This window comes from Selaginella moellendorffii, unplaced genomic scaffold (genome assembly GCF_000143415.4).
Source record: "Selaginella moellendorffii unplaced genomic scaffold, v1.0 SELMOscaffold_14, whole genome shotgun sequence".
NCBI classification, from domain to species: domain Eukaryota; kingdom Viridiplantae; phylum Streptophyta; class Lycopodiopsida; order Selaginellales; family Selaginellaceae; genus Selaginella; species Selaginella moellendorffii.
This window is the reverse complement of record NW_003314275.1, coordinates 257786-530505: the sequence shown is the minus strand read 5'-3', so window position 1 is coordinate 530505 and position 272720 is coordinate 257786. Positions and strand designations below refer to the sequence as shown.

At 46.1% G+C, this 272720-nt stretch overlaps 38 protein-coding genes, 3 long non-coding RNA genes and 2 other non-coding genes across 59 annotated transcripts; 16 read left to right on the top strand and 27 right to left on the bottom strand.

Moving 5' to 3' along the window:
• Window positions 1-16545: 16545 nt before the first annotated feature.
• Window positions 16546-17200, bottom strand: LOC112346410. Its single transcript, XM_024675354.1, has 2 exons — window positions 17193-17200; window positions 16546-17101 (listed from the first exon to the last, which is right to left on the bottom strand). The coding sequence occupies exons 1-2, from the start codon at window positions 17198-17200 to the stop codon at window positions 16546-16548; spliced, it is 564 nt and encodes a 187-aa protein (XP_024531122.1).
• A 118057-nt stretch (window positions 17201-135257) lies between these two features.
• Window positions 135258-138875, bottom strand: LOC112346402 (U-box domain-containing protein 13-like). The gene is made up of 5 exons (XM_024675318.1): window positions 138178-138875; window positions 137836-138102; window positions 137669-137779; window positions 135515-137446; window positions 135258-135436 (listed from the first exon to the last, which is right to left on the bottom strand). Exons 2-5 carry the CDS (start codon window positions 138097-138099, stop codon window positions 135353-135355), a joined length of 2391 nt encoding a protein of 796 aa, XP_024531086.1. The 5' UTR covers window positions 138100-138102; window positions 138178-138875; the 3' UTR covers window positions 135258-135352.
• A 3420-nt stretch (window positions 138876-142295) lies between these two features.
• LOC9646442 (AP-5 complex subunit mu) lies at window positions 142296-145248 on the bottom strand. Its single transcript, XM_002970146.2, has 10 exons — window positions 145175-145248; window positions 144991-145110; window positions 144618-144935; window positions 144255-144565; window positions 143335-144194; window positions 143220-143276; window positions 143118-143165; window positions 142985-143058; window positions 142833-142910; window positions 142296-142776 (listed from the first exon to the last, which is right to left on the bottom strand). Exons 1-8 carry the CDS (start codon window positions 145234-145236, stop codon window positions 142993-142995), a joined length of 1842 nt encoding a protein of 613 aa, XP_002970192.1. The 5' UTR covers window positions 145237-145248; the 3' UTR covers window positions 142296-142776; window positions 142833-142910; window positions 142985-142992.
• LOC9646441 (zeta-carotene desaturase, chloroplastic/chromoplastic) lies at window positions 145249-147938 on the bottom strand. Its single transcript, XM_002970145.2, has 14 exons — window positions 147897-147938; window positions 147564-147840; window positions 147369-147493; window positions 147177-147311; window positions 147060-147132; window positions 146935-147008; window positions 146770-146874; window positions 146467-146711; window positions 146324-146411; window positions 146215-146257; window positions 145999-146155; window positions 145817-145945; window positions 145528-145765; window positions 145249-145451 (listed from the first exon to the last, which is right to left on the bottom strand). Exons 2-14 carry the CDS (start codon window positions 147736-147738, stop codon window positions 145278-145280), a joined length of 1761 nt encoding a protein of 586 aa, XP_002970191.1. The 5' UTR covers window positions 147739-147840; window positions 147897-147938; the 3' UTR covers window positions 145249-145277.
• Window positions 147939-147982: 44 nt separating this feature from the next.
• Window positions 147983-149688, bottom strand: LOC9632001 (F-box protein SKIP2). Its single transcript, XM_002970144.2, has one exon. It carries the CDS (start codon window positions 149625-149627, stop codon window positions 148110-148112), a length of 1518 nt encoding a protein of 505 aa, XP_002970190.2. The 5' UTR covers window positions 149628-149688; the 3' UTR covers window positions 147983-148109.
• On the top strand, window positions 149686-152164 carry LOC9646440 (protein high chlorophyll fluorescent 107). Its single transcript, XM_002970385.2, has 9 exons — window positions 149686-149770; window positions 149842-150343; window positions 150401-150544; window positions 150607-150912; window positions 150973-151032; window positions 151100-151345; window positions 151417-151527; window positions 151592-151768; window positions 151829-152164. The coding sequence occupies exons 2-9, from the start codon at window positions 149870-149872 to the stop codon at window positions 152087-152089; spliced, it is 1779 nt and encodes a 592-aa protein (XP_002970431.2). The 5' UTR covers window positions 149686-149770; window positions 149842-149869; the 3' UTR covers window positions 152090-152164.
• LOC9646439 (protein indeterminate-domain 2) lies at window positions 152128-156080 on the bottom strand. Its single transcript, XM_002970143.2, has 3 exons — window positions 154565-156080; window positions 153997-154393; window positions 152128-153526 (listed from the first exon to the last, which is right to left on the bottom strand). Exons 1-3 carry the CDS (start codon window positions 154983-154985, stop codon window positions 152155-152157), a joined length of 2190 nt encoding a protein of 729 aa, XP_002970189.2. The 5' UTR covers window positions 154986-156080; the 3' UTR covers window positions 152128-152154.
• A 4512-nt stretch (window positions 156081-160592) lies between these two features.
• On the bottom strand, window positions 160593-164562 carry LOC9646438 (D-ribulose kinase). 8 transcript variants are annotated; one of them, XM_024675299.1, is made up of 15 exons: window positions 164326-164562; window positions 164132-164268; window positions 163822-164077; window positions 163638-163770; window positions 163495-163583; window positions 163163-163440; window positions 163046-163115; window positions 162676-162977; window positions 162451-162618; window positions 162279-162391; window positions 161971-162205; window positions 161573-161892; window positions 161372-161509; window positions 161142-161278; window positions 160593-161069 (listed from the first exon to the last, which is right to left on the bottom strand). In XM_024675299.1, the coding sequence occupies exons 1-8, from the start codon at window positions 164551-164553 to the stop codon at window positions 162777-162779; spliced, it is 1392 nt and encodes a 463-aa protein (XP_024531067.1). In that variant the 5' UTR covers window positions 164554-164562; the 3' UTR covers window positions 160593-161069; window positions 161142-161278; window positions 161372-161509; window positions 161573-161892; window positions 161971-162205; window positions 162279-162391; window positions 162451-162618; window positions 162676-162776. The 8 variants fall into 8 exon arrangements, with proteins under 8 accessions (XP_024531067.1, XP_024531066.1, XP_024531065.1 ...); XM_024675298.1 differs by having other exon boundaries at window positions 160593-161066; XM_024675297.1 differs by having other exon boundaries at window positions 160593-161058.
• Window positions 164563-165915: 1353 nt separating this feature from the next.
• LOC9646436 ((E)-2-epi-beta-caryophyllene synthase-like) lies at window positions 165916-167129 on the bottom strand. The gene is made up of 2 exons (XM_002970140.1): window positions 166648-167129; window positions 165916-166588 (listed from the first exon to the last, which is right to left on the bottom strand). Exons 1-2 carry the CDS (start codon window positions 167127-167129, stop codon window positions 165916-165918), a joined length of 1155 nt encoding a protein of 384 aa, XP_002970186.1.
• Window positions 167130-169868: 2739 nt separating this feature from the next.
• LOC112346396 (D-ribulose kinase-like) lies at window positions 169869-170942 on the bottom strand. Of its 2 annotated transcripts, none has more exons than XR_002992411.1 (3): window positions 170697-170942; window positions 170503-170643; window positions 169869-170449 (listed from the first exon to the last, which is right to left on the bottom strand). XR_002992411.1 is itself a non-coding variant. In XM_024675303.1 (3 exons), exons 1-3 carry the CDS (start codon window positions 170931-170933, stop codon window positions 170200-170202), a joined length of 624 nt encoding a protein of 207 aa, XP_024531071.1. In that variant the 5' UTR covers window positions 170934-170942; the 3' UTR covers window positions 169869-170199. The 2 variants fall into 2 exon arrangements, 1 of the variants encoding a protein (XP_024531071.1); XM_024675303.1 differs by having other exon boundaries at window positions 170503-170639.
• A 193-nt stretch (window positions 170943-171135) lies between these two features.
• On the bottom strand, window positions 171136-174108 carry LOC9646434 (probable leucine-rich repeat receptor-like protein kinase At2g33170). The gene has a single exon (XM_002970138.2). The coding sequence runs from the start codon at window positions 174106-174108 to the stop codon at window positions 171136-171138; it is 2973 nt and encodes a 990-aa protein (XP_002970184.2).
• Window positions 174109-174264: 156 nt separating this feature from the next.
• TRNAM-CAU lies at window positions 174265-174336 on the top strand. Its single transcript has one exon. It is a non-coding gene; the product is annotated as a tRNA-Met (tRNA).
• Window positions 174337-174370: 34 nt separating this feature from the next.
• LOC9646433 lies at window positions 174371-175000 on the bottom strand. The gene is made up of 2 exons (XM_002970137.2): window positions 174687-175000; window positions 174371-174624 (listed from the first exon to the last, which is right to left on the bottom strand). The coding sequence occupies exons 1-2, from the start codon at window positions 174861-174863 to the stop codon at window positions 174427-174429; spliced, it is 375 nt and encodes a 124-aa protein (XP_002970183.2). The 5' UTR covers window positions 174864-175000; the 3' UTR covers window positions 174371-174426.
• Window positions 175001-177139: 2139 nt separating this feature from the next.
• LOC112346392 lies at window positions 177140-177835 on the bottom strand. Its single transcript, XR_002992409.1, has 5 exons — window positions 177755-177835; window positions 177589-177694; window positions 177412-177507; window positions 177279-177361; window positions 177140-177209 (listed from the first exon to the last, which is right to left on the bottom strand). It is a non-coding gene; the product is annotated as an uncharacterized LOC112346392 (long non-coding RNA).
• A 365-nt stretch (window positions 177836-178200) lies between these two features.
• Window positions 178201-179145, bottom strand: LOC9632000. The gene is made up of 5 exons (XR_002992408.1): window positions 179082-179145; window positions 178948-179020; window positions 178424-178898; window positions 178302-178369; window positions 178201-178244 (listed from the first exon to the last, which is right to left on the bottom strand). It is a non-coding gene; the product is annotated as an uncharacterized LOC9632000 (long non-coding RNA).
• A 5277-nt stretch (window positions 179146-184422) lies between these two features.
• On the top strand, window positions 184423-186239 carry LOC9631998. The gene is made up of 3 exons (XM_002970383.2): window positions 184423-184600; window positions 184654-185748; window positions 185813-186239. Exons 1-3 carry the CDS (start codon window positions 184598-184600, stop codon window positions 186068-186070), a joined length of 1356 nt encoding a protein of 451 aa, XP_002970429.1. The 5' UTR covers window positions 184423-184597; the 3' UTR covers window positions 186071-186239.
• A 4161-nt stretch (window positions 186240-190400) lies between these two features.
• Window positions 190401-191349, top strand: LOC9631997. The gene is made up of 2 exons (XM_024675293.1): window positions 190401-190894; window positions 190951-191349. Exons 1-2 carry the CDS (start codon window positions 190838-190840, stop codon window positions 191281-191283), a joined length of 390 nt encoding a protein of 129 aa, XP_024531061.1. The 5' UTR covers window positions 190401-190837; the 3' UTR covers window positions 191284-191349.
• Window positions 191350-193217: 1868 nt separating this feature from the next.
• LOC9631996 (nucleoside diphosphate kinase B) lies at window positions 193218-194196 on the bottom strand. Its single transcript, XM_002970135.2, has 4 exons — window positions 194071-194196; window positions 193820-193868; window positions 193525-193756; window positions 193218-193449 (listed from the first exon to the last, which is right to left on the bottom strand). Exons 1-4 carry the CDS (start codon window positions 194128-194130, stop codon window positions 193335-193337), a joined length of 456 nt encoding a protein of 151 aa, XP_002970181.1. The 5' UTR covers window positions 194131-194196; the 3' UTR covers window positions 193218-193334.
• Window positions 194197-194957: 761 nt separating this feature from the next.
• Window positions 194958-197661, top strand: LOC9646431 (BTB/POZ domain-containing protein At5g48800). Of its 3 annotated transcripts, none has more exons than XM_024675288.1 (5): window positions 194958-195193; window positions 195294-195375; window positions 195514-195583; window positions 195715-196890; window positions 196956-197661. In XM_024675288.1, the coding sequence occupies exons 3-5, from the start codon at window positions 195518-195520 to the stop codon at window positions 197472-197474; spliced, it is 1761 nt and encodes a 586-aa protein (XP_024531056.1). In that variant the 5' UTR covers window positions 194958-195193; window positions 195294-195375; window positions 195514-195517; the 3' UTR covers window positions 197475-197661. The 3 variants fall into 3 exon arrangements, with proteins under 3 accessions (XP_024531056.1, XP_002970426.2, XP_024531057.1); XM_024675289.1 differs by having other exon boundaries at window positions 195116-195193; window positions 195261-195375; XM_002970380.2 differs by lacking the exon at window positions 195294-195375.
• Window positions 197662-198253: 592 nt separating this feature from the next.
• On the bottom strand, window positions 198254-198822 carry LOC9646430. Its single transcript, XM_002970134.2, has 2 exons — window positions 198753-198822; window positions 198254-198689 (listed from the first exon to the last, which is right to left on the bottom strand). Exons 1-2 carry the CDS (start codon window positions 198769-198771, stop codon window positions 198346-198348), a joined length of 363 nt encoding a protein of 120 aa, XP_002970180.1. The 5' UTR covers window positions 198772-198822; the 3' UTR covers window positions 198254-198345.
• Window positions 198613-199713, top strand: LOC112346390. The gene is made up of 2 exons (XR_002992406.1): window positions 198613-198714; window positions 198777-199713. It is a non-coding gene; the product is annotated as an uncharacterized LOC112346390 (long non-coding RNA).
• A 3761-nt stretch (window positions 199714-203474) lies between these two features.
• Window positions 203475-204483, bottom strand: LOC9646429 (protein FEZ). Of its 3 annotated transcripts, XM_024675401.1 has the most exons (3): window positions 204078-204475; window positions 203704-203999; window positions 203475-203636 (listed from the first exon to the last, which is right to left on the bottom strand). In XM_024675401.1, exons 1-3 carry the CDS (start codon window positions 204256-204258, stop codon window positions 203556-203558), a joined length of 558 nt encoding a protein of 185 aa, XP_024531169.1. In that variant the 5' UTR covers window positions 204259-204475; the 3' UTR covers window positions 203475-203555. The 3 variants fall into 3 exon arrangements, with proteins under 3 accessions (XP_024531169.1, XP_024531167.1, XP_024531170.1); XM_024675399.1 differs by having other exon boundaries at window positions 203704-204483; XM_024675402.1 differs by having other exon boundaries at window positions 203475-203583; window positions 203871-204274.
• On the bottom strand, window positions 204314-206597 carry LOC9646428 (pentatricopeptide repeat-containing protein At2g35030, mitochondrial). Its single transcript, XM_024675342.1, has 2 exons — window positions 204580-206597; window positions 204314-204416 (listed from the first exon to the last, which is right to left on the bottom strand). The coding sequence occupies exons 1-2, from the start codon at window positions 206595-206597 to the stop codon at window positions 204314-204316; spliced, it is 2121 nt and encodes a 706-aa protein (XP_024531110.1).
• Window positions 206590-208253, bottom strand: LOC9631995 (thaumatin-like protein 1b). The gene is made up of 3 exons (XM_002970131.2): window positions 208028-208253; window positions 206711-207449; window positions 206590-206674 (listed from the first exon to the last, which is right to left on the bottom strand). The coding sequence occupies exons 1-2, from the start codon at window positions 208095-208097 to the stop codon at window positions 206725-206727; spliced, it is 795 nt and encodes a 264-aa protein (XP_002970177.1). The 5' UTR covers window positions 208098-208253; the 3' UTR covers window positions 206590-206674; window positions 206711-206724.
• An 11-nt stretch (window positions 208254-208264) lies between these two features.
• TRNAM-CAU lies at window positions 208265-208336 on the bottom strand. Its single transcript has one exon. It is a non-coding gene; the product is annotated as a tRNA-Met (tRNA).
• Window positions 208337-208439: 103 nt separating this feature from the next.
• Window positions 208440-212558, top strand: LOC9646427 (FIP1[V]-like protein). Its single transcript, XM_024675155.1, has 11 exons — window positions 208440-209275; window positions 209361-209527; window positions 209581-209707; window positions 209771-209839; window positions 209894-209980; window positions 210032-210127; window positions 210174-210397; window positions 210446-211955; window positions 212009-212329; window positions 212383-212445; window positions 212497-212558. Exons 1-9 carry the CDS (start codon window positions 208670-208672, stop codon window positions 212201-212203), a joined length of 3081 nt encoding a protein of 1026 aa, XP_024530923.1. The 5' UTR covers window positions 208440-208669; the 3' UTR covers window positions 212204-212329; window positions 212383-212445; window positions 212497-212558.
• Window positions 212559-212583: 25 nt separating this feature from the next.
• Window positions 212584-215162, bottom strand: LOC9631994 (tryptophan aminotransferase-related protein 1). The gene is made up of 5 exons (XM_024675156.1): window positions 214619-215162; window positions 214260-214563; window positions 213909-214201; window positions 213470-213810; window positions 212584-212958 (listed from the first exon to the last, which is right to left on the bottom strand). Exons 1-5 carry the CDS (start codon window positions 214984-214986, stop codon window positions 212732-212734), a joined length of 1533 nt encoding a protein of 510 aa, XP_024530924.1. The 5' UTR covers window positions 214987-215162; the 3' UTR covers window positions 212584-212731.
• On the top strand, window positions 215159-217745 carry LOC9646426. The gene is made up of 6 exons (XM_024675341.1): window positions 215159-215278; window positions 215351-215878; window positions 215961-216219; window positions 216278-216448; window positions 216517-216657; window positions 216723-217745. The coding sequence occupies exons 1-6, from the start codon at window positions 215159-215161 to the stop codon at window positions 217409-217411; spliced, it is 1908 nt and encodes a 635-aa protein (XP_024531109.1). The 3' UTR covers window positions 217412-217745.
• On the bottom strand, window positions 217523-218966 carry LOC9631993 (nudix hydrolase 17, mitochondrial). Its single transcript, XM_024675146.1, has 4 exons — window positions 218365-218966; window positions 218210-218293; window positions 218001-218147; window positions 217523-217892 (listed from the first exon to the last, which is right to left on the bottom strand). The coding sequence occupies exons 1-4, from the start codon at window positions 218503-218505 to the stop codon at window positions 217716-217718; spliced, it is 549 nt and encodes a 182-aa protein (XP_024530914.1). The 5' UTR covers window positions 218506-218966; the 3' UTR covers window positions 217523-217715.
• A 1976-nt stretch (window positions 218967-220942) lies between these two features.
• LOC9631992 (fructose-bisphosphate aldolase 5, cytosolic) lies at window positions 220943-222316 on the top strand. Its single transcript, XM_002970377.2, has 2 exons — window positions 220943-221067; window positions 221143-222316. The coding sequence occupies exons 1-2, from the start codon at window positions 221040-221042 to the stop codon at window positions 222189-222191; spliced, it is 1077 nt and encodes a 358-aa protein (XP_002970423.1). The 5' UTR covers window positions 220943-221039; the 3' UTR covers window positions 222192-222316.
• A 146-nt stretch (window positions 222317-222462) lies between these two features.
• Window positions 222463-223304, top strand: LOC112346360 (pentatricopeptide repeat-containing protein At1g62350-like). The gene is made up of 2 exons (XM_024675148.1): window positions 222463-222828; window positions 222886-223304. Exons 1-2 carry the CDS (start codon window positions 222463-222465, stop codon window positions 223249-223251), a joined length of 732 nt encoding a protein of 243 aa, XP_024530916.1. The 3' UTR covers window positions 223252-223304.
• Window positions 223305-229149: 5845 nt separating this feature from the next.
• LOC9631990 (protein-tyrosine-phosphatase PTP1) lies at window positions 229150-230212 on the bottom strand. The gene is made up of 5 exons (XM_024675339.1): window positions 230116-230212; window positions 229840-230063; window positions 229618-229790; window positions 229316-229457; window positions 229150-229263 (listed from the first exon to the last, which is right to left on the bottom strand). The coding sequence occupies exons 1-5, from the start codon at window positions 230210-230212 to the stop codon at window positions 229150-229152; spliced, it is 750 nt and encodes a 249-aa protein (XP_024531107.1).
• Window positions 230213-230508: 296 nt separating this feature from the next.
• LOC9631989 (aldehyde dehydrogenase family 2 member B4, mitochondrial) lies at window positions 230509-232856 on the top strand. Of its 2 annotated transcripts, XM_024675235.1 has the most exons (11): window positions 230509-230630; window positions 230679-230798; window positions 230857-230999; window positions 231078-231234; window positions 231291-231520; window positions 231590-231679; window positions 231735-231908; window positions 231963-232100; window positions 232155-232292; window positions 232351-232412; window positions 232466-232856. In XM_024675235.1, the coding sequence occupies exons 1-11, from the start codon at window positions 230555-230557 to the stop codon at window positions 232737-232739; spliced, it is 1602 nt and encodes a 533-aa protein (XP_024531003.1). In that variant the 5' UTR covers window positions 230509-230554; the 3' UTR covers window positions 232740-232856. The 2 variants fall into 2 exon arrangements, with proteins under 2 accessions (XP_024531003.1, XP_024531002.1); XM_024675234.1 differs by having other exon boundaries at window positions 230512-230798.
• Window positions 232857-233256: 400 nt separating this feature from the next.
• LOC9631988 lies at window positions 233257-234776 on the top strand. Its single transcript, XM_024675338.1, has 8 exons — window positions 233257-233348; window positions 233405-233464; window positions 233514-233650; window positions 233705-233774; window positions 233824-234357; window positions 234413-234449; window positions 234505-234602; window positions 234669-234776. Exons 1-7 carry the CDS (start codon window positions 233257-233259, stop codon window positions 234595-234597), a joined length of 1023 nt encoding a protein of 340 aa, XP_024531106.1. The 3' UTR covers window positions 234598-234602; window positions 234669-234776.
• An 839-nt stretch (window positions 234777-235615) lies between these two features.
• LOC112346407 (aldehyde dehydrogenase family 2 member B4, mitochondrial-like) lies at window positions 235616-236030 on the top strand. Its single transcript, XM_024675336.1, has 2 exons — window positions 235616-235683; window positions 235745-236030. The coding sequence occupies exons 1-2, from the start codon at window positions 235616-235618 to the stop codon at window positions 235956-235958; spliced, it is 282 nt and encodes a 93-aa protein (XP_024531104.1). The 3' UTR covers window positions 235959-236030.
• A 2203-nt stretch (window positions 236031-238233) lies between these two features.
• Window positions 238234-240192, top strand: LOC112346397. The gene has a single exon (XM_024675305.1). It carries the CDS (start codon window positions 238557-238559, stop codon window positions 240120-240122), a length of 1566 nt encoding a protein of 521 aa, XP_024531073.1. The 5' UTR covers window positions 238234-238556; the 3' UTR covers window positions 240123-240192.
• Window positions 240102-242208, bottom strand: LOC9631987 (ubiquitin-like-specific protease ESD4). The gene is made up of 9 exons (XM_002970127.2): window positions 241441-242208; window positions 241310-241380; window positions 241159-241252; window positions 241002-241100; window positions 240858-240950; window positions 240687-240806; window positions 240536-240639; window positions 240396-240468; window positions 240102-240342 (listed from the first exon to the last, which is right to left on the bottom strand). The coding sequence occupies exons 1-9, from the start codon at window positions 242206-242208 to the stop codon at window positions 240280-240282; spliced, it is 1485 nt and encodes a 494-aa protein (XP_002970173.2). The 3' UTR covers window positions 240102-240279.
• A 174-nt stretch (window positions 242209-242382) lies between these two features.
• LOC9646423 (histone H1) lies at window positions 242383-243084 on the top strand. The gene has a single exon (XM_002970371.2). It carries the CDS (start codon window positions 242383-242385, stop codon window positions 243082-243084), a length of 702 nt encoding a protein of 233 aa, XP_002970417.2.
• Window positions 243085-243387: 303 nt separating this feature from the next.
• Window positions 243388-245521, bottom strand: LOC9631986 (heat stress transcription factor A-1). Of its 2 annotated transcripts, XR_002992386.1 has the most exons (4): window positions 245009-245521; window positions 243796-244920; window positions 243651-243736; window positions 243388-243594 (listed from the first exon to the last, which is right to left on the bottom strand). XR_002992386.1 is itself a non-coding variant. In XM_002970126.2 (3 exons), exons 1-2 carry the CDS (start codon window positions 245360-245362, stop codon window positions 243805-243807), a joined length of 1470 nt encoding a protein of 489 aa, XP_002970172.2. In that variant the 5' UTR covers window positions 245363-245521; the 3' UTR covers window positions 243388-243736; window positions 243796-243804. The 2 variants fall into 2 exon arrangements, 1 of the variants encoding a protein (XP_002970172.2); XM_002970126.2 differs by having other exon boundaries at window positions 243388-243736.
• A 159-nt stretch (window positions 245522-245680) lies between these two features.
• On the top strand, window positions 245681-247280 carry LOC9646422 (clp protease adapter protein ClpF, chloroplastic). Of its 2 annotated transcripts, XM_024675141.1 has the most exons (10): window positions 245681-245719; window positions 245775-246108; window positions 246182-246241; window positions 246302-246399; window positions 246457-246535; window positions 246589-246682; window positions 246737-246843; window positions 246906-246951; window positions 247006-247046; window positions 247096-247280. In XM_024675141.1, exons 2-10 carry the CDS (start codon window positions 245779-245781, stop codon window positions 247222-247224), a joined length of 984 nt encoding a protein of 327 aa, XP_024530909.1. In that variant the 5' UTR covers window positions 245681-245719; window positions 245775-245778; the 3' UTR covers window positions 247225-247280. The 2 variants fall into 2 exon arrangements, with proteins under 2 accessions (XP_024530909.1, XP_002970416.2); XM_002970370.2 differs by having other exon boundaries at window positions 245705-246108.
• Window positions 247048-248446, bottom strand: LOC9646421 (peptidyl-prolyl cis-trans isomerase FKBP13, chloroplastic). The gene is made up of 4 exons (XM_002970125.2): window positions 247856-248446; window positions 247712-247804; window positions 247591-247651; window positions 247048-247531 (listed from the first exon to the last, which is right to left on the bottom strand). The coding sequence occupies exons 1-4, from the start codon at window positions 248174-248176 to the stop codon at window positions 247278-247280; spliced, it is 729 nt and encodes a 242-aa protein (XP_002970171.2). The 5' UTR covers window positions 248177-248446; the 3' UTR covers window positions 247048-247277.
• Window positions 248447-248487: 41 nt separating this feature from the next.
• On the bottom strand, window positions 248488-251607 carry LOC9646420 (monosaccharide-sensing protein 2). 2 transcript variants are annotated; one of them, XM_024675139.1, is made up of 6 exons: window positions 251390-251607; window positions 251109-251275; window positions 250461-251021; window positions 249321-250399; window positions 249068-249255; window positions 248488-249006 (listed from the first exon to the last, which is right to left on the bottom strand). In XM_024675139.1, exons 2-6 carry the CDS (start codon window positions 251185-251187, stop codon window positions 248577-248579), a joined length of 2337 nt encoding a protein of 778 aa, XP_024530907.1. In that variant the 5' UTR covers window positions 251188-251275; window positions 251390-251607; the 3' UTR covers window positions 248488-248576. The 2 variants fall into 2 exon arrangements, with proteins under 2 accessions (XP_024530907.1, XP_024530908.1); XM_024675140.1 differs by lacking the exon at window positions 251390-251607 and having other exon boundaries at window positions 251109-251382.
• Window positions 251608-251893: 286 nt separating this feature from the next.
• On the bottom strand, window positions 251894-254001 carry LOC9646419 (purple acid phosphatase 22). The gene is made up of 8 exons (XM_024675451.1): window positions 253879-254001; window positions 253480-253811; window positions 253283-253409; window positions 253002-253213; window positions 252766-252945; window positions 252513-252701; window positions 252362-252450; window positions 251894-252310 (listed from the first exon to the last, which is right to left on the bottom strand). Exons 1-8 carry the CDS (start codon window positions 253973-253975, stop codon window positions 252070-252072), a joined length of 1467 nt encoding a protein of 488 aa, XP_024531219.1. The 5' UTR covers window positions 253976-254001; the 3' UTR covers window positions 251894-252069.
• Window positions 254002-272720: the final 18719 nt, after the last annotated feature.

The following is a 272720-nucleotide window of genomic DNA, read 5'->3' as shown; positions in this document are numbered from 1 at the left end:
CCCCTTGCCCTTGTGGGACAAGGGTTTTAAACAAAGAAGATAGGGAATATTCTAAGGACCAGAATATTCCCTCTCTCTCTCTCTCACTCTCTCAGTGGCTACGCCCTAACACTAGTAAAGCAAGAGCAGCATGCTCGTCAGCTCGTGTGGCATTACGCTTGTTCCCAATGTGGTATAAAGCATGGTAGTTCCAGGAATAAACCTAGAAAAAGAAAATATAATAGAGTTAATTTGTAAATAAAAAAGTCACACACCTTTTACTTCTGCCCACTAGTGTCTTTTGTGTCCACTGCCATACTCAAAAGAAGGCAGCTAGATGAAAATCGACAAATCCATCATCGTTGTCAGCCAAGTGTGCAAAAAGGCCTTCCCACATTAGAGAGCAGGGAAGGATCATGACAACCACACCCTTGTATGTTATGAAGCTGCTCGCAACCTTTAAGGCTTGGGAAATGTTTTGGGCTTGCAACACATTCCATGATGGAGTATCCCCCTGCAATGGTGGCATCCCATCAGGAAGATCGAAAAAGATGAAATCGATCTTCCCATAAGGTGTGAGTTGACCCAGACCATGGATCCACTGATCAAGCATGTAGAGTTCCCGAGTAGTAAAATCTAAAAGCTGTGTGTCATCCCCAATTAGAACAGCAACTTCCCCAACACTGGCTATTGGGCATAGAGGGCAAACCTAAAAATCAATTATTAGAACTAAAAGTTGGAGATAAAATTCATGCTTACTAGCTTGTTTATGCATAGCTGCAAAGGAGAGCTCTTCCAGGTCATCATCTGTAGCCGTAGGGAGGGATGGGAAGAATGTCTTAGTCCACTGAAAAGACTGATGGTTGCTCTCTGCAACATCTATAAAAAAAAAAGTGAAATCAAGAATGAATAAAAGAATGTTCCAAATCAAAGTCCTTACTCTCATGAAAGGCTTCACAATGGCCCCCATGACGACTCGAGGAGCAAGTACTAGAATCTCTTATGCTGGAATTTCTTGTACAGTTTCTTCTGGTTCGACGGTATTTGAATTTGGCATCTCCTGAATGGTTTCCTGACTGTGGACTCCTAGGTTTAGTTGTTGAACTTCAACAACGTCATTATCACAGTCAGAAAGAGCCTCAGGAAAATAAGAATATAACTCAAGGTTAATATATCTTAGCTAAGTGCTAAGTTTCAAGTGAACTTGGATGACATTCAAGGTAGAGATCTAGCTCGAAGCCCGATGTCAGCATTTGCTCCACGAGTTCAAGGTACCATGGGCATAGCTCCCTCTTATGTGTACAAGGATAATAGAACTTTGGCTCATACATCCCAAGCTTCTTGCTTCTAGTCAAGAGCTTCTGCAAAACACCGGCTGTGTATACTAGTGCGCCGGGGCAATATTTTAAATATCTACAAAGAAAAACAAAAATATAAATACCAATATATAAATGAGAATTGAGAAAATACCTATAAACCATACGCCTCGCAAGAAATGGTTGTCTTGGTTGGTTCTTGAACTCAGTTGAACTCGTCCCACCACGTGGAAGCCAACAATTCCCTAGCTCCGTAAGACAAAAACAAATATATTCTTCAAGAGTGATACCTATGCAGGTGCTAGAAAGAAACTTCTCGTCCCAAACTTGTAGCATCCTCACTAGCAGCAATACTCTGAGAAATGTATGCTTTCTCCTTCATCACCTTCTCCATCCTTATCTCGCAGCATTTTTCATTGTTTTGCAGCCAAGTGTTGAGAAGTTCCAAGCAAACGCTTTGTTCAACAAAGGACATTTTACTCTTGGAGATGTTGTAAATGAGTTCCTCCGGTGCTTTACCAATTCCTACACATACAAAGAGTTATGAAATGTTTCACAAATTTTATAAGAACTTACGAACGCGAGAACAAATCTTAGCAATGCTATCAAGCCATTCCTGCCTGCGTCGTATGTTTGCAATCAAAAACAACTTTTCCACCTTTGTTCTCTTTGTATTCAAACTTCACTGCTCAATCGCATGCCACTCCATCTCCTTTTGCTACTCGTCCCCTCAAGCATTTTTAAAGAATGAGGCTCTTTCTCCTTTGATTATGGGCTGCAAGAAACATTATGTAAGTTGATACATACTTCAATACCAATTTACCTTTGCCCACACAACAATTAAAAAATCAAGTGGCAGCTAGTACCAAGTCTGCAATTCTTGGCCTTTCCTAGTTTCTCACTTCACTCGAATTGTTCAAATACCTCACGATTGTATAATGTTTGGACCTCCTCTAGCGAGAGCATGCTGATATACTGAAGGTGCTCAATGTTATGTACCAATGTATAAGCTTGAAACACAAATTGGTTTAGCCTGCAAAAACACGATATTGGCTAAGTTTACAAAAAATAGATTCTTACATGTTGATCTTATGGCATGCCATGTTGAGCTGTACAGTATGTGTGACTGGAACACTAATGTGTCATTCTTTATCATCTCGAAACTTCTCTTGAATGCACTTCCAAAATGCCAGCCATTTATAGTTTCCATCGATCACCCAAAAGAGCTTTCTAATGAACCCTGTTGTCTCCATATGTTGTCTTAAGAATCCATCAAACTTACGAGACTTTTGCAGCCATATAGGATCCCATTTTTCCTCAAGTTCACTAGTCACTAACTTTGTCTGGCTGGTTCCAGGGAAAGTTGGTGAAACGATGAAGGTACCAGTTGTGCTTCTAAATCTGACCTCGGCAAAGGAGCTGTAGATAGCCATGTTGAGGTCATAAGCTGAGCGCACCCAATGGCTTTGAACCAACCGGCACAAAGGAACTAGAAATCGATGAGGGCCATTCCATACCATTTCCTGTAACACTTTACATCGTGTCCGTTCTTGAGCTTGGATAATTGTGTCCCGAACACAATCATTCAAGATGGTGTCAGAATCATGCATGTATAATCCCTCACTACCGCTAGCTCCCCCTGCACCACCAGCCTAAGGAGTAGTAGGAGCAGCTACTATGCCCCCAGTAGCCTCTGCAATAGATCCACCTATAACGCTACCAATAACCTCCTCAGCTGATTCATCTACCTCGCCATGAGTAGCCTTAGCAATTGCACACAAACCAACTTTTCCAAGCTTGACTCTCTGTCACTTATCCCAAAAGAATGAAACTCTCTTGAAGGGAAGAGAGCATAGAGATGAGAGTGTTATGATCCGGCTAAAAAAAAACAGAGATCCAGTCGCCCTAAACTATACTACGCCACCTCTTGAGGTTCCTCACCACCTAACCACCCCCGAGCTACCTCAAAAGCTCCACTACCCGCCACTCCACTAGGTAGGTTAAGTCCCTTACCCTAACATGCCTTAATATACCCTTGAGCCTCCCTTTGACCGACATTGACCACGTAGTCAAAGCTGGCGCCTAACAATTCTTCCCCCCCAACAAAGTCCTTGTCCCAAGGACAAGTTGTACCGGTGATCACCCTTTCTAGGTAACCCTGCTCAAGCTCCTGGTCCATCGTCCACAACCGTATATATCAAGGAGGCATTGGGCCCGTCACTCCAAGATAGTACACCTTTCAACTGGCTGACATAAAATACCGGATGAATTTTCACCCTAGCTGGCAGCCGCACCCTATAAGCTGCTTTACCAATGTGCTCCAACACTTCATATGGACCAGCATATCGATGGGAGAGTTTATCACTCTTCCCTGTCCGTAAAGGCACCAAGGTGTTCCGTCGCTCACTTGATAGAAAGATCACTTGCACAAAGACGAGATCACCCACCTTATATTCCCAAAATTGGCGATGCTCATTGGCAAACTTCTCCGCGCTGCTTGCAAATTCCGTTTGCACACCACTAGAATCTCATCAAGTTCTGTGGTCAGATTAGTTGCCTCGGAATCAAGCTTATCTTGAACATCCTTACTCAAATGCAATCCCAACTCCATTGTTGTTCGAGGATGCTGTCGCGAATGTGACTTCAGGTATCGAAAGTTACCTGTCGGCTAGTCCTTACGGACACTCTTACCTTACTGCCACGATGGCAGGAGGTCGGTATTGCTGGGCCCGTTATTAGTCTCCGCCTAAGTTAGTTGAGAAACTGGTCATCACATGTGCACTTAGACCGGAAGGGCACTAAGGCAGGAAATCCTACGTTGCCATTAGTCAAGCAGACTTGACACGGTGATGAGAAACTTATGATGTTGGCTTGCACTTGCTAGTGTTGGGAACCCCCGCAATATTGAGATTGGTCCCTCAATATTGCTAGATAATAGCTTACCATGTCTGCCAAACACCCTCGCTATCATGCCCTTTGTGTTAGTCTCATTTCGGTCCCAAATGCTATTTATGGAAAGTGTCCAGATTTGCTCATTTGGCATATCTACGGAATGTAGAGATCGGCCTGAACACAATGGTGTTCGTCCCATGTCCAAATTCGCAATCTAAGGACATTCCATATTTAGTAAGTTTCGAGCTTGTCCCAGAGACTAACTCCTGATACTAAGGGAGGCTTGGGGTGAAAGCCTAAAGCGTGTGTTCCTCAGGGGGGGGGGGGGGGGGGGGGGGGGGGGCGGGGGGTTCCAAATGTATAGTAGGGATAGTGGGTAGGTCGGGCATGGCCGACCAACCTGAGGCATAGTCTAGCTCTCGCTTGCGTGCCTGTCCTTGTTCTGCGTCCGGCTTGGGTCTAAACCCAAGTTCCATTCCATGCTAGTTGGTGGAGTACCCATATCCTCGCGTTAGGCCACCGGTATGCCGAAATAGCGCCAGACTCCGTTTGGCTCCGTTTTGCGTGCTGGTCCTGGCATTGGGATGCTAGTTGCTCCAGGATTGTTCCAAGTCGCTCCGGGCTCCTGTCCCTTCGCTCCTTGGGCTTTATGCTTAGGAGTTGCTCTGTGGATCGGTTCCCTCACTCCTTGGCTTCATGCTTGGGAGTTTGGCACCGTTCCTTCGTTTAGTGGCCAAGGCCCTGAACCTCAGGTTCCTATGGACACGTGGCATGGACATGTGGCATGTGACACGTGGCATCTATCACGTGGCACAAAGAGGGTTTAGGTTTCGCTTCGTGGTGTTATCCTATGGTAAATCACCATAGGATAAAGGGTCAAAACCACGTGCGCTACATTTGGTATCAGAGGATGAGTCTCAGCGAGTACTATACAATGAGATTGGGCAACTAGTCTCGTTGCATACGTAGAGATGAAAACGATGATCAACCCCAAAGTGGTTGATGGAGAAGCTAATCTACTTGCATGTAGTAGCATTGTAGTAGCTTTGACTGGATTCTCAGTGGTGGTCCATTATGCTAAGCTTAAGTTGGTTCCTTGTTCCTTGTTCCTTGAGAGTTTGCCCATAACGTGTTGGAAAGGGTTATAACATTCACTTGCTATAACTTGTTGGTTTATCTGTTAGCACTTGGAGTAGATTGTTGGATGGAAAAGGTGTGTAGTTAAAGCATTAATATCGCTAGCACTTGTGTTAGTGGAAGTGGCATTGTTACTTCGAGTTATGAGGAATTTTCCTTAGAGCTTGATTTTCCATGTCATTTTTCTTGTTAGTGTTTTAGCTTCACATTGGATCTTGAAGGTGGTTGAAGAAGAGTGTTAGTGCGATATGGATATCCGAAGATGTGGTCTTCGTGATTAAGCCTTGGATATTCCATTTGCATTTTTACGGATATCGGTGTTGAATGACGGAAGAATGGGTAAAAAGATATTTGAGGCTTAAGCATACTATGGGTCATGAGAATTTATGTTGAGGTGAGCCTATGTGAAGTTGTTAAGTAGGAGGAAGTTGGTTGAGTCTTGAAAGTTTGCATTCCTGGACTGAGAGCCATTCTTTCTCTAGGATGGAAAAAAAAAAATTTCCATAAATTTTCTTAGACTTTTCCAAATGGCTGGTCTGTTATCACTTTGTCCGTTATCACCATTCCGTTTTCATAAGCCAATACAAACTAGTGAAGGGGTTGGAGTTGACTTCGGTTAACTTAAACCTTAGTAGATAGTTCGTATGATGTGGCCCGAAAGGGATGCTAACTTTTGGGGCTAAGGCAATTGAGTTGGATAGAGTCTGGAGTTGATGTAGAAGAATGGCCGTTACACTTTTCTAAGAAAGGTGACCTTTGTGCCTTTCTTCTGTAGTGTTATGCTTGGTGGCAGGTTGCACCCTGCATTTTGTTAGACTCTATGAGAGTAGTGAGCTCTCACTGATCTTGATTTGGTCTTGGTAGCCTTGCGCCTTGGCTGAGGATGGTGATGTCCAACTTAGTTGTTTAAGTTTGAGATGTTGGTACCCGTATTATAGCTTTGTCTAAGTGGAGGCTGTGTACCAACATGAGTCCATCTCATGGTCTTCACTTAAGTTTCGATTTAGTGTTGATCATGTGTAGCTAGCCTCTTCAAGGCATACTTAGAGCTATTGACTAGATGCATTGGTGAGCTTATTACGGTTGAGTTGGATTCGAGTGGTCATCTAGTTCGTGCTTGTCCATGAACCAATATCTTGTACTTGGAGTGTTCTGTTCATGTTGGACAAGTATATAACTCGATGGCATGAGTTTAGTGTTTGGGTCTTCTGAAGGCAAGTTGAAAGAGTGATTGTTAGTTGTTCGCGACTAGTGATTGCTTGTACACTTTGTCGAGGACTGTTAACACTTGTTTCACTCGATGATGATTTGGCAGTGATGGGTTTGCTTTACTAGATGGTATTGCGGAGGATCGTGTCGTTAAACTTACATGGGTTTTCCATGTTGGCATATCGACTCTACCTTTGTTGATATCATTTGGTTGTGTTTAGTTTATGGTGTTGGATTTCATGGAGTCTTGGATGTGGTGATTCACTCCTAAAGGAAGTGTTATCTGTAGCTGAGTATTGTTGAAGGATTAGTCTCGAATACTGAGTAAAGTATTTTCGACTTTGGTTAGCTTGGTTGCAAGAGAGTTTTGAGTGGTGATTCACTCTTACTTTATTCTAGCTTTGTTATGGTGTTGATGGCATTGAAGTGATGCCTTGTCATTGATATTATTAATGTTGGGATTCGAGTGAAATGAGATGTTTCTTCTTAGGATTGACATTAAGTTTCATTAGTCTCAATGAAGATAGTGTTGATGATTTGGCTATAACTATCTGTTATTGGCATTCATGCATTTGCTAGTTAGCAACTATATTGACGTTCAAACGAGCTGAGTGGCAAGTTTGAGTTAGTTGTGTTCTAGACGAAATTGTTTAGTAAGGGTTAAGCTTTGGCTTTTCCTTGAAAAGTGATTCAGTCATGGACTATGCTAACTCTACAAGCAGAAGAGTTAGTGATTGATATTAGAATGTTTGAATCCTTATTGGATTTGAGTTGGAATATATCGATCATTGATGATTCTTCTTGTGCTTGTTATGAAGTGAATTACGTCTTGCTATAGATGGATTTATGGAGGATCGTTTGGTGATCACTTGTCGAGCATAGCTTCGTTATGCTTAGCTTTTGGATTGATGCAGATATGCTCTTCATTAGCTTTGGCATTATGAAGTCTAGCTTATGGATGTGTTGAGGAAGATATTGTGGGTTGCACCATGATTTCTTCTTTGGCATTGAAGTTAGTTCATGCAAGGCTTGTGATCATTAATAGGCAAGACTTGGTTATAGGCTTCTTCGAGCTTTTGGTTCTTTGAGTTTTATGCTCATTGTTCCATTTGTTAGGAGTTGTTGGGGAAGGCATTTTGGCTTGTTAGCTTCGATGTTGAAGTTGGCTCTTGCATCTGGCAATCATTGGTAATGACTGACTGTCATCTAGGATATTGATTATCCTTGTCAAAGGTGTTGCTTGGTTATTGTTGATATAGAATGATTCGCTATTCTTCGGGATGGTAGATTCTTTCTTCAACGATGATTCAGCATTTCTTTATTGATGGGATGATTGATGTTCTTTCATGATGGTTAGTTGTTCTCTTTGATGGCTTTTGGCTTTTCGCAATACCACATGTTCTTTGTGGTTTGCTCTGGATTGGTCTCTTGGATTTGAGACGTCGGTAGGATGTTGCTGACACTTGCTTGAGCAACTCTAGTTCCTTGGTATTATTGACCGGGATCTATAAAGATTAGCTAGTGCAATAGTTGGCATGAATGAGTGTTTGTTGGCCATGCAACATTCATTCTATTTTGTTGATTGTTGCTCGAGTTAGCTCTGATAGATTGGAATGTTATTTCCTTTGGGTGATACATTCGAGCATTGTGCTTGTCAGTCAATGATACTTTGTGTTAGTCTCATTTCGGTCCCAAATGCTATTTATGGAAAGTGTCCAGATTTGCTCATTTGGCATATCTACGGAATGTAGAGATCGGCCTGAACACAATGGTGTTCGTCCCATGTCCAAATTCGCAATCTAAGGACATTCCATATTTAGTAAGTTTCGAGCTTGTCCCAGAGACTAACTCCTGATACTAAGGGAGGCTTGGGGTGAAAGCCTAAAGCGTGTGTTCCTCAGGGGGGGGGGGGGCTGTGGGGGGTTCCAAATGTATAGTAGGGATAGTGGGTAGGTCGGGCATGGCCGACCAACCTGAGGCATAGTCTAGCTCTCGCTTGCGTGCCTGTCCTTGTTCTGCGTCCGGCTTGGGTCTAAACCCAAGTTCCATTCCATGCTAGTTGGTGGAGTACCCATATCCTCGCGTTAGGCCACCGGTATGCCGAAATAGCGCCAGACTCCGTTTGGCTCCGTTTTGCGTGCTGGTCCTAGCATTGGGATGCTAGTTGCTCCAGGATTGTTCCAAGTCGCTCCGGGCTCCTGTCCCTTCGCTCCTTGGGCTTTATGCTTAGGAGTTGCTCCGTGGATCGGTTCCCTCACTCCTTGGCTTCATGCTTGGGAGTTTGGCACCGTTCCTTCGTTTAGTGGCCAAGGCCCTAAACCTCAGGTTCCTATGGACACGTGGCATGGACACGTGGCATCTATCACGTGGCACAAAGAGGGTTTAGGTTCCGCTTCGTGGTGTTATCCTATGGTAAATCACCATAGGATAAAGGGTCAAAACCACATGCGCTACAGATGCCTTCCAAACATGGCAAAGTAAGGACTTAGCTTGGTTCCACTGTGTTGGCTATTGTTGTAAGAAAATTGCACTAATGGAAGATATAGATCCCATTGTTCTTGCCTTTGACCAATGCTACAATGTAGTATATCCTCCACCACCTAATTCACACACTCGGTTTGCCCATCTGTTTGAGGATGATCTCCACTCGAGAGTTTCAAAGTTACTTGCATAGCCTTTGCAAAGCTTTTCCAAAATCCACTGGTGAACTTTGAATCTCGATCACAAATGATGTCCTCTGGCAAACCAAAATCAGGAAAAACCTTCTCCAAGTAAACTCCAGCAAGTCTGAGGTAGTGACAGTCTTCCAAAGAGCCAACAACCGCATATACTTCATCAACCGATCCACTATGACCTATGCTTGCTCCTTTTGCCTCTGTGTTCGTGGCAAACAAGTGATGAAGTCCATAGAGATACTACACCAATGGCTCTAAGGAATAGGTAAAGGTTGCAAAAGTCCCCCCGCTTCTCATGTTGCACCTTAACCCGCTGATAGAGCTTGCATGATTTACAATACTTGAGGATATCAACCTTCATATTCCTCCAATAAAAATTGTGCATAATCAACTCATATGTCTTCTTCCCCCCAAAATGACTAGCCTCTGGACGATCATGATAATGGAATAAAACTTGAGGAATTAATGCATCCACCCATGGCAAATATACACAGCCATTGTATTAAAGAATCCCATCCATCAATGAGAAAGGGGCTTTCATTTGGTCTCGCAAAGAAGCCACCTTAGCATCCTGAGTTTGAGCATGCTCAACCAACTACCCAAACTTGCTGACCACCTTACTCAAATGATGACAAAATCGTGTTTGTGACATCGTCATATGACAAACACGAGATAAAGCATTTGCCACCACATTTGATTAACTCCCCAAACTCTATGAGTTTGACCATCCAACAAGCTTGCCTAATGTTCAACTCCTTCTGTGTGAAAAGATATATAAGTGGTTTATGATCTGTCAACACCATGAATATTGCACTATAAAGATAGTGCCGCCACGTCCGCAAAGCATGAACAATAAAGAGTAACTCTTGCTCATATGTGGAATAGCGTTGCTCCGCGGAATTCAAAGTTCGACTCTCATATGCAATAGGCTGTCCCTCTTGCATGAGAACTCCTCCCAATGCATAACCACTCGCATCGCATGTCACCTCGTAAGGTTTCGATGGATCAGCAATGCGAAGCACTAGAGTCTCGCTCAACAATCGTTTCAGCGCCACAAAACTCTCCTCTTGTGGCTTCTTCCATTCGAATGGCACATTCTTGCGTAACAACCGCGTCAAAGGAATAGCCACCTCTACAAACTTATGTTGAAAACATCGGTAGTAACTAGCTATACCAAGAAAACTGCGCAACTCGGCCACTATAGTTGGTGTAAGCCAATTTTCCACCATAGCCACCTTCCTTGGATCCGTCTTGACACCCTTAGATGTCATAATATGGCCTAGATATTCCACCTCCGACTTTGCAAATTCACATTTCCTCTTCTTCACATAAAGTTTGCTATCTCGAAGTAACAAAAGAACCTTGCGCAAATGTACCTATGCTCCTCCATATTCTTGCTAAAAACAAGAATATCGTCCAAGAAAATCTCAACAAACTCATGAAGATAACGCCTAAATACCTCCGTCATCAACCGAGTAAATGTGGCCGGTGCATTCGTCAAACCAAACGGCATAACTCAATCTGATGATATCCACTCCTCAGATCAATCTTGGTAAACACTCGTGCTTCACCAAGCTTGTCCAGGATATCATCCACACGTGGCATCGGAATCTTATCCTTCACTGTCTTCTTGTTTAAAGTGCGGTACTCAATACACATCCACATTGAACCGTCCTTCTTCTTCACAAGCAAGATTGGAGCACCAAACAGAGACTTACTTGGCTAAATAAATCCAAACTCAAGTAACTCTTTGACTTGTCGTTGAACTTCTTGCTCCTCCGCATAACTTAACCGAAATGGACGCCAGTAAATTGGCCGCGTCCCCAGCTCCAATGTAATCCCATGCTCCACACCTGGCAATCCAATGAGGAAGTTCAGATGGAAAAACATCAGAAAACTCGTCAAGTACATCCCATATTGCTGCTTCTCCCCCACACATGCCTGGATCCCCCAAGTCATAAACAAACAGCAAGTAACTTGAAAATGCTTTTCCATTACGACAAGCCCGCTTCAAAGATGTAGCAAAGAGCATAACAACTAGTGGTTGAACGCCCTTGCCAAACCACACATCTTTAATGCCACCATACTCCAGCAAGATACGTTTAATACTCCACTTTATCTTGGGATCCACCTTCACCAACCATGGCATCCCAAAAATGAGATCCACACGATGGATATCCGCGAGATAAAAAGTCTCCACAAGTGTGGTTTTGCCAACCAACACTTTCAGCCGCTCGATACAAGCATCGAAATGCTAAGTAGAGGTAGTTGCACCTTCCACTATGTATGGAAGAACTCCACGTGTGACTAGGCTATGCTCCGCAACAAACTTTGCCGAAACAAAGTTGTCATCGCTCCCACTATCTAGTAAAATCCGCATTGGATCACCACGGAACACGCCCTCTAGCATTAAAGCTGATTCACGCATATCCTTGAGCTCCATCTTGTTCCACACACAGTTGGGCTGACGAGCAACGATCGAAAGTCGCTTCCTCCGACCGGAATGGTCATTTTCCTCATCCTCACACTGCAAAGTTTGCAACTTTTTAGTATCTGACTTACCGTGAGAAGAAGATTGGCCATTCTTCTTGTCCTGTTACTTATTCTTCAACTCCGGACAATCAGCCTTATAGTGTTTAAGTTCGCCGCAATGATGACAACCCTGTCTATAATTCTTCACAAAGAACTTCTGCTTCTTGGACCCCTTTGCATCTGAAGTAGTCACCACCGACTTCAACTTGTGATGCTTGTTCCCATCCTTGTGTCCACAGTGATCATCATAACAATTCTCGATAGAAAGACTCCGTGAACGCTTGCGAGACTTGTGCTTGTCATTGTCAAGTCGACGAGCTGCATCAAAGAGCTCCTCCAAACTCTTTGTAGGCTGAGAATGACGCAAATGTTGCCGCATGCTCTCACTATGTAGGCCATCAATGAAATAGGACTTGTTTTGATTTGGATCCTTCATTAGAATACAACTAATCAAGTGAGTAAGCTTCTCAATATAGTCCCTGAGCGTCATTTTCCCTTGCTGGAAATGTCGAAGTTCTATACGAGCATTCTCCACGTCATAATGAGGGGCAAAACGTAAACAAAAAGCAACCTCAAACTCATCCATGATAGACACTGGTGGTTTCTTATCCGCAACACAGGACTCCTCAAGCCAATTCCACCATCGAAGACCCACATCACACAAAACTATCGGAATAGCCACTAAAGCCTCTGCATCTGGAGTTCTTCTAGCAGCCAAGAACTTCTTCACATTGGCTAGCTAAGCAAGACACTCGTCCACACCACCATCACCAGAAAAGTTGGAATCTTGAATCGATCTACCAAAGAAGGCTTACTTGGAGCGCTACCCCATCCAGCCTCAAGTGCCTCAACACGCCTACGCATGGTGTCCATCATGCCATGCATCTCATCTTGCATCTCTTGCTAATTTCGATTAAGGGCTCGCAGCTCATGAACCACATCTTGAATAGTCCAAATCTCCACAGCTTCGTCGGCACCACCATCGACAATAGGATTCCAGTGTTCAGCTTGGTCAGCCATTGCAACCAACTTCTCTGATACCAATGTTATGATCCGGCGCAAAAAAAATAGAGATCTTGTCACCCTAGACTATGCTATGCCACCTCTTGAGGTTCCTCACCACCCAACCACCCCCGAGCTACCTCAAAAGCTCCACTGCCTGCCGCTCCACTATGAGCCCCTAGGTAAGTTAAGTCCATTATCCTAACATGCCTTAATATACCCTTGAGCCTCCCTTTGACTGACGTTGACCACGTAGTCAAAGTTGGCACCTAACAGAGAGGGAGAACAAACAATCAATGCTACAACTTTTGTGATTGACTAGTGCTTCTCGCTCATAACCACATTCATAGTGTAGCGCATGTGATCATGGGATGAGATTTGGATATACTGTCACCGTGGATCCTTGGAACCTTGGGGGATAAATGGGGATAAAATAGCCACTAAGGGCTCTCTCATCAAGCAATTGCCCCTTTTCCAGTTGGCTTAAGGGGAGAGAGATAAGGTGCGCTACACATTTCAACAATATTATTCCTCTCACAATCAATTATACAATTAATATGGGTGGCTCTTTAAGATTCTCATATCTCTCTAGATTCTAAACAGTTGTATATTTTGTTAAAATAATTAACTTGTCCTTTGCAAGGACACAACTAATTAATGCTCATAATACAAAAGAATATCTTTGTTCTTTCTTATCAGTTTCTCCCCAATTTATTTCTAAGTGCTTGAGCAAGGAGAAGATATGAGAGAATTCTATTTGAAGTTCAATCAAGAGCCTCTAATTGTTTTCTCTAAGAGTGTTATAGGAGAGATCTTCCTCTGCAGAAGATTCAAGTTGAAACCGGGATCAATTAGTTTGGAAAATGTATGTCATGATAAGGGTAATCAGATTGAAAAATCCATTCTTCTCGACAGTGGTATGGGAGAGAATGGGATTCAATGGGATCTTGATAGATGTACTGGTCAAGAGATTTTATTTACAGGATCTTCAAAGCAAGGAGAGGAGAGCACATCAGTTTCACAGTCAATTGTGCAAGGAGTGAAAGATGAAGTTGTTATTATCTCTAGTGACGAAAATGAAGAAGATGAGGTTCCCGACATAGCTTCCCAGACAAGTAGGGTGCGTTCCTTCTGGACCAGTTTTTGAAGTGGTGGATAAGGCATTTCAGCAATCTCGATCATTATGGCTAGAATTGAAGGAGTTCGAGTACATGAGAGGTGAGGAGCTTCTTTCTTCCTATAATGGGAATATATTCTTCGAGTTTCCACTGACCAATTTGTCAAGTAGGAAAAGGGGTATGGAGATGCGTCTTGATCCACATTATTGGTGCAGAGTAAAGACAACCCACTTCTCTCATTTCAATGGATCTGTGTCCATAGTCAATTCTGGTGGACAGCTTTAGTATGTCACTAAGAAATGCATTTCTGATCATGGCAAGAATATGTGTTTCTTTGAAGGCTCAGCAATCAATCCCCCTAGGCATGATAAGTTTGCTATAGGGTTTAGATGTTGCAAATATGGGGCAACACCTGTGTGTCAAGTATGTTGCGATGCGAAAATGTATTATTTTCTTCCATGGGATGGATGTTTAGGCAGATCAACAGTGCATGTTGGATACCACCAACATGCAATAGAGGAAGGAATCCGCTGTGATTCTTTTTACAATTTGAAGGCTGCTGTTACTACAAAGGCTGGGAAGAAAAGTGCTACAACTCCAAAGTGTGTTCAATAGTCTGTACTAAAGGACTATGTGGTGGACATGTTGCTACAATCTGATAGGAAAAAAGAGTTCACGGAGAACAGCTTGAAGGACCTATTTCGAAATATAGAACCCATGACAAATTTAAACAGGTATAATTAATACTTAACTCTACTTTATCACTAATAACACTCTTTTTTTTGTAGAATAAAGAACTGGATGTGAGAAGGGTGAGATGGAAAGCTTCAATCTGGATTAGATGAGATTTTGGAGCTAAAAAGAAAATGTCCCTATGAGTTTATTCATGGGAGTTTGTTTGTTGGCCAAGTGACTTCGAACAATCAACACCCTTTCATCTTTAAGATGTTTACCCTTAGTCCTGTTTCTAGTGTGGACCTTGTATAACAATTGGATATGGATGGAGATAGGGACTTGGCTAATTCTTAGATCTATTTCGACCACATGGAACGAGTTTCAGGCTAGTCAACTATGGGAGCTCATGTTTATGATCACAAATAAGTGGTTATTCATTTTTTAAGGATTTTATACTGATTTACATTATAATCATTCCTTCTATAGGTTGTAGTGCAACTTGACTATAGGTATAACCGAATTCAAGGTTCAAAATTTTCAAACATAAACCATCTTTTGGACATGTATGTCCGAGGTTGTTGAACAGCGAACTGGGAAGAAACCCAACTTCTATGGTTTCATAGCAGATGCTGCTAGTGCTAACTAATTGGATATATAACAAGTATTTGAAGGTGATAAAAGTCAACTATTACAAGGTAGAGAGAAGAGTCATGAATTTCATTGGGCAAAGAGTGTTAATAAACATTGCCGATGCATCAAATTTGACTTCTATTACAAGTTCAAACAACTTTGTCAGGAATGGATGGATGCACTAACTAAAGAGGAATACGAGGCAAAAGCAAATGAAATATGCATATGGTAGCGTGAAGGAGACAAAGTGCTAATTGAACACCTTTCATAAATGGAATGCTAGTTTGTATTGTGGGAAATTTGAATGTTTCAATGGGGTCATTGTGGGAAAAAATACACGACAACCAAGAAAGACGGGAAAGACTCCCCTAGGGCTTGTATTTCAGCAGTAACTACAAATCACTCATATTGAGTGCGCTGGGCCTGCAGTAACTCTTCTATGATCACACGTAAGTAACGGTACCACACTTGACCACAGGTTGGACAGGTAGTTGGAATTTGCTGCTCCTCTTGAATTCTCAGCTCCTCGATCGCACGCCTTATCCGCATGTTATTGGTGACGCGATCGGCGACGGGATCTCGACGGCCTATAGGAGGTCTCACCATCTTCGAGCCAAGAGAACTCCAGAACCCGAGAGAAAACAAGAACTGTAAAATAACTGAATGGCCGTCCCTAATTTCAAACTCCCAAAAACTTAAACACTAACCAATGGCTGAAACTTTCCCAGCTAATAACTTTTCATCCACAACTCTGATCGACTTGATTTCACCACCAAAGAACTGCCCTTGATCAGATCTTCAACTTCATAGAGACAACTTCTTCAAATTCTCACTTCTGAAATCCGTCACTTTTTCTCTCTCTAGACGAAATATTCATAGGAAGCTTCTTCAGCGAGCTTCTTCAATTTTCACCTTTTTTCTAACTTAGAAATACGTCAGTACTCACAAAAGCAACCTCAAGTATGAAAATACGACCGTATATACGGTTGATACCATACCACCCTGATACTCGCGCCGCCCTCGGCACGCTGATTGCCATTAACCACTGACTTCTTGACTGGTTCAAACCCAACTCTGCTACACTTTCCTCGGACACCACTCAACTTGGCTCCATTTGACTTCTCACACGGCAACACTCTGCCTCTTTCAACTCTCTTCTCCTACACTATTGCTGAGCTCGCCTCCACTGACGTCTACAGCCTCCAAAAATAAATCCTCCTGGCGCTCCACACCTGAACTCATAAAATCTCCCCCTTCAGCTGCTCCTCTCAAGGACGTGCAGCTAACTCTACCTGCATCTTCTACGCTTATTCTTAAATGAAAACACCAACATACCTCCATTCGATTCTGGAATTCCCCATTCAGCTACAACCACAGCTCTCAGCTGGCCTCAGCTCTGGTCATCCTCGACTCTGATTCGGATGGCTCCAACACATTGGACTCTCGCTCAGCTCCGGCTGTTTCATCATTTGAACGTGGATGGTACTTCTTCAATCGGAAACCATTGATCCGCGTTGGCAGCAGGTTTCCACTCAAATCTGCCACCTGCACCGAGCCATTGTCGTTGACATTCACCACCACGTAAGGGCCCAGCCACCGTATCTTGAGTTTTCCTGGCCGCTTCCAAAACTTGCTGTCATACAGCAGCACCAAATCCCCTATTGCAAACTTTCGCTCTCGAATGTGATCATCATGCCATTTCTTTCTCCGCTTCTGCAATGCCTCTCTAGCTTGAAATGCCAGCAGCCTCGTCTCATCCAATCGTTCTAGCTCGTTCAGCCTCTGCTGTATGGCACCGTCCCAGTCCATAGCATGCTCTACAGCCGTCCTCAAGGCTGGAACTTCAAGCTCCACCGGCAATAAGGCTTCCTGCCCATAAACCAACTGAAAAGGTGAGAACCGAGTGGTCACCTTAAAGCAACTCGATACGCCCAGACTGCATCCAAAAGGCACTTATCCCAATCTGTCCGAGAAGCTGAGCAGGTCTTAGTAACAATCCGGCAAAGAGTTCCATTTGTACGCTCCACTTGACCATTGCAATGCGGGTAGTAAGGAGTAGACTTCGAGTGATAAACTCCATAAGTTTCTGTCAGTGCTGCCACCGCCTCGTTCAAGAAGTGTGTACCCCGATCACTCACCAGTTCGAGGGGAACTCCAAACCGTGTAATTATCTGCTCATAAAGTCCGCAACCTTCTTACCAGTATCCTCCCGTAGAGCCTTCACCTCAGACCATTTTGTAACGTAATCAGTGCAGACCAGTACATACTTATAACCTGTCCGTCGAGCTGGAGGAAACGGTCCGCAAAAATCAATCCCCCATTTTTCAAACAGCATCACTGGCAACAGTGGATGAAGAGGCTGGTAGTCACGCTTATCAGGCTTCCCTGCTCGCTGACAAGGGTCACAGGTTTTGACATAGTACGTAACCTCCTTCCTCAATGTTGGCCACCAATATCCAGCTCTACAAATAATCTCCACCGTCGCTTCTGTTCCAAAGTGGCCTCCATATGACGAGTCATGGCATGCCGCTATCACCTTAGTCGTCTCATGTGGTAGCAAACACCGCCTCAGTACGCTATCTCGTCCAATCCGGTATAATACACCGCCAACCATCGTATAGAGTCGGCTCTGCAACAGAAGCCGTCGCTTCTGCCGGTTATTCAACCCTGCCGGATACTCGCCATTGCCAAGGAACTTAACCATCTCGGCATACCAGTCCGGCACTGTTTCAAATTGGAAGATAGGTGCATCTGGCAAATCATCCTGTACGCCTACTTCCTCATCACTGTCCTGTGGTGGCAGCCTCGATAAGTGATCTGGCATCTGATGGCTGCTTCCAGGTTTCAACACAATCCGGAACTGAAATTCCTGGAGTAGTAACAGCCAACGTGTGATTCTTCCTGTCTTGCATGGCTTCCCTATTAAATACTTCAATGCCTGATGATCGAGGAAAAATACGAACTCCTTGCCGAGTAGATAATGCCGATATTGCTGGATCGCATAGATCATGCCAAGTCCTTCCCTCTCAATTGCTGAATAGCTCTTCTCAGCCGTTGAAAGTTGACGGCTGCTGTAACATATTGGATGATTTGCTCGTCCATCTGAGCGTTGACACAGCACCACACCAATGGCCACTGCTGATGCATCCACATGAACGTGAAACTCTAGGTTCCAATCTGGCATCTTCAAAATCGGCGCGTTTACCAGTGCCAGTTTCAAGCGTTGGAAGGCCGCCTCACATGCAGTTGTCCACTCATATTTAGCCCCCTTCTTCAGCAGGCTAGTCAAGGGTAGAGCTTTCTCGGCAAAGTTCCTCACGAAACGGCGGTGATATCCCACATGCCCAAGAAATGCCTGCAATTGCTTCACAGTCTCTGGTGACACCAGCTGCATGATCACCTGCGTCTTGGCCGGATCAACAGCTAAACCTTCTCTTGACACTATCTGACCCAGCAGCACTCCATGCGTTACCCATAACTGACACTTGAACGGGTTGAGAGAAATCCCATAGTGCTGACAGCGTTCAAAACACTTCTCGAGAAGGCCTTCATGCGCCAACTCACTCCCATAGACACTGAAGTCGTCAAGGAATACTTCCATAAACTCTCGCATGTACGGCTGGAAAGCTGCTGTGACAACCCGCTGAAAGGTAGCAGGTGCATTACACAGGCCGAAGGGCATAACTTTGTAGGCGTAGCAGCCCCACTCAGTCACAAACGTGGTTTTGAGCTGATCCTCTTCTGCTATCTGCACCTGGTTATAGCCGCTGAATCCGTCGAGGAAGGAATAAAGCTCGTGTCCCGCCACAGCATCAAGTACCGTGTCGGTAAAGGGCAGAGGGAAGCCATCCTTCTCAGTCACCTCGTTCAGCTTCCAATAATCCACACAGACTCGCAGCTGACCATTCTTTTTTGGCACCACCACAATCGGAGACAGCCACTGGCTCGTTTCCACCTCATAAATAAACCCAGCTCGCAGCAACTTCTCCAGCTCCTCTCGAACAGTCTTGGAGTAATTCGGGTTCATCCTATACGGCCGCTGCCGAATAGGCACTGCTCCTGGCTTAAGAATGATCCGGTGCTGAGCCAGCTTCACATCCACACCTCGCATGTCTCTATAAGACCATGCAAACACGTCGAGGTACCTGTAAAAGAGGCGCCTCAACCTCTCCTTAACTTGGACCGGCAAGTTAGCTCCGACCTTCACCACCTTTTCCTCCTCGGCTGATCCGAGGTTCATCTCTTCGACAGTTGGCTGAGCTGTGTATCGGCTACTACCTCGTCCTCCAGACTGGATCGCTGGCTCTTCATCAATCTCTGGAATGGAACCATCTATAACTTCAGAATAAAAATGGCAGGGAAACTGCTGCAGTCGTTCCTGCTCCACTACTGGCTCCAAGTCCTCTACTTGAACCATTCCACAGCTCACATCACCACCAAACAACCAATGCTTGAGTCAATCGCTCGCTGTTCCATCTTCAAAAGGTGACAGCAGCAGGGCGTCGTAGCCGGAGCAGGGCTCCACAGCTGCAACCTCCACTGAACTCTCATCATTCGAACGACTCTGCTCTGAACACACCTCACTCATACGCTCTCCTGCTTCTGATCCAGTCGTGGTATCACTGCTGTCATCGATCCCATCCACTATCAGCTCACACGCTACTGGAGTCCAGGCCGGCCTCTTCCTTGTCCGAACTTGGATAGTGCGCGACTTGTTTCCATCTCCAATCGTAATAGTCCCCTTCGGCCAGCTCTGATCTGCCCAGGCCTGTAACAGCCACGGTCTTCCCAAAAGAATTGGATAATCCAGCTCGTGTCCAACCATCCTCAGCACCACGTAATCAACATAAAAGATAAAACCGGCAATCTCCGTCTTCACCCCAGTAAGTACACCAACCGGTCTCGAGCGAGAATGGTTCGCCATACGGACACGAAAATAAACTGGAGACGGCTGCTCCAACCCAAGTTTCGACACCATTTGCTCAGGCATTACGTTGATGGCAGCACCTCCGTCAATCACGCACCCCTTCAAGTGCTGACCTGAAATCTCTGCATCTATAATCGGATTCTCTGCTTCGATCATTGGCCATGCTGCATTCACTACCACCTCTCGATGGGCCTTAACTGCTGTGGCCATCACTTTCCTCAGACTTGGTGCCAACCGTAGTAATTGTGCAAATGTGATACTCGGCTTCTGATTCTCTAAGTCCTTGAGCACATCGTAGGGCTGAGTTTCTAGATTCAGCACCTGCTTATACCGGCGAGATCTCCGCTGGCCCATCTTCAACGGCTCACCCCCAAAATGTTCCTTGAATACCTCTGCCAGCCGCTGCGGCGTCGAGATGCCCACCTTCCTCATAACCTCTTGCGGATCCATTCCACCACTCACCTGGTTCGCGTCCGTTTCCTTGCCGTCATTAGGGCACTGAATAGTCCCCGTGATATTCTTTGCGAGATCTCCGCCATCGGCTATCGGCGCATCCTGAATACCGCCTCCTTCCAGACCTAAGTCGATCCCCATTTTTTCCTTGTGGCGCTGCTCCTTCCTGTTTTGGCGAGCTATCATCTCTGGATCCTCCTGAGTATGCGTCCGCTCAATTCCCTGTTCAGCCCTTGTTCTCGGCTCATCTCGAATGTACAACCCGCGGTCCCTCCGCTGCAACTGTGCTCGTGTGTTGACATTCCACACAGGTGTGTCCGCTTGTAACTCTTCAGAATTCACGAAAATGGCTTTAGTATCCACCACCTCTTTTCCCTTGTCCTGATTTTGACACTGATTTGGCACTTGCAAGCGGTAGGGGCAATCCTCCTGCCGATGAAGTCCCTGTGTCTGGCATATCCCACAGATTGGCTGATACTCTTCAGACTTCTGTGCATTCGGACAGTTTGGCGCGATATGTCCAGGTTCCCCACACCGGTAGCACACTATCGGACCTCGGCCTCGGCCTCGGCCTCTGCCTCCGAACATTCCCATCCGGCCGCCACCTCGCCCTCCACCGGCAGTCTGCTGCAGCATTGGCCCCGAGTTCTGCACGGCCCCTGGAGCTCCTACGTTAAAAACCGGGTACGTCTCATACTGCTGGTGCTGAACCTGCTGCTGTGGAAATTGTTGTTGATGGTGAAATTGTGGTTGAACGTGCTGCTGTGGAAATTGTGGTTGAACATAATAGCTTGTGACTACAAGTTGCTGCTGGAACTTGGGCGTCACACGAGCTGGATGAAAAAAGCACTTCTCAGGCTTGTGGCCGAACTTCCCACAATACGGACAAGGAGCTTTTACCGGAACCAGATTCGGACACTCACTAGGATAGTGGCCATATCCTTGACACTTAATGCACCAGATCTCAGCTCTCTCATGCCCCGGCCGAGTTGGAGCTCCCAAACCTTGAACCAAACTCACTTGGAGTTCCGCCATCTTCTTGGTAAGTGTCTCCACCACATCTTCTTTCACTTTCGTGAGTTGGCTCTCAAATCCGGTCGTGTTTACTGCAGGTAACTGGAGAACTGACGGCTGGACCGGAATCAAAGGTGGAGCTGCTACGGCTCCAAGCACACCAGTCTGGTACTGTGCAATATTCGGTGAGAACAAGTTACCATATGTTACTGGTGGAGCTGCAGCTGCAATATTCCGTGATGACATCCGGGCCTGTTCCCATGTTGCTGCGTGCTCCACTGCTGCGTTCAAATCTGCCGGTCTTTGCACCTTCACGTGGAACCCGATTTCAAATGGCAACCCATTCAAGAACCAGCGGACTTGGTCGTCAACAGCAGGCTGTGGATCTTTCCTCGCGAGCAGCCTCTTGTAGCGAAGAACATAATTTTGCAATGTCTCTCCAGGTAACAATTGAATTGAATTTAGCTCATCATTGATACGCTGCTTGAATCCCATAGGACGGAAAGCATTGAGAAATGCCGTTTTGAGGTCTGCCCAGGCTGCAAAGGCTGCTGCTGCATTCGCCTGACCATACCATTCTGCTGCTGCTCCCAGCAACGTCGCCAGAAACAGACGGACTCTCACAGCATCTGCCTGCTCCTGATTTGCTGTGCTGACGTTTTCAAAAGCAGTTACGTGAGTGTCTGGATCGTCAGTCTGTGTAAACGTTGGATACTTCATCCTTGCGTTGGCAGGCTGTGCCATTTGAGGATTTACTGCTTGAGGTGTGGGCGATGCTAGTTCAAATGGCCCCCACTCCTCCCAATTCAAACTTGAGTCCGAAGTCCTCGAACTAGTTTCAGGGCTGGTTTCAGGCGAATTCTGCAACAGTCTCCTCGCTGCTCGTTCAGAACAGCCTCGATTCTGCTCTGCCCTCCTAGTAGAAAAATCTAGAAAATTATCCCAGTCCGGGGATCTACCCGCCAGACCGAGAACCAACTGCGGCAAAGGATGCTTACTGCAGATGCCCGCAGATGACCGGCCTTTTCCTCAGGCCCGGTTTACTGTGCAGTTACTGCGACTAAGCCCTCCCGGCTAACGCACCAAAAAATGTGGGAAAAAATACACGACAACCAAGAAAGATGGGAAAGACTCCCCTAGGGCTTGTATTTCAGCAGTAACTACAAATCACTCATACTGAGTGCGCTGGGCCTGCAGTAACTCTTCTATGATCACACGTAAGTAACGGTACCACACTTGACCACAGGTTGGACAGGTAGTTGGAATTTGCTGCTCCTCTTGAATTCTCAGCTCCTCGATCGCACGCCTTATCCGCATGTTATTGGTGACGCGATCGGCGACTGGATCTCGACGGCCTATAGGAGGTCTCACCATCTTCGAGCCAAGAGAACTCCAGAACCCGAGAGAAAACAAGAACTGTAAAATAACTGAATGGCCGTCCCTAATTTCAAACTCCCAAAAACTTAAACACCAACCAATGGCTGAAACTTTCCCAGCTAATAACTTTTCATCCACAACTCTGATCGACTTGATTTCACCACCAAAGAACTGCCCTTGATCAGATCTTCAACTTCATAGAAACAACTTCTTCAAATTCTCACTTCTGAAATCCGTCACTTTTTCTCTCTCTAGACGAAATATTCATAGGAAGCTTCTTCAGCGAGCTTCTTCAATTTTCACCTTTTTTCTAACTTAGAAATACGTCAGTACTCACAAAAGCAACCTCAAGTATGAAAATACGACCGTATATACGGTTGACAGTCATTATACTCTCCATGTAAGCTTTCTCTCATTTTCTTTTTTGTCACATTCAAATGTTGCATTTTTTGTAGGATCAACCACTTGATAACATAGCACTTACATCAACAATTAATCTCCCTGAGAGCAAACATTGGAGTTAGAGAGCTTCTAAAGCAGGGAAAGGAAAAATGTTCTTTATGAAGCTATGCTCTCCAACCTCATTAGATCTCTTGAGTAGTCATCAAAAGATTTGGCTGCACAAGAAGCAAGGTTTGCTGGTACAGGTCTGAACTTAAACAAGCTTCAAGAGCAGGTTGGTAAAAGGACAACACTAGTAGCAGGGTCAATGTCTAAGATGGTGGAGGAAGTTGTTGCTGGAACTCCTATGAAATCAAGTTATGAATCACTCGGGGACATGAGAACAGCCCGTATGAAGTGTTGACAGACATTTGATGGGCCAAACATCACTCCTAACTCTCACCATCCAAAGTTTGATTACCATTCTGTTTCACGACACCAAAAAAGAACTAAGGAACATGGAGTGGAGGAGGTGCCAGTTGTTACACAAGTAAGTCCAGTGCCAAAGGTTGAAAAGGTTATTTTTCGTGAGCCAGTTTCTTGTATCAATTGGGCAATTTGAAGAGTCAGTGCCAAGAGCAAAGAATAGGCTGATTCATAACTATTTGGCATAGCACTAATGGATCCTTCTTAGGCATGATTATAAGTAGATCAATCCAGACTATAGGGATTAGTCTATTGGTTCAAGTACTCATTGCCATGCTCTCTTATAAAATTTTCTTGGATTAAACTGAAGGCTGTGCAAACACAAGTTTAAAGTTTAGTCAAAGTTAAGACTGAAAATAAAGTTTTCAGGGACGAAGGATCAAACATGTAAATCATTTTCTCTTCTTGGAGAGATGATTTATAATGGAGTGTTAACTCATTGCTCATGTTCACATTTTACAATCAAAAGTCCCTATTTTGGTATTAGGTGTTGTAAATCTCTATCGGTAGGGTGTGGCTTTTATGTTGCATTTTGTCAAATTGAGGTGGCACTTGATACTCATATAAATCTTTATAGTAATGACAAGGGCATTACTTGTGGTATTGCTCAATTGATGATCAAATCATTGTAATAGTTATATCATATCTATGTGATTGTGAGTAATATGTTTATGAAGTTGCTTAGTTAAACAATAATCAACCACAAAGTGGTTGATAATAAAGCTAATCTACTTGCATGTAATAGCATTGTAGTAGCTTTGAATAAATTCTTGATAGTGATTCATTATGCTAAGTTTAAGTTGGTACCTTGTTTATTTAAGAGTTTACCCATTGAGATTTTGGAAAGGGTTATAACATTCACTTGTTATGGCTTATTAGTTTATTTGTTAAACTTGGAGTAAATTGTTGGATAAAGAAGGTGTGTAGATGAAGCATTCACATTGTTAGCACTTGTGTTAATGAAAGTGGCATTATTTATGTTGAGTAATAAGGAACTTTTCTTAGAGCTTGATTTTCCATGTTATTTTTTTTGTTAGAGTTTTAGCTTCATACTAGATTTTGAAGGTGATTGGAGAAGAGTGTTAGTACAATGTGGATATCCAAAGATATAATCTTCATAATCGAGTTTTGGATATTCATTTTACATTTTGCAGATATCGATATTGAAACCCCCTTCACTAATTTATAATGGTTTTTGAAAATGGAATAGTTTTTGGGAAAAATTTCTTATAATCCAACAATATGCTTAAGCATTGAATATCATTCTTATATTTGTTGACTTTGTTTATCTTAAACTTTAGTATGATGCGGCCCAAAAAGGATGCTAACTTTTAGGTTAAAACAATTGAGTTAAATAAAGTTTGGAGTTGGTGTAAAAAAATGGCGATTGAGCTTTTCTAAAAATATGACCTTTGTGCCTTTCTTTTGTAATATTATGTTAGGTGGCAAGTTGCACCTTGCATTTCATAATATATATGAGAGTAGTGAGTTCTTACTAATCTTGACTTGGTGTTGGTAGCCTTGCACTTTTGCTGAGGATGGTAATGTTTAATTTAGTTATTTGCAGCTAAAATGCTAATACCCCTATTATAGCTTTGTATATGAAGAAGTTGTGTATCAATATGAGTTCATCTCATGGTCTTCACTTTAATTGCGACTAAGTGTTGATCATGCATAGCTAGCCTCTTTAAGGCATTGTTAAGGTGTGGCATCTCAATCCTCCTCTCTATGGCTTTACTCACATCCTAAATTCTCTCTCTCCATGCTTTAGCTCAGGTCACAAACTGCCGAACCTTTAGTATTTCTCCCTCGTAGGGGTTTTATACAGCCATTTGGAATATCCCAAGAATTAAAATATTTCCTCTCTCTCTCAAGATGCCCACAGTTACAACCAAGTGTAGGAGGAGTAAGAGCAAGAGCAGGAGTAAAAAGAGTTGGAGTAGGAGCAGGAGCAGGAGTAGGAGTAAGAGGAGTGGGAGTAGGAGTAGGTAATAGGTGACTATAGTGGATTATCACAGGTTCTAACATGGTGAGAATCCACAACCAAGCTAAAGAACTCTAATGTCAAGAGCTGGTAACTACTGCAAGTGGTAGAAACAAGAAAAAGAAAAGGAAAGAGAAAATGCTGCAAATGTGAAAAAGGAAATGGAGTGTGAAGTTCTGGGTTAGAGGGAAAACCATGGGAAACTGTAAGCCAGAATTAGATGCTCAAATCTGGAAAAATGACAAAGAGAGAAACACAAAGAAAAAGATGAAAAATAATAGAAAAACAAGGCACAAATTTGGACCCCAACCTCACAGGTCCCCACACCTCCAAGAAGTTCCTTGAACATGCCTAGCTCACCCCTAAAGTTCCAGGGAAGAAAGTGGAGTGGAGTGAATGCATTGTGCAGTACAAGTATGTGTGAAAAGAGATGAAGATTGTGGCCCAAGAGGTGATGGGATAAGTGGAATGAAGGCCGCCTTATGGTAGATGATAGAGAAGAGGACCATGCGTGACATGATGTAACAAGACTGGAAGTAGCAATTGATATGCTGTTAGGATTTGAAATAGCATGTAGTGCAATCTAAGATGATATAGGCAAACACAGCTAGAAGTACGTGGAGTGAGGAGTTTTGTCTGCTTCATTGATGAGTGTTTGGATGCCTGTTCTGTGCAGGCCCAACCGACTAAAGAAAAGAGCTGGGATGTCCTTGGATTTGCCTCAAGTTTCACAATGTGATGGTTTAAGTTGTATCTTTTGTCTCTGACGTCTAAAAAATGTGATTTTTATTGCATTGTACTGTTGAAAGTCTTTGAAATATAGTGATGTTGGAAGAGTCAAAGTACCATATATGCATAGTGTGGAAGTGACAAAAAACTAAGAGTGGGTATTTGTGATGATGGAATGTAGAGATTATGAAAGTGGATAGGGTGATGATTCGTGAATGTAAGTGGATGGAAATGAAGAGGAGGATGTGTTCCTGAAAGTGATAGACAAGAACCTAGGAACCAAGGGGAAAGGCTAGAAGATGAATGAGCTCCTAGATGAGTGGAGTTAAGGCCACCTTGAGGCTGTAATCTAAGCTTGAGCTTGTGTTGGCAGGAGCATATGGCCTGGTAGGACATGAGAAACAAGTGAAAACAACAAAGAAAACAAAACAAAACAAAAAGAAAGGAAAGACGTCACTGGATGAAAGCCTTGAGGTGACTGGTTATGAAGATGGGGAAGATCACGACCATCCTCATCAACCAAGGTGTAAGAACCATGACCAAGACACTGTTGGATGAAGAATGGTCCCTGTCACCTTGGAGAGAACTTGAATGGTACATTCAAGTCCTGGAGAAGAACTAGCTGTCCCAGTGCAAACTCATCATCTAGCTTGGCACGGTCCTTTCGGGCTTTGAGTTTGCATTTTGCAGCATGGAGGTGATTAACAGCTGCATGTCGTTGTTCATCCAAGGCAATGATGTCCTAGGCTCGAGCCTGTAACTTCTCATCTGCTATAAGTCATGTGTCTGCATCATGTGGAAGTGAAAGTGACAATGATGGAACTATGAGCTCCACCAGAAGGACAGCCTCTGTGCTATAAACCAAAGAGAAAGGAGTGGCTAAGATGGAAAACTTAAAGGATGTCCTAAAAGCCCAAAGTGCAATTGCCAAGTGGTCATGCCATTTGCGAGATGATCAGCGATCAGCTTGCCAAGGATGGACTTTAAGATCTTGTTGGAGGACTCTGCCTGGCTGTTCACTTGAGGGAAATGGCTGCTACTCAGAGTGTGTTGCATGTCCAGCTTTTCCATGAGGTGCTCAACTACTCGGCTCAAGAATGCTCCTCCACAATCAGAGATGAAGACTGCTGGGATGCCGAATCTGCAAACGATTGATTCATAGAGGAACTTTGCCTTGGAAAGTTGATCTGCATGTTGAAGAGGAATTGCTTCCACCCACTTCGTGAAGTAATCAGTGGCCATGAGGAGATATCGATGACCTTGTGAACTAGGAGGTGAGATGGTGCCAATGAAGTCAAGTCCTCATTTGAAGAAAGGTCCTAGAGAAGTGATGAATGTGAAAGGAAGAGGAGGGACATGGTTCTGTGGATTGAACTGTTAGCATTGTAAGCAACGGTTGGGGTAGTCTATGGCATCTTGATGCATCGTTGTCCAAAAGTATCCATGTTGAAGGAGAAGCTGAGCAGTAGTCTTCCCAGAGAAGTGTCCCGCACAAGTGTGGAAAACTTGTAATAATTGGGAAACCTCTCGCTCGAGGACGCATCTGAGAAGAACAGTAGAGGAAGTCCACTGGTATAAGGAGCCATCGAGGAGGCAATAGTTCCATGCTTTGACTCCAAGAGCTGCTCGTTGTTCCTTTGTGAGGTGTACTGGGAACTTGCTTGAGGCCTCGAGAGTCTGTGGAATGGCCTGAGTGTTCATTGTTGACACCAGGAATGAACTAGGATCAAGAATGCACCTTCGCTTGATGACAAACTCCGGCTGGAACTCTTGGATGGTGGTGATCTACAAAAGAATGCGTGTGTTTTGAAAAGCTTTCTGCAGGAGATATGTTAGTACATGAGAGGAAACATGAAAAATGATATGACTCCCTAAGAGCATGCGCCAGAAACACCGAAGAGTGTACACCACTGCAACAGCTTCCTTTTCAACAGTTACAAACTTTTGCTCAGACTCTGTCAAGGAGTGGGAAGAAAAGTATGTGGCATGAAGTGGCTGGCCTGGTGCAGCACGTTGATAGATGCAAACTCCAAATGCTTCATTGCTGGTAGTGACAAATATGTCAAAATGTTGGCCAAGAACCAATGGTTATAGTATTGGAGCTTGTCGTAGTGTTGCATGTAATTTGTTGAAAGCTTGTTGGGCTAAATCATCCCAACGAAAGGGTGTGTCGTGCTTGAGAAAAGCCACCAATGGACGTGTGAGAGAGGCGTAGTCGTGGATGAACCAGCGGAAGAAACCAGTTTGGCCGAGAAATTGTTGTACTTGTTTGATGTTTGCTGGAGAGGAGTCAAGAATCTCTTTTCTCTTTGCATCATGCAGCTGGATTCCATCACGAGAGACATCAAAACTGAGGAGGTGGCGTTTGGTGACACAAAACTTACACTTCAGTGGGTTAAGTGTGAACCGATGATGTTGGCAACGAAGAAAAACTTGCTCTAAGTGGTGAAGGTGGTCATAAAATGTGGCTGAGGTTGAGCAGAGGTCATCCATGTATATTTGAAGAGCATCCCCCAGGATATCATGGAATGCATAGGTCATAAACCGCTAGAATGTGGCTCCTGCGTTGCAAAGCCCGAATGGCAACATGTTGTATGCGAATACCCCCCAAGGTGTCTTGAATGCTGTGAGCTCACGATGAAAAGCTGGTTATAGCCCGAGAACCCATCCATAAAAGAGTAGAAGTGATGGCCTACTAACTCATCAATAACAAAGTCCACAAAAGGCATGGGAAAATGATTTCATAGTGTGACTTTGTTGAGATCTCGAAAGTCCACACAAAGCCAGAGTTTACCATTGGTTTTGCAAGTTGGGACAAGGTTTGCCACCCACTCTAAATGCTCCACTAGAAAGATGAAGTTGACTGACAGAAGCTTTTGGATCTCAGTTTTGATGTCTGGTAGTAATGCTGGATTATAGTGGCACATCTTCTACTTGATAGGCTTTGCAGATTCGGAAAGGGTAATGCGGTGTGTGACTGTGTCCATAGGGACTCCTGGAAGTTGGGAATAGTCCCAAGCACCCAAATATATACACACTCGGATCATCATTTTCATTTCTATATATACAACAAGACTAGTTGCTCAATCTTATTGAATAATACTCGTAGAGTCTCATCTTTTGATACCAAATATAGTGCATGAGGTTTTTACCCTCTATGCTATAGTGATTTACCATAGGAAAACCATGAAGTAGAACCTAAACCCTTTATATGCCATGTGTCCAAGAACAATAGTGCAGAACCCAATTTTCAATGCCATAGGCCATTGAATGAAGGTACAGAGCCAAACTCCTAAGCTTGCAGCCAAGGAGCAAAATACCTAGAGCACGGAGTGACTCCTGAGTGTTCAGCCTAAGGAGCGAAAGGATAGGAGTATGAAGTGACATTAGAATAGTGCTAGAGCTTCTAGCATCCCAATGCCAAAACCAACATGTAAAACAGAGCCAAATAGAATTTGGTGCTATTTTAGCATATTGGTGGCCTAATGCAAAGATATAACTAGCATGATGTGGAACTTAAGATTAGACGCAAAACAATGACAAGCATACAAGCAAGAGTTAGACTATGCTTTAAGTTTGTTGGCCATGCTCGACCTATTCACTATCCCTATTATACATTTGGAACACCCCACAACTGTCATATTTATAACACTAAATGAGCCTAAACCCAGAAAGAGTGACTAGAGAGGGGGGATTTTGGCAAGGCTAGCAATGGGAAAAAGTTGTGGGGGGTTTTAAATGTATAATAGTAATACTGTGTTTAGGGTTTAGGATTTAAAGTCCAAATTAAATGATTTTCTATTGGGCTAATTAAATGTTGTTATTAATGAGTGTTGAAGAGAATGTTGATAAGATCAAGTGACCCCAAACCAAAAGAGAATGAGTGGAAAGGGAGATAAATGGCATACTGCAATTGTGAAGTATATCAATTATATTAGTTGTTCTTTTGTTTTTAATTACTTTATATGTATTATATTGGTAAGGACAAAAGCTAAACATTGTTGAATATATTATATTTTATTGATATTTTGGTGGTATCTAAGTCAAGTAATTTACTCTTCTTATTGTTTTACTTTTCTTCATTTGTATCCTTATTTGTATTTATGGCAAGAAAAAATCTTTACTCTACCATTTTAATTCTTATTTTTGTATTAGTTTTAATATATATAGTTTAAAAAAATGTGGAGAATCATGTAGTTCACATGGTGAATGTAAGGGTAAAATTGCATGTTTCAATGGAATTTACGAACATGATTCCAATATGAACACTAATCTCTGTCTAAATACTGGGAAAATTCAATCACCTTCTTTAGATATTTTACCTCCTCCTGAGGAAGATTTACCTACACCTAATGAGCTTTTATCTCCTGTTGGTTCTAACTAAATCAATAAATCAATAAATTATTTATAAATAAAAGAAGTAAATAAATTTCCATTTTTTATATTGTTTGGCACACCAATAACCTAGTTTGACTCCACAACTTAAACCCTAAACCCTAAACCTTCTCATGAATAGCATAGAACAAACAAATAAGGTTAAATCTAGAGAAAGTATGGAGGAGGATATATAGGTGGCACACTATAACTATTAAAGTTATAAAGTATATTGGTTGAATTATTTGTTGTATTTTTGTTTTAATTACTTTATAACTATCATATGTAAGGACAAAAGCTAAACATTGTGGAATATCTCATATTCTATTAATATTTTAGAGTATTTAAATCTAGTTTTCTCTACCTATTGTATTACTTCTTTTTTAAATTCTTATCAGTATTCATGGCAAGGAAAAATCTTTACTCTACCATTTTACTTCTTATTTTTGTATCAGTTTTAATATATATAGTAAAGAGTGGAAAAATGGTCTAGAAAAAGTTAAGAAAGAAGCACTAATCTAACATTTCTTGTGGAAGCAAGGGAAGGTAGGTACTTGGGAATGGATGTGGACACCACTGGACAAATGGTTCTGGGTGACACATCTAGGCAAACCTTTGGGATCCAGTTCACGAGCAAGCCCCCTCTCCATAAGTATTTCCATGGTAGGCCCCTCTAGGTAAAAGCTCTTTGCTGGTTTCATGCCCAATGAAACTACATCCAGTTTTTTGGTGTTTTGTTGGAAAATAAAAGGCCCTGTTTAACAAAGTTGGATTAGAGTCAATGTAGTGCACTTGAATTTGGAGCCAAACTCCAAGTCCGTTGCGCTACGAAAAGAGGGTCAGGTTCAATCCCACGAGCACCAACTCCCTGTATCTAGCACATGCATGCAAAATGGTGTCAGACGGTGTCTGGCACAATTTTGGCATACCGGTGGCCTAACACAAAGAGGAGGATATCCCATCGACTAGAGCAGCGTGGAGTTTGGGCTTAGACCCAAGACGGACGCAAAACAAGGAGTGACATAGCCCAGTGGAAGCCAAACTAATGTCTCATGTATTCGGACATGGGATGAATGTCTCATGCGAATTTGGACATAGGATGAACACCATTGTATTCAGGCCAATGTCTACATTCCGTAAATATGTCTGTAAGTAATTAATTTTTTCCATTCTACTTTAGTCACTTAACTGCACCTCCGACCACTTGGAGGAGTCTCATTCACTACCTCCATAAGTCCCACTCAAGACTTAGGGCTTGCTAGCCCCGAGAATGGCATCCATGCCACTCAACCTTTGCACTTGGTCCAAGTGCTCCACGTGTCTGGTCCCATGACCGACACCCCAAGGCACCACTAACATACCAACCTGTTACGCTAGGCCATGCCCAGTCACCTTGGTCACATTGGTGGTTCAACACCACCTGCATTACAATCCCGTCTCTCCAAGACTGGGCCATTCATCCACGAGTGGTCATCCCAGATCCACTCCTTAGCATCCTTAGGATGCTCGCAGACATAGGGAATAGCCTTCCCCAATATCTCCTTTCTGGTCCCCACCAAGTCCCTTTCTGTCCTTGACCGTGTTCGCCAACATTGCCACTGGATCAAGGCCCACAGGCCCAACCACTAAGTCCCACGGTCCTCTGGGACTTCCTCACCGTATGACTGTATCCTTGGTCACTACACCAGAGGACTACTCCTCTTCCTTTCCACAGTCTGGGCCTTTGGGACAACATTTCGGAACACTATGGCCTTACGCAAGCCTCGTGGGTACTCTCCCCACCTCCTGCCTTTGGGTGCTCTAGCCATGGGCTTAGAGCGAGGTTCTATTGAGCCACGCCTAGTATCCAAGTAGGTAGTGCCACCCACACTTGGACTGAGAGCATCGGCTAGTCGATCTCTCGCCGGCTCTTGAACACTTCACCAAGCTACCCCGCTTGTCGGTCCATGTTCACTTTAGTCTTGGACTTCTCAGTGGGCAGCTCATCACCCAACACTGGGTACAGCCTTCCTGGGCCAAACTGGCCTTCCACTGCAATCCTCCCCCTACTATACTTTTGGAGCTTACCAAACCCCCTAGAGTCTGGGAGACGAATGCTTTGGGCTTTCACCCTCTCAGACTCGAACTCGGACTCGGACTCGGGCTCGGGCTCGGGCTCGGACTCGGGCTCAGGCTCGGTCTCGGCCTCAGCCTCGGTCTCGGTCCTGATCTCGGTCTCGGTCTCGGTCCCAGTCTTGGTCTCGACCTCGGACTCCATCTCGAGTCCATCTTGGACTCCATCTCGGATTCCATCTCAGACTCCATCTTGGACTCCATCTTGGACTCCATCTCGGATCCATCTCGGACTCCATCTCGGACTCTGTCTCGGTCCATCTCGGACTCCATCTCGGACTCCGTCTTGGTCCATCTCGGACTCCATCTCGGACTCTGTCTCGAACTCTGTCTCGGACTCCGTCTCGGTCCATCTCGGACTCCATCTCGAACTCTATCTCGGACTCCATCTTGGACTCCATCTCGGACTCCGTCTCGGTCCATCTCGGACTCCATCTCGGACACTTCCACATGTCATGTGTTGGTCTTTTTGGGTCCCTTTTTAGAGCCTCGCTTATTGCTCGCTTTGTGCTCATTCCTCGAGCACTTTGTTGGGGGTTCCACCCCCGCTCTCGACCTTTCAAGGCGAAGCTTTTAGTCCAAATGTGTTACGCTTGTTTGGCTTTCGCTTCGGCCACTACCATGTGGCGCCTTTTTGGCTCCACTTTGGGGCCTAGGGATTTTGTGTTTCACAATGCCAAATGAGCGAATCTAAACACTTTCCATAATTAGCATTTGGGACCGAAATGAGACTAACACAAAAGGTATGATAGTGAGGGTGTTTGGCAGATACGGTAAGCTATCATCCAGTGATATTGAGGGATTAGTCTCAATACGTAAGGGTTCTTGTTACTAACCAGTGCAAAACACAACAAGACAAGAACTCTTTACTGGGCTAAGTATACTTAGCTAATAGCATGTAAAAATTCCATCTTTATGCTTGTTTGGTTTAAGTACACTCGAAATGCTTAGTTAACTCCACTAGCACAAGAGGGGCTACCAAAGGGATCCAACTGTACCGACCTCCTTCCGTCATGGCAATAAGGAAAGAGTGTCTGTAAGGACTGGCCGATAAGTATCTTTCAAGATGGGTAACCTTTCCACTTAATTAGATATTCCTTCGCATGAGCCCATCTCTGAAACCGAGAATCCAAGATAGCTTCAACTTCATATTCTAGTTTACTGTCCACAACATCTAGTGACGGATGAATCTCCTTGTGTCGTGCAACATCCATAGTGTAAGGAGCCAATAGATTGGCATGAAATACATTATGAACATTAGACATCTCCGTAGGCAGATCCAACAGATAGGATACATCACCAATTTGTTTCAACACCTGATAAAGTCTAACATATCTCGGTAACAGCTTCCGAGACAAAGATCCCTTAATGTTCAAATTCTGGTAAGATAGTCACATTTGATCTCCCACTTGATAGGATACATCCTGATGATGCTATTCCTTATCACGTAAATACCTATCCTGAGCTTTGCCCATTGCCTCAGTAGCTCTAGACCAACCTTGGCGTAGCTACTCCGCATAAGTCTCAACAGCTGTTAGGGCGTGGCCACCGAGAGAGTGAGAGAGAGAGAGGGAATATTCTAGTCCTTGGAATATTCCCCATCTTCCTTGGCCCACAAGGGCAAAGGGGGGCATTTTGCGAAGAGAATTGAAGAATTTCTTGTGTTTGAGCGAGTGTTGGGGGAGGTGCCCCTCCTTCCCCCAACAAATGGTGAACCCGATATGACGCGCAGCACTTTCTAAAGCGTCATTTCTCTCTTTTTCTTTTGGTTGTAGACTTTGGGAAGGAACTCTTTGTTCGTCTTATGGTGGTTTTATTTGATTTTGGGCATGTTGGATAGACCTGGAGTTCCTCTTTCTAGCAAGGTATGACACTCATCAAGCCGTGTAGTATTTGAAGAGATACAACATTTCTTGGTTCGGTTGGATGAACATTTTGGTTTTCATTTTCTTGCCTTGATCCTTGGCCCAATTTCTTAAGGTAGTGCATTTGGATTTGTAGATATGGCCTAGATCTATGAGTAGTGGTGATTCTTGGCACTAGATTTGAGTGAATTGACGGCATGCAAAAGGGTTTTTTTCTTCGGCTAGATTGGGTCATCTTTATAGCAAGAATTTGTGCTCCTCCGGGCTTTGTTTTGGATGCCGTTTGTTTCTAGAGGTGCTTCTGGTCTTAGGCTTTCCAGAAATACCAATGGCGCCTCAGTAGCGATCTACATCATGGACATGCACATGTTTTTCCACAATGTTGGCATTCTGGGCTACCTCTTCGTAAATTTTGGGGAATATTGAGGTGGCTTCTTCACTAATTCCTTTGATAGAGGGTAGACGGGGCTAAGCTCTTTCCAACAAGCCCACCAACAGTGAAAATGGAAAAGGATCAAGACTAGAGGACTCATTTTTCTCTTTCGGGCTAAACTTTGTTGGGGGTTCCTTGGGAGCGAAGCAATCTTCAAGGAACAGGTAATAGTAGGAACAGGCACAGGGATAGGAGTTGGTGTTGGAGCAGGCACAGGAGTAGGAGTGAGAGCAGGGGGGTTACCAGTTACAAGTTACAGGTCCCCAGTTACTAGTTACCGGTTACTCTAGCGGCTACTCTAGCGGCTACTTCGGCGGTTACCCCACGGATCAATGATTATGTATGCTTGGGGCTTATATCTCCATTTTCACCCTTATTTCTCTTCATCACAGGCATTTTGGGCAACTTTGAGAAAACGACACTGCACCTTCTTGGGCTGAGTCTTCTTCATCTTTGGCAGATTCCAATGACTTAGATCTACGAGCTATGGCCCAGCCACCTTTAGCTCGACCTCAGCTCCATGTTCTGTAGAAGGTGAGTGATCTGCCGACCTTCTCAGGTTTTGGAACAGTCTCTCCAACATCGCATATTAGTCGCTTTGATTACTACTGCACCACAAACATGATCATTGATGATGATCGTATGTGTCGTGACTTCTTGCAGTCTCTCAAAGAAAAAGCAACAACTTGGGCAGATTCTCTCCTCCCAAAGGACCGGACAGACTTCTAGACACTACTTGCTTCTTTCAGAGAACGTTTCGTCGAAGGAAAACCCACAAATCGGCTACTTGTTGACCTCTTTTCGTTCTGGCAAGGTGCTCACGAGTCTGTTCCTGACTACATCACCCGGTTTTGAGCATACTGGAAGTAGTGTTGGGATCACAGAGTAGTCCAAGATGAGCAATAGGGGATCACGGCATTCACAGTGGGTCTGCATAGGAACTTGCAACAGAAACGTCTTAAGAAGACATTCAAGTCTTGCTGCAAGGCATTTTCATTTGCCATAAAGCTGGAAATAGAGCTTCTTGTTGACCTGGGGATTGCTAGAGTTGATTTCGACCAAGCGATCACCTCGTCGGAGTCACCTTGTGCAACTGTTTGCCCGTCCACACCAAAGCCCGTCGCTATTGAGCATACACCTCCGGCTTTTGAGGACTTTGCCAATGAGATGCAGCAGCTAAAGAGATCATTCTTCAACAACAATCACACCATGACAAATTTCTCTAGGAGCTGGTGGAGTCCAGAAAAGAGGCCACTACAGCTCGGGAATGCAGATTTAAATCCCGTTGGTGCACTCACTACGAGACTACCATACACAACACACAGTGCTATTTCAAACTTCACCCAGAGCTACTTCAGCCTTCACCTTCTCAACGTGTCCAACAACATCCCTTTGGTGATAATTCCACATCATCTCAGGGTCCAGAGACATATCAGGAGCAGCTGGAGCAACAAGCAATTGAGGCAGCCCCTTTGTCAAGGAAAGGCAAGGCACTAGCCTCATCGGTCAACACGATTTTGGTAGCCTAGGAACTCTATAGGCAACAGCACCAACCGCAGCCACTTGAGCCCAAGTGAAGAAGAAGACACCCGCTTAGCCTGCCACAAATCCCCCGGCGGCGGTTAAGAGTGAATCTCTGTCGGCACCAGATCCAGTGACACAGAGGATGGCTTGTAAGCTCCCCTTCAAGTTAGTACTCTCTTCTCCTCCTGAGATCTCACCAACAGCTATTTCTGTTCTGGAGCCGGTTTTTCAACAGCTGGTTGACACTCCCGTCACCTTTTCGCTTCGAGACATGTTGTGTCTTGTCCCGAGATTCGGCCAGTGTTTACAGGAGTTTGCATGGTCAGGAACACCAAAGAGCACTCTCAAGAGGACTCCTCAAGAGGTGCACATGAACTGGATTCAATCAAAGCATCCATCTTACAAGAGGAAGTATCAATCTGCACCGGGACGAAGATTGGACCAGGATTACCATATCTTGTCATGTCGACATGGAAGAAACATTATCTCTCTCAAAGCTGCCCTATCAGCATAGCTATAGATCACTGAGAGATCCTCCATTGTGCTCAAGACCTTTGCCAACCACACCATTCCTCCAGTGGGCATTTGCTGTAGTGTCAAGGTCTCAGTGCAGGGTGTTATTTCTGAGGTAAATTTCCTCGTGGTTGACTACCAATGTCTTGGAACACCTTCATTGAAGGACCCTATCATTCTTGGCTGCTCATGGCAAGTCACGGCCCATTGCACGATTGACAGTGCAAAAGGCAAGATGGAAATTAGCGATGGAACCCATAGCACCACTTTTCTCAACAACCACGGCAGAGCTCTTTTTCAAGAAGCCCAGCAGGGCTCCAACTAAGATGGCCTCCACACCATACTTTCCTCCTGAGCTCACAGAGGTTTTTCTTGAATTGGCACTGGAGTCGACCATCTATATGATGGATGCTTTCTCATGCAATGCGATTGATATGGTTGGAGGCGAGTCAAATAGCCCGAGACATCTCTCACCTTCACTCTCTTTATTTGAGAGTAAGGCCGAGCCTCTAGACACGCCCTCTTTATTTGATGGCGGGGCTTATAAGGTACGGGCTCCCATATCCAACTTTCCGGAGTGTTTTTTGATAGAGGAAGGGCTCCTCAATTCATTTTTTGCATGGGACCAACTCTCTCTTATGGAGCTTGATCACACAGTCACTCTAGATCAGACCCATCTTTCGCAGGACACAACCGAACTCAATCCTCCTCAACAACTATCTGAGGTGTCACACAGCTAGCATCTTCCTACTAAAATCGCAGTAACTGATGACTCCAAGAGTATTTTTTCATGCCATTTCTTGGAGATGGAGGATGACATCCAGACACAGAACTAGTAGAAAGAATCAAGCCAATCGGACATGCTGCATGCAAGTTATAGCTCTTGGAGTTCAAAATTTCATACCGTGGAGCTCCCAGTACAGGTCTGTGTATTACACTGAAACTTCAGCACCAGACTTGAACTGGACTTCAGTGGAGGATCTTCCTTCACTTGCAGAGTACTTGGCTACAGTCCTAGCATTGGACATCGAGCGCTCAAAGCATCAAAAGCAAAGAGAACAACAGGCAAAGACTCCAGATCCAATAGCAATGTTCTTGCCAGACTTGCCAGAGATGGTCTTGCCGGATGTGGTGGCCCCAGCTTCTTTATTTAAAGAAGAGGACACTCCTATGATTACAGCTTATTTTCACGGTGCTTTCTACCACAAAAACCAGGTTGCCGGCATTGGAGTTTGGATGATTGATTCCACGGAGAACAAAGTAGCCGACCTCTCTATCACTTCGCTAGCAACATCAGCCAATGAAGCAGAGTACTTGATGGCTATTAGTGCCATGAAGTTCGTTGGAGATGCGCAACTCATCATACGCCAACTTATTGGAGAATACCAAGTCTGCAAAGAGAACCTGAAAGAGCTATGGCAGCAGGCGGTCAACCTGAAGGATGAGTTCTCTCAGGTGACTTTTCAAAGTGCCCCTTGTGAAGAAAACTTTTGGGCAGACAGGTTATCACATCAAGCAATCACCATGATGCAAGAGGCAAAAGGCACTCCCTGCTCTTTGGTTTCCAAGGTCAGAGAGGAATCCGAGATAGATGAGCCCCCTAAGCCCAAGGTTTCTCCAGACTCTAGGGTTCACGCTGTTTTCCTAGGAGATGACAAGGACCCGGTCTTTATTGCCACATCACTTGCTTCAACAAACGCAGCAAAGCTCTTGGATCTCCTCCACTGTTTCAAGGACGTGTTTGCTTGGGACTATAGCTAGCTTCTAGGAGTTCCCATGGACACAATCATGCATAATATTGTGCTTTCAGAGATAGCCAAACCAGTCCGTCAAAAGATGCGGTGTTTCAGCTCGGCAGCTCACTTAGAGATGAAGTTGGAGATCGAGTGACTTTTGGCAGCCGGATTTATTTACCCTTTGGAGAGTTCAGAGTGGGCGGCCAATCTCGTCCCTACATGCAAGGCAAATGGAAAACTCCACCTCTGTGTATATTTTCGAGACAAGAACAAGGCAACTACGAAAGATCACTTTCCAACTCCATTTATCGATGCGATTGTGGATGAGATGGCTGGACACTGGCTCTACTACAACACAATGTTCCATTTTTCTAGGGTGAGTCCCAACAACAAGCCTTTGAATCACTGAAGCAGTCACTCTGCATGGCCCCAGTACTCCAACCACTAGAATGTCAACTTCCTTTCGACATTTACATCACAACAGGTACAGAGGCTTTTGGAGTATGCCTTTGCCACTGTTCACAACTTGGCAAGCCACCACATGCAACATACTATGCCTCATATTTGTTCAAGGAGACTGAGAAGAAGTACGTGGATGCAGAAAAAGAAGCAGTGGCTGTTGTTTATACCTTGGAGCGATTTCATCACTTTCTTGCTGGAGCCTGTATCCATTTCCACATCTATTTTAATGTTCTGACCTTTCTTTTACAGCAACTGGTTCATAGTCCTCGTACTTTATCTTGGATTGTGACCATCCAAGAGTTCCAGCCAACTTTTCACATGCGGCGGCAGCGTGTGATGGATCTGAGTGAGTTCCTGGTTGATGAAGCTACTTCCTTTGTGGTCCCAGCAGCATTACAGGACATTGTGGTGTACCTGGATTCAGGTCAGTTCCCAACAAATTCCTCACCCGTACAACAAAAGGCATTGGAGATCCGAGCATGGGGTTTTGCCTTCTCGATAGACACCTTTACAGGAGGACTTGTCAAGAAGTTTTGTTGCGGTGTGTGAGGGAACACGAGGTCCCTGCACTCCTTCGCGTTTTCCACTCTTGTGCGGGGCATTTCTCGGGATGGGTCACAGCACAACTCCTCTTGCGCCATGTCTACTTTTGGCCTCGGATTCACCAGGACAGCTTGGCCTATGCAAAGGCATGTGAGCAGTGCCAACGGTTCAACCCCTGGAGGTATGTTCCACGTCTTCCTTTCCAGCTCATCACTTCTCCGGCTCCCTTTTTCCAGTGAAGACTTGACTTCGTCGGCCTGATCAACCCACCGAGCTCAAAAGGACAGCGTTACATCATCGTGGCAACGGACTATTTCACAAAATGGGTTGAGGCCACCCCTTTGTGACAGGCAGATCAATAGTCTACAACAAAGTTTGTCTATGAGTACATCATTTGCCGATTAAGAGTTCCTGCTATTTTGGTTTCAGATCGTGGCAGCAACTTCCTTGGACAGGTGATGCAGCATCTCCTCCAACAGCTGCAGGTCAAGCATGTGAAGAGCAGCAGCTATTATTCTGAGTGCAATGGCCAGGCGAAGTCCAGCAACAAGATATTGAAAACAGTCATCTCAAAGGCTATGGAGGATCACCCAAGGCGTTGGCACGAGCACTTGGTTACGGCGTTGTGAGCCTTTCGGACGTCCTTCAAGACATCCATCTCTGCAACCCCATTCTCCCTTGTCTATGGGACAGAATCCGTGCTTCTAGTGGAGATCCAAGTGCCATCACTCTCACTTTCACTTCGATACGCAGCAGCAATGCAACTTAGCGATGGGGACAAGCTTCATGCACGTGACTTGGAAGTTCTTGCCTTGGAAGAACAGCGACAATCCACGACTGAACATCTCCTTTGAGGCAAGAAGAAGATCAAGTCAGTCATCGATCACCAGCAGTCTGCTGAACCATTCGAGGATGGCAATCTAGTTCTACTCAAGGAGTTTATGCCACCTTCGAAGTTCTCCCCTCGCTGGACCGGCCCCTACTTTGTCCAGTGACACACCGGAGGTGGAGCATATGTGCTAGTTGATGTTGATACACATGAGCTCCCACACGCTCACAACCACTCTCATATCAAATGCTTCATTCGGTGAGGTGTTCTTCTTCTTTTCTTTTTCTTTTTCTTCCTTTCTTTCACTTTACTTTCATGGCTACTTTTCTTACTTTTAGAGGGTGTTTCTCCATTGGACCATGGCCCATGCCTTGGATTTCGCACTCAAGCTATATTGCCATTTGTATGGAGGTTCCTCACTTGGCTTGGTCTATGTTCTAGGTTCTTTAGCCCTTCCCTTACCATTACTACACCCCACACATTCCCCTCACTCATTCCATATCATCTATATTCACAGTTCCATCACCAATCACTTCCAATAGCGTTGCCCGCACTTATCTTTAGATGCCTGTCTTGCATCTTTCATTCTTTCACCATCATTCACATCTCCGCTTGAGGTCACATTTACACCATACCACAGATGCACATACATGCACCAGAAGCAAAAGACACCACCTCATTTGGAGGTGCTGTTTCCGAGATGTCCTTACGACCATTTGCCAATGACACACTAGCTTTTCTGGAGCGACTTTCTTCCAATCGGGTGAGCCTGTTCACTCAAGGCATCTAGGTGGATCTTTAGGCGAGGCCATAGAAGCCAAAGCCACTTTCTTCTACTCCAACACTCAGTGGACACATGCCACCTCCCTTTACCGGCAACCCAGCGACCACGCTGTCTTTTTTAGTTGTTGCCTTCTTCAGTTACTCTTGTTTCAGAGACGGCCACCTTCTCAGAGTGCCACCGCCATCTTGGCACTCCACCATATCACTCCACCATATCGGTGCTGGAGCAGGCGCAGGAGTAGGAGCGAGAGCAGGTGGTTACCAGTTACTAGTTACCGGCTACTCCGAGTGGTTAGCACTTACTCTACAGGCCAACTATTATCAATGGCCACCTTTTCAGAGTGCCACCACCATCTCGGCGCTCCACCATATCACTCCATCTTTCATCACTTCCACACTTACCACCCTTGGGCAATGCATCCCCTCTTCTACCCCTCTTTCTTTCTCTATTTCAGCCAATCCTTGGAGCATATCGGAAGTCATCAAGAGGCTGCATTTGCATATTACACTTTCTTGAGCCGAAATCCAAGTACAGGTTAAGTTCTTTGGGTGCTCACTCTTTTTCCTCTATTTTCCTCCTCTTTTTACACTTTTTCTACACTTTTCTTCAACTTTAGGGTCTAGTTTGATTACAGGGTTTCCCACCGGGTTTTCCTCCCTATCTCCAAACTTCACACCTACCTCTTTTCTTTCTTTTCCACTTTGTTTTCTAGAGTTTCTACTATTTCACGCAGCTACCAGCACTTGGCATCAGTAGCAGAGGTACACTCTACACTCTTTGGAGGGTTCTCATGCATCTAGAGCTAGTGCGATCCACCGTGGTCGCATGTTAGGGCGTGGCCACCGAGAGAGTGAGAGAGAGAGAGAGGGAATATTCTAGTCCTCGAAATCTTCCCCATCTTCCTTGTATAAAACCCTTGGGGGGCATTTTGCAAAGAGCATTGAAGCATTTCTTGTGTTTGAGGGAGCGTTGGGGGAGGCACCCCTCCTTCCCCCAACACAGCTGGGACCAACACTTTAGACATTGGTTTCGGTATAACAATCTGTTAAGGCACCTCACGAGCATTCCCTTGCAGCATCTCCCATGGAGAATAACTAGTAGTGCTGTGAAATGTGTTGTTATAACAAATTTCTTCTGTGTCTAGATGCTCAACCCAATCGCATTAGTCTACTATGACATAGTACCGCAGATAATCCTCTACTTGAGCATTCACACATTCAATCTACCCATCGGTTTGAGGATGATAAGCTATACTAAACTTCAACTTGGTACCAAACAACTGGAATAGTATGCCCCAAAACTTCCCCGTAAACTTCGAATCTCTATCCGAGATCATCTCTTCAAGAAGACCACGAACCTACATTACTTCATGGAAAAAGAGCTTTATTCCTTGTTTCACATTTATTGTTCCCATAGATGGAATGAAGTGTGCAATCTTTATGCAACCTTTGTCAAGAAGCTCTATGAGTTGCTTCTTGAGTTCAGCCATCTCCTTGACGTTTAGACAATATGGAGCCTTTGTAGGTGGTGTAGAACCCGGAATAACCTCAATCCGATGATTAACCTCACAGCTAGGAAGTAGCCCTGGCGGCAAATCCTTTGGAAAGATATGCTGATTCTATACTAACAACTCGAATATCTTCTTTGGTACGGGATCAACCCCATCACGAGCCCGGGTAGGTTTTGAGCTTATGAGCTCACGAGTTGAGCTCATGAGCTGAGCTCACGGCTTCTCAAACACAAGAAAAACATTGGTTCGTCCCGAACCAACATCTTTCCATTCTTCAAATTTTGATTTAATCTATATTTCCAAGTAAATTCGACTAATAAAATACAAATATAAATATAGATCCGAACACTAAAAGCAATCTAAAAACACTTCTCAAGCTCCGCAACTGTAAGGCTTGCCTGGTGGATGTGATGGTCGATCTTAGGATCTTGGTTTAGTTCCTGCATAAAAATGTAATAGATGTGCTTGCAGGCTAAATATACCTTTCCCCTGTTCTCCCGCTGTGTAAAATTTGGACAGGTACAGGATGGATTTTCGCAGATTTTAACAGTGTAGCTCGTACCCTTTGATGACTCAGTCACAATAATAAACTCCTTAGCCATAGCACTGATGTAGTTTGTCTTTGTGATTGTGCACTTTAGCTCTTTTGCCAGCTTGATCTTCTCTTGTACACCTTTTGAAATGGAAGACCTGTATTGTATAGCCTTCCCATTCCTAGCTGGTCGTGTATGCCGGTCTAGTGTTGATATTGGTGGCATAGCAGTACTAACAGCAACATTTGAGGAAGTCTTTAGCTTGAAACCTGCTCTCTCCAGACTTTCAATCTCTTCTTTCAAAAGATTGCAGCTTCGCTCAACTGGCCACTCCTCTGGCACAGAATCTGGCTTCAAAATAATTGAGCTGTGGATCCGGCTTGTATGAGTAACATCAGTCCCACAACAGTAGATCCAGCTTGACTGGCGGCCCTTCACTCCTAGATCTCGACAGCCCCAGAAACATGGCACTGCTGAAGAACTTGAACCTGAGCGCACAAAAGCGAGACACTGACCTCAACTCCCAATCATTCCAGAGCAACGTGCATTGCTCTTGGCACTGACTCTTCGAATTGCCCAGTTGATACGAGAAACTGGCTCGCGAGAAATAACCTTTTCAACCTCTGGCACTGGACTTACTTGTGTAACAACTGGCACCTCCTCCACTCCATGTTCCTTAGTTCTTTTCCGGTGTCGTGGAACAGAATGGTAGTCAAACTCTGGACGGTGAGAGCTAGAAGGAGTGATGTTTGACCCATCAAATGTCTGTCGACGCTTCATACGGGCTGTTCTCATGTCCCCAAGTGGCTCATAACTTGATTTCATAGGAGTTCCAGCAACAACTTCCTCCACCATCTTGGACTTTGACCCTGCTGCTGGTGTTGTCCTTCTACCAACCCGCTCTTGAAGCCTGTCTAAGTTCGGACCTGTACCAGCAAACCTTGCTTCCTGTGCAGCCAAAGCTTTTGATGATTGCTCAAGAGATCTAGTGAGGTCGGAGAGTGTAGCTTCATAGAGGGACACTTTCCCTTTCCCTGCTTCGGAAGCTCTCCAACTCCAATGTTTGCTCTCAGAGAGATTAATTGTTAGTGTAAGTGCAATATCATCAAGTGGTTGATCCTACAAAAAATGCAACATTTGAATGTGACAAGAAAGAAAATGAGAGAAAGCTTACATGGAGAGTATAATGACCCCACTGAAACATTCGAACTTCCCACCATGCAAGCCAGCATTCCATTTGTGGAAGGTTTTCAATTGGCACTTTGTCTCCTTCACGCCACCATATGCGCATTTCATTTGCCTTTGCCTCGTGCTCCTCTTTAGTTGGTGCATCCATCCATTTCCGACAAAGCTGCTTGAACTCGTGATGGAAGGTAGACTTGATGCATCGGCAATGTTCATTGACGCTCTTTGCCCAATGAAACTCACAACTCTTCTCTCTACTTTGTAATGGCTGACTTTTATCACCTCCGAATACTTGTCGTACAGCCAACCAGTTAGCACCAGCTGCATCTGCCATGAAACCACGGAAGTTGGGTTTCTTCCCGGTTCGCTGTTCAACAACCTCGGACATACATGTCCAAAAGATGGTTTGTGCTTGAAAATCTTGAACCTTGAATTCAGCTATAGCTATAGTCAAATTGCACTGCAACCTATAAAAGGAATGGTTATAATGTAAATTGGTATAGATCCTTAAAAAATGAAAAACCACTTACTTGTGATCATAAACATGAGCTCCCATTGTTGACCAGCCTGAAACTCGTTCCATATGGTCAAAATGGATCTAGGAATTAGCTAAATCCCCATCTCCATCCATATCCATTCGTTGTACAAGGTCCACACCAGAAGCAGGACCAAGGGTAGACATCTTAAAGATGAAAGGGCGTTGATTGTTCGAAGTCACTTGGCCAACGAATAAGCTCCCATGAATAAACTCATAGGGACATTTTCTCTTTAGCTCCAAAATCCCATCCAATCCAGATTGAAGCTTTCCATCTCGCCCTTCTCGCATCCAGTTCTTTATTCTACAAAAAAAAGAGTGTTATTAGTGATAAAGTAGAGTTAAGTGTTAATTTTATACCTGTTTAAATTTGTCATAGGTTTTATATTTCGAAGAAGGTCCTTCAAGCTATTCTCCGTGAACTCTTTTTGGCTATCAGATTGTAACAACATGTCCACCACATAATCCTTTAATATAGATTGTTGAACACACTTTGGAGTTGTTGCACTTTTCTTCCTAGCCTCTGTAGTAACAGCAGTCTTCAAATTGCGAAAAGAATCACGGTGGATTCCTTCCTCAATTGCGTGTTGGTGGTATCCAATATGCACTGCTGCTCTGCCTAAACATCCATCCCGTGGAAGAAAATAATACATTTTCGCATCGCAACATGCTTGACACACAGGTGTTGCCCCGCATTTGCGACATCTAAATCCTGTAGCAACTTCATCACGCCTAGGGGGATTGATTGCTGAGCCTTCAAAGAAACACATATTCTTGCCATGATCAGAAATGCATTTCTCAGCGACACACTGAAGCTGTCCACCGCAATGGACTATGGACACAGATGCATCGAAATGAGAGAAGTGGGTCGTCTTTACTCTGCACCAATTATGTGGATCAAGACGTGTTTCCATACCCCTTTTCCTACTTGACGAACTTGCTGGTGGAAACTCGAAGAATATATTCCCATTATAGGAAGAAGGAAGCTCCTCACCTCTCATGTACTGGAACTCCTTCAATTCCAACCGTAATGATCGAGATTGCCGAAATGCCTTATCCACCACTTCAAAAACTGGTCCAGAAGGAACACACCTACTTGTCTGGGAAGCTATGTCAGGAAGCTCATCTTCTTCATTTTCGTCACTGGAGAGAATAATAACTTCATCCTTCACTCTTTGCATAGTTGGTTGTGAAACTGATGCGCTCTCCTCTCCTTGCTTCGGAGATCCTGTAACTAAAATCTCTTGACCTGTACATCTATCAAGATCCCATTGAATCCCATTCTCTCCCACACCACTGTCGAGAAGAATGGATTTTTCTATCTGATTACCCTTATCACGACATACATTCTCCAAACTAACTGATCCTGGCTTCAGCTTGAATCTTCTGCAGAGGAAGTTCTCTCTTATAACACTCCTAGAGAAAACAATTGGAGGCTCTTGATTGAACTTCAAATAGAATTCTCTCATATCTTCTCCTTGCTCGAGCACTTAGAAAAAAATTTGGGGAGAAACTGACAAGAAAGAACAAAGATATTCTTCTGTATTGTGAGCATTAATTAGCTATGTCCTTGCAAAGGACAAGTTAATTATTTTAACAAAATATACAACCGTTTAGAATCTAGAGAGATATGAGAATCTTAAAGAGCCGCCCATATTAATTGTATAATTGATTGTGAGAGGAATAATAATGTTGAAATGAATGTGGTTATGAGTGAGAAGCGCCAATCAATCACAAAAGTTGTAGCATTGATTTTTTGTTCTCCCTCTCATTTCCATGCTCTCTTCCCTTCAAGAGAGTTTCATTCTTTTGTGACGAGTGAGAGAGACTCAAGCTCGAAAAGGTTGGTTCGTGCACGTTCATTCTCACAATCAATTATACATACCTTAATATCTAAAGCATTGAATGATTGTGTCCATTGATCACCATCAAAGAGAATGAAAATCATGGCCATTGATCGTGACTGTTGATCGCGTCCGTTGATTTTTAGGGTTTTACGCCTAGGGTTTGAGCAGCAAAGGGCGAAAGAAAGGCGCGCTTGAGCAGGGAAGGGCGAGAGAAAGGTGCTTCAATCAAGCAATGTGCTTCAAGACACTCCTCAAACAAGGTATGCTTCCTTGAGAAGGTCGGTTCGCACGCGAACCGACGTCTCCTCACTTTCTTTCTTCCATTAGAAGTTTCTATTTTCTCAACTTTTGTTTTCTCTTGAGGGATAGAGATGTCGGTTCTTGTGCGAACCGACATCTCCTAGCATTCTATTTCATTTTCTATTTATCTTTTTGCCCATCTCTACCTCGTTTTTTTTTTTTTTTTCCTTGTTGAAGGGGTGGGAAAGATCGGTTCGCGCGCGAACCGACGTCTCCCCACCTTCATTTTTTCTAGAAGCGAGCTTTCTTGATTTTTTTCATGTTTCTAGTGGTGAGATTTCTATATTTTAGAAAACAGAGAGAGATTGAAATGTCGGTTCTTGTGCGAACCAACATCTTCAAGGTTTTTTTTTTATTTCATTGACTTGATGGGGCATTTCATGTGAAAATTAGAGGGTGGAAGATGTCGATTCTTGCGCGAACCGACCTCCCCCGTATTCTTGTTGTGTTTTTCCTTTTTCTTGAGAGGTAGGGTGAGGTCAGTTCTCGCATGAACCAACCTCTCCCAGTGACTTATGTTTTTTTCCTTTGTATTTCTTGTAGTTTACAATCTATTTTTCACATCTTTTACTTACAAACTTTTCTTGTGAGAGCAGATATAAATCAAGCTTGACTGCTTGAAACTTCCAAAAAGGGACTTGAACTTCAAATGCCACAGGTTTGCTTTACATTACAAGTTAGATATTTTAATAGTTTTGCTTTTTATTTTAGAGGAAGCGCCGAGGCCAACCTCAATGGTCTCGATCTCCAGGAAAAGGCAGCCGCCTTGATCGCTGTGGGCTTGGCCGATTGAGTGGAGATTCATCTCAAGTATCTAATGAAGTTTCGGCTAGCCATGCTGGAGGCAACGATGAGTATAACAATGACGTGGATGTTGAGATGAACACTCAAATCAATGTTGGTGTTATTGAGGCTGTTGGTACTGGTGTTCCTGAGGCTGCGGGTACTGGTGGTGGGGTACTTGCATCTGATGTTGGCGGTGGTGGGGGTGCTATGCCTTCGGTTGCTGAGGCTGCTCGCGGCCAGGTCAATGAACCAGTTGAGGACGTTATTGGTAGCGTTGTAGGTGGATCTACTACAGAGGCTACTGGGGGCATGGTAGCTGCTCCTACTGCTCCTCAGGCTGGTGGTGCAGGGGGAGCTAATGGTGGTGAGGGATTATGCATGCATGATTCTGACACCATCTTGAATGATCGTGTTCGGGACACAATTATCCAAGCTCAAGAACGGACAGTCAGTAAAGTGTTACAGGAAATGGCGTGGAATGGCCCTCATCGATTTCTAGTTCCTTTGTGCCGATTGGTTCAAAGCCATTGGGTGCGCTCAGCTTACGACCTCAACATGGCTATCTACAGCTCCTTTGCCGAGGTCGGGTTTGGGAGCACAGCTGGTACCTTCATTGTTTCACCAACTTTCCCTGGAACCGGCCGGACAGAGTCAGTGACTACTAAACTTGAGGAAAAATGGGATCCTATATGGCTACGAAAGTCTCGTGAGTTTGATGGATTCTTAGGACAACATGTGGAGACAGCAGGGTTCATTGGAAAGCTCTTTTGGGTGATCGATGGAAACCATAGGTGGCTGGCATTTTGGAAGTGCATTCAAGAGAAGTTCCGAGATGACGAAGAACGACACATTAGTGTTCCAGTCACACTTGTCGAACCAATGACTCGGGAGCACACTGTGAAGCTCAACATGGCATGCCATAAGATCAACATGTAAGAATTTATTTTTTGTAAACTTAGCTAATATCGTGTTTCTACAGGCTAAACCAATTTGCATTTCAAGCTCATACATTGGTACATGACATTGAGCACCTTCGGTTTATGGGCATGCTCTCGCTAGAGGAGGTCCAAACGTTGTACAATCGTGAGGTATTTGAAGCAATTCGAGTGAAGCTAGCAACTAGGAAAGGCCAAGAATTGCAGACTTGGTACCAACTGCCACTTGATTTTCTAGTTGCTGTCTGGGCGAAGGTAAATTATTATTGAAGTATGTATCAACTTACATAATGTTTCTTGCAGCCCATAATCAAAGGAGAAAGAGCGTCATTCTTTAAAAATGCCCGAGGGGACGAGCAGCAGAAGGAGATGGAGTGGCATGCGATTGAGCAGCGAATTTTGAATACGAAGAGAACAAAGGTGAAAAAGTTGCTCTCGATTGCAGACATACGACGCGGGCAGGAATGGCTTGATAGCATTGCTGAGATTTGTTCTCGCGTTTGTAAGTTTTTATAAAATTTGTGAAACATTTCATAACTCTTTGTGTGTGTAGGAACTGGTAAAGCACCGGAGGAACTCATTTACAACATCTCTAAGAGTAAAATGTCCTTTGCTGAACAAAGTGTCTGCTTGGAACTTCTCAACACTTGGCTGCGAAATAATGAAAAACGCTGCGAGATAAGGATGGAGAAGGTGATGAAGGAGAAGGCGTCCATTTCTCAGAGTATTGCCGCTGGTGAGGAGATGCTACAAGTCTGGGATGAGAAGTTTCTTTCCAGGACCCGCACAGGTATCACTCTCGAAGAATATATTCGTGCTTGTCTTGCGGAGCTAGGGAATGGTTGGCTTCCACATGGTGGGACGAGTTCGGCTGAGTTCAAGAACCAACCAGGACAACCATTTCTTGCGAGGCGCATGGTTTACAGGTATTTTTTCAATTCTCATTTATATATTGGTATTTATATTTTTGTTTTACTTTGTAGATATTTAAAATATAGCCCCGGGGCACCGGTATACACAACCGGTGTTTTGCAGAAGCTCCTGACTAGAGGCAAGAAGCTTGGGATGTATAAGCCAGAGTTCTACTGTCCTTGTACACATGAGAGGGAGCTATGCCTGTGGTACCTTGAACTCGTGGAGCAGATGCCAACATCGGACTTCGAGCTAGATCTCTACCTTGAATGTCATCCAGGTTCACTTGAAACTCAGCACTTAGCTAGGAAATATTAACCTTGAGTTATATTCTTATTTTCCAGAGGCTCTTTCTGACTGTGATAACGACATTGTTGAAGTTCAACAACTAAACCTAGAAGTCAGCACTCAGGAAACCATTCAGGAGATGGCAAATCCAAATATCGTTGAACCAGAGGAAATTGTACAGGAAATTCCAGCACAAGAGATTCCAGTACCTGCTCCTCGCAACCCCCGAAGGGGCCGTCATGAAACCTTTCATGAGAGTAAGGACTTTGATTTGGAACATTCTTTTATTCATTCTTGACTTCACTTTTTTTTTTATAGATGTTGCAGAGAGCAGCCATCAGTCTTTTCAGCGGACTAAGACATTCTTCCCATCCCTCCCTACGGCTACAGATGACGACCTACAAGAGCTCTCCTCTGCAGCGATGCATAAACAAGTTAGTAAGCATGAATTTTATCTTCAACTTTTAGTTCTAATAATTGATTTTCAGGTTCACCCTCTATCCCCAATGGCTAGTGTTGGGGAAGTTGCTATTCTCATTGGGGATTACACACAGCTTTTAGATGCTACTAGTCGGGAGCTCTACATGCTTGATCGGTGGATCCATGGTTTGGGTCAGCTCACACCTTATGGGAAGATCGATTTCATCTTTTTTGATCTTCCCGATGGGATGGCACCACCGCAGGGGGATACTCCGTCATGGAATGTGTTGCAGGCCCAACACATTTCCCAAGCCTTAAAGGTTGCGAGCAGCTTCATGACATACGAGGGTGTGGTTGTCATGATCCTTCCTCGCTCTCTAATGTGGGAAGGCCTTCTCGCACACTTGGCTGACAACGATGATGGATTTGTTGAGTTTTCATCTGGCTCCCTTCTTTCGAGTATGGCGGTGGACACAAAAGGCACTAGCAGGCAGACGCGAAAGGTGTGTGACTTCTTTATTTATAAATTAACTCTATTCTATTTTTTTTTCCAGATTTATTCCTGGAACTACCATGCTCTATGCCACATTGGGAACCGGCGTAATGCCACACGAGCTGACGAGCGTGCTGCTCTTTCTTTACCAGGATATGACAGCTCTACAGACATCATCCCAAATGTGATTGACTCGGACGTTCTTCACCCAGCGTTCCCTGGTTATCGACATCGTTCGGTCACGGCCATGCAAATCTTGTTGGAGTTATTTTGTCTGCCAAAGGGGATTGTGCTTGATGCTACAGTAGGATTTGGATCAATGGTGCAGGCAGCAAAAGAGACAGGCCGAGCGGTTTTTGCACTTGAGAAGGAGGGTGCCTTTGAGGACATTCTTAGGAGATTTTGCGACAGGTGATGTTAGTGCTTGAAATAATCTATAATATTTATTCCCAAATGTTTCTATGTCATTAGGTCTACACTTATCACACACAGTGTTTCAGTCCACACGCTTGATCTTGATGATATGGATAATCATATGGACCAAAGTCAATTCCACTTACCTATTTATGCTGAACGTATGGCACAACATTACATACAACACGAGCCTATAGTGAAGGAGCATTCCACTATACCCATTTCTACTTTTCTGGATATGGAAGCAGAAGAAGATTGAATATATTCTGATTTTAATATAAATTATATTGTTTAATATATTATTTTCTTTTTTTGTAGACTAAAAGATTAGTTCATGTCGAACCAATAATCTACATGAGCTTATGGAATACCTTAAACACCTAGATTTTATGTTAAAAATTCTTGGTTCAGGACGAACTAAGGTAGTGCCATTAAACTTTCGCTAGTTAGGGGATTGTATTGACTTCCTTTGACTTTCGTTGACTTTCATTGACTTGAGCTCAGCTCAAAAACTACCCAACCCCCCCCATCACCAATTCAAATCGAGTCTCTAACACCCTCAGCTTCCATCACTTGAACCCAAAAGGTCTGACATCCCTTCTTAGCTGCTTTTTGAGCGGCTCTCGCAGTCAGGAACTTAGCATCCCAATCCTTTAAGGAGTGCTTTTGCAACTGGAAGGACACATCAGGATGTCCTTCTGACTTTAATGTGATGCGACTTTGTCCAACACCATAAATCCCTTTTATACATTTGTTGAAGAAATCTATACCAAACACCATCTGAAAATTTGGTATCTTCAACACTACCAAGTCCACTCTTTTTTTCCACTTGGATATTTTTATTGGAACATCACTCACAAATTTTTTGGTTACTTGCCCACCTTCTGCAAACCGGAAGTGCATAGGTGACATCTGCTCAGCATTCAATCCTAACAACTTAACTAAGTCTTCGAATATCACGCTATGTATAGCTCTTGTATCAATCATCACTTGGATTCAGTGTCCACAGACAAAGCCTACCAGATACATCAACGGATCAGTGTTTGCATTGACTATGAGAAAAGCTTGAGGAAAGTAACAAAAGTAACTCACCTCCTCTTCCTCATAGTCTGCATTGACCAACTTGTCAACCTCTTCAGCTTCACCACCACCATCTTCCCTCATGACATTAACACGAGACCTTGTCTCATGCTTGTTGGTACATTTCGAAGACCTATGTCCTGATTCTCCACAATGGAAGCAATGACCCACACTATCCGTTCCACTAGGAGCAAGTTTTGTAGGTTGCTATTGCTTGTACCCACCAGGAGGAGGAACAGAGGAACTAGGACCAGAAGAAACTATTGGTGGTCTCCAACCACCACCACCACCACCTTTGTTAACTATTGCTTGTGAGCTTCCAGAGCAGAATCTTACTTCCACCCTTTGTTTCCGATCACCTTGTCTATTCCTAGAATTCTTATTCTTGTCCTAGGTACCAGCATATTGCTGCTGATATTATTCTATGAGCGAGTGACTAAAGGCAGCTTGCTATGCTGCCTCCTTACACTCCAGGTACGTCTTTGGTTTAAACTTTAAAATCTCATTACGAGAAAGTGAACTTAAACCCTCCAGGAAATAACTCCGAGCATCTTCGTCACTCATATTGGCAATCATAATGCGCTTCTGAGCAAATGCATTAACATAATGCATAAGGTCCCCTCGCTGCTTTAACTGTCACAGCTCCACAAGAAGTCTCAAACCAAAATCATCTGGCAAGTATTCCTTACAGATGCAAGACTCCATTTTAGTCCAATGTCAATGACAAGGCATTACTTCAATGCCATCAACACCATAACAAATCTAAAAGAAAGCAAGAGTGAATCATCACCCAAAACTCCCTAGCAATAAAGCTAATCAAAGTTGAAGATACCTTAGTCAGTATCTGAGACTAAACCTTCAACAAACTCAGTTACAGATAACACATCATCAAGGAGTGATTCACCACATCCAAGACTTAATGAAATCCAACACTACAGACTAAACACAACTAATAATGATATCAACAGAGGTAGAGTGCCAATATGGAAAACCCATATAAGTTTAACGATACAATCCTCCGCAACACTATTCAGTAAAGCAAGCCCATCATTGCTAAATTATCATCAAGCAAAGCAAGTATCAAACAGTCCTCAATAAAGTTTACAAGCAATCACTAATCGCAGAGCAACCAACAATCACTCTTCAACTTACCTTCATAAGACCTAAACACTAAACTCACGTCATTAAATCATATACTAATGGGGGAAGGAGGGGCACCTCCCCTAATGCTCACTCAAACACGAGAAATGCTTGAATGCTCTCTGCAAAATGCCCCCCCCCCCTTGCTTTTGTGAGGCAAGGGTTTTATACAAGGAAGATGGGGGAATATTCTGATGATTAGAATATTCCCTCTCTCTCTCTCTCTCTCTCACTCTCTCAGTGGCCACGCCCTAACATGCAACCACGGTGGATCGCACTAGCTCCAGATGCGTGAGAACCCTTTGAAGAGTGTAGAGTGTACCTCTGCTACTGATGCCAAGTGCTGGTAGCTGCGTGAAATAGTAGAAACTCTAGAAAACAAAGTGGAAAAGAAAGAAAAGAGGTAGGTGTGAAATTTGGAGATAGGGAGGAAAACCCGGTGGGAAACCCTGTAGTCAAACTAGACCCTAAAGTTGAAGAAAAGTGTAGAAAAAGTGTAAAAAGAGGAGGAAAATAGAGGAAAAAGAGTGAGCACCCAAAGAACTTACCTTGTATCTGGATTTCGGCTCAGGAAAGTGTAGTATGCAAATGCAGCCTCTTGATGACTTCTGGTATGCTCCAAGGATTGGCCGAAATCGAGAAAGAAAGAGGGGTAGAAGTGGGGATGCATTGCCCAAGGGTGGTAAGTGGGGAAATGAGGAAAAATGGAGTGATATGGTGGAGCGCTGAGATGGTGGTGGCACTCTGAAAAGGTGGCCATCTGTAACCGTGGGCCTGTAGAGTAAGCGCTGACCTCTCAGAATAGCCGGTAATCGGTAACCAGTAACTAGTAACTAGTAACTAGGAACCCGTAACCTGTAACCTGTAACCACCTGCTCTTGCTCCTACTCCTGCGCCTGCTCCAGCACCGATATGGTGGAGTGATATGGTGGAGCACTGAGATGGTGGTGGCACTTTGAGAGGGTGGCCAGTTTGATGTGTCGAACTAAAGAAGTCAATAGTTGAAAAGGATAGCATAGTTGCTTGGTTGCCAGTAAAGAGAGGTGGCATGTGTCCACTGAGTGTTGGAGCAAAAGAAAGTGGCTTTGGCTTCTATGGCCTCGCCTAAAGATCTACCTAAGTGCCTTGAGTGAACAGGTTCACCCGGTTGGAAGAAAGTCACTCCAGAAAAACTAGTGCGTTGTCGGCATATGATTGTAAGGATATCTTGGAAACGGCACATCCAAATGAAGTGGTGTCTTTTGCTGCTGGTGCATGTATGTGTGTCCATGGTATAGTATAAATGTGACCTCAAGCGGAGATGTGCACAATGGTGAAAAAATGAAAGATGCAAAACAGGCATCTAGAGATAAGTGTGGGCAATGCTGCTAGAAGTGATTAGTGATGGAACTATGAGTGTAGATTATATGGAATGGGTGTGGGAAATGTGTGGGGTAAAGTAATGGTAAGGGAAGGGCCAAAGAACCTAGAACATAGACCGAGCCAAGCGAGAAACCTCCATACAAACGGCAATGCAGCTTGAGCATGAAATCCAAGGCATGGGCCATGGTCCAATGGAGAAACACCCTCTGAAAGTAAGAAAAGTAGCCATGAAAGTAAAGTGAAAGAAAGGAAGAAAAAGAAAAAGAAAAGAAGAAGAATACCTCATCAGATGAAGCGTTTAAGGTGAGAGTGGTTGTGAGCGTGTGGGAGCTCATGTGTATTAGCATCAACTAGCACATATGCTCCACCTCCGGTGTGTCACTGGACAAAGTAGGGGCCGGTCCAGCGAGGGGAGAACATCGAAGGTGGCATAAACTCCTTGAGTAGAACCAGATCGCCATATCAAATGGTTCAGCAGACTGCTGGTGATCGATGACTGACTTGATCTTCTTCTTGCCTCGAAGGAGATGTTCAGTCGTGGATTGTCACTGTTCTTCCAAGGCAAGAACTTCCAAGTCACGTGCATGAAGCTTGTCCTCATTGCTAAGTTGCATTGCTGCTGCGTATCGAAGTGAAAGTGAGAGTGATGGCACTTGGATCTCCACTAGAAGCACGGATTCTGTTCCATCTTGAATGTGTCGTTAGACAAAGTACGGTCCAGCGAGGGGAGCTCCTTGAGTAGAACAAGATTGCCATCCCCGAATGGTTTGGCAGATTGCTGGTGATTAATGAAGGACTTGAGCTTTTGCTTGCCTCGAAGAAGATGTTCAGTTGTGGATCGTCGCTGAATGTTGCCAAGGCAAGAACCTCCAAATCACGTGCATGAAGCTTGTCCTCATTGCTAAGCTGCATCGCTGCTGCATATTGAAGTGAAAGTGAGAGTGATGGCACTTGGATCTCCACTGGAAGCATGGCCTCTGTCCCATAGACAAGGGAGAATAGGGTCGCAGAGATGGATGTCTTGAAGGACGTTTGAAACGCCCACAATGCCGTAACCAAGTGCTCGTGCCAATGCCTTGGGTGGTTCTCCACAAGCTTTGAGATGACTGTCTTCAATATCTTGTTGCTGGACTCTGCCTGGCCATTGCACTCAGGATAATAGCTGCTGCTCTTCATGTGCTTGACCTGCAGCCATTGGAGAAGATGCTGCATCACTTGTCCAAGGAAGCTGCTGCCACGGTCAGAAATCAAAATGGCAAGAACTCCGAATCGACAAATAATGTACTTGTAGAAAAACTTTGCTATAGACTGTTGATCTGCCTGTTGCAAAGGGGTGGCCTCAACCCCTTTCATAAAATAGTCCGTCACCACGATGATGTATCGTTATCCTTTTGAGCTCGGTGGGTTGATCGGGTCGACGAAGTCAAGTCCCCACTGGAAAAAGGGACCCGGAGAAGTGATGAGCTGGAAAGAAAGACGTGGAACATGGCTCCAGGGGTTGAACCATTGGCACTGCTCACATGCCTTTGTATAGGCCAAGCTGTCCTGGTGAATTTGAGGCCAAAAGTAGCCATGACGCAAGAGGAGCTGTCTTGTGACCCATCCCGAGAAATGCCCCGCATAAGAGTGGAAAGCACGAAGGAGCATAGGGACCTCGTGTTCCCTCACACACCGCAACAAAACTTCTTGAGAACTTCTCCTATAAAGGTGTCTGTCGATAAGGCAAAACCCCCGTGCTTGGATCTCCAATGCGTTTTGTTGCACTGGTGAGGAATCTGCTAGGAATTGACCTGAATCCAGGTACACTGCAATGTCTTGTAATGCTGCAGGGACCACAAAGGAAGTAGCTTCAGCAACTAGGAACTCACTCGGATCCATCACACGCTTCCGCCACATGTGGAAAGTTGGCTGGAACTCTTGGATAGTCATAATCCAAGATAAAGTACGAGGATTGTGAACTAATCGCTATAAAAGAAATGTCAACACATTAAAATAGATGTGGAAATGGATACGGGCTCCAGCAAGAAAGTGACGAAATCGTTCCAAGGTGTAAACAACAGCCACTGCTCCTTTTTCTGCATCCACGTACTTCTTCTTAGTCTCCTTGAATGAATATGAAGCATAGTATGTTGCATGTGGTGGCTTGCCAAGCTGTGAACATTGGCAAAGGCATACTCCAAAAGCCTTTGTACCCGTTGTGATGTAAATGTCGAAAGGAAGTTGACGTTCTAGTGGCTGGAGTACCGGGGCCATGCAGAGTGACTGCTTCAGTGATTCAAAGGCTTATTGTTGGGACTCACCCTAGAAAAATGGAATGTTGTGTTGTAGTAGAGCTATCAGAGGCCGTGAACGTGTAGTATAGTTGTGGAGGAAATAGCAAAAGAAACCCATTTGCTCGAGGAAGCTGCAAAGTTGCTTCACATTGGCTGGTGGGTTCTAATCCAGAATCTCCTGAGCCTTGGCTACCTAGGGCTTGATCCTATCCTGTGAGACATGAAAGCCTAGCAGCCAGCCTTTAGTCACCCCGAATTTACACTTTGCCGAATGAAAACCTGTGTTGTCGGCAGCAAGTGAAGATCTGCTCCAAGTGCAAAAGGTGGTCCTCAAAGGAGTAAGGGGTCGTGCACAGATCATCGATATACACCCTCAAGGTGCCTCCAATCAAGTTGTGAAAGGCGTGGGTCATAAAGCGTTGAAAAGTAGCTTTAGTGTTACACAAGCCAAACGGGAGGACATTGAAAGCGAAGACATCCCAAAGTGTTCGGAAGGCCATAAGATCTCGATGATTGAGATGAATGAAGATTTGGTTGTACCCTGAAAAGCCATCCATGAAAGAGTAGTAACGGTGTCCAGCCATCTCATCCACAATTGCATCGATAAATGGAGTCAGAAAGTGATCTTTCGCAATTGCCTTGTTTAAGTATCGAAAGTTAACACAGAGGCGGAGTTTTCCATTTGCCTTCAGTGCAAGGACGAGATTGGCCACCCACTCTGAGCTCTCCAAAGGGTAAATAAAGGGACTCTAGAGAGAGGATGGAAACCCTAGCAGTGCAGTGCCTTCCCTTTGTGTACTTGTTTCTCTCACACCCACAATACCTAGGCATGTTCCTATCCTCGGCGCTATGGATCTGTAGTTGAGCACCTTGTTGTTCGGTGAGTTCTGGGCACGTTTGGTACATGCTCGGTGATCTCATTGGTGGACGTGCCAGGATCCCGGTTCTTCCCAGCTCCCCTCTGATTCGGCACAGTCACCACAAACACGCTCTCGAACACTCCCTCCTTCGCCACTTTAGCTGGATCTGCACTGGGTCCCCCTGATTCAAGCTCGCTCCACCCAACAGTCGGTCCACACAGATCCATTTAGGTAGTGAAGGGATCGTCTCAAGACCTCCAGGGCCAATAGGACTGATGGCCACACAGCCCACAATCCTCTTCGCACCCCTACAAGGTTAAAAAGAGGCCCCTAGTGGGGAAACAACGAAAGTTCCCCTCTGCTCCCCCCATCTCACAAACAAAAATGAAAACGCACCAAGCCAGATCAGGGGAAGGACGCTCCAAGCACTGAAAAGGGATAGAAGCACACGAGAAGCAAACTGAGCATGTATTGCCACATACTCTCCACTTCCCAGACACGAGCGCCCTCAGCAAGCACATCTAGAGGAACCGGAGCAAAGAATGCCCCTTGGACCAGCCACGAACATGCCTGCCTCCTCCTTGCGCACCCCCTCATCTCAATACCATGGCTGCAAAATGTGGACAAATAAACAACTCCCCCACATCCTCTTGCTGCGGATCGCAATGATATAGTCTTCCCTCCAACATCCCACTGCGCATCCGCCTCTCGCCGAGCCAAGATTTCAAGCGACCGAAGATCCCAGGAGAACTCCATGCTGATCTAGCAATCCAAAAATCGGCTAAGTCCTGGGAACGGCCAGGATTGGTACCGACAACATCCAACGTCCACCAAGTGTCGAAGAGCACACGTGCGCCGGAAGTACTGTACCGGTGCCCCGAACTCCCACTAGATGGGTTGGATCGCCGGCCGGACCACGCGTCAGCGCGACCAATCGCTATCGCAACCCATGGTTGGCCCAGATCCATGCCTTTACAGCCCAAGATCCGACACGAGGGAGCAATCTTACCAAGGTCCTAAAAAAAACCCTAATGTTAGACGTTTTTTGGGGAGGAAGTAGAGGAAGGTGCCCAATACCATGGCTGCCGTGATCGGAGGAGTAGCCAGAGGGAGAAGAGCGCTCAGGGGAGAGCGTGCAATCTCCCCACACTTGCTACCATCGGCGAGGGCATCCGCCGTGAGATTCAGGGAAGTGTTGTTCCCCTTTTTTTGCTTCTACTGTGTACTCACTCCCCTGTCAACAGCATGGAGAACAGCCACAGGGGAATCACAGTATCCACACCCATCAAACTGAGCTCTCAACCTCGTGGAGGGCGAGGCAGGGGCCTCAGCATTCGACTCCCACGAGGAGGACTGTTACAAGGTCGGGGTTCCTGCACACGTACAGCAGCAAGCCAGGACAGGAAAGGGCCCTCTGTATCAACGGCCAGAACACTGTTGTGCAAGGTAGCAAGCGAGCCACACAAGGCAACAACCCAGTAAGATGAGAACCACGGGATAGAAGTGGTGGATGTTTCAGGGTGTAGCGCATGTGATCATGGGATGAGATTTGGATATACTGTCACCGTGGATCCTTGGAACCTTGGGGGATAAATGGGGATAAAATAGCCACTAAGGGCTCTCTCATCAAGCAATTGCCCCTTTTCCAGTTGGCTTAAGGGGAGAGAGATAAGGTGCGCTACAGTTGGTATCAGAGAAAATGGCACGTGTTCGATTCCCATTGATTAGTGGCTACTTAAATGTATAATATACCCTTGAGCAAGGTATATTCCTACCCTTAAATTTGAAATCGTACGTATTGGGCATCCATGCGTACGTCCTTCCTCTTGTGTGGAGTATCCACGGACGAAGGTATCCACCGTGGGACTGCGGTACGGGTGGATGACTAGTTGCCTCACATGGAATAGTTGGTCTACACAATGGAAGGATTGGTAGATTGAGTGCGGAAATGGAGGTGCTGGTTCCCCTTGGCTCAGTAGGGATTGCTAGTCTATAGTCAATGAGGACATTGACATCTCTGAAGGGGGGCTGAGTGTAGCGCATGTGATCATGGGATGAGATTTGGATATACTGTCACCGTGGATCCTTGGAACCTTGGGGGATAAATGGGGATAAAATAGCCACTAAGGGCTCTCTCATCAAGCAATTGCCCCTTTTCCAGTTGGCTTAAGGGGAGAGAGATAAGGTGCGCTACAGTTGGTATCAGAGAAAATGGCACGTGTTCGATTCCCATTGATTAGTGGCTACTTAAATGTATAATATACCCTTGAGCAAGGTATATTCCTACCCCTAAATTTGAAATCGTACGTATTGGGCATCCATGTGTACGTCCTTCCTCTTGTGTGGAGTATCCACGGACGAAGGTATCCACCGTGGGACTGCGGTACGGGTGGATGACTAGTTGCCTCACATGGAATAGTTGGTCTACACAATGGAAGGATTGGTAGATTGAGTGCGGAAATGGAGGTGCTGGTTCCCCTTGGCTCAGTAGGGATTGCTAGTCAATAGTCAATGAGGACATTGACATCTCTGAAGGGGGGGTGAGTGTAGCGCATGTGATCATGGGATGAGATTTGGATATACTGTCACCGTGGATCCTTGGAACCTTGGGGGATAAATGGGGATAAAATAGCCACTAAGGGCTCTCTCATCAAGCAATTGCCCCTTTTCCAGTTGGCTTAAGGGGAGAGAGATAAGGTGCGCTACAGTTGGTATCAGAGAAAATGGCACGTGTTCGATTCCCATTGATTAGTGGCTACTTAAATGTATAATATACCCTTGAGCAAGGTATATTCCTACCCCTAAATTTGAAATCGTACGTATTGGGCATCCATGTGTACGTCCTTCCTCTTGTGTGGAGTATCCACGGACGAAGGTATCCACCGTGGGACTGCGGTACGGGTGGATGACTAGTTGCCTCACATGGAATAGTTGGTCTACACAATGGAAGGATTGGTAGATTGAGTGCGGAAATGGAGGTGCTGGTTCCCCTTGGCTCAGTAGGGATTGCTAGTCAATAGTCAATGAGGACATTGACATCTCTGAAGGGGGGGTGAGTGTAGCGCATGTGATCATGGGATGAGATTTGGATATACTGTCACCGTGGATCCTTGGAACCTTGGGGGATAAATGGGGATAAAATAGCCACTAAGGGCTCTCTCATCAAGCAATTGCCCCTTTTCCAGTTGGCTTAAGGGGAGAGAGCCCTTAGTGGCTATTTTATCCCCATTTATCCCCCAAGGTTCCAAGGATCCATAGTGACAGTATATCCAAATCTCATCCCATGATCACATGCGCTACACTCGTCCAGTGGACGGCCAGGTCCTGGAACAAGTTGGAAGTAAAAGCCAAGCCAGAGATGAGGAGCCCACTAAGAGTGGTGGAGAGGACGAAGCTACCTCCCCTCACCCACTTGCTTGGTCACTGGCTGGAGTTCAGGAGCTTCGTGAGGGTCTCGGGCTAGCTACAAGTCAGGAAGGCTTGCGGGGAATCATCCCAAGCACTTTCGCCATTGAGGGGATTCACAGGGATGGATGTCTCACAAAAGTATAGGAGCGGCACACCAGGGCCAGGTCAGGGGTCACCACTAGAGCAGCAGCACATGCAGCAGCAGCAGCACATGCAGCAGCAGCAGCGTGTAGCAGTAGCAAAGCCAGGACATGGGACAGGAGAACTCAAGTCTGCCCCACCTAGAACGTCCAAAAACAGAGGGGAACAGGACGACGCACTTCTGTCCTGCAAGCTCAACATGGAAGCCTCACTAACTGAACAAAGAGCTGCCTCTTCGGACACTGAAGTTTGCCCATAGATGCAGACCGTTCAGCCGTGGTCCTAGGACTGAACAAAGAGCTGCCTCTTCGGACACTGAAGTTTGCCCACAGATGCTTGTCGGACCTGACAAACAAGCCCAGAGCTTCACTCCCATCTTCACCAGCTTGTTCCTCAAGTGTGAGGCCCCAATCCAGCCCACAGCCCCCAGTGACGAGGCACTGCATGGACTTGAGGCAAGGTGGAGATAGCATAGATTGTCTACACTTGTTTTTGCTGAAGCCTGCAAGCGGTGGTATAGTCTTTTGGAACAGTGAGCAGTTCACGGAACAGGTGCATCGAGAGTCGGCACAGTGAATCTAGCATGAAGTCTCGCAGCTAACTCACCAACTGGATGACGGGGAAGATGTGGGGAACATCTCTTTGTGGGATGCACATCGTGTAGCTCTCGCAATTCTAACAGAGAACCTCAGGACTCGAAAGGACTGGGCAGCTGGCACACTCCTTGCTTACAGGAATGCGTCAAGCTCATGCCCAGCTGGTGGGAACCCCTTGTCCCACCCAAAAACTCTTGCAGACGTGGCCGGGCTCATCCCTGATCCAGTACATGCAAGAGTACAGGAGGAAACACACCAGGTGGACCCTGCGCACTTGCAACAAGCGAGGAAATCAGATCCGGACTCTCCCACAACACCACACGAGGAGTAGAAGGAGTCGCTTCCCTCTCCACTCCCGCGACTCGACAAGGCAGGGATGCTGGTCTGGGACCCTCACCACTTTGAGGAAAGGATCCAAAGTTCTCCGCTTCCCATACGCAAAGAACTCCAGTCAACTCTGATGTGCACGATCAGAGAGCTGGATCTGAATACTTTGTGAGAGGACCTTGTGTTGGGCCCTGCATTGCATGAAGCGCAAAAAATAATCACAAAGGCAGTGGCCACACAGCAAGCGGACCTCTTCGATGCATGGGCGCAAGAGCAAGGTGGCAAAGTGGATACCACACCAACACCAACAGTTGAAGCGGGACTCGGAGAGCCAGAAACAGAGCCAGAGACAATGTGCTCACTGGAGGAACAGTTAGATGGCACACTTCAATTCCAGGACCGTGATGCCTTCAACAAGAGGAAGACCAAACGTGAGAAGAAGAAAGTGAAGCAAGCAACGCGGCGGAAGCTTAAAACTCTGAGACTTGCCAAGGAGGACCCGGCCTGGACAAACACAGTTGAAGCCTTTCTTGAGGAGGAGCACGCCCCACCAGACAAGAGAACAGAGTCTTGGGCGTACCAGCACCAGGAGGTTGACACCCCAGAGCGAGTGGCAAAAGCCCAATCGAGAATGAGGAAGACTTGGGGCGGCGGAAAGGTGGTAGAAGCGCTGCACTCCTCGGACGGGAACAGTGATGTTAACAAGGAGTACGCCTCACATAACGTGAACGGGGGAACACCTAGTCAGGCCGAAGTGCTCAAGGTGGCAGCAGCAGGGGAAGGTAGAAGTTACTTGGTCCACGATGACACAAGAGGAAAGGCTGTCCCTGTCAAGTTGGCTGAGACTCTGCAAAGAGCAGTAGCAGAGAAGGAGGAGGAACTCCGCAAGAAGGCATTGATCGCTGTTTTCAGGGGGAAGTTCCCAATAGGTTGCATGGCTAACGATTGGATCAATGCAATGCTGGGCCAGGGAATCCTCATGAAGAAGATGCTGCCGCATGGGAAGGGTTGCTACACAGTTGTCTTTGAGACAGAGGAGGCACAGTCCCAGGCGGAGGCCATGCATGACCTCATTGACGAGAATTGGGCGGTGTCATTTCACCATGGATCCCAAGGTTCACGGTAGAGGACCAGGCGGGAGCTTTCCAGCTTTTGTCAGCGTGCTGGACACCGGGAGGAGGCCTGCCCAGTCAAGCGGAATAGGTTGGCATCCCAGAAGCCGTTTGAGTTACCTACAGAGCAGGAGCAGATCTTGAAGGCATGCCCTCCAGACCAAGCTCCCCACATTCGCTTCTTGGTCGCCCCACCACTCTTGGGCTCATCCTCACAGCCCAAACTGTTTGAGGGACCTATTACGGATGTCGAAGGAGATGGCTTCCAGCCAATCCTCCCTCGGACAGTAGGAATGGCGGTCAGGTGGATTCCTCCTAAGCGGGAATTAAGTCCCACAGAGGAGGGAGACTGGCTGATGTGCCGCGGGAACACATGGGCAGAGATCTCTGGCCAACAAACTGCAGCATGGCTACTAGACTTCGAGAAGGCCTACGATCGGGTGGACTGGAGGTTCCTGGAGGAGTGCATGCATATGATCGGCATTCCAAGAGAGACGGTCACTAGGATATCGTTATTGTACCAAGGAGCCGCAAGCAGAGTCACAATCAATGGCGAGATGGGATCGAGTTTCCAGCTGGGACGTTCGGTACGCCAAGGGTGTCCACTAGCACCCTATCTTTTTCTTATTGTGGCTGAGGCCCTAGGCATGTTTCTAGCAGAAGGCAGATGCATTAAAGGACTCACATTGCCGGCTGCGAGACAGCAACTTTTGGGGACCACAAGGATGTCTCGGGAACTCCTTGATGGAGCTTTTGTAGACAACACTGCTTTGTTCCTACTCACGACTAAGGAGAACATGGATGCGGCTAAGAAGGCATTGGAGACGTTCAACCTCGCAGCTGGTGCAGCAATTAACTGGAACAAATTAGTGGGCATAAATTGGGGGCGACCAGGCATCGAATCTTGGGGGTAGGACATTGGCTTCCAGTGGCTCAAACCAGGAGAAGACGCCAGGTACCTAGGGATCCAGGTTGGTACTCGGTTCAGTGTAGCACTTCAGGATGATACCTTGCTCCGACGGGTCCGAATGTCAATCCAGAAGTGGGCTCCCCGGAAACTCGGCTTGCCAGCGAGAGTGGTAGTCGCCAGGAGCATCATTCTACCCAACATCTGGTACCACCTCTCCATCTGGCCTGTCCCAGAATGCACTCTTAGAAAGGTACACATGATGGTCCGTTAGTATTTGTGGCAGGGCGCTCTGGTCACAGAGAGGAGCATGGCTAAGGTCATGTGGCAATCTACAGCACGTCCGCAAGTCTTGGGAGGACTTGGAGTAATCGATCTGAGCGACATGGTGACGGCACTACGGTACAAAATCCTCCTCATGAGCCTTCAACCAGGTAATCAACCTTGGAGACTCATGTTTAGGTAGAACTTGTTGGCAATCCGGCCCAAGCACAACACTGCAAGATTGTGGGAGGAAGATCCATGTTAGCTCTTTGCCGAGGGGCCGAAGCAAGTAGTCAAGGGCAGCACTCTGGTCCAAGGGCTTCTCAGGTTATGGAGCGTGTTTCCAGTCAGTAGGGAATTGCCAGGGCGAGTGGAGGACTAGCTGAACCAGCCCCTATTCTTCAACGACCTCTTCAAGCTGGATGGCAGGACGCTGGGCAAGGAGGACCACTACACAATCTGGAGAAAGCTACATAGCGCAGACTTCCGAACTCTCAAGCAACTGGTGCGGGTTCTGGACAAGGACAGGAGGAAAACTACGAGGCATATGCAAGTCTTTAACCCGGGATGGTAGAGGAAAGTCCACCTTGATCTTCTTCGCATTATTAGAGCGGTGAGTGAGGCGAAGAAGGGGAAGCTTTGGCCCAAGCGTTGTCTCAAATCTGGAGACTTTGTGGCTCTACAACGGGACATGGAGCCAGACAGGGAACGAGTCAGCTTGGGGGCCTAGACACGGGTGTTTACAGCCCCAACACTAGCTTGGGAGGATAGGGATGTGGAGGTATGGTTCGTTGTGTCCCCAGACCAAAATGTTGGGCGTCCCTTTTGGGTCTTGAGAGGCGACATGCTGCTGCCAGCAGGGGACGAACAGGTCATGCCGATGGTGAGGGATGATGAAGTCAAGGGTAGGATTCGAGTAATACGACAGGCTCCAAAGCAATCGGTGGTGGTTCAATTGTTGGCCGCACTAGAGGGGGATGGCATACTTAGATGGTGGCGACAGCAGCTCATCGAGGATCTGGATTGGGACCCCGCAGCATGGAAATGAAGAGTGAGGAGCTTCTTCTCCTTTGGCGTCAAGGAAGCAAGGGATGGTCTCTTGACCAGCAGGGAGGAGGCCCGAGGGGAGATCCCCAAGCTCTGGAAGAAATGGATCGAGCAAGGAGTTGAAGCAAATCAGGTGGTGGGCAACACGCTTGCGTTCTGGAAACTACCGGTACAGGAGAAAGTTAAGGCCACCTCTTGGTTGGTGGCAAATAACGGGCTGCCGGTAGGACAGCGGTTCCAGGATGAACCATGCCGATGGTGCAAGGAGTGTGGTGAGCTGGAGATAGCGTGACATGCCCTATGGGAATGCGACGTGGCGAGAGAAGTATGGCGACAGATCTTCAAGGCGACGCAGGAACTTGGAGACATTCTAGAGTTTGAGGCCCGGAGTGGGGATATCCTCCACTGGTTTGAGGGAGCTAGAGGGCCAGCCATTGGTCCAGCTTGGAGGTGTATTCGCTGCTACGGATGACACAAATGGAACATGCGAGTCCGGTGGGACGCGACAGGGGCTAAAGTTGGGATGTCCATCTAGGAGGCATTGGGTCAGGAGCGCTGGTCCATTTGGAGGGCAACAAAAGTGCAGGCACTCTGGGAGGCTCGAAACCACTGTCGCTTTGATGGGCAACTAGCGAGAATATCGGCAGTGGTGGCATCATGGTGGAGACTCACTCTTGCAGCGGTGCGTCTTTCCTACACCATCCTGAAAGAGCGGGTGAAACCAAGGCAACTCGAGAAGTGGAGATCTAGGTGGCTCCCATGCTTTGGCAAATTGGGAGGTGGCGAGATTCGCTGGCAGTGGCGCCCCTCGGACTCTGTTCTAAGGTCAGCTCATAGGGGAGACTTGGACATCGAAATGATTCGCTCGAGACGACCACGTCCACTTCTACTCCAAGAAGGACCAGCTGCCACTTATGAGGATCACGTAGAGTAGCTCATTGAGAGGGCGGCATGCCCAATTTTTGTATTAGTCCCATTGGGACATGGGGAATGTACATACATGTTCAGCGATCTTACCAAGGTCCTATAGACGGACACAATCACTTCTCACACCACTTGACGGCCTGAATTATGCGGTAACACCATCACGCTTAAGGGACAGATTGGAGCATTTAAGCCCCCACAATCTCAAGTACCTCGGGAGTCACCATACGTCTCTCTTGAGCACCCAATCATTAACAACACCTCCTCAGAATTGAGACATTCCGACACACAATAGCCGAGGGCCAAGGACGTCAGCAAAATCTAATCACCAATCATGATCATGGGCCACACACCCCACGCAGACACATGCCACCCCTGGGGATATGCCACGTACCCCAGTCACCATCCACAAGCCTCCAACGATAAAAATTCCTCTCCACGCCGAAAAAAAACAAGTCCACAACTCTCCTCACCAGCGCCAACATGGGAGCACAGAATAGAGCGAAAGCAAGCATCCACCATCCTGCACCAACGCGAAGGTCAGCCCTCTCCCCTTCTTGTGCCTCCCCGCAACTATAGCACCCCTCTTCCCCCTGCTCTCCCCCACCCCTCCCACCACCTCCTTGTTGACGCCCCCCCTCCATTCTCCAATCTGCCCCCCAGCAAAAGCTTCTTTCACTATTGCGCCTCCCTTCCCCTGCACCACAGCCCCCAATTGTTTATTGGATACAGGAGTCTTGTTTATCCTCTTCGGCACGTCGTTGATCCTCAAACGTCTTGCAGCCACTCGGATTCAATGGAACATGCCAAGAACAAAGCACGCACGCAAATGCGGGATCCTCATGGATGAGGAGGAACACTCGGCAGGAGACATGATCACTCAGGCCCTGCTCATGGTGCACCTGGCGCATCTAGACACAATCCAAAACCGGACGGAGGACGAGGAAGCGCCCGAGGCCGTATCCGCTCCACTCTTGGCAGTAAAGAACACGGGGATGAAGCTGTCCATCAAGCTCAAGCAACGTCCCCCGCCACCACCAAAGCCTGACATTCCCCCCGTGGAGAAGGAACCAGACATGGCGCAACTAACAAGAGATCCAACTTCTTCCTCAGCCTCCTCAGCAGACACTGTTAAAGTTCCAAGGAAAAAGCCAGCGGTGAAGAACCCTAGGAAGCCGAAAGGAGGAACCGCTGCATCCTCATCCAGACAATCCCCGGCCACAAGGTCTATAGCCGCACTACCAATGGCCATGGCCCTTCCCCTCCCCCCGGCACTGGAAGGCCTCGGCACCTATGGAGACGAAGGCGCCGATGAGACCCAAGGACAACCTTCAGACTCACATGCCCCCTCCCCAACGGGCAGTGACCTCATCCTGAACACACAGCAGAGGGACCAAGTCATTCAAGCCCTGCCAGGAGATCCTAGTACCGATAGCGCACACCACAACTCACCAACCCCAAAGGAATCCACACGGCTCACTGCTCTAGTGCCACGCCTCTCTATTGGCACTAGCTCCGGTTCAGCACCTCCAACCATCCCAGTAGTCGAGCTCTCCCCTGCCCAGGAAAGTCCACGCCCAACAGAGCACATGTCAACCTCACTGTCACAGTTTGCAAAAATGAAGGAATCAGAGGTGCTGTATCTGGGATGGACACGCATGGAGGAACTACATGTCGAAGTCGACAAGGCAACTACCAACTGTTCCAATGCGGCACCCACCTTGTCCGATGTCACAGTCCCAGTTCCTGGGGAGATCCAAGTTGAAGCCAATGAGATCCTCATGGAGCTACAACAACGCCAAGTAATAGAAGCCAAGACACTCGTCCTTGCGATCTTCGAAGGAGGCAAACTAGATCAAGAGTTAGCCATGCAATGGTTGGATGAATGCTTCCAAAAGGTAGGAGTTGCTTTTCGGGGTTGACAGGTCACATTTCTCGGCCACAACTGCTACAGCATCGAAGTCTGCACCGAGATGAACCGCCACACACTCATCACCACACAACGAATCACACGGCCAACCTACGAGTGCTTCTTTTACTGCTACCCGCCGGGCTTCTCACCAAGTCAAAAGGAGATGATCCACCAGCCGACAATGGAACTGGACCTCATCATCGACGACATCTCCGAAACCAACAACACCCTGGTTTTTCTGGCCATGATGGTTGAAGGGTTTGTGCAGTACCTGGGGAAAAAGGCCACTTGGGAGGAATTAGGCGGACAGCTCATCCATGTTCTGTTCACAGGGAAAGCTCCCATCCCCTACAAGATTCGGATGCTTGGCAAGGTATACCTGGTCCACATCGTGGAGTCTCGCACAACACCCACAACCACACCAGCACCATCCGCACAAGTTGAGAGCCGCAAGCGCAAACGAAGCCCGGCCACTTGGACTAGAACCTCAAGGAGACCACCTGGCCAAGACTCAGTGTACCACACTGTAAGCCACAAATTTTTCCTTTCTAATTTGCCAGCTTACCTTGTCTATCTGTCCAACACTGCCTTGGCTTTTGCTAAGTTCCCTTGCCAAGGTTCTCACCTATGGTACCAGCTCCTACTTGGTCCTACTTGGTTTCAGCTACTCATTGCACGAGCAACGGAGTGTTAGCCATCCATCCACGAATTCCCAAATCCCTCCCAATCCCCCTCCCCGGGTTAGACTAAACTTAAGGTTCGGCTACACTCCCTGCAGGCACAAGCAGCCAAGCACACTAAACGTCTAGGTTCCTAACACCCCTTGGTACCACAAGACATGATCATGGGACCCTTTAAATCCCAAGTCTTGGGTGCAACACTTGCTTTGGGACGCCGAGGCGAAACACCGTGGCCTAACGACCCGGTATGGGTACCTCTACCCCCCCACTTCCATCCCGAAGGAAGGCCCAAGCCCCTAGGAAGGGCAAGGACCAATGAGCCGCATGGTACTCAAGTGGGGCACCACTCCACATGAGCTAGGAGCACTACAATCGATTTCCCTTTTGGGAGTGGGAGCTGCTCTTGAGCACTTCCTTGGATGGCCCCTACGGCACCAACCGAGTCCATACTCACTCCCACCCAAGGCCCCTCGGTCCCAGTCTCAACCTCAAGTCAGTTTGGAAGCCCCACTGGAGAGTTCTGTCAAAACTGGTTCCTGGACCTCGCTATCCCTACTATACTTTTGGAACCCCCTGTAGCCCCCCCCCCCCCCCCCCCGGGAGACGCACGCTTTGGGCTTTCACCCCCTTGACCCGTATTAGTACTCAGACTTAGTCTCTGGCTCGATCTCGGACTCGATCTTGGATCTGACTTCGGATTCGGTCTCGGACCCGATCTTAGACCCGACCTCGAACTCGACCTCGGACTCGGTCTCGAACCCGATTTTGGATCTTGGACTCCGTCTCAAACTCAGTCTCGAACTCGGTCTCCGAGTTGGCCTCTCACTCAATTTCAAACTCTATCTCAAACTTGGTCTCAGAGTCGGTCTTGAACTCGATCTCAGACTCGGTCCCATCTGATGAACTCTTTATCATTTTGGTCATGCTTTTGGGGATCCTTTAGCCTACGACACCTCAGGGAATTGGTTCCTTACAACTCCACCACCCATAGAAGAAGTTCGATGCCCACATCGAACGTCTCTCTTTTTAATCCTACAACTTGTTGACCATGTCTCCGGGGGCATCCCCCCACTTAGCGGTGTGCCTAAGTTAGCCTCCTCGGCCAAGAGCCCATAACAACGGAATATAGGTGTCCCTGTACTCCTCACCCCACCACGCCCTAGTATGGGGTTGGGACTTGAACCCAGCCTTGCTTTACTAGGGGGTTGGGACTCGAACCCAACCTCCGTAGAATACGTCTACGGTTTTGACCTCCTCGTGGGGAGTCGGGCATAGTTCCCTACGCTTGGTTGACCTAGCTAACCCATGCTAATTAGCTTACCTTCGGCGCGCCTTCGGGTCCCAACACATGCCATTGCTCAACTTCACAAATTGATACTTTTAATTGAACTTTGCATAAATACATAGAGTTCTGCCTTGCAGAAATTCCTCCATTAAATCTTGCGCATTCGCTAGGTTCTCCTCCGGTTCCCATGTTGCTTTGCAGTGTGAAAATCCTTTCCACTACATATGGAACTCTCTCACCTTGCGTCCTTGTCGCTTGCTCTTGCGTGCATTGAGGATGGCCTCCACTTCATATTCCTCTTCCCCTTAGATAACCTCGGGTATGGTCTTACTTGGTCCTTGTGAAGAGGATCCTCAAAATACAGCTTGAGTAAGTTCACGTGGAACACGGGGTGCATCTTCCCCATCTCTCGAGGAAGTCAGAGACGGTAAGCCACTTTACCGATTCAAGCCTCAATCTCATAAGGCCCCGCGAACCTACTTAAAGAACTCAAGATCAATTCATTTACAAGAATACATGCATTTTTACCTTTGGGTCAACTTCCGGCTGATCCCACTTGGTAGCCTGAGGTTCTTGGTGTTCAGCCACACCTTTTCCCTAGCTTGGAACTCTACATCCCGGCGCTTTTGGTTCGCGTACTTGGTTTGCCTTCGCTGAGCCCGTTCCAAGGAATCCCTCACTAGATTCCAAATGTTGAGTCTTTCCGCCGTGAATGCCTCCACTGTAGGTAACTCTCCATGATACTCGGCCACGCCGAGTTCCATAGGACCTTCAATAGCTCGCCCATTAATGACTTTCCATGGACTCACCCCGATGCTCGAATGTGGTGAGTTGTTATAACACATTTCCGCAAGTCCCATATGACTTACCCAATCGATCTAGTCTCTCGAGACATAGCATCGCAAATAATCCTCCAACTGCCTATTCACCTTTTCCGTTTGTCCGTCTGTCAAGAAGTGTTAGTGCCATCAATCTTGACTTAATACCCATTACCTGTCTGTGGGTGATAGGCTATTTGAATTTCAACTTGGTGCGATACTGTTCCAGGAGTGTTCTCTAGAACCTACTGGTGAAGATTTTATCTTGATCTGAGATAATCTCTTCTGGCCTTCCCCGCACTCAAACCACTTGTTCGAAGAACAGTTTCGCCACACCTTCCGCATCCACTTCCGTTGTGGTGGGTATGAAATGTGCCATCTTCGAAAATCGATCCACCACCACGAATATCGCATCGAACCCCTCACTTGGAGGGAGTCCCGTGATGAAGTCCATCGTAAGACATTTCCATGGATGATCTAGAATTGGGATGCTTTGTAACATGCCCCCACTAGCCTTAGTCACGACTTTGACCTGCTGACATGTTGGACATGTCTTTATATAGTCTTGGACGCCCTTAGCCATATCTGGCCAGTGGTACTTCCTCTTGAGTAAGCCCATTGTCTTGGGCACTCCACCATGTCCCGCAAGAGGTCCGTCATGACACTCTTCTAAGGCTACCTTCCTTAGTTCCCCTTCTGGAATATACACCCTCGTTTGCTTGTAATATATAAGTCCGTTGCGTTCTGCATAACCCGTTTTCTCTTCCACTGGCAGCTCACCTCTCTAGTGAGCTTCTCGTGCCTCTAGATTCCTCAGCAACACTTCTTGTACTAGACCATCGTTCTTGTATGCGGTCCGCACATCATCCCAAAAGGTTGCTGTTGCGTTAGATATCGCCAACTTCAAGCTCGCTTTTCGACTTAGCGCATCTGCCACGATGTTGCTCTTCCCAGGCTTGTACAGAATCTCGCAATCAAACTCAGCCAAAGCATTGGCCCACCGACCTTGTTTTCCCCTCAGGTCGGGCTGTGACAAGAAGTGTTTCGTTGCCACATTGTCCGTGTAAACCTTGAAGTGTCTCAAAGGTAGTGTCGCCACTCCTTGAGCGCCTTGACCACCGCAAACAATTCCTTCTCATGGGCAGGCCACTTCCGTTGAGCCTTGTCCAACTTCTTCGAGAAGAACGCTACTGGGTGGTTGTCTTGCTTCAAAACTACGCCCAACGCAAAGTCTGAAGCATCCGTTTCTACCTCAAAGTCTTTACCAAAGTCTGGTAACGCCAACACGGGAGCCTTCCTCAACTTCCCCTTGAGGTGGACGAATGCCGCCTCGCATTCCGCTGTCCATACCATCTTCCCTTTTCCCATTTGGTCCGTTAAGGGCAGAGCTACTCTCGAATAGTGTCTGATAAACTTTCGATAGTAGTTGCATAGTCCCAAGAATGCCCTTAACTCGTGTACATTCGATGGTCACTCCCAATCCTGGATCGCTTGGACCTTTTCAGGGTCCACCTTGAGCCCATCCTTGCCCACCACATACCCGAGAAACTTTACCTCTTGTTGAGCAAAGTCACATTTGCTCTCTTTAGCATACAGCTGGTGTTCCCTTAGTTTCTCAAACACCTTCGTCAAGTGTTTGGCATGCTCTTCTAGCGTTTCGCTATAGATTAGGATGTCGTCAATATAGACGACCACAAAGTGATCCAGATAGGGTACAAAGATATGGTTCATCAACGCCGAAAACGTTGCCGGCGCATTGCATAGCCCAAAGGGCATCACCAAAAACTTGAAGCTCCCATACCTCGTTCGACAGGTTGTCTTCTCGACATCTTCTTCTGCTACCCTGATCTGGTAGTATCCTGACCTTAGGTCAATCCTTGAGAAGTATTTTGCCTTTCCCAACCTATCGAACATGTCCTTTATCCTTGGCAAAGGGTACTTGTTCTTTTTTGTATATTTGTTGAGCAACCGGTAGTCTATGCACATGCGCATAGATCCATCTTTCTTTTTCACAAATAGCACTAGTGCCCCATACGGCGATTTGCTCAACCTAACATACCCTTTGTCCACCAACTCCTTTAGTTGGCACTTGAGCTCCGCGAGTTTTTTTTCGTTCAAACGATAGGGTGGACGAACCACCGCCTCAGCACCCTCAACCAGCTCAATCTTATGTTCTATCGGTCGTGCGTGGGGCAACCCCGCTGGTAGCTCCTCCGGCATGGTATCCTGGAATTGGTCCAACACCCGCTGGATCACTAAAGGTACTTTTTCCGTTCCTCTCTTTTTGTCACTTTTCACCGAAGCTCTATTTCGTTAAAGTGGGATTTATTCAGTAAAATGGGACTAGGTACAAATTTTCAAGTATTTGAAAATGACGTGAAATTATATGTTTTTTGTCCAAGGGCTAGACATATCTGGGGCATGGTGACTAGCGCGGTGACTTTGTGTCCAGACTGAGTCCATCTAGTTGTATAATAAATCTCATTGTCAAGGTGAACAAGCCGAATCTGAAGCTAAAGAAGAGCGATGGCATGCGCACACACACTATTTGTTTGTTCATTGAGCGTGTGGTGAGCTTTCCAAGATGAACGTCATTCCTATTAGCCAGACAAATAACTTAATGGTGAGAACATTTAGATATTATTCAATGTTATCTTTTTCTAACGAATCTAATTGTGAAGGTGTAGCAAGAGGCATTGCTAGTCTGGAGAAGTCATTTAACTCATTTGACCCTTAGTGTATTTTCATGAAACTAAATAACATTCATATTATTAAGGAATTTCTCTAGTACCTTTTTTTTATGACATAGAGGCTTGCATTTCTTTCAAAGATGATTTAGTAAAAGGCCTGAGGGCACATGCCATTCTATTTCTCAGACCGGTATTAAGATATACTAGTGCAAAGGGAAAAAGGTATTTGGTGATCAAGTAAATGGCATGAGGGCACACGCCATTATAAGCCTAAGCGCTAGTGGACACCTCCTTTTTGGTACTCTCAGCGGTACTATCATCCTTCTCTGGGTCAGTTGTTTTGCTTTGGATTGTTGTCTCTGACGTTACTGGGGCGTTCTCGATAGTTGTTAATGTTGCCGTTTGTTCAGAAAAATGATCACCTGGAGTATAGTACGGGGAGTTTGGAAGACTTATATATTCTACATCTTCACTTATCTCCTTCTCCGTCTCCTTTTCTGCCTCACTTACAGATTTTGTGCTTGCCATGAGAACGCTCTTCACCCTAAAATATGGAGTTCGTTGTGTTATAAAAGGAAACCAACACACACGCTGCAAGGGAATGATGGTACATAAAGCACGTAAGCCCACAATATGGGTTTATGTGCCATTAATATGGGCCACACGCCATATTATTAGATTTATGCACATGTGATTGGTAAATGCATATGTTACATCATCTTTGTTTTACCTCACACACTATATCAGGCCTAATGAACCATATCACATGTGCGCACATGCTATATATATGGAGAAGTATTATGCAAGGATAGAAAAATTCAATGCATGATTGTGGAGAGCAATGGCATGAAGCCACATGCTAAATAATATTTTAGAGAAAGAATTAAAATAGAAACATGCAAACAGTACTGAGTGGACCAAGACTTAGAAGTGCACAATTGAATAAGGTATTTCTAATAAATATTTCACTCACCTCATATAGGAATGGCTACCACTCTCAAATGGCGTATCGCCTCATGCCATCACCTCGCAATTTGTTATAACAATCCGATGAATTCATATTCGGCTTGTTCACCTTGAACTTTAAGTAAGATTTGCTAGAACAACTAAGAATTTATACTTGTTATTTGTATCATCTCACCTAGGAATGGCGTAAGGCCACATGCCATCACGCCTCCTCTGATTCAGATTCGGATTGTTCATCTTGAAATAAAATACATTAGAAACTTAGTAAAGGAATATTAATGAATCTCACCTTGAACCCGGGTTATGAATGCTCTTGCTGCATCTCTTGCATGGTCTGGCAAGGTGATGGTGGCACTCTGCTTCCGCATCCAACCATGCACAACATTATCCACCGATATGCTCATGCTGGGATCCCTTGGATTCAGCACCCATCTCTTTTCTAGGCAATCCTTCATATATCCGGAACTTGGCTTGAACCACTCCACAGTTACATTGAAGGAGTTAGTTTCCATGTCCTCCTCTGCATCAGTGATGCAGCGCCCCACCCATATCATTTGTTTTTTATTACTGGGTCTGACAAGCACAACCATTCCTTTGCAGACCTATACTGGATTGAATGCTGAATTCGGCTTCTTGTTCCTCGGCCCACAATAGTGATCCTCAACATCGTTATCTGTCACTGCATTTCCAGAGGACATTGTTCCGCTACTATCTGGTGCTCTGGGTTCTGGCCAAAAGGACTCTTCCAATTCTTCATATACAACAGGCCCATTTTGGATAGCAGATATAATCTTCTCCCAGTATTCGAGCAAAGGCTTGCACCTCTGAAAATAGGATTCTCCACCAAACACCAACCCCCTCTTCCAGAAGGCAATATGCTATCTAATCCCGGCCACTATACTTTCCTGGTCTTTGAGTCCATCCGGGTGCATCGGCCGTGGGGAACCCTGAGGAATCATAGGTTCCCCAGTTATGGGATCTCTTTTGAAGAGTTCAATGCCGTCCACTGGCAGCCACACTGTGTCCCATTCTCTCATCTTGTACCTCATCACTGGAGCACCGTCACGCATGCTGAAATGAAACTGAAGAGGCTTGGAGTGGCCAATCAGCGTTTCGGATCCGTCCCTGATGTAGCCTCTTACAAACCCCTTAAAGTCTGGAACCTCTGTCACCAGTGCAGCTTCAACAGTGCCTTTGATGCAATTTTGGAATTCATCGTAGAGTTGTGGGAGGGTGAGGACATTGGATCGCCAGAGGGACTCTGCCAGGTGACTGAACATGGCATCGACGTCTTCATGAGTGTGCCCAACCATGAGAAAGCCAAGTGTAACCGTTTTAAATATGCCTTTGGCAACAAGCATCGCCAAGTACGCGAAGACGTACATGTTTTTGTTCTCACTGCCAGCATTGTCTGTTTGGAGCAGAAGATGGGGTGGAAGGCCATATTGGCCGCAAGAACTTCCTTGAGATTCTGCTTCGTTTGGATGAGGCTGTGCATTCACCGGGCAACCAGCCTCGTCGGAATGGCATGAGGCCTCACGTGATAACCCTACAATCTGACGGCCAACATATTCACTAGGATGGCATGGGGCCCCACGCGATACTGCAAGCCTTTGCTCCTCCTCCAGCTGAACCCTGTATGGGGTTCGATCGACAAGGGCCTTATGCAAGGGTTGGCCGTTCAACTCAGTCTGCGCACTTTGCAGAGACCTTAAGTGTTTTGCTAGGGACGCAATCATCATGTTTGCACCCCCGCCACCCCATAGAGGTACAAAGAAGTTCCCATAGTTTTGGGCACCATGCCCATGAGCGATTATGCCAAATAGAGACACAGGCAGCTGCATGGATGAAGAGATTGCCTTGGGGGCAGGATTAAGTCGAGGTAAGCACGTCTTTTTCTGGTTCATTTTGTCGTGGATGATGCAGAGGTAAGAGTCAGGTCTCTCCATGGAGAGAATCCTGTTATGATAATATGCAGTCCTGCAGCTTCTCTGCTCGATGTTGTGGTCGAGCCGCCTTCTAACCAACGTCTCTCGCTCTTGAGCGATGCAAGAATTCTTCGACAAAGCCATTTTAATAGCAGTGCACTTGTCACACTTTGAAAAGCTGAAGTACTTTCCTATATTCACATCCCTAAACCTGTTGCTCCACAATCTACTAAATCTAGATTGGCTCAGCTTCCTGTAGCCATTACTCTGGAGTTCCCAATTCACATCTTCCAATATGGCCCCCTTGGTATACATGGAAGGGAGAACTCGTTGGGTGTCTCGTGTTCCATCTTCCAAGAGGCGGGTTTTATGTGGTTGCTGCTCGCTACATGTCTCGACAAACCTCTTGAAGATTGCCTCTCCATATACAACATGACCCCTGGTTTTGTGAGTACCGTCATTCCCATGGACTGCCTGTTGAACCCTTTGTTCCTCGAACTCAGTTTTGATTCTGTAGAATGTGGTTCGAGGGACTCCATAAATGATTCTCCATGCCTTCATGCAGACCAAACCCCTCTGGAAGACCATGCCCCCCACCTGATGTTTTGAAGCATCAACAGATGACCGTAATGCCTCATACACAAAATTGCGAGCTACCTTCCAGGACAATGTCTTGTATCTTGCTCTCTCCTCTTCAATAGCATCCCAATCAGCATGTTGACAGCACCTCCTCTTGCAACAAGCAACTGTCGAGACCATTCGAACCTCTATCCCCATTTTCTGCCTTTTCGGTTCGTTGCTTAGATCCCTTTGGCTGCGCTTTAGGAATGTGTACTTTCTTTTCCCATGAAGAGATGTTCTGTCATCAGTTGTAGTGGTGTTTGATTGTGAATCCTTCACATTCTCAAACACTAAGTGCCTCAATTTCCACCACACAATGCTTCCAATAGTCAGACTGTTTTCTTCTGTGTCAACAACCTCTAAAATCGCAACTCCAATATCATCCCAGCCCAATTCTTGATTAGCAACCGCATCTCTTGGATCGACAACTGTGGCTAAGCCCTCAGCTACCACCTCCCCCTCGGGGTTGTTTAGAAACACCTTTGCCTGAATCCATGTAGCACGGTTCTTAAGATCCACGGAGGGAACATGCGTCGCACTTGCGGAGGCCATTCTGAAAGTGCAGAAAAGAAGTTAAGACCATACAAAAAATGATTGGAGAATGGCCTAAATCATAACATACTAAACAACCTCAATAGCATGAGGCCACATGCCATTATTCAAACATGCTATTGACACCCACGTGAAATTTCGCATTCACAAAATTGGCATGAGCCCTCATGCCATCTTGATAAACACACAGCTACAGGCAGGTAAAGAAACTATTGGCAATATGCTAGTGATGAACTTGCAAGCCCCAAGATGGCATGAGCCCTCATACCATTAGTGGTACTGTAGCGCCGCTCGCACCACCGCAACTGCTCGTAGCGCCGCTCGCACAAACTGCCACTCGCATAAACTACCGCTCGCAATGCCGCAACCGCTCGTAGACGCATAAACCACAGCTCACAACGCTGCTTACACAAGCAGCGCTCACTGCGCTCAGCGGAACCAAGAACACGGTGCACAAAAATGATAGACCTAGGAATGAGTTCGAGAATTCAAAAATAACACACGCTTGAACGTCACATCAAATCCTCTGACAAACCAGATCTTATGATTCCTCTGACAAATTTCAAACTGAGTAGCTTCTAGACTTTGCTGTCGGACGTTGAACTTTGTCACATCATGTCCTTGCCTCGATCCAGCTGTGCCATGTCAGTGATTCGAACTTTGCCATGCCATGTCAGCGATCCGCGCCAAGATTATTCGCCGTGTAAAGGAATAATTATGCTGTGTGTGTACGTCCATTTATGGCAATATAAGGCCACACGCCATTCAAAGAATAATGCTAGTCGAGCATTTTTTGGTGCATTTTTGGGTTCAAAATTGCATAAGCCCACACGCTATAAAGTTTACCTGTACCAAAAATAGAAACAGCTTTATTTACTTGGGAATTTAAGTGGTTGAGGCATTTTTAAACTTACAAACACATGCCCTACTTACATTCCTTTGGTTGCTTAAAATTCAAAAATATTATAAACCTTTCTTTTTGCATTTTCAATGTTTTCAATTATGGTTTTTGATTTTCGCGGGACCAGCCTAGTAATCTATTTGCATCCCATCATGTTTATAGCTAGCTTTTGTTTGTCCCCTTCGCTAGCCTGAGATACATCTGCTCAGCATCTGCCTCTTACAGCATTTGCCCAGAAAGGGCATCTTTCTTCACGCAGCATTTGCCACATGTTTAGGGTTTAGGGTTTAGCAATTCAGTAGCTTGATAAACATGCAAATACAGAACTTGATGCAAAATCCTTTGATATGTCACAATGCCCCTAGGACCATAAACACATTTCAATAGAGAGGGTCCTTTCATTTCATAACTCCTTATGTAGATCTTGGTGAAACCAGAGTTACTGAAGTTAGTTTCTTGTGATCCCGCATCTGATTGTGATGTCCCTTTGCAGTGTCAATGGAAAGGTCAATGCACACCAAACTGTAAAATCTTGGGGCAAAATAACGGTCGGATCTATGGCAAATGCCTCTGAAACATTGTAAGGCTCGTGTGGTCTCATGTGGTGTCCGATCGAGATGCTTCTTTGCAGAGTCATCAAGAAAGACATTGTATACCATTCTGTAAAATCTAGTTGCGATCTAACGGTTGGATCTCCAGAAAACTCAAAAAAATCTCACGTGTATCAGAATATTCTAGGAATATACTCCTATGTGCCCCTTAAAATGGCATGCGGCCCCACGCTATTCAAGAGATAACGCCAGATGACGCCGAGCATTTTTTGGTGCATTTTTTGGGATCAAAATTGCATGAGCCCACACGCTTGAACGTCACATCAAATCCTCTGACAAACTAGATCTTAAAATTCCTCTGACAAATTTCAAACTGAGTAGCTGAACATCTGGCATTTTTGGAAATACAAGATGCTTTGGAATATCCAATCATGCATGGTATAAATATAGCGAGGGTATTAAATGATATCCCAATCATGATCTTTTTTTTGGATTTCGCGTGCATGCAGTCCGAGGAATGATGACGTTGCGGATTTCTTTTGGATTTCACGTGCATGCATGCGCGCGGCGATCCAAAAATTAATGGTGGCGCCCAAGTCCGAGGAATGATGACGTGGCGGGATTACCAACCGTCGTGACATTTCGCGCGTGTGAGGTTAGGTTTTGCATTTTGCTTCGTACTCGCGCTCGCACACTCGCGCTCGCATCGCGCTCCCACTCGCGATCATGCTCTCATTCGCGCTCATCTACCTTCTCTACAGGTTTCTCGTGTGCATCGGCGTCCACTCGCGCTTGCATCACACTCGCGCTCGCATCGCGCTTGCATCGCACTCGTGTGCATCGGCGTCCACTTCAAGACACACCCAGTTTGTAACTTCGCCGCCAACTCCGCCGCCCACTCCGCCACCCACACGCAGCCCACTTGGCGTCCCGGGAGATTTCAGCGCCACTCTCCAACTGTAACTGGCAGAGTAGCTTTGCTGCTACGATCCGCTGCACACACAGTGCACATTCGTCAGCGACTCCAGCCTCGATTGTCACGGCCTCCAATCGGCTTCAAATGGTATGTCTTTTAGGCCAAGTAGAAAATGGCATGAGGCCACATGCCATTCAGTAGCAACATTGGCATGCACCGATTGGGCTCTCGAGTGCAGTCCGGTTACAGATGGCGTGTAGCCTCACGCCATCTTAGGATGCAACCTCAAGACATCTGATGCAGTGGTGAATGGCGTGTGGCCTCACGTTATTTCCAGTTGCTAGCTTTTCATCTGTCAGCTCTAATTGTTGTGCATTTCTGAACAGGCGAGGAATTGCGTTCTTCTTCCAGCCACTGTCAATGTGGATGCAGAGAAGGGGGAGGAGCTCACCAGTTGGACTTTCAGAATGGAAGGCGAGGATCTAAGGCTGTACAACACAGATGGTGGGAGAAAAGAATGCATGGGGATCCTCATCCAAGTGACAGACACTCCATGCAGTTCCATGCAAGAATATGGACTGGCACTTGTGGTAGAGACAACGTCTGCCTTCAAGATCCACCTTGCACATCCTAGTGGCTTCCCGGAGGGGGGCAACGGCTATGAGGAATTCCTAGAGGGAGCTAGGGAGAGGTTGTCCAGGAGGCCTACAATTTCAAAGACGCTGCGGGTCTATGAAGATCACATGGAATCCACGGACCTCACCTACGGCGATGTTCAAAAACTATATTCCAACATTGAGCCGTTGAGAGTGCCTCCAGTTCACGAAGCGAAGGGGAAGGGGGTCGATCTGGAAACTACCCCGAAGCAAAAAAGGGTGGTCAAGCTCAAGCCGACGTCCGACTCTCCTGGTCCAAAAAAGAAGCTACTCGGTGATGCCATTGCCTCGGGTTTGAACACTACACCCACAAAAAAGAAGAGCTGCAAAGAGCAGAAAGAGCAAGAAGAGGCAGCAAAAATCGTCGCAGATAATAGTACTTGTTACTATTCCAACAAAGTATATATAATCGACGTGAGCCGTATCGACATCCAAAGCAAATACAACCACAGGCTAGTATCTGATGAGTGGGTGGAGAAACTGAAGCAGAAGATGCTGGCAAGTCCAGTAACACCCGACATCGCAAACGTGATCCCCTACTACCGAACAATGAAGGGCGAGACGAGGTTTCCAGACTTGATCAATAGGAAGGTGTTGGACGATCAGAATATCCGGTTCTATGCCGTCTCCGGGCAGCATTCTAGCTTGGCGATGCAAGAGATAGTTGTGGATATTATGGTGGGCGAGGAGGTGAAGAAAGTCTTCAAGACAAGAGTTGTCCGCCTAATAAAAGGCAACTCGCCCCTCCGATCTATCATATCCATCTCCCACGCGCAGAATGTCAAGCAAGAAACGTGCTACAAATCGGGTCTGCACGAGACATTGGCACGAACACGGAAGCTCTGGGTTCAACTAAAGAAGCCACAAAAACCAGGACAAGGACGTGCACTAGCAACTAGCGCCTGGCAGGTAAGCCTCCTTGCATGTGGCATAGCATGTGGCCTCACGCCATTTCCATTGCAGGAATTCTCGAGTTTTCTCTCGAAAACACTGGGGGTCAATGACACACTCAGCATCCATAACATTCTACTCGTGACAAAAGTTGTTTTTGACAAATGGGTAGATGTGCTGAGGAGGTACCATGACGGGGAGTTGCTAAACTCAATGGGTGTGGAGGACGGCCGGAAGCCCAATGATTTGAAGCTCAACGCATTGCGTTTCTCGTCTCTAGACGACGACGACCTTCTGACAGTGGCTAATGCTCTTCTACGTGGTGAGGTAGTCTTCAACAAGACCAAAATGACTCCCGGCCATATTGTGACATACGAGGACTTGTGCACAACTCTGAGAGCTCGGTTGAAAGGCAAGGAGATGCAGGAGATCCATGGGATAATGGCTAAGAAGAAGATACCGACGAATGTCCGCATCTTCACACTCGCCCTTGTTATTGGTCCTGCAGCAGAGTGGGACTGGAGTGACTTCCCAGCTTCGTTCGACAAGGCCGATCGAATTGATCTGAGGGAGGTCAATTTACCCGTGCCTAAGGAACTGAAGACGGCTATGGAGCTTTCGAATCCAGAGAAAGCTCCAGGTGCAGCATGGGAAATGCTCAGCTGGGTCTTCAACGCAATAGCGGGTTCCGACTCCAAGGGCAAATGCGTTGTCGAGTACAACTGCGGTGGACTATTCTTTTGAGCCGCACTACTCAAGGGTGTCCCGTGTGTTGCGGTGACAAACTCCATTGAAGAGGTGACTTCAATGGAGCATATAATTACAGCTGCCAAAGAAAAACAGTATCTTCTCTACGAACCTGGTGAGTACGCACTTTAAGTTTAAATGTTATCTCACAAGCTCTGTATGCAGGAGCGTGGCCACCCCCAGATGCTGAAACGGCGTTAACAGCTACTGTTGAAGATACCCATGTTGGGCCGAGCTCACAACCTGCACAAGGTAAGGTCACGTGAGGCCTCACACCATTTTGATTATAGATCGTTGTGAATATTCAGACACGAGGACTGAAAAGCGCACTGGTGGCGCGTCGAAGAAGGATAAACAGACAAGCAATAGGAAAAAAGGAGGTACAAATTATATTTGCAATGGCGTGTGGTCTTATGCCATTCCTTGCAGGAGACACTTCTTCAAAGGCAAAACAGGCAAGCACCAGCCAAGCTCAAACTGACAGTGGTCATAAAAAGCGAAAGCACGTTGGATAGTCGTCGGGATCAGAGGCGTTTGATTCAAAAAGGAAGAAGGGCAACGAAAAGATGATAGGTAATGCCTTGCGGTCACCACCTCCTGACTCAGATTCCTATGGCGGACTCCCCTTCCCCAATCTCAATGCAGAGGTACAATGGATGAGGGATGCTTTTCAAGTCAGGGCCACGTTTTTCTCATCTCGTCGTCTTCGAAGGGTGCAAGAACGTGCAGAAACCATGTTAAGACAGTCGGGTGAGGATATGGTCCTAGGTCATGCACTAAAACAGGCTATGGATGTCTTGTATTTTGAGATGGAGACTCGGCCAGATGATTTTCCCAAGATGGTCTTGGAAGAACAAGCCATCCAGCCTGAGCAGCCTATGGAAGAAATGCAGGAGGGGGATGAGGAGCCAGAGAAAGTTAATGAGCAGGAAGAGCAGAAGGACGAAGAGGAGGACAAAGAAGAGGAGGACGAAGAAGAGGAGGACGAAGAGGACTTGGATGGTCCTCACAATGGTGACGATCACAATAACGACGACAACGATGATGACAACAATGGCCAGCCTGAGGTGGCCAAAGAGCAGCGGAGGAAGGTTATACAAGACAAACCATCAGGTAAATAATAGTACATCCATTCCTAACCTTTTACCATTTCTAACATTGTCCATGTAGGTCGCAAAGCAAATGGTAAGTAGAGATTATTCAGTTGAATTAAGATACAAACTCTAGCCTTTAGTGTCGAGGAAGGATAGTGCCAAGCAAGGGTCGAAACGTATGTCCAATCCTTCAGAATCAGCAGTGCGCCCAAGTGATATTGGTCCTAGTTCCTCAATAGCAGTTGATGGTAAATACAGTATAGTCGATTCAATGTGCTAATGAGTTTGTTTTTAGTAGCCAGTAGGGAGGATACCATCTCAATTGAAGGGAGATATTTGGACATGCATATGGATCCGCCAGTGGACTCTACTTGCCTGCAAGAGTCATCAGAGCTGGTGGAGGCTACTATCCATATCAACGCCAAGCAAGCTGACCACGCTCCACTTGATGCTGCCCATACCACTGAGTCAATCTTGTCCACGTATCCAACTGACGGTGACCAGGCGCCATTGGACCCGCATGAGGCCGCCCCAGCCGCCAAGCTGGTCGTATCCTCATTTCCAACGGACTCAACGTGTGCCCAATCGTCTGACTACGCGCCGTTGGAACCTCCCTACACCGCCCCTGCTGCCTGTTCGGTCATGTCCACTTTGCCAACGGAGGCACCAGCTGAAATGGCGTGTGATCACACGCCATCAGAACCACCCCATGCCACTGTTGAGCCAGTTGTACCAGATTCTACAGCTGAAATGGCATGTGCCCACACGCCATCGGATGCGATTGACCCCACATTGCAGAGGAGAGTATTTCCGCCCTTCACGTTTCCTCGACCAAAACCCTCTCAACGACCATTGGGAGCACCATTCACTAATATTGTAGATGGTAAAATTGACTTGTACCATTTTTTATGCTGACGCATTTCATTTCAGAGTCACAGCGAAGGTACTATATCGTTTTTGATCTAAACAGTGTCCTTTTCTCCCATGAGCGTGGCTCGTCCTCGAATGTCACTGCACCCTCCAAAGCCTACAGTCGCAAGTTGGTCAAAAGAGACAGATTCACATTAATCACACGGGAGAAACTGCGGGATCTAATAATGACCATGCGATACTTAAAACAGAGGGCCGGGTTCAATTTGCAATTGGGAGTTTGGACATCCATGATGCGCCACAATGCATTAACGTTGCTACAGATGATGCACGATCAGACGCGAGCAATATTACCATTTGACTTTCTCCTAACGCAGGAGGATTGCGAACACGCACACATATGCAGTGCACCCCATCTCTTGCAGTATAGAAACTAGGGAGAAGAAACTGTATGTTCTGGGGGACCTTGCAAAACGGCTTGGAGCGATGGTGATAGAGAACCGGCCAGTCCAGGAGGTGGCTGTAGAAATCAACCAAATGGCAGATGGAACGGTATATCAGAAGCCATTTGATCGGACAGACACCAGTCATCATTTATGGTATGTATATTGTCTAGCCAAGCACTATCCGCATCTCCATAATCTGCTCAACCGGATGGGTTCTTCGACCACTGAACATGAGCGTGGACGTATTAGAGAAGAGATGGCATTACTATTGGGTTTAAATCCTGATAGTGTGGAGAGTGATGAAATTCCAAGATTATTGTATAGGCGTTGGAGGCAAAAAATAACAGTCTGAGATGGCATGTATTTATTTAAAAATGTAACTTATTATGGCATGGGGTTCCATGCCATTGTATTATACTAGAAGTGTTACAGCATGTTATTGGAAGTCTACGAAGTTGTTTTATTAATAAGGGGAAAGTAAAGATTGAATGGGGACTTGGGCTCCATCTAGACTCGGAGCAACTGAGCCAATATTAAAAGGATGGAAAGAAATTGGACGACGATGACAAGGAGAAGAGAGAGGTGAAGCAGTGGCAGGGGGAGGAGAAGTGATTGAGTAGACATTTCCTTGTTTAAAATAAAATGGCATGTGCCTCAATGCAGTTGAATTTTGTTATATTTATATACTATATAAAGGTTTGGAAACCTTATTTTACAAGTGGGATAATGACAATTCCCACTTTAACAAAATAGAGCTTACCGAGAGTAAGCACAAAAATGCAGCATTTGTCCCTTTAGTGAGTTGTCCTCTCGTGGACACTAGGTTTAGGCACGAATCTTTGGCTTTGCATTGCCCTACATTTAGATCTTGGGCCTCCACCCTGGATCTTCTTCCTTGAGCATTCGCTAGTACCACAAGGTTCCTACCTTGTCCATGCAGGGCTACCACGAACCGATTGAACCAATCCATCCCGAAGATCACGTCAAATCCCGCCATGTCTAACATGGTGAAATCCATGTCTACTTTCCAAGTCCCTACTTCGACTCTGGCTTGTCGAAGTACCTTATCGGTGCTTTGGCTACCTTGAACAAACTCTATAGTCCTTGGTTCGCCCAGCTGTTACACCGTTAGTCCGGCTTGCCGGATTATGTCTGCAGCCACAAAATTATCCGAAGCACCCGTGTTAATAAAGATCTTAACAAAGCTACCTTCGAGCTTCCCTCGGAGGGCTAATAGATGTCGCGAACGACTCTCTACCAAAGTTGCTCGTGTAATAAGTAACTTTGGGCTAGGGACTGGATCACATACCTCAGTTTGGACTTTACCCGATTTAATGACCATATTAGCTCTGGCCTTCTTTGGGTAGGGACATTCCTTCGAAAAGTGTCCCGCTTCACCGCAATTGTAGCATACGTTGTTTCCCACGCTGCTAAACGACTTGACCTTCTTATCCATGGGTTTGTCTCTTTTTGCTTGACTCCCCCACGTACTTGCTCGCTAGCCACCGGATTTGCCTTTCCGAAACCCCGAGGAGTTATTCTTAGAGAAACTTTTCTTGAATTTCCCCTTGCTATATGTTCCCCTTGGTTTGGCCCCTTTGTTAAACGTGGACCCCGACCCCGTCGTGTTCCCCTTTCGCAAGTTATCGTTCAAATGCACCTTGATAGCCGCATCCAACGCTTCTTTGTAATTGGTCGGGTTCCAACGCATCACCTCGCTGCGAGCCCAGGTTTGCAAGCCCGATATGAAGGCATGGAACGCATCCATATCCCTCATGTCTGTGACAAGTATCCTCTTTGCCATAAACCAATTCACATACTCCTGAATGGTTCTGGTTTGCTTCAGCCTACTCAACTCGTCTCTTAGATGCAGAGTAGCATTCGGAGGAACGTAAGTCGTGCAGATCCTTGCCTTCATCATGTCCCAAGTGGCCACCGGTCCTTCGTTGGCCTCTGTCGTTCTCCACCAAGACTTGGCATTATCTGCTAAGTATGGTTTTGCACATGGGACATTCTCCTAGCTCGGTAATCGCAACGCTCGGAAGTAGTCCTCCATATCGTAAAACCAATCCTCCACCACCTTATAGTCATTCACTCCCTTGAAGACCGGTGGGGGCTTTGGTTTGTACTTAGGAACTGCCTGAGGGATTGATTCCACTTTGGTCTGTTTGACCTTGTTTGGTTCTGCCTCAGTCCCTATCAAAGGGTCCACACCTTCTACGCTACCAGCGTCCGCAGTCTTTTGCTTTTTCTTCCGCTTCTCGTCATGCTTTAGTTTGCGTACGAGAGTCTCTAGCAGGGCATTGGTCTGTACCAACTGTCCTTCTAGAACGTCCAATCGAGCCTTAAACGACCGAACCTCGCCACCAGACTCCTATTTGGAAGTTTCCTCACTGGAGTCATCCTCATGCAAGGATTGCTCATCCATAACCTTTTGTTCTACCGGAGGCTCCAGCTCTGGAGGAGGTTCCGTCTCCGCCTTAGTTCGCTTCTGCCCTGCCTTTGCCATCTCCCAGCAATCCGCCTCTATCCTTCGCTATAACTGAGGAAAAGGCTCAAATACCAAATTGTAAGCCACAAATTTTTTCTTTCCAATTTGCCAGCTTACCTCGTCTATCCGTCCGACACTGCCTTGGCTTTTGCTAAGTTCCCTTGCCAAGGTTCTCGCCTATGGTACCAGCTCCTACTTGGTCCTACTTGGTTTCAGCTACTCATTGCACGAGCAATGGAATGTTTGCCATCCATCCACGGATTCCCAAATCCCTCCCAATCCCCCTCCCCGGGTTAGACTAGACTTAAGGTTTGGCTACACTCCCCGCAAGCACAAGCAGCCAAGCACACCAAACCTCTAGATTCCTAACACCCCTTAGTACCACAAGACTTGATCATGGGACCCTCTAAATCCCAAGTCTTGGGTGCAACACTTGCTTCGGGATGCCGGGGCGAAACACTGTGGCCTAACGACCCGGTATGGGTACCTCTACCCCCCCACTTCCATCCCGAAGGAAGGCCCAAGCCCCTAGGAAGGGCGAGGACCAATGAGCCGCATGGTACTCAAGTGGGGCACCACTCCACATGAGCTAGGAGCACCGCAATCGATTTCCCTTTTGGGAGTGGGAGTTGCTCTTGAGCACTTCCTTGGATGGCCCCTACGGCACCAACCGAGTCCATGCTCACTCCCACCCAAGGCCCCTCGGTCCCAGTCTCAACCTCAAGTCAATTTGGAAGCCCCACTGGAGAGTTCCTTCAAAACTGGTTCCTGGACCTCGCTATCCCTACTATACTTTTGGAACCCCCTGCATCCCCCCCACCCCCTGGGAGACGCACGCTTTGGGCTTTCACCCCTTGACCCGTATTAGTACTCGGACCCAGTCTCTGGCTCGATCTCGGACTCAATCTCGGATCCGACTTCGGATTTGGTCTCAGACTCGATCTCGAACTCGATCTCGGACCCGAACTCGGACCCGACCTTGGACTCAGTCTCGGACCCGATTTCGGATCTCAGACTCTGTCTCGAACTCGGTCTGCGAATCAGCCTCGGACTCGATTCCGGACTCTATCTCGAACTTGGTCTCAGAGTCGGTCTTGGACTCGATCTCAGACTCGGTCCCATCTGATGAACTCTTTATCATTTTGGTCATGCTTTTGGGGATCCTTTAGCCTACAACACCTCGGGGAGTTGGTTCCTTACACACACCAGGCGCTCATAGGGATGGAGAGCTTCGCCAAATCGCTCCTCATGATGGGGAGCCGATCCATCAACTCAACGGTCGCCCTCTCCAACCCAGCCTCAACTAGAACGATTGCCGGAAGTGAACACCCAACCCCACACCAAAGAATCCGCCTCTAGGTCCTCTCAACGCCTACAAGTCCATCTCTAGATGCATGTTAGCACCTCATGACCAAGGAGGTCCCTGGCGGTGTGGCGTGGCTCGCCCATAGGGTACACTCTCCCATCCTTCCATATGGCACGAAACCAGCTCCCGGACCAAGACCTTCATGCGTTCCTTCAAGCCTCTGAAATCATCAACGACATCCCGTACCGGGTGGAAGTGAACAAGTGCACTATAGTAGGCAGCAACATGGACCTGTATGCAGCCCTCCTCACAAAAAGTGGCGTCATCCCCGCGAGAGGAGGTAGAGATCGCGAATTCTCGTGGGTAGAACGCGGTCGAATCTCCATCAACAACAACAATGACTGATCTTAGCGTGCTTTCATGGAACATAGGAGGCATTAGTAAGGACGGAGTGCTATGGAATGACAAGAAGGCGAGGCTCCGACAGTACCTTCACCAGTTAGAAGGAGTGATAGGAAAGTGTGACTTTTTCTGTTTCCAGGAGCATAGAATACAAGAACACCAGACAATCTTTAAGTTTTCACAAGGCGAACACTTCTGGAACCCAGCAGTTGGAAGGCAAGGAGGAACCCTCATCATCACTAAAGGACCATGGCAATCCCTACGCACCTCACACCAGATCCTAATCCCTGGACGCGCTCACATGATAGTGATAAAGTAAATGCCCAAACCATAGGCCTGTTGAACATCTATGCCCTGGCATCCCACTCCACCTCACAAGCACACTTCTTCCGAATTCTACAGCATCGTCTTCCAACCAGAATCGATGATTGGATCCTGGCTGGTGACTTCAATTTCGTGGACCACGAGGAGGATAAATGGGGAGGCATAATCCAGGATAGACGTACACGTGCGGAACGCCTTGCATGGAACTCGCTCCTCTTATGGATTGGCACCTGCGACGCTTACGAGATCCCGGGTTTTGTGACACATGAACCACGCTTCACATGGCGAGAACATCAATGTAGAGGCATACAACGTCGTCTGGACCGCTTCTACCTCACCATGGACCTGTGCATGCAAGGGGGGAAGTTGGACATTGACAACACCTACACGGACTTCTCGGACCACCATCCGATTAGAGTCACACTTCCCTTTCAAAGATCGAGAGGTCCAAGGAAGCCAGTTGCCATACCCAAGAAGTCCTTTGAGGAGCAAGTCAACAATAACTGGGTGCACGAGCAGTGGGAAAAACACAAGGGGAACCTACACTCCTTCACCCTTCAAATTGCTCAAGAGGCTCGAGCCAAGATTCGGAAGGATAGGAGAGGTGTTTTTAACACTGTCCAAAAGGTTCAGAGAGTCCTGACCTCGATCAACACTGACCTTCGCAGCAACCCGGATGACCCGTGGCTACAAGCTCAAAAAATCCAGGTTAAGTGCCAACTGGAAAGGATAGAGGCTGACAAGATGGAAGCCTTTCTAAAAGCAGGACACATCAGATGGCACGCAAGCAAGCTCGCGCTGAACAGGGAGTTCTATCAATCCATAAGATCTAAAGTGGTCTCCCCACCAATGTTCGAATTGAAGGATGAACAAGGGCAACTACACACAGAGATTGACGACATGCAACATGGTAGAACACTACTACTCCCAGCTTTTCAAGGAGGAACCATGGGACGATGTCAGGCAAGAGAAACTTGAATGAGTGCTGGAGCATATCCCGACCAAGTACACCCCAGCAATGAACACCAGACTAATGAAACCTTTCACGCTACAAGAATTAAAGGATGCCCTACATGACCTCAAGGACGACAAGATGCCAGGGGAGGATGGCATGCCACCAGCCTTCTACAAACAAAACTAGAAATGGATCGGACCAGAAGTTCTCAAGATGTGGCAAGAAACCATGCAAGCTGGGATGTGGCTGGAAGGAGCTATGGATGGGATCATTGCGCTGATACCGAATAAAGGAGATATGTCCCACCTCAAGAACTGGAGGCCCATCTCTATGCTGAACACCATGTACAAGATTGTAGCAAAAGCCTTGGCATCACACCTCAAGCCTCTGCTCCCAAAACCGATCAAGGAGACACAAAACGGATTCGTGGATGGCAGGCAAATCATGGACAATCTCCTAACAGTCCTTCTGGCGCAAGAACACACCAAAGACAAGGCAGAGTAGATCACAATCATCCTTTTGGATTTTGAAATAGCCTACGATCGGGTGGATTGGAAAGTTCTCCAGGCCATAATGATCAAGCAAGGAGTTCCTCTGCAGTTCGTGGAATGGACAGCATCCCTGTACCACTCGGCATCAAGCAAGGTTACAATCAACAGAACCATGGGACAGTCCTTCAAACTTGAAAGATCGGTCGGCCAAGGATGCCCCCTCGCACCGTATCTGTTCCTGTTCATTGCGGATGCTCTGGCCTACTACGTAGCCAGACCAGAGGGCCCGAAAGGCATGCCCCTTCCAGGCTGTGGCTCCGCACTTCAGGACATGAACGAAGCCTCAAAGGAGGACCTCCTATCCTCAACCTTTGCAGATGACACAAGCCTCATCGTGGAGGCATCACCGGAGAACCTCTCAAACATCAAAAGGGACTTGGACTTCTTCAATGAAGCCATGGGATCAAAAATCAACTGGCACAAATCAGTAGGACTATGGCTCCCCCCGGGCAGACCTCCAACATGGGGCATGGATCTGGGTTTCAAATAGCTGGACATGGAGGAGACCACCCGCTACCTTGGGTTCCAAGTCGGACGCCAGTATGATCCAGAACCTCAAAACCAAAAAGCAGTTACAAAACTAAGGGATCAACTCAAGTTCTGGGCGAGCAGAAAACTATCATTCTCAGCATGCTGCGTGGTGGCAAACAGCATCCTGCTTGGAGCGATCTGGTTCCTGGCAGCATGCTAGAACATGGACAGGCGAACGATCCAGGAAATGAACCAACTCATTCAAACCTATGTCTAGAAAGGCTCCTCTTGCGTCTTACATGGTGGAGCAAAGGTCAACTGGTGGTTAGTAACACTTCCAAAGCACGAAGGGGGCCTCAGTATTATTGACATCAAAGAACAATGCAAAGCTCTCCTCTTCAAGATTTTCATGAGGATGCTCATGCTTGGCAACCAAACATGGAGAACACTACTGCGAGCACAACTTTTGAAAGTCCTCCCGGACAGGAACGAGCACACCAGACAAAACTGGGCGACAGATGAACAATGGCTCTTCTCGGACACCAAACTCAAAATGACAAAGGCTCACACATTCTCAGGAAAGCTGTTCAAGCTCTGGAGGCAATTCAAATGCAAGCTGGAATGTAAACCACCTTGTACCAAAGAACAATTGGACCGGCAGCCAATTTTCTTGAGCAAACTCTTCACTGTCAATGGTAAAATGCTCAGAGCTTCAAAGGATCGCGGCCTGGACCAGACATGCAAAGACCTGCACAGAGCGGGGATGAGAACCTTCGCAGAGGCAAACACCATGATTTAGCCCAACCAGACGGCCAACAATTATGACTGAATCAGTGCCTTCTACAGATTAACCATCTCAGAACACAGGATGTGTAAATTCCAGATAGCCTTTTTAGCAGCCAAACACGTATGCCTTGAATGACTAAACCTGCAAGAAGACCAATACCATCGATGGTGGAAGGTGGACAAGTCGATTGTATGCGCCCTCCCAAACATGGCATCACGACTAATCTTTGAGGCAGAACAGGCTAGACGCTTGTACCCCATCATCACCCCTAAGTACGAGGACCTCCCCAATATGAGCAGAGCTAAACCGATCAGAGTGATTCAAATGGAGAAAAAAACTGCCAACATTGATCCATTGATCCCAGAAAAATAATATGCTCGTCTCTACTAGTTCCGCCAACAAACCCTGGAAGAACTCAAGTGGGATCCCACAAAGTGGCATTGGAGAGGAACCACGTGCAAGGACTTCTTCCAGTACGAGACCAAGCTGGGCCGAAAACTGATCAGGGTGCCAACTCGATCCTCCCTCATCCGGAAAGCAAAGGCCCAACAAATCCACTCCAGGAACCACTCACACTGCATCAACAAGATTTGGAAGGGGCGCTAGTCAGCTAAGAACCGCTACTTCATGTGGCTGGCCCAACAAGAACGTCTTCCCTCTATGGCGGCCATACATCTCCCAAACACAGCCTGCAAAACTATGGCGCCACAGAAACACAGCGATACATCTTATGGGAATGTCTGGCAACACAAGAAGTATGGGAAGGTGCAGCAGCGGTACTCAAATGAACGTGAACCGGAGGAGCTGCAATCACATACGAATCAGCGCTATGGGGTGGCTTTATCCAGGGAAAAACAAAGAATCCTAATGCATGGAAAGGGAGACACAATGAGGCCCCACACATTGATCAACTCAACCAAACCCAGACACACATTAAGCATCTCCACCAGGAGCTCTTTGATGTGCTTCAGAGATGCACACTAGCAGAGATATGGAAGGCTTGCTGCGCCAGGCTGTTCGATGACATGGACCCCTCGGCTCGAGCAACTATCTCAAAGGTTTGGTCCAGATTGATCATCTCACTTGCGGCCCACCTGGACACGCTGATCAAACAAGGCGAGGAAAGGAAGATAGCGAAGGAGAAGGAGCTATGGCCATTTTTTAGAGGAAGAAGCAAGGCTGGAGAAGAAGAATGGATGTGGAAACCACCAATATGGATTTGGCAGCACATGTTTAGGAATGACAGTATGTGTACCTCCCCGAGTCGACAGAGTTCAACACCCGGAACTTCGGAAGCTTGGAGATTGGACGTCACGAACTCGAGTACCAGTTCTACTTTGTCCCCCTTGTCCCACCCCCCCTAAAAATCTTGAAGAGCTCTTTCCTGGTTTCGAGCAGGTCGAAATCGGACTCTATGGTTTATAGAGGATAAATTAAAACCCCATTGACAAAGGGTAAATAAAGCCAGCTACCAGAAGTCGCTCAATCTCCAACTTCATCTCTGAGTGAGCTGCCAGGCTGAAACGCCACATCTTTTGACAGACTGGTTTGGCTGACTCTGAAAGCACAATACTATGCATGATTGTGTCCATGGGAACTCCTAGAAGCTGGCTATAGTCCCAAGCAAACACGTCCTTGAAACAATGGAGGAGATCCAAGAGCTTTGCTGCGTTTGTTGAAGCAAGTGATGTGGCAATAAAGACCGGGTTCTTGTCATCTCCTAGGAAAACAGCGTGAACCCTAGAGTCTAGAGAAACCTTGGGCTCAGGGGGCTCATCTATCTCAGATTCCTCTCTGACCTGAAACCAAAGAGCAGCGAGTGCCTTTTGCCTCTCGCATCATGGTGATTGCTTGATGTGATAACCTGTCTGCCCAAAAGTTTTCTTCACAAGGGACACTTTGAAAAGTCACTTGAGAGAACTCATCTTTCAGGTTGACCGCCTATTGCCATAGCTCTTTCAGGTTCTCTTTGCAGACTTGGTATTCTCCAATAAGTTGGTGTATGATGAGTTGCACATCTCCAATGAAAGTGACTCTCTTAAACTTGAGATCTGTAGCCAACTTCATGGCACTGATAGCTGCCAAGTACTCTGCTTCATTAGCTGATGTTGCTGGCAAAGTGATAGAGAGGTTGGCTACTTTGTTCTCTGTGGAATCAATCATCCAAACTCCAATGATGGCAACCTGGTTTTTGGGGTAGAAAGCAACGTCAAAATAAGCCGTAATCATAGGAGTGTCCTCTTCTTCAAATAAAGATGCTAGGGACACCACATCTGGCAAGACCGTCTCTGGGAAGTCAGGCAAGAACGTTGCTGTTGGATCCAGAGTCTTTTTCTGTTGTTCTTTTTGCTTCTGATGCTCTGAGAGCTCAATGTCCAATGCAAGGACTGTAGCCAAGTACTCTGCAAGTGAAGGAAGATCCTCCACAAAAGTCGAGTCCAAGTCTGGCACTAAAGTTTCAGTGTAAGACACTTAGACTTGTACTGGAAGCTCCACAGTAGGAAATTCTGAACTCAAAGAGCTATAACTTGCATGCAGCACGTCTGATTGGCTTGATTATTTCTGCCAGTTCTGTATCTAGATGTCATCCTCCATCTCCAAGAAACAGCATGAGAAAATACACTTGGAGTCGTCAGCTACCACGATTTTAGTAGGAAGATGCAAGCTGTGTGACACGTTAGATAGTTGCTGAGGAGGATTGAGTTTGGCTATGTCCTGTGAAAGATGGGTCTGGTCTAGAGTGACTGTGTCATCAAGCTCCATAAAAGAGAATTGGTCCCATGCAAGAAACGAATTAAGAAGCCCTTCCTCTATCAAGAAACACTCCGAATGCTGGATATGGGAGCCCATACCCTATAAGCCCCGCCATCAAATAAAGAGGGTGTGCTAGAGACTTGGCCTTACTCTCAAATAAAGAGAGTGAAGTTGAGAGATGTCTCGAGCTATCTGACTCACCTCCAATCATGTCAATCACATTGCATGAGAAAGCATCTGCCATATAGATGGTCGACTCCACCACCAACTCAGGAAAAACCTCTGTGAGCTTAGGAGGGACGTGTGGTGTGGAGACCATCTTAGTTAGAGCCTGCTTGGCTTGTTGAGAAAGAGCTTTGCCATGGTTGTTGAGAAAGGTGGCACTATGGGTTCCATTGCTAATTTCTATCTTGCCTTATGCGCTATCAATGGTGCAATGGGCTGTGACTTGCCATGAGCGGCCCAAGATGATAGAGTCCTTCAAAGAGGATGTTCCAAAATGTTGGTAGTCAACCACGAGGAAATTGACTTTAGAAATAACACCCTGCACTGAGACCTTGACACCACAGCAAATGCCCGCTGGGGGAACGGTGTGGTTGGCGAAGGTCTTGAGCATGATGGAGGAGCTCTCAGTGATTTGTAGCTGTGTTGAAAAGGCAGCTTTGAGAAAGATAATATTGCTTCCAGAACTGGAGTCAACCAAAGCATCCATCCTACAAGAGGAAGTACCAATCTACACTGGGATGAAGAATGGACCAGGATCTCCACCATATCGTGTCATGTCGACAATGTGCACCTCTTGAGGAGTCCTCTTGAGAGTGCTCTTTGGTGTTCCTGACCATGCAAACTCCTGTAAACGCTAGCCGAATCCTGGGACAAGACACAACATGTCTAGAAGTGAAAAGGTGATGGGAGTGTCAACCAGGTGTTGAAGAACTAGCTCTGAAACAAGAATAGCTGTTGGTGGGATCTCAGAAGGAGAAGAGAGTAGTGACTTGAAGGGGAGATTACAAGCCATCCTCTGTGGCACTGGATTTGGAGCTGACAGAGATTCACTCTCAACTGACACCAGGGGATCTATGGCAGGCTGAGTGGGTGTCTTCTTCTTCGCTTGGGCTCGAGTGGCTGAAATTTGCTACTATTGCCTATAGAGTTCCTCGGCTACCAAAATTGTGTTGACCGATGAGGCTGGTGCCTTGCCTTTGCTAGACGAAGGGGCTGCCTCATATGCTTGTCGCTCCAATTGCTCCTGATATGTCTCTGGACTCCAAGGCTGTGTGGAATTATCAGCGAAGGGATGTTGTTGGACACGTTGAGAAGGTGGAGGCTGAAGCTCTGGGTGAAGCTTGAAGCAGCACTGTGTGTTATGTGTGTTCGTCTCGTAGTGAGTCCACCAACGGGACTTAAATCTGCGTTCCCAAGCTGTAGCGGCCTCTTTCCTAGACTCCACCAGCTCCTAGAGCAGTTTGTTATAGTGTGATTATTGCTGAAGAATGATCTCCTTCAACTGCTACATCTCATTGGCAAAGTTCTCAAGAGCCAGAGGTGTATGCTCAATAGCGATGGGCTTTGGTGCGGACGCGTGAACAGTTGCACAAGGTGACTCTAACGGGGTGATGGCTTGGTTGAAATCAACTCTAGCAATCCCCAAGTTGACAAGAATCTCTCTTTCCAACTTTGTGGCAAATGAAAATGCCTCACGGCAAGACCTGAATATCTTCTTAAGAAGTTTCAATTGTAAGTTCCCATGGAGACCCGCTGTGAATACCGGGATCCCCTGTTGCTCATCTTGGACCACTCTACGATCCCAACACTACTTCCAGTATGCTTGAAACTGAGTGATGTAGTCAGGAACAGACTCGTGAGCATCCTACCGGAATGAAAAGAGGTCGACAAGTAGCTGATTTGTGGGTTTTAATTCAATGAAATGTTCCTTGAAAGAAGCAAGTAGTGTTTGGAAGTCTTTCTGGTCCTTTAGGAGGAGATAATCTACCCAAGTTGCTGCTTTGCCTTTGAGAGACTCCAAAAAGTTGCAGCACATACGATCATCGTCGACGATCATGTTTGTGGTGCAGTAGTAATCAAAGCGACTGATATGCGATGTTGGAGAGACTGTTCCAGCACCTGAGAAGGTTGGAAGATCACTCCCCTTCTACCAAACATGGAGCTGAGGTCAAGCTAAAGGTGGTTGCGCCATAGTTCGTAGATCTAAGTCACTGGAATCTACCAAGGATGAAGAGGACTCAACCCGAGAAGGTGCTGTGTCGTACCTAAGTTGCCTTTGGATATTAAAAAGTTTACTCCATACCTTAGGGCTTTGAGGTATGGTAAAAGGGTGCCAATTTTTCACATGTCTAGTTTGTACCGGCATCAAATACCCTAAACACTGCAAATGCCCGGTCAAGGCAATTGGGTTGATAGGAGCAAGAAGACTGTAGGCTAGTGCTCAAGTTGCTCAAAGTTGCCCAAAATATCTATGACGAATAGGAATAAGGGTGAAAATAGAGATGTAGGCCTTAAGCGCATATAACTATTGACCCGTAGGGTAACCGCCAAAGTAGCCACTAGGGTAGCCGCTAGAGTAGCCGCTGGAGTAGCTGGTGACCGATAACTAGTAACTAGTAACTAGGGACCTGTAACCTGTAATCCCCTGCTTTTGCTCCTACTTTTGCGCCTGCTCTAACACCAACTCCTATTCCTGCTCCTCCTATTCCTTTTTCTACGCCACCTCTTGTTCCTTGAAGATTGTTTCATTCCCAAGGAACTCCTAACAAAGTTTAGCCCAAAAGAGAAAAATAAGTCTTCTAGTCTCGATCCTTCCCCATTTTAACTGTAGGTGAGCTCGTTGGAAAGGGTTCAACCCCTTCTACCCTCTATTGCAAGAGTTTGTGAAGAAGCTACCTCAATATTCCCCAAAAAAGCTCTATTTCGTTAAAGTGGGAATTGTCATTATCCCACTTGTAAAATAAGGTTTCCAAACCTTTATATAGTATATAAATATAACAAAATTCAACTGCATTGACGCACATGCCATTTTATTTTAAACAAGGAAATGTCTACTTAATCACTTCTCCTCCCTCTGCCACTGCTTCACCTCTCTCTTCTCCTTGTCATCGTCGTCCAATTTCTTTCCATCCTTTTAATATTGGCTCAGTTGCTCCGAGTCTAGGTGGAGCCCAAGTCCCCATTCAATCTTTACTTTCCCCTTATTAATAAAACAACTTCGTTGACTTCCAATAACATGCTGTAACACTTCTAGTATAATGCAAATCCTCTCAAAGAATTGTCTTTTAATATTAATACAATGGCATGGAACCCCATGCCATAATAAGTTACATTTTTAAATAAATACATGCCATCTCAGACTGTTATTTTTTGCCTCCAACGCCTATACAATAATCTTGGAATTTCATCACTCTCCACACTATCAGGATTTAAACCCAATAGTAATGCCATCTCTTCTCTAATACGTCCACGCTCATGTTCAGTGGTCGAAGAACCCATCCGGTTGAGCAGATTATAGAGATGCGGATAGTGCTTGGCTAGACAATATACATACCATAAATGATGACTGGTGTCTGTCCGATCAAATGGCTTCTGATATACCGTTCCATCTGCCATTTGGTTGATTTCTGCAGCCACCTCCTGGACTGGCCGGTTCTCTATCACCATCGCTCCAAGCCGTTTTGCAAGGTCCCCCAGAACATACGATTTCTTCTCCCTAGTTTCCATACTGCAAAAGATGGGGTGCACTGCATATGTGTGCATGTTCGTTGCAGTTTTAATCGGCGAGTCATCGATGATGAGGATTTCACTTGACCTAGCAGTCCGGTTCATCACTACAGCCTCTGGCTTGACAAAGATGGGCTTGCTACCCCTCACATGGACCATAGTCAAGCAATCCTCCCGCGTTAGGAGAAAGTCAAATGGTAATATTACTCGCATCTGATCGTGCATCATCTGTAGCAACGTTAATGCATTGTGGCGCATCATGGATGTCCAAACTCCCAATTGCAAATTGAACCCGGCCCTCTGTTTTAAGTGTCACATGGTCATTATTAGATCCCGCAGTTTCTCCTATGTGATTAATGTGAATCTGTCTTTTTTGACCAACTTGCGACCGTAGGCTTTGGAGGGTGCAGTGACATTCGAGGACGAGCCACGCTCATGGGAGAAAAGGACACTGTTTAGATCAAAAACGATACAGTACCTTCGCCGTGCCTCTGAAATGAAATGCGTCAGCATAAAAAATGGTACAAGTCAATTTTACCATCTACAATATTAGCGAATGGTGCTCCTGATTGTCGTTGAGAGGGTTTTGGTCGAGGAAACGTGAAGGGCGGAAATACTCTCCTCTGCAATATGAGGTCAATCGCATCCGATGGCGTGTGGGCACATGCCATTTCAGCTGTAGACTCTGGTACAACTGGCTCAACAGTGGCATGGGGTGGTTCCGATGGCGTGTGATCACACGCCATTTCAGCTGGTGCCTCCATTGGCAAAGTGGACATGACCGAACAGGCAGCAGGGGCGGTGTAGGGAGGTTCCAACGGCGCCTGGTCAGACGATTGGGCACACGTTTAGTCCGTTGGAAATGAGGATACAACCGGCTCGGCAGCTGGGGCGGCCTCATGCGGGTCCAATGGCGCCTGGTCACCGTCAGTTGGATACGTGGACAAGATTGACTCAGTGGTATGGGCAGCATCAAGTGGAGCGTGGTCAGCTTGCTTGGCGTTGATATGGATAGTAGCCTCCACCAGCTCTGATGACTCTTGCAGGCAAGTAGAGTCCACTGGCGAATCCATATGCATGTCCAAATATCTCCCTTCGATTGAGATGGTATCCTCCCTACTGGCTACTAAAAACAAACTCATTAGCACATTGAATCGACTATACTGTATTTACCATCAACTGCTATTGAGGAACTAGGACCGATATCACTTGGGCGCACTGCTGATTCTGAAGGATTGGACATACGTTTCGACCCTTGCTTGGCACTATCCTTCCTCGACACTAAAGGCTAGAGTTTGTATCTTAATTCAACTGAATAATCTCTACTTACCATTTGCTTTGCGACCTACATGGACAATGTTAGAAATGGTAAAAGGTTAGGAATGGATGTACTATTATTTACCTGATGGTTTGTCTTGTATGACCTTCCTCCGCTGCTCTTTGGCCACCTTAGGCTGGCTATCGTTGTCATCATCGTCGTCGTCGTTATTGTGATCGTCACCATTGTGAGGACCATCCAAGTCCTCTTCGTCCTCCTCTTCTTTGTCCTCCTCTTCGTCCTTCTGCTCTTCCTGCTCATTAACTTTCTCTGGCTCCTCATCCCCCTCCTGCATTTCTTCCATAGGCTGCTCAGGCTGGATGGCTTGTTCTTCCAGGACCATCTTGGGAAAATCATCTGGCCAAGTCTCCATCTCAAAATACAAGACATCCATAGCCTGTTTTAGTGCATGACCTAGGACCGTATCCTCACCCGACTGTCTTAACATGGTTTCTGCACGTTCTTGCACCCTTCAAAGACGACGAGATGAGAAAAACGTGGCCCTGACTTGAAAAGCATCCCTCATCCATTGTACCTCTCCATTGAGATTGGGGAAGGGGAGTCCACCATAGGAATCTGAGTCAGGAGGTGGTGACCGCGAGGCATTACCTATCATCTTTTTGTTGCCCTTCTTCCTTTTTGAATCAAACGCCTCTAATCCCGACGACTATCCAACGTGCTTTCGCTTTTTATGACCACTGTCAGTTTGAGCTTGGCTGGTGCTTGCCTGTTTTGCCTTTGAAGAAGTGTCTCCTGCAAGGAATGGCATGAGACCACACGCCATTGCAAATATAATTTGTACCTCCTTTTTTCCTATTGCTTGTCTGTTTGTCCTTCTTCGACGCGCCACCAGTGCGCTTTTCAGTCCTCGTGTCTGAATATTCACAACGATCTATAATCAAAATGGTGTGAGGCCTCACGTGACCTTACTTTGTGCAGGTTGTGAGCTCGGCCCAACATGGGTATCTTCAACAGTAGCTGTTAACGCCGTTTCAGCATCTGGGGGTGGCCACGCTCCTGCATACAGAGCTTGTGAGATAACATTTAAACTTAAAGTGCGTACTCACCAGGTTCGCAAAGAAGATACTGTTTTTCTTTGGCAACTGTAATTATATGCTCCATTGAAGTCACCTCTTCAATGGAGTTTGTCACTGCAACACACGGGACACCCTTGAGTAGTGCGGCTCGAAAGAATAGTCCGCCGCAGTTGTACTCGACAACGCATTTGCCCTTGGAGTCGGAACCCACTATTGCGTTGAAGACCCAGCTGAGCATTTCCCATGCTGCACCTGGAGCTTTCTCTGGATTCGAAAGCTCCATAGCCGTCTTCAGTTCCTTAGGCACGACCTCCCTCAGATCAATTCGATTGGCCTTGTCGAACGAAGCTGGGAAGTCACTCCAGTCCCACTCTGCTGCAGGACCAATAACAAGGGCGAGTGTGAAGATGCGGACATTCGTCGGTATCTTCTTCTTAGCCATTATCCCATGGATCTCCTGCATCTCCTTGCCTTTCAACCGAGCCTTTCAACCGAGCTCTCAGAGTCGTGCACAAGTCCTCGTATGTCACAATATGGCCGGGAGTCATTTTGGTCTTGTTGAAGACTACCTCACCACGTAGAAGAGCATTAGCCACTGTCAGAAGGTCGTCGTCGTCTAGAGACGAGAAACGCAATGCGTTGAGCTTCAAATCATTGGGCTTCCGGCCGTCCTCCACACCCATTGAGTTTAGCAACTCCCCGTCATGGTACCTCCTCAGCACATCTACCCATTTGTCAAAAACAACTTTTGTCACGAGTAGAATGTTATGGATGCTGAGTGTGTCATTGACCCCCAGTGTTTTCGAGAGAAGACTCAAGAATTCCTGCAATGGAAATGGCGTGAGGCCACATGCTATGCCACATGCAACGAGGCTTACCTGCCAGGCGCTAGTTGCTAGTGCACGTCCTTGTCCTGGTTTTTGTGGCTTCTTTAGTTGAACCCAGAGCTTCCGTGTTCGTGCCAATGTCTCGTGCAGACCCGATTTGTAGCACGTTTCTTGCTTGACATTCTGCGCGTGGGAGATGGATATGATAGATCGGAGGGGCGAGTTGCCTTTTATTAGGCGGACAACTCTTGTCTTGAAGACTTTCTTCACCTCCTCGCCCACCATAATATCCACAACTATCTCTTCCATCGCCAAGCTAGAATGCTGCCCAGAGACGGCATAGAACCGGATATTCTGATCGTCCAACACCTTCCTATTGATCAAGTCTGGAAACCTCGTCTCGCCCTTCATTGTTCGGTAGTAGGGGATCATGTTTGTGATGTCGGGCGTTACTGGACTTGCCAGCATCTTCTGCTTCAGTTTCTCCACCCACTCATCAGATACTAGCCTGTGGTTGTATTTGCTTTGGATGTCGATACGGCTCATGTCGATTGTATATACTTTGTTGGAATAGTAACAAGTACTATTATCTGCGACGATTTTTGCTGCCTCTTCTTGCTCTTTCTGCTCTTTGCGGCTCTTCTTTTTGGTGGGTGTAGTATTCGAACCCGAGGCAATGGCATCACCGAGTAGCTTCTTTTTTGGACCAGGAGAGTCGGACGTCGGCTTGAGCTTGACCACCCTTTTTTGCTTCGGGGTAGTTTCCAGATCGACCCCCTTCCCCTTCGCTTCGTGAACTGGAGGCACTCTCAACGGCTCAATGTTGGAATATAGTTTTTGAACATCGCCGTAGGTGAGGTCCGTGGATTCCATGTGATCTTCATAGACCCGCAGCGTCTTTGAAATTGTAGGCCTCCTGGACAACCTCTCCCTAGCTCCCTCTAGGAATTCCTCATAGCCGCTGCCCCCCTCCGGGAAGCCGCTAGGATGTGCAAGGTGGATCTTGAAGGCGGACGCTGTCTCTACCACAAGTGCCAGTCCATATTCTTGCATGGAACTACATGGAGTGTCTGTCACTTGGATGAGGATCCCCATGCATTCTTTTCTCCCACCATCTGTGTTGTACAGCCTCAGATCCTCGCCTTCCATCCTGAAAGTCCAACTGGTGAGCTCCTCCCCCTTCTCTGCATCCACATTGACAGTAGCTGGAAGAAGAACGCAATTCCTCGCCTGTTCAGAAATGCACAACAATTAGAGCTGACAAATGAAAAGCTAGCAACTGGAAATAACGTGAGGCCACACGCCATTCACCACTGCATCAGATGTCTTGAGGTTGCATCCTAAGATGGCATGAGGCTACACGCCATCTGTAACCGGACTGCACTCGAGAGCCCAATCGGTGCATGCCAATGTTGCTACTGAATGGCATGTGGCCTCATGCCATTTTCTACTTGGCCTAAAAGACTTACCATTTGAAGCCGATTGGAGGCCGTGACAATCGAGGCTGGACTCGCTGGCGAATGTGCACTGTGTGTGCAGCGGATCGTAGCAGCAAAGCTACTCTGCCACTTACAGTTGGAGAGTGGCGCTGAAATCTCCCGGGACGCCAAGTGGGCTGCGTGTGGGTGGCGGAGTGGGCGGCGGAGTTGGCGGCGAAGTTACAAACTGGGTGTGTCTTGAAGTGGACGCCGATGCACACGAGTACGATGCAAGCGCGATGCGAGCGCGAGTGTGATGCAAGCGCGAGTGGACGCCGATGCACACGAGAAACCTGTAGAGAAGGTAGATGAGCGCGAATGAGAGCATGATCGCGAGTGGGAGCGCGATGCGAGCGCGAGTACGAAGCAAAATGCAAAACCTAACCTCACACGCGCGAAATGTCACGACGGTTGGTAATCCCGCCACGTCATCATTCCTCGGACTTGGGCGCCACCATTAATTTTTGGATCGCCGCGCGCATGCATGCACGTGAAATCCAAAAGAAATCCGCAACGTCATCATTCCTCGGACTGCATGCACGCGAAATCCAAAAGAAAGATTATGATTGGAATATCATTTAATACCCTCGCTATATTTATACCATGCATGATTGGATATTCCAAAGCATCTTGTATTTCCAAAAATGCCAGATGTTCAGCTACTCAGTTTGAAATTTGTCAGAGGAATTATAAGATCTGGTTTGTCAGAGGATTTGATGTGACGTTCAAGCGTGTGGGCTCATGCAATTTTGATCCCAAAAAATGCACAAAAAAATGCTCGGCGTCATCTGGCGTTATCTCTTGAATGGCGTGGGGCCGCATGCCATTTTAAGGGGCACATAGGAGTATATTCCTAGAATATTCTGACACGCGTGAGATTTTTTTGAGTTTTCTGGAGATCCAACCGTTAGATCGCAACTAGATTTTACAGAATGGTATACAATGTCTTTCTTGATGACTCTGCAAAAAAGCATCTCGATCGGACACCACATGAGACCACACGAGCCTTACAATGTTTCAGGGGCATTTGCCATAGATCCGACCGTTATTTTGCCCCAAGATTTTACAGTTTGGTGTGCATTGACCTTTCCATTGACACTGCAAAGGGACATCACAATCAGATGCGGGATCACAAGAAACTAACTTCAGTAACTCTGGTTTCACCAAGATCTACATAAGGAGTTATGAAATGAAAGGACCCTCTCTATTGAAATGTGTTTATGGTCCTAGGGGCATTGTGACATATCAAAGGATTTTGCATCAAGTTCTGTATTTGCATGTTTATCAAGCTACTGAATTGCTAAACCCTAAACCCTAAACATGTGGCAAATGCTGCGTGAAGAAAGATGCCCTTTCTGGGCAAATGCTGTAAGAGGCAAATGCTGAGCAGATGTATCTCAGGCTAGCGAAGGGGACAAACAAAAGCTAGCTATAAACATGACGGGATGCAAATAGATTACTAGGCTGGTCCCGCGAAAATCAAAAACCATAATTGAAAACATTGAAAATGCAAAAAGAAAGGTTTATAATATTTTTGAATTTTAAGCAACCAAAGGAATGTAAGTAGGGCATGTGTTTGTAAGTTTAAAAATGCCTCAACCACTTAAATTCCCAAGTAAATAAAGTTGTTTCTATTTTTGGTACAGGTAAACTTTATAGCGTGTGGGCTTATGCAATTTTGAACCCAAAAATGCACCAAAAAATGCTCGACTAGCATTATTCTTTGAATGGCGTGTGGCCTTATATTGCCATAAATGGACATACACACACAGCATAATTATTCCTTTACATGGCGAATAATCTTGGCGCGGATCGCTGACATGGCATGGCAAAGTTCGAATCACTGACATGGCACAGCTGGATCGAGGCAAGGACATGATGTGACAAAGTTCAACGTCCGACAGCAAAGTCTAGAAGCTACTCAGTTTGAAATTTGTCAGAGGAATCATAAGATCTGGTTTGTCAGAGGATTTGATGTGACGTTCAAGCGTGTGTTATTTTTGAATTCTCGAACTCATTCCTAGGTCTATCATTTTTGTGCACCGTGTTCTTGGTTCCACTGAGCGCAGTGAGCGCTGCTTGTGTAAGCAGCGTTGTGAGCTGTGGTTTATGCGTCTACGAGCGGTTGCGGCATTGCGAGCGGTAGTTTATGCGAGTGGCAGTTTGTGCGAGCGGCGCTACGAGCAGTTGCGGTGGTGCGAGCGGCGCTACAGTACCACTAATGGTATGAGGGCTCATGCCATCTTGGGGCTTGCAAGTTCATCACTAGCATATTGCCAATAGTTTCTTTACCTGCCTGTAGCTGTGTGTTTATCAAGATGGCATGAGGGCTCATGCCAATTTTGTGAATGCGAAATTTCACGTGGGTGTCAATAGCATGTTTGAATAATGGCATGTGGCCTCATGCTATTGAGGTTGTTTAGTATGTTATGATTTAGGCCATTCTCCAATCATTTTTTGTATGGTCTTAACTTCTTTTCTGCACTTTCAGAATGGCCTCCGCAAGTGCGACGCATGTTCCCTCCGTGGATCTTAAGAACCGTGCTACATGGATTCAGGCAAAGGTGTTTCTAAACAACCCCGAGGGGGAGGTGGTAGCTGAGGGCTTAGCCACAGTTGTCGATCCAAGAGATGCGGTTGCTAATCAAGAATTGGGCTGGGATGATATTGGAGTTGCGATTTTAGAGGTTGTTGACACAGAAGAAAACAGTCTGACTATTGGAAGCATTGTGTGGTGGAAATTGAGGCACTTAGTGTTTGAGAATGTGAAGGATTCACAATCAAACACCACTACAACTGATGACAGAACATCTCTTCATGGGAAAAGAAAGTACACCTTCCTAAAGCGCAGCCAAAGGGATCTGAGCAACGAACCAAAAAGGCAGAAAATGGCGATGGAGGTTCGAATGGTCTCGACAGTTGCTTGTTGCAAGAGAAGGTGCTGTCAACATGCTGATTGGGATGCTATTGAAGAGGAGAGAGCAAGATACAAGACATTGTCCTGGAAGGCAGCTCGCAATTCTGTGTATGAGGCATTACGGTCATCTGTTGATGCTTCAGAACATCAGGTGGGGGGCATGGTCTTCCAGAGGCGTTTGGTCTGCATGAAGGCATGGAGAATCATTTATGGAGTCCCTCGAACCACATTCTACAGAATCAAAACTGAGTTCGAGGAACAAAGGGTTCAACAGGCAGTCCATGGGAACGACGGTACTCACAAAACCAGGGGTCATGTTGTATATGGAGAGGCAATCTTCAAGAGGTTTGTCGAGACATGTAGCGAGCAGCAACCACATAAAACCCGCCTCTTGGAAGATGGAACTCAAGACACCCAACGAGTTCTCCCTTCCATGTATACCAAGGGGGCCATATTGGAAGATGTGAATCGGGAACTCCAGAGTAATGGCTACAGGAAGCTGAGCCAATCTAGATTTAGTAGATTGTGGAGTAACAGGTTCAGGGATGTGAGTATAGGAAAGTACTCCAGCTTTTCAAAGTGTGACGAGTGCACTGCTATCAAAATGGCTTTGTCGAAGAATTCTTGCATCGCTCAAGAGCGAGAGACGTTGGTTAGAAGGCGGCTCGACCACAACATCGAGCAGAGAAGCTGCAGGACTGCATATTATCATAACAGGATTCTCTCCATGGAGAGACCTGACTCTTACCTCTGCATCATCCATGACAAAATGGACCAGAAAAAGACGTGCTTACCTCGACTCAATCCTGCCCCCAAGGCAATCTCTTCATCCATGCAGCTGCCTGTGTCTCTGTTTGGCATAATCGCTCATGGGCATGGTGCCCAGAACTATGGGAACTTCTTTGTACCTTTATGGGGTGGCGGGGGTGCAAACATGATGATTGCGTCCCTAGCAACACTTAAGGTCTCTGCAAAGTGCGCAGACTGAGCTGAACGGCCAACCCTTGCATAAGGCCCTTGTCGATCGAACCCCATACAGGGTTCAGCTGGAGGAGGAGCAAAGGCTTGCAGTATCGCGTGGGGCCCCATGCCATCCCAGTGAATATGTTGGCCGTCAGATTGTAGGGTTATCACGTGAGGCCTCATGCCATTCCGACGAGGCTGGTCGCCCAGTGAGTGCACAGCCTCATCCAAACGAAGTAGAATCTCAAGGAAGTTCTTGCGGCCGATGTGGCCTTCCACCCCATCTTCTGCTCCAAACAGACAATGCTGGCAGTGAGAACAAAAACATGTACGTCTTCGCGTACTTGGCGATGCTTGTTGCCAAAGGCATATTTGAAACGGTTACACTTGGCTTTCTCATGGTTGGGCACACTCATGAAGACGTCGATGCCATGTTCAGTCACCTGGCAGAGTCCCTCCGACGATCCAATGTCCTCACCCTCCCACAACTCTATGATAAATTCCAAAATTGCATCAAAGGCACTGTTGAAGCTGCACTTGTGACAGAGGTTCCAGACTTTACGGGTTTGTAAGAGGCTACATCAGGGACGGATCCGAAATGTTGATTGGCCACTCCAAGCCTCTTCAGTTTCATTTCAGCATGCGTGATGGTGCTCCAGTGATGAGGTACAAGATGAGAGAATGGGACACAGTGTGGCTGCCAGTGGACAGCATTGAACTCTTCAAAAGAGATCCCATAACTGGGGAACCTATGATTCCTCAGGGTTCCCCACGGCCGATGCACCCGGATGGACTCAAAGACCAGGAAAGTATAGTGGCCGGGATTAGACAGCATATTGCCTTCTGGAAGAGGGGGTTGGTGTTTGGTGGAGAATCCTATTTTCAGAGGTGCAAGCCTTTGATCGAATACTGGGAGAAGATTATATTTGCTATCCAAAATGGGCCGGTTGTATATGAAGAATTGGAAGAGTCCTTTTGGCCAGAACCCAGAGCACCAGATAGTAGCGGAACAATGTCCTTTGGAAATGCAGTGACAGATAACGATGTTGAGGATCACTATTGTGGGCCGAGGAACAAGAAGCCGGATTCAGCATTCAATCCAGTACAGGTCTGCAAAGGAATGGTCGTGCTTGTCAGACCCAGTAATAAAAAACAAATGATATGGGTGGGGCGCTGCATCACTGATGCAGAGGAGGACGCGGAAACTAACTCCTTCAATGTAACTGTGGAGTGGTTCAAGCCAAGTTCCGGATATACGAAGGATTGCCTAGAAAAGAGATGGGTGCTGAATCCAAGGGATCCCAGCATGAGCATATCAGTGGATAATGTTGTGCATGGTTGGATGCGGAAGCAGAGTGCCACCATCACCTTGCCAGACCATGCAAGAGATGCAACAAGAGCATTCATAACCCGGGTTCAAGGTGAGATTCATTAATATTCCTTTACTAAGTTTCTAATGTATTTTATTTCAAGGTGAACAATCCAAATCTGAATCAGAGGAGGCGTGATGGCATGTGGCCTTACGCCATTCCTAGGTGAGATGATACAAATAACAAGTATAAATTCTTAGTTGTTCTAGCAAATCTTACTTAAAGTTCAAGGTGAACAAGCCGAATATGAATTCATCGGATTGTTATAACAAATTGCGAGGTGATGGCATGAGGCGATATGCCATTTGAGAGTGGTAGCCATTCCTATATGAGGTGAGTGAAATATTTATTAGAAATACCTTATTCAATTGTGCACTTCTAAGTCTTGGTCCACTCAGTACTGTTTGCATTTTTCTATTTTAATTCTTTCTCTAAAATGTTATTTAGCATGTGGCTTCATGCCATTGCTCTCCACAATCATGCATTGAATTTTTCTATCCTTGCATAATACTTCTCCATATATATAGCATGTGCGCACATGTGATATGGTTCATTAGGCCTGATATAGTGTGTGAGGTAAAACAAAGATGATGTGACATATGCATTTACCAATCACATGTGCATAAATCTAATAATATGGCGTGTGGCCCATATTAATGGCACATAAACCCATATTGTGGGCTTACGTGCTTTATGTACCATCATTCCCTTGCAGCGTGTGTGTTGGTTTCCTTTTATAACACAACGAACTCCATATTTTAGGGTGAAGAGCGTTCTCATGGTGAGGCAGAAAAGGAGACGGAGAAGGAGATAGGTGAAGATGTAGAATATATAAGTCTTCCAAACTCCCCGTACTATACTCCAGGTGATCATTTTTCTGAACAAACGGCAACATTAACAACTATCGAGAACGCCCCAGTAACGTCAGAGACAACAATCCAAAGCAAAACAACTAACCCAGAGAAGGATGATAGTACCGCTGAGAGTACCAAAAAGGAGGTGTCCACTAGCGCTTAGGCTTATAATGGCATGTGCCCTCATGCCATTTACTTGATCACCAAATACCTTTTTCCCTTTGCACTAGTATATCTTAATACCGGTCTGAGAAATAGAATGGCATGTGCCCTCAGGCCTTTTACTAAATCACCTTTGAAAGAAATGCAAGCCTCTATGTCGTAAAAAAAAGGTACTAGAGAAATTCCTTAATAATATGAATGTTATTTAGTTTCATGAAAATACACTAAGGGTCAAATGAGTTAAATGACTTCTCCAGACTAGCAATGCCTCTTGCTACACCTTCACAATTAGATTCGTTAGAAAAAGATAACATTGAATAATATCTAAATGTTCTCACCATTAAGTTATATGTCTGGCTAATAGGAATGACGTTCATCTTGGAAAGCTCACCACACGCTCAATGAACAAACAAATAGTGTGTGCGCGCATGCCATCGCTCTTCTTTAGCTTCAGATTCGGCTTGTTCACCTTGACAATGAGATTTATTATACAACCAGATGGACTCAGTCTGGACACAAAGTCACCGCGCTAGTCACTATGCCCCAGATATGTCTAGCCCCTGGACAAAAAACATATAATTTCACGTCATTTTCAAATACTTGAAAATTTGTACCTAGTCCCATTTTACTGAATAAATCCCACTTTAACGAAATAGAGCTTAAAATCCAAGAAGAGATAGCTTAGAATACCAATATTGTGGAAAAACATGTGCATGTCACTAATGTAGATCGATACTAAGGAGCCGTTAGTATTTTTGGAAAGCCTAGGACCAGGAGCACCTTTAGAAACAAACGGCATCCAAAACAAAGCTCGAAGAAGCACGAATTCCTGCTACAAAGATGACCCAATTTAGCCGGAGAAGAAAATCTTTTTGCATGCCGTCAATTTGCCAAAATCTAATGCCACAAATCACCACTACTCATAAATCTAGGCTAGATCTACAAGCCCAAATGCACTACTTTGAGAAATTGGGCCAAGGATCTAGGTGAATAAATGAATAAATTGGGCCAAACTGTTCCTCAAACTGAGCCAAGAAATGTTATATCTCTTCAAATACTACATGGTTTGATGAGCGCCATACCTTGCTGGGAAGAGGAGCTCCAAATCTATCCAACACACCTAAGATCAAACAAAACCATCGCAAGACGAACAAGAAATTCCTTCCCAAATTCTGTGGCTAAAAGAAAAAGAGACAAATGACGCCTCCGAAAGTGCTGCATGTCATGCCAGGTTCACCATTTGTTGGGGGAAGGAAGGGCACCTCCCCTAATGCTCTGTCAAACACAAGAAATGTTTCAATGCTCTCTACAAAATGCCCCCTCCCCCCCCCTCCTCGCCCTTATAAGACAAGGGTTTTATACAAGGAAGATCCACAGTGGGAAGAAATTTACGTCGTGCGACTTGCTGAGGCTAAGTATATTAACCTAGAAAAACCTATGAGACAAATGGGGAATATTCTAAGGATCAGAATATTCCTTCTCTCTCTCTCTCTCACTCTCTCAATGGCCACGCCCTAACAATACTTATCCAATATGAACATAATACCCCATAACATAATACAAAAGTATGAGATAAAGGTTTATAAATAAGCATGAACTAAATGACCACTCGAATCCAACTCAACCATAATAAGCTCACCAACTCATCTAGCCAATAGCTCTAAGCATACTTTGAAGAGGCTAGCTATGCATAATCAACACTTAGTCGAAACTAAAGTGTAGACCATGAGATAGACTTATATTGGTACACAACCTCCTCATAAACAAAGCTATAGTACAAGTACCAACATCTCAATCGCAACCTTAAACATCTTAACCTTAAACAACTAAGTTGGATATCACCATCTTCAATCAAGGCGCAGAGTCACCAAGACCAAGTCAAGATTAGTGAAAGCTCATTACTCTTATAGAGTATAACAAAATGCAAAGTGTAACCTACCACCAAGCACAATGCTAAAGAAGAAAGGCACAAATGTCACCTTTCTAGAAAAGTGCGAAAGCCACTTTTTTGTACTAACTCCAGACCCTTTCCAACTCAATTGTCTTAGCCCCAAAAGTTAACATCCTTTTCGAGTCGTATCATATAAATTATTTACTAAGGTTTAGATTAATTGAAGTCAACTCCAACCCCTTCACTAGTTTGTGCTGACTTACGAAAACAAAATGGTTTTCGAACAAAGTGATCACAAATCAGCCATTGGAAAAGCCTAAAAAATTTGTGGAAAAATTTCCATTTTAAAGAAAGAATGACTCTCAGTCCAAGAATGGAAACTTTCAAGACTCAATCAACTTCCTCTTATCAACAACTTCATATAGGTTCACCTTAATAAAAATTCTCATGACCCAATAACATACTTAAGCATTGAACATTTTTGCCCATTTTTTCGACATCCAACATTGACATCTGCAAAATGCAAAATGAACATCCAGGGCTTGATCGTGAAGATCATATCTCTGGATATCCACATTGCACTAAAACTTTTCTTCAACCACCTTCAAGATCTAATGTGAAGCCAAAACATTAACAAGGAAAAATGACATGAAAAATCAAGTTCTAAGAAAAAATCTTCATCACTTTAGCAACAATTCCACTTCCACTAACATAAGTGCTAGCGATGTCATTGTCTCAACTACACATCTTCTCCATCCAACAACCTACTCCAAGTGCTATCAGATAAACCAACAAACCACAGCAAGTGAATGCTATAACCTTTTTCAACACCAAAATGGGCAAACTCTCAAAGAAACAAGGTACCAACATAAGCTTAGCATAATTGACCATCATTGAGAATCCAGTCAAAGCTACTATAATGATACTACATGCAAGTAGACTATTTTCACCATCAACCACTTTGGGGTTGATTATCGTTTAACTAAGCAACTTCATAAACACATTACTTATTATCACATAAATATGATATAAGAAATCACAATGACTTGATCATCAATCAAGCAACACCATGAACAATGCCATGTCACTACTTTAAAGGTTTATGTGAATATCAAGTGCTAACTAAATTCGACAAAATATAACGTAAATGCTACACTCTATCGATAAAGTTTTACAACACCCAATACCATTAACTTTTATTCACAACATGAACAAGCTCATGCCACTCTCTTTCTAACTAAACTCAAAACTAATCCAACACTAAGCTACTCAAGGAGCAATAGCAAAGTTCTCCATAAAAGAATTAAGCATTGCAACCCAAGTCTTTAATAGCAAGCCAATGGTTTAGCATTTTACCGCTATCCATCTTATGACTCACCACTTGTAAGACCATTATTTTCAACATGCATCAAGATAGGGACTCTTGATTGTATGACATGAATATGAGCAATGAGTTAACACCTCGTTTCATCTCTCCATAAAATGTTTGATCCTTCATCCCTGAGAATTGTCTTTTTTGTCTCATCTTTGACCAAACCTCAAGTTTGCTTTCACACTGCCTACAGTCCAATCCAAGAAAAGTTTATGAGAGAGCAAGGCAATAACTACTTGAACCAATAGACTAATCCCTACAGTCTTGATTGATCCACTTATAATCATGCCTAGGAAGGATCCACTAGTGCTGTGCTAAATAGCTATTGATCAGCCTATTTGCCATTCAACCTAGGGAAGGTTTACTTTCACCCATGGTACAAAAAACAACTCATGGAACCACCAATAGATTAATATTAATTCTGCTAAATCAAGTGTAACCTTGAGTTGCTAATGTGCCTCACTCACGAGCCCAAGTGAAAAGTCATGCAAATGAAACATTTCACACCCATCTTATGAGCCCAATCTAAAGCTCATATAATCTAGTATGAAAGGTAACTAAATTTCATACCTAAGAAACGATTGTGAAGCCTTTGCACACAAACATGTATCCACTCGGATCATTGTTTTCATCTCTGCATATGCAACAAAACTAGTTGCCTAATCCTATTAGATAGTACTCATCGAGACTCATCCTCTAATACCAAATGTAGTGCACATGGTTTTCACCCTTTATCCTATTGTGTTTTACCATAAAATAACCATAAAGCAGAATATAAACCCTCCATGTGCCACATGTTCAAAGAACAATAATGTAGAACCCGAATTTCAAGGCCTTGAGCCACTGAATGAAAGAACGGTGCCAAACTCCCAAGCATGGAGCCAAGGAGCAATGGCACTAGAGCATGGAATGATTCATGAGCATACAGCCCAAGGAGCAAAGGGACAGAAGCACAGAGCAACTTGAAACAATTTTAGAGTATCCAGCATCCTAATGCCATGACCAACATGCAAAACGGAGCCAAAAAGAGTTTAGCGTTATTTCAACATACCGATGGCCTAATACGAGGATATGGGTACTCCACTAGCTAGCATGGTATGGAGCTTGGGTTTAGACCCAAGCCGGACGTAGAACAAAGACAGGCATGCAAGCAAGAGCTAAACTATACCTCAAGTTGGTCAGCCATGCCCAATCTACCCACTATCCTTACCATATATTTGGAACCCCCCAAACACAAGAAAAACATTGGTTCGTCCTGAACCAACATCTTTTCATTTTTCAAATTTTGATTTAATCTTTATTTCCAAGTAAATTAGACCAATAAAATACAAATATAAATATAGATCCGAACACTAAAAAAAATCTAAAAACACTTCTCAAACTCCGCAATTGTAAGGCTTGCTTGGTGGATGTGATGGTCGATCTTAGGATCTTGGTTTAGTTCCTGCATAAAAAGGTAATAGATGTGCTTGCAGGCTAAATATACCTTTCCCTATTCTCCGGCTGTGTAAAATCTGGACAAGTATAGGATGGATTTTTGCAGATTTTGACAGTGTAGCTTGTACCCTTTGACAACTCAGTCACAATAACAAACTCTTTAGCCACAACATTGATGTAGTTTGTCTTTGTGATTGTGCATTTCAGCTCTTTTGCCAGCTTGATCTTCTCTTGTGCACCTTTTGAAATAGAAGACTTGTATTGTACAGCCTTCCCATTCTTAGCTAGTTGTGTATGCCGGTCTAGTGTTGATATTGGTGGCATAGCAGTACTAACAGTAATATTTGAGGAAGTCTTTAGCTTGAAACCTACTCTCTCTAGACTTTCAATCTCTTCTTTCAAAAGATTGCAGCTTTGCTCAACTGGCCACTCCTCTGGCACAGAATTTGGCTTCAAAATAATTGAGTTGTGGATCTGGCTTATATGAGTAACATCAGTCCCACAACAGTAAATCCAGCTTGACTGGCGGCCCTGCACTCCTAGATCTCGACAGCCCCAGAAACATGGCATTGCTGAAGAACTTGAACCTGAGCGCACAAATGCGAGACACTGATCTCGACTCCCAATCATTCCGGAGCAACGTGCATTGCTCTTGGCACTGACTCTTCGAATTGCCCAGTTCATACGAGAAACTGGCTCACGAGAAATAACCTTTTCAACCTCTGGCATTGGAATTACTTATGTAACAACTGGCACCTCCTCCACTCCATGTTCCTTAGTTCTTTTCCGGTGTTGTGTAACAGAATGGTAGTCAAACTCTGGACAGTGAAACCTAGAAGGAGTGATGTTTGGCCCATCAAATGTCTGTCGACACTTCATATGAGCTGTTCTCATGTCCCCAAGTGGTTCATAACTTGATTTCATAGGAGTTCTAGTAACAACTTCCTCCACCATCTTAGACATTGACCCTGCTGCTGGTGTTGTCCTTCTATCAACCCGCTCTCGAAGCTTGTCTAAGTTTCTTCTTAAAGGGACATTTTTCCTTTCCTTGCTTTAGAAGCTCTCCAACTTCAATGTTTACTCTTAGAGAGATTAATTGTTGGTGTAAGTGCTATATCATCAAGTGGTTGATCCTACAAACAATGCAACATTTGAATGTGACAAGAAAAAAAATGAGAGAAAGCTTACATGGAGAGTATAATGACCCACTGAAACATTTGAACTTCCCACCATGCAAGCTAACATTCCATTTGTGGAAGGTTTTCAATTGGCACTTTGTCTTCTTCACGCCACCATATGTGCATTTCATTTGCCTTTGCCTCGTGCTCCTCTTTAGTTAGTGCATCCATCCATTCCCGACAAAGCTGCTTGAACTTATGATGGAAGTCAAATTTGATGCATTGGCAATGTTCATTGACACTCTTTGCCCAATGAAATTCACAACTTTTCTCTTTACCTTATAACGGCTAACTTTTATCACCTTCAAATACTTGTTATATAGCCAACTAGTTAGCACTAGCAGCATCTACTATGAAACCACAGAATATGGGTTTCTTCCCAGTTCGCTGTTCAACAACTTCGGACATACATGTCCAAAAGACGACTTGTGCTTGAAAATATTGAACCTTGAATTTAGCTATAGCTATAATCAAGTTGTACTACAACCTATAGAAGGAATGGTTATAATGTAAATCGGTATGGAATCCTTAAAAAATGAATAACCACTTGTGATCATAAATATGAGCTCCCATAGTTGAGCAACCTAAAACTCGTTCCATATGGTCGAAATGGATCTAAGAATTAGCCAAGTCCCCATCTCCATCGATATCCATTCATTGTACAAGATCCGCACCAGAAGCAAGACCAAGGATAGACATCTTAAAGATGAAAGACTGTTGATTGTTTAAAGTCACTTGGCTAACGAATAAGCTCTCATAAATAAACTCATAAAGACATTTTTTCTTTAGCTCCAAGATCCTATCCAATCCAAATTGAAGTTTTCCATTTCACCCTTCTCGCATCCAGTTCTTTATTCTACCAAAAAAAAGAGTGTTATTAGTCATAAAGTAGAGTTAAGTATTAATTTTATACCTGTTTAAATTTGTCACAGGTTCTATATTTTGAAGTAGGTCCTTCAAGCTATTCTCCGTGAAACTCTCTCCTATAACACTCTTAGAGAAAACAATTAAAGGCTCTTGATTGAACTTCAAATAAAATTCTCTCATATCTTCTCCCTGCTCGAGCACTTAGAAAAAATTTGGGGAGAAACTGACAAGAAAGAATAACGATATTCTTCTGTATTGTGAGCATTAATTAGCTATGTCCTTGCAAAGGACAAGTTAATTATTTTAACAAATTATACAACTGTTTAGAATCTAGAGAGATATGAGAATCTTAAAAAGCCACCCATATTAATTGTATAATTGATTGTGAGAGGAATAATATTGTTGAAATGAATATGGTTATAAGTGAGAAGCACCAGTCAATCAAAAAAGTTGTAGCATTGATTGCTTGTTCTCTCTTTCATCTCCATACTCTCTTCCTTTCAAGAAAGTTTCATTCTTTTGTGACAAGTGAGAGAGAGTCAAGCTCAGAAAGGTTAGTTTGTGTGCGTTTTCACTCAACTATATTCATTTCAACAATATTATTCCTCTCACAATCAATTATACATATCTTAATATCTAAAGCATTGAATGATTGTGTCCATTGATCGCCATCAAAGAGAATGAAAATCATGGCCATTGATTGTGACTGTTGATTGCGTCTGTTGATTTTTAGGGTTTTACACCTAGGTTTGAGTAGCATAGGGTTTTACACCTCAGGTTTGAGTAGCAAAGGGCAAGAGAAAGGTGCTTCAACCCAGCAATATACTTCAAGATGCTCTTCAAACAAGGTATGCTTCCTTGAGAAGGTCAGTTCGCATGTGAACCAACGTCTCCTCACTTTTTTTCTTCCATGAGAAATTTTTTGTTTTCTTGACTTTTGTTTTCTCTTGAGGGATAGAGATGTCGGTTCTTGTGCGAACCAACATCTCCTAGCATTCTATTTCATTTTCTGTTTAGCTTTTTGCCCATTTCTGCCTCATTTTTATTAAAAAAAATTCTTGTTGAAGGGGTAGGAAAGATCGGTTCGCGCGCAAACCAACATCTCCCTACCTTCATGTTTTCTAGAAGTGAGCTTTCTTGGTTTTTTTCATGTTTCTAATGGTGAGATCTCTATATTTTAGAAAATAGAGAGAGATAGAAATATCGGTTCTTGTGCAAACCAACATCTTTAAGGTTTTTTTTTTATTTCATTGACTTGATGGGGCATTTCATGTGAAAATTAGAGGGTGGAAGATGTCGATTCTTGCGCGAACCGACCTCCCCCGTATTCTTGTTGTGTTTTTTCTTTTTCTTGAGAGGTAGGGTGAGGTCAGTTCTCGCATGAACCAACCTCTCCTAGTGATTTGTGTTTTTTTCCTTTGCATTTCTTGTAGTTTTCAATTTATTTTTCACATCTTTTACTTACAAACTTTTCTTATGAGAGCAAATATAAATCAAGCTTGACTACCTGAAACTTCCAACAAGGGACTTGAATTTAAAATGCCACAGGTTTGCTTTACATTACAAGTTAGATGTTATAATATTTTTGCTTTTTATTTTAGAGGAAGTGCCGAGGCCATCCTCAATGGTCTCGGTCTCCAGGAAAAGGTAGCTACCTTGATCGCTGTGGGCTTGGCCGATTGAGTGGAGATTCATCTCAAGTATCCAATGAAGTTTATGCTAGTCATACTGGAGGCAACGATGAGCATAACAACAATGTGGATGTTGAAATGGACACTCAAATCAATGTTAGTGTTATTGAGGCTATTGGTATTGGTGCTTTTGAGGCTGCTGCTACTGGTGGTGGGGTACTTGCGTCTGATGTTGGTGATGGTAGGGGTGTTGTGCCTTCAGTTGCTGAGATTGCTTGCGGCGAGGTAGATGAACCAGTTGAGGAGGTTATTAGTAGCATTGTAGGTGGATCTACTGCAGAGGCTATTGGGGGCATGGTAGCTGCTCCTACTGCCCCTCAGGCTGGTGGTGCAGGGGGAGCTAGTGGTGGTGAGGGATTATGCATGCATGATTCTGACACCATCTTGAATGATCGTGTTCAGGACATGATTATCCAAGCTCAAGACAGACAGTCAGTAAAGTGTTACAGGAAATGGCGTGAAATGGCCCTCATCGATTTTTGATTCCTTTGTGCCGGTTGGTTCAAAGCCATTGGGTGCATTCAACTTATGATCTTAACATGCTATCTACAACTCGTTTGGCGAGGTTAGGTTTGGGAGCACAGTTGGTACCTTCATCGTTTCACCAACTTTCCCTGGAACCGGCCGGACAGAGTTAGTGATTACTAAACTTGAGGGAGAATGGGATCCTATATGGCTGCGAAAGTCTTGTGAGTTTGATGGATTCTTATGACAACATGTGGAGACAGCAAGGTTCATTGGAAAGCTCTTTTGGGTGATCGATGGAAACCATAGGTGGCTAGCATTTTGGAAGTGCATTCAAAAGAAGTTCCAAGATGATGAAGAATGACACATTAGTGTTCCAGTCACACTTGTCGAACTAATGACTCGGGAGCACACTGTGAAGCTCAACATGGCATGCCATAAGATCAACATGTAAAAATTTATTTTTTATTTTTTGTAAACTTAGCCAATATCATGTTTTTGCAGGCTAAACCAATTTGCGTTTCAAGCTCATATATTGGTACATGATATTGAGCACCTTCGGTTTATCGGCATGCTTTTGCTAGAGGAGTGGAAAAGGGAGAAAAAGACAAACTCGAGGATTCAAGCTTAGGAAAGTAAACTTGAGAGGTTCAAGGTTAGGACTGTATTCCTAACCTTGACGTGAGCAGTAGCGACTATAAAAGTAGGACTTAGAATGTTTTTAGACTTATCCCTAATACAAAATACATTGCATTACATCGTCATTCTGCCTATCTCTTTGGCTTTTCATGGCAATGGCAATGTTTCACTTACCCACCGCCTTCAAGGGATCAAAGGCGTGGGACTAGCACCTTCAAGCACATGTTCACAGTCTCTACTTGGCTTGGCACAAGCAGGTAAGTGCACTCTTCTCGTAGTGTAGATTTAGATTTAGGGACTAGATTAGATTTGAAACTCCTAGGAAGATCTCGTGTGGACGTTTTCCTCCCAGTTTAGAGATTCCAGGAGTTTTCACTGGCGACCACGGTGGGAGGCGACGTGAAGAGCTCATGGAATAGAGCAGACCAAGACGCTCATTTCCCCCAAAACTTCAAGGAAAACGGACCAAAGACGCATAAGAAAATGGCATAGGAAGAAAAAGCCCCAAAAATCAAGAAAAACAAGACCGTAAAACAAAAACGGTGGAAGATCATGAAGGCATGAAGAAAAAAATGGAGCGTAAGACCAAAAGATGAAGAACACTTGAAGATTGAAGCCACCCAAGTCGTGGAAAACTTGGAGCGTACACGTAACTGTTTTGGCGAGAGGTTGAAGAAAGCGAATATTCCAAGAATCTGCGATAAGGAAACGACCAAGGGAAAATTCTAGCGGCTGGAGATGGAGGAAGAATGAAAAAACACGACTGCCCATTTGGTGACACAAGCTGTACAAGATACGAGGACTGCCTTTTGTGTGGTTTCAGAAATTGTGCAAAACCGTACAAGCAATGCTATCCAAAATGGCGATGCGACACTTGCAGCAAGCAAAAGCAAGACTCCAAATCAGATGAAAATGCCACAGCGGAGGAGAGTAGGAAACGAAAAGAAATAGCCCAAGAAAACGACACCAAAAAGAGAGACGATAGTTTAGAACAAGTAGCGAAACAAAGCTTTAGTTGCTTACAAAAACTTCAAGAAACGATTTTGTGACTCTTCTACAAATTGTCTAGCAAATAGGAAGGATGCAAAAATGAGGAAATGTTGAAAGAAAAGTATGTTTACTTCGATTTCTTTGCAACTCGAAGAACCCTGACTTGGGTGTATCGCGGACACCTCTTTCAACAAACAATTGTTGAATTCCTAGGCATACACAAACATGAAACTTTTCAACCATTAACGCTTGCTTTCAACACTGATTTGACCAGAGTCATAGCAGCAACAGAGTGTGGAACTTTTGAACCACAAGTTCGTTGGTTTGTGGACACTCTTAGATTTAGAGATTTCGAAGAGAATGCGGAATTACTTTATCGGCTTCTTCAAAGTCCTCTCCGTGTAACGCTACCAACAAGCACTCTTATTAAACTATATAATATAGCATATTGGCACTGTTTAGGACGGACGAGAATAGCTGGAGAATTAAGAAATCAAGGACAAGGCCATCAACAAAATCGAATTCGGAATTTGAGATTAAGAAACCGACGGGACCCTGAACTTGAGACAAGTTCAGGGAACGACTTGGAAACTTGAGGATAACAAGTAGAAGGAGGAGAAATTTAAGACAGGATCACAATAGGCCAAGATTAAATACAGTAACAAACTTCAACTTTGACACTGAGGTCCAACGTCGAAACCCCAGCCTAGAGCTACATAACACTCGCAACCAACAAGGAAGAGTGCGTCCAAGCAGTCTCAACATTTTAAGGAGTATTTTAGGAGATCCTACGTCAAGGATTCAAACTTATAATGCAAGAGTATTAATTGAGACTATCCCTTGGGAGGTTCGTGAAGTGATTGACTCTGATCGTGAAAGAGAACGCGCTCTACGACAGAGAGAAGTAGAACACCACCAGCAAGAACAGCATCAGGGAAATGCACCATCACGAAATTGACCATAGAGAAAAGCGCGTTGGATAGATCCGCGCACACATAGGCTTAAAGCAACAAGAATCTGTTGGAAACTATACTTTGATGTATGGACGTCATTAGAGACTAGAAACATACGCGAATTAGGACATTAAAAATACAACCACTGCTGTATTCAGCATTTTCAAATATTACCAACGACTGGGAAACACAAGAGCTCATAGTGAGAGCTCGCATTCCAAAACAACCTACACATTGTAAGAGATTAAAACAATTGTTCAAGATTGGACTACTAGAAAGAATTGCAATCGTTTGCATATCTGCTCGATCCCGAAGTTGGCGAGCAGTATCCAAATTTACTAGCGAACAGCTATATCGATCAATTTATGACACAACCGACCTCCTTCCACAAACAAAATCATACTTACTTACACCACCAGATTTTTCAAATACAAGACCTTTCCTAAGCTAGACTCAGGAAAGTGACCTCGAGAAGAAACTCGGGAAGAATTGAGAAAGAAAAACTCGATTGAAGACTCAAGACACAAGAGCTTGACTTCACATTTATACAACAAAACTAAACTTGCAGAAGACTCAAGACACAAGAGCTTGACTTCGCATTTCTACTACAAAAACCAAACTTGCAGAAGACTCAAGACATAAGAGCTTGACTTTGCAATTTATGAAGAACAACATTTGACTCAAGACACTTAGGCAAAACATAAATTCAGGAAACTTACCTTAACATTCAAGTTGAGAAGACTCAGCAAACTGAATGTACAAACACAAACCAGACCCAATCAAGATCCGGGAAAGAGATCTTCGACAAAAGAATCGAGAAGTGAAAAAGGAAGGGATAGAAAAAGAGAAATTAGAACAACAGCAACAAATTTTAGAAACGATATTAGAAAAATACGACAAGGAGGATAAAGAAATTCAAGTTGCCGAGTCGAGCAACTCAACCCAAGATAACAAAGACATAAATATTGAAGGTGCCCCAGAGTTTGAGCATTTGAAGAAGCAGAATACATAGCACCAAAGTTTTACTCAAATCCAGACTCACCAGAACAACAATTTCACCAACAAAGTCTACAACTTCAAATGGCAATCATCAATCCAGCGACAGCCATAGGGAACATGATTTCCTATCCCATTTTTACTGGTGGAAAAACCGAAGATGCAAACCAGCATCTTAAACAATTTGATCAAATTGTAAAGATGAACAAACAAGAAATACATCAGGAAATACTTTTCCCATACACACTTAAAGGAAAAGCACTCGATTGGCATAATACACTCGATGATGCTTTGACCCATGATGAAAAGGTCACATAATTCAAGGAGCAATTCCAGACCGGTGGAACTCTAGAAGAACACTATGAGATCATCAAAAACTTCAAGCAAAAATCACGTGAAGGAATTCAAGATTACACTCGAAGATTTAAGTTTCATGCAAAGCATTGCAAGGATTTGATAACAGATAAAGGAAAGAGCTTATCTTATATCCAAGGACTAAAAGAAATCTATAGAAACATGGTAGCAATTGCTGCTGCAACAGAGAATCCAGATGATGAAAGTGTTGATACACTCTCCAAAGTAATCCTCACATTGGAAAAGAGATTCAAGCAATTCACAAAAGCTATACCTTTACAAACCGATGACGGTTCAGATGATGAAGAAGAGGAAGAAATACGTATTAAGACAAAGAAGAAAACACCAAAAGACCAAGACTTAAAGGATATAATCAGGAAAATCTCACAAACCGAACTCAAAGCAGGAGTGTGGTGTACAAAGTGTAAAAACGAGGGACATATATATTTGGAATGCAAATTACAGCTTCCAAAGTGTCAAATTTGTGAAAGAGAAGGCCATACAGCCAAGAAATGCCGATACAGGAATACAATGGAAGTTTCAAGAATCGAGAATGCTCCTCAACAAGAGCCCAATCCTCAATATCAAGGAAACTGGAATCAAAACGCGCGACCACCACGAAATCAACCTCCAAGATATAACAATTATTATCAACATGATGATAATTTGTATAATCAAAGATAAAACTATTACCAGCGAGACAATAGCAACTACAATAGAATACCCCCTCAAGATCAAAGACCAAACAACTATACTGGAAATTATGGAAGAAACTACAATACATATCAGCAACGTGATGGACCACAGGACAATTATCAACGTCCTCCCCCACGGAATTACAATTATGATCAAGAACCATATCGGAATTATAATCAAAGACCACCCCAGGCTCAAGGTTACAATTACAACCAGCAACTTGCACCGCAGCAAGATAATCGTCCTCAACAACCTTACCAAAATGCAAATCGCGAAAATAACCAAGGAGTAAACAATCAGGCTCCGAGGCCAAGACCACCAGCAGCACGGAATGTTGAGGTGGAAATTGATGAACCACAAACTTTTGAAGAATCAGCAATACGAACTATCACGAGACAACAATACAAGTCTCAGCAACCAGATAATCTGGAAGAACAAGATTACAATGATGAAATTGAAATTATCCCAGAAACTGAATGGAAGAAAAGCAAGAAAATACTTCAAGCAATTCAGGCTGAATTGCAGGAACAAGAACCACAAGTCCTTGAAAACCATGACAAACCATCCAACGATCAACAAACAACAAGTTTCTCTGAAGAAGAGCACACCTCACTTGCAGAACAAATACTGCAACATGGAATCACATTAACCTTACAACAAATACTTCAAATAGCACCATATCTTAAGAGCCAAATACTTAAGATTTGTTGTCCACATGTTCCTGATGCTCGCACTCAAGAAAAGCAATTTCCATCTAAAACTGAGAAAGAGGATAACGTAAAAATCCAACCTGGAGATTATGATGATAATGTACCTTGTATTGACCTCAACATAGGCAAGAATCAAATCAATGGAGCAATACTCGATGGAGGCTCGGGCGTGAATATCATCAAGCATGGTATATGTAAAGCAATGGGACTTGGACCTATACAACCTGCTCCCTTCAATGTCCGCATGGCAGACCAACATGTTGTAAGACCAGCTGGCATAATAAGAGATATCACCATTGGAATCAAAGGACACAAGTTCAAGATCAACTTTGTGGTATTAAAAATGCCAATTGAAGAATCCTCTTACGAACTCTTGCTTGGAAGACCATGGCTAAACAAAGCAGTTTATGCTCAATATTGGATGGACCATGAAATTTGTATACAATCAGACAAAGGACAAACGAAAATAGCTACAACTACAACCAGGAAAATTCCGAAAAGATTTCAACCAATTCAAGCCCAAGAATACAATTGGCAAGAAGGCTTGGACGACCTTGAAGAAGCCAAACTCCTTGAAGCTTACCCAGAGCTACGAGCTTTTCAAGAAATCAATTTACATCATATACTACCAGTAGTGGCTCCAGACCAGCACCACGACTTAAACTCAATGCACCAACCACTCTACTCTATAAAGCTAAACGCTCAAAATCAACAAAGATTAAAGATAAAACAACAAAACGAGAAGCCAACTCTCAAGCCTGAACAATTACAATCTAAAGAATACAACATTCAAATTGATGATAATCCAGCCCTACAATCTGGAAATGACGACTTTACACCCCGAATTAACCTCAATGAAGAAACTGAAGAACTCAATCTCGGACTTCAAGAAGATCCACACAACATAATCATTGCTGCAAATCTTGACAAAAACTTCAAGATCAAAGCTCAACAATTACTCATAACCTACAAGGACGTTTTCGCATGGTCATACAAAGATCTCAAGGGAATACCCCCGGAACTATGTACACATCGCATAGAGTTACTACTAGGAACTCGACCAATTAAGCAAATAGCTTATCGCATGAACCCGAACTTCGCTGATAAAGTCAAAACAGAACTCAATAAACTACAAGATGCTGGATTCATTTACCCCATCAAGAATGCACAATGGTTGTCCCCATTGGTTATCGTCCCGAAAAAGAACGGCAAATTGCGAATTTGTGTCAATTACAAAAAGTTGAACGATGTGACGGAAAAAGACTCATTTCCCATACCATTCTCTGATGAGATACTCGACGCAGTTGCAGGACATGAGATGTACTCATTCCTCGACGGATTTTCGGGATATAATCAAGTTCACATCGCACCAGAAGATCAATACAAGACTGCCTTCATCAGTCCATGGGGCGCATATGCATACTCCAGAATGCCATTCGGATTAACGAATGCACCATTTACTTTTCAAAGGATAATTACCGACACATTTCAGGAATACTTGATTGATTTTATGCGCGTCTTCATGGATGACTTCAGCGTTTTTGGAGCAAAAAAAAAACACCTTGAACACTTAGAAAAGTGTTTCATTAAATGTCGACAAAACTGAGTTGCACTTAATCCAGAAAAGTGTATTTTCTTTGTCAAATCAGGAATACTCCTTGGCCATGTCGTTTGTAAAGACGGAATTCTCATTGACAAAGCAAAAATAGAGGTCATCGTCAAAATGACTCCACCCATGGATTTAATGAGTTTGAGAAGATTTCTCGGAAAAATGGGTTACTATAGACGTTTTATTCAAGACTATGCAACAATTGCTAAACCACTCATTGAGCTACTTAAGAAATCTCAAGTTTACGCATGGACACAAGATTGCCAACTGGCCTTTGACACACTTAAGGATAAGCTTACAAAAGCCCCCATACTGGTTCAACCAGACTGGACATAGAAATTCATTGTACAAGTAGATGCATCTGATTATGCACTTGGAGCTATACTTTGCCAAAGAAAAACTGATAATAGAGACCATCCCATATACTACGCAAGCCGCAGACTTTCCCCACCAGAGATGAACTATACAACCACGGAAAAAGAGGCATTAGAAATGGTCTATGCACTCACCAAATTTCGACATTACCTCCTTTCAAACAAAGTCAAGATCATGGTTGATCACCAAACGCTCTTACACTTACTCAACAAGACAATACTCACTGGAAGAATCGCGAGATGGTTTCTTCTACTTCAAGAATTCAACTTTGAGATTATTCACAAGCCAGGCAAACAACATACACAGGCTGATCATCTTAGTCGACTTACCATAGGGGAACAAGTCACGAAAACTAACGATGACTTACCTGATTTACACCTTTTTAAGGTCACAACTCAAGGCATGCTCCAGGATACTTACAAATTCTTGACGACAACCAAGATTCCAAATCACTACTTCACAAACGATCAAAGAAAACAATTCGTCTTGAGGACACGAGGCTATTCAGTCGTGGGAAGCAAACTATATAAGCTTGGAAATGACAACATCTTGAGAAGATGAATAGAATCACAAGAAGAGATTAAGGATCTACTCGATGAAACTCATGCAGGACGATCGGGAGGTCATTTCGCCGAAGAAATTACGGCCAGGAAAGTGTTACAAGCTGGATTATGGTGGCCGACACTCTAGAAAGATGCCACTCAGCATTGTCAAGAATGTGACATATGTCAAAGAACGAAGTTTCCACCGAGGAAACAAACTCAAGAACTCAATCCGACAATAGCATTGGAACCCTTCCAGCGTTGGGGACTTGATTTTGTTGGACCTATAGCAAAAAGTATCAAAGGAAATCAATACATTTTGGTCGCTACCGACTATATGACAAAATGGGCAGAAGCTCTCCCACTAAAGAAAGCCACAGCGAAAAATACAGCCAAGTTTCTCTATGAAACAATTATAACACGATATGAATTACCGCGAGAAATTGTTACAGATCGAGGAACACATTTTCTGAATGAGACCATCGACATACTCGTTAAAGAATTTATCATCAACCATAAGAAGTCAACACCATATTACCCCCAGGGTAATGGACAAGCAGAATCAACAAACAAAACGCTTAAAAACATACTCAAGAAAATCGTCAAGACAAACCTTAAGGATTGGGATGAAAGGATTTAAGATGCTCTTTGGGCTTACAAAACAGCCTACAAAGTTTCAACAAATTCTACACCTTTCAAGCTTGCTTATGGCCTTGAAGCGTTAACACCACTAGAGTACACAGTACCATCCTTGAGAATGGCCATTGAACTTAAAATTAATCAAGAAGAATCGATCAAGAAAAGACTAGCGATGCTTGAGAAACTTGATGAAGAAAGACTAAGTGCAATATGGACAATCGAAACGATACAAGCTAGAAGAAAAGCTTATCACGATTGCAAACAAGTCAAGAAAAACAAAGCGCATTACAAAATAGGAGATCTTGTATTATGGTATCGTGGCAATGTGGATAAACTTGGAGGAAAACTCGTTCATCAATGGGAAGGACCATTCAAGATTACGAGTATGCAAATCCCAAGAACAGCAAAACTTGCAACTTTAGATGATGAAAAATTGCAAGTAGTTAACTTGAACAAATTGAAGATTTACAAGCAACCACAAGTGCTTCACACTATGGTGGAAAGCCAGAAATTTCAAGAGAAAACGTTCAGAGAAATCAACGAAAACACATTCGAATGCATGCAAACACTTAGAGAAAATTTGCCTCAACAAGAATGGGACCTAACCCTAATCTTGGCGGCTGTGAGAAGAAAAGAGTTCCGGGATCAGGAAAAAGGGAGCCCACTAGGGGCAAACAGTGATCAAGACTGTAGCGATTCTTGGTTTGGTGAAAGCGCAGCAGTACAAGCAGAAAAATGCAAGGCTCAACAAGGAGCTGCTCGCAGCAAACGAAAGAATTCGCGCACTCAAGGAAGCAGCTCAGACTTATGACGAGGAGGAAGAGGAGGAGGAACCGCATGAGGGAACAGCTACCCACGATGCAGCGATGGAGCAGTGACTGCGGGACGCAGCACAAGGCAGTCGTGGGAGAGTGGAAAAGGGAGAAAAAGACAAGCTCGAGGATTCAAGCTTAGGAAAGTAAACTTGAGAGGTTCAAGGTTAGGACTGTATTCCTAACCTTGACGTGAGCAGTAGCAACTATAAAAGTAGGACTTAGAATGTTTTTAGACTTATCCCTAATACAAAATACATTGCATTACATCGTCATTCTGCCTATCTCTTTGGCTTTTCATGGCAATGGCAATGTTTCACTTACCCACCGCCTTCAAGGGATCAAAGGCGTGGGACTAGCACCTTCAAGCACATGTTCACAGTCTCTACTTGGCTTAGCACAAGCAGGTAAGTGCACTCTTCTCGTAGTGTAGATTTAGATTTAGGGACTAGATTAGATTTGAAACTCCTAGGAAGATCTCGTGTGGACATTTTCCTCCCAGTTTAGAGATTCCAGGAGTTTTCAAGGAGGTCCAAACATTGTACAATCGTGAGGTATTTGAAGCAATTTGAGTGAAGCTAGCAGCTAGGAAAGGCCAAGAATTGCAGACTTGGTACCAGCTGCCACTTGATTTTCTAGTTGTTGTCTGGGCAAAGATAAATTAGTTTTGAAGTATGTATCAACTTACATAATGTTTCTTGCAGCCCATAATCAAAGGAGAAAGAGCGTTATTCTTTAAAAATGCCCAAGGGGACGAGCAGCAGAAGAAGATGGAGTGGCATGCGATTGAGTAGTGAATTTTGAATATGAAGAGAACAAAGGTGAAAAAGTTGCTCTTGATTGCAAACATACGACGTGGGCAAGAATGGCTTGATAGCATTGTGAAGATTTGCTCTCGCGTTCATAAGTTCTAAAATTTATGAAACATTTCATAACTCTTTGTGTGTGTAGGAACTGGTAAAGCACTGGAAACATCTTTAAGAGTAAAATGTCCTTTGCTAAACAAAGCGTCTGCTTGGACCTTCTCAACACTTGGCTACAAAACAACAAAAAATGCTGCAAGATAAGGATGGAGAAGGTGATGAAGGAGAAGGCATACATTTCTCAGAGTATTGCTGCTGGTGAGGAGATGCTACAAGTCTGGGATGAGAAGTTTCTTTCCAGCACTCGCACAGATATCACTCTCAAAGAATATATTTATGCTTGTCTTGCGAAGCTAGGGAATGGTTGGCTTCCACGTGGTGGGATGAGTTCGGCTGAGTTCAAGAACCAACCAAGACAACCATTTCTTGCGAGGCACATGGTTTATAGGTATTTTCTCAATTCTCATTTATATATTGGTATTTATATTTTTGTTTTACTTTGTAGATATTTAGAATATTGCCCCGGCACACCGATATACACAATTGGTGTTTTGCAAAAGCTCCTGACTAGAGGCAAGAAGCTTGGGATGTATGAGCTAGAATTCTACTATCCTTGTACACATGAGAGGGAGCTATGCCCGTGGTACCTTGAACTCATGGAGCAGATGCCGACATCAGGCTTCGAGCTAGATCTCTACCTTGAATGTCATCCAGGTTCACTTGAAACTCAGCACTTGGCTAGGAAATATTAACCTTGAGTTATATTCTTATTTTCCAGAGGCTCTTTCTAACTATGATAATGACGTTGTTGAAGTTCAACAACTAAACCCAAGAGTCCACACTCATGAAACCATTCAGGAGATGCCAAATCCAAATACCGTTGAACCAGAGGAAACTGTATAGAAAATTCCAGCACAAGAGATTCCAGTACTTGCTCCTCGCAACCCCCGAAGGGGCCATCATGAAGCCTTTCATGAGAGTAAGGACTTTGATTTGGAACATTCTTTTATTCATTCTTGACTTCACTTTTTTTTTATAGATGTTGCAGAGAGTAGCCATCAGTCTTCTCGGCAAACTAAGACATTCTTCCCATCCCTCCCTACGGCTACAGACAACAACCTAGAAGAGCTCTCCTCTGCAACTATGCATAAACAGGTTAGTAAGCATGAATTTTATCTCCAACTTTTAGTTCTAATAATTGATCTTTAGGTTTGCCCTCTATCCCCAACAGTTAGTGTTGGGGAAGTTGTTGTTCTCATTGCGGATTACACGCAGCTTTTAGATGCTACTAGTCGGGAGCTCTACATGCTTGATCGGTGGATCCATGGTCTGGGTCAACTCACACCTTATGGGAAGATCGATTTCATCTTTTTCGATCTTTCTGATGGGATGCCACCACCGCAGGGGGATACTCCATCATGGGATGTGTTGCAAGCCTAACACATTTCCCAAGCCTTAAAGGTTGCGAGCAGCTTCATGATATATGAGGGTGTGGTTGTCATGATCCTTCCGCGCTCTCTAATGTGGGAAGGCCTTCTCGCACACTTGGCTAACAATGATGATGGATTTGTCATCTGGCTGCCTTCTTTTGAGTATGGTGGTGGACACAAAAGGCACTAGTGGGTAGAAGTGAAAGGTGTGTGACTTCTTTATTTATAAATTAACTCTATTCTATTTTTGTTTTCCAGATTTAATCTTGGAACTACCATGCTCTATGCCACATTGGGAACCGGCGTAATGCAACACGAGCTGATGAGTGTGCTGCTCTTGCTTTACCAAGATATGACAGCTCTACAGATATCATCCCAAATGTGAATGACTCAAACGTTCTTCACCCAGCATTCCCTGGTTATCGACATCGTTCGGTCATGGCTATGCAGATCTTGTTGGAGTTATTCTATTTGCCAAAGGGGATTGTGCTTGATGCTATAGTAGGATTTAGATCAATGGTGCAGGCAACAAAAGAGACAGGTTGAGCTGTTTTTGCACTTGAGAAGGAGGGTGCCTTTGAGGACATTCTTAGGAGATTTTGCAACAGGTGATGTTAGTGCTTGAAATAATCTATAATATTTATTCCTATGTCATTAGGTCTACACTTATCACACACAGTGTTTCAATCCACACGCTTGATTTTGATGATATGGATGATCATATGGATCAAAGTCAATTCCACTTACCTATTTATGCTGAATGTATGGCACAACATTACATACAACATGAGCCTATAGTGAAGGAGCATTCCACTATACCCATTTTTACTTTTCTGGATAAGCAAAAGAAGATTGAATATATTCTTATTTTAATATAAATTATATTGTTCAATATATTATTTTCTTTCTTTGTAGACGAAAAGATTAGTTCATGTTGAACCAATAATCTACATGACCTTATGGAATACCTTAAACACCTAGATTTTATGTTAAAAATTCTTGGTTCGAAACGAACTAAGGTAGTGCTATTAAACTTTCGCTAGTTATATTGACTTCCTTTGACTTTTTTTGACTTTCATTGACTTGAGCTCAGCTCAAAAACTACCCAGCCCCTATTAAGAGTTAGTCTTTGGGACAAGCTTGAAACTTACTAAATATAGAATATCCCTAGATCACGAATTTAGACATAGGACAAACACCACTGTGTTCAGAACAATCTTTACATTCTGTACATATGCTAAATGAGCAAATTTAAACACTTTTTATAAATAGCATTTGGGACCAAAATGAGATTAACACAAAGGGCATGATAGCGAGAGTGTTTAGCAAACACAGTAATGTATCATCCAGCAATATTGAGAGACTAGTCTTAATATGCAAGGGTTTTTGTCAAGCCAGTGCAAAGACAAAGCAAAAGAGAATTAAGAGCTAGGCCAAGTATGCTCAACTAAAAACACATAGGAGTTTCTACTTTATGTCCATTTGGCTAAATACAGATGCTAAGCCTAATAAATTAACACTTGAACAAAAGGGGCTGATAAAAGGAACCAGCAATACCGACCTCCTGCTGTCATGGCAGTAAGGAAAGAATATTTGAAAGCACTAACTTTCGATACCCGAAGTCACATTCGCGACAAATGTTGTTTTATTATGACATGGCAATATATTGAATCTTAATTGTCACTTTCGGTAATTACAACTTACTATTAGAGACAAGTGGCTATAAGGTTCAAGAAGTTAAAAACTAGCACATAATTAATACGTAACTTTATTTTATATAGGTAGCTTGCCATATATAATAATGGCAAATGTATGCAGGTATGCAAACAGGCCTTTTATAATATTACCTTTCAATCTCAAAAATATATATGGTTTTGACTCTTTGATTCTTCTATATTATATATACTACACACTTATACTCTTTGCAAAGATACAATATATCAAAAGGAATAGGATATATAAAAAAAGCTTATTTTCTTTATTAGATTACAAAAGTCATGGAAAGCTTCATGAAGTGTATTTGTTAGTGCTTTCCATTTGCTATCTATTCCTTCTTTACTCTTGCTTTAGCTTGTTATTTCAGAAGTAATATGAGCATTTTTAACAATAATGACAGTGGTCTCCACATTCCCAAATAAATAATAAGGACCAGAAGTGTAATATCAAGATTATGGTAGTGAAACAAAATTAATGCTCACAAGTTTTTTATCTTTCTTGCTTCCCATCTATATAAAACCCTAAAGAATGAATAATTGAATTAATGTTTCGAGTTATTTATATATTTTTGGTTAATTGTTGAAATGTCAAAATGCCAAAGTGTATAATAAAAATTTGAAGTTCAAGCGAACTTCAATATTCCCATTTTTAATTGGGCCCAAAAAAACCCAAAAAATTCTTTAGGTTCCGATGAACTTTCTGGGAATGGGCATCGATCGCCTGCGAGGAATTGGTCGTGGAAGTGATGAGATCCACACACTCGGATTCTAATTCTAGAAACTACTCAATAAGTATTTTATTATATTAGAAATTAGAAGTTTTCTCTATAAATAGATTCAAAAAATAGAAATGTCTTTGAACCATTGATAATTAAATTTATGAATTTCAAGTTTACCAAAGAACAACATTTTTCTGACATGATATTTCCTTATAAAACTTATGGTTGACTATGTTAACTAGTAATGACTTGAGCTGAAATGAGCTCAACTCAAGTTTAGACCATCCCTAATTGATAGAATACCCATATCCTCACATTAGACCACCGATATACTAAAATAGTGCTAAACTCCATTTAACTCTATTTTATATATTAGTCTTGGCATTAGAATGTTAAATGCTCAGGATTATTTTTATGTCACTCCGTGCTTATGTCCCTTTACTCCATAGGCTTTACACTTGGGAGTTCTTCTATATTTCAATTCCTTTACTTCTTAGTTGTATGCTTGGTAGTTTGGCTCCATCCATTCCTTTTGACTCAGAAAATCAAGAGTGGGAGTGGAACTCTCAAAGATATGCTTAAAGAACTAATACAAAACAATTGATAAGTGAGTCTTTGGAAAGGGACAAAAAAAGAATAAACACATGGCGACACGTGAAAATATCAAGACAAAGTTGGAGACTAAATTAGAGATTGAGTTTGAAATCAAGTTTAGCACCAATTCCCAAATCAAGTTCAAGACTAAATCTAAGTCCAAATCCCAATACCAATCCGAGGTGAAAGTCTAAAGTAATCATCTCCTAGGGGTTTGGTAAGTCCTTCCAAAATAGTAGAGGGAAAACTCTAGTGGAACTAATATGGCCAAGGAAGGCTAGTGTGATCGAAGAAGAAAATAAAAAAAAATCATGATAAAAAAAATTCAAAATAAAAACAAATAAACATAATTTTTTATCTAAAACTACCATAATGAAAATTATTAAATTTCTTACCACCAGAAAATTACTATATTAAAAATCATAAAGGACACTATACTGTAAACTAATGATCATATTATATAGTGAAACAATACACAAAACTTCACAGAATATTTAAAAAACTATTACATAACTATTTAAAACCTATACAATAGAACTATAAAAATAACTAGATTGTTAGATAGAACTTGATTAATTGTTAGACAAGTGCTTATTTTAAGGGGATAAGCACTTATTAGAAGGGATGTGAAGAGAAGATAAAGTTTATGACTAAGGTGATAGAACTTTCTTAGTACTTAGACAAAGGTGACAATATAAGGATTATTCAGATTCTACCAAAACATACAAGTTTACTTTCGCAACCTTTATTTGTATTACAAGAATCTCCATATGTTTTCATAATGCACATTTTACTACACTATATTAAAGTTGATACAAAAGAAAAACTAAAATGGTAGATGAAAAACTTTTTATAGCTGTACAATTGAATAGAAGAAGAAAAATAATTTGCTGTGGCTTGTGCTACAATAAGAACACCTGTTTATATTTTAAATAATATTTAATATTTAATATACAATTTAATCTAGCAAGATAACACAACAAAAGAGGTTCTAGCTTATTTTATTTGACAACAATTTATATTGTTTCTGTCTTTAATCACACTACTTAACATAAAACAATTACCGAATTTTGTCATTAGGACCTCCCTCTTTATGAAAGAAAACAGATAGTAAGGTTCTAGATAAAGTCTTATACTACTTTTTGCACTCTGATTAATCTCATTTTATATCAACTGTTAAATAAAGCTAAAGCAAGCTACCAAAATATTAATAAAAATTAATGATTTAAACCATGATATTAGTTACAAATTTACATTATATAACAAGAATAAAAGTACATAGAAAACTTTGGGAAAGAGGATTCACACGTCAAAACTGTTGTGGCCTGACCGAGATCCAAAGGTTGCATGCCTTTGCTCCCGAAAATGCCTCAGCAAAGCCATTGCCTGCATCCACCTAAATCAGTTCCTCTCCAAAAAAAACAAGAAAGAAAGAAAAGGAAGAGAAATACGTATATCACGAACCTTTTCTTTGGCTCGGGGCGTTCCAGTTTGTGAGAGGGCGTGTAGCGGTGGTATAGCCCCTTCCTGGAGGACCATGGACCGGTGACGCGTGCTGTTGGTGCACAAATGGAGAAGTGCTGCCGCAGCATTCTCCTTACCACGGGCAGTACCCGCCTCGACCACCTCCACCAGCGCTGGAATACCGCCATCATCTCCAATCGCAACACGCCCCTCCGGACATGTCATCAGGTTGGCCAACACCGCGACCGCCTTGTCCACCATGCCGCTGGTCGGATCTCTGACCAGGTTGACCAGGGCCTTGACCGCACCGGCGTTGACTATCCTCGACTTGTTCTCCGACAGGACCGACAAGTTGAAGAGCGCGGTGGCGGCATCCTTTTGACCGCGCAGGCTGCCGTTGACGAGGAGGTCAACCAGCGGCTGGATGGCCCCCGAGGCGCCGATGACCGGCTTGTTCTCGTCTAGAACCGAGAGACTGAAGAGCGCGGCGGCGGAGTTCTCCCTGGCGGTGGAAGTGCCGCTCTTGAGAACCTCCACCAGCGGCGCCACCGCCCCCGCTGCCACGATCTCCGACTTGTTGGCATTGTTGATGGAGAGGTTGAGCAGCGCGGTCACAGCGTTCTCCTGGAGCTTCTTCTCTTTGGATGTGATGAGATCCACCAGCAGCGGGATGGCCCCGGCCCCGGCGATGAGGACGCGGTTCTCGGTATCGTACTTTGCGAGGAGGCGGAGCTCCTCGGCCGCCGCCAGCTCCAGCTCGGGGTTCCCGGACACGAGATCCTCCACCGAGTTCTCGATCAGGACGCGCAGCGCGCCGTCGGTGATGCTACGAGCTGCCCGGCGAGCCGCAGCCGCGTTGGTGGCCGCCGCGGACGAGAGTGGCGATCTCCGGGAACTCCTCCGCTGCTGCTGCTGTCTCATCCCGTACGATGGGCTCCCGAGATCGCCGGAAGCATCGCTGTTGTACGGAGAGTAGTCGCTCAAGTTGATGGACGTGTCGAGAGCTCTGGGAGTGGCCACCTGCGGATCGTCTGCATGGCCACCCTCGGAGGATCCGCTGGATCCCGACGGCGACGCTCGGAGCTTCCGCAGCCTGTGATCTTCCAAGATCCCGGGAGGAGAAGTGCCAGTAGCAGTCGGAGAAGCGCGGTGATTTCCTCCAGCAGGCACGAACGACCAGTATTCGCATCGGTTCGTTCGATCCGCGTAGTCGTGACAGTGACCAGCGAAAGAGTGCGATCGCACTGTGCAAGCCCGCACCTCCCGGTCGCGCGCTGGAGTTTCCGGTGCGTGATCGCCATCGCTGTTGTGACTGTTCTTGGAGAGTCTCTTGAGCAGCACGGAGGAGGAGGAGAGCTTGGCGGGAGCTGGGACCGGCGCGCTGTTGGCCTCGCACCAGTTCGTGATGAGAGCCTTGACGGTGTAGTTCGGGATGAGATTGGTGTGCGAGAGGATCTGCCGCGTCTTTGGACACGTCGTGTTGCCTTGATCGATCCACTGCTGGATATAAGCTCGCTCGTAAGTCTGGCCCGAGGCGATGATCACCGGATCGCCCATGAGTTCCAGCGACAAGGGGCAGCGAAAGTCTGTGGGAGCAGCCAGGAGTCCGGAAGCTCGGGCCTCGGATCCCTCCGGCGAGCACTTGACCATTTGCATGAGAAGAGAGATGATCCTCTCGAAGAACTCCTCCTCGGACTTGCGCTTGGCGAGGCGGGCTTTCTTCTTGACGGCCTCGAGCGCGTCCAGCTCCCGCGAGAGCGCCTCGTCGGACGCGATGTCGAGCTTGTCGAAGAGCTTGGCCAGCTTGTCGGGGCGGACTTGGTGCTCGTCTCGCATCTCCGCGAGTAGCAGCTCGATCTGGGTCATGAGCATTTGATCCGAGATGTCGGGGTGGAACTTTGTTCTTCGCAGCTGCTCCAGCGCCAGCATTGCCTGATCAAAAGAGAAAAACCATCAGTCATCCTCGAAACGAGCTCGCCACCTTGCGAATACACGAAGAAAAAAGAAGGATTTTGCGAGGAGCTCCTCTCCTCGAGCGGAGTAAAATAAGAGGCAAAGCTCTTTGGAAGACTCTCACCTTTGTTCCACTATAGGCCTAGAACTAGAAACCTTTGTTTTCTCTCCAAGAAAGAAGAACTAAAGTGAGGAGCTTGCCTGTGCTTGGGCGTGGTCCGAGAATCCATCCATGGACATGCTACGCAAAGCCTCGTCCAGCATTGTGGCAATCTCGTGGAACCAATTCGCAATCTCCTCGCAACACACCACCTGGAGAGAACGAAGAACCCTAAAAAACTTGAGAACCAAGAAATCTAGAGCAGTACCTGGAACACTCGGCTGTTCCTAGCAGCGGCGCCGCCATCCAGCAGCAGCTCCTTGGCCTTGATCAGCGCGAGCTCCAGCAGCAGCAGCGGCGACGAATCCAGCGCCTTCCACTCCTCCACAATGGGAATCAGCAACCCCAGGCACTGTGCCAGGGATTGCCAGTCGCCGCGCGGCCGCGATTTCTTTCCCCCATCACCGCCGCCGACCAGGATGAGCATCTGGATCAGCTGCGACACATTGGCGAGCACCGCACTGGGATCCATCCTCTGTTGCCGCACGGACGCAAAGGGGAAAGTCAATCCATCAGTCCATAGCTCGCGAATAGATCCAAGGCCACTTACCCAGCTCCAGCTCCAGCTCTAGCGAGAGAGATCGAGAGGAAGAGAAGAGAAATGGGAGAGGGCTGCCACAAATTCCGCAAGAATCCGTGGGGAAGATTACATTTTGATGATAGCAGCGCCACCAACACGCAATCTCCTCCGCCACTGCTGCCGATCGCTCGAACCGATCGATCAAACGCAAAGGAGGAGGAGATAGCGAAAATGCGAAGCCTAGGATCAGATGGAAGGGATTCGCGGGGCTTTTTAGAAGATGGGATGAGAGCTCACTGTCGCTGGGCTGGCGGCTAGCTATCCTAGAGAAGAAGAGCTGGATTCGCGAGAGACAAAGGACGCGCCGGCTCGCGCTCGAGGGGAAAGAAAGAGAGAGAAGGGAGGAGAGAGAAGAGACAGGAGAGAGAGAGAGACGAGACCACTCCAACGGGAGAGCTCTTCTAGCGCGTGGTGGGATTCCTCCTCGATTTGTGGTCCAAAGGTCGATCCAGGAGTGGAGAGGAGAGAGAGAGCGAGGAGAGGACCCAGGAAAAACCCAATCCAATCCCACAAACCCGGGAGGCAATGGGAATTAGCAACGCGCCATCGCTACACGCAAAATTGGCGATTGATCAAGAGAGAGAAGAGAGCTTTGTAAAGCAAAATCGGAGGAAATGGATGGATCTGTTGCGAGAATCGGGCCACAAGTCTCAGTCACCGACCCACACAGCAGCAAAGCAGCAAAAAAAAGGGGAAAAAAACCACTCTTTTTTATCCTCGCTTTCTTCCATCGCCCGTCAGCGCTGCACCCACATTCTATCTGTCGGAGACGAAGACGAAGACGGAATATTCTACGCCGGCGGGCATATTCTACCTGGGGCACACGTGGCAGGGGCGGAGTTTAAATGCGCCACATCCTGTCAGGCTATATTTGGCCACCGGCAACAGATGGTATATTCCTCGGACAGTTATAGGGGGCATATTCGCGACCGATGCATTTTTAGGGCTTTTGTTTCCTTGCAGCAACACGTTAACGTTTTAAATAGGCCATGCCTCCGTTTGAATGCACATGGAAGAAAAAACTTTGCAGTACGAATTGGGAGAAAATTAGGGTTTGTGAATTTCCGCCGTACTCGCATCCACCGACACACACTACACTGCACACGTACGCCCCAAGAACATGGCAACATGTCACGCCCTAATTTTCTCGCCCCGCCACCTTTCTTTTGGAATCTTATTTTGTGATGTGTTGTGGGTCATTGTTCTCTTTCTCGAAAATTAGTTTTCTTTTTCCACTTGCATTGCTTTGGGTCCACAAACTTAAGCGTGATAGATCTCTAGCGAATGATTTGTTGTTTTGTTTTTTTTTTTTTTTTGGGTGACGTCCTCAACTTGATCGATAAAGCTTTCCGGATGCGATCTTCCTGGAGCAAGAATAATGGCTGCTTGCAAGCACAATCTCTCATGTGTTGTTGAGGATGGAAATAATGGAGCTGCAGCTTGGCAAAGTTGATCCTTTTACAAAACTCCATCGGTAAGATCAATCAGGCATGGCAAAGTTTTATTCCCTGGGCTGGGCGCGCAGGACGAGTTTGACCACAACACAACTTACAATGCAACTTACAATGCTTCCTCGAGATGAGATCACTCAATCAATCAAATCCTTTAACATTGAATGCCAAAGATTTGCCTCAGAATTGGGTATACCGCTTTCCATTTTTTGTTACAAACTCCCTCCGGGAGAAAATTTCTTGGACCACCAGTGTTCCCCCAACGACTGTTTCACGCAGCCGGAGCCCCAGTGTCCTGAACAAGATGGAACACTCAGTGACCGCACTGTAACATCGATGGGGATCGCAATCTTTTACTTTTGTTAGAGAAAAACGCGTGAGAAAACAAAAAAGTTTGGGGAGAATCTTATCGCTAGTCAACAAAGTGTTAGCTCAAACGCACTATAAGCATCGAGAAACAAAGATGGAGCTTACCTTTGAAGGTTTCAAGGACCCGCGGATTTGATTCATGATCTTTTCACTATTTCGAGTGGAACGCTCTATTGTCTTCGTTGACAATGTTTAAATGTCTAAGTGCGTAGAATTCCCCAAAGCTGCGCAGTCAAGACGTGTTGAGCACAAAACCTCGAGAAATATCAAACGCTTACTTGGAGCTGAAAGACATAGCTTTGCTCGTCAAGCTCGATCTGGAAACACGGTGCCAAAGGGAAACAAAACGGTGCTTTCCAAGTTAGAGAGGTGTAGCTTTACAAGTCCATGACCATCAAACTGTACACTGCTTCATTCATGTCGCTAAACACTGCGGCTGCAAAATCGCCGAGCAAACCCAGGCAAATCCATATCTGCGGTACCTCTTACACGCATTCACAATGCGGCCAAACCTGTCACCTCCACCGCTGAGCACACCCATTTTGTGGCAGACTGGGCAGTGTCGGCGTCCAAGTGTGTCGTCAGTCCCAAAGGAGTGATTGTTATCTGTGATAACAAGAGTTTAGCGTATAACAAGTTTGCTTAAAACACTCACATATCCAGCGTCCAGAGAACCTCTGTCAAGCTCGGGGTCATCTTCTCCAGACTCTCGCTCCGAGACCTGTTTGTTTCAACAAAAGCCGCCAAATAGCGCAGTGAGACTTATGACTGAAAACACTCTAGAAGAAAAAAGTACCTCCAGCTGAAAGAGTTGCTTCTGTGGCGATGGTTGCTGCGTACCATTCTCGGGACCGGCTACTGTTTCAACTTCCACGGTTTTTGACGGAAAGTTTGCCTTCCTCGCTGCCCCCTGACATGGACCTCGTGAGAGTCACGTTGAGGAAAGCATTCAAAGAATTAAGCCCACATACCGCGGCGGAGGCAGCTAGTCCGATTTGAGCGAGTTGAACACCCATGCCTGGCTCTCTCCCTCGCATATAGCTCGCAATTCGCCTTTGCGTGGACACCGCTCGCCATTGGCTCCCAAGCCTTGAGTTGCCTTGACTTGTGACTTTGAAGCCCTGCGAGAAGGATACATTACTGTTTAGCAAACACGAACATGGAGATGGAGGAAAACACCTTGTTGTGCTCGACATCGGTTGGAATATCAATGTTGAAAAAGCATCCAGCGGGAAATTTTCCTTGCTGGATGTCTTGCAGCGCGGCATGTATAAGCGGGATCACAGCTCCGGCCGCCAGCCTAAAGTCCTCCTCTTTACATTTGCCTCTGACCCTGTGCCGTACAATCACGTAAGAGACGAGAAAAAGAAGACAAAGAAAACACGAGAACACGCAGGCATACCAATCGTATGATATAGAAAGAGAAGGAACTCCCCAAATGCAAGCCTCTCGAGCTGCTGCTACTGTTCCAGAGTAGATGCTGGCGACAGAAAAATTAAAAAAACTTTAGTCGAGAGAGAAAAAAAGAAAAAGAAAAAGAAAAAGAAAGATAGAAGACTCACATGTGCAATCCACAATTGGAGCCCTTGTTGATTCCACTAATAACCTGAGAAAAAAGAAAAAAGAAAAGAAAAGAACCATGGAAGTTGAACTAAGATGATGAAGATAGTAGAGTTTTATCATACCAAATCTGGCTTGGACCATGGAAAGAGGGCTCCAGATAAGCCCAGCGAGACGCAATCGACAGGAGTGCCTGAAAGAAAGAAAAAATATCCAAGAAGAAAGAAAAACTTGTAAAGCTTTCGAAAAGAAAGAAGCAAAGAGAAGGTAGTAACTTACCTCCGACTTCGTGCGAGGCAGAAGTTCCAGGGATTTCCACAGCCCCAACCTCGAGCACGCCTCGCGCAGTGATTCCATGCCCCGTGCCCGACTTGTCCCTGGACGATCGCTCGCTCGCTCGCTCAATCGATCGGAAAAAGAAAAGCGAAAGCACTTACGAGTCTGGAGCACACACATTGACATTGCATCGTCCACCGCGAACGAGCGCCTGGACGAGCGCTCCAAGCCCTGGCGCCGCGATCCCATCGTCGTTCGTGATGAGCACCCGCGGCCTCGCATCGGGAGTAGCCGCGTCTCCTCCATTCTCGGATGGAGTGCCGGGCAGCGCATCCTTGAGGCCCGCCACGAAATTGGGCATGGCGGAGCTCATCCAGGAGAGAACCAAGAACAAGAAAACCTAGAGCTTCTTTTTCTCGCCTTTTTCCCCTCTTTTAAGAAAACTCTCGGCCGGATGGATTATAGTCAACACACACACTGGCCTCATCACACAAGAATGTCCATAGCTAGTAGCGCTTGTACGTAGAAACGCTCGCGGCCAGGGGGCGTTCGTACGTAGACATCGGGCGTTCGTACGTAGACAAAGGGCGTTTGTACGTAGAAACGCCCGTGGTAAAGGCTACGGTGTCAAAATCAAGCTTCCCTGCCAGACACAATCACCCCACATGGTTGATTGGATTTTCTCTATCAGAGTTCCTCTTGTTCGTGTTGTTTGTGATATACCATGATGGCGAAACGTTGGATTTATAGTCCCATCCAATGCCATTCATTCTCTCTGCTCAGGAGGGGCGAGAGAGAGAGAATTGAGCGATGGAGCGAGCGAGCGAGCGACGATTGCTGCGATCATAAATTGGAGTGGAGATTCGAGTGTCGTTGTTGGGCTCTAAAACTCGCGGCTGTTTGGTAGCTTTCACTGTTTTAACGACAAAATAAACGCATTGCTCAGTATACCACAGTTTCTGTGCTTACCAAACTTTGCTACTTGTCAGCTCCAGCTCCAGCTCCACCAGACAGAACTTTGCTGCTCAAATTCGCGCAAGCCACGCACTGCAGGGAGAATTCCGTATGGAGCTACGTTAGAAAAACAAGAAAAAATTAAAAGAACTCCGGCTCTGTCATACCTTTCTTTCTAGGCTGGAGCAACATGTGGATATCTTCCCAAGGAGTTCCAAAATATGTACTCTCCAGATATTATCTGTACCCAAAGCCGGAGAAAGTGATAAGTTTTGGTCGATCACAGATAACGATTCGCACCTGGGAAGAAACTTCGCAAGGGACTTTAGCAGTGGGATATATCGCTACCTGGAAAGACAGCTCTTAGCACGGAAGATAAAATGGAAATGAAGGTAAGCTTGCCGTTTTAGTGTCGATAGACACTCCTGACATTGTCCCACCGACGAGTTTTAGAGACGCCTGTATTTAAAAAGAAATCGGTTAGAGAATATCTAACGAGCTCAGTTTTCATAAATACCTTGGCGTAGCTGTAGGCTTCCCAGCAAAACGGATCCTCCCACTTCGCAGCTACAAGATTCATGTCTGCCTTGTCCATCTTGTTCTCGTTGCCACAGTCAATCTCGTCGTCATCAGAGAATCCAACTGTGTCTCTCTGGTTCGTGTCCACGGCCCTGGGGGCAAACTTGACAGTTCCAGAGTACGTCACCTCCATGCTCTTCGAGATTGTGCTGCGATGCCCCGCAAGGATTTTCCATTCAATGGAGTGGTCCGTATTAGACACAGTCCCCATCGAAGGAGCTCCATCCAGCGCAGCTATTGTCCTCCTGTGGAACGGTATGCTCAAGGAGCACTGCTCCATGACTATCGGGCCCTTGTAGCCTTCCAAAAGCTTCATCCGGAACAAGAAAGCGCCCTCGTCGTCAGAAACCATGGAGAGCTGATAGAATCCTTGGAGAGGTGGCCGGAATGCTGGCGTTGCCATGTACTTGGCCAGCACAAAGTTCCCAAGAGGTGGCGAGAAAGTGATTGTCTGCTTATCCGGTCCATGATCGAGAGCTTGAGCACAAGGATGGAATGTTACTCCGTCGATCTCACCCGAGCTTGGACACGAGAGCTGGACGTTTACGTCTGGTAGACCTTCCAAGTCTGCTCGACACAGCAGCTGGCCCTTGAGCGTGATAACATCAGCAACGTCGTCCCTGTCGTACAAGGCAGCCGTGACCACCTCGTGAAGAGCGAACACGAGTTTCTGCTTGGACTTGAAAAGGTATGGCTTCCAAGCTGGTTGCTTCTGATCCTGTGGTGGTATATCTTGCGCAGAGAAGCCATTTGCCTTGATGGCGTTGATGGTTATGGGATTAAGATCAAGAGGAGTGCCTGGAAACCAAAGATGTTATAAAAGAAATAAAACGATGGAACTAACTTTCGCAAACTTACCGAAAGGCATGGCACTTGTGATGAAACCGAGCAACGCTTCCTTGTCCGAAGCTTTGAGGATTCCCTTGGTGGTGGTCGACCCGAGTATTCCCGCAGGAGCAGCGCCAGTAACACCAGCGGCTATCGCAGTGGCCGCCGCAGCCACAGGAGCAGCAACTGGTTTGGCTCGAGCAGTGATGCTCGCTATTCCAATGCCTCCGGTTATACTGTCCAGCAGTCCCCCCATCGTCGACGAAGGATTGATGTTGATCTCTGGCTCTAAAGCTTCTCCAACTATCAAGTCTCCCAAAGTTTGCGCGACACAAAAAGCTCTGGATCAGTAGCCAAGTCAGAAGTAAAGATTCATGGCAAAGAAAAACTTACCCCGTGATGGATGGAAGATCCAAAAGCAACGACGAAAGAGAATTATGCCCGTTCGCAACAGGCCCTCCACAGTCGGCTCGCCAGCAAAGATTTTCATACGTTGCCAGATGATGCGGTTCCACGGACGGAAGAACCAAAATGTGGAAAGGTCCTCGGATGTGAAACACGATCGGCCACAAGAGATATAACTCGCCACTTTCATCCGGTTTTGGGATCTGGAGGCTGATGATCGAGCGAGTGATCGGATCATCCACCCAAGAGTCGGAGCCAGGCTGGGAATAATCCTCACGAGTAGCAAGTCCTCGAAACGAGCCTTCTCTAAACCAACAAACAAACAATCAAAGTGCCAGATCGAGAAAGAAGAAAAATCTACCTCTCTTTCCTCTCTACAAACGATTGAATGAGCTGCGCATCGGAAGGTAGCGAGTAGCAGATGCCATCGCCGTGCTTCGATCGCGCATTCTTCCATTTCTTCTCCACGGTGGGGAAGCGCCTAAGCCAAGAACGGCGATGCCGGATCGGATCGATGGAGGATGAAACGAGAAAAATGCGATTACCTGGAGAAGACGACATGGCGGTGCTGGTTGAGAATCCAGAGCGCTCGAATGCTGCATCCCATCGAGCTCTTCCCTAAAACCCTAGAAATTTAAAACTTGGTATTTAAACAAATGTGAGTGGAGACTCGTCCTTGCTCTTGCTCAAAGACGAACCATTCTCGACACTCTCTTCTTCTTCCTCTGGATTTAATCCTTTCAAAAACGATCCTTTCTCGCAAATCCGAGCTGCTGCTTGCCTTCCAGACAGCGTCGCGCCTTCCATACTATCGATGTAATCCTGAAATCAAACGGCCATCGATCCATCACTGCTCAAGAAAAGAGAAAGACCAAAGAAAGAACAAGGAACAACTTACTTGTTTAGTGTAAGATCCAGCCAAGAAAAAATTGGAGATCGGGGTCGCCTGGTCGGGCCTGAAAGCGTCCATGCCCGGAGCTTCTCGGTACAGCGATTGTCCGATTTTCACCACGGAAGACCAAGTAACTTTTAGCTCCCGAGATGATGGGAACAAGTCAGTCACTTGCTCATGAACTTTGCTCACGATCTTGTCGTTCGAGAGCGGCATGTAAGGATCCGCTGGTGTCAAAACCATCCTGAAATGTTCACAAAACAATGAGCTCGGGATTGGAGGTGAATCGACTTACTGAAGAAGAGATCCTTCACCGGGCTTGTAGTAATCGACTGGCGAAGTTAGTGCAAGATCAGCAAAACATGAGAAGTCTGCGTCTGCCGAGTAGAGCAGATTGTCAAGTCCAGTCGCTTGGTTGAGTTGTCTGAAAGAAAGGAGTAAAGATTTACACAAACAGTATGAAGAAGACTTTCCAACCTTGAAAGCTCGATATCTCGCATTTCAGTCACCCAGCCATTAAATCGTAGTTGCACGGTGATCACTGGCACTCCTACGAGATTGTATATCTTGTCAAAAAACTCGTACTCCCGCCATTGTTCTGGCAAAAGCTTTTTGATTCCAGGAACATCACAAGCTGTGCACACAAGAAGATAAAGCCACTTCAAAAAGAAACTACGAGTTTGTGCTTCCCACCTGCGACGTAAGCATCAGCCTTGATAACTTCTCTTTCGCCTGCCTGAAACCGATAAAAATAAAACCTATGACTTCTCCTTCCGGAAGAAAAAAGAGGAGAGCAAGTCACCTTCGTCATCACGAGTCCAGTCACAAAGGTCTCGCCGTCCAGAGTGTAGTCGTGAAGAATTTCTCGACATCCCCATCGCAAGTGAAACCTGCAAGCTTGAATGAGTATTGCGTGAATCATCTAAAAGTTTCACATCTCGTTACCTTCCACCTCTACTCGTTATGTAGTCGCGGATGGGAGCGTGCAGCCGAAGATCCGGAGCCCCGTTCAACATTCTAAGAAGCGAGGCATTTGTTTTGGTAGCAAAAAGAGCAAAAATGGTGAGCATGCAGCGAGCGCTGATGTCGTCACAGTCGAGAAATCCCAGAGCGTAGGCAATTGGATCCCACATTCGAGTGATACTTTCTCGTGTTCCTCCGTGGGACATGAACCACTTTGAGAAGCTGACCTGATGACAATTATTAGCTGTAGACTTTTGTTGAAAATCTAGAACTCGACTACGTTACCTTGTCTAAGTTTCTGATAGTCCGCATTGCACCATCGGGATCAATGAGAGCTTGCACAACCGGACTTGTTGCAAGAGCAAAAGCGTTGGCCGTTTTGTCAAGAGCCTGGACAAAATGATAAAGTTTCAAATCCTTCGCCACAGACGAAATCAGATTTCCACTTACGTTGAGCTGATTTGTCGTGAGAAAAGCTTTGATTCCATGCAAAGGAGCGCCGACAGGAAATCGAAAATCCAGCTCTGAAAACAAATCGACGAGTGAGCTAGAGGCGACGAAATTACCGCACACACCTCCAGTTAAGCCTCCTTTGTTGATGAAGGTATGGATATGATCTTTGAGAAGAAGATTCTCATCCGCTCCAACCTGAAAAGATACTATCACTGCTTGTAAATCTTTAAAAAGCAAACCTTTGACATGAGACGATAGAGATTGCAATAGCAACCAAAAAAGACATGCAATCCCATCTCGATGTGGTTCCCGTTCTTGTCTTGGTATGATCCAACCTTTCCACCGATGAACGACCTGGTATCATAAATATCAACCTGACAAAACAAAAACAAAACTTGAGAGGATTTTCCAGACATGCTGACCGGTTTTACCTCGTGTCCTTGATCGAGGAGTTCAACAGCGGTGGACATTCCAGCTAGACCCGCACCAACAATTGCAACTTTGAGCTTGGGTCCAGTGTAGCTCTCAGGCTCGGGAGGGAAAAGGCCTTTTGGAGCTGCAGAGAAAAATCAAACACAAGATGAGCCACAAGAACGAGCACTAACTTGAGAAGTGGCTCACTATACCTCCTTTGCCCATATCAGAAACCATGGCTTCCAACGAGCATGAGACTCGCAATCTTCGCACCTTGGCCAATTTCCCATTTTGCAAGCAGCCCACAAACTCCTTATCCATTCTCTTGCTGCGCCTCCAGCATCTTTCGAAGGGAGCGCTCGGCGCAGCGGCTTGAAGAATGGCCATTTCCTCTTTTGCTACTACTCCACGCCTTACAGCCCAAGAGGCCTAGGACTTGGCCAGAATTTTCATCGCGCTCCTCTCAAGAGGACAAAGCCGCTGGATGTTCTGGAGCATAGCATCTGAATAAGGAATCAACACATAAAATAGTAAACAGTGCTTACCGGCCACTTTCAAGCATCACGCTTGAAAGTCCTTTCCACTAGTGGGCACTACTATGTTTCTTAAAACTTTTCTCCTATTCTTCGCGAAACTCAAGCACGGATCTTTGAATTGAAGGAAACACCGGAGACAAACGCGTGAGCTTCACAAAGAAGAACTAACGAGTCTACCTGAAACAATTGTATTGCTCGTGCGTGCTTTGCTGTGTGTCCTGATCACGAGAGAACTCTTCCTAACGCAGCAACAATCGCAGACCTCGCTCTCGAAAAAGCCGACCGGCTCGGAGCAGCAACACCAGCAGCAGCAAGAGGAACAACTTCCTCGACCGGACCCCGTTCTGCCTCGGTCGCCTGATCAGCCTCCAAAGTCACCACCAGTCCGTCGTGAGCCATCATCAGCGACGCAGCTCCCGAAGCCGATACACTCCTACACCTCTTGATCTTCACCTTGGTCAAGCTCGGACAGCCGCTGGCCAGCGCCTCCAGTCCTTGGTCCGAGATGGGACAGCACTTGATACACAGCTTGCGTAGAGCCTGGCACTTGCTTCCGATGCAAGCCAGCTCCCCGTCCCCAAAAGTCTCGCTGTTCCACACTGCGAGACGCTCCAGCCCCATGCAGTTCGTAAAAACAATTCCCAGACTGTTGGAGGTGACGGACACGCCGATGAGAACGAGCTCCTTGAGCTCCGGACATCTCTCGCCGACGGCAAGCAGCCCCTTGTCCCCGATTCTCCCCGTAAAGCAACCATCAACGTGAAGCTTGCGAAGCGACCGGCATCCGTTGGCTATGGCTGACAACCCCGTGTTGCTACACTCAGGAGTTCTGGCGAGGAAGAGCACCTGGAGCTTGCGGCATTTTGCGAGAGCTACCAGCCCTTGATCGCCGAGATGGAGCTTCTCGATCCTGAGCTCCGTCAGCTCGCTCAGCCCCTCCACGGACAGCTCCAAGAGCTTGTCCCACTGTCCGGTAGCCTTGAAGATGATCAGCGTGTGAAGATGCTTGGAGCTCGCGATGAGCGGCGTGAAAGCATGGCCGCCATCCAGGATGTTCTTGATGGACAGCCGCTTGAGCTTGCTCGGCCCCTCGACCAGCTGCCCCGGCTCGCCACCCATCCGGAGCCTCTTCACGGAGAGATCCTCGAGAGCCACGCAGTTCTTGATGATCGCGTTGAGCCCCCGCGAGCCGAATCCACACGAGCAGCACGAGAAGGATCGAAAGGATGCCCGGCACACCGCGGCGGCGAAGGCGACGAGCCCATCGTCTTGGAGCCCTGTACAGTTCTTGAGCTTGAGCTTGCTGAGGCGGCGGCAGTGCGTGGCGATGAGCACCAGCCCCTCGTCGGTGATGGAAGGGACGCCTCGCTCACACTTGAGACCCAGCTTGGAGAGCACTGGAAATCGCATAAGGCTGGATTCCAGGCACGACACCGGCAGCGACAGTGGCGCCGATAGCGAGAGGATCTTGCGAGAATTCGCCTCGGCGAGCAGCCAGCGGCGGCAGACGAGCGACGCGACGTTGCGGCCGCGCGTGTCGAGGCGATCGAAGACGAGCCCTAGGCATTCCTCGGGAAGAACAAGCGTGGGATCGGCAAGATCCACATTCTTCTCTTCTTCTGCCCATGGCGATGGTGATTCCTCGTTCCCTGGATTGATACTAGTACCTGGGATCTCGATCACACTCCCGCCGCCGGTAGGCGCGATCGATCTCTTGTTGAAAGACGAGGCGCTGCCCATAGCTCTAGAAACCCTGCTAGGGTTTTGATCTAAGAAGTAATAGGGCTACATCTTCCCGGGCATGGAGCGCGATGGTGATGGCGATGGCGGTGGCCGAGGCGCCCCACATTTCTTCCGGATCCATGGTGGCAGCTCCTTGAGAGGTACTCGAGCTCGATCTTATAGCGGGATTGTTGCTAAGCAAATCCTGGTTTGGCGTTGTGGATGATGTTAGTGAGTGTGGCTAAGCGGTGGTGTTGGCTATGGCGGTGGCATTCCTCCAGCACTCCAATTCCATCGCATTGCGCCTCTCGTCGGCGAGCACAGCGTCGCTGGGATCATCGCCGTCGTCTCGAAAGCCAGCGTTTCTCGGTGGATTGAGGTTTGAGTCTTCGAGCTCCTTGCAACCCCATGCGATATCTTCTTCGTCTTCGTCTTCTACTTCTTCCATCTCCGCTGGGGACGAGGCGCTAGAGGCTCACGTCCGCAATGGCGATTCGTCGGAGGAGGTGGTGGCAGTGCCCGAGGAATCGTCCGAGAGTGAGCCGGAGGAAGAGCCATCGATCTCCAGCGAAGATGTCCGAGTTGTCCAAGAGATCGGTGCTGCTAGCAGAGCTCCCGTGGTGCCTGGAAGGATTCATGGGAGGCTCAAGATCAACCTCGATCTCTTGCTCTACAAAGCAAAGCTCGCGCAGAGGACGAAGAAAAAATTCATGGCGGACGCCATTCTACGAGAGGTAAAGATCTTCTTTTCTTCTTTCGCTGCCACTCACGAGTAGTTTTACGTGTTTTAGTGTATCAGAGACTGGGCGGATGATGGTCGAGCATACGTCGCTTTGGGAACTTCCCTCGTGAAGTCGGGCAAAATCAAGGAAGCCAGGAAACTCTACGAAGATGGTTGCCAAGCTTGCCGAGGTGAAAATCCATATATCTGGCAGGTATACATACAAAACTTCTTCTGTTTTTTTTTCTACACAGTTGTATAAGTCTTCTTTGTAAGGCTTTGGCGGTGCTAGAAGAGCGAAGCGGCAATGTTTCCAGAGCAAGGACTCTTTTCGACGCGGCCACCGTCGCAGATAAGAAGCATGCCGCAGCTTGGCATGGCTGGGCCGTGTTGGAACTTCGAAACGGAAGCATGAGAAAAGCTCGAGCTTTGCTCTTGAAAGGGCTCAAGTTTTGTGGTCCAAACGAGTATCTCTACCAGACTCTAGCAATCATCGAGGTCAGAATGGGCGAGATCGAGCAAGCTAGGACGTACTTTACAAAAGCCACTCAAGCAAACTCCAAGAGCGCAGCAAGCTGGCTGGTGCGTGGGAGCGTTTCATTCTCATTTTGGTTTTCTCTGACTCGTTTCCTTTTCCAACAGGCCTGGGCACTAATGGAAGCTGAATATGGAATCAAGGCTTCTGTCAGGCAATTATTCCAGGTTCGTCATTTCTTTTTTCTTTCTCGCAGGTTTCCTGATGCGAAGTTTTGTTTTTGTGAACTGGCAGAGAGGTCTCCAAGCAGTTCCTCGAAATGGACACATATGGCAAGCCTGGGCTCGCTTCGAGGCCAAGGACGGAAACAAAGGCCGCGCTCGTCACCTCTTTCAGAGGGGAATGGAGCTCAATCCCAAAGACGTGGTGCTTCTTCAAGCCTTCGCTCTTTTCGAGTACGACTGTGGGCAGCCAGACATTGCGCGGAGGCATTTTAGGCGTGCTGTGCTGATCGATGCAAAGCACCAACCGTTGTGGCTGGTACGTTGGACAGTGTACGCTTTCATCGTCTCGTTCTTACCTCTTTTTATTTGCTTCTCCTGTGCGAGTAGGCTTGGGGATGGGTGGAGTGGAAAGAAGGAAACCTCGACTCCGCGCGTGATTACTATCAAAAATCACTAGCGGTGAGCAACAGGAACCTGAACGCTGTGAAAACGTACCAGGTAAGATGATCGACCACTTTTTCGTTTGGCAAGAAGTTAAAACTTTGCTCTTTCTTTCTCACAGGCATGGGGTGTTTTGGAAGGCAAAGACGAGAACTATGGTGCCGCAAGAGCTTTGTTCCGGAGCGCACTGCGCCTGGATTCGCAAAACATGCCCGCGTGGCTTTCGTGGGCCGCGATGGAGGAGCGCTGCGGGAACGCCGTTCGAGCCGAGGAGCTGAGAACTCAATGCCTCCAACAGGTACTTCTGGAAAACAAAACTCTCTTTTCTTCTCATTGATACGTCCAAATCGTTTTGCAGAGAACCGAAGTCGTGGAAGAAGCGCCGTGGGACGTCAACATATCCGAGTTTTTGGCTCCTACGATCGAGGGTCTAGCCGGGATTTTGGATCCAGCAGAGAAGCGAAGGACAAATCCTCCAGACATCGCCCAGGAATTGGGCAGCGCAGACAAAGATTTCGACATCGATGGATTCTTGGCGGAGAAATTCCCCTGGAAGTACAAGCCGCCGCAGCAGCAACGATCGCCCATCGCGCCCAAAAACTTGACAAATAAGCCCTAATGGGGCCGCGCCCAAATGTAAACCCCTAACACCCAGAGTTACTATACGACAATTCAATCTTATTATCATGAGCCATCCCACGACTTATCGGACGAGCCACCGCCACCGCCACCTCCGCCCAGCGATTCCAGCTCTTCCTCCTCTTCTCCATCTCCGCCATCGCCCCGCCCATTCTCCTCCTCCTCTTGCTCCTCTCCCGCCTCGTGCTGCTGTTGCTGCTGCTGCTGCTGCTGGCTCAGGCTCTCCACCAAGCTCGCGGCGGCGCCACCCAAAAAATCGCGCGTCAGCGCCCCCTGCGCTTGATCGCATCCCTCCTCGGTCTTTGGAACCAATGCCGCCACCAGCATGGATTGATGATCCTGCTGTTGTTGCTGCTCTTGATCCTGGTGGAACATCCGGAATCCTCCGGAGCTATTACCGCCGAGACCCACGTCCGTGAACATCGGTGGATAGCAGTTGAACATCCCGCCATAGCCTCCAAACTCTCCATGCATGGCAGCGCCGCCACCCTGTTCTTGCGCCGCCGCTAGAGCTCCTCCCCTTCCTCCGCCACCAAACTGGTGGTGCAATGCAGCGGCGCTAACGTTCCTGGATGCGCCTCCTCCTCCGCTTTGCTGCTGCTGCTGCTGCTGCCAGAAGCTGCCCAATCCAAACGAGCTCGAGTCCAATCCAAATCCCCGCAGCAGCGAGTTGTTCCCGGCGGTAGCTCCCATCTGCGCCGCCTTCTGGAGCAATGCCGTGGCGGACATCTGCGGAGGAACTTGCTGCTGCTGCTGCTGCTGCTGCTGCTGCGCTTGATTCCCCAAGAACGAGGCACCACCGCCATTGCTGGAAGAATTCGCGGCCATGGAGTCCAAGCTCCGGTTGCTAATGCCCATCAAGTCGGAGAAGGAGCCCGAGCCTCCAAACGCCCCGCCAGCCATCGGGAAGAACCCGCCGCCACCGCCACCGCCACCACCACGATCCAGCTCGAATTGCGAGCTCGATAGCAACTTGGGCGGCAGGAGGAAGTGCGAGGGATCCAGGCCCAAGCTGCCCATCTCCGGATCGCCGCCGGCTTGCATTTGCTGGATCATGGACGTGGATGGCTGCCCTGGTCCTCCTCCCGGCCCGGGACCCAGCCAGAGAGAGAGCCTTGGAAGGCATGACGATCCCGCCCTGGAAGAAGAGAAATCGTCGAAGCCGCCGCTAGAGGAGAGGTCGCCTCCTGGCAATCGCGGAGGGGTACCGGTGAGCGATGGATCCACCACGGGCGGCAGCCGGACTGTGTAGGGCGAGGTCGGGACGGCGCCGGGCGGCAGGGAATCGGTGGAGGCGTCGGGCTGGGCGGAATTGGGATTGAGCTGCGCCGCCGCCGCTGCCGTGCCGGGCTTGATCCTGGCGCTCTCCTCCGCCAGCGCGTCGCAGAAGGCGCGGTGTGTGATGAAGCTGTCCCTCCTGCAGCAGCGCACACGCATGTGTCATATCGATCCATGGAAACGAATTCGCGAGGGATCGATGAGCATGCAATCAAGAAACGCGAGATTCCGAGCAAGAACGAGGGAATGGCGATGATCGACCGGGAAAGACCGGTGAATCGAGCGCCAGGGATCGATATTTCGAGGAGAAAGCTCAAGAAACGCAAGAAAGATCCATGGAGCGAGAGATATCGAGAGAGAATGGAAGAAAGATCCGACGAGCAAGAAAGATCGCTGGAACGAGGAAGAAGACGAGATTATCGAAGAGAGAATGGGAGAAAGATCGCTAGAACGAGGAGGAAGACGAGGAAGACGAGGAGGAACGCGAGATTATCGACCAAGAATGGAAGAAAGATCGCTAGAACGAGCAGCAAGACGAGATTATCGAAGAAAGATCGCTAGAACGCGAGGAAGAAGTAGAAAGAAATGGATTGGATCGCGAGGGAGTACCTGGAGAAGAGCGTGCCGCAGTCGCATCGATACTCCCGGGTGCCGCACGTCTTGGAATGCGCCTTCCAATCCGACTGGACGGCGTAGCGCTTGTTGCACTTGTCGCACTTCCACTTCTTCTCGCCGTGCTTGCGGCAGAAGTGCTTCTTGATGCCGGTGAGGTCGCCGAGCGCGCGCGAGGGATCGTGGTGGACGCACGACGCCTCGGGGCACACGTAGACGCGCTTGCGCGGCTCCTTGCTCGTCCGCTGGCGGAGCTTCCAGGGCAGATTGTGGCCGCGGCGGTGGAGCTGGAGGTTTTGGTCGCGCTGGAAACCCTTGCCACAGATCTCACACACGAATCTGTTGGTCGCCATTAACGTCTTTGGGGACAGCGCGATAACTTCCGCATCCGGGTCTGCAATTACCACGCCACGAATTTAATGCCGCACCGGAAGATCGATCGTTCCATTCCATCCATGATCCATCCAAGAACACACGAAGAACAAGAACACCAAATATTTCCAAGAACACCCCACACAATGGCCAGCCAAAATAAAACATTCCAGAGAGGGATGGATGGATCTACCTGGAGTTCCGGGGAGATTGCGCTTCTTCTTGGCGGGAGGCTGGCCAGCGGCGCCGGCATTCGATGCTGCTGCAGCTCCGCCGCCGCCGCCTGCGAGTGGCTGTGGCTGATGAGCTCCGCCGCCGCCGCCGCCTCCGCCAGACGAGACGCTAGCATCGCCCGATGCCGAGGTGAGATTGGAAGTGGTGGTCATCTGATCTCCACCAGCGGCCACAAGGAAATCCCGGAAGTCGTGCTCCTTGTCCGCGAGAAGCTCGCCTCCTCCTCCTTCGAATTCCTCCTTGAAATTCCCGGGAGAATTGAGGAGAATGCCGGCGGCGCCCAGAAAGGGTGGCGGCGGAGGAGCAGCGCGCTGGTGGTGGTGGTGGCGCTGGTGGTGGTGATGGGAATTGGACAGGAGGGTCACGAAATCCGGTGGCATCCCATGCAGCTCTGGATTCCTCCGTAGAGAATTCGTCGTCCTCCCGCTTGCAGCCTCTCCTCGATCCTCTCGACCGATCGAGGGAGAAGAAGAAATTCGTAGAAGGTATCCTTTCTCGCGCACCTCGTAGCTCTGAGCTAGCTAGCTCCAAACCACTTGCGCGACTGGATTTTGCTACTGGGAGCTAGAAAACAAAGCCCCGCTCGCGCTGGCGCCACTGGAAGAGAAGATCTGACCCAAGAATTTCTCCAGCCCAATTCGAGCTCGAGCTCGCTCGCTCGCTTCGCTCGCGCGACCTCGCGGTGCCGCTGCGCTACGCTCCAAATTCTTGCTCGCTCAGCCCCCTGCCAAAATGCCAACCATGAATCTGCGACACGACGACACGGCGGCGACGAAGATCACGATGGCTTTGCGATGGCGGCGACGCGATCTAGAGAGCTCCTCGTCCCTGGAAAGAAAAGGGGGGCCATACTCCAGCTCTATACCACCAGAGTCCTTTCCTTCTTGCCACTGGAATGATCCTCTCCTCCACCACTGCGCCGCTTCCACCATCGCTGCTGCTACTACTAGCGCTACTCAATTCCACGATAAGCTCCGCGACCATAGATCGACTCTATCCTCTCTCTCCTGTGCTCCTGGCGAGATCAAATCTTAGAGATCCTCCTAGCTTTATACACTCTCATGAGAGAAAGAGAAGAGGAGGAGGGATCTTTAAGAGGGTGGTCGTCACTGGAATGTTCTTACTCTTCTTGCGTTGAGATGGATCGCTTAATCTCACCGACAATTCTTGCTAGTTTTTCGCAAGTTGTGTGATCTAAGCTGCTGCTCTATTCGATCTAGAACCAAAGTGGGGGAGATTCAAGAGAGAGAGAGAGAGGAAGAGATCGCTCGTGCTCTACTGGAAAACTCTCTCTTCGTCGCGCTCCCGCGACCAGAAAAGCTAACAAGATGTCGCTCGCGCTTCTCGCGAAGAAGAATAGCTTTTCTCTTCTATGATGGATGGAATGAATGAATGAATGAGAGAAAAGGGGACCACTGTTCGAGTAAAACTAGTTTGCGAAAGAGCGAGCGAGCGAGTGAGCGAAACAAAAAGGTGTAAAGTATGCTAAGCAGTAGAAGTAGCAAAGGCGATGTCGGTCAGAGATAAACTATGCTACCTATACGGTACGGTCGACAGCACAGTCGCAGTGTACCAAGGTGGCCATACGAGGGCGTTTTCTGGGGCGTATGTACGAAGATACGGACGAGAGATCGCTCGAGGGACCACTGTAACGTGGGAGTTTTAAACGCCCATCTGGGCGATCCAGCTCACGGAGGCCCAGCAAACAGTGCTTGTGTGTGTGTGTGTGTGTGTGCTTTGTCAAAGGGACCACATCACTCGGCTCTTTGGTATATGGAGGTAATTACTTCTTTCGAAAAGCAGCGAGAGGGACAGCCAATTGAGAGCTCTGGATCGACATTCCCAAACGAAATCACGCGATGATCAATCCATGGGCTGGATCCTGCGAGAGAGTTTTTGGTTTGGGGCAAAGATCCATCTTATAGAAACTTCTACTCTTTTATCTATTTTGTGGCAATCACACAGACCTCCGTTTATCCTTCCAAAGTTTGGCCGAATCGTCGTGAAAACACTTCAAATTAAGCGCTCGAGATTCGCTCCCGGCGATCAAAAGCCTCTTGTTGTTGGGTCAATGCACGCAAATGACGAGAAAGCTGCTGCCCTTCCAAGTACTCAAACTCACAGCAACTTTTCTCTTTTCTCTCGCGAGGGTGAGCGGAATTGCCTCGTTTTCACCATTCACCGATTTGTTTAAAAAGCTGGAGTCCTACGATCGATCCAGTTCAAGGCCGGCTCCAAGAAAAGAAGATATGAGATCGATCGTCCCAGGTTGACCACCTTAAGAGCGCATTCATCCCCTGCTCTTAATTGTTTCTTTTCTTCCCTTCCAAGCAGTGTGAACCAAGAGATTCCCGAGCCTTCGGACTGGAGCCAGTCAAAGCACGCAAACTTTCCAGTCAAACAAAGGAACCTCTCGCGAGCTTGCGCTGCTGCTGCTGCGGCTGCAAGAATTCGAAGAAAAAATAGAAAAGGAATCAAAGCCCATTCAATTTCTTCGCAAAGGGATACTGCGCGAGCGGAGAGAGAAGATCTAGTTTTGTTTTCTTCCTCGACGAACAAGCTGGATCAAGCCAAAGGTTTTTAATGGATAATTAACAATAATAAATACCTTTTTCAAATACAAAGAAATGCATTCTGCACCTGCACCTGCATCACCTGGGCTCTGAAGAATCCTGAAAATTTGTGTAGTGCTTTGTTGAGGAGTTACTCAACAAAATTTGCCTGACACCTAGAATCCGGCTGCAAATGAAAAACATAATCTAAAACAATGTATACAAGTTATGTACGCGTCTAACATTTGGCACAAATACAGAAAGGTGGTGGCACGTTTGACTTAGGGTATCGGGCATGGTGGTGGGGTCGAAACCGGTCGCATGCATGCGTGGCTTAATCAAGCTTGACATCATGGCACATGCCAGAAAACCTTCTTTAGAATAAATTTCGGAATATTCACTCGCCTTTTTCTTCGTCTCGGGGCCCAGATAGAGTTGAAGTTGCTCCAAGCAAGTTGATGATGAATCATCTTGATCGGGATCAGGGAAGTTCACAAACTATCATTACTAGAGTTAAAACTCTAGAAAAAGGAGAGGAGATGAAAATAAATGGGCACTGTACTTAGACCCTCCAATGTTTCCTTGTAACAACGAGGAGGAAACAACAACAACATATCATCAAAGCGGAAACAGCAAAACAAAGAAATACCAAGTTTCTTCAACAGATTTTGCGGTGCGGGATGTTCTGTTTCATGTTCCCAGTTTCGCAATATTATTCTTCTTTTCGTACCACCACCACTGTCAACAATTCAAAAAATGATTGAAAGCGTGGTTTTGTACGTGAAATTGACGATTAGGGGCGGCAGATTAGTCTAGTCCGAATAGCAAACATCAAAATCAGGGGGCCCATTCTGTAGCCCACCTCTCCTCGGTTACGAAACTACAAGGGGTGGTCACCACCTTTTTGGAGTTTCTTTGATCAAGTAGTTTTATACTCTTTCTTGACTTGTTAGCTTGTTTTGTATATGACGTAACATCCAGCGGGCATTGGACAATGAAAGACAACATGTTCAAGAATGGCCTTAGATATTCTCCGCGCCAACTTGGGATCGCGGTCAAGATCTCCACGAAAGCTCACCAAGGCCTAGTCGGAGACGATCGATCCACCAAATGGGCAAGCTAGCGAGCGAGAGAGCGAGCGATGTAAGTAGAGCAGGCAAACCAAGCAAGCAAGCAAGCACAAAGAGTCCAGCCCCACCATCACACCTCGATTGCGTTGCATTGACACGTTGTGATGGGCTTTTATATTGGACAAGTCTCGCAATTTCTAGGATGGATCGCCCAACGTTTTCTATACTATTTATACGAATTAGTTTGGGTGATCAAATATGAGAATACTATATACTCGAGCAAAGGCAAGCTTTTTAACGCTTTGATTCGTATGTCACAGAGGGGCTTGAAAAGAAAGGTGGCGATCTTGCAACCACCAGCGGTGGCAGCCACGGATTGGCCAGGCTTTGATCAGTTTGTTGCCGCTTGGAAAACAAAATCGTTGACAATTACACAACGTGTAGAATATTTGCGGTGTAAAAAATCAAGGCAGCCTTATGGCGAAATGGACGTGTGCGTGCGAGATTTATGATGTCTTACATGTATAACTAGCGATCGCGAGCGAGGGATTTGAATGGGCTTTGTACTTTGGAAGAAGGGATGGAATAGAACCCCTTGAAACAGATAGATCTATAGGCTTCACTAAAGAGAGAATCAGACCCGAGTAACGCGAGATAGCGAGATGATTTATCATGTCTCAACCTTGAGCGATAGATCATCATTAACAAAGCCAAGCTGGGGATACACAAAGCTATTTGAAGATCTGCCTCAATCATCCAACATTGACGCTTTGTATTCTAGTGTGGGCCTTCGAGCGGCTGAATGAATTGCAGACACGCGGGCTTGTGAAGTGGAGAGATCTCCATCTGAGCATTTGCCCAAAGCTGAATCTGACTGCGTCCATCGCCCAAAGGCCCTACGCATTGCAAGCTCATCTTTCCAGTTTCGAAAGGCACGCATCTCTTCGTACAGATCTGGGATTGGAGCATATGCTAGGGATCTAGTTCCCGGACATGGACATCCGAACAGAACCCTACCAACTTGTGGTCATGCAATGCTTACAAGGTACTTGAGCTCGGCTATAGAATTGAGCAGCAGAGATTGTGCACGTGAGTTCCACCCATGTTTGCAAAGAAATTTGCAAAGGTGGCGAGCAATCTTTGAGTGCTGCTGTTGCTCTCCTGCTGCTGCTGGCTTCTTCTGCACGACTGCAGCTGAGAAAAGGAAGCTGCTGCTGCTGCTGGGCTGCCTTCTCTGCATTTGCCACCACTGCATAAATGCCAAGAAAGCATGTGAGGAGAGAGTGAATGCATGAATGAACTGGATTGAATTGAAATGTTGGACATGGATGGCATTGGAATGGGGAGAGAGCTGGACTAGAGCCCTAATGCCTCTTAAAAAACTGAAGCGTCATAACAAGCAAGCAAACAAACAAGGAGCATTTCTAAGTTTGGGGCCTGGGGGGTCAGGTGGGAAGAGACAAGGAGAGTGGATATTGTTGCAACTAACTAGTTTTGATTGAATGGGGAGGAGTGTGTGGCAGAACGCCCTTTTTCTTGCTTCTCTCTTCCCTGTAGAGAGCAAAGGTGGCGAATTGAAGCCAAGGGTGGCGGGGTTGTTAAAGTGTGTTGCGTTGATTCCTTGTTTCCTCGTCTAGAGCTGCTGGCTGACATAACACAAGGGAATGGTTGCCTGAAATGATTTCGTCTTTTGTCAACACGCCAATGGAAACAAGAAAGGAAGCCACAGAAGAGAAAAGAAGTTGTTCTCGCAATATAAAGCTGGTGTTTGGTCGCGGGTTTCATTCTCCTTGGATCATCCAAATCGATCGATCCAAGGAGTTCGATGGGGAGCAGCAAGCTCGACAGGGAGGTAAGAGTGAGACAAGGCTACGCATGTTTTTTCACAGCCGAGAGTTGGACCCCATCGAAATTCAAGACATCTCGCGTGGGCCATTGCCAAAGAAAAGTTCTCGATTACATTGTCCCAAAGCAAAGTTCTACAGGGTAGACTATAACATTGGCAACACCAGAGAGTTCTTCAGAGTTTAGAGTTTGGGTTTAATGTTTAAGAGATAACCTGTTGCTGCCAGGAGAAGATTCGCAAGGAATAAAATAAGCCTTCTTTTGTGTACGAGTCCAATCTTTTCATGCATGCAAGATGGATAGCTTAGCCTTGTTTGCTGCATGCCAGTGCCACCCACCAGAAAGCAGCATGCACGCTGATTAAACTGACCGGGCTCCAGACACACACCCCATGAAAACAACTCAATCCATATCAAATTGGCGTTTACGTATGTGCGTACGCAGCCTTGTTATGTCTATCTATGCATATTGTTTGTGTATGCAAGTTCTCTTCCACAGGGATAAAAACAACAAACAAACAAACACCAAACATTCTTTTCTTCACTTTCATTTCTCCCTGTCGTATGTAGAAGCATGTCTTTGTTTCATTGTTTGTATTCGGCTAAGCTCCCTCAAGCTTTGTCACGACAGATCGATACCAATCACCCCACTCATAATTCATGATCATGAGCTCTCTCTGTAAAGAGTAAAACTTGGCTTTGATCTCTTCCGTACAACGTGATCTCTATCTCATGATCGTGAGCTCTTCCCTGCAACTTGGCTGTGATCGCTTCCGTACCAAGTTTCCTTCTTTCCCAAGCAGCGATTCGATCAGGTGTATTTTGCTTGCCTTTCTTTCGCTTCCCTCTTCCAGCAAGCAGGGAAGGCGAAGAGAAATCACAAGAAAAGTGCGAGCTGCAGCCAGCATTATTGGAGAGGGGTGTTTCCTTCTCCTATTCTTTTCTGAAACGCGCAGAGCCTTCCCCACATTTGGACAAAACCAGAACCTGCAAAGCTTCTCCAGAGATTTCTGGCCAGCTTAGTACTGTTTTAACAGTTCCTCTGAAACAGACATGCAGGAGGAGCTCACCTTTTAAATGCTTAATGGCCTTGGTGGTGGTCGTCGCGGCCAGGAAGCTCTGAGAATCCAGTGGCCAGAGTTCAAATCTTCCGCGAGAAACTCCAAACTCCAGACTCCATACATACCGAGCTCTTCTTTGACTTTACCTGTTGGAAACAATGGTAGCGTGAGAAACGATTAAACAAAACCGAGGAGAAGAATCAAACGAGTCACTGTCTTAAAAGGAATGGCCCACTCACCCTCTGTCACCTTGCACTGTTTTTAGGATTTGCTGTTCATGGCATGAAGATTATAAAAGAAAAATAAGCAGCGCAATCCTTCCAGCGACGAACCATGATTACTTTAATCCGCCCCAAGTTGCATCGCTGCTGTGTGTGCTGCATGTCGTAAGAGACGTTAGAACACGCAGCTGAATGACGACGAGCCAAAAAAGATGATACCTGATCATGGCAGTACGGAAAGTAAGTTACCTCGGCGAAGATTCTTTCTCTCTTGCTAGTGTCGTCCCTCGCCTGGAAATCGGAGTCTCGTTTGGACGCTCTCTGGCCGGACGTAGACGTCACATTCGCTTCTAGTTCATCGAGACGAAGACGACGATCAACGGGGATAGAGCTCCTCCTTCTCTCGGGCATTTGATTTCTCTTTCTCTCCAGAAGCTCTTCCCCTGTTTTTTTCTGTCTTGGCTACTGCACTGGACAAAAAACTGTTGGATTGTGTTTGTTCTTGTACTTTGAAGCCGCACACAACCAGCCAAGCCTCCCTACAAAAACAAACACGGCTTTCTTTTAACATGCATGGGGTGTATAGCAGGAAAGGGAAAATCCACAATTTTTTGGACCTTCGATCGTGGTTGACAATGCTGACGACGCACGCCGAGAATAATCTCTTCTGGGCCGGATGATGAGCGAAGGCCATATAATAATAAACATGAAAAGATTCTGCGACCGCTTCAAATCGAAAGCACAGCAGGTCGAGGCGTTCAAAGAACGCTTCAATCTATTCATCGTTGATGCATGCTCTGCTGCCGACTTCCTGTTAAATCAGCCATCTCTTATTGTTGAAGAGGCGTCCAGCTGAAATCGTCCATTCAAAAGTTACACGAGCTTCAATAATTGGAGTCACAGACACGGAAATGGAAAAAATTACCAATATTGTCATAGCAGGCGCATAGTAAAAGAAAAGAATACAGCACGCATCTGAGAGCGAGAGCGTGAAAATAGACCCTCCCCCGTTTAAGCAACTCACAAGAGTTCTGTTACCTTTTACACAGTTCAAGTTTAGTACCGAAAGCAACTGAGTTTACCGCAGCCGAAAGTACCTCTATCAAAACACTTCGGAAGCTTGCACATTTGAATCTGTCAGTCCCAGGTGCAAAAGATTTTGCGATGCCTGCAAGAATTACTCTCGACAACCAAACTTGCTGAACGAGCACGTGGTACGGTTGAAAATTAAACTCACTTTGCTGTTCGTGCATGTAACATCCCCCCTACAAACACACGAAGTCATTCGGCCGTGTCAACCAGCTAGCTATTAATGAACGTACCATTACCAGACGTTCGTCCGGGTCCAAGAAGCAGTGTCCTGAACATTACATGAGTAACTTGCAAAACAGTACTTAGAACTCGAGAAACGCAATGTATCGCGTCACTGTATTGATCCAGACCCTTGGAGCGCTAGCAAAGCAGCTCCGTAGGCAGCCTCCGTGTGCTGCGAGGCAGATACTGGAACTCCCAAAACCCTCTGCCTTATGCGTTCCCAAACATGATTCTTGGAACCGCCTCCTGAGGTAAAAACAGCTCTTAGCTTTGTACTTCCCAAGTCTCCCAGCAGCTTATATGCTCGAGCCTGAAGTTGGCAGAGACAATAAAGTTAGACGACAGCGGCCACAGCATTGCACAAACCAGCTTTCTGACCTCAATGCGAGCAATTGATTCAAGCAATCCATGCAGAAACTCCACATCACTAGGTGGCCGTGGATCTAGCCTGTAACAAAAATTCCGTTCCTCGATGCGTAATGGAGGCAGTGTTACCTGGGCTCCAGGTTGGGATCTGCCACCGGAAAACGCTCACCTGTACTTGGCAGAGGATAATAATCTAGAACTGAAGGTTTGTTGGGATTAATAGCGTGACTGAGAACGTCCAACTCCTTGTCGCTAAAATACTGTCGCAGGACAATGCCTCCCGTGTTTGAAGCCCCGCCTACGAGCCATTGGCCCTGAATCCGATGGCTGTACACTCCATAGCGGGCATCATCAACTCGCTCGGTACTTATAAGCTTCACTGCAAGTGTCGATCCAAGGGAAGTTACCTGAAGGAAAATTCAAAGATAAAAGAACTCTAAAGTAACAACAATTGAACTTACTGCTTCGCCAGGTTCCGTAGCTCGAGCAGCTAAGAAAGCTGCTATACTATCAGTTGTCCCCGTGCAGACAACGCAGTTTGAGGGAAGTCCTGAGATAAAAATGTCCGTGAGGAATGAAAACAGGCATAAGGAACGTAGATTACCAAAGGTAGTCGCTATTGTAGAAGTGACTTTCCCTACAACAGCCCCAGGTTCTATCACATTCGGCAGCATGTCGCCAAACTCCTGCTTCCGTAACCAATCTGGATACTCCTCTGTTTCGGGATCAAAGCCAACCTACATTGTTTTACGTGTTGAACGTAAGCATGAAGAAAGCTAGCTCCACACCTTTAGAGCGTTGTTGTAATCGGAAATACCGAGTCGCCCATGGAGAAGATACAAGAGCCAGTCCGCCTGGTGCATCAAAATCGCGTTCTTCCTTTGCTCTTTCTCGGCTCGCTGCCACCATGCGACCATTTTGCACAGAGTGGAAGTTCCAGTGAGAACAGTGTGGTTGGCAGGAGCAATCTGGTGGACGAATGGTAGACTCTGGGAACAGCTCTCGTTATATAGAACTGGACGGGACAACAATTCACCCGTGTTTCTGGAAAACTTCGTGATGAGTTCATGGAAAAAAACCAAGAAAAATGTAGAAAACCTGTCGACGATCATCGTGGTCGCAGAAGTCCCATCCAGACAAATCGAGCCAACGCGAGCGCGGAAGGCCACCGGAATTTCTTCCAGCAGCGCAAACAGCGTCGCCTTCCATCCGCTGGCAGCCGCGGGATTCTCAGCCTGCCTAACCAAACCATTGAGACGCTAAAATTCGCTACAGAGCATCGAATTCCTTACTGGATACTGCCGCTTCCTCTCCGCAAGAATCTCCCCTTCCTTGTCGATCACCACAACGCGCGCGCCGGACGTCCCGAAATCAAAACCCGCGAACAGAGAAGAAGAATGCAGCGATGGATTCGAGTCGGCCGCCGCGGTAGCGGCGAATCGGCCGCTCCTCCTGGGAGAAAAACCCTGACCTAGTGATCCTGGCGCATTGCCGAGAGAGCACGCCAATGCGGGAGCCATAGCCTTAGCCCGTCCACGTAAGCCCTAATTCCAACGGCCAATTTTTTAAACACTTCCTAGAATATTCCTATATATAGAACAAGACCTTGTTATGATACACACGAGCGGAGAATGGCGCTCACTTGCCCCATTCGCGGCCGGGCCGCGGCGATCGGGTGGCTACACACGAGCCCGATCCTGGCCACGGCGTCGATGCTCCTCTCTGCGGTCGAATCTTGGCGGAGGACGGGATCCAGCACGTCTTCCAGCCGGCCTTCGACCAGGTGTGATTCCACCCAGCTCCGCAGCGAAATATCTTTGAGCGTGCCGCTCGTCGGTCGGATCCTGGTAAGCGTCTCTAGAATCCATAGCCGATCGAGCCTTTGAGCTTGCTTTCCCAATGCATGCTGCTTTCCAGTCGTAAATTCCTGGCTATCCCAAAGTCCCCAAGGTGTGCTTCCATGTTTTGGTCCAGGAAGATGTTTGCTGGCTTGATGTCTCGGTGAATTATGGGTCCAGTGCTTGCTGCCTCCTCGTGTAAGTAGCTCAGTGCATTAGCAACTCCCTGGACGACGTTCATGCGTACCGTCCATGGCAGATTTGATCCATGAAGCTCGTGAAGCTGCTTGCTGGTGGCTATGATGATTCGGCTCTAGCTCGAGTTTAGATCATCTCGAGTACATTTCATCCAGCTGTCCGTCCGACTTGAGCACTCTGCTGCCTAACTGCGGTACTGAAGCTCCAGATGTTGAGTCTGTATCGTTCGAATAGGCGAGATGAAGGACCCTGAGATGTACAGTCTGCGACGAGCTCAAGTCTGTGAAAGAAAAATCTGGATTCTGTTGGATGGCCACGAATACCTGTCCAGGTGCAGTCTGCTCAATGGCTCTCCTCCACGTCAACCGCGATAACTTCCAGAGGAATGCCAGGCTGATAAATTATGTGTTGATCATCCAGGTACAAATAGTTTTGAATTAGCTCAAAGAACTTATAAGACTTGTACCATCTTTCTCTTAAACTCCAGGTGGGCGGCTACGAACTGATCTAGATAGCGTTGCAGGAGAGGTGCGGTCCTTCATCACAAAACTGCAATAATGCAATGGAAACCATCAATGATGAGATAAACAAAACTCGGTTTCGGCAGCTGCCAAGGACCTTGCATGTAGAGCTTTGACTCTCTTCCTGACCTTTTCGTTTACATGTGTTGACTCAGGGTCCATATGTGGGAAGTATTGAAAAGATCATCGCGCGAGGAACACATAATTCATGGTTTTTTCCTTTATTTTTTCGCTTGATATTTACATTCGGATTTCTTATGTTCAGAAAGTGCACAACAAACCAGATAGTGAAGTGAGTAACTTAACGATCCGCGCTTACCAGTAATCACGCACCGAGCTCCAGATTGTCGACATCGATGAGAAAGGGGTGCTTGTTTCGCTGGTAAGGTGGGAGCACGACTGTGTTGCGGGGATGGATGAGGATGGTGCCTTGGACAGGCTCTCCGGTGAGGAAGGGGTTGTTGACACCGAAGTATCTGGCGCTAAGGTAGTGCCAGTAAAGATTTCCAGCGATGAAGTTTGGCAAAGCTTCAACATACTTGAGCAAGTCGGACTTGTTCTTGAAGCCGCATTGCCTGGCTTTGTCGGTCAGCATCTCGTGCAGTTTGATGAACTTTCTCTCCTTGGTCTGGATCATCCCCACGGAATAGTCCACAGCCTCCTGGAAAGTTTGGATCTCAGGATGCTGCTGGAAGACGAGGCCAGGATAGGTGTAGTAGTGTCCGTTGAGGATGTCTACACGGATTGACAAGACGTCGTTCACGATAGCCGCATGTTCCAGCATTGTGGTCCAGATTTTCTTGAACTCTGGCAGCGACAGGAACTCCGGGTCAATCTGAAGCTTCATGCACACCTCCGCCAGAATGAAGATCGGTTCTACGAGCAGATTTTCGCACCTGTCTGCAAGGTATGTGGCTACAGTTGGAGGGTCTTTATGCTGCCTTCTACGAACAAGCTCCACGCAGTGATCTGCCCAAGCGTAGTGAGCCCTCATGAACCTGTACAGAAAACAAAGTCTTATTTCTAGGAAAGAAGCAAACAGAATTGGGGTCATCACCTCGAAAACACTGGGGCCGCCATCATCTGTTGCAGGTGCATCATAATCTCCGAATAAGCTTTTATCGTCCTTATCATCAAATCTTCAGCACTGGGAGTACCGTTCGCAGCTCGCAGCACGACCTTCTTCCATTCCTTGGCCCGCTTCAAATCCGTTTCTTCGTCAAATGGATCATCCACGAAGGAAGTCGACCAGCTGTACTTGCAGCCTGCAATCATTTCTTCCTCTCCGATGCCGAAAGGGACGAGGAAGCAGTAAAGCAGCGGGGCTCGGCTCTGCACAGCCTTGAGCTTTCCACATGGATCATTTTGCAGCTGCATTGCGTCGATGGCCCATGTATCGGCAATGCGAGAAAACTTAGCAAATTGAGGATGACACTTGACAGGAAGAGAACAGGGAATTGGCGGAAGATCATAATGAGTGACACCGGACAGGAGCTCAAGCGGCTTGAGCTTTGTTGAGAGCAGGCTGGGCAATGCCATTCTTTGGATTCTTCAATTGGTAAGACTGAGAATTTTGTTGAACACTAAACAAAACCAATTCTGCAGACTCTTGCTCAAGAGGCCCCAATCCTGAATTTTATAGTCAGGGAAAACATCGAGTTGAAGAACTAGCAATCAGGCTGTGGATGAGGGAAGGAAAGGAAGACTTAGTGGTATTGACGTGTGTTGATGAGGAAATGAAAACGCTCCCCAAAGTTACAGTTTTAGGGAAAATTACGTTTTTTGAAAGATTGAAAATGCACTTAGAAGAAGCAAGAAAATATCCACACATGCAAACACTCTTAAGAAGATTTTGAGTACATTTATCAGTAGAGGCTAGAAAAGATAAAAATGGTGAACTTGTGATCTTGCAGAAAGCCTTCACACAAACTATTGCAAGCATTATGGAAGGCTAATTCTTGTGATTAATGTGTAGAGCTTCATAACATCTATCCAGATCAGATAGAAACACAAGGTGATCCTGAATACTGGATTCAATATGTCTATATGTGTTATATGCTAAGTTTCTGTGTTGTGAGGCAAATCATGACATGTTTGTGCCAATTGCTGACCCACAGCATCTCCTGAAGTAGCAAAGTCCATCACTCCAAAGGGCACTATTTTCTCTTTTGGTTTTTCCTTCTTGTGAGCCCACAAAATAAAAGATACGCAAGACATATACTAATAGAATGTACCTGCGCGAGAGAGGACATCCGAGAAGAAGCCTGTCATCATGGCCCCGCCACAGGATTCGCTGGCATTTGGTGGAGCTTGAGAAATATTTCCAAATGGCGTAGGACTAGTTTGGTTGTGTTTTGGTTTCCGATCTCACTCAGATGCAAGAAACTCAAGTTAAAAGCCTGAACTATCTAAATGTAATGTATTGAGGTATCTGAATGGAATGTATGTTCAAATTGATGCATTGCTGAATGAAACCACCTTGACTGTTCCTACAACAGCCCCAGGTTCCATCACATTCACACCATAGAAGCGTAACGTGCAATGGATGCTAGCAATTCTACAAAAGTGACTACCTCTGCTAATCGACATTCTTATATCTGCTTCCTTCCTTATGGACATTTTTATCTCAGAGCTTCCTCCAGACTGTGTTGTTTGCACAGGGACAACTGATAGTATTACGGCTTTCTTAGCCATTTACTTATAGAGCTCCCCAGCTACATCTGGAATAGCTTGGACACAAAATAGTCCACACTCACCACTATACAAACTCTTATCTCCAACACAATCCTAGCAATAGTGTCTTCTTCCACCACTTCAGCCACCACCATGTTCTTCTTCGCTGCTTTGTTCGTTCTTGCAGCAGCCAAATCTGCAAAGCAGAGTAGCGCGGGCTCAATCTGCCCCACTGCGCTCTTCACCTTTGCAGATTCTCTCTGTGATGGTGGTAACCGCGACATCAAAGGTGGTGGCACTCGGGCTGGAACTAGGCAAGGCAGTAAGTTCAATTGATTCATTGTTACTTCAGTTTTTTTTCTAGGTAATTGAGCTTTCTAATACTATGTAGCACCCCAGTGTTACTTGAGGCACAAAACCTTCAAGCTGCTTCATGGTGTTACAGTCTAACGTGGGTAGCATCGTTGGCAAACTCTTGCTTCTGTAGCCACGTTTCGAGATCAAACCCAGCCTACATTAGTTTACATTATAGTGATTAAATCATTCTACATGTTGCTTATTGTGTGATTCAATTAAGAATTCTAATTTTTTTGCTAGAATAGAAGTTGATATGAAACCAAATAAGTATTCATCACACATTTGTGAAACCACTTTTTTTTAATGATCATGCTAGAACTAAGTTATTCAAAGTTTGCATTTAACTAGTAACTTTGCATTATACTTCACAATAAACTTTCTGAGTAATTAAATAATTGAATAGCTTTTTGGTTTGCTTAAGCAAACCTGTAATAGGGATGGTAGTGAATATATTTAGAATATGCTTGAATATTTTAAATTATTCTACCATCTAACGGTTGTTATTCATTTAGATTAATTTTTTATTTATAATTTATAAACATGTTTATAAGTTATAAAGTTTTTAAAACCCTTTCTAATATATTCTTTTTTATTCTATCATCTTAATATGAAATAAGATTAATCTTGTGTTTATAAATTACAAACATGCTTATAACTATAAACTTTATTTGATGAATTGGATTAATAAATATTAAGTAAACCAAGCATTGCTAAATGCAACACATAGCAAGTTATTTATAGTTGTGAGTGTTCATAGTCTAATTCATAGTTCAGAGTGTTAGGATAAAACTCATCATGTTTAGGTCAAAAGTTTTATAATTTTAAACATGTTTATAATTTATAAATACAAGATTAGATAGTAGAATACATTTAGAATATACTAGAAAATTTTATAAATTATAAATACAAGATTAATAACAATTGTTAAATGGTAAAAATATCTAAATATAATCTAAATATATCGAGGTAAAACCAAAAAATGAATTTTGAACCAAACAACTCTATTACAAGGATTTAATTTCAAACTCCAAGAACCCTAAAACTCCACGAGCTCAACTATCACCACTTTGCATTGGTTTGGGAACCTGAGCCACAATAACTCGCTGCATCAATAACAATCACTCCCCCTTTTAAAATTGTGTGACCTCACACACTATTTTCATTAAAGAAACCATGGTTTCTTTTTTTTATAAAAAAATCCCAAACCAGGGTTGGTTTTGTAGCCCACCTTTATTTATATATATAGTATAAATAATTTTTGTTCCTTTTAATTTCTTCTATTTTATAGAAAGATAAGGAACATTTTTCTGAACTCCCTGCTCTTGCCTTGGGACATGGCCTTGGCTTGGCTGGCCATGGCAGAGACGCCTTAGCATTCGGCTTTGGAGCTGGGTAGCACTCGGCCTTAGAGCTGGCTGGCAGAGCAGGCTGGTGCTACAGGACATGGTCAAAGCCCCGGAGCTGGCTGGCACCAGACATGGCCGAGGCCATGGAGCTGACTGCCATGGCATGCCCAAGTGTGCCGATGCTTGTTGGACAAGCTAGAGGGAATGAAAATTGATTTTTACCTCTTCTTTCCTCATCCCAGTCCAAGGGTGGGGTTCCATGCTCTACCCACCTGGAAATTTCTCCAGTCCGCCTGGTGCATCAAAATCGCGTTCTTCCTTTGCTCTTTCTCGGCTCGCTGCCACCATGCGACCATTTTGCAGAGAGTGGAAGTTCCAGTGAGAACAGTGTGGTTGGCAGGAGCAATCTGGTGGACGAATGGTAGACTCTGGGAACAGCTCTCGTTATATAGAACTGGACGGGACAACAATTCACCCGTGTTTCTGGAAAACTTCGTGATGAGTTCATGGAAAAAACCAAGAAAAATGTAGAAAACCTGTCGACGATCATCGTGGTCACAGAAGTCCCATCCAGACAAATCGAGCCAACGCGAGCGCGGAAGTCCACCGGAATTTCTTCCAGCAGCGCAAACAGCGTCGCCTTCCATCCGCTGGCAGCCGCGGGATTCTCAGCCTGCCTAACCAAACCATTGAGACGCTAAAATTCGCTACAGAGCATCGAATTCCTTACTGGATACTGCCGCTTCCTCTCCGCAAGAATCTCCCCTTCCTTGTCGATCACCACAACGCGCGCGCCGGACGTCCCGAAATCAAACCCCGCGAACAGAGAAGAAGAATGCAGCGATGGATTCGAGTCGGCCGCGGCGGTAGCGGCGGTAGCGGCGAATCGGCCGCTCCTCCTGGAAGAAAAACCCTGACCTAGTGATCCTGGCGCATTGCCGAGAGAGCACGCCAATGCGGGAGCCATAGCCTTAGCCCGTCCACGTAAGCCCTAATTCCAACGGCCAATTTTCTAAACACTTCCTAGAATATTCCTAGACTATTGGAGTAGGAACAAAAGACCTTGTTATGAGACACACGCAGGGCTATCGCAAACAAGATTAGGGATTGTAGAGCGGAGAATGGCGCTTACTTGCCCCATTCGCGGCCGCGCCGCGGCGATCGGGTGGCTACACACGAGCCCGATCCTGGCCACGGCGTCGATGCTCCTCTCTGCGGTCGAATCCTGGCGGAGGACGGGATCCAGCACGTCTTCCAGCCGGCCTTCGACCAGGTGTGATTCCACCCAGCTCCGCAGCGAAATATCTTTGAGCGTGCCGCTCGTCGGTCGGATCCTGGTAAGCGTCTCTAGAATCACGATTCCATAGCTGTAGACGTCTGCGGCGGTGGTCATTGTTCCATCCGAGCCATACTCTGCATATTTTAGTAGCGTCAGCTTCCTTTTTTTCCTCTCTATACGATAAGGTACCTGGTGCCACATAGCCGATCGAGCCTTTGAGCTTGCTTTCCCAATGCATGCTGCTTTCCAGTCGTAAATTCCTGGCTATCCCAAAGTCCCCAAGGTGTGCTTCCATGTTTTGGTCCAGGAAGATGTTTGCTGGCTTGATGTCTCGGTGAATTATGGGTCCAGTGCTTGCTGCCTCCTCGTGTAAGTAGCTCAGTGCATTAGCAACTCCCTGGACGACGTTCATGCGTACCGTCCATGGCAGATTTGACCCATGAAGCTCGTGAAGCTGCTTTTCTAGGCTGCCGTTGTCCATGAACTTGAAAACTAGCGCCTTGAGCTTGCTCTCGGAACACCACTCGATGATTCTCACGATGTTCCTGTGTCTTAAGTCTTTAAGGCTGTTGTATTCAGCGATAAACTGCTCCTCGCCTGTGTGGTCTGAAAGCTTGTAAACCTTCACAGCGACAGTCTGCCCGTCTCTCAAAACACCCCGATAGATCGTGCTGCATCCTCCCTTGTCTACGATGTTGTCTTTGTTGAATCCTCGAGTTGCACTCCAAATTTCTCCTTCGATAATGCTCATCTCATCTGACTCTTCCTTTGTCCGCGAGCAGGGATAATATATAAGCAATGCCATAAACGCCAATGAACATAACGAGATCGAAGTAAGAAAAATAATGACCGTATGCAGGTGAGGCGCTTTTGCTGGTTTTCTTAATTCTGTGCTGTTGATGTAACTGTTGTTTTTAGGATCACAAGGGCTCAGAGGGAAGTCACAAAGTCCTGGATTACTTATGTATGAATCCTCGGTGAACGTGTTGAACTGAGCTCCCTGCGGAACGGCACCAGTCAGATTGTTATACGACACGTTAAAATATGACAGCTGAGGTATCTCTGTGAGTTCTCGAGGCATGCTCCCTGAAAGCCTGTTGCTAGATAGATCTAACGCCTGGAGCAGGTGCAGGCTTCCAAGAGTATGTGGAACTTGTCCAACGAATTGGTTTCGAGAAAGATCGAGATATGATAGCCGGGAAAAGTTCCCCAACGTGTCTGGAATATTACCTTGGAAGCTATTACCAGACATGTCAAGGTATGCTGCTCCAAAACGAATACTAGTGTACAGCCGCTTTCTCTCTCGGAGCGTGGAATAGAAGCGGAGGTTCACAACATACTGAAGTCCCGCGAGAGGGCCTTGTTCGGTGGTTGGGAAACTGAACTGTGCTGGTAAGGTGCCACTAAATGTATTCTCTGACAAATCGATTGCCATGAGCTGCGAAGAAAAGTTTCCAAATTCAACTGGGATATCTCCAACGAAGTTGTTCGAGCCGATGCTGAGGACGTTTAAAAACTTGAGCTGGTAAATCCACTCTCCAAGCTCTCCTGACAGCGAGTTGCTGGCTAAGTCCAAGACCATCAAGTACGAGCAGTTTCCAAGAGTGGAGGGAACACGTCCTACATGTTGGTTGTCCCTACTGGTAAACTCCACCATCATAGAAAGAGCTCCCAGAGTCGAAGGTATTTCTCCACTGAGTTCATTGTTATCGATGCTGAGTCGTGCCATTCTTGTGCAGTTTCCAAATGCCTTTGGTATTGATCCGGTGAACTGGTTGTTGGACAAGTCGAGAACGCGCATGTTATGACAGAAGCTGTGCCACTTTGGCGAACTTAAACTCCCACTCAAGAAGTTGTTGGAGATCATCACGCCTTCTGGCATCGCATCACCGATTTCTGGCAAGGGCCCCGTGAACTGATTCCAAGAGAGTTCGATCGTTTGGGAAGAATTGTGAGCGAACAAGGTCGGTGGCAATGGTCCCGTCAGCTGATTGTAGCGCAAGAAGAGATTCTGGATGCCGGACACGCAGTCCGGTAGCAGAGAGCTCAAACGGTTCATGGAAAGATCAAGGGTGACAATGGTGGCAGTGATGTTGCAAAGAGACGCTGGAAATGGGCCGCTCAGCTGGTTAAAATCTAGCACAAGCTGTTGCATCTGCGAGAAATTTCCCAGGTACGGTATGCTTCCTTGAAGTAAATTATCCGAGAGTCGAAGTTCTTGAAGACGGCTGAGCACAGACAGACATGGAGGAATCTCTCCTCCATGCTGGTTGGAAGACAAGTCCAAGTGAACCAAGCTGGACAACGAGCAAAGTGAAGCAGGGATGGTGGTGTTGGACAGGCTATTGCTTTGGATGGTTAGATCTTGAAGCTCCTTGAGGCTGCTGAAGATGCTGTGGAACATTGCTTCAGTGAGATGGACCCCTTGCAGGACGAGCTTCTTCAGCCGTGGAATGATCGGGACTTTGAAGGAAACGTCAGTGCTGCCAACGATCTTGAGCTCCTTTAGCTCGGAGAGCTCTTCAAGACAGGACGGGATCTCATCGTCCCAGTCGCGGTCGTCATACTTTGTCAGCCTCAGCCTACGCAACTTGGTGAAGCTACAGACTTGCCTGAGGATTCGCGCCTCCGGGAAGAACCCAGGTGAGACGATTATGTCGAGCGACTTGATCCGTCCTTGGCTGGAAACGCTGCAAAAAATCCGCACCCACTGGCAGCAGAAGAGTGGAGGTCCCAAGCTCGCGGCATCGCTGATAGCAGTGAGGGAGGCTCTCTCTTTCTCATCCTCGACGCAGCTCAACTGTGCGAAGATCGAGGTGGCTGCTGCTGCCACCATCGCCAGGAGCACGAGCGAGTGCTTCATGCCGAGACGAGCATTTCGAAGCTGTTAAAACTGGTTTGAGCGACAGTGAGCGGACGATTCAATGATGTTTACTTTTGTTTTCTATCAGAAAGGTGGCCATGCTTCACTATTTCCAGCTCATAGTTCATCGTTATGATCGCGCAGAAGGTTGTGAAAATCGGAGTGGCGCAGCGGAAGCGTGGTGGGCCCATAACCCACAGGTCCCAGGATCGAAACCTGGCTCCGATAGATAACATTTTTGTCCTTGCGACTCTCCTTTTTCTCCACAAAAGACTCTTTCTCAAGTTCTTCCAAAGATCACTGGAAACATTTTTTTTCTCATGCACAATCCAAACTCGATTCTTGCGCCAGCTTCAAGAAATCATCCCAACTCATCTCTTGTGATATGTATTCAGTATTGGAGGGGTTGTAGGGAGCACGGACGCGATCAATGTGCTTGATGGTGGTGTTTTCCTCGTCCAGCACCGAGTCCGAGAGATCCAAGGCCGTGGCTTTGAGCAGCGAGGACGACACTCCCTGTCAATGCAAATTCGCAGAGGAAACAAGAACTCGAGTGATTGTTCTTCACTCAAACTCACCTTATAGACAAGCACAACATCATCCTGGGTGTGCACCAAGAGAACTTCTGACCTCTTCTTTCGGCTGTACTCCTCCAATAGATTGCTCCTCTTGTTGCTGCTGCTCATCGCCATGCATCTTGCTCGAGCTGGAACAAAGGAGCAAACTCTCTGCAAGCAATGAGCCACACTCGACATCTGGATAAGTTTTTGGATTTGTTTGTGAGAATCTCTCGTAGTTTAGAGAAATAGTCCAATTCATGGGTTCTGGTTTTCCTTGCTATAGGAACCAAGAGCAGGATATAATGCCTATGATTGTTGAAATTATAAAGTGTTGTGAATACATTTAAGAGCTTTCACAGCTTGATCAAGCTTGGCTTGGTGTAAGACTTAGATGCACAGTTTCTTCCACTTTGGAGCTCCGACTTTTATATATGCCACATGGAAATTCAGCACGTCTTTTTTTCTCCTTCCTGTTCTTCCAGGCTTCTAAGCAATGGTTTCTTGTCAGGTGATTGCTTTGAGATCCCTGACAAGAAAAAGCTTGCAACAGTGTCTCTCCTCTATTAAACTTGTAAGTGCCAGATGCAATCTAGAAGAAAGCAGCTTTTTCCCATAGATTCTTGTGCTTTTCAAGCATGAGTCCAACCAACGCATTCACGTTTTCCTGCAAGTCTAAGCATTTGTGGCAAGAAAGAAGTATTTACTTTGAACTCATCATTTGTCAAGTTCTTGAGTTTTTTTTCGACACCTTCCAGTAAAGCTTCTACTCTCCACTCCAAAAGCTTACACTCAAAACACTCAGATTCATCCATGCACTATGACAAAATGGATGCTCTACCTTCTTTTTAAATTGTATGGAGATTTGGACACCTTTCATTCACCTATATAAAATGTTAAGGAGACAATTATAACTTACCATGTCTAAAAAGACATTAATAAATATCTAAGCTATTCTATGATTCTTAACTGATGAAACATAGCTTTTGAAATTAAATTGACAAATACACCAATTACAACATCTAAACTAAGGGAAGGTCAAATAAAACTCTCTTGACAAGACTTGTCATCTGAGTTAAACAGCAATTAGTTAGTGAGTGTTTAAGTTTTCGACACATTGCTTTGAGTGATGGTGCATTTGATATTACCTCCTCAAAAATGTCAGCTAGATCTTTTGCTTCACTGGATGTGAGGTTCCTTGCAATGAGACAAATGAAAAGAAAATAAAGTGCAAACCTGACATAACACTTGCTATAGATATGAGAGAGTGTCTTCGGAACATGTTTTGCATGTCATCCAGGTAAAGAGAAGACACCGTATTGATGTACTCATTTGCGAGCCTTCTATTATTCGACAGCAACAGTTGACAATAATCATTTGCTTGGCTCATCAAACTCTCAAGGCAACAGTTCTGTTGATCTCTGAAACATTTTTCCTGGTTGTAGGAAACATAGCCAGTATCAACCAATGGACCCAGTCAATAACAAGAACAGCTTGATCACGTGAAACGGATCCTCCTTTGCTTGGAACCTTACCATTGTCGTGATTATCCTTCTAAAAAGTTCACTCAGCTTCTCATTATAGCCTTCAACACCCACCTATGAGAAATGCAAAACTTCATTCCGTGACCTGTGTAGTCACCTCAAATCCAGTGGACACTAAAGTCACAGAATACCAAAAATCCGCCTAGTTCCGCGTAGTAAGCTGCCAAAAGAGAAGAACCCTCAGCCAAGAAAGCATATCTGGCTGCCAAAGACGCTACCTGATTCGTTAAGTTCATCAAGGAGGAGGCGCTTAAACAAAGCCGACAAAGTGTTTGCCTCCAAAGAGCAAACTGCGTGAGTTCATCGCCACGTAAGCTTTGGGAGTCTTGAATGCATGGTCAGGTTTAAACCATAACTTCGCCATCGTAGACTGGTTTAGAAGAATAAATTTCTGCATGCTCAAGTGGAGCATCCTACACATATTTATCCTTGATAGAACAGTGGGAACATCAAAATCTGATGGAGTATAAGGATTCGGGTGCGGTAAGTGCAGCCGTTCATCTACACTTTCTTGTCATTTCTGCAAATTGTGGAGGGTGCTCGTTACAGAATGACAAAGTTCCTACCTTCAATAAGTTGTCTTGGATTGTTCTCTCTCCGTGGTCAGGTCTTCAAACGCTTTTGAAGAATGGAAAACTCTGTTGAGAAAAAAGAGAAAAAGGCGGCTCACATAAAAACATCCAAGCACCAGTTACCCGACTCGCTCAGGTGTAAGCAGCTCGAGCTCGCGTCTAATTAACTCGGCATTGAATTCACGTGGAAAAGCTGCACCCATAACCCAATTCTCAGCAGGAAACATCTGAAGAAAGAAAAAGGATGAGAAAAAGAATTTCAAATATACTACTAGCCTTCATTCTCGCAGCAAGGTTCGCAACCTACGTATATGGCAAGTACTTCTCTTGGTAGTGAAAATTCATCTCAGACGAAATTGTAAGCTGCAAAATGTATTACCTTGAATGACATGATTACAACTCCTTTCTCATGCACAAGTTTAATGTAGCTGAAAACGATGGATATGACATTTTGCACTTGATTTACACAAAGGAGAAGTGTCACAGCTTTAACTTACCATTTCCCATGTCCGTTAACTCAATTCCAAGGTGGAAAAAAGAGTAATTCAAGTTTCCACGTTCCTTTCATGCTTGAAGGCGCCTGCAACACAGGTAATATAAGTTATACGAGCATATCTGCTGAATGCTTACCAAGGCTTTTAAGAAGCGCACTAATGGAGCCACCGGACTCGTGACCAAGGAGCATTGTGATATATCGACCTTTGTAATCCGGAAACTCTGGAATCACTGGCCACTGAAGCTTTCAGTGATGACGAGTCTTGAAAGGCACTACAACGGTAGGATTTGTCCACATAACGTCAAACTTACTTGTAGATGTTCTAAGCGGCAGGGTTCTCCAGGAAGGTATGGGGCTTTGCAAGATCCTGTTTTCAATGAGACCGAAGATCTCTTTTACCATGCTCGGCCAGGCTCTCTGTGTAGAAAGGCATTGAAGCTCACAGAATGAATTGTGATGTTGCGACTTTGCACATACCTTTGCCGTAAAGAGCAAGGCATATGAGGTTTACGAGTAATGATGGCATCTCTAGTATCAATGCCTTTCTCTCTCGCCTCGTTCAACAACGTGTCCAGGCTTACGACAAAAAGGTAAAAACAAAAACGATGTTACCAGTTCCGAATTTGTGCCAAGGATGATCACGAGAGCTAATATGTAGCAAGAGCTGCAAAAGAAAATTAAAAAACAGTGGCATATACATGCCTTCAATCAAGGTTCCCGAATAAGCCTTCTAAAGCCTGTGGATTGTCGCAGAGAATTTTCTAAAGGAACATTCTTGAGGAGATTATAGGCCAAGACTGCAGATAGGACTCACCTTAATCCACTGCATTGATTTCCCTCAACGTTGCATCTTTGGACATCAAGGATGGATGAAAAACTGTGCGAAACGATCAAGAGCCTGTGCAAAGTGATCAACATTTACGTCGAAGTGAAAGTTGGTCTTTTCATTGCTCGTGCATGCATTTGTCTGTCCACCATGAACAAAGTAGGAAACGAAACACGAGATGAAACCAGAAAATCATACCGCAACAAGAAACTTCGCAAAATCTCATTCCAAGGGATATTCCTCGCTGGAAAAGAAAAGCATGTGTTCTACAGAGAGGCTCAAAACAAACATTGGCAAAACGATTACATTGAAAGACCCACCCAACAAATGCGCCAGTCCAGGAATATCATCTGGTCGCCCAACTTCCACATCCATTAGCAGCCTACATCGAAAAGCACAAAGACGAACGAGAAAGAAACTAGAATTTACCTTGTCAGTTTGAGGATGGAGCTTGTTGCTGAGAAGCAAGCTCTTGTACTCGCGATCATAGCTTCCGGGCTTTGAAAATCTCTGATTTGACGAACTCTTCCGGAGCGGCCGGGGAAGAAGAGGAACTAAGAAAGCCTGGTCCGTCCATAGCTAAGTGACTAGAGTCAACGAACATTCGCTAGCATCTTTGACTGATCATAAACTAGGGAGAATTGCATAAACAGTCTTTGGGGTACTTGGGAACTTCCGTGATTGCCAACACCGTGATCTCTATCTTCTTCCTCTCAGTGACTGCGAGGACATCGTCTACCTTGAACTCTCCAGTGAAGACATACAAGGGATCGATCGCTTCCAATTTCTTGATACCTGAATAGTAAAGGATCAATCATCACAAAAGAAGAGAGAGGCTGTGTACCTGAGACGTTGTGGTAGATCTCAGCGATGATTTCGTCTTTGCACTTGTCACAGGTGTCTATCTTGAGCACAACCTTGGCAGCAAGAGGAATTAAACTTGGGGAGTATTGATGGAGAATTGTGTGTAGCGTTTACCTTCCAGGCCATTAGAATTCTGGAGAAATTGGAAGAGATATTTCATAAGAATAGGACTCGACAAAAAAAAATTAAAATGCTAGGTCTCTGCTTTGCTGACTTTTCAAAATTTTGCGCTTATCACGCATTTTTCCAGTGCAAACTTCTTGGACTTAGCAGTGGAATCGCAAGGAATAGTACTCAATCAGAAGAGGAAAGAACTTTGTGAAGTCTTCGCTTTACTGAGGCTGGTTTGAATTTGTCGACTAAGGCCAAGTTTGCCACTGGCAATCTCGAGCTGCATTTAAGGCCTGGCAAAATCATTCATAAGCTCGATCTCCCAAGGATAGAGTTAAGTTTTTATGTGACTACCAAGCTTCAGGCATTGTCTTGAGCAAGCTCCACAGACTGAGTCACCGTTGGAAGAACACTGCCCAAGCTAGCAGAATTTTAATGAAATTCTGAACTGGCGTTTTAGTAACGATTTTATCCAGCGTGGCTCGCTCCATTATCAGCCTCAAACTCGATGTGCCCAGCCTTCCCACATTTTGGTTCTTCTGTTCATGGAATTGCACCATCTACCATTCGGGCAGTGCTGTTGCAAGTGAAAGTTTTTTTTTTTTGTCCATTTGGCCAGTGAGTGAGCAGCGAGAGCATTTAGAGAGTTCAATGTGGTGTTTTTTGGATGCTTGTGTAAAGCAGTTTTCTTGGCCGGTGAGTAGCACAAGTTTCTTTAGTCCATGATGTGAAAATGCAGATGTTCTAGTTGATTCCCCTTTGTAGCTGGTATCAACATCTAGGAAGACTTAAATTCAAAGGGTAGGAGAGTTATAAGAGCATGAATTTAGTGAGGTTTTAGAGAATGAAGATGTGGGTCTAGAATAACAATTTTTGGAGCTTATGAGGAGGTTGAGTTCTGAATGATGCCATTGAGCTTGAGATGTAGATTATTATTCAACAACAAAAAATGTAATGTACGTTGCTGAAGTTACAACAAATATGGTTTGATGCCAATGTTTCAAATCATAATCAGCAAGTACTCTGGTTTTTGGAGGGAATGACAAGATTATGCTTTATACAATTGAAATTCTAACTATATTATATGCTTTGTCCAAAGCTAATACAAAATTAAAATTGCCAGAGAGTTAAAATGGTGGATTTATTGTTATTGTCATGTTAATTGTGCCAAGAATTTCACAAGGTGCTTGTATTGCAATGAGACAAATATATTTGCTACCTCTCTATCATAAAAGTACTTTTGATTGATTTTCTAAATGAAGAGCTGCATTTTAATTTGCTAAAGGGATTGATATTTATGGAAAGATGGCATGCTAGCTTGTTTATATAGGTTTTGATGCATTTTGGGAGTTGCTAATTATTTGTTAATGTAGACAACACTACAAATTTTTCTTAACCATGACGAGTATTTTAATGTTGGATGGGATCCAAATTTGTAAATATATTGTTTCTTATAATGATGTTGTCACATCATTTTTAATAGATGAACACTTATTGGTTCAACTAGAGAAAGGATAGAAATAAAAAAAGGACTTAGCTGGAAACTTATTAAAATTCTTTGTTGTGGTAGATTTAAAAAGGAACTTTGAAACATCAAGCTGTAACATTGATTTTAAAGTTTATAGGATATATAGCTTTCTAACTACCTATAAATAACTTGAATTTTAAATACTAAAAAGTACTCAATACTTTCTCGGTATTAAAAGTTTTTTTGCCAACTCCATCATATTTAGTATGGTTTCAACATCAAGTTTTGTGGATGAAACTTATAAGTTTGATATCAATTTTACTTTTTTTCAAGGAGAAAAATTCTTTATACTAACCTCCTTCATTGAGTATAAGAATCTATATATATACAAGACAAGTATGTATGTTGGGTTTATTATTGTTCTCACTAATTGTACTCCTTTTCTTTTTTTCAGTTTTCACTCAAATATGTCTCTTCTTACCCTTCAAACTCATGACAATTTAAATATACTTTTCACAAAGTTGTAATATATATTATTTTTCTCCCCTTAAGTCAACTGAAAAAAGGGCAATTGTTGATAAGAAAGCTCTTTTATCCCTAATTATACCCCAAAATTCTAAAAATCTATAATGATAGTATATCCAAATTTCATCCCATGCACTACAAAAGTGCTTCTCCTCACCCATCAAGCTCAAGCTAAAATGATCCTTTTGAAACTTTACAATTATGGCAATTAAGTTTTAGCACTCCACAGCTAATATCTTCACTATTGAGGCTAAATCTTACATAGCTTCCATAGCCATCAAGGTCTCTAGTTCATTGACTATCTCTAGACTAGATAATAACTTTAGATTTTTAAAATATATATAGTGTCAAACAGAGTCTTCAATAGCCATGGCCATTGAACAGAAGGCAAAGTTATGCATAGCCAAGTCTAAGTCTGAGTCTTGCACAACCTCCACAACCATCAAGGAGTCCAATTCATTGGCTATCTATAGGCTAGGTTCATAACTTTAGATCTTTAATATATGGTCTCAAGCAAAGTCTCAGCAGCCATGGCCATTAAACACAATGTGGAGTTGCCTGCATAGCCTCCACAGCCATCACAGTCAAAGTAGAGTTTTCCATGGATGAGTTTGAGTTCTAGACAGCCACAGTCTTCAAGCATAAAGCAGAGTCCTCCACGGGCAAATCTAGGTTTTGCACAGCCATGGCCTTCAAGCAGAAGGCAGAATTTTCCACAGCCAAGTCTGAGTCTTGCATAGCCACAACCATGGGGGAGTTCTCCATAGCTAAGTCTGAGGTGTTTAAGTCCTACAAGCACAAGAAGGTGGTCTTAACTTCTTCAGGAGGTATTGAATATGTTCTTTTGGTTTTCTTTATTTATTCCCCATTTGACTCTTCCACTTCAAGACATTTATGACTCATTAGATGATTTGCCACCTCTGCCATACAAACAAACGACTTTAACCTTTAAGAGAGAGAACAAATTAGCAAAACTTGGCTACAACTGCCAAGGAGATGTATGCAGGTTTAAGAAATTTTATTGTGACTATAAACAAAAGAAAAAGAGTTTAAAGGTGTCTAGAAAAAACACACATGATGAACTCATTGAATTGGTTGCCAATTAAGCAAAAAACAAATCTGAAATAAAAAGACAATGATCGACAAAGAAACCATAAGAATACCTTTATAAAAGATCATATAAAAAACCTAAAAAAAACACCCTTATCAAAATTCATAATAAAACTACACCTGTTCTAGAAAATCTGGAATGTAAAGGTCATTTGGTTCATACTTCATTGTTTTTTGACTTTTTGAGACTTTGTTCAACCAACAGCAATGAAGATTGCAGAAGTACGATTTTGAGCGAAAATATGGAACCAAACGGGAGAATATTGCTATTTCCACCACTGACCATGCAGGCCTCAACATGTCAGAGCACATGGGAGGTGAACATTTGATTCAAGAGGATGTATGTAGATTAGATTTATTACTAGAATTTTAGTTGATAACAAATAATTAAAAATTACAACTCAAATTAACAACAAATACCAAAATTTTATTGAAGGCTTACGGGGTTCTCAAGACTCTCAGAAACATGAGAATGCAGATGTAAGTTTTACTCTGACATGCAGAGAACGCCCCGGACCTTGGTGATGGACAGACGGGTTGTGGTTTCAGTGATCTTGGCCCCGATCTTGGATTCTATGTAGAGGATCAGGCGCTGAGAACAAAAGAATGATTGACAAGCTTTCAAGAGTTTGATCCGCAGAAGCTCGTTCTCCGAGTAAAAAGGAAATGGTTCCATGACGATGCCGCGAACATACGGAAAACTTGAAGTGAGAGGACTCATCGCAACAGAAAATGGTGAAGTCGACAAGAGTGAAGAGAAGCATGCTTGGAGGCTGGAGCTATGGACGCAGCCGTGTGTCCAGCTAATCTAACAAAGGAATCTGATTGCTGTTTTTAGATTTCGTCGAGGTATTTTGTTTTCCTAGATTCTCATCAACAATGCTGGCAGATTATGAAACTACTGAGAACTTGTGATGGACAAAACTCCAGAAAGTTTTTATCTTTCGATGGTACTTTCTCCCTGATTCAGGTTATGTCCACTTGGTAAATTGTCCAGGTGGACTTTTGAGCAGGAGGGTGGTTCATGCGCAAATCTTGCAAGGGCTTTGCTGGCGGCGGGGCACTACTGGAGAATTTGATGGTGGAGATGTATGGGAAATGCTGAAGCGCGGCAGGTTTTGGGATGGCGCAAGAATGTTTTCAGCTGGAGCATCATCATCTCGGCATATGCCCAGAACGGGCACTTTTAAGAGGCATTGCAACTCTTCCAGGCCATGGATTTGGAAGGCATGCAGCCCAATTCTCTCACTCTCAGCAGCGTTGTCGTGGCCTGCTCCGGCCTCGAGGTTAGGCATTAGTTTGCGCAATGTTCTCTCTCTGCGACGGCTGGTGGATTGATGCCAGGGCGATTTTTGCAGAGTGATATGGGGTGGAGAGAAATCTCAGCTCTTGAGGTAGACATGCTTTAAGAAAAAACTGGGGTGGGCACGGTTGGCCGTTAGAGTTCCTGTCCATGCTCCTGGGAGCTCAATTAAAATCTCCACTAGGTCTGTCAAATGCAACTCTCCGGCATCCCTCTTGTCAGATCTTACAACGCAAGCCTACTATTACTTCCACATTTCTCCATTTTCTGCTTGCAAGCAAGATGGCTTAATTACCTTCGATGACTGGAAAGGCCTCACCATTGCTTCAAGATAGGTTCCTCAATATCTACTAGGTAGCTGTTGTGCTCAATCATCCATAGTCTGCCGGTGGCAAGCTCTTAAAATGTATAAAAACATGATGTATCAATAAACCACAAATATTTTGTGTGAGTGAAACAAAACTGATTGCTTTGTTTGTAATCCCTAACTTGCATACTTTCTTCTATCGGGAAAACACAAAACGGGACGATTATGGTTAGAATGCTACAACATGTGGAGTGTATCCCAGATCGAGTCTATCGAGTTTGAGAGAAGAATCGAGATCTCTGTCGTGGATCCTCCAATGCCATCTCCACAGCACACTGCCACCTAAAAATCACACTAAAAGTCCATGTCCCTTGTTATAGAAACTTGTATCCAAGCAAAAAAGATCACGATTGAGCAAAGAGAAAGGCACTGTATAGACTCACAGTCTCGTTTCCACCTCTCACGATCAACGCTGGCGCCCAAGCAGTCCCCGAGGAGAGCTTGCCTTCTGCTCGAGTCCAGCACTCTGGGAGTGGATTCACTTTGCAGTCTACAAATCTGCAGTTTTTGAGAGGATGCTCTTCCTTGCAAACGCTCGAATGTGTGAGTACCTCAACTTCTTTAGGGTTGAAATAGAGGGATGGGGTAATACTAACATCCGGCACTTCGTGTACAATCCTTTCACCCGGTCGTAGAGGTAGGCAGCCAAAAGGAAGTCTTTTGTGCAGCGTCTCACGCGTGCCGGCGTCCTGCCTAGCCTCTACCAAACGCTCAAGTTTTGTTCCACTCTAGGCCCATTTGTCTGAATGGTAAGCTCTTTTTTTCTTCAAATGAAGCCCACCGTTACTTTCTTCGATCTCAGGAGTCCCCGTGTGTGAGGAGGGGAAACGGCTGGTCCGATCTGCCGCTCGACATTTTCTACAAGATCTTCGAGCTGAGCTGCAACGGGAGCTTCAAGCGGAGCTTGGTGCCGTTCCTGGCATTGTCTGGAGTTTGTACGTCGTGGAGGAGCAACACTTCGAGGCGCTGCTTTCAACGACTTAACATCTTCTGGCCGCTTCCTGGGCTAGAAGCAAAGCTCTGCAGCAAGCACAAGCGAGAGCTCTTGCACTGCGACTGCATCCAAGCATCCATCTCCGCGCTGATATCTCGTCTCCAAGAGGTCCACACTCTCAAGTTCCACAGCGTCCACAAGGCATTGCAAGCTTCCAAGCTGACGGACTCCGCCTGGATCAACATGGCAAGCTCGCTGCGAGAGTTGGACATCGGCGCCGGTCCCGTGAACTTCCAAGTCTTGGAGCGCATCTCCAGCTGCATCAACCTTGAATCACTCAAGATCGGGTGCTTGTCAGTCATGGCACCGGAAAGTGACGAGTTTGCTCCCGAGGCTCGCGGCGTTGTCTTGAGCAAGCTCCACACGCTGGCGATGGGCGTGAGCTACACGGCGGCACCGCGGATGCAGCACAAAGGGATGGAAAAGTTTCTGGAGCTCTGCCCAAAGCTCGAAATCATCAAGCTTGTCGTGCAAGGCCGCCACAGCGCCTTCATCCTCGAGGTTCCTGCGAGCTTGCGAAACTTTGTTCTTCATGTCCGAGCAGATCAAACGAGCAAGGTGGTGGTGGTGGCGCCGGGGATAGCAAAACTTGAGGCCATGGACATGCGAAAGGTGGTGGTAGACTCGGCAGCTTGTCTCAAGCGGGTGGTGCTGTGGCCGAATATCATGCTTCAGCTAGGAAATAATTGCTCTACGCAAGTGGAGCTGGCTCTACGGGGACTTCACTGGGAGCGGTATCGACTTCGCGAAATTCCCAGCGGAGTCAAGAGGATTTGTTTGGGAGATGACTTTGGTCAGACTTTCTCGAAGTCCGGGAAGCTCGAGTTCTACAGCCTCTTCTCGACAATGTTCCCTGGAGGCTCTGTGGAGGAGCTGGAGCTCACGACAGGTGTCCTTTCGAGGGTGAGTTTTCCAGCACTGGTGCATTGCATTGGTGCTAAGAGGGTTAACCACCAGCACCTTGCAGGTGTGGTATGACGAAGAGCGGCGTTTCTCAGTACAGCCTTCGACCCGGACGATAAAACACGTGTTCCTGGTGGTGGCGGAGGATGATATCAAGGCCATCGCAAAAGCGGCGAGCAATCTCGTCTACTCGTGTGGCGTTCAATGCGTTTCGATGATATCTCCCCGTGACAACCGAGAAGTTTGGAGGTGGCAGCGTACACATTTGCCAGATCCTACAAGTTTTGAGAGTTTGCTGCTGGGAGAATCCACCAGATCCTAGAAACTTTTGACAGGAAAACTCCACTGTCAAGATCTTCTCCATATATTGCGCCACGTCGACCCTAATCCCAACTGCCAAAAGCGCACATTGGATTTCGCCTCTAAATTAGTGGCAAAGCATGGCACTTTGGACCAAAGTTTTCCTTGCATTATTCAAAGTGAGAGTTTTGCACTTGGTCTCTTGTGGTTTAAAACTACAAGCCTTATTGCCAGCATTAGTGTGTTGCCTCTTGAATTTCATATACATTCCCTTGGAATTTAGATTTGAACCAAGTTGCTTCTTGAATTTCATATGGCATCTAGATTTAGAACAATAGCACAAGCACTAGCTCTTGCAGAATAACTTGTCCCTTTTTCTCCAGATCTGATTGTGATATTGATCTCCTCGGCAGCTTGAATTGCTTTCTTATCTGATCCTTGTTCTGCTGCATGTATTTGTATTCAAGGGTGAGGCTATGTTAGCAAATGTGGATATAGGCATATCCTTTGCTCCCATTTTGATCAAACGACTTTTATGAGATTGATAAACTTTTGAACACCCTTGCCAGGAAGCATATGCAGCAATTTGCAAGCTTTGTGACTTCATTAAATTGGGTTGGCCAATTTGTCTTTATGTACTATGTAGTCACTTTTGACTGTTCACCAAGTTTCAGTAGCACTTCAGGGCATGAAAAACACAAAGTTTTGAGGGATAGGATTTCCATCAACACCCTAAGTTGTTGATTAGCTTGAATGTAACTTTCAAAAACCTTTTTCTTTATGAGTAAAGCTCGTACAATTGAGAGAGCACAAAAATCATGCAAATTTTGCCTTCCCTTTATATTGACAAAAAGAATAGACTAGACAAAAAAGACTTAAAAGAAAAACAGTGACTATGAAAAAAAACTAATAAATAAGCAAGTAAATAAACACTATTAAAGAATGAGAGCCAAGAAATGACCATGATCCCTAGACCATGAGATAGTTGGTAGAAAACTGTGATGCCTCTGGGCTCCAAACTCCATATCACAAATTTAGAAGTTTTGTGCTTTAAAACAGCATCCTTAGATGAAGGCTAATTTAATAGTGGTTCAAATGGGAATGTTGTCTAATTTGTCGTAAATTACTTAAAAGTTTTATTAATAATAAATACAACTATACTCGTGAGGAACTGAAGCGCCATAGGAGGGGACGCGCTCGCTACTCCAAGAAAGAGACCGTCTTGATGTAGACGCACTCCTCACAGGTGTTTCCCTTTCCAATTCCTGATTCAAGGTACACCAAAGCGGTGTTCAAGGTGAATCATCCATTTCTCACTGCAGAGAACAAGGGGAGCAAGAAACCATCAACAGGTTTGATGGATCGTGAGCTTTTGATGCTCAGTTGTGAAACATGAATGGTTTCTCCCATAATCAAGTAAGCAATTCTATATCTATGTGCCACATTTTTGCTATACAGCCTTTTTAGGGAGGAATGTAAATGTCATTCGGTTCATACCTCGCAGTTTTTTGGCCTTTGCGACTTCATTCAACCAACAGCAACGAAGGTCGCACAAGTGCTAGATCTCCAGGACGATTTTGAGCGAGAATCTGGAACCAAACGACACTCCCTGCTATTTCCACCACTGAACTCGCAAGCCTCAACGTGGCGGAGCACATGGGAGGTGAAAATCTGATCCAACAGGATGATCCAGGCTTACAAGAAATATGAGAATGCAGGTATGTAAGTTTATAAAAATGTCATGAAGAAATGCAGAGAACGCCACGGACCTTGGTGATGGACAGAAGGTGCGGTTTCAGCGATCTTGGCCGAGAACAAAAGAACCATTGACAAGCTTTCAAGGGTTTGATCCGCAGAAGCTCGTTCTCCGAGTAAAAAGAAAATGGTTCCATGACGATGCTGCGAACAATGGAATCTTCCAAGGAGCCTGTTACACGTCACAGGAGATGCCAAAGAACCGGTTCGCGGGGGCACAAAACTCCAGTTTGTGTCTTGCATATGGAAAACTTGAAGTGAGGGTGAAGTCGGACAAGGACTAAGTTTTCTTTTTGTGTTTTTTAATTTCACCGAGTGAATTCTCTTTTCCAGAGTTCCAATTCATGGAGAAAAAATTGACCATGCGCAATTGAAGAAAATAATAAGGCACGCTTTAAAAAGCCAATCGTGTACCCGGACAGTGACTATCTTGTGGGGAACTTGTTTGTCTCCCCAGAGGTAACGTGTTCTTTTCCCACAATTCTTGATCTTATGTATGTGAGTGGTTTGAGTTGCCTATTCCCCAAGTGGAAGATGCTTTTACGAGGGATTGCTGAGAGTAGTGATGGGGGATGGTGTTACCCGCTAGGATGCCTGCCCCTCCCTTCAAATAAGTTTCTCCTACTTGTTTTCTTTCTTCGCGAATGGACGCCAACTTCTTTCTCCCTTTCATTGGTTTTGCAGTTCGTAGCTCTCGAGAATGCAAGATATGGTGCAGGGCTGGTACTGGTGGCACGAGTGAAGAGAAGTGGCGGAAGCATGCTTGGAGGCTGGAGCTATGGACACAGCCGGGTGTCCAGTTGATCTAACAAAGGAATCTGATTGCTGTTTCTAGATTTGGTCGGGGTATTTTATTCTCATCAACAATGCTGGCAGGATTATGAAACTACTGAGAACTTGTGATCGTTTTTCTCCCTGATTAACGTGATCTTATTTCAGGTGGCTCAGTATATTAAATTGCCATGCGTTGAGCAGTCCACTTGGTCAATTGTCCGGGTGGACAGTTCTTTTGAGGCGCGCAGGATGGTGGTTCATGAGCAAATCTTGCAAGGGCTTTGCCGGCGGCGTGGTACCACTGGAGAATTTGGTGGTGGAGATGTATGGGAAATGCCGGAGCGTGGCGGAAGTTTTTGATGCTTTGGGGCGCAAGAATGTTTTCGGCTGGAGCATCATGATCTCGGCATATGCCTAGAACGGGCATTTTTCAGAGAGATTGCAAGATGCTCCATTGCAGCCGCGCGCCATTCATTCCGGGCTCGTTGGCGCTTAGTTTGTAGCGACTGGCGCAGTCGCATGCGCAATGTTCTCTCACTGCGACGGCTGCTGGATTGATGCCAGGGCGATTTTTGCATCGTTTCGTGGAATACTGTCATATCCGGAGCGATACGGGGTGGAGAGAAATCTCAAGCTCTGCAGCTCTTGAGGTAGACATGCTTTACAGCGTTAGAGTTCCTGTCCGTGTGGTGCTCCTGGGAGCTCGATTAAAATCTCCACTAGGTCTGTAAAGTCAGCTCCATCGATGCTGGAAACTTTTGTAACGGGATTGCACTTGGGCATCAATGCTCCTATGGCACGCAGCCATCACCAAGTACACTGTAGCATGCCTCTTGTCAGATTCTACAATGCAAGACTACTATTGCTTCCACATTTCTCCATTTTCTGCTTGCAAGCAAAATGGCTTAATTACCTTCGACGACTGGAAAGGCCTCGCCATTGCTTCAAGATAGGTTCCTCCAGGCTTTAATGTCTACAAGGTAGCTCTAGTGCTCAATCATCCATAGTCTGAGATTACTGGCCCAGTGTGATTGCAAGCTCTTAGAATGCATAGGTAATACTAACATCCGGAAGTTCGCGTACAATCGTTTCAGCCGGTCGTAGAGGTAGGCAGCAAAAAGGAAGTCTTTTGTGCAGCGTCTCACGCGTGTATCAAACGCTCAAGGATTGTGAGCCCTAGAGCCCCATTTGTCTGAATGGTAAGCTCTTTTTTTTTTCTTCAAATGAAGCCCACCGTTACTTTCTTCGATCTCAGGAGTCCCCCTGTGTGATTGGCTGGTCAGATCTGCCGCTCGACATTTTCTATAAGATCTTCGAGCTGAGCTGCAACGGGAGCTTGGTGCCGTTCCTGGCATTGTCTGGAGTTTGTAAGTCGTGGAGGAGCAACACTTCGAGGCACTGTTTTCAACGACTTAACATCTTCTGGCCGCTTCCTGGGCTAGAAGCAACGCTCTGCAGCAAGCACAATAGAGAGCTCTTGCACTGCGACTGCATCCAAGCATCCATCTCCGCGCTGATATCTCGTCTCCAAGAGGTCCACACTCTCAAGCTCCGTAGCGTCAACAAGGCCTTGCAAGCTTCCAAGCTGACAGACTCGGCCTGGATCAACATGGCGAGCTCGCTGCGAGAGTTGGACATCAACGCCGGTCCCGTGAACTTCCAAGTCTTGGAGCGCATCGCCAACTGCATCAACCTCGAATCACTCAAGATCAGGTTCTTGTCAATCATGGCACCGGACAGTGACGAGTTTACTCCCGAGGCTCGTGGCGTTGTCTTGAGCAAGCTCCACACGCTGGCGATGGGCGTGAGCTACACGGCGGCACCGCGGCAGCAGCACAAGGGGATGGAAAAGTTTCTGGAGCTCTGCCCAAAGCTCGAGATCATCAAGCTCGCCACAGCGCCTTCATCCTCGAGGTTCCTGCGAGCTTGCGCAACTTTGTTCTTCATGTCCGAGCAGATCAAACGAGCAAGGTGGTGGTGGTGGCGCCGGGGATAGCAAAACTTGAGGCCATGGACATGCGAAAGGTGGTGGTAGACTCGGTAGCTTGTCTCAAGCGGGTGGTGCTGTGGCGCGAATATCATACTTCAGCTAGGAAACAATTGTTCTACAGAAGTTGAGCTGACTCTACTGGGAATTCAGTGGGAGAGGACTCGACTCTGCGAAATTCCCAGCGGAGTCAAGAGGATTTGTTTGGGTGACGACTTTGGTAAGGCCTTCACGCCATCAGGGAACGTCGAGTTCTATGGCCTCTTCTCTATTATGTTTCCTGGAGGCTCTGTGGAGGAGCTGGAGCTTACGACTGGTTTCCTTTCGAGAGTGAGTTTTCCAGCAGTTGTGCATTGCATTGATGCTAAGAAGGTAGCAACTTGCAGGTGTGGTATTACGAAAAGCGGCGTCTCTCTTCGACCCGGACGATAAAACACGTTTTCCTGGTGGTGGCGGAGGATGATATCAAGGCCATCGCAAAAGCGGCGAGCAATCTCGTCTACTCGTGTGACGTCCAATGCGTTTCGATGATATCTCCCCGTGACAAGCGAGAAGTTTGGAGGTGGCAGCGTACACATTTGCCAGATCTTACAAGTTTTGAAAGTTTGCTGCTGGGAGAATCCACCACAGGAAAGCTCCAATGTCAAGATCTTCTCCTGATCATAAATAAACTCCTCCAAAACAATGTATACCTTGAGAGACCGCCACGTCGGCCCTAATCCCAACGGCCCATGGTAAAAAAACTTTTGGAAATTGAAAACTTGAACACCGCTATAAAAGTGCCATTGGATTTGGTTGGATTCGCCTTAACATCGCCGATTAACCACAAAGTAAGAAAAAAATCGGGCACCACAACCCAACAGATCTTCTCCAATTACTGCTAGCCAGCACGCGATTAGGTCTACTTTGCCTATCACATCATCCACCTATGATCACATCGACGAGCGTTAGCCAACGATATGCTGACCAGGCGTGCCCCCATTGGCCCAGCACATGCTCGCACCCCCACGTGTGCATTGTTTTTTCTCGGGATGTATGTATGTGTCGCGCATGTCATGACGGTTTCCATACGGAGCAATGATGGGCTCGCTCTTTCTTCTAAACTTAGCTGGAAAACTACGACAAGATAGCTAGCTGGTGGATCCATTGCCCCTCTCCAGGCCTAGGGGCTCTAGATTTAGCTGGCCCGCTAAAAACACATAGCGGCTGCACGTGCATTATTATCACGTGGGGCTAGACATGCATACGTGTACGTGGGGGATGTTTGGGCCATATGGCGCAAAACATTGATCTTTGTACCGGGTGTCACGTCGGTTAGATTTGGAGAATCGATGGTGTAATCATCCTTGCTTGAGAGATCTATTCTAATCGATCGAAGAACCCTATAGTCTTTCTCTCTGCCAACGAAAGCGTCCGGCGTGCGATCGTGATCGAGATGAAGAAGAAGGCGGCCAAAGTGCAGCGGGATTGTCTGCTAGAAGTGCCGGCTGTTGGGCTGCGGCCGAATCACGGCGTGAATAAGTTCCGGGGCGTGAGGAGGCGGCCATGGGGGAAGTTCGCGGCGGAGATCCGTGATCCAAAGACGAAGGAGCGGCGCTGGCTGGGCACGTTTGAGACCGCCGAGGATGCGGCTATGGCATACGATCTCGCAGCGCGGGCGATGCGCGGCGCCGATGCGCGCACCAACTTCGTCTACGCATCGCAGCAAAGCGCGCAGCTCAAAGTTGCGCGGGAATCGCTCAAGATGAAGCTCTACAAGGATCCCAAGCACGTCCGTGACATGGAGTTTCGACGGTCCTTTCTCCCCAAGGAGCTCCAGCTCGATGATGCTAGCGCCACGATCGATGATCAGCATCACGCCGACTGCAGCCTCACGCTCTTCCCTGGGGAGCTGCCCAGTCCAGCTTCCATCGTAAGCAGCAGCTACACGGCATCGATCAAGGCCGAGAAGGATGTCACCTTTTTTCACCACCACAATCGCCAGCACCATGGTTTGGATCATCTCATCGCCGCGGCCCTCGAATTCCCGGCGGCGGCGTATAGCTATCCGCTTGATCATATTCCAAAGCTCGAGCCCGATTCTCCGCCACCGCTCGATCTCACCTCCTTCTCGCATCCCACCATTGCTCCAGCTATCGCTACTACCATCGCCGGCAACGATCCCGATGATAGCAGCGATCGCGTTCCGCTAGCTCTCTTCTCTGCCGGTAGTGAAGAACAAAGTCTCGGTACTGATTTCCAATGGCCAGGGCCGCTTTCCTCCGATTTCATGGATCATCATCATCATCATCTCCTCTCCGAGTATTCTGCGTGGTCTTTCAATGGTGCGAGCTCTTTGTATTACTCCCAGGGTCTTGGAGCGGTGGTGTTCAACAACGAGTGGGATTACTCGGCGACGTCTATGGTCAGGGGATTGGATTTCGGGAATGGCAATAGCGGTTTCGACACTTACTCGGGTAGCAGTGCTTGTGGCAGTGCTTTTGGAATGCTGCAATTTTGATCGATCGTCGAGGAACTTCTAAAAGCTTTAGTAGCGTTTGCTTGATTATTTTCTAGCAGCCATTTGTTTGTCATATACTTGCGCGCTGTGTTCCAGTGATTGTTTTGTCAATCAACTTTTAGTGCTTGTGTATGATGGCCTGACTTGAACATAAACAATTGAAAGCCATGAACATATATTGTCATTAAGGTGGAAAACAAAACGAAGTTCTCATCAATTGCAAGAACGCAAAACTTAAATGCGAAGGCTTTCGTCGTCACTCGTGATCAATCACTCGTAGATCCATGGGTGGACAGACTTCTGCCAATCTACGACACCATCGGGGAACCACAGTGCGATCTCCTTCTTGGCATTGTCGACCGAGTCGCTGCCATGGATCACATTCCTGAAAGCTCGAAGAGACAGGGAAGAGTTTTTAAGTTCGCAAGAGATTGAAGCAGCAATGCCGCGAGGAATTTACCTTCCAACGTCGATGGCGAAGTCCCCTCGGATGGTTCCGGGTGCCGAGGCAGCCGGGTTCGTGGCTCCGATGATCTTCCGGCCGGTCTCCACGACACCTTTCCCTTCCCACACCATCGCAACAACAGGGCCAGAAGTCACGTACTCGACGAGACCACCAAAGAATGGCTTCGCTGAGAGATCCGCGTAGTGCTTCTCCGCGAAGGATTTCTCAATTTGCATCAGCCTCAGTCCTACACATAATGAAAAGAAAAGCGTTAAGGGAACTACGATAGAACTTCTCACAAAAGCCATACCTTTGAGCGTGAATCCCTTCTTCTCAAACCTCGCAATGATCTCCCCAACCTGTGAGTGTCCCGGAGATTGTTAAAAACAATATAACCGATGAAGAAAAGAGTGACTGCAAAGGCTATAGCTATCTCCGAAATTCTCTGTTTGCCCCCAGAACAAAGCCACCAGATTGATGGAATCGTCTGGAGCTGAAATAAGAGGCCACTCAATCTAAAATCTACAAACTAGAAACCTAGCAAGAATCGAGGCGCCATACCAATCCCCGCTGCACGCCATCGGGCTTGATCATAATGAAGCTCTGCTCCATCGTCGCCATGGGATCGACTTCGTCGCCAAATGCACTATCGCCCACAAGCCCTAGAACAAGGAACCCTAGCAAACGCGGCCAGGAATGCTTAGCCGTTGGATCTTTGCCACGTGGACGCGTACAAATATCCCATACGGCATGGCGAAAGTATGGCGAGCGCCCACATGGCGACAATGTGGCACGTGATTATGTAGTGGCTGCTATTTCTTACAAGAGGACATATAAACGCATTTTTAATCGCGGAAGAGAATAAAATCTTAACAAAGGAAACTCTATGGTTTTTGGATTGTTCCAGAAGATCCAAGAACGGAAAAGAGGTTTTTTGTGGACAGGAGCGTGCCAGCGCGGCAGCCCTAACACATAGCTATTGTCAATGAATCAAAATATATTCCTTTGTTTCACGTACGTTACATAAAAAACACCAGCTCCAACGTTTGGCAGAGATTTTGCCCATGGAAAAAGTCAAGTCTACTGTACAGTCAGCATTGTCCCGACTTGGTATTTCACCCAGGATAGAAAAACCGTATTTGCCACCTTAGAAGGATCTACAAACAAGGTTGGAGAAAATATTCCAACAGAGATACTGGATATGGAAAGGTAAAATACAAGATCACGTCGGTGTCATACCCGTATTTAAAATTGCGGATTTTTATATGATGTCTGGCACGCACTATCGCTGTCAAGGATCACGGCCCAACAAAAGATTTGTCTATAGCTCCAGGCAAACTTACCGGCGCCGGAATATGCTCCTGCCGGTAAGAAAGATTTAGCAGTGGCATTGTTATCTAAAACCTCGCTCTTGTTCGTGTTCTTGAGCTCTCTCTCTCTTTTGCGGCGGGCGAGGGTTTTGGAATCGAGCCGATCGCGCGGCCTGGCGCTGCTAAGGTGATGCGATCCGCGTTGTGTGTGATCTCTCGGGGCGGAAATTCGGGGTCTGGTGCCTGCATTGGCTGGGATTTGGGCCGCATTGCTGCGACTGCGCTGGAAATATGACGCTCATGGGAAAAGTTGACAAGTTCTCGGCCATGAAGCGATCCACAGTGTCATCGGCAGCCAAGCGCACGGCAGAATGGTAAATTCCTCGCTCGCCCCGCGATTTCTTAGAGTTTTCTTGCTTGCCGAAAATATTTTCTTTCTAGGCGCCTTGCGCAGCTTCATGTGACTTTGTGCAGAGAGATGGGCGCCGAGTGATCGAGCGTATTGTCTGAGTGATCAACTCTAACTAGAGCTCCAGACGCGAGTGCTGCATTTGAGGTAACATCTCAAGTGACTGGAGTGAGTGGTGGTCTTGTTTGTGTTCCTAGATCTTCCAAGCTTTAAGAAAATCTATGACATAGAAAGCGTCGGACTAGAAAATTGCTACTAAATGCTGTGGTCGTGGGATGATTCCAGGGTAATGTCTACTGATGTTCCCACCGACGTGCTCGTGGAGGCTGGAGGCGTCAGCTTCGCTCTTCACAAGGTTTGATAACAATGATCTCTTTCCTTTTGATTCTTTCAACTCTTTCTTGACCGAGAGTCACTTTCTAGCGAGCTATCTTACCTTGTTTTCTTTGTGCAAACGAACGCTGGAACTTGTTTGCCATTGCGTAGTTCCCCCTTGTGTCGAGGAGCGGAAAAATTCGCAAGCTGGTTGCTGGGGACTCCAGGGAACTTGATGTGTCGTTCATTAAGCTCTCGGATCTACCCGGAGGCCCCGAAGCGTTTGAGCTCGCGGCCAAGTTCTGCTATGGGATCAACTTTGAGATAAGCGTGACGAATGTTGCTACTCTCCGTTGCGCTGCTGAGTACCTTGACATGACGGAGGACTACGGGGATGGCAATCTCGTGGCTCGCACCGAGGCCTTCATCGACGAGATTGCTACACAGAATCTTTCAAACGCGGTGGCGGTGCTGCACAGCTGCGAGAGTCTACTTCCTCTAGCCGAGGAGCTCAAGATCGTCAACAGGTGTGTTGACGCCGCGGCAACGGAGGTGTGCCGGGAGCAATTGTCGAGCTTATCTTCACACACCGACTTCAGCAACTCAGAGAGAATGGAGACCTTGCAGCCAAAGGGTCCGGTCGACTGGTGGGCTGAGGACTTATCCATCCTCCGCATCGACTTTTACCAGCGCGTTCTAGCGGCGATGATGTCCAGGGGCCTGCGACACGAGACGATTGGAGCCGCTCTCATGCACTATGCTCATCGAGCTCTCAAAGGTTTCAACAGGAAACAGGTGGCGCGAGATTCGTCGCGGACAAAGCTCAAAGTTCACGACAGTGCCACTGCCATTGAGCACGAGCAGCGGATTCTGGTGGAGACAATTGTGAGCATGCTACCACGCGAGAAGAACTCCATCTCGTGCAGCTTCCTGTTCGGTCTCCTGCGAACGGCCCTCATCCTGGACACTACCATGGCTTGCAGGATAGATCTGGAACAGAGGATTGGCATGCAGCTCGAGAGGGCCACACTGGATGATCTGCTGGTCCCGGCATTTTCTTATTCTGGCGATACACTGTTCGACGTCGACATTATCCATCGGATAGTCGTCAGTTTTCTCAAGCAGGAAAGCGACGACAACAAAGTCATGTACGAGTCGGACGGTGGGGCTTCTCCTTCCCAAAGTGCTCTCATGAGGGTGGCCAAGCTGATGGACGGCTACCTTGCGGAGGTAGCGCCCGACCCCAACCTCAAGGTGAGCAAGTTTATCGCTCTCGCGGAGCTCTTTCCAGATCACGCTCGGCTCGTGGACGACAGCCTCTACAGGGCCGTCGACATTTATCTAAAGGTATGTCGTCCATCCTCTAAAGTTCCCACTTCCTTGCTTTGCTGATTGCGTTGTCTCACTCACAGGCCCATCCGGCTCTGAGCGATCTGGAGCGCAAGAAGCTGTGCAAGCTTCTGGACGTCCAAAAGTTGTCACAGGAGGCGTGCCAGCATGCAGCGCAGAACGAGAGGCTACCCGTCCAGATGGTCGTGCAGGTCCTTTACTACGAACAGATGAGGCTGCGCACTGCCATGACAACTTCATTCGTGGATGGGGAACAGGTGGGTCCGTATTCCCAAAAGGCAGCTGGTCCCGGGGGCCTCAGCGCAGCCATATCACCCAGGGACCATTACTCGTCCATTAGACGGGAGAACAGGGAGCTCAAGCTGGAGGTGGCCAGGATGAGAATGCGGCTGACGGATCTGGAGAAAGACCACGTCAACATGAAGGAGGGCATCCAGAAGACAGGATCCAGCAGCAAGTTCCTGTCCTCGGTTACCAAAACGCTGAGCAAGCTCAATCCTTTCAGGTTCAAGGACTCGTCCAACGTCCCCAACGCCAAGTCCGGCATGAACAGCAGGAGGAGACGGCACTCCATATCGTGAGCATCCACACGTCTTGCTTCATGACCACGTACGTTAAGTCCTCTGTAAGGCCTCCGAGAGTGATGTGCTTGCTAAAGTATTCATCTGTGGAAAGCTGGCCGGGATTGATCAGCTTCAACAGCCGGCTCACACAGGTGAAGGATTATAATACAGACAGACTAGACTCTGGCACGGCTTCAGTGCTCTCCACTCTTCTCCAGCTCAGGATCCAAGGAAGAAGTGAGGTTCATAAGTGGTACTCCAGTGAGTGCTACTGCTGCTATTGCTGCGCGTTACTGGGCTTCCTGGATGGAATTAGACATCAAGGCAGGAAAAAGTGGGCCTGCTTGATTCCGGGAAAGTAGAGTACTGGGCCTGCTTGGTTCCGGGAAAGTAGAGTGCTGCGAAGTGACCAGTGGATTCAAGGGACAAAAGTTTTGGCTGGTGTGCCACGGAACCTCAACACCCGCCAGCAAACAAGAGAAAGCAACTCAAAGACGGTGGCCGGGTTCCGGGGGCATGTGGAAAGAGGAATCCCGTGCAGGGAAAAGCCGGGCCGAGCCAGAGAGAAGTTCCCTGCTCACTCGACCGTAGAGCTTTTGTAAGCATCACCAATCCAATCACGGGAGAGGCGAGGGAGATATCATGGAACTCGGTGGCCCGTACTTGTGCTCGAGGATCGACGACGGCGATGGTGGAAAGAGGTGGAGATGGATTCGATGATTCGCATTCTTTCATCATCGACGCAGCGGTGCTGAGGCAGGACAGCCAGGGACAAAGCAAGACGGCAGTACAGGGGATAAGGATGAATCGCTTGCTTGGGTGTCCAAAAGACCAACTTTTAAGTCATTTCACATCCGGAGAAGCAGTGGAAACATCAACTCGAAGGCACTTACGCGATGCCAGACGAGTCCGAGTCTGGCTCATACCCGGTTCCCATCTCCTCTCCGCGCTGGACTTTGAGCTTGGTGGACTCGTGCTCTTGCTGCCAAGTTGGACAAGAAAGATCTTGCTGTGTCAGAGTGGTAAGTGATGAACGGGGCTTCGTTGGATCCGGAGTTGCGTGCTGCTCTCGAGTTTCTGGAGCTCCTGGAGCGGGTTGATTGCCCAGATGGAGCTTGTCCTGGACGTTGTGCTTGAGGGAGTGATAGGTGCCCTTTTCACCCTGCTCGATTTCGTAGCTCACTTTGACAGGCCCGGAATCGTCAGTCACTACTTGCGATGTTGGTGATGCTTCTGTATGATCACAAACTTATCTAAGGTATTGAAACAAACATGGCAACCATCTCTCGTGCTTACCTTGTTTTGGATCGCCCATCGCAGCCAAATGCCCTAGCGAGCTTCCGCGCTCTCATCCCTGTTTGCACCACGCGGCAAATCAACAGCCGACAAGTGGTCTAACACAGGTGGCGCAATGAGAGCATGTCTGTATTATATGCATTATTATTTGCGTAAATCTACCATAATATAGAGGGATTTTTAGGCCACCAGATCCAGCCAATCGCAGTGGTAACTGTAAAGGGATTATTTCTTTAACCACGTCTTAGCAAATAATCATGCTTATGTTTACTCTTGGCAAATGGGAGGTGGCCAAGTTGCGTGGGAAGTGCTGCGACATGTGGCACATACAATGTGTTGACCGGATAGCATCTTTGTTGAAATTGCTATCATCATCCAAACTTGCATACAGATTTTTCTCGAATTTTAAATTTTCCTGCAGAAATTGCCACCGTCGCTCCTGACTTGGAGCATGCTTTAGAGAAAGGGCACAAGGGCAATGTGCTCGAGTAAATGGCCAGTGAAGCTGCAACTCCCAAATCTCCCAAGTAGAGATCCCACTCAGAAATCTCCCGCTCAATTGCCACAGCAATCCCCATGGGAACAAGCGCCAGCAGCAGATCTGGAGCTTGATGGGATGCCTTTCTACAGTCTCACCACCGTCGCTCCTGGCATTTTCCACCGCTGATTGAGGGAAAGGGCATAGCCCTATAGGAGAGCGAGTAAATGGCCAGTGAAGCTGCGGCTCCCAGTCCCCGGCGCCAGCAGCAGATTCGGAGCCACGGACTCTAGATCCACTCCTGAGCCCCCAGCGGCAGCAATGGTGCCTCCACCAACGACAACAGAGGTGAGCTTGGCCACTGGAGAGGAGCCGCACTTAGCCTCTCATACATTTTTCTTCTTTGTAATGATGTATTGATTGATGTATTGATGATGTATTGGTCGGGCAATTATAGTAATGGCATGAAATTTACATTTTAAACAAGAGGTTGATCGTTTATTAGGTTTTGAATTTATACTTTGTATTTAACATATATATTATTATTTTTTGTAATTCTTTTCTTAGTTTTACTTGGGTCTGGGTAGTAGTATTAGTGTTCTTAATATTTTTGAGTTTAAGTGTATATATAATTTTTTATTTCTAAGCTAGACTTTAGTTTTTCAATAGTGCTGTTTTGCAATCCTCTGTGGGTAATATATTAATGTTCTTAAAATTTTAGTTATATATTTATTCATATTCCAGGTAAACATGTAATAATTAAATAATGCTTCCCTAAATTAATAATAAATAATCTTAATAATTTTTTTTTACTTTTGTTTGAGTAGTAATATATTAGTTTTTTTTTAACCATTTTAGGATTCTAAATTTGTTTGTATCTCAAGTAAAAAAATACTTTACATGTAACATCTAATTAAGAAAATTACTTTTCAGTAATTCTTCATTTGCTTTTTTTTGGGAGTGTACTAAATATATTTATAATCTAATAACTATAAAATAAATTATTCTTAGCAATTTTATTTTACTTTACTCTGGGTTGGGTATTAAGTTTCTTAAAATTCTAATATTTTAAATATATTCATATTCCCAAGTAGTACTTTGCATATATTATCTTTATCACTAATATTTATTTACTAATTCTTCTATTCTCACTTTGGGAATATATTAGTATTTTAAATATATGGTCTATGTTGTATAGTATTGTGTGTGTATATAGAGATATCAAAAGGAAATAATTATATAAAATTATTAATTTTTGTACTCATCCAGCATTTGCTGGGCAACATCTTACATGCAAGTGTTAACTAGCATTAACACTCAACTTTTTGCAATAAAAACCCTCTGAAATCAAGAGGGTAAGTTCTACAGTTTAGTGGAGAGTGCTTGCTATAGCAACGGGGCTGACTATTGGTGCCTTTAAGTTATGCATATATGAATCTCTTTTCCTTGATTTAGGGTTTTGTGACTTATAGCACATGCTTTTGCCAATCCCTAGCAATGGCATCTCATATTCATCCCAAATGTACAAATTTCTATATGGTGCCCTTCTTTTCTCACTGCAATTGTGTAAGTAACTAAAGGGAAGGACTCGAGAAATGATCCATAGGGTTCAAATATAGAGAGAAAAAGCCTATGAATAAAAATGCACCCCATTTTCCAATTAGTTAAGGGTTTTGGGATATTTAGGATTAAGCATCCTTAGGTTTACACCACATGTTAATTGATATCTAGTATGCTCTGGCTCGGCTTGACCCAAGGGGTAGGGTGTCAAGAGAGCAGGGCTCTTAAGAGAGCTGTGGCTCTTAACTTCCATTCATGAGGGCGTGAATTTGTAAGGAAGCGTAGTGGATTATAAGACTCAAGACTCTGTTAGTTGGTTAAAGGAATCACACCATATATTAATTGACATATGACAAAGGTCCAGTATGCTTCAGTTGGGCTTGACCCGAGGGGTAAGGTGGCAAGAGTCCAATATGCTTTGGTTAGGCTTGACCCGAGGGGTAGGGTGTCAAGAGAATAGGGCTCTTGGGAGAATTGCGACTCTTAGTTTCCATTCACGAGGGCGTGAACTACAAAGAAGCATAGTGGATTGTAAGCAACCAAAGGAAACGACTTGAGAGACAATACATGAAGTTCAAATATAAAAGGAAAGAGCACATGAATAAGAGTACACCCCCTTTTTCAATTAGTTAAGGGTCTTGGGATATTTAGGGTTAAGTGTCTTTGGGTTTGAGTAGTACTAAACTGAGTGACCTCCTAAAAAGTCTAAATTTAGGAACTTACAAGTTGCTAATCTGCTGCCTGTTTCGGGAATTGAGATGAACTATGATACCACTAGAACTACTATTGTAAATTGATTTTCTTGAAATAAGATTGCATTTTTTCAAACTTTTTGGAGAAAGTCACTAAGATTACAAGTACTTTTTTTCTCTCTTTTTCATTTTTATTTTGTTTTGTTTTGTTTCTTTGGATTCAAGGCAAACTTGCTTCAATAGTATGGTGGTGTAATGCCTTTAGCAACATGTCTAAATCACAAGCAAGCAATCGACAAAGTAAGCTATTCTCCTTTCAATGGAAGTTTTGAGAGTTCTTTTATGTTCTTTAGGTGGTGGCACAAGCTTTAGAGAATGCAAAAGTGAAGGAGTGAGATCTTGTAATAGTAGCTATGGCAATTGGTCCTTAGCTTGAGTTTATGCTTGGATAGTGATATTCTTTATGATTTTTCCTTTGAAAGGATTATGTTGGGCATCACATTAAAGAATTGCTTGGCATGTAGTTTCTCAACCATTAGCATTAGAGGAGTAGGTTACATGTTTCTTATTGTGGCAAATTCATATGGTCATTAGAATGGTAAGTTTTTTACTTTCTTTACTAGGTGAATTCATGAGTGTAAAGAGTGGGCCACAAAGTGTTGGATGCTGGCCAAACTCTAACAGTAGGTTTTGTCATTTGCTATGGTGATGGAAGTGTGGTATCAAAAGATTTTAAGTTATCCAGATAGCAATATATAGTGTTTTTGCTAATCTAACCAATGACAAATTGTACCCATGAGGTGATAAATTATGTATGTCTTTGGTGGCATCACCAGATCAAAATCCAAAACTGCCAAAAATTTGAATTCTATTTAATAGGTTACCTAAGAGAGTGAATATTTATTTTTAAGTGAACATTTTTAATGCATTATTAATAAAAAAATCAACTTTACCTAAACTTATTCTGTTTTTTAAATTATTATAATCTTTGAATATTTTAGGTCACAATTAAATTTTATAATTTAATTTAACAGTATTTGTAAATATAATAAGAAAACTATATTCTAGGATAATCTTATTTTGTAATATATTAGATGGTCTATTTAAATATCACTATAATATATAAAATCCAACACCAAATGATGGTAGATCAAATATGGGTTGACTTAATTTTATGAATATGTAGGATCATGATCAAAGCTTCAAGTGTTAATATAAAAACATTAAACAATTTCAACAATAAGAGTACGTAATATGTTTTTATATCTAGCCTTAGCTATTTACAATCTAACTCATTATCAAGAAAACTAAGATAATGTATGTAGTATTTGATTAAGCAGTAATATTTTAAATTCTTTTTCCTAACTGTAAAGATAGTTTATTAGTACATAATACTATGGAATTACAGTTTCTATAGCATATATATTTACAAAATATTTTGTTAGTAATTATTTTCTTGACTGATCTGGGTAGTAATATATTAATGTAAACTTATTGTTTTATATTCTAAGTAAAAATCATAATTAAGTAATGTCTTGCTAATAAAAATGTGTAATAACTATTTTTATTAATTGATCTCTTCTGTTTGATAAAATCTTAATATAAGTTTATCCCAACTAAAAATATAGTTTACATATAACATATTGTTAATAATAGAAATTTCATTTTTACTTTTTCTTGGTTGGTTATTTTTCCAAATATATTCATATTTATAAATAATAATTTTTATCTAATATTTTGATTAATGAATATTTATTCTTACTTATGCCTAGGAATATATTTTGTTTTAAATATTTATATTATCAAGTTTACAAGAATTAATTTTTATATTCACCCAATTCTTCTTTCAAAGTGGAATACAATATTTGTTTTGTGATATTATTTCAATTTAATTTTGAATATAAAAAAAGTATTTTGCTGGGCAACTGCTAGTTAATTACTGTTATGCTAATAAGCAAATCAGTAATTGTACGCTCAAGATGATAGATAAGATTTGTTTTAATAACCATGGTATTAGTCCTATAATTATTCATAATTTATAAACATAGTAAACATTCACTTGGCATTTCTTCGCTATTCTCCCAGCGCCCGTCGTTTGAGAGGTCCGTGCACTGGCCCAAGCTTTCTAAACACTTTGCATACCGTCCAGCATTCCTGGAGATAGATCAAGCAAGAACAAGCATGAATTAAAACAACCATGATCGAGAGCGCATCACTCTACCTCTGGTCCTCGCGGCTGGAAGATATCCTTGTTGGACAGCTGCGGCATCCGGAACTCGTGCATCATCCAGTCCGTCTTGACAGGCCGGGCCGCTCGTCCCTTGTAGAAAACCAGCGATTTCTTGAGCCCGATACACTTGTGGCCCGGCTTGGCCGAGTGCACGACCCGGTCCGTGCCCGTGGCTTTCCAGAATCCGCCCGAGGTCACCCGGTTTGGCCTGCTGCTGTTGCGATATTTCCGGTCCCGCGGGCAAAAGAAGTAGGACGCTTGCTCTCCACAACCAGTCGATGATGCTCCTGCCGAGACCGAAGAAATCCACAATTGATATCTCGGTGATCGAGAGCTTTCGATCAAGATCCGAGGATGGTCTTTACCTGGGAGCTCCCATGGATCAAACTTGTATATGTCGAGCTGCGTGATCACCTCGATCGCCAGGGGCTTGTGCTCCACCTTGCGGTGCAAGTAGAAAGTGAGGAGCTCCTCGTCGGTGGGATGGAAGCGGAAGCCTGGAAGCATCACGTCTTCATCGCCACCACTCTCCATTTCGAGTGCCATTCATGGACTCTCTCCAGTCAAGTTCTTCTAAGCTGTGCACTCCCAATTTTAAAGACTAGCGAGCGGCAGTCTTTGCAAGTCCACAGGTTGATGCCGCTAAGTCCGCGAAGTCTGGAGTCGACCCACGACTGGAGTTAGTCAAAATCAAAGCCGTGTTTCTGGCGCAGTGCATAGGTCCATTCCTGATTATGGTTTTCGTGACTTTCTGGAAACTCGGGGACCTCACCACAAGCTTTCGGGACCACTGTGATTGGCACGAGCTATAGGACTGCTGCTGTCGCGGAGTATGTGTTTGCAAGCAGAGAAAAGTTTGATCCACACCGGAGTGGTGGAGAAGAGTTTTCTCCGGCCAAGCGTGTTGAAAGCTCCACATTATGGTGTATCCGGCAAGCTCCGAGCAGTGACCGCACGGCCACCGCGTCCCTACCATCATCTTCTGCCAGTTCTTGAGCTGCCAAGGTTCGTCCGGCTCGGCCCAGAGCATCCACCATCGTGGTTACGTGCTGGCTTTCGATGAGAAGTTCCTGGTGATCGCGGGCCATGGCGTGGAAGAGTAGCAAGCTTTGGTCGATCGACCCGGCGTGGCTGCAAGCGTTGAGCAAACTTGAGAAGGAGAGCTGGTCGGGAGAGTGGCCCTCGATGGCCATCTCGTGGAAGAGCTCCATCGCTTGAGCCGCGCAAGCAAAGCCAGAAGTTGATGCGAGCATTGTGTTCCAGGATATGGAAGATCGCTCGGGAGCTCCGAGGAAGATTGACGAGGCCGAGGTGAGATCCCCGGCTTGGGCGTAGGCCGCGAGGATTGTGTTCCAGGAGACCCCGTCTTTGTCGGAGATGGCGTCAAAGAGCTCTCGAGCTTCGTGCGTTTGGCCATTTCTTGCAAAGCTGGCGAGCATTGCGTTGGAACTCACTGTATCCCACTCGGGCATCTCATAAAAAGCTCTCTTTGATCCTTCCAAGTTTGATCCCTGGCAGTGCATCCAGATCAAGTTCGTCCACGAGCTCAAGCTCCACTCGGGCATTCTCGCAAAGATCAGCTGGGCGTTTTCGATCTGACCGCTTCGAGCACAAGATCCCAGGAGAGCGTTCCACGACACGGAATCCACCTCGAGCATCGACGAAAAAACGCTAAAAGCATTGTCAACGAAACCACTCCGGGCATACGAAGAGAGCACGAGATTTCCAGAAAACAAACAATGCTCTGGAAGCATTGCCATGAAGATCATCGCAGCCTCTTCTAATGATCCATTCGCAGCCAAAATTTCTAATAGGATGTTCCAGGACGAGAGGTCTCGAGCAGGCATTGCGTCGAAGAGAGCTCGGCCTGGGGCGATATGCCCGGCACGGGCATAGGCTGCCAGCATGGCGTTCCACGTCACTAGGCCGCGGGCGGGCAATGCATCAAACAGAGACTTGGCTCGGTCCACGTCACCGGACAGCGCTGCAAGCGTGGCTGTCCACGTCACTACGTCGTGCTCGGGCATCCTGTGGAACACGTCCAAAGCGCTTGTGACGTCGCTCACGCGGGCAAACGCGTGGAGCATAGTGTTCCAGGAAATGATATCTTTCTCGGGCATCCTCTGGAAGAATCGTTGCGCTTCTGAGGTTGATCCATGATTTGTGATACCCGCGAGCATGGAGTTGAAAGAAACGAGATCGAACTGAGGCATTTTGCTGTACAACGTAGTCATTGAAAGAAAATGCCCATACTTGTCATATGCCGCTAGCATAGTGTTCCAAGATACATGATCCCTATCTGGCATTTGATCGAACAAGTCCTTCGCACGAAACAAATTTTCAGCTTGTGCGTAAGCATCTATCAGGATATTGTAAGAGCAAGCTGATGATTCTGGCATTGTCTTGAGCAAATCTTCCGCTCGACACAAATGCCCATGCAAGGCATATGCAGTGATCATGGCATTCCACGAGACAGCATTCCTCCTTCCCTTCATTGCCTCGAATACCCTCTCGGCCTCTGCGATCATTCCCCGTTTTCCGAGAAGACTAAGCAATGAATTCCACACGACGATCCCCCTCTCCGGCATCTCCTCGAAAACCCTCCGCGCATCCTCCAGCTTCCCATTCCTCGCATAAGCCGCGAAGAGGATCGTCCAGGAGAAGCGATTCGGGGAGCCCAAGTTGTCGAAGACCGCGCGCGCGGCGCCCAGATCCCCACACTTGCCATACATCTCGATGAGCAGATTCGCGAGGTACCGGTCACCATTCCACCGCCTGCTGCCGGCGATGTCGGCGTGGATCCGCGAGCCAGCGGCGTGATCGCGTGCATCGCCGCAGAGCTGGATCGCGGACGCGAGATCTCGCTGCTGCCAAGCATTGCTCATTCACATTTTCATTTGAAACTTCACTTTGGCGCGGGAAAACATCAATTTGGGGCAAATTCAAAATCTAGGGTTCTTCATCTCTCTCTCTCTCTCTCTCTCTCTCTCTCTCTCTCTCTCTCTCTCTCGTTTAGGCGTCCTCTTCCTCGCGGCGCCCCAGCGTGATGATCCCATCCTCGGCATTCCCGGATGGGCAGAATGTGATGGTGTAATCCGTCCCGGACGGGCAGCGGAAGCTGCTGTTCTCGCGATCGTACTTGTAAGTGATGGCGCTAGGGCACGAGTCCTTGAAGCGCGCGGCGTACTCGTTGTTGGGGCAGTGCTCGTTGTCATACTGGTTGCGGCAGCAAAACCGATCCTCGGCAGGGAAGGCGAGGCAGGCGCTCTTGCAGGCCATGACATAGCCGTCGGCGTTGCGCACGGCGAGCTCGGGCGGGCAGTGGACGTTGATATCGGCACGGCAGCCGGCTGTGGAGCAGCCGGGGTGGCTGGGCGACACGCGGATGGGCAGATTGTAGCCATCCACGAGCGTCACGTCGTAGTTGTCCACATTGTTGTTGTGGAGCGAGTACTCGACGAGGGTGGTCGGGGTGGCGCCGGGGGTGTTGCAGGAGATGGTGCGATTGCAATCGCCTGTGTCGCAGCCGCGGGGATAGTAGCCATCTAGATCGCAGCCGGTGCGCCCCCAGAATCGTCCGGCCCAGTTGTTCAAGGCGTAGACGTCGTAGGATTGCCAGGGGTTGAGCTTGATGCCGCCGGGGCCGAGCTGGGGCTTGCCGGCGTTGGAGAGCCACGCCGGCCAGATCGTGAAGGGGCAGGCGTTGTAGAGGCGGATGGTGGTGGCGTCGATCCCTCCTGGAACAAAGCAGAAGAAGATCTTCATCAGCTCTACAAAGCTTGAGGCTCTCAATCAACAAGGCTTGCACGACCAAGAAGACCAGATCAATCAATAGAGAACAAAGCAGAAAAAGATCTCCATCAGCTCTCCTCGAGGAATGGAGGACTTTCACGGCCAACCAGATCAATCAAGTTAACGAACAAAGCAGAAAAAGATCTCGACCAGCTCAAGCTCCTCGAGGAATGGAGAACACTCGGTCAACAGGCATGACCAAGAAGATCAAGTTAGCGAACAAAGCAGAAGATCTCGATCAGCTCAAGCTCCTCGAGGGATGAAAGAAGATCAGATCAATCAAGTTAGCCGCTCAGCTCAAGCTTCTCGAGGCATGGAGAGCTCTCGATCAACAGGCACGACCAAGACGAAGATCATAGCGAACAAAGCAGAAGATCTTGATCAGCGCAAGCTCCTCGGAAATCCTCGATCAACACGCACGACCAAGAAGAAGATCAGATCAATCAAGCAAGCACCGAAAAAGTTCTAGACTCTCAATCAACAACCACGACCAAGAAGATCAATCAACCAAAAGTTAGCGAACCTGCTGAGGCGATGGCAAGAACCAAGTAGACCACCAGCTTGGCCGTGTTCCTGGAGCTAAGTTCCGCCATAGCTCCTTGAGTTTCCTTGGAGAGCGATCGTGTGGAGCTTTTAACTGCAAGAGCTGTTCCTTGTTTCCAGTGGAAGCTAGCTACGTTACTTTGGCACACTGTGGCACATGAACTAAAGTGGCCAGAGCTTCCGGCCCAAGCAAAATAAAAAGGAGATTCTCTAGTGATATCGGAGCCAGGTTTCGATCCTGGGACCTGTGGGTTATGGGCCCACCACGCTTCCGCTGCGCCACTCCGATTGATTGTTATTTAACTCCGTTTGCTTTTTTTGTTCGAATTCATACCAACATGAAATTTATCCCGAATATTCTTGAACATTTTTTTATCCGGAGTACGGAAATGTGTCACGGATTTTAGGGCTTGCGGCAGCGGCGATAAGGCGATGGCGCTGTGAAGAACAAGCTGCCAGCTTCTCCTCCTCAGGTTTTGGCATTCTAGATTCGCCGCATAGGGCTGCCGCCGCAGGAGAGCGCTCGATTTTTCATCTCCCAATCCAACAGGCTGTGCATATTTCGGGGCTTTCTCGGATGTGAGATTCGCGGCGCTAGCGGCTGAGCGTGCACGGGCAAGCTATGGAGGATTTAGAACCGAGTGCGGCGTCGCTGGAAGAAAGCATCAAGAGGGTTGTGTGCATTGAGGACCGGGCTCTCGATCGCTCGTTTGTGGTCACGGAGGTGATGTATTCCGGCGTCCAGGAGGCTGTCAAGGACTGCGAGACCAGCGGCAAAGCCTCGGAGATCAGAGTCATTGACGTGGTGAGTGGGAGAACTCCTCAAGCGGAGAACTTGGAGCCGGGCAGCGACGCTTCAAAGGTCAAGGTCATTGACAGTGAAACATCGCTGGAGAGTGACGAGGTAGCTCCTCAAGCCGAGAACTTTGGACCTCCTCAAGCCGAGAACTTGGGACCAGCTGCTACTTCGGAGGGGTCGGACGAGCAGCTCAAGGTTGTGGATGGGCAGGAGCCGCAGCCGCAGGACGATGGAGATCCAGTGTCCGATGACAGTGATAGCGAGGATGATCTACAGCTCATTGTGAACGACGAAGATATCTTCTACCCTCATGGAGTCGAGGGGGCCGAAGATGCCGAACCCGAGGAAGTCTTCGCGGTCGGGGGCGAGGAGCATTACGAAGAGGTGGACTGGGCAGCGGAAATGCGTTTCCGTCATTCCCAATTCAAGGTAAACTTTTTCCTTCTTCCATTCTTTCTTTCTCGTTCTCTTGTACGCTTCCCCAAGTCGTACTGACGTGTGCTTTGATTTGTAGTACGTGAGACCAGGATCGGGACCCGCTACCACGTCTCCTGGGGTGCCTGACCCTCAAACACCGGGAGCGACGGCGATTGCGCCGATCCCGTTTGCCGGCTACGGCTTGGGGATGTGGGACTTCCACACTTTCCAGCCTGCATACGAGTTTGTTCTTCCACCATCAAAGTAAGCTCGGGTTTTTCATGCGATTCTTGTAAGTTTCAGGGTGGTGCTTACAGGACGGTCTTTGATATTGACATCGATCAGTTTGAAGAGAAACCCTGGGAGTACGAAGGGACAGACATAACGGACTACTTCAACTTTGGTTTCACTGAAGACACCTGGAAGCAGTACTGTGAGGAGTTTGTAAGTAATGCGAGTTGTTTATGGATGTGTGTCCAGTTTATATAACTTGGATAACCATTTCAGGCCAGGGCCAAAGCCGAGGCATCTAAAAAGAGCAAGATGCGTGGTCTTGATAACGGCCATTCGCAGCAGGTATGAATTCTCTTTGAGCATATCAATAGTTATTAAATCTTTCGTTCATCTCAGGGCTGGAACTATGATAATGCGAGATACAATGATACGCCGGAGCCTCAAAGAGGACGTGCTCAAGGACAACGGGGAATGAGAAATCATGTGCGTAGGATTTACGGAGTCGTTTGCTTTTTATAACCAGCCTTGTTTCAGTCTGGTAGAGCAATCCAGGTAGAAGAAGGTGGAAACGAACGGCGATCTTCCGAATTACGACGGCAAAGGCTTCGTGATTCCGAATCTGGAATACAGGTTTGACTGTAAAATTATCTGGTCCAACTCGTTTTTCCTTTTTTAGATCGACGAGGGAAGATACGAAAACAGTCACGGGGAATTCAGGCGCAAACAAAGAAATGACGATTTGCCTAGACGGAAAGGATTTCACCGAGAAAGTCAATCCGCGGAACAATCAATGCTTTGCTCTTCACCTTTGAGCGGAAGGCTTGGTGGTCGCACGCCCCCCGGTCCTCGGACAAATCTCGGTGGGATTTATTCAGGCGGGATCATTTCTACGTCTACCAGGTATGCAGTTGTTATTAATGCTCATCATATTATTTTCTGTGTTCATAGTGGACGATCAACGTTTAGTTCCCGATCGTCGCCTGGTGGGGTTCAAGGTTCCGTTGAAAACGGGTTTCGTACATTGTCCAAGCGTCTAAGCGAAGAAGAGGAGACACCAGTTAGGAGGTCACCACCGAGGTTCGAAAGAGCTTCTGCTTCAGCTCCGCAGAGAAGGCTTGGTGAAATGGTGGCAGAGAAACCTCAGAGAAGGCTCAGTGATGTTGGGACAGAGAAACCACCGAGAAGGCTCAGTGACCTGATGACAGAGAAGCCACCAAGAAGGGTCAGTGAACTGATGACGGAGAAACCACCGAGAAGGCTTAGTGAACTGGTCACAGAGAAAGCAGAAAGAAGATCCAGTGAACTGGTGACGGAGAAAGCTGAAAGAAGGCCCAGTGAACTGGTGACGGAGAAAGCACAGAGAAGGCCTAGTGAACTGGTGGCGGAGAGGAGGCCCAGTGAACTGGCGAGGGAGAAACCACAGAGAAGGCTTGGTGAACAAGTGGAGAAACGACCAATTTCTCTGGTTAGAAGAGTTACTCAACTGGTAAATGAAACAAAATCGCCTCAAGAAAAGAAGTTGGTTTCAACAATGGAGCCTGCAAGGAGGACCATACGGCTAAATGCAGAGAGAAGAAGCCAGCTGATATCGGAAAGGACAGCCGACAGAGTAGAGAGGAGATCGGAAGTGACTGTAGAGAGGCGACAAGTATCTTTGAGAGCTGCGGACATCGAGTTTGAGCAAGATGATGAAGAAGAGCAACCGGCAAGGGATTCAAATGAGAGGATTGGCCAGTCCCGGCAGCTTACGAGAGCTCCGTCGCTTTCGAAGTCGGAGGATAGACCAAAGTTCAAGCAACAGGATAGCGGTGCCAAGGATGACTTGAGGATGAAAGTCCTTGAGAAGGTCTCCGCTAGATGGAAGCTCCATCTTCGCATGGATGATGCTCATGCAAGGAGGAAGAGGGAAAATCTTAGCAAACCAGATCAGAAGGACAACGAAGAAGGAGCTGGCGGGTATCATAATAGTACCATCCGTGACACACAGACGGCGTACGCTTCAGAAGAATTAGAAGACGACAACAGGAGAGAGAGAAAAGAAGAAAGAAAGCGAAGACACAAGGACAGGAAGGAAAGGCGGAGACTAAAGTCTGAAGATGAAGATGCAAGGGATTGCGATGATTATTATCAGGAAGTGGACGAACGCTGGCAAATGGAAGATGCAGACTTTACTGGGCATGAATGCAGAGATGATCGTAAGAGAAAACGGAGGAGATATGACGATGTGTTAGGGGTGGAGGAAGACGAGGTGAGTGACCTCTCTGAAAGACGGTCGCAGAGGTACTCCGACTCGAGGTATAGGAGAAGGGATTATAATGACGATGGAGCTGACGGTTGGGAAATGGAAGAAGGAGAATGTGAAGAAGATGTGTACGTCGAAGATGTAGAATGTGAGGACGACAGATGGGAAGATGATGGCTACACGTACAAGCGGAAGAGACGAAGATACAATGACGAGGTAATCGTGTTACTGTGTTATAGATTTCTTATGCGACCCTGTTGCTTTTACAGTTGTTTGAGATGGACCGTGACTATGAGACTGATAATCCTGGGGACGAGCGAGACTATTCGTATGACGAGTTTCCATCTGGTCAAGCAGACGATTTAGTTTATAAGAGGCAGGAAAACCCGCGCCACCGGGAAACTGATCGCTGGACCGGGACTCTCGATGATAGCTGTGACGAGTATGACGACTATGACAACTGATTTAAACGACTTTGTCGTCGCGGGTTTGTTCGTCGGCGTCTGACAAGGTACGTGAGAAGAATGTATTTTGTATTTCAGATGGCCCGTTTTCCGAAGCAGAAAAGGTTGATCGGCACACTAGAAGAGGTGTTGTTTACTTGTCTCCGTTTGACATGTTATCGATGAATAAACTTCTGCAGGTATTTGACTGAGCGTTTGGAAGCAAAAGCGGAGTTCTCTTTTCCTCCGGGCGGAACACGACGGTATGCATGTCCCTCTAGTTTGCTGGCATATGACACGTTTTCTTGTGGCAGCATGTTCTCGGAAGAATGTAGTGGACATTGAAATTAAGCAATAAAAAAGCTTTTGAGTTGAAGAGCTCGTATCTTGTACCGCACACAAAATCAACGTGATTCTTGGTTCAGAGAATCGGATTCTCACTCGAACAGACCGTGACATTCCTGACAGCAGGAGTTACTCTTGCAAAAATGCAGCAGATGAATCTGCTGCAGCCTACTGCTCTACAACTCGGGTAACTCTTCCTTTCACTTATAACATCTGTTCTTGGTATGATGCTGCTGTAGATGCCAGGGACGCAGCTGCCATATCAGACAGCCTTGCGATGAACGTTTCGAAGTTGCCCTCCCTGTCCAACATGCTGATTCTCACGTAGTCTGGCCCAACTCCAAACTGCACACCGCTCCTACTGAGTACGCCTCCCAGCTTGAGCACTTCCTTGCAATCACTATCCCTGTTGCACTTGAGCCACGCGAATGCTGCAACAATCAACAAGTGAGTGATAGATAATTTCCTTATCTGTAATGCGGCTGAGTGGTATTCCATGCCTTACGCATGAATGCCAGTATTAATGTTTTTTTTCCCATGAAATTGATGGCAGGTTGATGGTGAGAGGAGGTATGGGGAGAGTACCGCGTCCAGATCAGGTGGTTGGTAGTGCACAACAAAAACAATGGAAATGCAGCCCCCAAAAGTCGTCTCTAACACCAAACTACAACAGCAGCCAATCGACTCGAGATAAAGCGCTCGCTACTCCGGAAAAGCCAACTCGCAGGTGGATACTAGACAAGTGGAGGACCGGGATCTAATGAGCGGCTGAAGCACATCATGCGCCGAATCATTCGAGTTGGGGGAACTGCCGAAGTGGAACAGGCAATGATGCAAGTGCAAGTGTGATGGAATTTGATATCTGCTGCCACCAGACGGGGTGACGGACTAAAGCTAAAGCAGAGGTGGCTAGAGGTACAAAGGAGCAGTAGAGGTTCATACCTGGATGAGGCGATGTGACTTGGCCGAAGAAGGCGCAGAAAGCTGGGGAGAATTCTGGCAGGCTGAACCTGTCACTGACTTTCACGGCCTGCTGCAAGAGATCCCATCTCCTGCTCATCTCCGAGTAGCCAAAGTGGAACAGTCGGCCCGACTTGACGCAGTGGTCCTGGCACTCACTTTCATATGGCCGGGAAGTAACAGCGGTGGGGTTGTAGCCTCTGACAATGGATTTGAGGATCTGTGCGGCACGTAGCTGAGAATCGTGGGACACTCCAATGGTGTTGAGCTCGATAAACTTCGCCATGTTTTGAGCCACTTGAGCGTCCTTGACAATGGCCCATCTGGAAGGAATGAAGAAAAGGAGATAAAGTCGGTCCAAGGAAGAAGCAACAGGAGGAGGAGGAAAGGGGAATGATTCCCGCAGCAAAATCTCGCATACCCGATTCGACTGCCTGCATGTCCAGTGCACTTGGAGACAGTGAACAGCATCATGTCGTGCTCCGCAGCAGCAGTGATGGGGGTGTAGTGAGGCCAGTAGTAAGCGAGATCGTAGATAACAGGACCGCTGCCTTGCACCACGGCATGCTTCATGGAGCCGTCGGGATTATTTGGAGAAGTCACCAGTTCTATGTACGAAGAGGAGGAGGAGGAGTCTGCGAGATGGAAGTTTGCAGCGTCGCCGGCCCACTTATGGATACCAGACTTGAGGTAGTCCGTGAGCACAGGATACGACTGCAAAAAAGAAGAAAAAAAGCAAACTTTGGAGATGAACCGAGCTGAGCTTCTTTACCGAGTAGTAGGGAACGGCCGAGACGACACTGGCCGGTTGAGCTCCATCTCTGGGCGAGACAGCATATAATGCAGCTTGGAAGAGCTGGGTGGATCCAGTGCCGACGACGATGAATCGGCCATCGGTGACCGCGTTTCCAACGAGCGAGTGCAGCTGCCGGATTTCATTCTCGAGCTCCTGCTCCACGAACCAGAGGAAGTGCTTCCGGCTCGCAAAGTAGCTCATTTGCTCCCAGCCGAGGATCACAGTGGTGCAGCTGTCTCCATTGGCGCGCCAGTACGCCTCGAACATGGTCGGATCGCCACTGCGAGGGGTAAGAACAGAGCAAAGAGAGTGAAAAAAAGTCGAGCTAGACTTACTGATCCAGATTGACAGGAAGATGCTGCTGCTGCTGCTGCTCGGACGAGGAGGACGACGAGGACAAGGACGACTTGTTGGTGATGGAATCATGGGCGGAGGAAATCTGGGAGGGGGGACAGGACTGCGGCGAGAAAGCGTTGAGGTAGCACGACGACTTTGCGGCATTTTTTCGCTCCAGCGGCTTGAAATCTATGGCGAAGAAGACGAGCAGCAGAAGATTGAGGCCGAGCGACGCGAGCAGGAGGTGGTGGTGCGGCTGGTGGTGATTTTGGTGGTGGTGGTGGTGGTGGACTCCATTGGCGGCGGTGGTGGTAGTGGTGGTGGTGGCAGCGGTGGCGGAGATCGTTTGGTCGCCGCCGTCTTGCATTGCCGCGCAGGGAAATGGGGGAAAAAGGATGGAGGAGGGGCTTCAAGACATTCCAACACAGATTTCCACACAAAGATCCTTAAAAACACATGCACACACATGCAGCGCAAATCATCCTTGCATGTATGATAAAATTTTGGGCGAAAAAAATAAAACTTTGGCCGATGTATGAATGATTGCTTGCATCACCATTGGCCATGTCACACCACTTCCCACACCGCGTGACGTGGCCGTTTTTAATTCGTGCGGGGTCCCCATGGACTATAGTTGTCCTGTGGTCCAAGGGGCTCGGGTATGTTCTAAAGGATATTCTTTTCCGGGGAGATCCTGGGATATTCAGTCTTCAACGGTCATGAGAGGCTAGGGTTCTTCGTATTTTTCTCCTCTGGGCGAGCGATCTTGGGTTGGGTTCTTCCAGATCTTGGGTTCGGTTCTTCCAGATCTCTCCTCTGCCGGCTCTGTGATCGGATGTGTCTGCTCTCGGATGGCAATCACAGTAGGGATTCGAGTAGAGCATCTCGCGGTTGCTAATGTGTACCCTGGCGCTGTGGCTCCGCTTGGCGATCGCTCCAAGCTGATCCTGGCGCCCAATCTGCTCTACAATGGCAGCGTGAGGAGCACACTGAAGGAGTTTGTGAGGGACAATCTCTTTTTTGGAGAGGAGCAGCAGCAGCTTGTGGCGCCGCTCTTCACGAGGCTGAGTGAGAGTATGCCAGTGGAGGAGGTTTACAAGAGGTACGCTTGCCAGGCTGATAGAGACGAGTGTGAGCTCTTTGTGGACGAAGAGAGTCTCACATTCTTTGGGAGAGAGGCTGGGAAGACTGTCGATCTTCCGGACGATGCCAAGCTCCACGAGTACAACATTCTCGACAAATCCATCGTTGAGCTCCGGGTATGTTCGTCTTTCTCCTTTTCCTTGGTTTTTGGAAATTGGTTCTTCGCTGACTTTGGCCGAAAAAATAACCATATTCCAGAAAGCTCCCCAGCTTCTTTCGGGAAGAGGTGGTCGCTTGTTCGTGGAGACCAAGGATGGGATTCTGCCTTTGCAAGGCATCTGTGGTGATACGCGCGTGTCAGCTCTCAAGGATGCCATAGAAAAGCACACGGGCATTCTAAAGTCACGGCAACTTCTGTCCTCCATCGGCTGTGTCATGCACGATGAGTTTTGCATCAAGGATTTCGATGGTGTTCATGCAATCTACGAGGATAGCATTGTGGACTTGACTGTATCAGGTATGTTGTACTCTCGTCTTCCTTTTTCTCGTCCTGCTAAGCTTTGTCATTCATTCAGGGGATACGAACAACGAGCAAGCACACAGGCGTATGCTCGTTACTGTCAATGTGCTGGGACACGAGGAGTTTCGCTTGATCGTCCAAGGCCGGGACCGCGTGCAAGATGTGACGAACATTGTTGAAGCTCGTACGGGGATTCCGCAATGGCAACAGCGCATCAGTTTCTCAGGTTGCTTTCTAGTTCGCTTTGTGTGCTGTTGTCCTCACGCCTGTGCTTTCTATATTCCGTTGTTCCAGGCAACACTTTGCAGGACAAGAAAACGCTGGCAGAATACTTCGTTTGCCCTCAGTCTACTCTACAGGTTGCTGCTTTCAAAAGTCCCTTGAAGTCGTCTTTCAAGGCTGGAAAGCTTTTTCACGCAGCCTCGGAGAACAGGGGTAAGTGCCAAACTGGACTTGATCCAAGTTTTTGTCGGCTAACTCCACTCTTGTTCGTGTGATAGACGACGATCCCAGCTACACTCCAGCAGCAAGGAAGCTGAAGATGGTGCGTACTTGCAAAGGAGTTGTGGCTGGAACTATAACCATTCCAGTGCTAACATCAGACACGGTCGGAGACCTGCGGAGGAAAGTGAAGCGCTCGCTCAGGCCGCTGGAGGAAACCAACTTCTCGATTGGAACTCCTCCCAGGAACAGCAGTGCCAGCGTGAACTGTTTGACTGGACCGAGTCCTTTGAAGCCACGGCCTGCAAACAGCGCTCACAAACTTCCGCCGCCACCACTAGCTGACACACCCGAGAGGTTTGAGACACCCCGTGCTCGTCTTCCTGCGTCCCCTCAGACTCCACAGAGCTGCTACGTGACGCCACCAATGTCACGGTCCAAATCCCGCAGCGCCGCTGCTGGGGCTGGCACGATGGAATCGCCGGCTCGAGGAAGCAAGTCAGGTGCTCGTCGTTTGCTCAAGTTTGGCGGAGGAGGAGGCTCACCTCAACAACACCACCAACAACGCAGGTGTAGTAACCAGGTGGTGGCCACCGACGAGAACAATGGTAGCTCCGTGGAGGACAAGATCAACAAGGCCCTCGTCCACATCGTGAGCAGCACCGGGGTGGTGGAGAGCGCTGCCGCTACTGACCAGAAAAAGGGAATGGGAGCTTGGCTCAAGCAGATAAGAGCTGCTTTGCGCTGAGCGACGAGAACGTATCAGTCACTCTAAAGCCAACTTACTACGACTACTACTACTACTAAACCAACAATCCAATCAACGAAACCAATCATCGGAACTAAAGTCAACTTCCACTTCGAGGTAACAAAGTTCTTCCATTCTTTCTTTTAGAGACTTGCTTGATTCTACCAGGACTGCCGCTGGGATCTTGGAACGCAACGAGAGAACGAGAAGAGCACCGAGACAGACAAGCAACAGGACCATTTGTGTCAATGTTGGTGGGTTCTTTCTTTCGGCCATGGTGGTTACTGTACAAGTCTTCGGCTGGTTAAAGTCTACACCTGACACTCGCGTTAAAGGAGAGAGTGTGGCGCGGCTCGTTCGGTGAAGCTTCGGCGATGAGGGAGCTGCTTGTCTGCTTCTGGATGAAAATTCCCAGAGCCTCGCGCATCCAATTGTGGTGGCACCGCTCCAGCGTTATCTTCTCGACCTCGTTGAGATCAATCTGGGTGAACAGAGAGTGGTGGTGGTAAGTAAAAGCTATGGAGTCGTTTTCGTCTTCTCTTCTCCACAGAGAGAGAGAGAGAGGAAGAGAGATCTGGATTGCGCTTACCCATACTCTCCCTCGGTGTTGCTCCGGCCATGTATCCAGCTCTTGGGTCACCTCGAGGAGGAACATGTGAACTTCGCAAGCGCCGTCTGGGTTGGTCTCCCATTGCTGGTGGCTTCTCTTGTGGAAGATCCAAACGCCCAGCTCATCCTGCGCGACGAATTCGATCCCAATTAGACACCAGCAATCGATCTCTTCTTCTCGTCGCTTACCCGGACGTGGCCATGAACTCCAGCCTCCTCTTGTGCTTCGCGAATTGCAGCGTCTTGTACGCTCTCGTCGACTTCCCATCCTCCCTGTAGAAGCGAGGGATTGGATCGAGTTAGCGGGGAGGAAAATCGCCAAGAAGAGAGAGGGATCCACTTGCCTTGGGGAAGACGATGTTGTGACCATTTTGCGATCTCACCATGAGAATCTCAACCGTGTCACTGTCCTTTTCCCTCCGGTAGGGAATGCATCCAGCCACCATCCTCTGCCCTTGTGCATTGTAGCGATTCTCGGCACCCATGGCGAATCACGTCGACCGATCTAAGAAACTTCGATCGTTTGGAAGTCGTTCGATCTCTAACGGTGTGTGATAGACCCCTCGCTCGCGCTCTTCGCGGCCCAAATTTCCTCTCTGCGAGTGGAGAGAAGGAAAGAGGAGCGCTGGTTTTTAAGGATGCGAGCAAGCAACTAGATCGTGACCGAGTCTGGTGGCGCGACGAGCTCGGCAGGGAGGAAATTGGGGAGGAAGGGCGGCGAATGCGCTTGAGGAAGGGCGCGAGAAGCCGCGCGATTCACACGTTGTCTATGAGGATGGAGCAGCGGAGACGCGGAAAAACACGGCCTTGCAGCCTTCTGGATTCCAATCTGTCAAAACGGGTAGAGAAAATGGGAGAAGAAGTCCAGCGAGCGAACGAAGAAAATCTTTCACGGGGAAGAAGAAAGTAGCGAAGACCAAAGGGCGAGCGATACCTAAATCCCAACGCTCCAGCGCGTGGATTTAAATACCGGGAGAGGAGAGATCTCTTCCTCCCTTATTGGAAAACACCGACCAACGAGGGGGGAATCTCGAGGCGAATATTCGTGGCACTGTGGAGCATATTCTCCTCCGGCTTGCAGGGGATATTCCCCGCGTCAAGTTGGCGGACAATGGGGGGGCCCGGTGTATCATGTTGTGGGATCATTTGACTCGGCCAAATCTCTTCTGGGTGTGTGAATTATTTTGCTGGGCGCTATGATTTCCAGTGTCTGGAAACCCGGAACAAAGCTCGCGAATTCGGTCTTTGGCTAGCAAACATGATCGATTCGTGTCCTGATTTGGCGCTCCTTTTTTTTTTTTTCGCTTTGTCCTCCACCGCGAGTGGCGGGACGCGCAAGGAGCAGTGCGAGATCACAATTGTGCGTTGTCCATGGCTGGATGGATCCATCTCTTTTGTGGGCTTTGTTTGGAGCGCTCGTCATAAGGATCCAATTCGAATCCCAATCTCATCGAATCAGACACACCATGATCAGGCCCGAAACACATATCCAGACAAGAAGCTCCTCTCGGAAACCGTACAAAAACTAATCCTCTTCTGCGAAGCGCGCCAGAGCCGGGTCGCTTCGCTCTACAGTGTGTGGCCAGACGTGTCCGGTCGCCCGTGATCTGTTGATCGGGATGCTTTTTAGCGCCTTGTGTTGACCCCACTGTTTGGAGCTTTGTCTCCTCTGCCGGACTCGCAACTCTTTGCGCGCTGTAGCAGTCAAGCCAAATTATTTGTTTCGCTCTCTCTTGCAGGCTCTCCAATTGCTGAGATGACAGCAACCCGAGGTTTTTGGATCTGTGCATCGTCGATGCGCTAGAACCCCCTCTTGGCGCGCCGTAAAGATCAGCTTTGTGCCCACCACTCGCTCGAAAGGCTCTCGTCAAATTGCAGTGCCGAGCACGTTTTTGTTACTTTCTTCCTCTCTTTCGATCCTCTTTTCCTCATGGCACAAATCAGGAGGGCCTCCACGGAGTGCTCACCGAGTGATGCCGTGTTTCCCTCAGTGGTATGATCATGGTTTTGTTCTTTGGGGACCTCACCGCAAATTCCGATTCGAACAGCTCCGTGGTAAACGATTGCGCGCTATGAATTGTAGCATTTAGAGTTGCACTGTTTGGGCATCTAGGGGCTGCAAGTCTGTCCACTAAACCCTTCTGGAAGATGGGGCTTAACTTTGTTTTCCCGCGAAACGATGAAGAAAGCAAAGCCTCTGGGCGTGATCGCATGATCCATGGCCCAAGAAACGACGAACTCTATCCTTTTTAAAAGTGCAGTTTCATCGGGTGGAAGGTGCGCGGCCCTTGCCTTCTTGAAGATAAACTTCGTCGAATTAATTAGTGAAACCGAGCTTAAGTCAGCAAAGAACTGTCAGCAATACTTCTTTGGGCCGTCATCAAGCTCAAAATGGGTGGCGAATTATATGTTTGCTCCAAATGCTGACAAAAAAACGAAGGATTTTGCCGGTGACCTATGAAGAAACAGTTCATACGTCGATGATGAAAGCAAAAGCCATTAAGAAACGACAAACCCTATCCTTTTTAAAAGCGCAGTTTATCGAGTGTATAAGATGGAAGGTGCGAGGCCATTGCCTTCTGGAAGATAGGCTTCCTCGAATTAATTAGTGAGAATGATCTTTAAGTCAGCAAAGCACTTCATAACAGGGTTTAGGCCATCAAAATGGTGGCGAATTATATGTTTGCTCCAAATGCCGACAATGGGCATCTGGTGCGTGACAAACAAACGAAGGACGAAGGATTTTGCTGGTGCCCTATCAAACAGAAACAGTTCAAACGTCGCTTAACCACACGTCCACTTCTACCTGTCAATGTAAAAGCGTAAATTAATTCCATGCACATGGACTGGTCATCGAAATAGCCCCAAATCAATACTAACCATCGCTTCTGCCAGCGTGGACTCCATGAAAGCCCTATTTAGGGCTGCGCTGGCACCCTGGATTTTCATGCATTGTCTTTTTTGTGGGGATAAGGCCTAGGGATTTTACTATCTCCGGCAAAAAGGCGAGCGCGAGGCTATGGCGGCCGTCGTCGGCAAGTACGCAGGTAAGCGCCATAGCTAGCGCGAGTGTTAAGCCTGTGGATCTGAGCTCTCCCTCTCTCGATTTGGGTTCCCCACAGACGAGCTCATCAAGAATGCCAAGTACATTGCGACCCCGGGCAAGGGCATCCTCGCGGCGGACGAGAGCACGGGCACAATCGGCAAGCGCCTGGCCAGCATCAAGGTCGAGAATGTGGAATCCAACCGGCAGGCGCTGCGCGAGCTCCTCTTCACCGCCCCGGGCGCTCTCCAGTACCTGAGCGGCGTCATCCTCTTCGAGGAGACGCTCTACCAGAAGACCGCGGCGGGCAAGCCGTTCGTGGACGTGCTGCTGGAGAACGGCGTCCTCCCGGGCATCAAGGTGGACAAGGGGACGGTGCCCATCGCCGGTACCAATGGTGAGACCACGACCCAGGGGCTGGACGGCCTCGCGGGACGCTGCGCCGAGTACTACAAGGCCGGTGCCCGGTTCGCCAAGTGGAGGGCGGTGCTAAACATCGGACCCTCGCAGCCGTCGGAGCTGGGGATCCAGGAGAACGCGCAGGGGCTGGCGCGCTACGCCATGATCTGCCAGGAGAACGGCCTCGTCCCCATCGTGGAGCCCGAGATCCTGGTGGACGGACCCCACGACCTCAAGACGTGTGCCAAGGTGACGGAGGTGGTGCTGGCCGCGGTGTACAAGGCGCTGAGCGACCACCACGTCCTGCTCGAGGGGACGCTGCTCAAGCCCAACATGGTGACGCACGGATCCGAGGCGCCCAAGGTGAGCGCGCAGGAGATTGCCGAGGCGACGGTGCTGGCGCTCCGGAGGACGGTCCCGGCGGCGGTGCCCGGGATCATGTTCTTGTCCGGCGGCCAGAGCGAGGTGGAGGCGACCAAGAATCTGGACGCGATGAACAAGCTGGACATCCTCAAGCCGTGGACGCTGTCCTTCTCGTTCGGGCGGGCGCTCCAGCAGAGCACGCTCAAGACGTGGGGTGGCAAGAAGGAGAATGTGGAGGCGGCGCAGAAGGTTTTCCTGGTTCGTGCCAAGGCCAACTCGGACGCGACGCTGGGCAAGTACTCGGGCGAGACCGAGAGCGCCGAGGGGGCGTCGGAGAGCTTGCACGTCAAGGATTACAAGTACTGATCGATCGCTATAGATCCACAACCAGAATGGTGAGCTTGAGGAACTGACGATGTTGCATGAGGATTTTGGTGCTTCTTGCATGCTCTCTACTCTCCATCTAATAAAAATGAGATTTTTCTAGTGTTTCTAGCTGCCATTCGTTCGCTTTAGATGGTTTGACGCCTCCAAAGGTCAACGTGTTTGACTCAAAAGTAAGTGTTGACCGTTGACAATCGTCAATGATAGACCGTTGAAAGGATATGCGATTTTACATTCGCTAGGGTTCTAGCTCATGGGAAGCGTTGGATTGCCCTCGTCGCCTGTGGCGCTGCGAGGAGATGGAAAGCTGCCGGAGCAGTGCTGCGCGATAGGGGTGAGGTTCCGGTCGTCTGCATTTGTGGCAATTGAGATCGCCCAAAGGGGGGATTTGCTGATTGCTCGGGGAGGCAGGAAGTCACTTGTGCGAGAGACGGTGACGAGCGGGAGCCCTCTGAGCAAGGAGGGCATTACCGTCGTGCAAGCGCTCAAGGGCGCCAAGAACGATCAGGAGGAGCTGCGGAGAGTTTTCGCTACACAGGTGTGTCGATTGCTCAAGCGAGATCTTTTGGAAGTTTTGAAGGAACTAGAGCGCCAAAACGAGTGTGATCTCGCATTGAAGGTAAAGTGATCGCGCTCTTTTTTTATTCTCTTCGGTGTTTCATGGGTCACCGCACAGATTTTCGAGGCGATTCGAAGAGAAGAATGGTTCAAGCCCGACTTTCGGCTCTACCGCCGGATGTTTGGAGTGATGTGGGAGAACAACCGAGTGGACGACATGGTCTACGTTTACGAGCAAGTGAAGCGCGATGGAATGGAGCCGGATTTCTTTCTCCACAGGGAACTGATGGTGGCTCACCTCAAGCACGGCAATCCGGTGGCAGCCATGGAGCTGTACGAGCAAGCAAAGGGGATGAAGTTGCAGCTCAACGAGAAAACATACGGGCTCGTCATTCGAGAGCTCCAAGGTTGTGGGAAGATTGAGCTTGCTGCTGCTGTGGAAGAAGATCTTGGTCAAGCCTTCCCAAAGATTTGTAGAACTTAAATTGCTTGTCTTAAAAAAATTTATGAATACTACTACTGATGGTTTGAGAGGTATTCAAGAAGCTCTTATCCAGCCACATGCCAACTAAATGCAACTTTTCTAATTGCTCCAATCTAGAGCACATACTCACAAAAGGTGGTGATCTTTCCCGGGTACCATCAGCAATGACCAACTCCTCAGCCTCTTTACAGGTGAATTACCAAGCTCAAAAAAAAAAGGAGAAAAAAGAAAAACACTCACACACACACACACACACACACACACACACACAGAGAACAGGTTATTTGGTGGAGGCGCCGATCTGGGAAAAATCGCCCCAATCATGGGGATAAAGCTGGAGATCTTGGTAGCACTCGCGATCCTGTACTTACCAGGTAGCTACTTGCACGCTTACCCCGACCGAGGCGTGCTCAATTACTTGAGTGCAATGCTAAGAGAAAGAACTAACACGGACCTGGAATATGAGAAGAAGGCCGAGCAAACCAATTGGAGCTGCTGGAAGCAGCAAGATACTGAAGGTGTTGTGGTCGCCATGTAAAAGATAAATATATCCATTAAATTTAATAAAGAGAACGATAAGAATCCAAAAACCTATGGTTCAGTAAAGCCTAACAGAATCGCCCCCAAACAACACAGAGGAAGAGCAGTTATGGGGTGCTCAAATATGCAGCACACCGCTGCTGCAAGCCCGCCGCAAAGCAGGACCCCAGTCCCAAAGAGTTGCGCTGCATGTATTACATCAGGCGGCACCAGTGGATTCTCGATCCGCAACTTAACACAAGTGGAGTTTTTATCTGCCACACAGAGGCAGTCCCACAATTCGGAGTCTCTAGTCAGACTCACCCAGTCCTGATCCTTGTCGCAGTAGCTGATGGTGAAGTTGGCCATGCGGAGCCTGCTGCTCACCTCCGTCCTGAGGAGACCATAGTTGAGACTGCTGTGATGCACGCTGAAGCGGACAATCTTTTCTCCCATCCTAGCCTTCACGCTGATAAATCCTGATTTGCAAAGCTTCTCCAGCGAGCATGTGTGCGGAGCTTGGCAGCCAGCGTTGCCAGAACCCGAGCCTTTCATAATACCCTAAGATTCTTAAGTGGAGAGTAAATAAATACTCTCGCTCCCTTTTAAGGGAAAGTTTATTCTGATCACGAAAGCAATTAATTACACCTTGCCGTGGTCACCCAGCGCCACCATTGGTTGTAGCGCACAACCGATCTCTCAAAACACTGGAAATTTAAGAAAGCTGATCCCTGATTTTACGTGGAAAGATAAAAAGATTTGAGTAAGAATGCAAGCTCAAACTAAACGTTGTTTGGACCGCAATGCTAACGGCATTTGAGAGAAGCGAGAGAAGTCTTTGAAAGGCCCTAGCATCACTCAAATTTCATCAATCGTGCTCCAAATATCAGAGACGTCTTGAGTGTGAAGACATCTTCTTCCTCCTCTCTGGATACTTATACACCTCCAACTGACTCTCCAGCTATATCCAAGTGCATGCATTGCCAATGTGGGAACTAGAGGGGGGAAAGAAGAAAAACGACCTCACCTGCCTTCACCCTGAGCTTGGTTACACACATTTGCTCTGGAAATGCCTGTTCGAATTGCCTGCACCATTACAAGATGCATAGATCCAAAATCAAAGTGGGTTGAGCTCAGGAATCGTGATTTTGGATGAAGATTTTGGTGCTTCTTGCATGCTCTCTACTGCCATTCTTTCCCTTGGACTCGATGGTTTGTAGTTTCAACTTTTATTCATTGGTTTACGGTTCTAGCTGTGTTCGGTTGCCCTCGTCGCCTGTGGCGCTGCGGGGCGATGGACGATACAAGGAGGGATATGCTGATTGCTCGGGATGCAGGAAGTCACTTGTGCGAGAGACAGTGACGAGCCCTCTGAGCAAGGAGGGTGCCAGCGCAGGTAGGCTAAGCAGGTGGTCGATTGCTCAAGCAAGTTCTTTGGAAGTTTTCAAGGAATTGGAACGCCAAAACGAGTGTGATCTCGCACTGAAGGTAAATTGATTGATCACGGGCTCCTTTTTCTCTTCTATGTTTCATGTTCGTTTGGATTACCTCAGATTTTGAGGCGATTCAAAGAGAAGAATGGTTTCGGCCGCTTGAAGTTGGGCGAACAGTGAAGCGCGATGGAATGTGGTCGCTCAGACTTCCAAAAGGCGAGACACAGTAAGTGCCGACTATTGCCGGGATAGGGGCACCATCCAAAAATCCACAATAGAGGAACATGAATCCGGTGTGGAATTATACCAGCAAGCAAAGAGTTGCCGAGGAGCAAAGTGAGAGCTTCTTTGAATAGTTAAGAATATACTTAGAATAAAATTTATATGTTTATTTATCTATTGGTAATTTATAAATATAATTGTTATTTTTGGTTTGCTTAAGCAAACCTATAGGGGACTGGGATGGTAGTGGATATACCTAGAATATACTTGAATATTCTAGGATATTCTACCATCTAACGGTTGTTATTCATTTAGATTAATCTTGTATTTATAATTTATAAACTTCCTTAAACCTTTTCTAGTATATTCTTTTTTATTCTACCATCTTGATATGCAATAAAATTAATCTTGTATATATAAATTACAAACATGCTTATAATTATAAACTTTATTTGATCAATTGGATTAATATGTCATAATAACACTAGTATTAAGCAAACCAAGTGTTGCTACATGCAACACGTAGCAATTTATTGTTTAGTGATCAATGTGTAATTTAATTAATAGTTCTCGTATTTTTGCTAAGTTGATATAAAGTATTCTAATCATAACAACAAAGAATGAATGTCTTTATGATTCAACTTTTTCTTTTTTTTCTTCTTTTATCAAGCTGAAGAAAAAAGAACACTCTCAAGGGAGGGAAGAAAAGGGGAAATTTGAGGTAATTCCAAAAAAATAATTATAATATATATTTTAATTTGTAAAGTATAGTGAAAATTCCAAATTAAATTTTACTTGACCGTATTATACACTATAATAAACTCTCAGAATTATACACTAAACTAAGGGACGGAATTAAACTCCTCCATTTACAAGAAATTTATCAAAAATGGAAGAGTCCTAGCAGCTTGGGAGGCGAAATAAATTATCTTGGACAAGAGCATAAAGACAAGAGATTGTCTTGTGGAACCTTTCATGAGGTACACTCGTCAAGAGGTGGAGGATCTAACAAAGTTGTTGGAATCATCAAACGAAACTACATCAACTTTCCAAAACACGACCAGTGGTTCGGAAAGTTTTCAGATCAAGTCGAGTACCACATCTCCTGTGACATTTCTCTCGAGTTCATCCTGGCAGCTTTCCCTGTCAAGTCGTGCAACCTGGACAAAACTCTAGGAAAGTTCCCGGACAAAGCGGAAGAACTAGCCATACATTCCATGAAGATCATTGCGGAGCATGTTGAGGCTGTGTATCCTCCGGGCGTGCACTACAACATAGTTTCCGACGGTCATGTCTTCTCCGACCTGGGAAAGATTTTCTCAAATGCAATTCCTTGTACAACTTGGTTTTTGGAGTTGTCAGCTATTTGATGTAGTTGGCTCTGATGCAACCGTTGACACCTATGGAGAGATGTTCCGAGAGATGGCACATAATTTGTATCCAGGCTTGATCAGTTTCTATCGACTGGATGACTTTTCGACATGGTTGAAAAGTTGTCAATCTTCAAACACAATTTGGAGCATCCAGTCAAAACGTTGCTAACTTCGAATGCGGAGACTGCCCGGAGAGCTCTCATGTGCTTGTTTGGAAGCGATGTGTCGTCTATCACAAGAGACATCAAAGAGGATCTAGAGACACGGAATCTCTATCGTGGCTTCTCCAGATTTATGTTGGAGGATTTGTACGAGCACGAGCCTTGCAAGGCGCTGCCAACGAAGTCTGCAAAGAAGAAGCTATGCAGCAAAGTTGGCTTTTTGATGATCCAGAGGAACCGCGCATACTCGGCAATGGTAGAGTGGTTCCCCTCCAACTACGTATCTCAATCCACCCGTAAGTTGACGAAAAGAGAAACTTCAAGAAAAAACAATCTGTTTTTTCAGGCATCCCAACAAAGGTCCAAAGTATGGTGTCAATTTGATCCACCTTTGGTGGCGGCGCAGCGGTCATCCGAGGAGAAGACCTTCCACGGCACAAAGCAGTTGTGGAGCTGGCCAATGGCAAGTTTGTGCTGCTGCATTCCAGAGTGATCCATAGAAGCGGCGACAAGATAAGCGAGGACTGCTCAGCCCCAAGGGCTATGCCTTGGTGCTCGTTCGGTATCCAGATGGTAGACCAAGCCATTACAAACAGGTCAAGTCAATGCGATCGGCTATCCGATTTTGTGCCATGGCTGAGGAATTGGGAAGGAGGAGGAGGCCAAGAAGCGGGGCGACAGCAGCTTTGAGCAGGCGCGCGCGTGGTCATGTGATGTGGCGGGCGAGCAACAGGTATGGGATCAAACACTGGAGGAGCTGCCTCCTTGCAAGCACCCCATGGAGACGACAGCCGAGATCACCACCATGAGGAAGATGAGCTCCATCTGGCATTACTGTTTCATGGCCTCCTCCCGGCCTTCCTCGAGGACGACATTCTTCTCCGGCTGCCCGCGCCCTCGCTCATGAACGCCAGGATGGTGTCGAGGGCCTGGAATGCCAGGCTGAGCAGCCCGGAGCTTCTCGCTAGGCACCGCGACCATGTCACCACCACTCTGGCATTTGTCTCTGCGACTCCTCTAATCAGCTCCGAACGCCCCCGCTGGCGATCGCGCACGGGCCTCCCATGAGCACCAAGTTCTCGCTGCTCCCGCTCCATGGCTGCTGCCCGCAAGACTACAACCTCGAGTATTGTGTTGCTCCACGTCCTGGACCGATCTTGTTCTGCTTCTCGTATGGCTGCTGCAGCTCACGCTACCTGGTTGCCAATCCACTGTCGGGTCGCTACACCCAAGTCCATGCTCTCATCGAAACCTGCGTAAATGATTTCAAAACCAAGCTTTCAAGCTTGGTTTTCCTTGCACTCTGGTTGCTTCAGCTCACCGCCTGGATCTATGATTCCACAACCGACTCGTGGGCCGCGAGAAGCAGCTGCATCCCTCAACTCTGCGTAGATCGATATTTTGCGTGGGAGAAAGGTGGCGGGGGCGTGTCGTATTCGTTCGACTGAGCAGCTACCGCGTGCGAAGAGGACTCGTGGGCCGCGAGAAGCAGCTGCATCCCTCAACTCTGCGTAGATCGATATTTTGCGTGGGAGAAAGGTGGCGGGGGCGTGTCGTATTCGTTCGACTGAGCAGCTACCGCGTGCGAAGAGGACTCGTGGTCGTACTGGTGGCTTAATGGCGGCGCCGCTTCTTCGCAGACAGCCAAGCCAGTGCACTGCGGAGGGCAGCTGCTGATTGTGAACGAGGAAATCCGGGGCGGGGACGCAAGTGTGCGGGATCAGGCACAGATCTGTGGTGCAGGATAGTGAGACGCTGGAGGTTGACTTGGTGCTCGAGAGTGAGATGCTATCTATGCAGGAGCAACAGCGTGCCGATCGCGATGGCTGGTTTCTATGCTGCACCGACGGGGTTAATACGGTGTGGGTATCTAAGCTGCTGATGAGCTATGAATTAAGCTCTAAGAGTTGGAGGTGGGATCCAAGTGCTGCGTTTGGAGACGGCGAGCTTAAAATCCAAACCAGGAGCATGGTTGAAGCATGGGTCTGATGCAACTTTGCTTTCTCTCTCTTTATTTAGCTCGAAAGGGATGCAAGCTTAACTTACTTTCAAGCTGTTCTTAACAAAAGTTCTCATTTTGATGATTCTCGAGAAGAATTGGATCGTCTTCTGGAGACAAAGCTAGATGCTCGAGAACGCGAAGTTATCCGAAAACTCTTTGGCCTCCAACCAGACACGATTTTCTCATAGCTAAACTTCGAGTTTCCTGGCGCTGGCATGAAACTCTTGATTTTTGGGCTGCGCCGAGAACATCAATAGTTCGAGTTCCTTGATGACTGCTTTGAAACAAAACCAGTATTGGTCCTGCACCAGCATGAAATTTAAACAAGAGCTGCTAAAGCAAAGTCAAACTTACATGTGTCTCGACCAATCCACGCCGCTGTTCTCTTAGACGAGCCACAGTCTCGGAAATATTCACCACGCTAAGATTTCCACCAAGAATGCATCTCAGTACGTGATCGATTGTGATAAAGGTTCCAGCACGGCCAATCCCAGCCCTGTCAAAAAGTCACTCTTGTAAGAAAAAGGAAAAAAGCAAAAGGAAGGAAGAAGTCCAACCTGCAATGGACAAAGAAGGAGCAGTCTGAAGGGAGCCTGTAGAGAGCAGCAAACATCTCTTGAATCGGTTCTATCCTTTTGGGGACGCCAAAGTCTGACCACGAGTATTGGAAATGCTCAAGCGTGAAAGGCTGATAGCCTTGGCATTCCACTTCGAGGATTCGTTTCGTGACTTCGTTGCTGCTGCGCGAGAAGCCCCGGTTCGTTACTGTGATTCTACCATACACCTGCGATTCTCCTGTTCTCAGTGGGAAGTATTCGCTAGCCATGTCCTGCGCAAAGTTCTCAGTTTAAACTATACGATATGAAACTGGGACGTGCCTGTGTGAGCTTGACGACTGCTCGGCATTTGCACTGCACGACCATCTCCCAGAAATGGAGGGGTGAATCTGGTTCTCCCCCGCAGATGGCATTCGGAGTGATGAAATTCGCGTTGACAAACTCGGAGCTGCCTTGCAGCACCACCCTGGTGGCGCTGCGGCAATATGGGTGATCACTCGTGGAAACATGGAGCATTTCATTAGCATGGGCGGTGACGAGCCGCTCTGGAAAGGAAGAACGATCGATAAGAGTTCTCATTATAATCCAAAGGCTTACGGTATTCGTTCTTGGCTTGCTGGGCTGCCTTGTTCTTGAGAGGGACACACGCTTGGCGGCACCATTCCCGCTGCTCAGGCCTCAACCTCAGCTCCATTGCCAGGGTTTACCCTTCCCCAACATTGCCCTTATATACACGGCGTTACCTTTCCACGTAAGGATGGCGGACGATTCTCAAAGTACCATGGCCCTTTTGGAGTACATGCAACTAAGCTTTGATGATTATTTCTTGCTATGTAATATCTAATAGTTTGAGCTATTTATAATTGAATGATCTTTGATCCCAAAATCACGGTCTTATTCTAACTGTGGTCCACCCTCGTGAACGGCGAGGCCATCCAACGGCCCATAATAAAGGCCGCATTTTTGGACCCGTATGAAGTATGTTTATCCCATCCAGTAGCGAGTAGGGGTTATTAGCAGCCCATCCTCGGCAGCTATGGCGTCTCGCGCTATCGTCTCCAGCTTCACTCGCCTTGGATCCATCCCGCTCGGCCGTCTCTCGTCGAGATCAGGTAACTCGAGGAACCTAGAGGAAAGAGCTTTTGTGCATGTGAATTTGGGTCGAGGAGGCGCGATCCGGAGCTTTGCCGTAGCTGCGGTGGAAGCACCCGTGAAGCCATCGTATGAAGTCCAGCATTCTAAACTCTTTATCGATGGGGAGTTTGTGGACGCTGCCTCTGGTAAGTCTTCCTCTCTGTTTTTCTTTTCTGCAAAGAGACTCAATCGGAGCTTGTCCAGGCGAGACATTCCCGACTGTGGATCCTCGAACCGAGGAAGTCCTTGCCGATGTTGCCAAGGCGGACGTGGAAGATATCAATCGGGCTGTGAAAGCTGCTCGCAAGGCTTTTGATCACGGTCCCTGGCCAAGAATGACGGCTTATGTAAGTTCCTCGTTCCCTTGTTTGCAGAGAATGGTTGGCTTTGAACCTTTTTTCCCTTACTATGACATCGTATCGTAGGAAAGATCGAAGATCTTGCTGAAGTATGCCGACCTCCTTGAGAAGCACAACGATGAGCTTGCAACGCTGGATTCTTTGGACAGTGGAAAGCTTTACTCGCAGTCGCAAGGAGTTGAGATTCCTCACTTTGTGACGAGGCTCTTTCGCTACTATGCAGGTAGAGAAAGCTTTTCCCGATGAATGCTTGGTGGTTAAAACTCTCGATCTTGACAGGATGGGCGGATAAAATCCATGGTAAAACACTGCCGGCTGACGGACCACATCAGGTGCTTACATTTCACGAGCCAATCGGTGTAGTCGGCCAGATCATTCCGTGGAACTTTCCCATGGTGATGTTTGCCTGGAAAGTGGCTCCTGCTCTCGCCTGTGGCAATACCATCGTCCTCAAGACCGCCGAACAGACACCGCTCTCGGCCTGTCTCGCAGCAAAACTTGCAGTCGAGGTACTCGTCATGAGCTCTTGGAGATTCTCTTCTTTTTGTTTCTTCATATCAATGGCTGTTCCTTGAAAGGCTGGCTTACCACCGGGAGTTCTTAACGTCGTTTCGGGCTTTGGGGAAACTGCAGGTGCCGCAATCTCGAGCCACATGGACATAGACAAGGTGAGAGCTGGTTAAGCTTGAAGGGTACGTAGTAATCTGTTTTTCTTGCGTGAAGGTTGCTTTCACTGGTTCTACTGAGACCGGCAAGCTCGTAATGCAAGCAGCCGCTAGAAGCAACTTGAAGCCAGTTACTTTGGAATTGGGCGGAAAGTCTCCTTTCATCATCATGCCGGATGCGGATATTGACCAAGCTGTGGAGCTCTCTCACTTTGCTTTGTTCTTCAACCAGGTAAGTTTCCTCTGCTTGATACGAAACAGGCTTTAGCTCCAAGTTTCAACTCAGGGACAATGCTGCTGTGCGGGATCAAGAACGTTCGTTCACGAGAGCATTTATGACGAGTACATTGAGAAGGCGAAAGCTCGTGCATTGAAGCGCGTTGTTGGCGATCCATTCAAGAGCGGGGTGGAGCAAGGGCCTCAGGTCTGTTTGGTTTCGATAGCGAGTTCTAACTTTCGCTTGTATCTTCTTTATCAGGTTGACAAAGCTCAGTTTGAGAAGATCCTGAGCTACATTGACGTAGGAAGACATGAGGGAGCAAATCTGGTCACTGGCGGCGCTCGTATCGGAAACAAAGGATACTACATCCAGCCAACAATCTTCAGTGATGTGAAGGTGAGCCTCTGCTTATTTTCTGTCCTTGGCTAGACGCTCCCTCATCCATGATCATCAGGACGACATGGCGATATCGAGAGACGAGATCTTTGGCCCCGTCCAGGCCGTGACAAAGTTCAGGTATGAACGTAGGAAGTAGTGTAGCTTCACGAACTAAAAGTCGGGCGCTTCAGGACCGTGCAAGAAGCCATCGAGAGAGCGAACAACTCGCCGTATGGCTTGGCCGCGGGAGTGTTCACAAAGGACATCGACACGGCCAACACGTTCAGCCGTGCACTGCGAGTGGGATCTGTGTGGATCAATTGCTACGACGTGTTTGATGCGGCGATTCCCTTTGGCGGCTATAAGATGAGCGGGCAAGGACGAGAGAAGGGCGAGTACGTGCTGCACAACTACACGCAAGTCAAGGCAGTGGTAACGCCGCTCAAGAATCCCGCATGGCTCTGAAGCTTGAAATATCGATCGTTAGAACAAAAAATATTCGGAGCATCAAGCAGTAGTTAGTTTAATTTAGAAATGACACTATTAATATAATCAAGGAATGATTATGGTACTTAAAAACAATAGGATAAGTTTTTTTTTTCCATTTATAAACTTTTAAAAGACTAAAATATGTAGTTTCAAAATTTTAATGAAATAAATTACCATAATATCTAAAAATTTAAATTTTGGTTTTTATTTAATATTAATTATCTATTTAATAGCAAAAACTTACAATGGAATTAATAAATTTTAATCTTATTTATTAGAAAATTAATTGTTATATTTAAAGATTTTGTGTTTTTATCGTAGTTAATGCTAAATACTAAATTTTTTATTTTTGTTATTATTTTTCTGGATTATTTTTATATTTATTAAAATTATTGTTTAAAAATAAATACTATTTTAAAATTTAAAGTTTAAATCCAAACAAAACACTTACATTTAACAGGAAAATGGCGGGAAGTTGCCCTAAAAGGGTCATATGGCGCTCGAGGAAGACAGCCCGAGCTCTGTCCGTGCTACGCCGGGGATCAACATCGCCAAGGAAGGAGCGCTCACTCAAGAATTCTCCTTGTAAGTCTTCTCGCCATTGCGTTCTCACTGATTGATCGGCGCGTGCTGTTGTCCAGCATCCAGGAGCTCATCTGGTCGGCGCCATACAGGAATCCTTTCCCAAGATGCAGCGATAGGTCTGCTCTTTCTTTCTCTTCGATCTGGTGGAGATTTTACCGATCGCAGAGATTTTGGCAGGGTAATATGGGGTCTCAAGGCCGTCAAGAGCGTTCCTGACCAGGAATCGTGCGTACAATCAGATGCGTTGATGCTCATCGATCTGAGGAGGACTCTTTGCAATCTTCTCAGAACTTCTGGTCGTGGTAAGCAAAAACCTTCCCATGGTTTTTCATATGCTTTTTTTTTCTTCTTCCTAGATGAAGCACATCTGATCAAGGTGGAAAACGATCTCGACAACGTTTTGATGCAGCACATAGCCAGCAGCTGGTAACAAAGTGAACTTCGAGCTTTCTCTGTGACTGATTTGGATCTCTAGGAAGGATGACGCGCATCTACAGTCCCTCGATCGAGACCTCTTGATGGCTGATATCAAAGAGTGCCTGCACCCCATCACCTTTTCCATGCCCGAATCGGATGCAAGTTCTGTGACTCTGGATGCAAATCCTCCCCAAAAAAATCTCGTCAAGGTTGAACCATCACCAGCAGCGGAGGAACGAGAAGAAACTGTACCACTTCTCTTTGAGAGAGGAGCAATTCCCGCAACAAACTCAAGCGACGAGGCTGAGGAACTTCTGGATGTTGAGATGACCATGACGGCAAGGATGTGCCGAGAACAAGGAGCACCATCGTGGCGCGTAGTGTTTGGTCTCATCAATCATAGCTCCTTCAAGATCGACGTGGATTCTCTGTCCTTCTGGCCCCGGGACCGAATTTCAGACATGAAAACGGTGAAGTGGACAAAGGGAGAAGTATCACTGAACGAGAAGCCTGCTTTCATCTGCTACAGCATCAAGAGGCTTTCAGATGGACAAGCGGATTCTCCCCACTTTTGCTTTAGCTGGAGCTACAAGTAAGAGAATTCGAAGTTACTCACGAGTTGCTTGTCTGATTCAAAATCTTTACAGGAAATCATCCAAGCATGGCAAGCGAACGAGACTGGAGGTGAGCAGAAAGAAAATATTCAGTCAGAAAAGCATCGAAAGTATTTCGATTTCAGGCGGACGAAGTCTGTGTCTGTCCAATGGGGATGACAAACTCGGATGAATCAGAAGACAGGCTCATTGGAAAGCGCAGAAACCTGTTGAGCTGAACAAGGTTCGTGTTTTTTCAATTTCTAACGTTTCACAGGTACACGTGAGTTTTACTATATGACTGTTCTAGGAATTAGTAGCAGCTTCCCGCTGGGCCGCTTCGTCCAGATCAGGTAACCATTTTCGTGCATGTGAGACTCTTTCAATCTGTTAATAGATTTCGATCAAGGTCCCTGAACACAGCTTATGTAAGTTTTTCGTTCCTGACCTCGTAGGAAAGATCGAAGATCTTACTGAGAAATACTTGCAATAGACGGTGGAAAGTTCATTGTGTCTTTCGCTACTATGCAGCTATCTGAATGAATGAATGCTTGATGGTAATAACTTACAGGACGGGCTGACACATGACGTTTGCCTGAAAAGTGCTTACCATCGTCCTCAAAACCGCCGAATTGTTGCCTGTCTACTTGCAATGAGGATTTCTGTTTGGATGGCTATTGTTTGAAGAAAGGCTGTTTTACCACCTGAAGTTCTTACCGCCGTCTGCAGCGTGGATACAGACAAGGTAAGAGCTTTTAAAGCTTGACAACTACGTTATAAGTTTGTTTTTCTCCCGTGAAGGTTGCTCACTGAAACTGGCAGACTGGTAATTTGCAAGCAGCAGCCTGAAGCAACCTGAAGGACAGTTTCCTTCCATCATGATGAATACTGACCATGCGGTGGAGGTCTCTCGCTTTGCTTCGTCCAATCAGCTAAGCTTTCTGCCTAACATCTGAAATAAGTATAGCTCCAAGTCTCAACTCGGGGACAATGTTGCTGTGCGGGATCAAGATCAAGAGCGTTTGTTCCTTGAGAGCATGTTGACGAGTACATTAAGAAAGCGAAGGCTCGTGCCTTGTTGGAAATCCATCGAACAGCAGGAACCTCAGGTCTGTTTCTTAAACTTCCTTTTTCTATCACCTGAGCTAAAGACAAGAGGAAGCACTGCTGCCGCCCCGGAAACAAAGGATAGTATATCAAGTTTCAGTGATGTGAAGGTGAGCCTCTGCTTATTGGCTAGACGCTCTTCCATTCATGATGTTGCGTGGGCCAACAGGGCGATATCAAGAGACGAGATCTTTGGACCAGTTCGTAACAAAATTCAGGTATGCACGTTGTAACTTTACAAACTAGAAGTCTAAAACTCTGGCGCTCCGTTGATCGCAGGACCGTGCAAGAAGCCACGGAGAGAACGAACAACACCAAGTATGTCTTGGCCGAGGTGTGCGGTGCCTTCACAAAGGACATCGACACGGCCAACTGGGATCCGTGCGGATCAAGTCCAAAGATGAGCGGGCAAGGACGAGAGAAGGGCGAGTACGTCCTCCACAACTACACGCAAGTCAAGGCAGTGGTAACGGCGCTCAGGAATCCCGCATGACTCTGAGGGGAAGCTTAAATCATCGTCCTTGGAGGATGGATTGCGAATCAAAGCTATACATTTTGTGTGCTATGAAGAATTTGTTTATTTGGTGGCACATGTTCTTGGCGTGGAAGGGGTCACAAGCTGCGTGTGAAGAGCCTCCCTTTCTTGCTTGTGCAAGGAGAAGTGAGGCTTTCTTGCCATGGGAGCTAATCTGGCTGTCGGTGTGCATGGAAGAAGAGAGAGAGAGATCATACAAAGTGTTTATAAAACTTAGAATTTAAACTCCTCAGACTTTTTGATTGCGTCAAGGAAATCCTATCCAATCCAAATTCCTAGCAGCGAAAACAAAAGTTGGCGAGTTGCAAACATATACTTTTATTGATGAAAAGTAGTACACATTGGCATCTAGTAGTTAAATGGGGAAACTGTTCTTCTCCTCAAATTCCACGTGCATTTTCTAAATACGTAGAGCTGGTTTGTCGGCCATTGCTTGCATGCAATACGTACGTCTGGGAAAATATCAATATCCTGCGATGCCTGTAACTTTCTTGACCCGGCGGACTTTTCTCCGCTACTCTAACCAAGGAGAATAAGAAGAAGAAGAAGAAGACGAAGATCCCAGGCCATCCCATCCCAAAGTTCTATAAGGTATAAGTTTCTAGAGATGCTGTTAGCGAGGAGCTTAAATTTCCTGCTCAAAGTCCACCAGCACACAATAGAGCGAACGTGACGGAAAGATTGCTTGAGACGAGCCATGTATAAAGGTGACGACAAGGATTAGTTTATGCTGCTTGTGTCGGTTTTCATGGTCACAACAATGCTGCTTTGTCTACCAGGAATACCAGGAAGACATGTAAAGTGTTTTGATTAGTATAATATGATATGCGCTTTGGCCGCACATAGCACTAGAAAGCGAAACCCATTTTTGTTCGTATGTGGTGCTCGTTCAGAGTTTTTTCTTTGGTGTGATCTCACCTTATTCTCCAAGTCAATCAAGACCCTGCAACTTCACTAAAGGACAGTAGTGGCTCCTAAATACTTTGGGAGCAAAGATAGATAAATAGTGAAGAAAAGAAAACTGCTGTAGATTTGGCCTTTGAGTGGTTTTTCTTGTTTCTTTGTTCTTGTAGTTGGTGCAAGCAATTTCTCCCTCTTATTCATCAGAGGAGCAGCAGCAGCAGCAGACAGGCACAGGGCGCTGCTGCACCTTCACACAAAAAGACTGTTGCCACTGTCTGTCTCTGTGCATCTGGTGCTGATGTGGATGCTCCAATGTAAGACACATCAACCACAGCTTACAGGGAATTGGATGCAATCTCTGCCATATCAAGTCGATACATATTTCACGGTATAAGATCGCTGTTCTTCGCCCTGGGATCCTATATGTCTACTCTACAGTATAGGGGCTTCCAAATTGAAGAGAGAGGCGCCAAGGCAATGAGCTGCCATGCAAGGAAATAGAAAGATAAAAGGAAGAAAGAGGGGAAAAAAGGGGGGGAATAATTGTCTGTACAGAGGAAGCTGTACACTTTGTTTGTTTGCAAACTAAATTTCTTGTCTCCATATACAATGCAATGTAACTTTGGGGATGCTTTCTGGTGGCTTTGCTTGGCCCTTTGAAGCCTACTAACTTAAGTTTACAAATAATAATCAATACAAACAAACCAAAGCTGCAGCTTGATGTTTGATATATTGTTGTGCAGCAGCAACATCTGGGCTGAGAGATGCATGCAGGGTCAGGGAATCCCTCACCTCACTGATCTTCACTGCTCATATGTGGGAGACATCATGCTCATTGCAAATTTTGAAAGCTGTCTGCAAATGTGGCTTTGTCTTAACCTCCATGATCCAACACTCAACCACATGGAGTGGAGTTGATTTCTCAAGGGAAAGATAAGCAAGCAAAGCTGAAAGTGAAAGAAAAAACCTTTCCCCAACTTCATCCATTGTCCCAGTTACAATCATCTCAGCATTCGCAGCAAAAGTGGCGATAGACCCTCTTGTCCTTGCGAGAGCTTGGCTGGTCTATGAAGGCTATGGGTGCACAAACACACAATTGATGCTTGCATGCAACAGCAAAGGATGGAACAGCTCCACAAAATACCAAACCAAAGTCTTGAGTTTAGCCCATAGCACAAGGTAGTTCTTCACTGATTGATGGCTTGATTGATTTGCATTGCTTCCTCTCTTCACGTGCAATGATAGGGGCATTTGATGTGTGTGTATGTTTGGTGGCTCACGGCCACTGCAAGCTTTTGCTCTACCTTTCTTGAGAGAAAAGAAAGAAGAAAAAAGATAGTTTTATTTTAATCCAATATTCTTCAGCTTTTAGCCATGTCAACCCCGAGTGGAGGCCGAGGAGGAGAACTAAAAACTTGTTTGGAAGGGTGGGAGGAGACATGAAAATGTGCCCCCAGGAGAGCACCTCTTGTGACTTTGCATTCTTGGGAAGATGAGCGAGCACAGCTGTCGCAGGTAAGCGCTCTAGGCGCGGCGCAAAAGTTCTTCTCTTTCTCCTACTGCTCGGATCTCCGCAAAATTTCGAGCCCCCGAAAAGCAAAAAAGGCAGCAGCGATCTCGAGAGCTTTCAGCACGACACCAGCTCGCCGCTCAATGGCGAAGCTCCGCTTCAAGCTGTCGTCGTCGCAGCGTCACAGCAAGAGCACCAAGCTGCACGGTAAGATGGCAGCCAGCCGTGCTTCTTCTCCTCCCTCCCAGCAGCGGCAGCAGCAGCAAGATCAAGGCCTTCCTCGAATTCCTTACATTCGCTGCGGATTCCTCCAAGGCAAGCCACCAAAGGTACTTCCCACCAGTACCGACGAGCAGCACAAGCTGCCCCAGTCCCCCGTCAACAGGAAAGCCGCGGACATCACATTCCCTGCCCGGCCTGGAGCCTCTGTTCCCGTTACTCCTCTTCCAAAGAAGTGGCTCACACTCGGCTGTGATCCTTGCAAGCAGCACACGAGCCTGATGCACGAAGATTACAAGCTTTCGGTTGCTGCTATCCACCGTCCGGAACTGTATGACAATGCTGGTAGCCGGGTGCGGCAAAGAAGGCGAAAGCATCGATCGAAGCTCGGCACCTCGTCGTCTTCTGTCACGCCTGTTACTTGTTCACCTGTTGCCGACGAAGCTCGATTCCCAGCCTCTTCTTCCTCTCCAGCAGCAGTGCACAACCGAGAAGACTGGCAGCCGGAGATGCGCTGGAAGGTGGTGGCCAGATCTGAGAACAAAGTAGTTCAGAGACAGGTTGTCCTCCAGAAGAAGCTATCCGTCTCGTCGTCGCTCAAGCAGCAGCAGCAGCAGCCGCAGCAGCAGGAATCCAAGTTGAAGAAGATGATGATGAGTGACGCCGGTTTTGCAACACTGGCCGAAAGTCCCATAGCAAACTTCAAGCCCGGAACAGAAGAAGCCATGTACAAACTGATGACCACGTCTCCCGACCAGAGCATGGAGAACGACACCTCTTACGCCTGGGAAAAGGATCTGTCGCCGTTTGCAAGCGAGAGTAGCATCTTCAACTCATTCGACTCTCCCAACAATCTCAACAGGTCCACTGGCAACAGGATTTGTGTCTCTCCGCAGCACAGGAAAACTCTTATGTCCTCGAGGTGCCTCGGCAGTAACAGCAGCGGCAGTAGCAGTGGTAGCGGCGTCTTCAAACTAGTGTCCCCTGGTAGTGAGCGAAGGCAGTCCCGGTTCCATTGGTCAGTATCACCACCACTGGCACCGGGTCAATTCGATGACCACCAAGCTTTTCACAACGATCCGGAAGCTTTATCTAAGTCGTGGGAAAGGTCCCGGTTTTGTCTATCCGCTGATGAAGAGGCAGGTGAACAAGGCGTCCAGGCACATTACCACACTGAGCTTGAGAGTCCACCAATCCACCTGAGCATTGAAGAACATGACACCAACAGGCTTAAAAGAACGGAGCGAAGTCAAGCATTTACCAGCAGAGTAATGGAGAGCTTTGCTGTCGAGAAAGCGTCGGTTAACCCTTACAGGGACTTCAGAGAATCCATGGTGGAGATGATCCTCAAAAAGGATCTCTTCCACTACCGGGACCTTGAGGAGCTGCTCCGAACGTACTTGATGCTCAATAACGAGAAGTTTCACGATCTCATTATCCGGGTGTTCACCGATCTTTGGCACCAGCTCTACTCGAACAACAGCTCATAGTTCTTAACCAGCCGCCTGCCAACTTCTTGGCATGTACAAACGACGGATCAAAAAAATGTCATTTCTGGTTTATTGCTCTCGCTCGAATGAACTGCTGGGATAGTATAGTATCAGACCAGGAAAGAGAGCAGAAAAGATCAGGGTTTACTTGTAAAGCTCAAGTTGCCTTGAGACGGAGTATTTCCCAGACCGTTCTCCTTCTAAAGTATTCCATGTCCCCCTGTTTGTATCCAGTTTATACACAAGGACAATCAAAATCCATATCGAAAGTACCTGCGTGAAAGGGAGAGAGCTCCCACGACTGTAGAAGTCCGCATACTTGATCATGAACATGCCGCAATCACACCTGCAGGAGCAGAAACATAAACAAACGATTTGAGAGAAACGATTTGAGAGTGGTGAAGCTTGCATACCCGTTTTCCTGACCGGGTATGTCCTCCGGATACTCTTTCCCCCACCCACTGACATCTATAGATTTTCCAAGCTTATCTTTCGCTTCATCCGCAATGTAATTGCTCTATAAAGAAACGCTTTAGAACGTGAAAGACGGGCATGGGTACTTACCAACACCTCCAACACATCTTCGTCAATCCCACTGAGAGAATCGAGATACTCAAACTTCTGGTCCCGAATGTTGATAATGGCCAGGCACCAGTGAATATCTTTGTGAATGGGAACAAAAATCTGCAAGAGGCAAATAAGCAAACACATAAATAAAGGGAATAAAAGCCACACCTTATCGCAATCAAGTAGGCTGTATCCTAGTTTCTTCTGTGTTGTCCAACGTCTAACTGCCTTATAGTCATATTTGTCCTTGTCTTTGAAGAGCTTAACGAGTAAACCAAATGTAAGTTTCTTTCTTTTCCAAGACAGGCTTACTTTGTTGTAGAAGAAAGTATTGAAGAAATGACACCGCAAAAATTTTTTGGGCTCTCGAATCTCCCTCTCCTTCAGCAATTCCATGTACAAATTGATCACCTGTTATTAAAGCAACTTGTAAACAGTGCTGAAGAAAACTAAAAAGTAGCAACATTACCTCGTCATTGAGCCAGGTGCCAGGGCGCAAACACTCCATGACAGCTCCAGTGATTTCAATATTTGATTGCTCATGCATCACGAGGACCTTTTGCCTGATGCACAGAGAGATTAATGCATTTAAGAAATAGAAAAACTAACGTGACTCGCACCTGCTTTTACTGTAAAGCGCACTTTCGACTGCCCTCTCTTCTTCATCCGACAGCCTCGTGAAGGCATCACTCTGCAATCACCCCGATATGAAATCGCTAGAATATAAAACTAGAAGACCAATCAAGCTTACCACGTCGGGCTTCTGCTGTTTCTTGAGAAGTTGACGCTTCTTCTTGTCTGACTCCTCCCACAACTTCCCTTTTGTGACGTGAAGTTCTTTGAGCTTGTTCGCCGTGAGTGTCGCCTCCCGATCAATTTGTTCTGCTGGACTTGACTTCGTGCCATTGTAAATCTCCAGCCATTTTGGAATCTGGGACGAACTACTAGAACCAACTCCATCACTAGTACTAGCACCACAGCCCATGGAAAACGTCGTAGGACCCTTCTGAAGATTACTGCTTGCCTTACTCGCGGGCGTCCCAGCCGCGACTCTCCTGGCGTAGTCCTCCACCTCCCGGTTCTTGGGTGTCGATCGAACCGTATAGTTTCGCTTCACCACATGATCGTTTCGCCAATCATCGTCAATGGCTTTCAGTCCCATTCGCTGGCTCACAATATCCCTCACAACATCCACCGTGATGAGCTTAATCATGCGCTTGTCCAATCTCTCCAGCGTCGCCATGTCGCAATTTCGCTTGAAGAGCGACCTGGAAGGACGCAGGCCGTGCATGCTGAGGCTGCGCCTGCGGTATTCCATCTCGATCCCGAGCTGCCCTACTTCCAAGCAGCATGAATCACTCACAGGGCGACGGCGGCTCCTCCATTTCTCTCCACCGCGATCGCCATCGCCATCGCCAGCGCCAGCGCCACCGCCGGGACGAACGAAAATGCCCGGTACCCAGAACCCTAGCTTGATTTGAAAACGGCCAGGTTCGAATCCAGCAAGGGTGAAACGCATCGGCGCATATTCCTTGCGCGCGAGATTTGCGGGCGCGGGGGGCCATTTTGAATTTCAAATCTGGGTAACTGGCGCAAGAAAGCACCTGTTGAATCCATTCTGGCTGCTCTTGCTATCTTGTTCGAGCCTTTGTTGGGCTCCATTTTCTCTTGGATTCGCGCCCATTTCACTCCAATGGAGGCACTCCAGCAGCAGCAGCGGCTTCGAGACGATCAGATGGGGAAAAAGGGGGCATCGTCTTCAGCCACGCTCAACCTGAGCAATTCGCCCAATTCCCAGCACCCAAAGTACGCGGTCATGATCCGCGACGCCATCGTCTCTACCAAGCAGCGCAAGGGGGCGAGTGCGCTGAACATTGCCAAGGCGATCCAGAGCAAGCACAAGGGCCAGCTCCCCGACAACTTCCGCAAGATGCTCACGCTCCAGCTCCGCAAGCTCGTCCGCTCCGGCCGGATCGTCAAGGACCAGTCCAAGTTCCGATGCACGCCCTGGTTCAAGAAGAATCCCCAAGCATCCCTCGTCAAGCAGACCGAGGAGCCGCAGCCATCTAGACGTCGCCGGGCAAGAACCAGAGCGCCATCAAGCCAGAAGAAGAGGACAAGATCTTGCGGCCAGAAGAAGCCCAGAAACACAAAGAGACCGCGACGATCACAATCGACTAGAAAGATCTCACCAGTGAAAAAATCAAACAAGAAGAAACCCAAGACGAGGAAAACAAAGAGGAGCAGTCGGTCCAGGTCGAGGGCGAGGGCGATGTCACGGTCAAAGTCAAGGTCAAAGTCGCGACCAGCGCTGGGGCGAAAGCGCAACAAAGCCGCGAAGAAGAAGCCGGCGGCAAAGAGGCACAGGAATATTCGCAAGCGCGGACGCTACTGATCACAGCAAGATTCCTCCGCTCCTCTTCTCTAGGACTGGAATTTTACAAATTGGAATAAAACGAAGTTATCGCCCATGGAAAAATCGCGATCGCACGGGAGTGTTTGACTGGGCGGAATAGAGTCGGTTGACTGGAAGGTGTAAACAAACAACCAACCAACCACCATTAAACAAGCTTGAAAGTCAAAGGCTGTTTTTGTTGTTAGTTGGTGTTGGGTGGGCAAAACAAAAAGCTACAAGGAGAAAAAAAAGCGAGGCGAAACAACCAACTCCCTCACGCTTCTAGAGCTTTTTGACCCACGGTTGCGTTTTATCTCTGTGTGGGATAATTCCTTTTTTTTTTTTTTGTCACACCACCATGAGATCTATAGCTGCAAAGATTTCACTCAACTCAATCGATTGATCGAGAGATGTCTATACAAGTCGAGTACAAAATGTGGTGGTATCTTCTACTTCTCGCTCACTGTACACCACCGTGATCTCATTGCTGATCGCATCCATGCCTTCCTCCTGAGGAATCAAGCAAGAGTAGATTTTGTTAGCGTTTTCGCGATAGCTACGGGTACCTGTCCAGGAATTGTGGGACAAACTTGCGAGATCCATGAGCCGCTCAGTGCTAGTAGTCCCACTCCTTGAAACAAATAAAGAACATCTGTGGTGTGGAAAGCGATGATGTTGTGAGCGATCGATCAAACTTATGTTTGAACAAACCTTTCGTTTTTACAAGTCGTGTTGGTCGGGCTTGTCGTGGATCTTGGCGCCGGTCGCCCACCACGGAATCCCGGAGCTACTCCTCGTCTCGTGCCGGGGAGGAGCGCTGCTCGCGGCGGGGCCGAGAAACTGTTCCCAGAAGCCATTGTTCATGCCAACACCCACGGCACCACTGTCGACGCTGGCATTCACCTCTCCCAGCAGCTTGAACGCGCTCGTCCCTCCAACATTGTCGGAGCTCCCGCTGGTTGCTAGCGAGCTCGTCGCATGATCCCGATCGGCGCCACCACCACCACCCCCGCCACCCTCGACGTCGAGTGACGTAGCGGCCATGCCATTGTCAAGATCCTTGGCTTCCAAGGACAGATCCAGCGGCGGTGTTGCTGGAACGTCGATCGGAGATCGATCGCTCACGTCCGTCACCACTGTAGCTCCCATGGACAGCCGCTCCTCGAGAGAGATTGGCAATGCCTGCATCTCCGTCAGCGTTGCTCGCGTCTGCCTCTCCGTCTCCTCGTCCTCGGGAAGAAGCTCGCGGACCAGGACCTCGAGCGGGACGACCTCGAGCTTGGACGCCAGGTCGGGCTTGCTGAAGAACTCGACCAGCCGGGCGCGAGTGGATTCGTTGGAGGGATCGTAGCGCACGAGCTGTCCATCGAGCTCGACGTCGTCCCGGTCGTGATCGCACAGCTCCAACTTTCTCCGTTTGCCTGGTAGATACGCGCCGCCGCCGCTGCCACCTTCGACGCTGGCGTGTTGGTGGACGAGGCTGGAGAGGAATCCGGGGTTTTGGATCGCCTTGGCCATGAAGGAGATCATGTGTTGCTGCCTTTGCTCGGTTCCGTGGAGCCTTTGTCCCATCACCTGGAGCTCCCGCTCGGTTTGCTGCTGCTGCTGCCTCAATCGGACTAGCTCCAGCATGAGCACATTCTTGTCGCGGTTGAGCCTGTCAACTTCGCCTTCCAGTCCCAGCTTTCCAACCTCGGTGGATTGCCCCGGCTGGTGTTGCGAGTGGCCTTGGCTCGTCGGCTTCTTCCTGTGGATGTTCTTGAGGAGATGCCTCTCACCTCGACGAAATCCTTCGTTGGCGAACTCGCAGCGGTCGGGATCCACCTTGCGAAATCCCTGTAGAGCACAGTGCGCTGGTAAAGTCAGATCAAATCAAAGCTGGAAAAATGGAAGAATTGCGCAGGGGAGAGGAGAGAGAACTCACATAGGTGTTGAGCTGCCGGACGAAGCTGGAGAAGTTGTTGTGCTTGAAGTACTTGGGCAGCAAATCCCGCGAGAAATCCAGCGGGTTCCACACCACGAAGCTGTTGCCTTTGCCCGTCCACGAGACGATGGCATCCGAGTCCGGATCGTCGATCATATCATACGTTTTGGTGAGGAATGGGGGAGGAGCAGCGCTGGAGAGGGCGGCGTCCGGTTGCAATTGCTGGCCATTCTGCTGCTGGCTCGGCAGGATCATGGAGCTGGAGGACGAGGGCGAATTCATGGCACGCCGCTTGTTATCAGATCCCGTCGGTGATAGCGCTTGAGCATTGTGGACGTAGACCACCTCTACCATGGATTCTGGGCCGTGGGCGATTGTGATTCTTCTCTAGCTACCAACAATTACGCTCTAGCCTATAGGGAGGAGATCAAAATCGACGCAATGGCGATCCCGCGACTGCCCACAGTTTGCTCTAACCTGGTCGCTCGCCGCCATAGCCACAAATCAAAGAAAAGAATGAAAGCCCTCTTTTTTTGGGTCTAAATGCACAGGTGTCCTTAACGCGGTTTAAAAGACTTTGCGTGCCGTCGACGATTCCCAGAATATGCGTATTTTCAAATTCTGGTCAAAATCGTGGCGTTGATTAAATGGGTGTGGGATCTCACGGGCATATTCTCCTCTCCATTGCTGACTAGGGTTCTTGGAGGCGAGGTAAGCTTCGGCCGGTTTTCGATCGAATTTCCAGCTGCTGGGTCTCTGATTGAAGGAGTATGCTCGAGGCATGGATTGATTCCGGCAATCTCATGGCTCGAGCGAATTGCGCGCTTCCTCCAAACGGTGGCGTCCTCTCCTCGTCGCGATTGCCAATCCCCAAGCAGCTGTTTGCGGCGCCCAGCATTCTTTTTACGAGGGCTTCGGTGAGATTTTCGTCCCCAAAATTCGTGGTTGCTGCCGCTCAACCACGAGGAGGAGACGACAAGAGCTCTGCCAGTAGCTCATCCTCATCGACAAGCCTATCGCCCAAAGACGAGTATAGCGAGAGCGTGAACGAGGAGCTCCTCTATTTCTTGTTCCAGCTCGACTTGGCGACGCGACTCCAGGTAAACAAAAATCAAACACTTGGAAAGTTTTCAAAGCGGTGGATTCTTGGTTGGTTCTTTCTCTTGTTCGCAGCGTGCCTTGAATCAAGACCACTATGATGCCGCTCAAGCCATTCGTGAGAAGATCAGCCAGGTGATGTTCTCCGTTTGTTACGTGGAAGCTCTAGATGGTAAAAAGCTACTAGATTCACAGGTCGAGAAAGAGGTTTCCAAACTACGCGAGAAGAAAGCCGGCGCGGTTTCAGCCAAGAACGAAGCTCAAGACAAAGAGATCGCGCTGCTTCGTTTCAGGTGATATAACTTAGTGTCGTAAAGGAGGCTCTTTGCTAACTTGTTTGGGACGTGCAGGAGCGAGCTTGCCGCTTCCATAGAGAGAGAGGACTACGAAGGTGCCAGGCAGCTGAAAGATAAGATCTCCAAACTCGAGGTATTTGAGATGGATTCAGTTGTTTGTTTTCGTTTCTATTCTTCCATGTTCAGTCAGAATCGCTAGCAGCATCCGTAAGAGCTCTGGCTTACCAGAATGTGAAGTACGCATTTCGTCTTGGCCAGAAGGTCCGGCACAAGCTGTTTGGTGAGTCTTTGTTGATTTTTTCTGGTTTTGGCTGAGAGAGATCGTTAAGCACAGGTTATAGAGGAGTTATTTGCGGAATGGATCCAGTGTGCTGTGAGTCGGAGAAATGGTGCGACAGGGCCCGAGTCTACGATCAGCGCAAGAACCAGCCCTTTTACCAGGTTAATCTACTTCACTCCTCCAAGGCCTCGAGTAAATGAGCTTATGAATGTCGGATCAACAGGTGCTTGTCGATGTTGAGAGCGAACCTCAGCAGGAAGCAGCATATGGTGTGGTTCCTGTTTTTGTTTTTTCTAAAGTTTGACAAGTAAAACTTGATGCAGTTGCGGAGGACAGCTTGGAAGCTCCTGCTGAACCCGACTTGGTAAGAAAAACTCCTTTTTTATATGTTTTTTTTCACATATGGTTCTCAGGAAGCTTTGGATCATCCATACATCTATTTCCTGTTCTTTGGAATGGATTCCGCTGGTGACTACATTCCAACAAAGCAGCTCCGGCAAAAGTACGATGTGGCAAGGCACGAGCAAACAAATGACGCGTAGCCTGCCTCGTGCTCGGCAAGAATACGAAGAAGAAAAGCAAGACCTTTTCGTTTTTAGCGCCTTTTCTTCTTCACGTCCTTGCTGCTCTTGGGGAGCTCGAAGGCCTCGAGCAGCTCCACATCGAAAAACAGAGTTGCGTTTGGAGCGATGAAGCAACTTGGGGCAGTGGGCTTTGCTGGTGGATTGGAGCTCTTGCCGGGGTTGAAGTAGCTCTTCAGCAGCGTCAGGAGCGGCTTTCCTTTCTTGCACCCCACGCCTTCCTCGCCGAACGCCATGCTCGCTGGAATCTGCAACAATCTCCTACCACCTAAACAAGTCACAGGGAAACGTACGATCTCAGGAAAAACTCGAGAGAGAGTGTTCCACCTGGTTGCATGGGAGGTATGCCATTTCCTCCAAGAATTCCTCGATCCCATCCATCAATCACCTGAAGTTGTCAAAGCTAGAAAGGAAGTTTTCTCAAAAGGAAGGAGCAGTAGAATCGAACCTCTCCAACTCCAAGTCTGAATTCAAGCGGCCTGTTGAATGTGTAGCTGCTCTCAAACTGAGTTCCATCCTCACGCTTGCCTGTGTAGTGAACCTGCGCTCACTACTCAAGAAAATGAAAGAAAGAACGAAGAAGAACACCAACCTTGACATAGCTGCCATTGACACCAGGATTTCCCACTCCAACTCTTGTGTCACAGAATCCAAGCCCTGAATCCAAAACCGTCAGCTTTGGCTCCTCCTCCGCAGCTACAGCCCAAGAACTCAAAAACGAGGGTGCTGAATTGCAGAAAATGGTAGCAAGCACCACCCTTGCTGCTGCTTCTCTTCGAAGAAATCTGGAATCATCCTCTCTACTGCAGCAAACACGAGTGCTTCTCGAGTTGCAAGTGTTGCTAGTGTTTGAACTAGAGTGTGCTGCCACTGCCACTGCTCGAAAATGCAGGCCACTTATCGCCATAGCCATACCTTGAACTGATAAAATAGGAGCTTTGCTTTCGCATTTTCAAAGGCAAGAGGATGGAGCGATAAGAAAGCCGGATACTTTGATTTTCATTCTGAAACTAAGCTTGCTTGACGGAAGCCATGGCGAAGAACTCGGATATAATTCCCTTAGCCTTTCAAAAGCTTTTATGAGATTTCTCTTGGGTTTCGGGTGAAGAAATCTGGAATCATCCTCTCTACTGCAGCACACATGAGTGCTTAGTGTTCCTAGTGTGTGTTTGAACTAGAGTAGGCTGCAAGGACACTTATCGCCATAACCATACCTCGAGCTGATAAAACAGGAGCTTTGCGTTCTCATTTCAAAGGCAAGAGAGGATGGAGAAATAAGAAATCCAGTACTTTAATTTTTCAGAATTCTGAAACTAAGCTTGCTTGACGGAAGCCATGGCGAAGAACTCGGATATAACTTCGAGAGGCATGCCTTTGGTCTCTGGGACTTTAAGGTAGACAAAAACCCAGGAGCAAAGCACCACGAGCGAGAAGAGGCCGAAGATACCGCCCACGCCGATGGCCTGGAGCAGCGTGGGGAACAAGTTAGTGATGAGGATGTTGCACGTCCAAAACGCCGTCTGGCACAACCCGATGCAAACGCCGCGGACTCGGGTCGGGAAGATCTCGGAGCAGATAATGTTTGGGATGGCTCCGAAGCCCATCACGAATGTGCAGATGTAGATGAGCACGCCACCGAAGGATCCCGCGGCCTGGACGACGCCTTGCGACAGCAGCAAGTTGGAGGTGGCGATGGTGATGAGAGCCACGAAAAGAATTGGCAGAGTCACCAGTAACAATTGCCTGTACAAGAGAAAGAGAGTTCGTATCAGCTAGAACAAAGCATGTAATAGCTTTATGCTACCTGCGTCCTGCTCGATCCATGATCTTCATCGCGAAGATGATACAAGGTAGCGTCAAGAGCGAGCTGAAAGTGCTGGCGAGAATGGAGGCCGAATTTGTGCCGAGGCCGAGGCTGGTAAGTAACGCCGAGGCACCAGACTGTGACAAGATCTGTGGTACGAAAGCCTGAACCGCGTTGATGCCACTGAACTGGAAATGGAAGAAAAGGAAACCCGCTCGTCAGCGATGGATCGAAACAAAGAGTTCTTACGTACCTGTTGTAGGACTTGCAAGAGAATGCCGACAGTGAGAGCTCTCCGGACGCCAATCTCGAGCAAGTCGGACCATGCAACGCCTTGGACGGCGGTCTCGGCGGGATGGACCATTGCTGGACCGACCGGATGCTCGTCCTCCATGTGTTTCGAGTATTGCGATGCCTGCGTGACCAGTGCTGCCGCTTGGATAGCTTCTATTTCCTCTCCGTGAGGCAAAGATATCGACGAAAATCCCTGCGGATGCTGCTGCTGTTGGTGTTGATCGGCTTGGTGTTGGAGCAAAAACACCCTCTTGAACTGTCCGTGATCGTCTGGATTGTTTTCCTGGCCTTCGGTTCCCGTCCACTGCCATGCAAGTTGCCACCCCCCGCCAATGCCTACACTAGCTATGGATTCCGGGACGCTCGCGGCTATGCTGTACGCACTCTGCCTTCCATACATGCTTGACTCGTTCGCGTCCTTGCTGCCTCTCGGGAAGTTTATGTTTTGCCTGCTCGTGTTGTCGTGATAGTGGTGGTCCGCGAAACTCCCCTGGCTCGGCCTCTGATCACGAGGAGTTCCTGCGATGGACCACGGCGACGCATCAAACTTCCCGCTCCTGGCTGGGTTCAAGAGCGGCGTGCTCAGGTTCTCGTCCAGGTTTCCGACCATTCCATCGTCCGACTGGTAGCCATTCCCCTGTGGTGTCTTCGGTCCCTCGTCTTGGTCCCAGTTGTCGTGCATGAGCTCGGTCTGTGGCTCGGGGAGGTGGTCGTGAGTGCTCCGAAACGTTCCAAAGACCGCCGGAACAACAGGGAGGTGGTCGTGCGTGCTGTTGTGCATGCTTCCAAACAGCGTCACCACCGGATCCCTGAGCGACGAAACCATGCTCGCTCGCCGCGAGAGGAATCCACCACCACCCCCGGTTGCAGACGTAGCTATCCACGAAACGTTCCCTTCCTGCATCATCTTGGAGTTACCCCGGAAGCTCCCAAGCTTCAACGACGCTGTGGACCCCCCGAGCTCCACCGGCTTGAGTTGCCATTCTTCCAGCGTTGTCTCACCGATGTTCAAACCTTCTACTAGAAGCGCAAGCTCGGCTGACAGCAAGACAAGAAACAAATCAATCAACCATCACAAAACAACACCGATATCTTCTACCTGTGACGTCTTTCGTGTTCCGCAGCCTCTGTAGCACTTTCTTAGCTTCCACCATCCGCCCTTTACTCACGAGCCATCTCGGAGACTCGGGTATGTAGAAGAGCGCGAGAGTGAAATTCACCATAGCCGGGACAAAGAGCATTCCCAGCATGTATCTCCACATCGGGTGGTGACTTAGCGACATGAGGAAGACGAGAACGTAGCAAAGGAACTGGCCGGTTGATCCCATGAGCTGCGGGAACGTGAGAAGCTGGCCACGGTTCTCGGTGGGAGCAATCTCCGCAATGTACATGGGAGCGATGGTGGTGATCAGTCCGACCCCGGCACCGAGCAGCAGCCTGGCCAGGAGGAGCACGTAGATGTTTGGAGTCCAGGCCATGATACACGAGCTCGTCACGAAGATGATGGAGGAGATGAAGAGAATTTTCTGCCTGCCATATCTATCGGCTGCTGCTCCAGCACAAAGTGTGCTACACCATGCTCCCGCGAGGCTGGCGGCCACCACCAGGCCTTCCATGGTAGCGCTCAAATGGAGCTCGGGCTTGAAATACAAGAGAGCTCCTGCGAGAGAGGAAAAGAAGTACCAACCGGTCATGGTTAGATCACATAGATCACATAGATCACAAAGAAGTTTTTTTTTCTTGCTACCTCCAATGGCTCCAGTGTCCCATCCTTGGAGCATGTTGACGACGGTGGCGGCGAGAGCCACCAGTGTCGCTGGCTGCATTGCGAGAGATTGGATCCAATCGTCGGTAGCTTGGTAGAGCAAATCGCGTGGAATTTTTCCAGAGCTTGGATGGATGGATCAATCTCCCCTGTACAGTTCCACGAGATCAAGAGAAAACCATTCCCGATTTTGGACGGATGGATGAAATTCACAAGCCAGCGTGAGGAGAAATCTGTGAAGGAAAAGCTCTAGGAATTTCTACCTCGTTATGGCCGCGCACAAACCCTCCATTGTAGCCACTCGCCGCGATGCGCCATTAGAGCTCCGCGCTCCAATCTCCCAATCCCCACGCTTCCAAGGGTTGGCAGGGAAGCGCCATGAAGAGGAGAGATTTTTTCCTTCGCTTGCTTGCTCTTTCTCTAGCCGTACGGGTTTGGCGCCCGGAGAGATGGGCCGTGTCCAAAACTTGCCCCCAAAACGATACCTCCTCTAGCCGTACGGGGTGGCCAAAACTTACCCCGACGCAAACGACAAATTACCAGCCATGTGAGTGACAATAAGGGCATATGCCGCGAACACCTAGGACTAAAAGAGAAGAATCTCACGAGAGGTCCATGGAACCATCAAGAATTTTTTTGGCATGGTATTTCTTTTTTGCCAAAGAGCCATGGCTGGCCCGCTAAAGTCTATGATGAGATGGCTGCTTCGCGAGCAAACACGCCCTCTATGACAGGAATGCTATACAAAAATTAACAGTCTGTGGCGATCAAGCTTAAAAATTGTTGGAGATTGATTTAGCTGAGATGGCTGCAGCAGTGGAAGACACGGAGACCATGATCATATCACGCTCCACCACTGCGATCTCCAGAAAGAATATCAATGTTTTATCGTCAATGAAAGATACAAACTTCCAAGCCGTGTGTTCTTCGCGCTAGAGCCACTTTAGTAGCTCTGGAGAAGCTCGTGTTCGTCGTATCTCGGCTGAGATGGTTGCGGTGGTAGCGGGCACGAATTCATGCCTGCCAGGCTCTCGATCAACACAGAGTCGGCGATCACATCGCCCTTGTCTTGGTTCCGGTGCCATTGCCACCGTGCCAATGAACTGTTGATGATCTCCAAGCTTCCGTATCCGAAACTCGGCTCTCGGTAAACGGACGTCTCTGGCTTGGGAATCACTTGAAACCTTCAAAACAAGAAAACTAGTCTAGTGTAGCTCAAATTATGTGAGACTTACCTTTCAGCAGGCCCTTCACGGTTGCCTCCATCGCCAATTGTAATGTAGACGGGAGCACACTCGTCCTCCTCGTAAAGGTATAAACGTTTCTACGAGGACAAAAAGATCCAGTCAGTTAAGCGGTACAAGTAACGAGTGGAATGCTACTTACAAATCGTTCGTAAGCGTGGACGTGGCCAGAAAATATCGCATCCACTCTGTACTTTCTGGCAAAATATTCCACTGCTGATCTGACAACTTCACCTTCCATGTAGTGCGCGTTGTAAGTGTTGTACCAAGGGACGTGTGTGATTATGATCACCCATGGCGTTACAGATCGATCAACATGCTCCAAGTCGGACTGATTATATCAAGCAAACATCAGGACTGCGCGAAGAAAACTCTGAAACCAAAGCTATACAAACCAGAAGCCAGTTATACTGGGGCGTGTACTTTGTTATCCCAACGTAGGAATTGAGTGAGATGATGTGAACCGGCCCAACGTTGAGAGAGTAGTAAATAGCTGCGACAGCACCACAAGATTGCCAGGGTGCCGAGAATCGTGTATTTGGAGACAGAAAACCGTCGTGTGGCTTGACAGCGTCCTGGTGATCAAAGTTAAAACCCTTGAGAAATAGTATTCCCTTGAAAGATCACTTACAACAGCGTTGTCGAATTCTATTTCATGGTTGCCGTAGGCGAAAACCATTGGAACTTTGCTCGTGTATCTCGTCATGAAACGCCCCCAGGTATCCCATCTCGGCTGATAGCCATCCGCGTAGGAGAAATCACCCACGTTTAGCAGATACTGAGCGCCAGACTGCTCGATGTGGCTCAGTGTCACATTCGAAGAGTAAGTCTGCCCAAGATCACCTTACAAAACAAAACAAACATATTTTTCAGACGAAAAAAAAGTATCAAAAGCAAATCTTCGAGACTCACCCACGATGGCGAACTTGATCGACGAGTCTGGTCCTGGAGGAGGCGGAGTGACAAACTCGCTCGCGAAGACAAGATGGCGGTCATCGCTACCTCCCTCTCCTATCCGATAGTAATATCGAGTGCTATACTGCAAAAAGAGACGATGATAATCATCCGAGGAGGAAACAAAGACCACGCCAAGATCATCCAGAACTTACCGTGAGATTGGAAATGGTGACGTGATGGAGATTCCCAGACGTGTAATCCGCGTAAGAGTACGTGGAAGACCCGCCAGTGGCGGACAAGTCGTAGGAGCTGGGCTGATTCGAGTAGAACACACGAGATCCCATGGTCCGGTTGCTGGACCAGCTGATAGTGAAGGCGGTGCCGGTGTGATCGGCCTGGCTGATGAAAACTTGCTCGGGGCCACCCAGCGGATTGGGGGCGATGTCGGGCTCATCCAGCCGCAAGTCGAGATCGGCGTTGGGACGAGTGTACTCGGTCTGATCCCCGCTGTATTTGCTCTCTGGATCCAGCCACTGACCACGCACTGCGAGAGCAATCTTCTTGGTGACCTAGGCTAGCCAGAGGAGAGAGAGATACGGATTCTTTCTTACCTGGTGGCGATGGCAGGAGGAGCAAGACCAAGGAAATGAGTGGGAGAAGCTGCAACATGGTTGCCTGATCGCAGCGATGGCGGCGGCGGCGGCGCATCCGGCAAAAAAGGAGAGCACAATCAATGGAACTCAATCTTGGCCGTGAGTTCATGTTTATACTCAATAGATTTCTGCCACGTGCCGGGATGCCACTGGACAGACCAAAAAGCATAAAAGGTATCTACGCATCTTTTTTAAAGTTTTAAGGCATCAAAGCATCTTTTTGATCGGTGAATTGCAATCGCAATGTTGAGATTTTACTGCAGTGGCCGGAGTAGGTTAAAAGATTACTTTACTCAAAACAACTCTGGCTGTGGATTCGAGCTAAGCTTCGTCGATTCCATTCGAACTTAGTATCTTTGCGCCTTTTGAAATGAGAATACTTGGCTCTTTAAAAATCAACACTTCTAACTCTATGTGATCGTCATGTCAAGCATCCTTCACTGAAATCCGCCAATAGAGATATGCTATTAACCAAACAATCGAGACAAGCAATCTAGACAAGTAACGTACGCGTTGCAAAAACAGCTGTCCTTATGGATGAATAACAAAAAGGACGATCACTTTCTTAAAGAGCGACTTTGTTTTGTGAACAATGGTGGACAAGAGCGTGATCTCAAAGGCTGGTATTTGTCTTTGCAAAAAAACAAGTCACTCCACACCCGTCAAGTTCATCCGGACGGTCTGGAGAACTATGCTGGCGACTGCTCCTTAGCGCCAATCATGCCTAGGGAAACTTCTAGACAGCACCAATTCGCGAAGATTTATAAAATTGTTGTGGATGCTGGAAGAGAAGGTTGGCAGCATCATAAGCTTGCCATCGCAAGCTATCGAGCCATCAAAAGCTTGCGTGGACAACGATCAGTTCCAGATCTTTTATCCTTCCCTTATTCTTGTACCACGAATCTCTTGCCAAGTGGCCAGGTTTGTGTGTGGCAGTAATGGCAAACCAGTAGCAGAGGTGTCTTAAGAAGAAGATGCTCCAGCGTAGAGCAGGGAAGTCGCTTTTCCCAGTGATCAATAAACTATCCAGCTGCTGATCTTGTCGCCATCCAATCTGTGTAGCTGAAGCAGCAGTACCAACTCTTCTGGTGGCGGCCTCCTGTTGAGATCGCCTTGAAAATACCAACAGCAGCACAGAGGTCCCTAGATTCCACCAGCAAATGGAGCTTGCTGCGCATCCGGCTTAGAGGCGAGCCTTCATCAACCAAGAACAAGAGAGCTCTTGCCCCGTTGATACTTGGCTGGAAGCTTCTGTCGAGACCAATCGCGCAATGGCAAGCTACTTCGTTTTCGACGTTGCTCGAGATGTAGCATGTTACTGTGTTCCCTTCCAGATTTTCGATTAGCTTCGACCTCAGCCACTACACCGGAATGCCTTCCGCCAAATTGAACATGGGTTCTACTCTACGTTAAACTCGTCATGGAAAGAAACCAAAGTCAGGCCGGAGACTACATAGCAGTCTTCAACAAAGCGCTCCATGATGCTACAGAGGAGGGTGCCAGTACGAGTCCCAGGCACTGGCCTCCTCCCGACATTGTGACTTCGCCGGAAGCTTGGTATAAGGATCAGGACACTCCTCCTGCAGGCTGGAACAGCTTTGCGACTTTGCAGCCAATTTTCTATGTGCTGGAGATCTGCCAATCCTCGCCTTGACGAATGAACTGCATTTGCTCTAGCTTTCTCACCATTGTTAGTGGAGGCAATGTTGAGGTATACGCTCTCTATGACATGATCCTAGGTGGCAGGAGTGCCACTTCACTGATCCAGGTGTAGGCTAGAGGCATGTCTCTTGATTGTAATTAAAAAACCTTTGAAGTACAGGATTCAATCAGAAAACATATATATATTTTTTATCCATTTTGTCATGAATGATGCTAAGGTACTCTTTTGAATGCTTGATTGACATGACTCAGGTTACTATAATATGTGATGTGGCAACTCTTCTACTCCATATTATGTTTTGATCTTGTTACATGAAGTTTATCTCTTTCCTCCTTTGTGCATGTGTTCTTTGAGAGTCCCATTTTAATAATTGTGCACTTGTCACATTTTTAAAAACTATAATATTTTGAAATATATACTATAATATGCTAAATGTTGAAGGACTAATGGGTTTTTACTTCTGTTGCTTTAACTCTACATTAATCTTCATCAAAATTGTATCTTGAGTGTACATTGTTGAAAAAACATATTGTGCATCTTTAATCCTATTAACAAGCATTCTAGTCTTGTGTGGCATTTTCTCACTATATGTCTTTATAAATCTTCTAAATAATACTTCAGCAAAAATGATATTTTTACATGTTTTATAATTTCCTTCATTTTCATGGATTGCATCGCAGTAATCATTCCTCCATTTTACTTTCCTCCTAAAAAATGTTGCCCTTGAGATGCCATGAATAGTGTACCAACTTTTCTCAAATACAGTTCCTCTTTTGAAAACTAATGAAAAATTTGGATGTGTGAGTGCCTGGAATATGGAAAGGGAATACAGAAATGTGCATATCAATTAGCCCAAAAACCCTAGCTTATATACAGGAGCGAGTGGTCCGGATTGAAACCAATCCGACGGCTACCAAAATCCACTACGCTAATATTAGTATACGGCATCGTAGCCGTACACTTGGCCCTCACATCATCCCCTCCTCTCGGAATAATGGAAGGCCGTCAGGGTTCTCTTGTAAATGGGCCGGGATCTGGAGGAACGTCAGGAGGAGGCATCGGCGGATCTGTAGACAGTATTAACTGCTCCTGATCCCTTTGTATGAAGCGTTTTAACCGCTGCACATGCACAATCTCCGGAGGATCGGCCTGCTGAACGTCATGCCGAACCTCATAAACTTGTGGTCCAACTTGCCGCAACACTCGATACGGTCCTTTCCACTGCGCAAGGAGCCCCTTAGATAAACCACGTACCGTAAGATGGGGAAAACGGACTAACACCAAATCATCCACTTTGTACTCCACAGGTGGACGATGATGGGAGTTGTAGCGCCGTTGTTGTCCCACTTGTACGCGGCCTAAGTGTTCGGCAGACTCTGCTCGGACAAGTGGAAGAATGCTTGTCAAATATTGATCCCATGACCTAGCATCAGGAGCTTGTGGCAATCGCGAAGGTAAACCCAGCTCTGTTGGTAAAATTGGATCATGACCATATAGAAGTTTATATGGTGAAGCACCAACAGAACTCTGCACCCCTGTGACATAGGCATACCGAAGAGACGGCAAATAACCATCCCAATCCGAATGTTGAAAGTTCACATACTTCGCAATCATCCCTTTGAATGTCCGAACGAGCCGTTCCACCAGACCGTCTGATTGTGGATGATAAGCACTCATAAAAGTGTGGCGTATCCCCAACCGAGATGTCAAAACATGAAATACCTCAGCCATAAATGCAGGACCATTATCCGAAAGAATCCGCTCTGGACAAGAATGCTGGAACACCACTCGATTGAGGAGGAAGTATCCAACAGCAGTTGCAGAGGCGCTAGCAAGAGCACCAACTTCCACCCAACGAGTCAAGTAGTCAGAAGCAATAATAACATACTCATTGCCAGCAGTCGATCGTGGAAAAGGTCCCATAAGATCAAACGCCACCAACTCAAACGGACGGGAAATTGCAATTGACTCCAACCGTCCTTCTGCAGCACAAGGGGGAGTATTACGAGCTTGGCACCAAACGCAGCTACGCACATACCGGATAATATCACGTCGCATCTCCGGCCAATAGAAAGACCTGCGCAGCTTCTCGGTGACACGACGGTGTCCCATATGCCCACCTAGAACAGGAGAATCATGGTAGGCATGGAGAAACCGCGGAATAAACACCGAAGGCACCACCAACCGTAAATGATCATCAGGATCCGTCCCCACAAAATAAAGAAGGCCATCTTCAAGGCGATATTGAGAATGTAAATGCCGGAAAGGCAAGTCATCAGCAAGTGATGCAGGATTCTCAAACCCATTTCGAAGCCTTCGAATCCACGGCTCAATCTTTTGAGCCTCGCGAACCTCATCAAGAGAAGGTAGATCTTGCTCTGCGCCCTGTGGACACTGAACGTCAAGGACAGCAACCGCCGACGGCACAGAATCCTCATCTAGAAAATCCACAGACGCTGGAACAACAGGTTCGTCAGAAACATGAGAAGTGAGTGGAGAAGGAAGAGGAGCTCGAGAAAGGGCATCAGCATCAGCCATAGAACTCCCTGGGCGATGAATAACATCGAAATCATATATCTGAAGCTTCAAAGCCCATCGAGCCGTACGACCAACCAGGTTCTTCCGCTTCAATAATGAAGTAACAGCAGCATGGTCACCTTCAAGTAACGTCCGAGAACCATGTAGATATGCATGAAGTTTCTCGAAACCCCAGACTGCTGCTAAACACTCCTTCTCCATCGTGGAGTAGTTCATCTCCGCTGGTTGTAATGTACGGCTTATGTATGCAATGGGATGGCGCTGACCAGGCACACTCGAGCTCTCTTGCATCAACACACCTCCAAGACCAATGTCAGAAGCATCCACGCGCAAAATAAAAGGTCGAGTGTAGTCAGGATATGCCAAAACCGGAGGAGTCGTCAATAGCTCTTTGAGATCCACGAACGCCCGCTCACAATCCGGAGACCAGATGAAAGATGACGTTGATGACTTCAGCAACGCTCGCAATGGTGTAGTGCGATCGGAAAGATGATCCACAAAACGACCGAGATACTGCACCTTACCCAAAAAGCGTTGCACATCATTCACACATTTCGGAGTAGGGAACTTTAGAACAGCCACAAGTTTGTCAGGATCAACTTGCAAACCCTCACGAGAAATACGGTACCCAAGATAAGTTGTGTCCTTGGATCCAAACACGCACTTTGACCGCTTCAGCTTTAAACCAACATCCCGTAGCCGATCCAACACTTTACAAACATCACGAACGTGCTCCTCCCATGTCCCCTCCGAGTGGATCAAGACATCATCAATGAAGTCAGCAGTCACTTCCGGCATATCGCAAAGAACCTCATCCATCATCCGCTGGAAAGTTGCGGGAACATTGTTCAAACCAAACGGCATCACCAAGAACTCGTACAAACCAAATGGTGTACGAAAAGCAGTCTTAGGAATATCTTCTTCGGCCATCGGTACTTGCCAATACCCAGAAGCAAGATCTAGCTTGGTGAACCAACGACTTCGCCCCAGACGATCTAAGAGATCAGCAGTGTGAGGAAGAGGATACACATCTGGGATCGTCACTTCGTTTAACGGGCGATAGTCGATGCAGAAACGAATACTCCCATCAGGCTTCGTCACAAGATGAGGTTCACATGCCCAAGGACTCCGCGACTTCCGAATAACACCCTTCTCCAGCATTTCCTTGACATTGGCTCGTAAAATCTTGATCTCCTTAGGTGACCGACGACGAACAGGAACCTTGATTGGACGAGCATCCCCGGTTGGAATCGGATGACGTGTGGCAATCTTCGCCCCAGACGATAGGTCAAATTCAAAGAGATCAGAATACTCTTTCATGAGCCGGTCAACTTCTGCAACACAAAGATCGTCGGAGGGATCGGAAAAGGGAAAAGCAGAACAAGATGGAAACCCAGAAGGAAAGAGTGGGGGAACAAAAGTAATGGAAGCAGAGGTAGAAGTAGAGGGACGAAGAGGTATGGAAGTGAGAGGAATGGATGAAACATAAGGAAGTATGAGACAAGGGGGAGAAGCCTCAAAGTCACACTTGGCATGATTGCCCTGCAACCAATCCATACCAAGAATGAGGTCAAAAGCTTGACTCGGCACCACCCGCAACGACTGCAACTCAAGCTCGAGATCGCCCACACGCACAACCAGGTCCACCTCATCCCGTGCACATGCATGTGTACGGCCGTTGCCATAAAGAATGAAAACTGGTTCCGCCGCACGACGCAAGTGTAAACGACAACGTGTGGTAACAGGTCGAGCAATAGAAGATAAACTCGAACCTGTATCAACCAACACGGAGAGAATAATAGGAGACCTCTTGTTATAAAAATGAGCTTGGAAAGTAAACACGGGATGAACCGGTGCCGAGTGAACCCCTTGATGATACTCCCGAAAGAAAGATGGAGGGGTCACTGATTTATTCGCGCAAGGTCCCTCCATTACTCGCGCGACTCCTCGTTTCCCGGATGCATCTCGGTGTCCAGACCTTCCACTGTAGCAGCACCCACGGGACGTTGCTGACGCCAAGGTCTCCACCCAGGAAATGGAGGTCGCCAATCCGGAAAACGACAGCAACGCCGATAAGTATGACCAACTTCATCACACGCCCAGCAGCGAACATCACGGCCATGACCACGTCCTCGCGCTTGTCCTTGGACTCGAGCAGCAGCAGCATCAACCTCCATTGGAACAGGACCATCACCCATAGGAAGTGGAGCGGAAGGACGTGCAGCGAGAAGTGGAAGAGGTGACGTCTCATAACGTTGTGCCAAGCGAAGAGCATCGTCAAGGGTGGCAGGAGCAAGTGCATGCACAAGTCCGACAAGATCTTGACGAAGTGCTGGCCACAACATTTCTAGCTTGATCCGCTCCGACATATTTGGCTCCGCACGAAGCAAAAGACTTCGGAAACGAACGCCAAATTGCATCACTGACTCAGATGGCCCTTGGCGAAGACGATGCAATTGTTGGAAAGCATCATCACAATCATCGGCATGTCCGAAGGTGCGTTTGAAGACGTCTGGGAGAACACTCCAATCCCCACGAGTGGCTGCGCTCAAACCATTGTACCACTGCAACGCCGTCCCTTGGAGACACGTGGGAAACTCACGCAAACGTCGAGCATCATCCCAAGAATGATATGTGGCAATCACCGTGAAGTGATCGAACCAATGGTACACATCATCCCCAGGATTCCCGCGAAAGAACTCCGGCCGAACGCGAGGATTAGCACCAAGAGCAGGAGGAGTTGTACCACGTGCCGTGAATGCCGCCATCAACTGAGTTTGGTTGTTCAATTGCAAGCACATAGCATCAAGCAATTGTACCAACTGCTGCTCTAGAGTCAAAGGAGGAGATTGCAGATCTGCCATGAAGATGAACGAAAAAGAAAGAGCAAAAGAAGAGAGATGACAAAAAGCTAGAAGGAAATGGTAGATCTAGACAACGCAAAAAACTAGATCTAAACCAAAAGAAAGAACAAAAGAAAGGAAATGGAAAAAGCTAGATCTAGACGATGCAAAAGCTAGATCTAAATCAAAATCCCAAATCCAAGCACTCCTCAGGGACAATCAAAGGTGCCCCTCATCTCCACCAATGTGAGTGCCTGGAATATGGAAAGGGAATACAGAAATGTGCATATCAATTAGCCCAAAAACCCTAGCTTATATACAGGAGCAAGTGGTCCGGATTGAAACCAATCCGACGGCTACCAAAATCCACTACGCTAATATTAGTATACGGCATCGTAGCTGTACACTTGGCCCTCACAGATGTTCTAATAAAAGATGGCTATCAATAAAACCTCATAAACAAAATTACATTTTTGTTTCTAGTCAAATGTTTAAAGAAGTTTTTAGTTTTCCTCCTCAACTTCTCAATGAGCTTATTGACAACATCTTAAACCACAATAGTCAATTGTTGAAACCATTATGGCATTTATAATACTTTTTATATTAGATGTCATTGAATCTTATTTTTGTGTTTTTTGGGATCTTTTGATGAATGTATATTTTTGCCTTTTTTTTCTTAAGCCAGTTGAAGATGTTATCGTTCTAGAAGGATAAATATATTTTCAAAAATAACATGTGACAATCTCTAATGGACAAGATAACTCAGTTGAATATTGCTGGAAGGTAGGGTAATAGATATTAAGATTCTAAGTTGATCCCAACCAAGTGCTATATTGTGTAAAAAATCCTCAAAATCAATAATAGTAACTAGCTTATCAACAATAATAACTTGATTGTTATCCATTAGCTTCACAACAGCACCAGACTAGGTGGATTAATTATTTATATTTACAACAAAAAGTGTGGTTATTTTTATTGTATCATTTTGTGTAAAACCTGGAAATCCACCATGTTCATCAAAACTAGAAGAATAATCTTCTTCCATAAATTGATATTACCTTTAAACAAAAAGTACTCTAATAAATAACTCACCCCTAGTGACATTACTATTATAGACTTAAAGTATATAAACCAAAACATTTCTATATCCCAAAGAAACATAATAATAAATACGTTTCTTATCAAGAAATTCAATTCTTCTGATATTTATTAGAGATTGTGTGGTATTTTGCATATAGACCACACTACCTTCATGAAATTGAAATAAAAAACAAAAATCAAGATCAAATTTAAATTATATATAGAACTAGTTCAAATAATATGGCATAATATAAAAATACTGAGGAAAAAATCATATATAAAAAATAAAAATAAAAATAAATTTTGTAAAATACATATTACAATTTGACCTTGATATGAGGCCAAAAAAGCAAGCTTAATCACAAGGATAAAAGAGATTAGAAATAAAGATTGTGCAATTTAAAAATAATGACTACAAAACAAGCTTAAAAAATTCAAAAGTTAGCTTGGCACAAGGCTACACATTTAGCAAAAGATATTTTCACAAAATGACTCTAGAAAAAGCTTAATATGATGCCACATGCTTAGCAAAAAATATTTTCATAGTATGATTCCAGAAAAATCTTGGTGCAAGGGCACACGCTAAGTTAAAAACATTTTACAGACTGATCTAAAAACAAATTTAGTGCAAGATGTTTTTTAGACGTGCTAAAAACATTTTTACAGATTGACCCTAAAAAAAGCTTAGTATGAGGTCTCATGCTAAGCAAAAAATGATTCCATAAATTGACTCCAGAAAAAGCTTAGCACAAGGCCATATGCTAAGCAAAAAATGTTTTCTCACATTTAAGGCCACACACTAAGCAAAAAATATTTCCAGAGATTAACTCCAACAAAATTTAGCACAAGGTTACTCACTAAGCAAAAAACATTTTACCATAACAATTGTAAAAGCAATCCACTTGATGAAGCAAAATGGGCCGTGTGAGTTCACATTGAGGAACTCACACGGCCCATAACAATTGTAAAAGCAATGAGCTTGGGGTGAGGCCACATATTAAGAAAAAATTGTTTTATCAAACAACTCCAAAAAGAGTTTGGCATGAGGCCACACACTAAAAAAACAAAGCAAGTAAACATGAAAAAAAACATTGAGCTAAGCTAAGTGTGAGGCCACATACCAAGAAATAAAAAACAAAAGTATTTAATTGAGGCTTACTATTATGTTGACATGGCTGAAATATCATATTCAAGTTAAACTAGGAAACTTTTAAAAAACCTAAATTAAAGCCCAATGTCCATTTAGCTCTAATAGCAAAAATGAATATGCAAACTCATATAAATCACCACTTTGATAAATGTTATATGGAAATGTGCTAATGTCCTGCACTTACAAAATCCACAACCAAAGCCTTGCCACTTGAAATATGCATTGTTGAACTCTTGCCCTAGACAATGGAAAATTCTAAATGAGCATAAAGTGAGGGAAACTCAAAAATTGTACAATTTTGACAACTGAATTAAAATAATTAATGTGGCCTAAAAAGGAAAATTCAAAAGTTATACTATATTGACAAGTGAGAATAAACAAATAATGTGGTACAAGAAGGGAAATTCAAAAGTTGTACAATATTGATAAGTGAAATAATTTAGTACAAGGAGGAAACTCCAAAAGTTATACTTTTATGACAAATCATACAACACAAATAATGTGGTACAAAGAGCAAAATTCAAAAGATATATTTTTCTGAAAAATGGAAGAAAAAGAGATAAAATGGATAAACACAAAAAAACATTGTTGTAGTTTTCTCTTATGTCTTTTATAAATAGCAATTTTACTCTTTTTTCTATACTAAAAAATATTGTGCAACATTGTAAAAATTTTACATCTAAAAAGCATATTATATTATAAATCTAAAAATATTTTCATTTGGTATGTCTAATGCTTTAGCGTGTGACATCACATTAAGAATTTTCAAGTGCAGAATATTCCCACACGTGTCAATGCTAAACTTACCATTTTTTAGGGTTTCAACAATGGGAGCAAACGAGGCAGCATGAGCAAAAAATTGTGAGTTTTTTCTCCTCTCCCTCTCCTCCTCTCCCTCTCCCCCTCTCCCTCTCTTAGGAACCCTAACCCTCACCATTGACTTCCATTTCACATGGAAAGCCAAGCTTGGTGTGGGACTTTTCCAACCCAGACTGAAAGGTTTAGCATGAGGTCTCACGTTAATTTAATAGCTCCTGCACCAAGCCAAAATTTAATGTGCAACTTCACGCTAAGGCCATTATCTTGGACATGTAAGCGTGTGGCCTCACACCAAAGCCAATCACTTCTCCTGAAACCGATAGCCATGGAAAAGTCTAAGCATGAGGCCTTGTGCTAAAGCCAGTCACCTTTCCTATTGCCATGAAAAAGTCTAAGTGTGAGGCCTTGTGCTAAAGCCAGTCACCTTTACTGAAATAATAGCCAGAAAAAATCTAGTGTGAGGCCTCGCACTAAAGCCAGTTACCTTTCCTGAAACTAATAGTCGGGAAAAATCTAAGCCTGGCTAAAGCCAAAACAAAAGTACAAAATAAAAAATTTCCTTAGCATAAGGCCTCACTTAAGGCTTTGCACTAAGTCTTTTGGTGAAGCCTTTAGTGTGAGGCCTCATGCCATGAAAAGCCTTCATCATATCAGCACACCTAAAGCCCACCCACAAAAGTATGGTGTCCAACCTCATGTAAAAAACTTAGCATGAAGTCTTATGCTAAACAAACATCTAAACGTACAACATTCCATTGTTTCCCCAGTTTTGCAAGTGTTTCAAGAGCAATTTTGTTTGAACATTTACCCCAAAGATGAATTGGTGAGTAAGATTACTCACCTAGACACCTAAAGTAGTAAGAAACAAATGCCTATAAATGAATAGCATGAAGCCTCATGCCAAGAAAATGACTTCATCCCTCCATAATACCTTAATCCAATCTGCAAATGGATGACACAAAAACCTTAGCGTGAGGCCTCATGCCAAGAAATAAAGCCCACCCACCTCCTCTAGCTTAGTTTCTCAACAGCAATCTCCTTTGCATGCATGTTTATTGCACAAGTGAATAAGATTGTCACTAAGAAACTAGGAAAAATATCACAAGCAATCCTAAGTGAGGCCTTGTGCTAGTAATCTTCATCAACACATTGTGACTGGACTCATGTTTAAGGATTAGCGTGAAGCCTCATGCTAAAGTGCTAATAGGATTTTGGTTTGTTTAGTTTCTTGACAGTAATCTTGCTTGAACATTTGTCCATAAGACAAATGGGCAAGCTTTGTTCTAAATTATGCCATGTAACATGCAATTTCAAACATGCTACCTTTCCAAAGGTTTGCCATGTGGTATGTAATTCAAGGAATAGCAAAAGGGGCAATTCCATTATATAAATTAATTATTCTATGTGAGGCAGATATATATGTTCCTGCCAAATACATAATTTGAATTTGAAAGAATTGAACCCGTACTATTTACTCTGATACCACATGTGTATTTTTCTCCCCACACACCCATCCATTCTTAAATGTGAGGCTTTATGCTAATAACCTCCTATAAAATTACCTCCACTACCCCTTCATCCATTCTTGAGCCCTCATGCTATTAACCTCTTATATAATTACTTCCATTACCCCTTTCACTTAGCATGAGGCTTCACACTAGGATCCATTCTCTCCCGTTTCAAAAGTATTTTAAGTAATTCTAATAAATTCTTTCGTGTTTCTAGGCCCAGCAATCTAAAACACTTTTACATGAGTCCGTCAAAGTGAAAAGAGGCTGCAACTCCACACTACCACAGAAGTGCACGTTGGAGATATAAGATGATCTAGTGTTGGTGGATCTTACCAACCCAAAAAATCTAATAGTCTATGGGATTGTCATCAAAGAAGAGGAGATTCTTGACAAAGACATGAATAGGGAAGGAGGGTTATTTATACAAAGCTTCAAAAGACATTCATCAGGAATATCATTCAAGACTTAGAGTTTATTCCATCAACTACAATAGATCTTGTAGAGAAAGGAATCCATACAACCTTCACTACTTATGGAATCCTCAAAGATAGACTAACCTTGTCAAGGGCATTGTTGTTGTGGACAGTCAATAATAGGATTCTAACTGAGAGACTTTTTGATCAGAGAGAAACATAAGAATCGGAGCATCCATTCCTTGACATTTCCAACTACAATCCAAATGATGGACATAAGGTAGATCAGGTTGTTGACGATAAGCATACCTTAAGCGATACATCCTCATTAACATCAACATCTAATGATCAGGACAGTGAGGATAATGAAGACAAAAGAGATGATGACATCCAAGCGAAAGATAAGGTACAACACAATGATAATGAAGAGGATAATAGCAAGACAGAAAGTGACAAGAGTAGTGATGAAATTCAAGACAAGAGTCCTTCTCATCATAAAAAAAAGATGATGATGATGAACCATTACAGAAGAGGGTTAGATGTGAACTTTGGAGCAAGGTTGCAAGCAATAGTGCAGGGATGAGCTGGCAACAAAAACCTCCATACAAAGCAAGAAGAAAAAGTGTCATGCAATAAATAAACCAAGAGATGATAGAAATGAAGGCTCCAAAGAGAGGAGCAAAAGGGTGAAATATGACAGCACAATTACAACAATAGGGGTGAAAAAAAGGACTAGCATCGACGGGACACTCTTCTTGAGGTACAATCACTACTACTTCAATAATCTCTACAAACTCCTAGTGTCTCGGTGCATCATTGATGCAAACTACAATCACTACACTCTTTGTCCACGATGGGTGAAAACCCTCAAGGAGCTGATGATTGTACAGGAGAACTCAGTGGATCTAGGTGATGCAATCCCAATCACTATGGACAAGGATGCTTGGACATTTGTTGAAAGGATAAGCAAGGAAACAATTCATCATCATGTCTGGGCAGCACTCGACAAAAGCAATGCAAGAGATCTCTTCTAACCTAATATACACGAAGGAGATGTAGGCAAAATTCTCAATGTGATACTTCTAAATCATGAAGGGATCAACACCACAAGATACCATCATTGAGATATCCAATCTTGCGCACATGAAGGCAAAGAACCAGCACAAGAGTAGCCTCAATGACAAGCTTGGACATAGTTGCCACCACTAGGAGAGACTCAGGAAACTTGCCAAGAAAAAGACAAACAAAGTGAATCAACTGGATTCTGAGGTAAACATTTTTGTCTTTGCCCTTAGCGTGAGGTCATAGGCTAATATTGTCCACGAAAATATCTTTCTCTATTTGAGATATATAGCATCCTCACAGTTAAGCATTATATTAGCTTCAGGGACAAGAACAAAGAAAAGCTATTACTCCAGTCAGGTGCAATAAAGTTTCTATTGCATATGCACAATTTGTCAGATCAGTATGATATGACATTGGCCCTTTGGACAAGCTCTTGAGATTTTAACCTTGAATATGCTTTGGGGAGGCTTGGTGTGCTAACAAACATATTTTGATATAAAATGCATGATGAAGACATTTGCAATGAGCTTGGTCAAATTATACTAGAGAAATCTTTCAAAAATTTCAAGCTCAAGATGGAAGAAATGGTGTTGAAACTTCATCTAGACATCAGTGAGTTTGAAGTTTTCATTCTAAATGACACACCAAATAAATGTTACTGTTTAAGACAGTTTGAATGTTTGCATCCTTGTACATTTGACCCCAACAAACTAGATACTGGTGAATTATGTACTCTAGCAGATACACTCAATAAACTTATAAAGCGTAACAGATGTCTTCTCTGATATAAATCTTATGTGAGTGATCATATTGGGGATTATCTAATGTTCTAACAATTTTACACGTATGAGTTTTTTGAGAAGAAGTTGGAGGCAAAGGATTGGCAACTTTATTACTTATCAAAACCTCTTTGATCACAAGATATGAAACTGATTAAATTTTTGGCAGAGATCGCTTTCAACAAAATTAAATGAACTTACCATTTTTACACATCTGTGGCTTTCAATTTAAACTTTATTGGTATGTATACTGATGCACAGAAAGTCACTTTTGTGGATGCTATAATAGAAAAAACATCATATGAAATCAAGTTGAAGATGTTAGTCTATAAGATGTATCCAAAGATGTTTCCATATATCAATAAGTTCTACCACTTACATGATGATATGTACTATTAAGAAACAAGGTTTTATTAGCTAGAAATTTTGATATAAGAGGTGAAAATATAGTAATGTACTTGCACTTTAATAAATATATCTTTGGTATATCTACTGTTTTGCACATGAGTGGGTTTTGTTTGTAAACAACTCTCACTTTATAATAATTATTTGCTGTATAATAGGAATCAAGCTTGAATATTCTTTAATTAAGCCTAATTAATTAGATAAGTATATGTGTTTTAGATAATATAATTAAGAAAATGATTAATATACTAAGTGAGACCTGCAAATAGTTTCACTTTAACAAAAATAGGCTTTTTTGTATGCCTAATAAAAACAAAAACTAACATGAAGTGTAGTGAGAAGAAATTTATGAGTAGCAGCTGAAAATATGGTGTAAGCTCTTAAATTTGGACTTCCCAGAAGATCACCCAACCCAGTAATATTCAAACCCAATGACAATTAACCCTAAATATCCTAAAATACTTAATCGATTGGAAAAGAGGGTGTATTTTTGTTTATGGGCATTTTCCCTTTATATTTGAACCATTACAAGTTGTTCCCTTTGGTTGCTTACAATTTACCATACTTCTTTGCAAGTTCACGCCCTTGTGAATGGAAGCTGAGAGCCACAGCTTTCCCAAGAGCCCCGCTTTCTTGACACCTTACCCCTCGGGTCGAGCACAGCCGGAGCAAATTAGACTAGCCAGATGTCAATCAACATATGGTATGATTCCCTTAGCCAACCAACAGAGTCGAACACAAAATCACTCTGATACTAAATTGTAAACTTGTGAGTTTGGACTTCTTGGGAGGTCACCCAACCTAGTACTATTCAAACCCAATGACACATAACCTTAAATATTCTAAAACCCTTAACTAATTAAAAAAGGGAATGCACTTTTATTCATAAGCCCTTTCCCTTTATATTTAAACCCATATAAATCGTTTCTTGAGTCGTTCTCTTTGGTTGTTTATATATGGCTTATCCTAAAGTTTTTTCAAATTTTCACTTGTAGTTATAATTTATAATAGTTACAAAAGTTTTTCTTATTGTTTAATAATTATATTTCAGTAGTGCTACAATTAAAATACAATATTACATAAATTAAATCCATAATATATTATTAATAGCAACTCTAATTGGATGCAATGATAAAGTTGATGATACTTTAGTGGCAACCACATCACCACACATAGCTTATCACTCATCTAAATAATATTTATTTGTATTAGTATCAACTTCAATATCTTTATAGCTTTCATTACTAGTAATATTGAAAGTTAACTCTTAAACCCAATTTTCTTTAACAATGTGAGTATGTTACCTTTACTATTTTATATCTAAGTGTTGGAATGATATTCTATACTTTCAAAAACTTTGCTTAAAACTTTTTAAATATAATTAATATTTTATAATTAAAATTGTAATCAATTATCATTATTTGTTTTACCATTATAACATAAACCATCAGAAACCTGAATAATACAACATACTACATGCAAAAAAATAAAAAATGAATCTTTCAGTTTTAATAATGGCACTTGCTCTTGATTCTAGAATCTACAAAGTCCTTAAATCTCACCACCTAAGATAATTCCATCTGCACCTCTGCAATGGAGAAAGAATTTCAGATTATTTCTCAAAAAAATTCTCAGTTTTACTTACTCTTTTTCACACTGAGCTTTGGCTCCAAACACTTGCGCATTTCCGTGTTCTTAACCCATCCAAACATTCTATGTGCATATGGCTTCTGATCTTGTTCTAGTTTCCTCATGTCTGCAGTAGAATCCAGAGAGATGTCGACCAGGTCTTTCACTTCGTCCTTGGATGAGAATGCATCCAAACCTGGAGAGCAAAAGAGAACATCAACTGATTGAAAATGAAATTACCTTGAATGACCACAATGTGTTGGAGACGATCATCTGAAGCAAAATACCGTTCCCATGACTTGAATACTGGGTGTGATCTATCCCCATCATAGCCTTCTGTCCATCCCTGAAGGCCTTTGCATTCCGGATGAGCGTCATGGAGAGCCATTGCCATGGACTGATTTGCAGGCGTCTTCTTCAGCAATGCTTCTGTGACAAGTTTTCTAGTTCTGTAATGAACACTGCTGGAAGGCACATGGGCCACATTCAAAACCAGACTGGCGTATGGCACCTTCAACCCAGTCCAACCTTGAGGCCCTGCACTGCTACTCAACATCTGAGAAAACTCCAGAGAGCATTTAGCACATGCTAAATCAACATCAAGTTTCTCTGTGTGTTTCACCTGCACCAAAATGAGTGTCATCGTCTCCAGGCTAAACGTGTCACCAAAGAACCCAACGATGACGATGTCTATGCCCCATTCATTTTCACGGCAAATGATTCCCACGCCAGCCTTTCCAAATTCAAGCAAATCTTTTGCGGTGAGGTCCTGCAGTTGGAAGTCGGTTTTCCTGAATAGCAGGCAAAAAAACTTGGCGTCACCCATGTTTCTGTGGATTTCTTCTTTACCACTTCCATCTATAGAGCCACCTGCTTGTTTTGTTTCCCCTTCCCCTTCAGCATTGTGCGTACTTCCACCTGGAGCTTTCGAGGCCGTCAGCGTTGGAGATGGCGACTTCACCTCAGGTGGCGGCGTGTTTACTTTGACCTGCGCTTTTTCTCCTGGAGCTTTGGACAGGGACACCGGAAATTTTTTGTTTACTTTAACCCTGCGCTTCAAAGCCGAGGCCGGAGGTGGCGGCATGTTTACTTCGACCAGCGCTTCTTCTCCACCACCTGGAGCCTTGGGGGCCGGAGATGCTGAATTCTGCTCATCTTCTCTAATAAGATCGGACAGCGACTTCCCACTTAAGCCATGGCAAAGCTCGTCAAAAGTAAAGCACTTCCATGAACTTCTGCCTAGACTATCCACTGCAAGTAGTAGCAGCACCCGTGCAAGCAACTCGCCCCTGTAACCTCGATCAACCCATCCACGCTTCATCCCAGTTACAAGTGCCTCCAAGCACTCCTTCCACCCTGTCCTCCCAATCTTCCCTTGTGCACACAAAACCTGTGCTGCAGCCGCTGCAACCAGTGGCTCCGTAGCCCAATGCATCCAAACAAGAGTCTGGTCATCAGAAATGGACATCACGCTAAGTAGGTGACTTGCAACCATATCAGTGATAATTGTGGCATGCGGATTGATGTCGATGCATACTCTGCAGCCCAGTGTAGCCAGACAAGCCTCATGTGATAGACCTTCTCCTTCAAACAAAAACTTGTTGAACGAACCAGTGCCACCCAGGAGCTTATCTACAGCCAAAAGCAGCACGTCACCTGCACTTGCGGAAGCCTTCACCAATGCTTGCCACAGTGGCCGACCATAGCCGCAAAGACGACCCAGATCTTGAACTTGAGCAAGCCGAAGGCCACCTGTTTGTTCGTCCGATGGCAAGTCTGCCAAGAAAAAGCAGTACGCTGGATGTGCAACTAGCTTTCCCGCCGCAGCCACTCGATCGCTACTAAACCTTACACCGGATGCCTTATTGGGCGGCGCAAAAGTGTTTAGCCTCCCGTTTGTGTCGGTGAACATCACCGACACACTCCCATTTTCAGGCAACACCCTGGAAGCCCTCCTTGCAGGAACAAATGCAGCAACAGTTCTCGGATCATCATGCGAAGTAAACCATCGGGCTTCATCCATGGCAAACAGGACCTTCAGTTTTCCTTTGGCAGGAGCTGGAACATTCGACAGTAGACCTTCAAGCGTGTTGTACTTCTTAAACACCTTACTTTCCCAGATGCCCCAGATATTGGTGTTCTCGCCAGGCCCCTTTTTCAGGTCGACGTCAAGGCGCTTAGCAAACTCCCCCCGGGCTTCGTTTCCTATCTCCATCTTCGCCTGTACCAGTCCCCAAAAGTTCTCCCCAACCATGAGATCGTTCAAGAACTTTTTGGCATCCATGGGGTCCTCCCCGGAAGTCAGCTGCAGAAGAGCCTCGATGCATGACACAAAGTAGTCAATGCAGAAGAGCATGAACCTGCTCTGCGACAAAAGCGTAGGACCCGAGCTGAGCAATTTGACGGCGTTTGTGTAGAAGAAGTCCGCAAAGGCAGACCTTGGAGGGTACGCGGTGCCAGATGAAGCGAATGAGCAGTAGATGACGAACACACCTAAATTCGCAAGCTCGCAGGTAGTCCTCGACTTTCCCCAGCCACTCGACTGAACTAACGTGACAACAGGTGCTATCATGAGTTTCTCCGCCTTCCACATGTCTCCTGTTTCTTCCAGCTTCTCACGCAACAACTCCACGTTGTCTAATCCCCCAACTCTTTGGTACTCCTGCGCAAATGCTGATTCGGCAATACCCTCCACTCTTTTCAAGTATTCAGGTGGTGGCTGGAGGATTTCAGAGAGCTCGCGTTCCAGTCTCCACTCATCCTCCTGGAGTTGACTCGCCCGCACTCTCTCTGAGGCTATCTGCTCCTTTAGTTCGGCATCCTCCCCGGCTTCCCACGATTTCAAGTTAAGGCGTGCAATTTCCATAAGTGCCTCCTGCAGACGAAATTGCACACGAGCAATCTC

Coding starts and splice junctions, on each gene's coding strand:
- LOC112346402 (XM_024675318.1), bottom strand. CDS start 138,099: ATGGATCCCAGTGCGGTGCTCGCCAATGTGTCGCAGCTGATCCAGATG. Junction 137,780..137,835: donor GGAACAGCCGAGTGTTCCAG/GTACTGCTCTAG, acceptor CGTTCTCTCCAG/GTGGTGTGTTGCGAGGAGAT. Junction 137,447..137,668: donor CGGACCACGCCCAAGCACAG/GCAAGCTCCTCA, acceptor TCTTTTGATCAG/GCAATGCTGGCGCTGGAGCA.
- LOC9646442 (XM_002970146.2), bottom strand. CDS start 145,236: ATGGGATGCAGCATTCGAGCGCTCTGGATTCTCAACCAGCACCGCCAT. Junction 143,166..143,219: donor TGTCTATCGACACTAAAACG/GCAAGCTTACCT, acceptor CTGTCTTTCCAG/GTAGCGATATATCCCACTGC. Junction 143,059..143,117: donor CTTGCGAAGTTTCTTCCCAG/GTGCGAATCGTT, acceptor CTTTGGGTACAG/ATAATATCTGGAGAGTACAT.
- LOC9646441 (XM_002970145.2), bottom strand. CDS start 147,738: ATGGCCATTCTTCAAGCCGCTGCGCCGAGCGCTCCCTTCGAAAGATGC. Junction 147,312..147,368: donor TCCTCGATCAAGGACACGAG/GTAAAACCGGTC, acceptor TTGTTTTGTCAG/GTTGATATTTATGATACCAG. Junction 146,875..146,934: donor TCACGACAAATCAGCTCAAC/GTAAGTGGAAAT, acceptor CATTTTGTCCAG/GCTCTTGACAAAACGGCCAA.
- LOC9632001 (XM_002970144.2), bottom strand. CDS start 149,627: ATGGGCAGCGCCTCGTCTTTCAACAAGAGATCGATCGCGCCTACCGGC.
- LOC9646440 (XM_002970385.2), top strand. CDS start 149,870: ATGGCGGTGGCATTCCTCCAGCACTCCAATTCCATCGCATTGCGCCTC. Junction 150,913..150,972: donor AGAGCGCAGCAAGCTGGCTG/GTGCGTGGGAGC, acceptor CTTTTCCAACAG/GCCTGGGCACTAATGGAAGC. Junction 151,528..151,591: donor ACGCTGTGAAAACGTACCAG/GTAAGATGATCG, acceptor TCTTTCTCACAG/GCATGGGGTGTTTTGGAAGG.
- LOC9646439 (XM_002970143.2), bottom strand. CDS start 154,985: ATGCCACCGGATTTCGTGACCCTCCTGTCCAATTCCCATCACCACCAC. Junction 154,394..154,564: donor CAATCTCCCCGGAACTCCAG/GTAGATCCATCC, acceptor TGGTAATTGCAG/ACCCGGATGCGGAAGTTATC. Junction 153,527..153,996: donor TGCGGCACGCTCTTCTCCAG/GTACTCCCTCGC, acceptor GCGCTGCTGCAG/GAGGGACAGCTTCATCACAC.
- LOC9646438 (XM_024675299.1), bottom strand. CDS start 164,553: ATGGCTCCCGCATTGGCGTGCTCTCTCGGCAATGCGCCAGGATCACTA. Junction 163,771..163,821: donor ATTACAACAACGCTCTAAAG/GTGTGGAGCTAG, acceptor AAAACAATGTAG/GTTGGCTTTGATCCCGAAAC. Junction 163,441..163,494: donor CTACGGAACCTGGCGAAGCA/GTAAGTTCAATT, acceptor ATTTTCCTTCAG/GTAACTTCCCTTGGATCGAC.
- LOC9646436 (XM_002970140.1), bottom strand. CDS start 167,129: ATGGCATTGCCCAGCCTGCTCTCAACAAAGCTCAAGCCGCTTGAGCTC. Junction 166,589..166,647: donor GCGGCCCCAGTGTTTTCGAG/GTGATGACCCCA, acceptor TTTTCTGTACAG/GTTCATGAGGGCTCACTACG.
- LOC112346396 (XM_024675303.1), bottom strand. CDS start 170,933: ATGGCTCCCGCATTGGCGTGCTCTCTCGGCAATGCGCCAGGATCACTA. Junction 170,640..170,696: donor AGAGGAAGCGGCAGTATCCA/GTAAGGAATTCG, acceptor TTGGTTAGGCAG/GCTGAGAATCCCGCGGCTGC. Junction 170,450..170,502: donor ACCACGATGATCGTCGACAG/GTTTTCTACATT, acceptor GAAGTTTTCCAG/AAACACGGGTGAATTGTTGT.
- LOC9646434 (XM_002970138.2), bottom strand. CDS start 174,108: ATGAAGCACTCGCTCGTGCTCCTGGCGATGGTGGCAGCAGCAGCCACC.
- LOC9646433 (XM_002970137.2), bottom strand. CDS start 174,863: ATGTCGAGTGTGGCTCATTGCTTGCAGAGAGTTTGCTCCTTTGTTCCA. Junction 174,625..174,686: donor ATGTTGTGCTTGTCTATAAG/GTGAGTTTGAGT, acceptor TTGCATTGACAG/GGAGTGTCGTCCTCGCTGCT.
- LOC9631998 (XM_002970383.2), top strand. Junction 185,749..185,812: donor CGACAGGTGTCCTTTCGAGG/GTGAGTTTTCCA, acceptor AGCACCTTGCAG/GTGTGGTATGACGAAGAGCG.
- LOC9631997 (XM_024675293.1), top strand. CDS start 190,838: ATGTTTCCTGGAGGCTCTGTGGAGGAGCTGGAGCTTACGACTGGTTTC. Junction 190,895..190,950: donor CGACTGGTTTCCTTTCGAGA/GTGAGTTTTCCA, acceptor AGCAACTTGCAG/GTGTGGTATTACGAAAAGCG.
- LOC9631996 (XM_002970135.2), bottom strand. CDS start 194,130: ATGGCGACGATGGAGCAGAGCTTCATTATGATCAAGCCCGATGGCGTG. Junction 193,869..194,070: donor ATGGCGTGCAGCGGGGATTG/GTATGGCGCCTC, acceptor GGACACTCACAG/GTTGGGGAGATCATTGCGAG. Junction 193,757..193,819: donor GAAGGGATTCACGCTCAAAG/GTATGGCTTTTG, acceptor CATTATGTGTAG/GACTGAGGCTGATGCAAATT.
- LOC9646431 (XM_002970380.2), top strand. CDS start 195,111: ATGACGCTCATGGGAAAAGTTGACAAGTTCTCGGCCATGAAGCGATCC. Junction 195,584..195,714: donor TCAGCTTCGCTCTTCACAAG/GTTTGATAACAA, acceptor GCCATTGCGTAG/TTCCCCCTTGTGTCGAGGAG. Junction 196,891..196,955: donor CCGTCGACATTTATCTAAAG/GTATGTCGTCCA, acceptor TCTCACTCACAG/GCCCATCCGGCTCTGAGCGA.
- LOC9646429 (XM_024675399.1), bottom strand. CDS start 204,258: ATGGCACTCGAAATGGAGAGTGGTGGCGATGAAGACGTGATGCTTCCA. Junction 203,637..203,703: donor TCCAGCCGCGAGGACCAGAG/GTAGAGTGATGC, acceptor ATCTATCTCCAG/GAATGCTGGACGGTATGCAA.
- LOC9646428 (XM_024675342.1), bottom strand. CDS start 206,597: ATGAGCAATGCTTGGCAGCAGCGAGATCTCGCGTCCGCGATCCAGCTC. Junction 204,417..204,579: donor AACTCTTCTCCACCACTCCG/GTGTGGATCAAA, acceptor GCACTGCGCCAG/AAACACGGCTTTGATTTTGA.
- LOC9631995 (XM_002970131.2), bottom strand. CDS start 208,097: ATGGCGGAACTTAGCTCCAGGAACACGGCCAAGCTGGTGGTCTACTTG. Junction 207,450..208,027: donor TCTTGCCATCGCCTCAGCAG/GTTCGCTAACTT, acceptor GCTTTGTTCCAG/GAGGGATCGACGCCACCACC.
- LOC9646427 (XM_024675155.1), top strand. CDS start 208,670: ATGGAGGATTTAGAACCGAGTGCGGCGTCGCTGGAAGAAAGCATCAAG. Junction 209,528..209,580: donor TTTGTTCTTCCACCATCAAA/GTAAGCTCGGGT, acceptor TGGTGCTTACAG/GACGGTCTTTGATATTGACA. Junction 210,128..210,173: donor ATTCCGAATCTGGAATACAG/GTTTGACTGTAA, acceptor TTCCTTTTTTAG/ATCGACGAGGGAAGATACGA.
- LOC9631994 (XM_024675156.1), bottom strand. CDS start 214,986: ATGCAAGACGGCGGCGACCAAACGATCTCCGCCACCGCTGCCACCACC. Junction 214,202..214,259: donor CGGCCGTTCCCTACTACTCG/GTAAAGAAGCTC, acceptor TCTTTTTTGCAG/TCGTATCCTGTGCTCACGGA. Junction 213,811..213,908: donor CATGCAGGCAGTCGAATCGG/GTATGCGAGATT, acceptor CATTCCTTCCAG/ATGGGCCATTGTCAAGGACG.
- LOC9646426 (XM_024675341.1), top strand. CDS start 215,159: ATGATTGCTTGCATCACCATTGGCCATGTCACACCACTTCCCACACCG. Junction 215,279..215,350: donor CTGTGGTCCAAGGGGCTCGG/GTATGTTCTAAA, acceptor ATGAGAGGCTAG/GGTTCTTCGTATTTTTCTCC. Junction 216,220..216,277: donor TGTGGACTTGACTGTATCAG/GTATGTTGTACT, acceptor TCATTCATTCAG/GGGATACGAACAACGAGCAA.
- LOC9631993 (XM_024675146.1), bottom strand. CDS start 218,505: ATGGGTGCCGAGAATCGCTACAATGCACAAGGGCAGAGGATGGTGGCT. Junction 218,148..218,209: donor GAGTTCATGGCCACGTCCGG/GTAAGCGACGAG, acceptor TTCGTCGCGCAG/GATGAGCTGGGCGTTTGGAT. Junction 217,893..218,000: donor AACACCGAGGGAGAGTATGG/GTAAGCGCAATC, acceptor CTGTTCACCCAG/ATTGATCTCAACGAGGTCGA.
- LOC9631992 (XM_002970377.2), top strand. CDS start 221,040: ATGGCGGCCGTCGTCGGCAAGTACGCAG. Junction 221,068..221,142: donor CGTCGTCGGCAAGTACGCAG/GTAAGCGCCATA, acceptor GGTTCCCCACAG/ACGAGCTCATCAAGAATGCC.
- LOC112346360 (XM_024675148.1), top strand. CDS start 222,463: ATGGGAAGCGTTGGATTGCCCTCGTCGCCTGTGGCGCTGCGAGGAGAT. Junction 222,829..222,885: donor AGTGTGATCTCGCATTGAAG/GTAAAGTGATCG, acceptor GTCACCGCACAG/ATTTTCGAGGCGATTCGAAG.
- LOC9631990 (XM_024675339.1), bottom strand. CDS start 230,212: ATGGAGCTGAGGTTGAGGCCTGAGCAGCGGGAATGGTGCCGCCAAGCG. Junction 229,791..229,839: donor CAGTCGTCAAGCTCACACAG/GCACGTCCCAGT, acceptor AACTTTGCGCAG/GACATGGCTAGCGAATACTT. Junction 229,458..229,617: donor GAGCATTTCCAATACTCGTG/GTCAGACTTTGG, acceptor ACTTTTTGACAG/GGCTGGGATTGGCCGTGCTG.
- LOC9631989 (XM_024675234.1), top strand. CDS start 230,555: ATGGCGTCTCGCGCTATCGTCTCCAGCTTCACTCGCCTTGGATCCATC. Junction 231,680..231,734: donor GCCACATGGACATAGACAAG/GTGAGAGCTGGT, acceptor TCTTGCGTGAAG/GTTGCTTTCACTGGTTCTAC. Junction 232,293..232,350: donor CAATCTTCAGTGATGTGAAG/GTGAGCCTCTGC, acceptor CATGATCATCAG/GACGACATGGCGATATCGAG.
- LOC9631988 (XM_024675338.1), top strand. CDS start 233,257: ATGGCGCTCGAGGAAGACAGCCCGAGCTCTGTCCGTGCTACGCCGGGG. Junction 234,358..234,412: donor TGCTTTAGCTGGAGCTACAA/GTAAGAGAATTC, acceptor AAATCTTTACAG/GAAATCATCCAAGCATGGCA. Junction 234,450..234,504: donor GCAAGCGAACGAGACTGGAG/GTGAGCAGAAAG, acceptor TTTCGATTTCAG/GCGGACGAAGTCTGTGTCTG.
- LOC112346407 (XM_024675336.1), top strand. CDS start 235,616: ATGTTGCGTGGGCCAACAGGGCGATATCAAGAGACGAGATCTTTGGAC. Junction 235,684..235,744: donor CAGTTCGTAACAAAATTCAG/GTATGCACGTTG, acceptor CGTTGATCGCAG/GACCGTGCAAGAAGCCACGG.
- LOC112346397 (XM_024675305.1), top strand. CDS start 238,557: ATGGCGAAGCTCCGCTTCAAGCTGTCGTCGTCGCAGCGTCACAGCAAG.
- LOC9631987 (XM_002970127.2), bottom strand. CDS start 242,208: ATGCGTTTCACCCTTGCTGGATTCGAACCTGGCCGTTTTCAAATCAAG. Junction 241,101..241,158: donor GCACCTGGCTCAATGACGAG/GTAATGTTGCTA, acceptor CTTTAATAACAG/GTGATCAATTTGTACATGGA. Junction 240,640..240,686: donor AAGATGTGTTGGAGGTGTTG/GTAAGTACCCAT, acceptor GTTTCTTTATAG/AGCAATTACATTGCGGATGA.
- LOC9646423 (XM_002970371.2), top strand. CDS start 242,383: ATGGAGGCACTCCAGCAGCAGCAGCGGCTTCGAGACGATCAGATGGGG.
- LOC9631986 (XM_002970126.2), bottom strand. CDS start 245,362: ATGGTAGAGGTGGTCTACGTCCACAATGCTCAAGCGCTATCACCGACG. Junction 244,921..245,008: donor TCCGGCAGCTCAACACCTAT/GTGAGTTCTCTC, acceptor TGTGCTCTACAG/GGATTTCGCAAGGTGGATCC.
- LOC9646422 (XM_024675141.1), top strand. CDS start 245,779: ATGCTCGAGGCATGGATTGATTCCGGCAATCTCATGGCTCGAGCGAAT. Junction 246,536..246,588: donor ATAAGATCTCCAAACTCGAG/GTATTTGAGATG, acceptor TTCCATGTTCAG/TCAGAATCGCTAGCAGCATC. Junction 246,844..246,905: donor AGAACCAGCCCTTTTACCAG/GTTAATCTACTT, acceptor TCGGATCAACAG/GTGCTTGTCGATGTTGAGAG.
- LOC9646421 (XM_002970125.2), bottom strand. CDS start 248,176: ATGGCTATGGCGATAAGTGGCCTGCATTTTCGAGCAGTGGCAGTGGCA. Junction 247,805..247,855: donor TCAATGGCAGCTATGTCAAG/GTTGGTGTTCTT, acceptor TAGTGAGCGCAG/GTTCACTACACAGGCAAGCG. Junction 247,532..247,590: donor CATACCTCCCATGCAACCAG/GTGGAACACTCT, acceptor TGACTTGTTTAG/GTGGTAGGAGATTGTTGCAG.
- LOC9646420 (XM_024675139.1), bottom strand. CDS start 251,187: ATGCAGCCAGCGACACTGGTGGCTCTCGCCGCCACCGTCGTCAACATG. Junction 250,400..250,460: donor GAACACGAAAGACGTCACAG/GTAGAAGATATC, acceptor TCTTGCTGTCAG/CCGAGCTTGCGCTTCTAGTA. Junction 249,007..249,067: donor ATGGATCGAGCAGGACGCAG/GTAGCATAAAGC, acceptor TCTCTTGTACAG/GCAATTGTTACTGGTGACTC.
- LOC9646419 (XM_024675451.1), bottom strand. CDS start 253,975: ATGCGCCGCCGCCGCCGCCATCGCTGCGATCAGGCAACCATGTTGCAG. Junction 253,410..253,479: donor TCACCATTTCCAATCTCACG/GTAAGTTCTGGA, acceptor CTCTTTTTGCAG/TATAGCACTCGATATTACTA. Junction 252,946..253,001: donor TAGAATTCGACAACGCTGTT/GTAAGTGATCTT, acceptor TTTGATCACCAG/GACGCTGTCAAGCCACACGA.